Source organism: Phodopus roborovskii, unplaced genomic scaffold, assembly GCF_943737965.1.
Source record: "Phodopus roborovskii unplaced genomic scaffold, PHOROB, whole genome shotgun sequence".
In the NCBI taxonomy this organism is placed as follows: domain Eukaryota; kingdom Metazoa; phylum Chordata; class Mammalia; order Rodentia; family Cricetidae; genus Phodopus; species Phodopus roborovskii.
Window position 1 is genome coordinate 30,078,345 of NW_026126517.1, and position 259,174 is coordinate 30,337,518.

Sequence of the window (259,174 nt, forward strand, 5' to 3'; positions counted from 1 at the left end):
TCCATGCAGGGTTGCCTGCATGCATATGCCTCCAGAGCTAATTGGATAATCAATCCAGGGCTCTTTACCTTCTCTCAGCCTGCTTCTCTCCAACTAGGAGTGGGATCCTGTGAGAGTTCTGGCTTTGGAAATTCTATCAACCATTTTTGGAGCTGTTCAGGCCTTGTTTAGACAGCAATGTTGTTGAGATTTTGTGTACCTTCCCCATCATAGACTTTTGTGATGGATCCTAATGCCCATGGTGACTAGGAGGTGGGGGACTTGGAGACCTTAATAGATGGTGATTGGATTAATGCTCTTATAAAGGAGAACACATAGGACTAGCTAGCCTTTCCACCACATGAGGACACATCAAGAAAGTGCTATCTATGAACCAGAAAGTAGACTGATGGGAGATGTCATTCTGTAAATATGTTTCTCATACTGGTTAATGAATAAAGCACTGTTGGCCAATAGGAAAGCAAGAAAGGAGGGACTAGGAGACAAGGAGTAGTAAGGAGGAGTCAAGATGGAGAGACTGGGGAGACGAGACGCCAGCAGGCTCTCCGGTAAGAGCACGTGGAAATACATAGATTAACAATGGGTTAATACTTAAGACAGCTAGCCAATAAGAAACAAGTAACTGGCCAACAGAATTATATCAAATACAGAGTCTCAGTGTGTTAATTGGGGCTGGCGCGGCAGTGGGACAAGACCAGCGGAGGGAGGAAAAACTGTACCCCTTACAGTAGACCTTGACCAGACACCAGATCTAGCAAAATCCTGTTCTTGTACTGGCTCAGAAGCCAGAACTGAAAGAAGTAAATGTTAGCTACCTAGCTGATTTTGATTAACAGCTCAGATAAAGTTAAGACGAGAAGACACAAGATGGAGGGTACTCCGGCTGAATTGCAGGGCAAGAGAGAATGACTAAGGCAGGGTGGTCCTTGGAACTGTGCTGCTCTCCAGGCTGAAGGACTAAAATATGGACTCCGTTCATGGGGCCAGCCTGCAGGTATGAAGATGCCCAAGTAAATGAGAGACGGGGCCACTCTGCACCTTGACCATGAGGCCTGCCCCATTTGAGACATTTAAGGAACTCGCAAACTCCTAATTTTTTATACTCAGTTATCCTGGATTCCATGGAAAATATTCCATCACCCATTAATCTAGTGTCTCATCATGCAGGTTATCCTCCCACTCTCATAGTCTCTCTCTCTCTCTCTCTCTCTCTCTCTCTCTCTCTCTCTCTCTCTCTCTCTCTCTATGTTCTCAGTCACTGTTCTCTCCTTCCTCTATTGTCTGTGCTTCTCCTTGGCTTTCTTCCCTTCCTGGTGTCTAGTTTTCAGTTCATTGTGCTGGGGTCTGTTAGTAAGACCCACCCAGCACAGAGCAGCCCTGCTGAGCAGGATGCGGGTCAGTGGTGCCTGCACTCATCCTTAGCTATTGTCTACACAGAGAGCAGTGAGGACACACAGTTCAAAACACACTAGCCTAAGTGTAAATGCTTTGTTCATCATCATCTTGCCTGAGTGCCCCAAGCAAAGGTTTTCCTAATAAGATAGAAAAGAAGCTCTGCTTATAACTGCATGTTGCTCATCTGGAAGGAAAAATAAAGTTGGAACAGGATGTAACTGTGTATGAAACTGACCGGGGGCCCTGGAGAGTCTTCTGTTCAAATGTAACAAAAGTTTAGAGCAATCCACAGATAACACTTTGTATCAACTTAAATCTAATACTGATGTCCCCTTCCACACCAGACAAGGGCTTTTCCTGTATTGGAGAATGCACAAGGACCGAGGGTCTTTCTCAGAACCAGTTCAGCCACCTAGATGGTTACTGAAACCTCCTGTGACTGCCATTCTTTCCATGGTTCTGAGCCAGGTAGAGGGCACAAGAACCTTTACCATCTATTTTATCCTCTAACCTCCTTCAGGGCACTGAGTGGGCAGCCTCTGAAGCAGGAGGATAGCCCTGGGTGAAGAAGACACAGAAACTTAGGGCAAACCTCAGCTCCAGAGCTCACATTTGTCCTCTGCCACACAGTCCTTGTCTGTACCATAGAGAGCATGGTTATGAAAAACCCTAGCCAATTGCAATGCATCCCAAGGCAATGCACCCAGGAGGAGGTTGGGGTAATATCTAGATGTTCAGAGGGAAATGGAGTAAACAAGGAGAGATTATCACCTTCACAGAAAGGAAGGCAGCATGCCAGGGCTGAGATGAGAGTCCACTGCTGACTGAAGGGATGGGGGCTAGGGGCAGTGAGGAGCTAGCTTCGGGAAGACACGAGAAACCGATGAGGCAGGAGTGTACATTTCAGGACCAATTTGGCAAAACGAATAGAGCAGTATTTCAGCTGAGGCTGCAGAACAAATGAAAAGCCAGATCCCAACAGCAGCAGAAGCAAATTTGGATTCTGAATCTATTTCCCCTAAAGAATGAGAAAATTATACAACACCAAAGAGAAGTCTTACAAATACAGGTCCTGGGTGAGATACTGTCCCCACAGCCTGGCCTTCCCATGCGGGCAAGGCCACAATTGTAGGAAAGGGGTCCAGAAACCTGGGGTCAGGCACTTCCACCTTGAATTGTTTCAGACTGCCAGCAGAGCTCTCAGTACATCTCAGACCCCCTGTGCCCTCCTGTGGAGAGTGGGGAAGAGATAATGCTCACTTGCTGTGCTCTGCAGCCCCAGAGTCCTCTACAGACTCTATAGTCTTCTATAGGACAAGGCTGCTGCAAACCATGTGATACCACACTCTAAAACAAGAAAATCCTGGAAGAAAATAAAAGCCCAGTGGCTACTGGGGAGGACGAATGAGTATGCAGAGCATATAGGAGTCTCAGGGCAGTGAAAACATTCCATATGAGGCAGTCAACAGTGGATAAATGTCAATACTCGTTTCTCTAACCCCCTAGCATGCATGGTACCAAGACAGAGCCTGTCTACTGTGGACTCCAAGAAGCCAAATGGGGTCAGTGCGGTTTGCCATTCGTAGCAGCTCTGGTGCAGCATGTGGATAAGCAGGGTGGTTATGTATGCACATGCAGAGGAACAGATGCTGGATTATGCCTTCAGCTCAATTTTGTTATGCACCTAACATTGCTAAAAATAAAGTTTATTAAGAAAAAATCTATTCAGATTAAGGTTGTTGCCAACAAAATCATAAGTATGCTAGCATAAGTCACTCTGTGCTTGCATTCACTGCTAACAGGAACACAGCTATCCCTTATAGCCCCGGTCCAACATGCCATAGCTTTCCCAAGATAGCATGGCTCCTTGGTTTCCTTCGGTGAGAGGAACAGGTGAACATCATCCCAGATATTAGGAATTCGGACCCTGTTTCTGCTACCGTGCTCTGCTTGCTGAGTGCTGAGAGATACATTCCATCGACACTGAGCAGTGCTGAGCCCATATCCCATCAATGTTTCCAAGATCTTACCCGATATGCCATCCTTTTACCAGTGTGTCACCCAGTCCTATCTCCCAACTCTGCAAATGATGATTGCCACAGGGTCCACACACACTCTTTTAATTTTCTCTGTCTGTGCTTACATACATGTCCATGGAGAAGCTGCCAGACCAGTCATGAACTAACAGCTTTCCACTCTCAGATCTTTAGAACCATCACCTCTACTGGGAAACATCATTATGGAACACCTTTTATATGTGAACCAATTTCAAACATCCATTCAGAGCATTCTCATTCTAGCCTTTGACTGGGATCCCTCCCCCCATTTTCCAAATAAGAAATTAAAGCTCAGGAGGCTGGTTGAGTTTCCCAAGTTTCTGAAGCAGTCAGTGTGACTCCAATGTCATGCTGATGCTCTCTCTGTTCTCAAAGTTCTTCTGAATGAAGCGTTGATTTCTGACTGTACTGTCTTCCTAACCATGTTCACTGACTGGTAAAGACCTCCTGGTAAAGACTCTGGATCAATCTTCCCCATTCTTCATCAACAAGGCATGTGCAGGCCATCTGCTCATGAGTTTCCTCTGGATTCCACTGCAGCCCTCCTTCTATGGCATCATCTTCATGGTTTCCAACAACCCTCGGGACAGACACTTGAATCCCTCAGCGTCTCAGTTCCTCTACAAAGCTCATGATCCCTCACAGAACCAACCATGGGAGTCTGCAGGGACTGGGGACTTTACAGAATACTCTTTCTTCTACACAGCCTAAAGCACCACAGATGTCCATCATTTCCTAGTGTCTCCTTCCTGACCCTCACTCCACCTCTCCTAGCTCTGAGGTCCCAAGCCTGGCTTCCATCTCCTTGTCCATGTTATGTGTCCAATCGAGGACATTCCTGGGGTCTATCTGCCCATAACCCAATTCATTCACTGATCATTCTAGAAGCAAGTATGGCCCTGCTACAGCTAAGTAGCACTCTCTTCCAAAATCTTTCCCAGAAAGTCACTACATCCTGAAAACTGGGAGTAGAGCAACAAAATGACTGTGAGAATTTTCCAACATAAAAGTCAAAGGAAAGCTATAAATGCTAGCAGGCTCCTCTCTTCTGCTATAACCTTGCACTGAGCTCTCAGCTTACTCTTTGTGAGTAGCACTGCCCATACCAGGCACCCCTTCTGTCGCCTTAGCCTTAATTGCAAATAAGCCTCCTCACTTTTAATAGGTGATCTTATTCTTTTAGTGGGAAGATTATAATAATGAAATGTGAAAGCTTCAGCTTTGCTAGCTCTGCTTAAAGTATCTCTGAGAGTTTCTTCCCTCTCTATCCGAGCAGCCTGCTTGCTTGCCAAAACAGTGCTCCCCCTTGTCCTTTGCCCCCTTCACTCCCTTCATTGTCCCTGCAGTCTCGTCTCTTACACATTGCCTGCCTTTCCATCCATTCTTCTCTCTGCCAGCTCCCTGCACTGTCTATAAACCATACCATCTCTCTGTGCCAAATCAGTATTTTGGTAAAGGCTCTGTGTGTTTTCACCAGTCATTTCTAAAATAGACACTGTGATCAGGGGTGAGATGAATAGAAACGGGGAAACTCCTATGCTCAAGGAACTCACATCCCGTGGAGGGGAAGCAGGGAAGTGAAATGTGGACATCAACTGAGCAGTGGGAGAATGTGCTCACCTGTATCAAGACAGGAAGACTGTTTACTAGGATGGAATTCCTTTGTCATGAAGACTCCAAGTTGGGGACAATGGGATGGCTCACTGGGTAAGCACTCATCTTGCAAATCTGCCCTGAGTTCAATCCCCAGATCCCACAGTGGAGGGAGAGAACTGTTTTTTTTTTTTTTTTTGAAAGCTGTCCTCTGACTTCCACTTGCACTTTGGCACATGCATACACGCGCACACACACACACACACACACACACACACACACACACACACACCATAACACATACCAATAATTAATCAATTATCTTTTAAAATTTTAAGATCCCAAGTTATATTATAAATCAGTTCCACACCCCTTTAATCCCAGACTACAGCTACATTCTCCTGAACAGCAGCTTCTAATCTGGCCCTTCATACCCCAAGAGTAAACATTACTCTATAATAAACACTCCATTCAACAACTCCAAGATGCAGGAGTATTCCATGGGGACTATGGAAGAAAACAAGCTTCTTGCAAAGTAAACAATTCACACCACTGCTATCGACACCACCTATTTAGTGTTTATTCCTCTGCCTCTCATTACTTGTTAGATGACCATTTGCATATGACTCATCTTTACTAATCATATTCCAGGAAAGGAAACCCTGCAGATGCAGGAATGCTGCAGCTTTTTCTACTGAGTCATTCAACACCCCAGTTCCTTGATGCACTAGAATATAAAAAGCAAGAGAAAAACAAACAGATCCTGATTTTATGTATGTTTCTCAAATCAAAAAAAAAAAAAAAAAAAAAAACTGATCCAAAGACTACTAAAGAATAATTAATGAATGTGAGTGGGTACTTTGCAAAAGAAACAAGATAAATATGTATGTGTGTATGTACACATATGTGTATGTATTCACATATATATGGCTTTAAAAACTCTGGGCTGAGACAATGTCTCAGCTGTTACAGCACTTGCCATGCAAGTATGAGGGCTGGAGCTGGAACCCCATGAATTCACTTCAATGCCAGGGAAGGCATGGTGGTCCACCTATAATCCCAGCCTCAGAAGGCAGAGAGACCAGGGGTCCCCAGAACAAGCTGGCTAGTGAGGCTAGCCTTAGAGGAGAGAGCTCTGGGTTTGACTGTGAGAGGCAGCTTCAAAGAATAGGGTGGAAGAGTCCCTGTGGAAGATTCCTGACACCAACCTCAAGTCTCCACACACATATATGCACACATGCCTACACATGCCCACATAACGCATACACCTACACACATGTGAATGTGTATATACAGACTATGCATATGTACACCAAAGGGAAAAAAATTAGCAAAAAAGATATGCAGGTTTACTAGAAATCAGATAAATAAAATATAAACAGAATTTTAATATATGACATATTCTTATATGAACTAAGCAAAAGTGAAATAAAATAACAATAGCTAACCTGTCTTGAGTGCTTGATGTGGTCTTGTTTCCTTCTAGAGACTTCACTTTGTTCATTGTAATACTCAAGATAACTCTATGAAGTTGTTAGTACTCCCTATGCTTTACACAAAGGGATAAGGCTAAGGGACTTGCCCCAGTCTCAGGACTATCAGGTGCTGAAGACAGAATATGAACTCATACAAAACTGTATTCAGGACCATTTCTTGTCTTTAGAAATCTAAACATTTATTGAATGCTGACTTTGACAAGGAGGGTGATAAGTATTGTCTTACTTGATAAGATTATCTTACTTGACTTTTATAATAGCTTTAGAAGGGAATTTCTCTTTTTTAAACAAGTAAGCAATTTTATTAATTTTAATATGTCTTTAATTGAAAGAGAATTGCATCACATCCCCACTTCCTATCCTCCTCCCCAAACCATCCCATGCCTTCACTCTCAAGGTGAGAGCCTCTTTTTCTTTATAATTATTATTGCATAGATGTATGTGTGCATGTGTGTGCACAAATATATATAAATACAATTTGCCAAGTCCATTTTTGTTGCTTGTGTACATGGTTTAAAGTCTGAACACTCTGCATTAAACAACCAATAAGGGAGCTATTCCCTGGGAGAGGCTAATTCTTCTCTCCCAGCAGTCATTAGCTGCCTGTGGTTCTGTCTAGGGGTGGGATCCTGTGAAATCTTCCCCTCCCACATTGACATGGCCATTGATTTGCTATTGTTCCATTCTGATTTATGCAGACATTCCTAGGAGAGACTATTTCACAGCAGACTTCCTGCTGTTCTGGCTTTTGCCATCTTTCTGTCTCCTCTCCACAACGTTCCCTGAGCCACAGATGAAAGAGCCGTGGTGTAGATGTACCTGTTGCATCTGGGCTCCCATGACCCCTTGATCTCTGCATTGTGTCCAGTTGCAGTTTCTGTGATGATCTCCATTTGCTATAAAGAGGTTCTTCTTTGATTAGGGGGTGGCAGCTACACTATCTGTGGGTGTAAGGATCTTTGCTTAACAGGCTAAGATATGAGACTAAGAGAAACTAAGAAACTTGGCAAAAATAACAAGTTGTAAATGCTAAAAATGGGTTTGTTTGCACAAAACTTTCTACCAAATGTTGTCAAGCATTGGATAAACTATGTATTTTCATATTCTATTTGAAAGTCAAATGGTATAACCATTCTGAGAGGTAATTTGATAAATATCATCATTTAAATTTACCATAGATTAATAGTTTTGAACACATTACTCCCTTTAGAAATCACTATGTATAAAAGAATATCCCACAAAGGCACTTAATTAATATTATTTAAAGTTATAATTAGAAATAGAGATATAGCTAATGGTCAAGCCAGTCAACATGAAGTTATAGAACATCTCTATAAGATGGGGAAATGCTAACCACACACTACAAAGAAAGGTCAGCAGACAAAATACTCTTTGATTTCATTTTTATAAGAAAACTTATACATAGAATTGACTGGATAGTTAAATAACCTGACTAGTTATCTGAGAATACCTAGTTGTTTAGAAACTTAGAACAAATTAGAGAGAAAACTACAGCTCCGTTGATTTCATATTATGAAAACAATCTTTTAATCTCATATGATAAGATTTGGAGGATGCTGCGACTGTTGTTACCTCCTCCTCCCCCTCCTCTCCCTCCTCCCCCTCTCCCTCCTCCCCCTCTTCCTCCTCCCCCTCTCCCTCCTCCCCCTCTCCCTCTTCCTCCTCTCTTTCCTCCTCCCCTTCTCCTCCTCCATCCTTCCTCCCTCCCCTCCTCCCCCTCCTCCTCCTTCTTCCTCATATTTTTTCTGCTGTATTTTCAACTGGCTGTTTTTCTAGTTGTAATAAGGAAACCCAGCACAGCAATTTCCATATGTGGATCCACAAAGTTTACAAGGGTTTTGGGGTGATTGAAAAGCAGTATTTCTGCCTTTAGGAATAATGGCTGTAGTGGTAGGGAGACAACAGCTAAGAAAGAAATGATCCCTTTTAACAGGCATAGAGACAAAACTGTACCCTGGATCCCATCTCACCCAGGGGGAGCTAGAAAATTCTCTAGCCCTCAAGTATTCTTCAGGAACCCTGCCCCTCACCCCATCTATCATGGACCTCTCTAGTGATGAACTTTATTTGCAGGTTACAGAAACTAAGCAGAATGAAATAAATCAAGTCTTATTTAGTGCCAGGCGTAGGGACACATACCTGTAATCCCAACACTTGGGAAGCAGAGACCCCTGGATTTCTGTGAGTTCTAGGTCAGTGTGGTCTACAAAGTGAGTTCCAGGGCTGGGTCTCTCTTTTCTCTACCGTGCAGCAGAGGATGTCCCCACAGATTCCCGAGCCCACAACCTCAGAATCTACCTTACAAACTAGGGAAAGAAAAGCCAGCTAGCACAGTGTGGCCCAGGCACCCTTCCTGGTCACAGCAAAGACTGGTATGTGCTATGGGATACCCATGTGGACCAGACTGTGAGTCTATGGATGGAAGGCACAGTTCTAAGAAACAAATGTTGGGGTAATACAGCAAAACAAGACGCTGTGCCATCTCTCCAGGCTGCTGAGCTTGTGATTAGAGTCCCACCAACACTGGCCTGCAGCCCTCTAGCTGGTGAATGCCGTCAGTAGATTCCACAGTGTAGTCTCTCCAGACTGCTGCCTATGTAGACAGAATCCCACCAGCACCAGCCTGCATCCCTTTAGCTTGTGAATGCTGTCAGCAGATTCTACAACTAAGCAGGATCTCCCTTCTGCTTTTTCAAGGTCTTTCCCATCGTGTCACATAGGAGACTTTGGACGGCTGTCACCTGATTGCCCAGAGAAGTGTTAGCCTTTAACAAAGCCTAATAACATGGCATGAGCATACTAGGACCGGATAAATTGTGCTGCCCCAGAATCAAAATAAGGAAAGGGGGCAGAAATATCCTCCGTGTCATTTAAAGAGATGTCTGAAAGGATCTAAGGGGGCTGTGTGTAGGGAAGGTGTTTAAATAGGAGATGAGAAACTAGAAATCGCCCCTATTTTAGCAGCAGCTTTTCTATGCTGGAAGCCTATTAAAAGGTATTTTGGTCTGCAATAAAAAGTAACAGTGTTTGCATAAGAATGCACAGAAAACAGAAATCAGATCCCATCTCTTCGGGCCTATGTGTTACTGAGCTCAGACACATAAGAAAAGGCCATTTGGGATCTGATTTTAATTGTATTTTTCCAATCTTTTGTATATTCTAAAGAGCATGGGAACATTTTAGTGTTTAGGATACAGCTCCTATCCAAAGGATGCAATACAAGTAAGGAGTAAGGTACAGAGGGCTTTTGTATGAATCTCTATCAACTTAGAAATTTGAGTCTTCAGGATGCACCTTCTAAGCCTTTGGTTTTGTGGAGCCACAAGTTATAAAAGTAAGCTCAAGGGCCTTCAACAGAACACCTGAGCATTCACTGTACCTCAGTGAGTCAGAAACGAACATAGACCCTCCCATCTGTATGTGGCTGTGCCTGGAGATCACCAGGCTGCAAAGCAGAAAGACAGTGGACTGTGCTGAGCAGTAACCACCCCACAAAGGGCACATCATTCCTGGAAACACTAACACATAATCCAAAGATGCCTGACTCCTTGGCTGTATCATCTAGGACACACAAAATGGACATAGCACCAACCACCTCTAGCCATCTGTATTGGTCAGTTAGGACTGCCATGAAAACACTTTGTTGGAAAGTTATTTTCTCACCATTCTGGAGGCTCAAAGGCCAAACTCAGATGGCAGCATGGGAGATTCCCCATCTTCCCTCCTTAGTTATAGACAGCCGTCTCAACACTGAGTCCTTTGTCTGGACAATGCCCAGATTTCCCTTCTTTATGATGGAATCCATGTTAGATTAGGTCCCACCATCATAACTTCATTTCAACTTAATTGCCTCTTTAAAGACCCTATCTACAAATGCATGGTACATTCTAAGACCCCCAAACCTCAATTTTTAAAATGCAAATTCGAGGGTAGGTAGACACAATGCAGATCTTTGTGTTAGATTTTCCACCATGATAAGAAATACCTGAAGGAAATAATTTAAGGGAGGAGGTTCATTTTAGTTTAGAGACAAGAGGTTTCTAGCCACAGATGGCTGACTTTCTTGTATCTGGGCTGTGGTAAAGTCAACCGTCACAGTAGAATATAAAACGGCAAAGCTGCTCATCTCCTCATGGCCAGGAAGCAGAGAGAAGGAATCAGGAATAGGACACATTTGCAGACTCACTCTCAGGGACTTACTGCATCTATCCCATCTACCGAGGCTCTTTGAGAGCCTGCTGGGGACCAAGCTTTCAACATGAAGCCTGCAGGAGACATTTCATACTCAAACCACAACAGCCCATTATACCATGTGAAAGAATAGATTGGATGTACACACATTTCTTCAAAATCTCTCTGATCCTATTGGGGAATCTGGCAAACATGGTTCCTAGCCTTGGCCTGGTCCCCATACTAACAGTCCAAATGAAGCTGAGATTCCCTAGGGAAGGTGGCTGTCCTTCTAGGCCACAGGTTCTCAGACACAACCCCTATTACACAAAAATGGCTTTATGCATATAAAGAACCAGGGCAGATATCTTACACAAATAAAGCCTCAATAAATACCAGTAACTATTATTATTTTTGTCTGTTTTGGAGGTTTGTTTTTTCTGGACAGGATCTCACTCTTCTGTCTGGGCTGGACTGGAGTTCATTATGTATCCCAGGCTGGCCTTGAACTCATGATATATCTCCTACCCGTGCCTCCTGGATGTTGGGACTACAGACACAAGCTACCACATCCAGCCATATCCACTGCAGAATTATGAAGAAGTCCATTCTGGGTGGGGACCTGCTGGACCTACATCCAGAACATTGATGGAAGTGCCTCAAATACACACTCATGATAGCCAAGCCCTGGTAAGCTCAGTCAGCTAGAACACTTGGGAGGAAACCTTTATCCTCATCTGCTTCCCAGAAATGTCAGACAGCCTACTCTTTCTTTCCCCTAGAGCCCCACTTTCACTTTATAGTCAACAGGTTTGCCTTTCCTCCAGGCTACGTTCATAAGCAAACTGAAGAACTTCTTGGGGTTTTGATTTTTTGGAGTTTTTCTCACCGAAGGCCTAGGCTAATCCTGAGAAGACAAAAATCCTCCAGTGACTCTTCTTTCCCATGAAGATTTCACCTGCATAGGTCATCAGTCTGCTGTCAAAGGAGACCCAAGGTCCACTGGAACGACAGGAGGACGAGGGGAGCTTCACAAAGACAAGTGATAGTTTTGCTCTGATGGACAATCCTTGGTCATTAGAGGGTACCTAGAGTCAAAGGAGCTCTGCTCTCATCTCAGCAGAGTGTTGACACCGACATTGACTGAGTGCCTTCCCTGTGCAGATCAACACCCAGAAGGGAAGAGTGAGGAGGCATCAGAAGACCAGTAGATGATGAACAGATGATGAGTAGGAAATCCTTCATGGTGGGACAAAGCTGGCCAGTTAATGCTGGGGGAAGTACAGCCACTGTGGAGCCAAGTCCCCAGGAAGAAGCTGTGACTGACCACAAAGACTGACTGATCACAACATCAGTGATATGGAGAGGTTTGAATGTTGTGAGTCCAGAGCCAAATTATCTTAGGCCACCTTTAGCTCCCTTAATAGTCATTTTACGCCCCACCCCACCCAGTGTAAGTGAGCTAACATCCTGTGACCACTAGGTAAACCCTTTGGAATGCATGAATGGACAACAAATACCAGCCTCAAAGTTAACAATGCCATCATTAGCATCTGAAGCCTCTGAGACTTCCCTGCTTCACTGAAACCCATTCATCTATGTATTTGAAGTATGTTCATGTATGGTTTTCTTTGTTGTGCTACCATAAAAAAAAAATCCGTGCAAACACTGCCACATTGGAACATGATATTTGGGACAACCTGTATCTGTGTTCCCAGACCATGGTCACGCATAGTTGGCTCCAGAATGAGCCATCTCTTTTTTATTTGGAGATCAGAACTGTGGTTTTGCAGTGATACTACTCTGATAGAAGGCAAGCATAGAGGAAGTGATGGTATAGCTAGTGACTGGGGAAGGATGTGTGGGAGATGGGCTCTGTGGGCTTAAAACAATCCACCAGAGAGAGACTTGGTAAGACTCTGGGTTAGAAGTAGACATGGTAAATGAGGAGAGACCTAATAACAAAGAACATGACAGAGAGAGAAGGCCTGGAAGAGCACTAGAAATCACTCAGGGAGTAATAAGAGACAGCTGCAAAGTGTGGAGAAGCAGAACGGTGACTCAGCAGAGAGGTAGACAGCTCATGCAGGCTTTGCCGTGCCAAGTTCAGATGGGCGCAGAAGAAACAGCAGACTACCTCATTCAAAAGTGAAGTCAGGGGACCCTTGTAGAGGAGACTTCACATGTTTCCTTTTCATGTGTGGAATCTAGAAGAGTGAGGGATGACAGATAGACAGTTATGAGTGCAGGAAGGGATGGGCTTAAGGGAGGGAGAAAGAAAAAACAACAGAAAATAATGGTGGAGAAAGACAATGTCTAAAGCAATGTGCCTTCTTATATATGGGAATTATATATATGTGACATGATACCTAAGGACTATTTGTGGGGAATAAGGAAACCAGTGAGGGTTGGGAGGAGAGATAGGGACAGTGATATACAGCAAATATGACCTAAGTAGAATGATATAAATATATGAAAAATGTCATAATATAACAATATTTGTATGCTAAGTTAAGAAGTGTTTTTAAAGAGTAAAAGAGAAAAACAAAATCTTCACAAGAGAGCAAGCAGAACGAGGAAGACACAGGTCATGCAGGTGTTGGGGTGACAGGAGAGGTCAGAGAAGACACTCAAACCCACACCTGACATCGGCAGGGATGCAGTTGCCTTGCCTGTAGAAACAGGCTTCCCTGCAACACACTTGAGCACCATCTTCTCTGGCTTCCTAATTTAATGCTGGTCTCCATCCCCAGTAGCACTTACTGCTTGATTTCCTAGTGTCTGTGGCTTTCGAGAACATAATTCACCACCGCAGAAGGTTTTATTGGACAGCACTATCTTCAAGAATATTATTTAAGAGAGCAGGAAGTAGACAGGTTTGGAACAAAGTAATTCTATAGCCATTGTTTAGGAGGTTAGAAATCACAAGTATGACAGTTATTTAACGTGTGATTATTTTTGCCTTTGTCAGGAAACTACCTAAACACTATGAAGACAACCCAACTTAGACCACATCTTCAGGGTTGTATACAGACCTACAATGTAACCTGGGTTTATAACGTGGTCATCTGTGTATTATGGCTCTCACACTTGTGTTCTTTGTGTGTGCACAACCCTACACATCTGTTCCATGTTCCACTCAGGAGCTCATGAGTCCTAATCTCAAATGTAGAAAATAGTGTTCTGCTGTGGTGCTGTGGTTGAATCAAGGGTCTGTGCATAGTAGGCATGTACTTTACTGAGCTGCATCCCTATGTAGAGATTTCTATATTAACCATTAACTCCTAATATCCGAGGCCAGGATGTCACACATAGACACAGAAAACATTTGGGTTAATGACCACTGGGTTCTCTTTTTGACCTTCATCACCCCCATCCCTAGACCATCTACCACAGTCCTCTCTCTTCTTTTCCATGTACTTCCCAAATACCCCAGGATTTACATGTCCCATGAATTTCAAGAATACTACTTCCCATCACCCTGAATTTTGTTGGCAAGCTTTTGTTCCTGCTGCAGGAATCAGATTAAACTTCTGGTTCTTCACTTTGTCTCGCCTGAAGGGCCTGTCTGAGTCCCCAGGGTCTCCTGTGTCACTCTTCTGTATGCAATGAGAAATGATTGTCTGTGTCCTCCATTAGATCGTGAGCTCTGGAACAGTTATCTTTTCGTAGATGAATCCCAGAAGTGAACACAAAATATGGGATGCAAGAATACATTGTGTATATGAGATTAATGAATGGATTAACAGTGAACCATATTGCATAAGCAAGTGAAGTTGAAGGGTTACAGATGTCTACTCACAGTCCCACCAAGGGTGCAACCCACTCACATTCTGGCCTTTCTTCCTCCTTACCATATAAAATCAAAGCAAATGAGGACAATGAATGCCCAATACAAGAGAACACTAACCTCAGAGGCAAAGAGGGACCTGGCATGGAGAAAGAACACATATGTGGATGGTGGTCTGTTTGCTCAACATTCTAGTTTTTGAGCTAGGTGTTGACTTTATAAGGCTTAACTCATTAGTGGTTGATTCACAGCATATACACAATGCATAAGACATGTATGAAATGATGATTATTTTTCTTTTACTTCATTTCAGAATATGACTTCTGTTTCACATTTCACAGGTACTTCAGCATCTTTTTTTCCCCAAATGTAAGAACAAGGAGCGGTAGACTGAAGTATAATGGTAATGTGCTTGGTCCTTTACCATGTGTAAAGAGATGGATGCCAATCTCTAGGCCTGAACCTTTCAGCATCATTAAGAGAGGATGTTTCCATTACAGCCAAAACAGTCATGCTGAACCTGCAGCCTGCTGGTGCAACGTCCTTTGTGTAAAAGCACATTCTTAATAGTTCAATATTGCTCATCCCTCTCCAAAAAAAAAAGAAAAGAAAATCAATATAAGGCAGCATAAAGAAGCTTAGGCACTGAACTGATATTCTTATCAACTCTGTCCATTTCCTTGGTATCCACTCTCACTCATCACTGTGCTGGACATCCAGGACATTTGGTGACAACCAAACCCAACATGCAGCTGCTGATCCCAAGGTTCTCACTTTCTTATGTGAACAGTCAGACATGGCATCAAAGACACAGGAATACCAGGGAGGGGGAAACCTTAACTTTAAGCTGTGGGTGGAGGAGAGGTGATTAACTGAAAAGAACTTCCAGTGGAAGAGAAGAAGAGGAAGGCACAGTTCCTGGAAAGATATAGGACCAAGATTTGGATACAGATTTACTGTGATATGATAAATAGTTTTACTTGGTCTTAACTTCTAGACTGTCCCGATATTCTCATAGTCTCTCTCTCTCTCTCTCTCTCTCTCTCTCTCTCTCGCTCGCTCGCTCTGTGTGTGTGTGTGTGTGTGTGTGTGTGTGTGTGTGTGTGTGTTTGTGTGTGTGTTGCCATCAGGATAGCATACCAGTAATTTTGAGAAGTTCACTAATATATTCATTAACCCTTAATTATAGGCCCCTAGGTAGCTAGAACTTAGGATATGTAGGTTATGTTTGTATTTTTAATTTTAAAATGTTACGTATATGGGTGCTTTGCCTCCATGTATGTCTGTGCTCTGCATGTGTGCCTATTTCCCATGGATGCTCTGGAGCTGGAGTTACACGTGGTTGTGAATTGCCATGTGAGTGGCTGAGAATTGAACCTAGGTCCTCTGAAAGTGCTCTTAACCTCTGAGCCATCTTTCCAACCCCAATTTAGGTTATATTTCTTTTTAAAAAAATTTACAGTTAAGCATGTTAATTCACACTTGTGATCCTAGCACTCAAGAAGCAGAGGCAGAAAGATTGCTAAGAGTTCAGATCTGTCTGGACTATAGTGTGAGACCCTGTCTCAAATAGATGCACAAACAAAACAAAGTTTTCTCTGAAGGAGTTGCTTATGTTTGACTCTGATGAAATCATGTTCTATCTTTCAAGCACTTGAAAATTATTAAAGAGGGAAAGTAGTTTGGAACCACTGAAAAATAAAAATAAAACAACTCAAAAGTTAATTTTTTTTTCAGTAAACATATTTGAAACAACATCCCATACCAGATACTGGGCATTTTCTAAAATTGCATCCTAAGGTGTCCTATGGCTGCCATGAAAAGCCTCCCCTGTGGTCTTCCTTGCCCCAAACTCCTCCATAGAGCTAAGGATCCCGGTTCCCACATGACTTTCACTTCCAGATGGGGGCCTGTGCCGTTTCTTCAGTAGCCCAGGCAGAGCACAGCTTTTGGGTCACTCACTTGGCTGGGGGTGGATTCATCTTGATTCCCAGTCCTTCCAGAGAGAAGACAGCCTCTTGCAATTACTTGAGTCTCCTTCCCAACAGCTGAGTTTTCCATGGTTGTTTTTTTTTTTTTTTTTTCCAGGTCTCTCCCACTTTCATTCTTGGTACCAAGTACCGCCGACAGAAGTGGTAATTAGGTGTGACTTAAGTGCTGCACAATTTGTCCAAGGCTATGAAATGCCGGCGTAAAATCAGGGGAGTTTGGTCAAGAGGAAATTTTATTCTGGAAAAGGAGAGGAGAGGGAGAGCAGGCGACACGAGGCCATCCGCTTCCGCTTCAGAAGGGCTAATTAGGGTTCCAGTTTGCTGAGAGCATTTTTAGAAAAAGCATTTGCAAGGGTTGCTGAAAAGCAGTATCAATTCCGAGAAGGAAGTGAGAAGAACCGCAAAGGCTGAGCAGGCAGGGTGCTCCAGCTGCATCCACACAGAGAAGGGGTCCCCGAGAGGATGCAGCAGAAGGCAATCCTGTAAGTAGAAAGGAGCCAGCAAGCAGACTGCATGATGTATTGACTCCCTGACCGACTGATGTTCTGCAATGCTGTGTATCTCCAGGCAGCAGCAGAATTAAAGACAAGAAGAATTAAGGACCAAGGTGTTTAGAGAAAGTGAAGACTTCCTGCCTTCTCAATATCTAGTCAGTGACTACTAGGCAATTTCTTACCATCTGTACCATGCCAAGAAGAAGGGATAAGAACTTGGAGAGAAAGAAACAGGTTTTAAGGGACAGGAGGGAGAGAAGGCAAACATAAAGTCCATGGAAGTGCATAGGAAGTGTCATTTCTAAACATGCATTGTGAATTTGGGTCAGTAAAAACAGCTTCCTATGAAAATGCCACTACAAATGTATTCCGTGCTGTATGACTTTCAATAAACACTACTCACTTATAACTTAATGTTCCAGCTTTAATAGTTTTGTAATATGAACTAAATTAGTCAATTCATCGAATATTTACCAGCATCTATTATAATCACTGTAATTACCTTCATCTGTCTACTAAAGGACAATTTCTACTTTGTGTTATTATCTTTATACTGAAATAGCACCACACAAATTAGAAATTATATTTAGACAAATTAGTTGCCTCCCAGAATTTCAGTTTCTCATATGAAAAGTTCAGTGACAGATTTCAAGTTTGCTTAGAAGATTTTACATTTAACTAACTCATAATCTGGTATGAAATGTTCAGTGGGTAATAGTCAAAAGAATATAATCTCATAAATTCAGACTTCATTAATGTAGAATTTACCATATTTACATTTGCTATATCTATAAAAAATGACGTTTCCTACAAAATTAGCATTATAAATTCAAATGTACCAAGAGCTTCCTAATGCTGTCTTCAAGAGTCTGGGTGTTTTCAAAACCAAGGGCTTCAAAATGCAAATCTAGTTCTATAAGTTATATACTGTTGTAAGAGTTCTACTTGCCTTGTGGAAGAGAGAGGAGGAGAGGAAGGAGAAAGAAGATGAGGAGGGAGAAGGAGGAGGGGGAAGGAGGAGGGAGGGCAGTGGATGCAACTGTTCCTTTCTATTGCTGGAATAAAACACCCTGACCAAAAGCAACTTAGGAGAAGGGAAGGTTTCTTCCAGCTTACTGGTCACAGAATATCACCGAAAGGAGTCAGTAACACACATGAACTCACAGAGACTGTGTAAGACCTACACAGGTTCAAGTCAGACAAATTCCCAGAGTGGAGAAGGGAAAATGGACACAAGCCACCCCCCAACCAAGAAACCAGTTGCAATTGATACCCGCTGAGAAAGGGAGAATGCATTTCCTCCACTGACGTATCTCTGAGTTTATCAGTCACACTCCAGGGAAGGCCCAATGTCCAGGAGTACTCAGCCTTTACCAAATGGATCCCATGGATTTGGGGGGTTTGTGAGTGTATAAGTCGTTTTTGTTTTGCTATGGTATTGTTTTGTTTTATTGGGCTCTTTTTTTCTTAAGTTTGTTTTGATTTTTGGGTTTTGTTTTTCCTTTCTTTTGAGAAAGAGAGAGAGGGGTGAGTAGAGAAGAGGGGAGGATCTGTAAAGAATCTAGAGAAGGAAAAGAATATCAAAATACACTGCATGAAAATGTTTAATAAAAAATTAAAGTTACAACAGAAAATGAAACTGGGGCAGCAACTCAAACAAGAACTTTAAGCAGAAACCGTGGAGAACTGCTGCTTGCTGGATCACACCCATGCACATGCTTAGCTTTCTTTTCTATATAGCTGCCTAGGCAGTGTGCTGCCTACAGTGGGCTGGGCCTTCTCATATTAATTAGCAATCAAGCCAATCTCTCACCAACATGCTTGCAGGTCCACCTGACTATCTTCTCAGGTGACTCTAGGCTGTGTCAAATTGACAGTTGGAGCTGACTAGGACAGGAACTAACAATATTTGTGCCGTTCTATCATATACACCTGGTGAGATACAGCACACCACAATCAGTGTTTTTTCCTTCCCAACTTGAAAACACTCTTATTCAAAGAAAACCTATTCAATAAAAATCTACAGTGATATCCTACACCGTGCATGTCTGTATAGATTCCCCAGAAGGCAGCCCCAAGGGAAAAGGATGAGTGTATAGGAGTATTCAAGGACCAAGCCCTATCCAAATCCACTCAACAAGTATTTAATCCCAACTAAGATGAAAATAAAAAGATCCGGGCCACTTCTAAAAAGAAACTCAACTCCTGAGGCAAGACCATCTTGCCATGTTAAGATCCCATCTCATTGTTTTCTGAAGCCATTCACAAAAGCAGGGAAAGAGATCTCCACATCCCCTCTTTGTCCGTTTCTGTCCTTCCCTCCAACAGAATTGCTCAGCCTTGAGCAGATTACCAGAAGCAAAATCTCATTATGCCTACCTCAAACAAGCCTGAGGCCAGGAAGAGAGGCAAAACTCCCCTGTGAGGGGACTGTCAAAGGGGTAATGATGAGCCCTGAGCAACACCTGCTTCCTGCACAGTCAACCAGGTCCAGTCTGGTCAGTGTCTAATTTAACTGGAACTTGTATGTAGTAGTATTTCTCTAGACTAAGAATCAAAGGGAAGTGATTCTTATGAAGGTCAAGCTGTGGAGTCCTTGGAAGGATGCACAGGAAAGAGAGCCTCAGCACTTCTGACTGAACGAGTGAGGAAGGGGGTGGCCACACTGTTAGCAAACAGCAGAGAGATGGGGAGATCTCCAACCTGCCACGAAAGGCAGACGCTTGTCATTTTGCTAAGCTTAAGGTCAGAACAGCCTCCTCAACACTCTGTCTGTCTTGTGAAGTCAAGGCATGAACAATGTGGTTGCTCATTTATGCCCATTCCAGCTCCTGCTTCACCATGTTTATGAAATGCTCACTTGTTAGAGGTAATGAGATGATGTGTTTGTGTGTGTGTGTGTGTGTGTGTGTGTTTTGTGTCTGTTGTGTTTGCATGCATGTTTGCGTGATTTGCAGTCACATGTGTGTAGGTGAGTGTTAGAGCTGAAGGTTGACATTAACTGTCTTCCTCAGTCACCTTCTAACTTTATTTACTGAGACAGGATCTCTCATTGAATCCCAAGCTCACCCATCCAAATAGTACCCAAGGATCCTCTGTCTCCACTCCTGTGCACTGATATTACAGGCAGGCTCTCACACCAGTTTTTATGTGAGTTCTGGGGGTCTGAACTCCAGTCCTCACACTTAAGTAGCAAGTGCATTATCCACTGAGCCATCCCCAGCTTCCAATGTTCCTTTAAGCCATGAACTATAAAGCTAACAGTGGCACTATTTACCCACCATCTTTGAAAGAAGCAAACCCAATTTTTAAAAGTTCGTTAGACAAAAATTGAAACTCCATGCATTAAAACAATTACTTCCCATATTCCAACCTCAAAATAGGTTGCTTTCAGTCCATTATGAGTGGCTTTAAGAGATCACTCATGAACAATCTGGCGATACCCTGAGACATCCTGGTGGCTCCTATTCTTTTCTGTAGAGCAATTAGCATACCTCTTGGAAAAAAAAACACACACAAGCACTGCGATGTGAGGCCATGAGTAATCAAGGAGTCCATTTTCATTTCCAGAGTATTAAAGGCAGAAACCCAGGGGCTTGAGCAGAAACTAGAAAATGTCAGAGGAGATCTTGATTGTGTTTTGAAATTTCCAATTTCATTTTCGAGCACGGAATGTGCCCTGGAGCAAGACTCAGCAAAGCAACCTACAGCAACTGTCCTTAATTACTTCTTTCCTGGGCTGCTTCTAACATTAGCAATCTGGAGGCCAGCTCCATAAACCTGGCTGGAAATCACTCAAAATCATTCTCTAATCATTTATTTGAGAGGTAGGCAGAGGTTATACTATGTAATGAGACTCTCCCGAATAACTATCCATCAGAATGAGGTGCTTAACTCTGTAATTCCCCCAGGACCAATGGGATTTCAGAGTCAGTCATGACCCAAACATCTTGTTTCCCTTGTGATTACCACAACCTGGTTCTCCTATTTACCTAGATGGAGTACTATAGCTATCTCCTATGCTCTAAGACAGTCAGACATAAAATAGCCTGCCTTATTACTTCCATCATTGTGAACTGATCTGCCAGAGTTTGTGTTCTGGTTTTTAGCCTGAAAAACTGGAGAATCCTGAGGCCTGGACTTGCCATAATTTGCACTCAGTTGTGTTCATGTGCTCTGTCTAGCCATGTCAGGTACTACAGTGTTGGGGACAGGGCAAAGAAAGACACAAAGATATGAGGCCAAGAACAAAGAGAGGAGTGAGCTAACTTACCCTGGGCAGTAGAACTTGTCTTAACTCTAAACATTTCCTAAAACAATTTCAAAACAGGGGGGCAAGTGTCTTTATAGAGGGAGAAAGGGGATAAAGAACACTGAGGATAATTTAAAAAGCCATAGAGAAACATTAATATCTACTTAAAATACACATATAATACATAAAAATATGTGGCTATATCATAAATAAATAATTTAAATAGCTTCCTATCCTAAAAGGTGCAAGTGTTGCAGCTCTGGGGTGGGGATGGCAGGGAATACCTACAGCTGTGAAGAAGGTACCTTGGATAGCTACAGTTGTGAGGAGAGAGGTACCCCGGCTTGTTGGGAAGTCAGACTTTACCCAAAGATGGGTTCCAATGGGGCACAGTCTTCCTAAAGGATGTAGCAATTCTGCTTCTCTCTGAGAGGCCCACTACACCTGAGCTCTGCCCCACCCCACCCCACCCCCAACACTCAAGGGAATTTCCCTGTAGAGGTATCCGTTTCTTCTCAGCTCTAGTCCAAGATGTTACTTCTTCTGCTTCACTCGGCTAAGGGAGAAGCCCCTGCAGAAATGTAGCAATCTGCTCTGGTTCTGGTGAAAAGCTGTTAGTTCTGGTCCACTACCCTGAGGAAGTTTCCCAGCAGAGATTCTGTGTCACTTCAGTGAAAGAAAGTCTCCACCCAAAATCCTTTCAAAAGATTTATTTGGGAAGGAGTATTCCAGGAGACTGGCTGCCTGTGTCACGTAGAGAAGGACAGTTGCCAACTGAACAGGCACCGGGCTTGTATAGGGCTTCTTAGGATGTAGTTTGTCCAGGGAGATTTTCAGGGAGGGAAATGGTCAGATTTCCATATTCCTGAGTTTGGACAAGATTGGCTAGATTTTGTGCTATGGGTTGGTTGGTTGGTGTTCACACTCAGGGGATGGTTGGTTTCATGTTCAGTTAGTCAGGGGCAGATTTAGCTCCGGTTTCAGGGCTAAAGTGTGTTTCTTTCACTGGTCCTTTTTAGCCTTTGAGCTCTAGTTTCAAGGGCACGGTGTGTTGTCTTTCACTGGCTCTGGTTCCAGCGCCAAACTGTGTTTCTTTGGCTCTGGTTTCAAGGTCAGGGTGTTTCTTTGGTTCCGGTTTCAGGGCCAGAGTGGATTTCTTTCACAAAAGACACAGACTATCTAACAGAAACCCAGTGACTATTGACCTAGGGTGCCTCCCAGAACTTGAAAGTGGGATGTTATTACTGAAGACACTACACACTTTAGACAAAAGGCTGGAACTGACCTGGAAGCCTCCTACCTGAGGATAATCTCTTACAGTTCTTAAGGTGCTCTTCCAGCTTCCAAGAGAAAAGCAATCACTAGTATTCCACAGCCATAAAGCCTGTATCACAGAAGTGACCAGCATTGCAAGACATCCCCCCCAAGGGTGCAATAGTGACATTTACATCATGGGTCCTAACAGACACCTACTCAGACTTAGGGCCTGTTCAATAAAAGGGAATTAATGCCTGGTACTGTAAACATAGCCAAATATCTATGAGTGGTAAAGTCATGGACTCTAGAGGAGAATCTACTATAGCCACTTACCTAACCAGTCTTATTTCTGTGTTCCAAATACCTACCCATATGTCCACATGTAAATGCGGCTCTCATCTCTCATCAAAAAGATTTATTTTTGCAGCAGATGGAAATAATCATAGAAATCCACAACTTGTCAAAATGCGGAAAGCAAATGTCCAACCCTAGCTGGTACATCTACAATACAACCCTATGCCTAAGGCTCAGTGAACATCTGCAAAGAGTGTAAGAGCCAGAGGACCAGGATGACTGCTGTGAGACAGTGTCTTCTCTATGGGATGCAAAAGCTGCACCGTGAAATCTTAACAGCATGGTCACCTAAATAAGACCCACAGTGACAACAGTTGATATCCCAGCATGAATGGGAGAACTCTCACAAGGCCTCTCCCCTATATGTGGTGATATGTTACTTATGATTTATTAAAGCTTGCCTGAGGATTCAGAAAGCAAAGTCAGCCTCTAGCTAAGGGAGAGCAGACAGTGGTGGTACACACTTTTAATCCCAGGACTCAGGATTAAGAAATAGACAGATCTCTGTTAGTTCAAGGCCACCATGGCCTACACAAGAGTGAAGAGTAGCAGAGCTCATGCTTTTGATCCCAGCACCTGGGATCACACTCCTTCAATCCCAGCATTGGGGAGGCATTTTAGACAGGAGCAAGGACTCAGCTGGCACTCAGTCTCAGGAGTCCCTAGCCATGTTAAGGACAGCATAGCAGTCCGAGGAAGTCTGAGGAGCAGTGAAGTTGGGAGCAGATTGAGGATTGTTCCTTTGGTCTGAGCTGAAGTAGAGGTGAGAGCAAGTGGCTGGCTGCTTTGCTTTCGGATCTTCAGCTTAAAGCTTGAACCCCAATATCAGTCTCTGGGTCTTTTATTAATCGTGCTACAGATATGAAGAGCTATAGGCAATTAATGGCTACTAAGAGAGGGAGAGTCAGTCGTCTCTAGAGATGAGCCCCAGATATAGTATCCATTCCCAAGTGGTAAACCCTAAATACACACACATATAAGCAACACTCAATGTACTTAACAGGTTGTGGTTGTGTGTGTGTGTGTGTGTGTGTGTGTGTGTGTGTGTGTGTGTGTGTGTACCTTTACATACATATATACACAAACATATAACAAGGATAAATAAAGAAAAGGTCATAAATTTGAAGGGAAATGGGAGGAGTTGGATGAGGAGAAAGTAAGGTAGAAATTATGTAAATATAGTATTCATGTACAGAATTCTCAAAACACAAAATAAAAATATATGTTTAAAAAAGCTGACAACAAAAAACATCATATTGGAATCAAGTTCACCAATGGGGGAGAAAGTCAAAACAGTGTGTGCTGATGTCATATTTGGCTAAAGACAAGCAGGGAATTCACCTTGAGGAAACCAGTGCCCTCCTCCAGCAGATGGGACATGATGAACACCTGCAGGCAGATGTCTAAGTGATGCCCATTCAGGCATCTCCCAGACAGGTAATTCTGCTGCTGCAAATACTTGCACGTCAGATTTCTGGAAGACAGGATAATGCCCTATAGAAGGCTGGGCCAATTCACTATCAGAGTAATGAAAGCCACTTGACCCCTCTCTAGGACATCCCATCTTCCAGCATCCCCACCCCACCCCTTCAGTGATAGCTGAAGGAGGAAGGAGGCCATTACCGAAGGGCAGCAGAGCCTCTCGTCCTGATTTACTGAAGCCACATTTCACACTGGTAAGCAGCATCAGCGGCAAGAATAGCAGAGACAAGGAGATGGATTCTCTTTCTATAAATAAGCAGAAAACTGCTGTGGGACGCCAAAGTCATAAAGATGCAAAAGAGACACCAGGCTCTTGTTCACTTACCAAGAAAACCTCAGCGCTATGTAAGAATTACACGGCACTTGATCAGAAGACCTTTTAATGTCAAGGATCCCTGAAATTAGATTTAATGTTGACACTGGAATGACTGAGGAGGCTATGCTCTGGTCTAGAGCATGGAGGAAGAGGAACTTTCTAGTCCCTTCTAGTTCTCAGAACTATGTTTCAGACCCAGCCTATCAATGCCTGTTTTGAAATGTAACACAGTCAGTCAGTCCCCTGGAATGCCAGTCCAGCCTGCTCACTTCCATCGGTTTTGTCTAATTCTATCTTTAGTTTTAAATCTGATCCCAAAGTCTTATGACTTTAATCGAGTGACTTATCTTTTATGATGGACCAAGCCATTGATGAGATTGCTGGTCTGGAGGGTAGCCTGGAATTGCCATCTTGAGTATCACCAGTTTTCCCAGTTTAAACTAGCTCTGCGAGTACCAGGTGGGCACCCTTCAGTGGCCCCATCCTCCAGCAGCCCCACCCTTCAGAGGCCCCATCCTCCAGCTATTTTTCTTTCCTTCCTCTTAAATGTTTTATTCTAAAACCTCCTATGGGTAAACCTGTATCAGGTGTCTATGAAGAAATGGAACAAAAAGGCTATGTAGATAAAGAGGCTTGTTGTAAGGAAGTAGTTAGCATAAACTAGAGGTTGAGGTCCCAAGATCTATAGTGGGCAAGCTGACCACCTAGGAGAGTGGGCAGTATAAGTTCCAGGGAATGCCCAAACAACAACAAGAACAAAACATAAAACCCAGTTGAAGAGCTGGTGAGATGGCTCAGCAGGTGAAGGCATTTGACACAAGCCTGATAACCTGAGTTTGATTCACTCCAGGTAACTCTTGGAGAAGAGCCAGCCTTTTTGTCCTTTCTGTTTAAGTCTTTGACTGGATAAGGCCTGTTCACACTGGGGAAAGTAACACAAAAATGTTCTTCTAGACAAAGGAAGAATAATGTTTGACCAAATATCAGGGCACCTTGGAGCCCTGTCAAGTAACCCCTAAAATTACTCATCATGAAATCACTACATACTGTTATTTTTGTTCTTATAATGAAACCTGCTTTTGTCTGTCTATGGCACTACAACAAAGGATCGTGAAGTGGATAAGTCATAAGCAGAAACGTATTCCTGATGATTCTGGAAGCTGGGTAGAGTCTTCTGAATTTAAGCCCTTCAAAAAAAATTATGTTTCTTAAAATTATATTCTGGGGATCACTGATTTCTAGCCTTGCTGAGAAACTGTGATTTTCCAGGTTCAGGGAGAAACTCTGTCTCAAAAAGAATGGCTTGGGGGGATGGAGGGGGACACCGGAAGACCTCTTCTAGACTCTGCTTGTGCCCACATTCACCCACTCAGACATATAAACAACAAAAAACAAATAAATCAGGAAAAGCAGTGAACTGATCATCAGTGTCATCTCCCTCCAAATAGTCTAGCCATCTGCCTCATGCCCCTGACACCTTGAGTTGTCATTGAGGTATACTGCACCATCAAACCATGAGCCAAATTACCCTTCCTCAAATTACCCTTCCTCCTTTAAGATGTGTGGGGTATTCAGTCACAGCAAAGAGAAAATAAAATAAGATACTGTTACAAATGATTCCTCCCATTTCCATTTCTGAATGCTTGCTTACTTGTAGAGAAAAGGCAAGTTTTGATAGCTGTATATGTTATCTCATTCCAGCTACACTGTAAAATTGCCATACCAACTTTGTTAGGTCTTTAAATATCCAAGAGTAGAGTTCTGGAGTGTTGGAAGGTTATAAAAAGCATACCGCACATAAGAAGTAATTTAATACTAGTCATTTCTTTTCTTGATTTATCTCATTCATGGAATTCCAATACTGTGCTGCATAAAAATGGTAGAAGCAATCCGTTTTTACATAAGTACATTTAGGTTTTGACATTCAGTATTTGCTGGTTGGTTGTGGTAAGCAGTCTTTATTGTAGCTAGGTTACTTCTTTCTTGTTATTTTTGCTTGTTAAACAGTTTGTTTTTATGAAACAGAGTTTCATATAGCTCAAGTTGGCTTCACACATGACATGTAGCTTGGGATGACCTCAGATGCCTGTGTCCTCCTGTCTCTGTCCTCCCAAGGTCTAGGATTGCATGTGTGTGACCACACTCAGCTGCTTCTTATTTCACTTCTATATTGCTTACCTATCTTTTATAGATTGTTGATTCAATGGCATTAGACTGATCAGTAGCCTATGGGCATCCATTCTTAGATTCATAATGTAAATCTTTGTAGGTCACATTGTACTGTTCCTCTAAATTTTCAACAGATCCTATTTTCAGTTTACTTTGTACCAATATTTATCAATTATATTGGTTTATAATTTGTTTCAATTATACTCCCTTTAGCATATTTGAGTGTTAAGGTTAGATTTGATTCATTAAGTGAATTTGAATCCAGTTTCTGATTCTTTTATGATTTAGTTGAATGATCTATCTAAACTGCACCTTGTAGGGCCTGCAGCCAAGGACAGCTGTGAATGTGTCCCAGTTCAAAATTGTAAACTTACTTAAAATGTGAGGCTTGGTTTTTGCTCTTCTTATTTTTGTGATTCAATGATATACTTCTAGTGTGTGGGTTTTGTAGATGATATTGTGCTGCAATGATTGGGCATACCTGGGTCTCTTTATGACTGCTAGAAATGCTTGGTCCTGAGACCCATGAGAGCCCTTCTCTATCCTCTGGTAACCCCATTTCTGGTCCCAGGATGCTATTTAATTTCTTAGGATCTGCAGGGAAAGTTGTATATTTAAGGTGGTTTCTTCTCCGTTTTATACTCTTCTTGAACTTGTTCCTTTGCTGTTTGTTTTTATTCCCTTTCAAATATTTTGGTGAGATGATAAATGAGATGGAATAATCTAGAAGGGTGTATACCTTTAAGCCACTTTCTTTCCTTGACATGGCTGTCTTGGATGGTCACAAGATTCTTGTATATTTTCTGCAGATTTTGTTTCATTATCATGTAGCCTCCAGGTGCAAATCCTATTCTTATTCCATGAAACTAATAACTTGTTTTTATTTTTTAAATGCTTACAAGATGTTCTCTTAGTTCTTAAGAGTTCAAGAAGTTTTACCAGAACATGTCAAGTGTCACTTTTCTCATCAGTCCGATGTGGAATTGAGCTAGTCTCTTCAGCCCTGAGAAGAACACCTCCCCCACAGTCTCCTTGTCTATGCTTTCACCAATTCTCACTCACTCAGTCCCTCCTATCCCTCCATAAATCCTCCCATTTGCAGGCTAAGTCTCAGTTCATGTTCTCACTCTTGATTTTTGTCTCTTAGTGATTTTGTTCAGTGCTTTGATCTTATAGGCTACCAAGTCAGCATTAACTGTTGCCCCTCTGCTGGTTGAAGGAGGCACATGTTTGGTTTGGTTTGTTTTTCCTTGGGAAGTCTTTTCTGTAATTAGGAAGTCTTTTCCATAATGTACTCCAATCACTTTAAATTTCTTATGACTGCTTGCCCCTTTGCCAGGGCCACTCCATTCTACTGAGATTGTGTTCCCTTATTCTAACTCATCTTCTCTTCCTAGCTCAATGTTCTCATCTGTGTTGGCTCAGTGAGGTCAGCTGGTTGGTGGTTGGTGAAGAAGAGTTTCTTCTTCCTAGAAGTGCGGGCACAAAAGCAGGTAGCTTCTATGTCCTGCGGGAACCACATGAGATAAGTTCTGGGCTCATATTCCTAAGAGATAGGTCCATGTTCCATCCCTCTCTGGTTATTTTTTTAGCCCCTTTGGTATCTGGGGGACCAGAAGTGTCCACCTGAAGTCATCCTTCTCTTCCAGACAAAGTCATCTACAGGATCAAATCCTTTTCATTCCTTATAGCACTCTAATGGCTGTCCCCACCCTCTTACCAAATTGGTGTCTAATTCTAGTATAAAATCCCTGCCAACATCATTGCCTACAAAGCCTCCAGCCACCTGAGCCCAGCACTCATCAGTTTCAGATGCCATTTAGCCTGAGACACACAGATGCCTTGGAACTTTGGGTGTAGTAAAATTAACTTGCTGGTTAGTAAAACACAAAAAACAAACAAACAAAAAACCCCACAAAACCAAAAATAAAAACCTGCCTTGTATTCACCTGTCTCCCTTTACCCTAGTTCCAGCAAGAAAAAAATCACATAGATGCCTACAACACAAATCTGCTGCTGGGTGGGATGGGGAAAGGTGAGCATCCAATTTAAGAGACACCTTAGATTATATTAGATTATATTTCTCTTCATTTCTTCCAGGCCTGCCCATAGGAATCAATTCTTATGTTTACCACTGTGTTCATTAAATACAGGAAACCAGGAGGCAAGGGCAAATCTGAAGGAGAGGAGAGGGCTCCCTCCACAATATCCTACATGTCCTCATGTCATTACACTGTAAAACCAAGAATGCCTAACATCACACAGCAGTCATCCTCATGTGAATACTGAATCAACAACAAAGATGAGCATCACTACAGAGGTCTTAATAAAGTCACACAGTTCATAGCAAATTCTTCTCTGAGGGGCCTAATGACCATTTAGCATCTGTACTTCCTTTTTAGCAATGACTGTAGTTCAACTGTGTAGCTTCATGCTGCCCCTGATTCTCAGCATTACTCATTTCAAATCCAAAACTTGAAGGTACTACATTCCCCTAGAAGTTCTTTGAAAAGCATCCATAGTCAAGTTGAAATGAATAAGCACAAAAACGGCCAAATCCAGGCACAGACTATGACAAGAGTAATAAGTTCTATGTAGGATCCTACCCAGGTTTCCTCATCTGAAATCCAGAGGCCCTGCCCCCTACCTTGTGAACCTACTGGACAGCTAAAGGATGCTTCATAAGGAGCCATATCAGAAGGAAACAATGGTGTAGCCATCTTCTGCACCCCCAAAGGCTTGTAGGGACCTCTATGTCAGCCCTGGCCCTTGTTCCTTTCAAGCCTGGCAAGTTTCAGAAAACACCATTTCTTCACATCCCCATCTGTTTTTATAGCTCCCATTAGCAACAAGAGGCATCAGGGTGATTAAAGCAGTGTTACTATTAACAGTGTCTCATTGACTTATGATGGCACAAACAGAAGAAGATCTTCTGGGTGTAGTTAACAGGATGCATTAACTGTGCAATAAAAGGTATGACTGCATTTATAAGTAGTAAACTAAAATCAATCTTGACTCCTAAAAAATAGATAAGAATGAAAGATCTTAATGGATCCAAGTAAGAAAGCTGGTGGGTTTTTGCTCATTTTTCTTTTCTGCCTTGGATTGCTTACTCATTTATTTTTTCCTAGCAAAGGCCTTCTCTCCAATTCTTTTAGCAGAGAAGTGACAAAATTTGTCCTGACCACAACACTCATCAGCTGACTGATGGCTCTCCCTCAATAACAGAAAAGTATCTTGGCTCCAAAAGGCAAAAGGTGAATGAGAAATTCTGCAATCAACATTAACCCTACAAAGTGCCAACCCAAGGAGCTGATTATAAGACAAACTTCCTTGCAGAGTCAAGGACACTGAGTTCTAGTCATATTCCTCTACATGAACACTTGAACTGACTATTCCAATAATTTTTTTTTTCAACTTCTGGCAACTTCTGTCATCTCAGCTTTGTAGAAGTGGATGCTTTGTAACTCATCCTTGAGGATCACACTGAGTAAAGTAATTTATTCATAAATTACCTACCCCAGGTTGTAAGCTGTATGCTAAGTTGGGAAAGTGCTTGTTTAGTGTAGTAGTTTGAATGTAATTGGTCTCCATAAGCTAAGAAGTGGCACTATTAGGAGGTGTGACTTTTTGAAGTGGGTGTGGTCTTGTTTGAGTAAGTGTGTCACTGTGGGATCAGGCTGTCAGGTTTCCTATGCTCAAGATATCACCCGATGTCTTGGCCAACTTCCTGTTTCCTGCAAAATGTGGGACTCTCAGATGCTTCTCGAGCATCAGGTCTACCTTTGCACCACCACGCTCCCTGCCATGATGATAATAGACTAAACCTATATTGTTTCAAATAAAATAAAATGCTGATCTTACCAATCTGAGGTTTTAAATCTGGAGACTTTGATCAAGACTGGTGATTCCCAAACCTATCTACTCATCAGAACTTTCTGGTCAACTTAAGATGTATATGCTTCCTCCCTGTTAAATCAGAACATCCTGCAGGATGGGGCCATGGCAAGAAGCTGTGTCTGTTAAAAGAATCCCAGGTGGCCATTGGTTCAGACAATCAAAGATATAGAAAATTTAATTCCATTACATAAAAACAATAGATAAATTCCTCTCAACATCATTTTGAAATGTGTCTCTAAGTTCTCCTTAAAAAATAATAAGAGAATGTTTCACATGTGTGGCCAAATAAACTACATATAAACACTATATAGAAATAATATTCACAGAAGAAATAGGCCCTTGGAAGCCAGCAAAGTTGCACATTTTCATAATCAGCAATGTGTAGTTAGAAAAATGAACCAAACCATCCTTTCATTTTGATGTTACCATTGGTTATAATTTGGTGAAGTATCCCAAGGGCCAATGTAAACTGTTTCCTGATGATATGGTTCTGGAAAAATGTGTGCACATGGCACATGAATTCATGTAACGACTCAAGAAAGAGTAGCAGATGGGAACTGCAAAGGACGGCAAGTTTCCCTTATCTTTGTCCTTAAGGCCGGTCATCGGCTGCCTGCCCAAGAGCTCAAGGAAAAAAAAACAAAAAACAAAAAACAAAAGCAAAAAGAAACAAGTACCTTTGAGTCTCCTTTTCCCTCTCACCTGTCTCACCACTGTGGAGACAAATGCATCCTGTCAATTTTGCCATCTTTCCTACTGTCTCAGACACCTGACTCCCATTGGCCCAAGAGAACCTGTCATTTTCCCATCCTAGTTTTTCCAGTGACTGAATGAGAGGGCTCTGGTTAAGATTAAGGTCTTATTAAAGAAAAGTGCGAGAATTCAGGGATTTTGAAGCTGGACATTACACAGATGGAACCAATAAACACAAAAGCCTGTGGGTTCAATTTGAGGTCTCATAAAGAGCGCTCTGAACTGGAGATCCGTTTTGGTTTGAGCGAGTCATATAAACGAAGGGTTACTGTTCTTTGCATTCTGTTGCTTCGACAAGACACTGGCCAAACCCAACTTAGCGAGGGAAAGGTTCATTTCATCCTACACTTTCCAACCCATCATTAAAGGAAGCACAGCAGGTGCTCAAGAACTAAGGGGCCAGTACTGAAGCAGGGACTGTGGAGGAATGCTGCTTACTGGCTTGCTTCCTGTGGCTTCCTCAGATACCTTCTTAAGAACCCAGCCCACATCTGCCCAGGGATGGCAACACCCACAGTGTGATGGACCTTTCTCCATCAATTAGCAGTCAAGAAAATGCCCCCATAAACATGGCCACAGGTCAGTCTGATGGAGACAATTCTTTAGTTGAGGTTCCTTTTCCCAACCATGTCAAGTTGGCAATCAAGATTAGTCACCACAGCCACCATTCTATTCTCAGGGTCATCCCCAGAGCCTCCAAAAGGCTTATTTGCAGAATTTTAAAAATATACCATAAAGTATAATATAGCAGTAAGATCTGGGTGAGAATAGCTTCAAATCCCAAAACTGCCAAGTTACACAAAGTATTTAATCTCTCTGGATCTCAGATTCTCCATTGAAAATGAGAAAAGCCTGCTCTATAGGGATGTTCTGAGAATGAGAAACATTCATGAGTGACTAATACATAGGAATAACACATAGGAATCACTCAATAAATTCTAGATGATACTCATCAATAACTAGATGGGTGTGTATAAAGAAACTAGAAAAAAACATTTAGTCAAAAGAGGATGATTCCTTAGGGTTACATCATCTCCATTTTGACTGTCAATAGATCACAAATTTCTCTACAGCTTAAAGGTCTAGGTTTGTGCACATATTCCTTTAACTACAGGGCCTGAACCCAATGCCACTTTGATGGCCAAAGGTCACAAATAGGGTGGCGGGTGAGAGCCAAGAGTACAGGAAATGCAGTAGAAAATACATTAGGAAATGACAAGTGCTTTGAGGTCAGCACAAAAGAGCTTTCTTTGCCTGTTTTTTCCTTAATGAGCAATTCCTGGAGTCAGGGCACAGTGTCCCCATGCACCCAGAGTGAACCAAGTGGGTAAGTGCTTTGAAATGACCTTGTTAGGATCTCAATTGAACATGTTCTGTCCACTTAGTACCTAATGCAGCGATCAGAGCAGACAGATGCTTAGAAATTACTTTTAAATGAGCATTTGTGGATGACCTCTCTTCCCTCTGTGTGTAAGCCATGTTGAAATAAAGATGGCAATGATCATAGCCATACACAGTAACCTTGTTACAGTGTTGCTTGATCCACTGAGGCGCCCCCCTGGATCCTTTCCAAAGACACTTGGCTATTAAACTACCAGAAATGTCTGTTTTAGTGTGGTTTTACAAAAAGGAAGAGAGAGAGAGAGAGAGCGAGAGAGAGAGAGAGAGAGAGCGAGAGAGAGACAGACAGACAGACAGACAGACAGACAGACAGACAGACAGTCAGAGAGAGCTGGGATACATAAAAATTTGAAATAACAAAATGCCTGCTTCTCTCAAAAATTAGGAGGTGGTGGAGTGGGACATGGAGGGAGCAGGTCACGTTTTATAATCTTCCCAGTGGAGTAAGGATAGAAAAGGTACAGGGAAGAGAATGCTTCCTGACTGGCTACAGCTAGATGCATCTAGTCCCTCCAACACATAGCCATGATGAAGATGTTGAGATGAATGGATATTTCTCCCACCTTTCAGTATAAGTCAGATGTCTTAATGTCCCAGGCATTGTTCTGAGTATCAGGTATACAATAGTGGCAGGAGTTGGGGGAGACTAGGATAAAATTGCCTCTTGGAGCTCCAAGATCAGTAGAAGAGGCAAGCAGCAACCACATCCTGCTACAGTGCTCAGATACTCATTAGTCTCTCCTCTATTCCTCTGCACTAACTTTTGTCATGGCATTTTCCCACAGATTCTCACCTGTTCAACATGCCTCTTACTTCCTGTCCCAGAGGCTCTTTACAGCCTCTGTACAGAACACTGGCAGGATCCACTGGGCTCTCATACAGATGCAGTCTGGAAAATAAGAGAGTTGACATGCATGGGATGTGGGTAATGGCAGTTAGGAGCCAGTGGTTCCCTTTAGGTCCCATAGGCAGACAAGTCTGAGGTGTGTCTACACAGCTTGTTAATGAACTGAATTGGCATCCCAGAAAGAACAGTGAAGTCTCGAGTCCAACTACCTATGAAGATATCCTTAATTGGAAATAACTTTTTTGTGTGTATCATTCAGTTACTAGAAGGTCTTTAGAATGGACCTAATATGGTTGGCATCCTGATAAAGAGGGGAATTAGAGAGAAACATGCACATAAGGAAAGAGGAGGACAGAGGTCAGGGTGACACATCCACATGGTGTCCAATGGTTACACTGTTTTGACACTGGTAACTAAGCAAGGAGCACAGAGCAGGTTCTTCCTCACACTCACAGCCTGTCCTGGCTTGCTTTTTGTTTGTTTGTTTTTTGTTTTTGTTTGTTTGTTCTTTGTTGTTTATAAACTTAACACAGTTTAGAGTCATTTGAGATGAATAAACTTCAGTTGAAAAAATGTCCCCACCAGATTGGCCTGTGGTACATTTTCTTGATTAATGATTGATGTGGGAAGGCCCAGACCCTGTACAGGTGTCTGGGTTCTATGAGAAAGGCTGAGCAACTCAACAGGAGCAAGCCAATAAACAGTCCTCCATCATGGCCTCTGCTTCCCTTCCTGCCCTGACTTCCTTCAGTGAAGAACTTATAAGCTATAAAGTGAAATAAATCCTTTCCTCCCCAAGTTTTGGTCATGGTGTTTTATCCTGGCAACAGAAACCTAAGACATAGTCCCTAGATGGAGCCAGCCAGGCCAGCACCTTGATGCTGGACTTCCAGAACTGTGAGACAACAAATCCCTATTGCTGGCTGCAGTTGCCCAGTTCATAGTGCTTTCTTATGGCATGCTTAGCATATGAACATGTGCTCAGGATGCCTCAAGTCCATGCCTATGCAGGCTTCACCCTGATCCCTGTATCAGTCTCTCTGAAGTCTCCTTTAGTCTCTTCAATTCCCTAATTAGACACTCTAAGTAAATCTCCAGGACTGAGCCCTTGTCTCAGATTCTGCTTACTATCTTGAAAACCCAGGCTAAGGCTTCTGGAAGACATTGGCCATTAACCCACTTCTCAGACTGAACACATCTGAGGAGTGACTTCAAACTGTCACATGGGTGATAAATAACAGCATCCATTGATGTGGAGATTGTATCATTTCCTACAGCAGCTTACTAGGGACATGGCTAGCAAGGCTGGCCTCTGTAGCACAGACTGTGATCAACCCCTGATGACAATCAAGAGTGCTGATGACACTTCAAATGACTTGACAGATTTTGTTGACCCCTCCTGGAAGGCACCAGACTCTCCCTGTGGAGTGGGGGGGGGATGGGATGAGAGAGTGGTCGGGGGGCATAGGAGGGAGGGAGAAGGAGGAAGGGAGGGAGAAGAAACTGGGATCATATGTAAAATAAAAACTAAATTTTAAGAAATGAAGAAAAAAAAAAAAAAGAGTGCTGATGATGTCCTGAGAAACTCAACAGTCCTTGCTTGAATGCCTTCCTAAAATAGGTATCATTCACTGTTACTACATAGACCAAGTATAGATTCTCCTCTACTTTGAAGGGGTAGTGTCCAAACAAACCCAACACTACATCACAAATACATTTGGCACTTAACCCGAGGAACATCACTGTCTAGCAACACAATGAAGACTACTTTGGATTCCTAGAACCAACATAAATACCTGACAGAAGGTATTTGGAAGGCAGAAACACAGGATTCCTACAATAAGCTTGCTAGCAAGAGTAGCTGTATATATAAGATCTGGGTTTGACTGAGAGTCCCTGTCTCAAATAAGATGGAAAATCTATAAAGGATTATTCCCAACATCAACTTCAGGCTACACACACACACACATACACACACACACACACACACACACACACCACATACCACAAATACACTTATAACATGTACATGTATGGTAAATGGGGAAAATCATAAATCATTATAAATTGGAGGATATCTATGTAAGAGTAGAGTTATATTTTTAACCCCATTTTTAGCTTCCTGAAAAAAAATCACATACCTGTTGTCACTCCTATACCCTACCTCACCCTCTGCCCATTACTTCCTCCCAAGACAAGGAACTTGATTAGTACCATTTACATAACTACTGAACCTATTTTCCTGAATGAAGTTCTCCAGGAAAAAAAAAAATAAGAGAAACTCCTTTATATGCTAACAACATTGCAACTAGAAAGTATTAGATTATCATAACCTTCACATTTATGGCTTGACTCATACTATGCTTTGAGCATCTTAATGCTACCAAAAAACTTCATTTTTGTAAGGTGGTCCTAGCAGCCCAGGGCTTAGAGAAGTTTTTGCTTTGCACCAAGTAATAGCTTAGTAAATAATTAAGACTTATCCTTATATTTACATGTAATAGTCCTTAAATAGTCACCCATCTCCATTTTGCAAAGCACCACCATGAGTATGACCATAAAAGAGCAAATTTAGCAGTTTCCAGGAAAAAATTATTTTATGTATCCATAATCTACTTTTTTTTTAGCATGTACTCATTGTACAAAGGAATTTCACTATGACATTTCTATATATGTACATGATGTACTTTGATTACATTGAACCCCAATATTATTCTTTCTATCCCTACCCCCTTAATGTTGCTGTCTGGCATCACCTAAGGATAGAGAGAAGAGGAAAATCCTGCTGTGACCTTGACTCTGATCACATGGCCCCACTTACACCCCAGTCTACTCTGCCACATGATCATACACAGGCATCTGTCCATCTGGCATGCAAGGACATGGCAAGGGTGTGGGAAAAGAAAGTGATCTCCCATATAGCTTCCCACCTGCAGCAGAGCTATGGTGACCCTCCTATTTCTAGCACGGAATAATCCCATCAGGTGTTAGGTGAAGGGAGGAGGTTATGGGACTCTGATGTACTTTAAGCTGTGCACACAGTCATTTGCTCTGCCTCTGTGTTTGAGCTAACTTTCCACAACATTCTTGGTGTTGGCTGCATTTAAGAACTATAAAGAGTGTGAGAGATGCTAAGAGCACAAAATACTAAATACTGCAAATAACCTAATTCTGTGGCAACTATTTGTTCAGGATTTGTGTGTGATAACAAACACTGGGGCAAGGTTTGAACAGGATCCATGGGGAGGGGTGGGGAATGGTTTGGGTAAGCCACTCTTACAGTTCACTACGAGGGCATGGTAAAAAGCTGTTGGCTCTGTTTAGAAATGAGCCTCCAGAGGAACTGGATCTGTCCTAGTTTCCAGCATCCTAAAAGCTTCAAGTCTCCCTGCTGAGATGACGAAGGTATGGGGCGGGGGTGGGGGGGAGAATACAAAGAAAGCAGTAATGTAGCAGCTAGTAAAGTTGTCCTAGTTCCTAGGCACTGGAAACTGAATCAGAGTCCAATACAGGACCCCTCACAACCATATGTCAATCATACTTCGCCTCTGAGGAATGAATAGTAACTAGACCTTTCTGGAGCTTTCTGGTGGAGAAGTTCATTCCTGTGAGTACCACATGGGGCACTATCAACTGGTCAGGGTTTACCTCATTTGGATCCCATGGTCCCACTGCTGTGACAAAATGTATTATTAAATGGTCACCAGTGTAATAAGAGAAAAGGTTTACTGGAGTTCACCATTTCAAAGGCTTCAGTCCACAGTCACTTGACCCATGGACTTGTTTGGGTCATGGTTGGTTGGCCTTTTGGGCCTGTGGAGAGGCAGAGAACATAACAAGGGGAGAAGACATTCTGAGAGGAACTGCTCACCTCATGTTGGACGGGAGGTAAAAGGGAGAAAGGATCTGGGTACTCAACACCCTCTTCAGGAGCAAGCCCCCAGCACCCTAACATCCACTTCAGAAAGGTTACACCACCTTCTGAGGGCAGCACAAGCCAGCAAGGAAGCTTTCTGGAGGCAGTGGGCCAAAGCACAACAGACCCAAAGTAACTAAGTCATGATCCTAGGAACAACTATGTGGCTCACAATAAGATTAGGGAATCTATCAATGAAGGCATTAACACAGGACCAGGTGAAGAATGCTTTTAGCTTGTGAGGCAAAAATCAATCCACTGGTATGATATGAGCATGTGACTGACTGATTTCATAAACACAGGGATCAATATGCTGATTAGTTGTTCCTTTTATTACGGTTCGTAAGATGGATCGGGTTAAGCACAAACCTGTGTGGGTTTTGGAGTTGGTTTTCTCTCTTAAAACCTCCCCAGTTTTAAGAGTTTTCCTTTTTCACTTGGCATTTCAGCAAGCACACACACCTATGGAGTGTAGGGATAGGTCTCTGAATACAAAGCAGTCCCCTCTCTGATTGTGGTCCTTGCTGCTTCCTGGAGAATGGTGACATCAGAAAATGTTTGTTTGTTTTGTTTTGTTTTTGTTTTGTTTTAAGGCTCTGCAACATGGAAATAGAATGAATAGTAACCATCAACCCTGTGGCCAGAAAGAGGATGGTGGTTTTCCATCTTTCCCCCAACACCCTGTCCAGTCCTGTGTCGTCCCCTGCCCCCTGTCCCCAGAGTCTCCTGAGTCTGGAAGGTGACAATGACCGGAACCTTTTGAGAGCAGCAGGCAGAAAGTGAAAGAGGCAGCTCTCAGGGAGGACTAGCTTACATATGACTGCACCAGAGTCCATCCACATGAGCCCTAACTTAGAGGAAAACTAGCCAGTAAGCTGAGGGCAGAGTGCTCCCTTTACAAAACAAACAACTCACTGCCAAAAGAAAAAAAAACTTTCCATATTGAGTCAGCCCCAGGGAGATGGTTCAGGAGGAGGAAAGAGCTTAAAGTATTATTAGAGACTGTCACGAACTGGGGACAAACATCCATCAATTGAGGAGGCATCTACTTTAGAGATGGCAGCTGACTCCACTGACGTCATCGGACCTCTACACCTGTGCAGAGACAGCAAGGCAACTCCAGGAAGGCCAGCAGCAAAGCACATGAAAATGAAGGCATATGGGCAGAGAACTCTTGCACAGGGGGCAGATTTTAAGACAAACAAATCAAAAAGTACCAAGTGGGCTTGCCCAGTAGCTAGAGAAAATATAAGCAGGAAGTGACCAAATTGAGGCTTCCTAAGGTGGGGAGGGCACTTGGAGTTGGTGGAAATACTCAAGCTCAGAAGACAGAAGTTCTGGAAGACTTGTGTTAGCCACAGAGGATTCCGGGGTCTTAGAAAGGTCACCAGAGGGGCAGGGTGAGAGTCAATCACTACAGTCAACACCTGAAAATTACCTCGGGGTCTGTTCTACTAAATCTAAAACCTCACCCTCCCTCACTGCCCCCACCTTCCACCAGAGCTCACAGTCCAAGAGCTCAGAACAGTGACAGCCAAACAGTGACATCACTCCCCAGGTGCTGGCCAACCCAGTATGTGTCCACACTTGCCTTACAGAATCTCTGAGAAGCAAGAATGCATGCGCCTGTATGTATCAGTGTGATTATTAGAAAGCTTACATACCTCACAAGTGACAATATTTACTCTGGATGGTAAAGCTATAAACCCAATTGTGTATTACAGAACCTTCTGCTAGTGTGTTCCTAGTCTTCTAACTAACTGACTGAGGAACTGTTAAAGGAACACAGCCCTTCCAGACAACAATCAGAAAAGGGAGAAATGGTCAGATCAGAAGTGGCCTGGCTAGGAACTGCTGCATACAGTATTGGATATGTTCCTAGTTGAACAGCCCAGCTTCTACCCGCATTGTATACCTGCTTCCTTCCCTCCTTCCCTCCCTCCCTTCCCCTTGCTCCCTCCCCTTCTCTCTTCTTCCCTTCTTCCTTCTCACACACATACACACATTCACTCACACAATGCCTTCTGCAGTCTTGTGCCAGCAAACTTCTGAGCCCTGAAGTTACCCTGCGACCCAGCAATCCTTCACTAAATGTATAACCTCAAAACAAATGGAAACATACATCCGGAGAAAAACCGCAGGTGGGAATTAATAGCAGTATTGTTCATAACAACTGAAAGGCACAAACAAGCTGAATAATGTATGAATGAATAAGCAAAATGTGGCACACCCACATAATGGAGTATTATTCAACAATAAAAATTAACAATAGTGAAGTACTAACACATGCTACAATGTGACATTACAAACTTTATGAAGTAGAAAGCAATTGCGATAAAGTTGACAGGAGAAAACCCAACGCACAGACAGAAAGTGAATTAGCAGTTTCCTAGTGCAAGGAGGATGGAGGAGAGACAAAGCCTAGCAGCACACATGACGATTCTGGGGGTGAGAACGATAACATATTCAAAAACTGAGTGTAATCAATGAAAAGGGAGGCCATGTTTGAAGGGAGGAAATGGAAGGGTGAAATGATGTAATGATAATACAATTTTAAAAACTTGAGCATGGTGATGGCTGCATACCTTTGTGGACATTCTAAACCCATAAGACTGTTATCTTCAATGGCAACATGAACAGTATGTTAGTTATCTCCCACTAAGGCTATTTTTCAAAACTTCCTGAGCTGTAGACAATGGGCTAGTCTGAGTATTATATACTGCATTCCTGCACATGTCCTGCCACTAATAGCTTACAGAAGCCTCGTTTGTAGAAGCCTTCTTTGTGTGTGTGTGTGTGTGTGTGTGTGTGTGTGTGTGTGTGTGTGTGTGTGTGTGAGTGAGTGTGGATGGGTAGGTACCTGAGCATGTACAGACCACAAGCACCTGGAGGCCAGAGCTTGGCTTTGGGTAGTATTCTTCAGCTGCTATCCACTTTAATTTCTTTGAGTCTCACACTTAATTTTTTTCTGAGCCCCAAGAATCTTTCTCTTTCCCATAAGCACAAGGACACACCACCACTTTAAGTAGGTGCTAGGGCATTGGATTCAGGTCCTCACACAAAGAAAGCACTTGCCAGTTGAGCCATTCCCCCAGTCCTTAGCCTCAACTTTCTCACTGGATTCCATGCTTTCTTATTTAAGAGAGTTGGGGGATTTCCACTCCATGTAGGTCACTTGTGTAGGCCAACTTAGCAGAACAGGATCCTTAGCTTTTTCTGCTACTCATGTCAACACACCCAGCTAACGGAAAACAGGAGGGTGACAGAGCAAGGCAAAGAGTGTGGACACCCACATTCTCCACAAGGGGCATGGGATGCTGGCTTATACAAAGGTATATCTGGATATCAGATACACCTTGCTGAATTGTGTACACATTCAGTAAGTTTTAGCTGAGCATCTAATATTCCCAAAGTCCCAGGATTCAATAAAGAACCAATTCCTCATCCCTGCCCCATCTGGGAGCTACCAAAGCAGGGAGACAGTTGTCGGAAGATGCTTTTCTTAAAATCTATTAATTTCAGTTATCATAGGGCTCTGTGGGAGAATCAGACATGCCAGGAGTACAGAGTGGGACCAGGGAAAGGCAGAAGTCAGAAGAAACAACTTGTTTCTTGGGGTTGTTCTCCTTGCTGCTGCTAGTTTCTTTTTGATGCACATACAATATTCCCTGAACCTTCAGGTTTTCACAGAAAGAGGAACTTCTGTCATCATATCCAGCCACTCTATTCCTGAGGAAATGCTATAGTCTGGATTGTAAGTGGCCCCAATGGTGCATGTGTTACAGGCGTGGCTGCCAGAACCCTTAGGAGATGGGGTCTACATTAGTTTATTATCTCAGGTATTTTGTCACAATGACAGAAAGTTGCCTATCATGGTAGGAATTTGTGATCCTGATCTCTGCTTTTTAATTTTTTCAGATATTTGTACTACTATAGAGTTTTCTCTGCTTATATTTGCTCATTCACAGGTTTCTAACAAGAGGGACACCTCATTAGTGAAAGTGATAAGGGAAAGAAACCCACTGGCCTGTGCCTGGGCTGGATCTTTGCCCTGTATACAGTCTCCACTGATAAGGAATCAAGGTTCCCCTTGGGCCCCAGCTTTAGTTTGTTAAGCACCCCCAGAAAGTGCCCAGTTCTGTTCTTTATGTTCCTTCTCCCCTCATGGGATTCAAGAAGAGAGTGTCTGGAATAACAAACTATTCCAAAATCCAGTGCCTTCAAAATAAGTTATTTGCCGGGGATATGGCCTTGTTGGTAAAGTGCTTATTACACACTGAGGGCCTGAGCTCTGTCCCAGCATAGAGGATGCTCATAATCTCAAGGAAATCAAAGGGTTCACATTCATCTTTATCTGCCATAGCAGCAGATCTGGTTTCATTTAACCTCATGCTAACACAGGATACTAAAAGGCCTCACGTTGTAAGCAAAGGTGGCTGGTGGGCATGTCTGGGTTCAGCTTAGTGTATTTATATTCCATGAGTTAGAACCACAGAGCACAAAATGATGTTGTCCCTAGGACCTGGAAGGCTGGACTTATGGAAGCAACTAGAGCTGGCTAACAGGGTAATGACTCCAGAGAACATTTTAATTCCTTCTACACTCCTTTCTGCTACCAGCTGAAAACTATAGTGTGTGCTCAGCAGTTGCTCTTCCATGACCCTCTGGAGAAGCTGGAACTGGGAAAGACAGGCTCCAAATGCTTCTGGAGTTCTTCCCAGACCCTTGCATTTGAGGTGGGCCTTTCCAGACCTGGAGGTGTAATTCCAAGGATCTAATAGTCGCGGCCTCTCTGTGTGGCTTGGCAAATCACACCCTTTTCCGCATCAAACAACCTTGCAGCAGGCCTGGTGTGCAGGGGACATTATGCCATCTGAGTCATAGATGGCTCCTAGGGAGCAGAGCCCTGTGCTCACACATGCGGACCTGGAGCCAAGACTCACATAAATGTTTAATCAGCCCCGTCTGATCTGTGCTCAGAGCTCCTGGAATCCTCATCCCCAAGACAGCATGGAATCATGGGTGTGCAGGGCTAGGTATATGATACACAGAGGCAGGAACATGCGTGGTCAAAGGTTATATATTCCCCTGAGGGTCTAGAAGATCTTATTTCCCATCCATAGTCCAAGAGAATGATGCTATCAGCAAGAGTAACGGTGACAACCACTGCTCTAGATGTCCATGTACAATGCCTCAGTCCCCAAAGCACCCCCTCACAGGGGAAATGAGACTACTATACTAGCACAATACAGGTAAGGTTTGAGCACACAGCAACTAAGCTACTTGAGGACAGTCATCTAAGATAGACAACAGACTAGTACAGAGGAGACCTGAATCAGAGTCAATGCCTTAATGACCCTGTCTTAGTCTGGCTAGCCTGAAAAGCACTGCTGTAGAGTGTGCCTCCTCAATATTTAGCACATGGAGCTGGAATTGGGCTTGATGTTTTACATCTTCCCTAATATACTAATTCCCCAAGGCTGCTGGGACAGCCATAGACTAGGTGGGTTGTAACATGAGTTATAATAGGTCTTAATAATAAAAGCCCAGAGTCGGGTATTAGGTAGGGGTGAAAGCCAAAAGATCAGAGAAGCAGAGCAACCAAACACTATATTTCTTACCTCTACCAAATCTTCAGACTGAAAAGAGATTGAGTTCCTGTCTCATTCTCTCTATATCCCTCTCTCCACCCAGTCATCTCACTTCCTGTCTAGATTTCCAGACCTTTATGGTTACCTAGCAGCTAGCTCTGCCCTCTGATCTTGAGGCAAGCTTTATTTGTTAGAGTACAAACAAGATATCACCACTTTTTCCCTTTTTTAAATCTAAAAATAAGAAGGTTATAATTAATATAGAAAACTGTATACAATAAGTACAATAACTATATACAATATATACAGGCAATAACTACATCAACAATGTTTAGACCATTAACAACTGACAATTTCAGAGAAAATACTTCATAGCTATCCTATCTTGGTGAGTCCAAAAGGTTGTACCTAATTCACTGTCTATCCTAACTTGCATTACCAAAACTATCTTTTTGTCTCTCAAACTTACACACTTTACATTTGTTTAGTGAATTTCTTTTCTGAATCTGGTAACAAATTTCTTTTCTGAATCTGGTCACAAGGAAAACTATAACTATAAAATCTTCAACTCCATCAGAGTCCCAAGAGGGAAATACTATTACCTGAGTAAGCAAGAAGTGCAAGCAAGTGACTTCCAAAAAAATGTGAGAAGTGACAGAAACAGCTGGATGTCTGGACAGTCACCCAAGGTTCCTTTGCAACATTGGGGCATCTATATTCAGCCTACAGGCTTAGCACACCTGACAGATTTTCCTGTGAAGCAGGATATTCTGAAGGGCTATCCTACCTTGTCTTGGCAAAGTTTGGCAATCCTTTCTTTTGTGTCTTGCTTGACCAATTTGGACAGCATACTGTCTACAGCATGGCAATGCAAGGGCACTTACTTGCTCAGTGGCTAACTTTTGCCACAAGTAAAGTAAACTCTAGGTGGGAGTTTCTTCAATGTCCATTATCTTCTCTGAAGTAGATAGACATATCTCATTGTCATAAAAAAGGAACCTATGTTATTAAAACATCTTAAATGCCAAATTCTGCAGATGTCTGAAGTGTTTGAAGATGACCTGTCTGTCTAAAACATATCTCCATTTGCCCTTCAAGACATACCTAATATGACTACACGTTCAATTAATAGGTGACTAATTATTAACCTGCATTTCCTTCTTGTCCTAAATAGTTGGTAATAATAACTTTCAAGGGCTGAAAATTTACATCACATTGTTAAGTGAATTGTATAGGTACAATACTTTCAACAATATTTGAAATGTATATACAGTATGTTCTACCAAAAAATAATCTCAATTTGGTATCAATATACAAAAATTCAATATACAATATACAACTAGTAGTTGCTTTTTCGCTTTAAAAGTAGATTCAATAATCTATATTTTATCCTATTTTTATGTCCCCCCTTTTTCTTTTCAGAGAAGAAAATCTACCCTTTTATTATCTCTATATCTTTCTTTTCAAAATAAGAACTCTAAATCTGATCTTTTTTTTCAACTTTTTTCTTGACCATAACCAATAACAACTTGTAACCAACCTCCCTAAACAATGACAAATATTCATAACCTGTTGAATAACCAAAAACCATCCATCCCACCTCTTGGGAATGTGGGCATCATATTCTTAAATTTATATCCTGCTGTCTGGAGGTGATGGCACCTTTAGGGGATCCTGAAAAGAAAAATTTGGGTTAATTGTCAAGTCCTGGAAGACATGACAAAAATTTAATTCCTAGTTACCTGATAGAGACTCAAATCCAAAATTATGTACAGGGTACTAGATGAAGCCTTTATCTAGAATTAATTAGTACTCTATATGACCACTAATGTCATGACAAAACTTCATAATATATATATATTAATCTTATAAATTTTATGTAATATTTACACCTCAAGAAAAGCTTCAATGAGTCAAAATAAAACTAAAGCATTATGAGATTAGTGGCAATTCAATAGATCCTTAATTTTTGGTTTCCTTCTGCCACATATCAGGTGGCTCTTCTGTCATGAGACAGAGATTTTGGATTTTACTTTAACAAGCATGGTTGGGTTTAGAGAAGGAGAGAGCCACACTCCAACTCCAAAGTCAGCTTTAAATTTTAATTGCACTGGGACTACAAAAAGGCCATTTGCATTATATGTCTGTAGAGAAAAACAGAAATGAACATTTAGGAAGATTTATGAATTGTATACTGTTGGAGATGTGGTATACTAACAGGCCAAATTACTATTTTTCCTGGGACATTTTTTTTTTCTGGATCATTTATCCTTTTTTACACATGTCTTATTTGTCCAGTGATCTCCAGATTCCTTAGCTGGATGCTTTCATTCTCCTGAAAAAGAAAAATAAAGCCTTCTCCAACCTTAAGTTTTGAAAGGTTCCCTTATGGGAAGTTATATCTGATCAAAGGAAAAGCATTTATTAGTTTTAAAGTGAGTTGAGATTCAACAGTCATGCTGTCATCTCTTCTAATCAAGGAGTGTCTCTTGTTCAAAAAATCTTTATCAATTTTGATGGTATCCATAGCTTTTCTTCTCCTGTGAAACAAAAGCAAAATCTCTTCCCACATGTAATACATATCCTGGTTTCCATTCTGAGGTCAGTACATCATTAAAGTATGCAGGCTGATTCAGTTCCATAGTTTTTTTTTTTTTTTTTTTTTTTTTTTTTGTTTTGTTTTTTCTGTTATCCAATGTCTCTCTACAGTTGTTCCTTTCTCATTAGCATTTAGAAAATTCAAAGTTAAAAAAAATAATTATGCAATCTATTTCTGGGGGTCTTTATTTCTCCTCCCTATTTATTTAGCATATCCTTTTTGATCTTTCTATAACTGCTGCCCTGCAGTATTGTGTGGTAGACCTGTAATATGCTTTATATTGTAATAAGCAAAATAATTCATTTACTAGAAACATATGCTGGAGCATTGTCAGTCTTAATTTATACATATATTCCCATGATGGCCATAACTTCTAACAAATGTGTGATTACAGAATCAGCCTTTTCAGAATTCAAAGCAGTTACCCATTGAAATCCTAAATAGGTATCAATGGTGTGCTGTACATATTTTAATTTTCCAAATTCTACAAAAAAATGAAACATACACATCTGCCAGATTTCATCCTTTGAGTACCTTTTGGGTTACTTCCTGCCAGTAGTGGAGTTTGATTGTATAAAGAACAAGTAGAACATTTCCTTATAATTTCCTTGGCTTGTTGTCAAGTGATGAAATTTTTTTTTTCAATCCTTTGCTATTGGCATGATACTTTTATGAAATTCTGAGGCTTCTAGCACATTTCCTATCAGCAGTTGATAAATTTTATCATTACCTTGTGCTAGAGAGCCTGCCAGACCCACATGGGATTGAATGTGTGAAATATATTCGATTACTTCTTGAAAATTAATAAATAATAAAATCAATTCTCTATCATTTAGTATAAATTTAGCAGTTTCAATATGTAAATTAACTCTCTCTGCATATTGCCATTCAGTAACTATGTTGACAGTTTCCATAAAATCCATTAACACCATGAGAATAGCATATCCTTCTGACTTTTGGATAGAATCAAAAGGGCTTTGCGCCACTTTACTTAAAATTTCAGATTTGTAATCTGCCTTTCCTGATTTATTTGCATCAGTATAGAATGTAGGGGTGGGGCTCCAGATATTGGTGTTCCCTGTATAATGAGAGGAAGGATCCAATTAGTTCTCATTATAAGTTGAATTCTCTTGCTTTTGCAATATTTGTTGTTCAAAAGGTACTACAATTTCTTCAGGGTCTATTCCTATCAATTAATGAAGTTTCAATTTCCCTTTCAGAATCAGGTCAAAGATCTTTTCCACATACTTTTTTTAATTTTTTACTCTGTTTATGTGATAAAAAGATTCATTCTAAGATCATATCTTCCCTCTGCATTAATATTCCTGTAGGAGAGAGAAAGCTTAGAGGGAAAAATCACCAAAATGCAATCAAGCTTTGGATCCAAATTATTTTTATATATATATATATATATATATATATATATATATATATATATATCCTGTAATTCCTTTTTCACCAAAGCAACTTCTCCCTCAGCTTCAGCTCATAATTCTCTTGGACTACTTAAGTCCTTTTCACAATCTAAGGTTTTGAACAAATTACTCAGTTCATTTTCTTCTATCCCAATAGTGGACTTTAGATAGGAATCATCTCCTAGCAATCTTTGAAAGTCATTAGTAGTCAACATGTTATCTCTCCCAATTTGCAACTATTGAGGTCTAATTTTCTGTAGTCCTATTTTATATCCAAAATAATTAATAGAACTTCCTCTTCATATTTTTTTCAGAGCAATTTGTAATCCCAAACAAGGCAAAATTTTCTTTACTTCTTCAAACATTCTTTCTAAAGTATCTACATTTGAGTCAGCTCAATGTTGTTGTCCGTATAATAGTAAAATATAGAGGAAATTGCTTATGTATTATTTCCAGTTATTGGCACAGGGTGGGGTTATTTAAGATTCCCTGTGGGAGAACCTTCCATTGATATCTCTTAACAGGCTGAGGATTACTATAAGTAGGTATTATGAAGGCAAATTTTTCTGTTTTTCTCTTGTAAAGGAATAGTGAGAAAACAATCTTTTAAACCAGTAACTATCAGAGGCATTCTTTAGATAATAGAGAAGGGAAAGTAATTCCAAACTGTATAGAGTACATTGGTTGATTCACCTTATTAACAGCTCTTAGATCTTTACTATTCTCCATTTTCCAGATTTCCTTTTAATAACAAATACAGGAGAACTCCAAGGACTGATTGATTCTTCAATATGCTGAGCAGTTAACTGTTCCTGTACCAGTTGTTCTAAGGCCTGCAGTTTCTCTGTTGTTAAAGGCCATTGTTTAACCCATATCTGTTTGTCTGTCAACCATTTTAAAGGTAGGGCTGTTGGTGCCTTTGAAAGTTCAGTAGCTGTTGTGCATGCTCTTGTACAACCTGGATAGTCAGTGTCTGTTCTTTATAATACCCTCTAATATTTTTCCAAGAACATACATTAATTTATGGTTTATTTCTGAGATTGAAGGAATATTAATCTGGGTATTCCATTGCTGTAACAAATCATGTCTCCATAAGTTCTTTGCTATGTTAGCTATATATGGCTTTAAATTTCATCTCTCTCCTCCTGGCCCTATATATTTGACCCATCTGTTGTTCTGTTTTACCTGAGAAAAGTTCCAATACTTAAAGGGTGAACATTTACCTCCTGATGAGTCCAATATGGATGCTAAGATTCAGGTGTAATTATTGTGACATCTGCACCTATGTCTATAAGACAATCAATGAGATCATTTATTCATATAATTAATTTTGGTCTTTGTTAATTTATAGAAGTTTGCCAAAATATTTACTTTATGGTTTCTCCTGAATCTTTTGTTCTCTCCTCTATAGCTTTTCTATCATCTAGAGCAGTATTGTTTCTTATAATAGGCATTAGGTTCTTTAATTGCTCAGAGAAGGAGTTTCTTCTACAGTTACAGTAAATTACTGAAGTGAATTTGACATGGCGGCCTGTGAGGAGCCTCTCAAGGTGTTTCCCAATGGCAAAAGGTTACTTTGACTGTCTCTTGTTGACCTATATTCATTTGTCCAGAGGAAGCCCACACCCATGGTGGAGAGCGAGCTGGCTGCCTAAAAAGGCAAACATGGGACTGTATGGAAGAAGCATGTGTCTGTGGTAGGTAAATGCTGTAGTGCTTAGAGCCCGGGTACTTCTGGAGTTCTGGTGGCAGCTGGAGACTGTTTTGAAGAGGCTACAACAGGAAAATCCAAAACTCACTCAGAGTCTTGAGGCAAAAAGAAAAGAAAATCTAGCTGGGTGGGGCAGTAACTCGGTGGGAACCCAGAGTACAGCTCCAACCAAAGTCACAGGCAGGCACCATTTTTGTGAATCTGTGCCTTTAAGTTGGGTGCCAATATATCTAATAGGTCTTAATAATAAAATCCCAGAGTCAGATAGATTAAGGCGGTGAAAGCTGAAAGGTCAGAGAAGCAGAGCAGCCAGCCACTAGAGCTCTTACCTCTACAAAGTCTCAGACTGAAAAGAGACTGAGTTCCTGTCTCATCCTGCCTATATTCCTCTCTCTGCCCAGCCATCTCACTTCCTGTCTGTCTGTACAGAATTCCAGACCTCTTTAGCTACCTAGTGACGAGCTCTGCCCTCTAATCTTGAGGCAAGCTTTATTTGTTAGAGTATAAACAAGATATCACCACAGTGGGTCACAGAAATGTCTTCTCTCACAGTCCTGAATCAGAGTACTGGAAGGGCCATTCTCTCTCTCTCTCTCTCTCTCTCTCTCTCTCTCTCTCTCTCTCTGTCCCTCCCCCTCCATCTGCTCCAGGAGAGGTCCTTCCTCTTCTTTAATCTTCTGGGATGACTGGCAGTCAGTCCTTGATTTCACTGACTTCTAGAAGCATCTCTTCAATCTCTGCCTCCACCATCAGGAGCTACTTCCTCTTCTCTCAGTAAAGTAGATATTGAGTTTGAGGGCAACCCAGAGATGGCCTCACCACTCTCTACTCAAGAATGTCCTCTGCCAGGCATTGGTGGCACACACCTTTAATCCCAGCACTCAGGAGGCAGAGTCAGTCATATCTCTGTGAGTTCAAGGCCATCTTGGTCTACAGAGTGAGTTCCAGGACAGCCTCCAAAGCAATTTAGAGAAACCCTGTCTCAAAACAAAAATGTCCTTATCTGAGCTCATTTCATATGAAAAGCTCATATTTCCAAATGAGATGACTACTGTGGGGTTCTGGGTGAGCATGGTAGTGGGGACATAGTGTATTTGAGGACAAAAATAAGGTCATTCTACTGCAAAGAGAAGTCTAGATTTAGACTCATCCACTGTTGCTTCTGCCAGGAGGGCAGCTTCCTAGTTAGTTTGCCTGTGTTTCCTGAACTCTTCTAGAACTCTTGCCCTCTTGCAGAGGTCACAACTATCACCTGTAGGGTTTGCTTCTGAGGAGACTACACTCCCTGATGGCAGGCAGTGTCCTTGTTCTCTGCCTCTTATGACATCATTTACAGCCTGCACATGGCTCTCAGGAAGGACCTTCTAAAACGGTCTGCATGTGTTTTTCTCTAACACTCTCTTCCAGGAAGTTGACATGAATTCAGTCTCCTTACCTAAGAGGATAGCACCAGTGCTCTGTAGTCAGAGTCCTGACCTCTTGGCTACCAGGATATATGCTTGTCACTTCCTCTTTATAAATTAACCCAGAAGTGTGGGTAATTAGGTGACCTGAAGGACAAGAATGAGTTTGTGGGAATGACAGAGAGGAAAGTATAGAAGGAAAGGATTTAAAACTATCTGGGCTAATAGTTTTCTGATTACCTTATCAGTGCACTGAGTATTTTGTAGGGATGAGAGGTCGGGTGACTTCTGGGCTTGAAACCCTAACTCTACAAAATCCATGCTGAGTTAACACAGGTACCCCACTTAAATCAATGACCAGTGTCTGGATATGTCTCTAAATGTGGACTGTCATTGTTGTTGCTGTGTGCTGACTTCCAGCCTGGGGTCCTGCTGTACTGTAGCTTCTTGCTGCTGCCTAAACACAGATTTTTTTTTTTCAATTCATGTCCACCCCTTTTTGGAAATGCCCCCTTCCCTCTTTTTTGATAGGAAATCCCAAGTTCTGTCTTGACCCTCTCAAGGACAGCACACCCTACCTGGCTGGGAAAGTTGTTTCTTCCCCTGTTCTCTGACAGACTTTGAGCTTTAGAGCTTCCATCTATCTATTCTCTGACCCCACACCTCCAAAGTGCTCAGTACATTATGAAGTTATCAAAAATGATTGAAAGCATGCACAAACATCTTTTAGCTTGCCAACCACAGTCACCTATCCCTCTCTAACCCTATGTACTCACCTTTGTCCTTCTGGCCACATACCTATTTACGGTGCCTCTGGACTAATTTATAAATAGGAAATGACATCTTCACACACAAATAAACACCAGGTCAGACACATGTATCCCTGGTACTTTCTGGAATACCTGCCTCCCACATAGCCACACTTCTTCCATTCCTAAAACAGGGCTCTCCCTCAAGGATGGGGACATTTTGTTCATCTTTAACATTCCTTGAGCTGGTATCTTTTCCTCAGGATTACTTCCACCTGATTTTAAAGTTCATTTAAAATAATTACACCATTTCTAAAGAGCCAGTTTCTAGAAAGACAGGCAGATTTACAGCTTATCCTTAGGATCTGTGATGATTTCCTGAGTTACAAGTTTTACAGGAGTTAGGAGTGTAAGGGGAATGGAAATGTACAGCAGGATGATACATGATTTGGGAGACACAGAAAATTCTCTATGAAGCATTGAATGGAGTCCAGTAAAAGGTTTTGGTATCCAGAAGAATGTTCCACACACAGAAAACAGCGCCTACAAAGGCTCTGGGGTCATGGAGAGTGTTTATTCTCAAAGCTGGCATGAGCTGGGATGTAGCGCAATGCTGTGGCTATTGCTGAGTTCACACTAGGGTTCCATTCCAAGTGTGTGTACAAGTGTGTGTACATGAGTGTATGTGCATGCATGCATATATGCACGTGCGCGCGTGCACACACATACACACACACACACACACACACACGAGAGAGAGAGAGAGAGAGAGAGAGAGAGAGAGAGAGAGAGAGAACAAATACATGAGTGCTACCAGTGTCAAACAGCAGGGTAGCTGAAGAAATAGACATGTGCCAGTTAGAGAACAACTTGCCCGAGTTGGTTCTCTCCATCTACCACATGGGTTCTAGGGATGGAACTCAGGTTGTCAGGCTTGGTGGCAAAGCCCACACACTGAAGCATCTAGCCTGCCTTCTGTTGTTGTTGTTTTTGTTTGAAAGGGAGCTTCTCGAAGCTTGCTGAACAGACAAGTTTCATTTTCTTAGTCCTCAAAAATCTTTTCCTATGTAGAGAAAACTGGCCCAAAATACAGACTCCTCAGGGGACTCCATTCAGACCTCTGCAGAGATTTAAGACAGGGCAGAGGCAAAGTCTTCACCTACTTCCTTGGCTTGGCCCCATACGCACCTATACGTGCAAGCAGCTCACCTGTAACAGTGAAATGATCATCAGTCCAAACAAACTCAGTGGCCTCCCCCACGGCCACCTTTGCCAGCTTCAGACTCAGGGCCTTCCCTCGTGACCACCTTTGCTAGCTTTGGTTTTTGGAAAAAGCTGCTCACACAGTCACTGAATTGGGCCATAAAAATTCTAGCCACACCCCTAGAGTCTCTCGTAGGACACATATCTAAAGGATGTCTATGTTTGCATTTGTTCTTTAAGAATCTAAACTGTGATCGTTCTCAATCCCAGAAATGGTGGTTTGGAGTACTGCAGTGACCCAGCTCATGTGCCCTGCTGTGGCTACTTAGAGGTCCACAATATAAACCTTCTGACTCTGACTACTCACAGCTCCATAACCTCAATTCTGTGACTCTAATTTAAACTTCCTGGCAAGAGACTCTCTTGACATAGCTCACTCTTCTCTCCCCTACATCAGTCAAACCGAAGTTTGTGGGCCTCAAAGTGGACCTTCCAGTGGTCTGCCCGCCAGCTGGGGCCATAGTGAATGAGGGGATGAGAAGTCTCTAGAAGGCCAACTCTTCCACATGAGGGGAAGGTGGAAGGGACCTTGGAAGGTTTTTGCAGTACTGTAAAAGCCTCCAGCAGGAAGTAGAGGAAATGAAATATAAATAGTCTAGAATCCAGGTTGATGTCTGACCCACTCCACACAAGTTCTATTTCTCATTGTTGAAGGCACAAGAAAGAGCTAGAGCAGGAGATGAATCTTAAGAAAGCAAGGGCCTCCTGATGAGAAATTCTAACCTTGAGTCTTTAAAACATTCAACGGGTCTGGGTGACTTCCCTGTGCAAGGGCCTGTTCACCAGAAAACACAGGAAGCCAGAGTGGGCTCCCATAGGGACCCTCCCCGCACAAAAAGGCTACTCCTTCCACCAGTCTCTGGAACTTTCTTCAGAACATTTGGAGGTGTGTGCCTGGAAGGAGTGTGGATCTGAACATGACTCAGCTGCAGGGGTGCTTGGCAAGGCTTCTGGGTAGGCGGCAGACCTTGCAAGGTTTTATCCCCACAGGACTGCTAGCTCATGGAGAGACAACTTAAACCCAGGCTGCATCACATTTCTGGTTCCCTGGCAACAACCTTTGTGCTTCTGGAGTATAATCCACAGCCTCACAAATATTCTCCCACTGAGCTATGTGTGTCTCAGCCCTCTTTTCACAGGGCCTTATCACCAAGATGCCCAAACTGGCCTTGAACTCATTCTGTAGCCCGTGTAGACCTTGAACTTGAGGCTCTCCAGCCTCAGCTGGATTATAGGCCTGCACCACAGAGCCCAGTTCCCTTGGCTCCTTCTCTGATATACATACAATATGTGCTTCAGTCCAGATAGATGGTCTGAGCTATCCTTGAATTTAACAGGGGTTTAAGGAGAACAAGCTGAATGCAAAGTTTATGGAGTTGGTCAGGAACTCAGGCCAAGGCCTTTCTGAGTAGCCACATTCTCTGCTTGATGACTACATATGCTGTGATGTTCTCAAGTAGGAGGTATGGGGATAGATATGAGCCCTGTCCTTGTGAACACCTCAAGCTATCCACCAAACAGCATGGAGCTTGGAATGACCCATGGCATCATCAAAGAGACAACTCTGTCTTTTCTGGGCTGAACACATTGCCTCTCTGATAGTAAAATTTCCTGAGATTAACTAAGGTCCACAAATGCACCCTCAAGGTCCCCCAGCTCTGTGCCTTATGCAGAGACCTTTACACTAGCATGCTCATCCACCAGCAGCTCTAAGAACCATACAGTGAACCAGGCACATGGCTGAGCTGTAGAATTTGATTGGCCAGGTTTGAATCCTGGCAATATGCAAGCAAGATACTTCACCTCTTGGGTTGTTTCTTTAATCCATAGCCTTGGGAAAATAATACTTCTTTTCAGAACTATTACCTAGATGAAAAGAAATAGAAGCATTAGTTGGTTTGAGTACATAACTCCCACGCACCGCCAATCTACTCAAACACAAACACAGCAGGTACTTCTTACTTCTAGGTGTACACTTGTAATCCTAGCTCTAGGAGGTAGAAGCAGGGCATCAAGAGTTTAAGGTCATCCTGGGATACATAGCTAGTCCCAAAGCCAGCTTAAGTTAAAGAAGATTCTGTCTCAAAAAGCAAAACCAAGTAAATACACACCCCTATAGCAGGCTTTCTTTTGGGCTACCAACCAACTACCAAGTCATGACATGGAGACTTCTTATTAGTTATGAATGCTCAGCCTTAACTCCTATTTTAATCTGTTTCTTTTTCTTTATCTGTGTTTTGCCTCAGGGCTTTTTACCTTTCTTTCCTTTGTATGTCCTACTCTGTCTAGCTGGCTGGTTGACCCCAGGCATTGCCCCCTCTTCCTCCCTCCTTCTCGCCTCTTGTTCTTCTCTCTTGAGCCTAGATTTCTCCTCTTACTTCTCTCTGCCCACCATCCCTGCCATTCAGCTTTTTATTAAACCAATCAGGTGCCTTAGACAGACAAGGTAAAATAAATGTAACACATCTTTACATCATTAACAAAGGCAGCAGAAACAAATGTAACATACTTTCACATAGTTAAAGTAATATTCTGCAGCATAAACAAATATAGCACACCTTTGCCTAGTTAAAATAATATTCCACAACACCCACCATGGGAGGTAGCTGTTACCTCTGTGATGCTGAAGGCTGTCCATGGATTGATACACACAGGTCTGATACAAACACACATGTAGTAAGTGCTATTGTGTTCAAAGGCTTCTGAGCTTCTGCTTCAGATGGGAAGGACTTACTGACAGCTAGCCTAGAGGAATCCAGGGTTGTGGAGGGGGATGGTGCATACACTTGTAAATTTACAGCATTTTTACTCACTTGAGAGTAGTATCTGCTCAGCCCTAAAGCCTTGGGAGTCATGCTAATTTGCACACAGCAGACATTCAGGTTTGCTTTCACTCAGAGCAGCAGATAAATAGATCAGGATGCAAATTCTAATTGATTAAAGGTAGCTCGACTGAAGGAGAAAATAAAAACAAAGCCTTTGAAGAACCCAGCTTAATGTGACATTGGGCAATGCCTCTGGCTGTGGCACTCAGCCTGTCACTCAGGATAAATGGCAGCCTGATGTTTCTATGAGTCATCTTCACAAGGCAGGATCAGGACCAAAGGTTAAGAGACATGTTTTAATTTAATAAGCCATCTGTAGAAAAGACACTTTTTTCTCAGTTCAGAATCCTTGGCCTCCCTATATAAATGCTTCTACCTTAGTCCAGCACATCTCTAATTAAAATCTAAATTGCATTCAAGACTTGCACATACAGAGAATGTTATTCTGTCCAGCAAAGACCTGCCCCCTTGAATTGTGAGTAATATTTGAATGTTCTTTAACTTGTCCCTTTCTAACATGGCATTTTTCATTTTTCCTTAGGAGTCAGTAACTAACCTTGCTATGACTATAACTAGGCCTAATTCTCCTCCCAGAAGATAGAACTGATTCTTCATAGAAGTAGTCAGAAATACTCAAACAAATCAGCAGTGAGACAACAGCTTAGCAATGCACTGGCTTCTCAGACACTGCTCTCACATGTCAGGGAGTTGGGAGAAAGAGAAGGCATCGTGGAGCCAACTAAGTTTGCAAGTCCATTCCCAACCTCAGGTTTCCTGCATCCAACCCTGCAACCCTCAGCCTGTGTGTGCATTCGAGTCACCAGGGAAGGAAGACATTAGAGTCACCAGGGAGGAGTAGAGTACACCTGGGAGATGAACAACTTGGAGGAATAAACTTCCAGCCTTATTCAGAACTATCCAGTGTAGTGATGTCCTGCTTATACAAATAAAGCCTGTCTTATGGTCAGAGAATGGAGCTTGCTGCAAGTTAACCATAGAGGTCTGGAGGTCTGTACAGACAGACAGGAAGTGAGGTAGCTTGGTAGAAACAGGATATAAGCAGGGAGAAACGGGAAATCGCTCTCTTGTCTGCTGGGACACTAAGGAGCTAAGGCATGCTGTGGTTTGCTCCTTCTCTCTGGTCTCTCAGCATTTCCTTATATATCTGATTCTGGCTTTTTATCTAGACCAATCAAGAACTCCGTTTACAATCCAGAATTACCCATTAGTTACAGTTAGTACAAGGTGAATGACATCTGTAAATCGGCAGAGACTACTGTATCAATGACACTATCTCTACTCTGATAATGTATGGTGGTTAGCTGAGATGTTAAAATTTGGGAAAGCTGGGGAAGGAGTGTGATTTATGTATCTTCAGAAACTCTACAAAAATTACCAATGCCCAAGTCTTACCTCAGACCAATTAGTTCAAATCTCTGACTACAGAGAATGGATTTGAGCTTTTATAAAGCCTGTCTGGTTATTTTACCATATAGCCAAGAGTATAGAACCATCTCATGGTGCAGATAGGGTAGGTGAAGTGATTTTTATTCCAGTTCCTGCAGTTTATCACAAGCTGCTCTGTAACTCTGGGCATGTATTGAACTGTGCACAGTCAGTCAATACATGTTCTGTTACTAACCCTGAATAGCACTGACTAGGTAATGCTGAGGCCATTCTTGTTTTGCTGTGCATGTCAAAGTGACAGGGCTGTATTCAAGAGAAAATGCCAGTCTGACTGGTATAACAGACCCACTCCTAAGATAACCAAACCATTAACCCATGAATCCACAAATGAATAATCAGTTCTTTATAATCGTCCACCTCCTAATACCTCACAATTAAGATAAAATTCAACACCAGTTTTGAACTATGCCACCAGCTATGTCACAGTGGCCTTATCTGTAAGAACTACTTGGCTGTTTGATATTGCAAATACCATAATAAAGAGAAAATGCAGACAGAAAAGTTTCAACATGTAAGAGCTCAATGACATTCAGATTACAATGATAAACTGATAGATCAGTAAGAGTGTCTAGTGATAAAAATAAGCACTTCTCTCACAGCTGAGACTTCCCCTCCTTCAGTCATCTCAATCCAGTCTCACCTGCATCCTTACAGTGAAAGCATTCTCATGGACCACCACATCAGATCTACCACACTTGTCCATGCTCTTCTACCTTGATGTATCACCTAACCTATGAATAGAAAAGAACTACTTCTTATTGGTTCTTGACACCACCCCAACACACACACACACACACACACACACACACACACACACACACACACACTCATCTAGCCCTGGCTTTCAAATTGTAGCCTATTATGAATATTTGAAGTACCAGGGAAAATATGTATTGCACAAGAATATTTTCAAGCCAGACAAAATCCCAGCATGGAGTGGGGTTAGGGGATGACCTCTCACCCCCCACTGAAGGAGCTATTGCCATTTGATAGCTGCTGAGAGAGGAAGAATCTGAGCTTTTAAAGGTGTGACCCCAGATACTTACTTAAGCCCCAGGCCAGGCCAGGCCAGGTCAGTCCCAACATCCAAGAGTATCTCTGGGTAACACAAATTGGACTTGAGTTGAGGAGGGGGGTGGGCAGAGAGAAACACAAAATTGGGTAGGTAAGGAGAAGTTTGGGGAGGGTAATATGGCCAAACACATTATATGAAAGTCTCAAAGAACTTATAAAAATATTACTCAAAAAGCATATTCACATTTAGTATTGCTAACAGCAAATGGTGAAGACTATACCAAAATATCTATCAACTTGTAAAAACAGAATAAGCTATGATATATCTAAGTAATAGACTGTTATTTGGATATGAAATGGAATGGGACACAAATATATGTGAAGATATCCATGAGCCTTCGGCTCAGTAAAAGACACCAGACACAGAGGCAACCTTATGGTATGTGTCTATTACACAAAATAGAAAGAGGATCCGTGTTGTGTATGGCTTGAGGGAGAAAAGGTGATAGCTGAAGAAAGAGTACAATTCTGAGGTGATAAAAATGTAAAAACTTTGGTGATGGTTACACAAATCTGTAAATGCATTAAAAACCACTGAATAGTATAATTGCATACTATAAATAGGCATATTGTATAGTATGCTAATTATATCTCATAGAGTGTCAGAGATTTTTAAAAGTATACGGACTTCTCAAAATAAAAATCACCATGTTGATCAGCCCTAAAACAGGGCTTCTGGTCCAATAAATCTAGAGTGAGGCCAGGATTTGAACCTTTAACAAGTATGCCACTGATACTGATGCTGTTGGATGTGAATGAACCATTCATCTATTACATTCAGAGTCTGACTGCCTGGTATACTTCAGAAGGCCCTGCTCACATCCTCTGCTCTCTGGCAATTGGGATTTCTAGTTTTGTCTTGGCCATGCTCAGCACGGAAAAATGAAGGCTTCTCATTTGTATGTTGTAATGAGGGCATGTGTCTAGTCTTATCATGACTTGATATACCATGTTTGGTCAATATTTTTGGGAGGCCTGCCTTTTTCTAAGGGAAACAGAAGAGAGTGGATCTGGGGAAGAGAGGAGATGGGAAGGAGGAACTGGGAAGACAGAAGAGAGGGAAAACTGCTATCAGGATGTAATATATGAGAGAATAAGTAAAACTTTTAAAAATTAAGAAGAGCCACAGACCTAATACAAGATACATATTAAACCTAGACCCTCTGTGGGGAAGTTGCTGTTCCAGAAAGCATCTGAGACTATTTCAGGATAGTTGGTATAACTAAGCTTGGACATGAAAAATATCCAAGCATCTTGGCAGGAAGCCTATGCATCTGTCATCAGAGATTCTATTTTTAAATTAATATAATCTTCACTTGAAGGGCTCTGTCAAGTGTTTTGTATAAAAGTCCTTAATACTATTATAATATGGTCATCTGTTATCTCACAATTTCCCTTCCATAAACATACTCTGAAGAAAGTCATGAAGGATGTGTTGATGAGTCTAATTGTAAGAGTGTTCATCATAAGCTGTACAAAAGCAAACATTTAGAAACCACTGACATTCCATCACAGAAAGTAGAACATACTGTGATGCATGTGTTTCATGCCACTTTCTCAATAAGCTATGTCTGAGAAGCATTTAGACTTACAGGATCACTGTGAAGCTGGCACAGAATTCCCAAGTACCTGCACCTCGCCTCTCCTATTATTAACTTTTTTTTTTTCATTAGTGTGGCCCATTTGTCACAATTAACGGATTGATACTGATAAATTATTAACTAAATGCCACACTGTACTCCAACTTCTTTGCTTTTTACCTGACATCCCCTTTATTATTTGGGGTATTATTTGACATTTTGCAACCCAGCCTCAGACTTAGTGTCTATGACCTTGAGAATTTGAAGGACTACTGGTCAGGTATCTTGTGGATCCCTCTGCTGGCTTGAGCTTGTCTGGGGTTTTTCTCATGATGAAACTGCGGCTGTATGTATTTAAGAAGACTCCCAGAGGTAAAGTGCCAATCTTACCACATATATTCCAAAAGCACAGACTACCAGCCTGGCTCTGCACTAGCAAACTTCCCTTGGATCACTTGGCAGCATCACTCAGGTTTTCCCACTGCACGGCTGCTTTCTTCTTTGCTCTTTTTTTTTTCATACTGCACTCTTTGGAGGAGGCAGCAAGCTCAGTTCACACTTCAGGAATAGTCATGTTCCAGCTTCTCAAACACAGACCATCTACATGAATTATCCTTAATTCTTCAAGGGAGACTTGTCCCTTTCCTTTGTTTGCTCAGTCGTGATTTGCATGGGCCTGGACTCACAGACCAGTGCTGTTATGACTGTCAGTCACTCCACACAGGGAGCTCCTCCAGTTGGCTCTGGCATGCCCTTGGCTTCTCTATCACTTCTTGAGTTGCATCTTTTAGGGCTTCCATTCTTTCTAGCACTTCAGGATGCTCCCAGCTCATGCATTTCTTGCCACAGGCCTAGAATCAGCCAATTTAAGAATCCTGGTTTGGTTTTGCTCTCTGTAGTATAATATCAGAAACCAGTATCCAGGTGTTAAGTGTACTTATAGGTATCAGCATAACAAATTTTAATACATCATCAAAATTCTAAGAGGTATTTAAATCAAACAAAGTGAAAATCAGCCAAACATTAAAATAAGCAGTTTATAAAGGATTATGATTTTATAGGTTCCTTCAGATACATTGAAGGAAATATATTAAAATACAGTAGGTGTTACTTAATAGTAGGTGTGTTCCAAATCCCTAGTGGGGATTTGTCATCATGTGACCTTGACAAATATAGCACATTCATAAGCCAGGATGGAATAGAATACCATGTTCTAGCCAAACCGCACACCCTGCTGTACATGTGGTCAAGGATTGCTGTAATAACATTTTTGAGGTATATGATTGCACTAATGACTATCTTAGGGCATCCAATGATAGGTGATTGTTTTATTTTCTTTGTCTTACAGAGCTGCCTGTTGACAGAGCTGGACTTGGTGTCTAAAGTCAGAGATTCTACCCACAGCACTAGGCCCAGGATGCAGCAGACCTCAGGGTAAACTGAAGTCAGCTGAAGTGGGGGTAGTTTACCCTGAGCAGAATAGGGTGAAGAATTGGATACCACGTATCACTGAAGAGCCTGACTGCAATGCAATCCCCCCTCCCCTAATGTCCCAACCTGCTTTTTATAACTGCATTTAAATATCTGGGTACTTTATAAAGAGAGATTTGCTTAGTTTATAATCTGGGAACTCATGGGCATGGCACTGACAGGATGGGAATGTACACACTGCCACAGTGGAACCTGGAAAACAACTCAGGAGGCCAGCTCTTGATCTTAATAACTTCCTCTTGGGAGGACTAATTCCATCTCATTAACTTCCTTAATCCTCCCCAAAGGCATGCCCACAAAGATGTGGCCCCATCTTGTAAAAGCCTAGCCACGTCTACACTGACACACTGAGGAACAAATCTCTAACATATGAACCTTTTTGGTAAAACCACAATCAAATAAATAAAAAATAAAAACTACTAAATTATAAAGTCCAATCTTTACATGAACGTGAAATGTATTTTTCCAGATTCTCTTATATTGTAAAAAGACAGAAATACTCAATGAAGCTACACGTGTTTAGTAAACCAAACAACCCTGACTCCTACACAAGTTGGGGAGTATGGATTGTACCTCCCAACTGCAGAGAAAAGTTTCAAACAGCTAAGCTTAAGGTGAGATCCAGGGAGCTACGCTGTTGTTATGGTCTGCATGTCTATGCTCTCATAAATAGGATGAATACCTTTCTAAAAAGGGACCCAGAATCTCATTCATGCCTTCACATAGGGATGCATAGGCAGTCTTGTGTATTGGTTATTTATTATGTATTTGTTTTCCAAGACAAGGTTTTTCTGTGTAGCCTTGGCTGTCCTGGAACTTCCTCTATAGACCAGGCTGGCCTTGAACTCACAGAGATCCTCCTGCCGCTGCCTCTCAAGTGCTGGATTAAGGTGTGCACCACTCCCCCATTGCTTCCAGTGTCTTGTACTGGATGCAGGCCCTCTGATAAAGATAATAAATCTGCTGGAGCCTTGATCTGAAGTGTGAGCAATAGATTTCTGTTGTTTATAAATTAACCAGTATAAGGTAATTTCAATTATTCTTTAGAGTAGCTAGAAACCACATTTTCTATAGCATTCTGATATGAGATCTTCAAAGGTGCTTCTCCAGAGACTAATGACCACAGTCATTAGTTAATGTAAAAACTCATGGAACCATTTTATTAATTCTGTAGTTAAAAATCACACCACATATTCCATTACAGCTGTGAGGTCAGTTGAAATAAACCAATGTATCCCTATGCTAAGGAGAAAGCATACCATCTGATTGATAATGTAGGGGGTTATATGAATTGTAAATTTGTTTTTTGGGCATTCATACAATAATGCTATGGTAGTTGTGTTCCTCATAGTAGCTCCAACCTAGAAACATCTCAAGTGCCCATCAGCAGGAAAACTGATGAACAAATTATGGTAAAATCATCCTTTTTAGTTCCCTACTATCACACAACAAATTTCAAGACATCAAGGTTTCCACAACATTTCTCATGATTTTGTAGACTTGACATATTCAGCTGGTAGCTGATGTGGCCACAAACGGAGTCAGTGTATGGCTGGACCTGGGACACCAACAATGGGGTTGCTTGTGGCAGGAAAGAATGAATTAACAATGAATTAAGACGTTACAGTAACAGTCCAGAGAATGGAGGCCTGGAGTGTAGCAGGAAATGCAATGGGAATGGTGATGAGTTGACTGTTGCATGCATTTCAAAAGAAGAGCTAAGATTTCTTGATGGGTTACATGAAAGATATGAGACAAGTCATGAATATCTCAATATTTTCATCCTGAGAGACAATCAGTGGAGAGGACAGAAAATGTACAGCAGGGAAAGATTTTGGCCTGTGGCTGGGGAGGTCTAAGGCCCTATTTCGAAAGCTACTAGTGTTGTTCAGTTATATGGACATGTTTTTATGAACATGTTAAACGCATCAATTTGCCTCCTAAATGTTTCTGTTTATGCCCATAGATTAGTGTTGCTCTCAGCTTTGGCCTGAGGAACTAATTTTTTCAGTGTGTGGCAGTTACTACAGAGATTCATATGTTCAAAATGACAACAATAAGTGAAGAATGATTAGTCCTAAAGGGGACCTTCCTATACCTTCTCCTAGGCTCAGGGAATATTGTAGAAAAGGGGACAGAAGGACATAAAAGCTGAAGGAAAAGCAGTAGTGTTGTGGAACACTGTCTTCCAGGTGTAGCATGTCACTCTATTCATGAACTCACAAGAGCTGTGATTACCTACACAAGATTGTACCATCAACATAGGGAGAAAAGGTTATAGACAGGACCCATCACAGATAGGTGAGAAACATAAGATCCCACCTCCCTGAGGAACTAATGGCAATTGTTTTATGGTAGTGCATACACTAGTTTATTGTTCATATTCCTGTAAATTACTGTTCCTCATGAAAGCAACCCTAATTAAATTTACTGGGACACACACACTCACACATGCACAAATTCAAAGTAGAAAAAAAAAAAAAAAACTGGCTTGGAAGATCAGTAGGAATGAGATGAGGTTGAGAGTTAATGGGAGGTGAATATGAGCAAATGTATTACATACATAATATATGAAAATGTCATAATGAAACCCTAATCATGCATAACTAATATGCAATTAGGAACACAAAGAGAAACAAACAAAGGAACATGAGAAACAAAGAGAAAATGAGACTGCAAAAAGGGAGTCAGTGTTTTAATAATGCCAGAAAGTCAAGTTCTGCAGATGAGCCCCAACAATTGATCTTGGATATAGTAACACAGAAGTCCATGGCAATCTAACAAGATCTGTTTTAGCAAAGAAAAGACAACAGCATAATATTGGAATGGCTTCCAGTATCCATCTTCCCATGGCATCCTTATGGTGTAATACACACTAGAGTCACTCTTTGTCATAGTGATGAAAAACATTATTTGGCACCAGACATAGGCTCTCTGAGGAAGAAACCCAATGAAGATGAAGATTATGAGTCACACTGAGAAAAGTGCTGGCCAGGAGCCTTATTTGAATGAAAACCCTGCCACAGTAATGTGAACGAAGGGGTTGGAGAATGAGGGGTTTGACCTGGAGAACTACCAGAAGCTTCTTTCAACAGTGCCTGCTAATGGATCACATCCTAATGGGGCAAATGCCCAGTGCAGGCAGGCCAACAAGCCACCAGTGCCCTGGTAGACTGTAAGAGACTTTAATGACTCTGTATTTGGAAAAAAAAAATGATTAATTGGTGAAAGAACAGTCTTTCCAACCAATGATGTTTGATCATATCTAAAAACTGAAATTTAGTTGACAAATTATACCATATATAAGAATTATATCTAAATGAAGCAGAAATCTGGATAGAAACGCTAAAACTTTACTTTTTAGAGGAAATGATGGAAGATGCGAACTTAGGAAAAGAAAATATTTCTGAGACATGACACTGCACAATCAAGAAAGGAAAAGTCAAATACACTGAACATCAAATATTAAAGTTCTTGTTCTTCAAAAGACAGCTGGGAGAACCCCAGACTAAGAGAAAAGATTTGAAAATCATATATGCAATAAAGAACTTGCATCTGGAATATCAAACTTCTCAATTCTCAAAGATTCATAGTAAAAATAATTAGAAAAATATGAAACAGATCCCTCACCAAAGAAAGATACAGAGACGAAACAGAAGCACATGGAAAAACCCTCACTGTTTTCAGTTGTTGGGACATTAAATGATATGGTCTTAGTCTGGGTGGAGAGGTAGGGTCTTTCACACACCGTTTATACAATGATAATAGCCATTTAAGAAAAGCATTTGAAGTTTTTTTTTTTTTTCCCAAGAGTTAAGTGAAGGGGCAGTAGCCCACTCAAGCAAGGGGCTCTACACTTCTCCCCCATTCCTCCAGCCTTGCTAAAAACAGATTAAATTCCTAAAGCTAGCCACCAAGGTCTGTTCCCTTATTTAACCACTTCCTCTTTCTGAGGCTGACCACCAAGGTCCAGCTATCAAAGTATTGGAGTCCAGCAACCAAAAGCTCCCTTTGGCTCACCTAGTTAACATGCCCAGTTAAAAGTAAACACCTCATACTAACATGGGGTTTCCCATTTTAAACTTTCATATACATCATTTTCCTATGGCCCATATCTGTTTCCCCTCTATCTAGAGGCAGTCCTTTGTCCCTATCTCTTTTACCACTGTGTCCTCACCCATTCTAACACAGATTGCCCCTTCTTCTCCTCTTAAGAATGACTCCTGCAAGGTCAGAAAGCAGCCACTTTAACTTTTCCTGCCTGCATCAGAAAGCAGCCACTTTAACTTTTCTTCCCCATTTCATAAAGGATCTGTCTGTAAAACCAAGTGTTTTGGTGTGGTTTATGCCTAATCTGGGGTCCAGGAGGAAACCCCTACTGTACGGGGTCTCCTTCAGTAAGTATACACTACAACATGCAGCAGTCATTCTACTTCTAGGCATCATACAAAGAAAGTTCATAGCAGCTGGACTTTCAGTTTCCAGAAATAAAGAAAAATTAATCTGTTGGTTTACAGGTAAATGTTCAAACTGTGGTATGATCCATACAATAGATTATTATTCAGAAAAACAAAAGAAAAAAAAAAAACAATATGCTACTTACCTAGGTTCTCCAGGGACTGACCACAGAGAATGATGTTGAGTAATGGGAACAAGACAAAAATCAAGTCAAATTATGATCCCATTTATAAAAATATTCTAGAAAATGTAGACCCTTGAATAGTGACAGAAAGCAAATCAATGGCTGGTGAGAAAACGAGGTGAGGAGGTGAAAGCTGATCATAGGACAGAGGATACCAAGTGGCATGAGCCTATTCATAGATAGATGTATATCTGCATAGTTTAAAACAAATTTCACACCTTAAACATGTGCAGCTTGTTGAACATCAGTTATGCCTTGTAAACTTTGATTTTAAAAAATGTCAGAATGGTGTAAGTAGAGACAGACAATTCTTTTGAGGAGTTATACCAACAGACATATCATGTCTAACCATGTCTAGGAGCCACATGTTCCCTGGGATAGCCATGAATTGTTCTGTTACTCAACATCATTACCCTGAGGTCAAGCCATGGGGAACTTAATGGCATATTTTTTTGCGCTGTGAATAATAATTCATTGTATGTGTCATACCAGTTTTACCTGTAAATCAACAGATTAAAATCATAAACTTTCAACATTGAGATTTTCTGTGACTATTTTTTTTCATAATTTGATTATGTGATTCTCAAATGTGAACTTTCTAGATGAAATCATGTTGCAATGTCAAAAGGTTGAATAGACTTGGGAAAGTGACTTAAGGTGACAGGGAGGTAATCAAACTTTTAGTTTTAAGGTTTTCTTGTTTTTACTTTTGTTTTTGTTTTTAAGATGGGACACATTCCAGGAGACATATCTGTCCACTAATTCAGTAGGAAAGAAAACTTAGCAAAAAAGGAGACACGTGTAGCAGTGATAATCTTGAGCAGACTTAGAAAAGATGGAGACTGACATACAAGAGGCAGGTTGGAATAGAGACTATACAGCTCAGATGCCAGAAGCAGATCGACATAGAGTGGCAGCTGGGCAAGTTCTTTGGACTGTGTCCTTCTTAGTAAAACCCAAGGCAAGGTCGTTAGACAGGAACAAGGGAGAAGCTTTGCAAGTCTATGAAGACAGGAACAAAGTGAGCAGAAGATGAAGCCAGGGAAACATTGAAGGTTCACTGAAGATCAGTGGCCATGAATTTGACAGTGAGTGGTGGGAGCTTATGACTGGACAGTCTTCTACTGCTAATGTGTCTGCAAAACAAGCCCTGTTCCTCCAGACTTTAAACCCATCAGGTGCATCCGAACAGTCCCTTGCTCCCCACCCCTGCTGTCCATCCAGTTACTGTTTCACTGTTCTTTACAAATGTGTGCTGTGCTATGCATTTTTGCTTGCTGTCCACCTTTGCTGCATCCCAGAACTACATACTCAGAACTACACCTGGTAGGCAGATGATGAGAGAGGGAGACCACAAGGAGCACTTTCCTCCTCCCTCAAGGAGAGTCTGTTAGCAGCTAAGTGAGGCAGACACTCCTAGGGGAAACTATGAATATTAATGTGCCTTCAAAGTGTCCTTCCTGTGACTGCAGCTAAAACCTCTTTTCTTTGGAGGGGAAAGGGATTAAGTATGCCCAAAAATATTCCTGTCCACCACCGAAGATGTGAGTTAAACATGTTCAAAATGTTCCTCCCTGCCACCTTGAACTATGACCTTAAACCAGCACACTCAGTCATGCACATCTAAAGCTGAACATGCTCCGGCTGCCCCAAAATGCTTTCTCAAGGGCTCCTGGGATATTACCCATCAACTCTTGGCCATACGTGTTTAGGCTTTGTACTCAACATGCACACCTACTGCATTTGGTTATGATCCATCTATTTAGGACCTCTACCTGTGAGCATTTCTCCTGCTTAGCCCCATACACCATTCTCCACCCTGCAATTTCCTGGGAGGCAATCTGCCCTCAGACTTCCAGTAGGGTTTTATCAATGGAAGCCAGCAACTAGTCTAGCAAAGATAGCTTAGGTCTGCATTTACTCTCTTGGTCCTTTTCAGCCACTCACCCACCTGTGAGTGTGTAATTCAACTTGAAGGTCATAAAGCAGCTGTGTGTCTACTCTCTCCTTCTGGGTTTTAGTCACCAGCTTCCCCAAGTCCTCAAGGTGGGGATGGTAACACCTCTGTTAGTGCCCTTAAAGTAGAGAGGCTTTTGTGATTCTTTCACTCTGCCTCTTATATGTAAATAAGGTTTATATTAACACCCCCCTCCTTAGGAGCATCCTAATTTGTGTGCACCATCTGTTTCCTGCTGGGACTCTGATAAAATGAATACCTGTTTGTGAACAACGATTTAATAACTCTGAACTTCATTACAGGCTCAATACAAAACCAGCCATGGGCCAGCAGTATCGCCACCCTCCGGGAGCTCAGTAGCAATGCATAATTCCAGGCCCAAACCCAAACTTGCTGGATCCCAGTCTAGAACTTGAAAGTTCCAAGGAGCACCACATTGTTCTAAAATTTATTAAAGCTTTTTGAGGGAAGAAGAAGAAGAAAAAAAAAAAAAAAAAGCTGAGGGGGAAACAAGAAAAAGTGGCGACTAGTTCAGGTTATAGGACCTCACATCACAAGCAGTAAATGAGAAAGACTGTCTCAGAACTCTAATAGGACCCATGAATGGTTTAACTTGTTACTCTTGAGAATAAAGGGTCCCTGAAATAAATGGTTTATTGAAGCATTACTGATGCTATTCCCAAAAGGACTGCTTCTAAGACAAGTTTCCAGAGCTCCCAGCAGCAAGGGCAAGTACTATTTGGACAAGTATCTGTTATACAAAAAGAAAAAAGAACATTTTCTTATTAAAAATTAGAGGAAGGTATACATTATTTGTACTGAATCTTTACTGACTACAACAAGGAAGGGTAGGGTTCTATGAAGGGAAAACTGCAAGAGGAGGTCAGCCAGAATGGAGAAGTCAACATGGTTTCTAGATGGGTCGCTGATGTAAGCAAGGTGCTGGTTTAGGTTTTACAGACATTCAAGAATGTAAAAAGGTCTTTTGCCATTTCCCTAGTCTCACTTTCCTTCTGTCTGTAAAGCCTTCTAATTAATCTTAGAACACTGGAGAAACTTTCTTTTATCAAGCTTCATAAACACGAATACCTGAGAGTCAGTTTAGTATCAAAAATGTCAAGTACAGGAGTGAGTCAGGAGGTGTATTAGTTTTGTTGTTATTGTGAGCAAATACCCAGCAGAAACTAGGAAGTATTTATGTTGCCCATGGTTTGCAAGGTTTCAGTTCACCAAAATGTGGGGTTACCACAGAGGTAACACACCATGGCACAGCAGCTACACTTTAACAGAAGAGACCAGAACTTGCCCAGAGACCTATTTCTAAACAGACCTCATCTTCTGCATTCTGCAATTCTACCATTTCCCAACAGTGTATTAAAACTTTGAGTTTTATCAATGGATTTAAATGTTTCACAATCTGTTTGTCCTTGGAAACATCTTCACAGACATACTAAGAGGTATGCTATAACTTAAGCAGGAGTGTCTCAATCCAATCAAGTTGAATCAGGATGAATCACTGTGACAGGTCTTACCCAGTCATCCCTAACCATAATTCAGTATTCTCCACATTACTTTGTTTCCCAAGAACCTCTAGATCTCTCAGGCATGTATTCTTTATCTTCCCGACAGCATCTCCCTTCATTTATCTATTTGCTTAACTTAATCTGAGCTCATTTTTTTGAGGGGGTGGTCCATCATTACACTCCCTGTTCTATCCTATAAACTCCTTTCTTGGCATCTAAATTTCAGTTGGGAGTAAGAAATGTCATTTGTCTAATTTGTCTGTTTGGGCAAAGCTTTCAGCATTGGTGTCTCTCACAGACTAAATGAAGGGTTAGCTACCAATTGCTGAATCAGCAGGCCCTAGGTTGTGTGATGTGGAACATAGCTGCCCTACGCTATCTGATCAGCAGGAGCAGTGCAAGAAAATCATGCCATGATTATGTATAGTCTTAAAGTGATTCAAAGCAGGGTTTCAGATCTTGGTTGCAGACTCCTTCCCCAAAGAATCACCTCACAGGAACATCTGCATCTCCTGGCAGCCTCTGATATCAAGGCTAAGAGATTACTTCGTGTTCAGGGTATTTCAAGTGTTGTATAACAAAATTAATTACGTTTAATTAAACTTACCCATTTTTTATGGCCCCAAACAAATCCAGAATGCCATGTAAGCTTATGAGATGGCAGCTCTCCAAAGGCTTTTGCTTTCAGAGACTTATGTAATTTTAGGGATTATTTTACACTAGTGAGTCTGATGAATGGTCTTTCAGCCTTGGTTTAGCAGCAAGAATTAGTCTCTGGGTCCTAGAAAATACAAACTGTGTCTTGTTTCTTTCCTAAAACTCTGCAATAGCTCCCTCCCTCAAACAAGCACTGTCCTTTTTCCATCTGCTCTTTTTATGATACATTATAATTATGCATTTGGTCCCTTCTCCCAACTAGATAAATGGAGGCGGCAGAGGGAAACAGTCTCTCACAGGATGGGTACAGAGTGTGCGGTAGTGTAGGACTCAGTAGTACAGGGAACCGAGGCTATTCTCATTTATGTTTATCTCAGGTTGTGAGCTAAACCAGGATTCAGCATGTTTCTTGTTCTGCAAGCAGAGAGGCACCTAATCTATTTCACTTTGGGCCCAGACTGAAGGAACACCTTTGTCTCTGGTTCATGTTGTTCTGTCCGAAAGGAGCTGGCAAAGTCAACGTCTATTTAGATAGTTTCCAAAATTAGCAAAGAGCACACTGAACTGCTTAACAAGAATCTACTCAATTCTACAGATAAAACACAATCCAAAGTATTTTATGAAACAAATACCTTATGATATATTTATTCAATAATTATATAGAAGCAGCCAATAGGTTTAATTCCTCTTCGGAAAAACAACTAAAATGGCACAGCATAAAATCAAAGTAAGCTTTCAGCTTATGCACTCTTGCATGTGGTGACCTTTGAAAGTCTTTAAGGATAAGAGACTGTCAGAAACTCTAATTTCAAAGTCTTCATGGGCTTTTAAACCCTGATTTCCTTTCCTATTTACCTTTTCTTCTCTGTTAAAGTAATTACAACTAGTTTTTATGTTCATACACTCTATCTCCTTCCTATAGAGGGGACAGAACAGTGTATTGCACCATACTTTTAAAAGTTCTCTTGGTTTACGGTGAAAGGTTTTTAAGAGCAAAAGGTTTGGGAGAACCAGACCAAAGTAATGTCTTCTGGACAGGACAAGACTGTTTCACTCTTAAATTCATAGCAGTTGTGACTATCTGCACATGACTGAGCCACTCCTCAAGCATGGCTGAGGAAGGGTATATGACCCCAATGAGAGCTCAAGAACTACTTACAGCTCACATATGCTAGGCAAGGACAGTCAGTTTTCTTTACAGATGTGTTCCCTTGTAGGTTGACCACAACCCAGTAGATGGCCCCACAACCATGCACTGATAGGCAACATTAATTGAACTTAGGAGGACATGAAGTTGGGAGAGGGATGTGAATAGGGGGTGGTGCCCAGGAGGAGCTGGAGGGAGGAGTAGTGGATAAATCATAAGTGAAATAGTATGTGTGAAATGCTCAAAAATTAAATAACACATTAAAAAGCAAGTATGTGTCGGACAGTGATGGCTCACACCTTTAATCCCAGCATTTGGGAGGTAGAGATAGGCAGATCTTTGTGAGTTCAAGGCCAGCCTGGTCTTCAAAGTCAGTCTCCAAACCTACAGAAAAACCCAGTCTCGAAAAACAAAAAGCAAAACAATACAAATAAGTAAATATATGTCTCTTAGTTTACCATGAGTATTTATTAAATCAAAGCCCTGATTATGAATTATAGGGAAGGGGCTATATTTAACCTGAAGGTTATAAAAGATGGATAAAATACAATTTTGTTCTCAAAGAAACTGTCAGATAACAGGGTGACAGGATTATAGACAAAGGTTGATTATATCTCATGATAGACACTATAACAGAAGGAAACATGCTACAGAGAGACTCCCAGGGAAGGGAGGTTGAAGAATGTGCTGGCAGAAGCAGAAACTAGTTAATCACCTCAGGGGTTTGGGAAAGTTCTAATAAGAGTAGAAGTCTGAGTAAAGGCTGAAGATTGTAGACTAAGCAATGGACCAGTTACTAAGAGGAAGAGTCAGAAGGAGCAGTATAGTTCAGAATGGGGAAAGTTGGCAGCCATTTTGATTGTGGAAGGCTGGTCACTCATGAGGACACTGAATACATAAAGAATATGAGACAGTTTTTCAGAGACAAATACAGACAGGCTGAGTTGGAAGTGTTAAGATATCCAGGTGTTGTGCAATCAATCTTCCTTAAGAGTCAGGAATGAATCTTCAGCTATTACTGAAGATTAGTTTTGTTAGTGATTGGGACAGGGAAGTGGGGTTAAGAAAAGATCCCCAAGTGTGACAATTACACTAAAATCAATCATTTCATGTCAATGCCCAGATTCCTCCATTTCTCCATGTCACCTGCTAAACAAAGCACATGAAGAATGTCTTCAGAGGTCTAGAGAATTTATAAATAACTGTTAGCAACTTGCACATGTAAGTGCAATGTGTTACTTTTAAGCATGCTAAATTAACAATATAAAAACTGCTACAGGAGCTTATCACATATTTTAATTTAATGAATTTATCTGAGTATCTTTCATATTACTAGATAAAATGAAAACAATAGTACTTTATAAGAAATGTTTATTTTTTATAAACTCAATTAAAAAATATTTATTCTTTGTCAGGGCAGGTCCATTATATTATTTCTTCAGAGATAATGAAATATACATAAAATTATTAGCCATTTAACAATAACATTAAAATTTCTGTATTGTATGAAAAATTGATATGAACAAGGGATCAAGAACCTGCTTGTAAAACAAAGAAACAGGGACTAGGTACACAGCTTAGTAGTAGAGCACTTGTCTACTATGTGCAAGGCCTTAGTTTAATCCTTTAGGACTGTGAAAAACAAACAAAATAAGCATTTCCAACGGTAGGTAATAGGAGCCTATTAAATTCTAACAGAGCACACAGTGCAAAATGGTAAAGAGTATAATACATCCTTATTGTGAGTATGTTCCTTGACATTTCAAAACTCGGTCTGTGAAAGAAACCCAGAGATGTGATTATTCCTCTGAGAATGGGACAAATAGTACCTAAGTGCCCCATAGTACTTTTCAACTTCTTGCCCACATAATGATGTCCATCAAAGTCCATAAAGGCACAGAGAATATTTAGTTTTGACTTTTGAGCAGGTGTAACACCAGCTCTTCATCCTCTGCTAAAGACAGGCCTGTATCCAATGGCTCTAACGTTTCCCACTTGGCCCTCTTTCCATGACGACTTCTTGGTTGTGCATCATCCAAGTCCACTGCAGTGTTGTTCCTTTTCCTCATTCCTTGCTTCTTCTTGGTGTCACTGGTGAGAACAAACCCAAAAATTTACTTACAAATAATTAACTCAGTATAAAGTCAAACATTTAACATGGGACAGAATAACCCAAATGTAGAGCAGATAGTTGGTAAAGTGACATAATATGAGACAGAAAGAAACCATAATACCAAGACACTGTCATATATATACACACCTGACCATAAGTGCAGAGTTATAGCTCTATCATAAACCAGGCACAGGAAGCGTACTGCATAAACTATATGGCATTTAATACAATAATAACAGAGAGCTCTGGATATGTTATCCATAATTTGAAGACACCAAGAAGCCCCTTAGGTATGTCAGAGTATAGTCTATCTTTGTCTTACCTTATCAAATTATCTCTATTTAAAGTTAAGCTACCCTACAGGTAGCAGGCTACATAGACTATAGATACAGGTAAGGGGATCAGGTACTACTTCTAATATTAGCTGGATTGTGTTACAATAAAGAGCCTAGAATGTCAAAAAAGCACCAAATCAACTTCCTTCCTTTAAAACTGCAGACCTAATGTGCACACACAGTCTTAACAAATTAAGGACTGATGGATAACCCTGCATACATCCTGCATACTGGCCATAAAAGTAAAACTAACTTCTGAGACAAGGAAAAGTAATCACTGAATATATTAAATAAAGACAAAACACAGGGGGTACTAAGAAATGGTTAAATAATTTCAATTTTGGGAAAATTGTTTTCTGACTTCCACGAGTGGCATGACACATTCATAAATCAATAAATATATTCAAAATAATCATAAAAACTTTGAGATATATTCAAGATGACTCAATTGGAGGGCATGGAGCAAGATGGCAGCTGAGTAAGAACAGCTGACAATCTCCTGTGCCTCACACTCACCACGTTGAACAGCTAAGGAAGTCAGTAATCATTTCGAAATAGCTCACTACAGTAAGAAGACATTTTTATATACCTCATGGTAACCAAAAAGCAGACGTCTGTAACTGACAAATGCCAAACAATGACAGGAAATCAAAAACATAATAACAGAGCATTTCCCTTAAAGACTATGATAGAGAAAGTAATCACAATACCAACAAAATACTGGAACTAATCAGTAAACTCAGCAAAGATACAGAATGTAAAATCATCATACAAAAATCAGTAACATTACTATATCTAGCTGAGTTATCTAAAATATAAGTTAAGAAGCCTATCCTATTTATAGTAATCATAAAAATAAAACATCAAAGAATAATACTTAAGGCAAAGGAGCTTCACAATGAGACACTAATGAAAAACTTAAAGAGGAAACAAAAAAGTAAAAATGCATTCTATAGTCATAGACTGGAAGGAAAAATATTGTTTAAAATGTCCAAAGTGACTCACAGAGGCAAAACAATCTTCATCAAAGTGTCAATGTCATTGTGCACAGAAGTTGAGAAAACAATTCTAAAATTTACATGGAACTGGGAAAAAAAAATCCTAAAATGTACATGAGCCCACAATGAGGTGGGAGAGGGAGAGAGAAAAGAGAGGAGGGAGGAGAATACAGATGGAGAGAAGGGGAAAGGGTGAAGGGAGGGGAAAAACAGTAGCCAATCAAATAAACTCTGAGGTTTTATTATTTACTTACAGTTATTCTGAAAATTAAATAAAACCAAATAAAAACATACAGTAGTTCTTAACACAATTACTTTCTGCCTAAAAATTACACCCATTCAAAAAAAAAAAAAATTCTCACACTGGCTGCATATAACAACCACAAAAAATGCTATGTAAGTATTACATTATATTCCAACCACATGACATATTCAACAAGAACGAATTGTTCGAGTTTGAATGGACTCTATTACTGTTTAGAAGATAGCCTAATATAAAGGTGAAAATGCCTAATCAGCATATCCATTTATTACCAACTGGAAGCAAAACTATAAATAATTCCCCCATTTACCTCCCAGAAGCCCAAATGTTCTGACTCAGCCATTTTCTTCACCAATAGAGGAAAGGCAAACTAGATGATATGATGTGGCTATTCAAAGCCACAAGCTGCTGAACTTTGAAAGGATGCCTGGAGCAATGAACATAAAAGGCTTCAAAAAGAACTCAGCCACAAAGAATTAAGATAATTCTTATTTAAAAAAAAAAAAAAGAAGCTTAAAAAAATTATAGTCCTACTGTGCTTAGAAGTGTGGCCAATTCTTTGCCAATCCCAGTAGGTTATAGTGCCATGGATAGATGGTGAAGACAACAATGGTTGTGTCCAGCTTGCCCCGTGGAGAGGCCCACAAAAAGCTTAATTAGTAGGGTCTACTAATGCATCTTCCTCATTTGATGTTCTCTTGCATATTATGTTCTCTGCAGAAAATAGCTGCTTCAGCCCCTCCCCCCCAAAGAAAATCAGATATGAATGTTGTCTATGTTCAACTAGGAACTGAAATTTTAGGAAGACATTTTATGATTGCTTTCTACAGCAAACAGTGATATGAATAACTAATCATCTGGTAATAGGATGGGAATTCTATAGATAATCTACCACAATTTAAGCCCTAAAACATAGCAATCAGAAAAGCAAGGAACTGGTTTCATCAGAAAAGGTCTCTTTCCAATGCTAGAAGCCCTCCTGCTGCATTAGGCAGGGGGCCCAGTCCTCTGAGCACTTGGTATTTGGTAGGTGCTCACTGGATCTAAGGAGGGACTGGAACTTCCTCATCGGGTAGCAGACTAACACGGGCCATGTTCAATTAATTTCTTAGTTCTTACATTTTTTTTCCTACAAATCCCAGGACAGACTATGGCTGAAAGTTCTATCAGGTAGTGTATAGTAGTTGTGATGGTTAATACTTACTGATTATTTGACAGATCTAGAATCACATATGAGATCAATACCTAGGCATGTCTGTGAGGAAGTTTCTCGATCAGGTTGAGTAAGATAGGAGAATACACCCTAAACACCAACTGTAACACTCCATGGGATGGGGTCATGGACTGAATAAAACTGAAAAGCACCTGGGCAGATGCCATGTGACCAGCTTCCAATGATCCTGCTGCCATCTCTTCCCAGCCATAACGGACTGTGTCCTTAGAACTCTAAGCTAAAGCAAACTATTCTTCCCTTACGTCACAGCAATAAGGAGAAAACAAAACCTCAGACAAAACCACAGCAACACATCATCAGTATCATTTAGCAAGTAGGTGGTAAAACCTCCTGAAAATACCAAGGCTGGCTGGAAAAATGAAAATGTAATACACTCCAAAACAGAAATGCACACAGGATCCCATACATTAAGTGAACCTCAATGAACTGAAGGGGCAAAGTGGCACACAGTAACTGACAGGTGGCCTTCAGGTGGGGCAGAATATCTAGGTTTGAGTTCCACCTTTTATCCTCCTCTCAGCACCCCTAAAGGATGTAAAGTGCTGGACCTCTTTCCCCAAACTTCAAATGTTTGAGCCAAATGTCAGATAGGGCCATATGACAATAAGTAAATATTAATAACATACCACTTGATAAAGCACATCATAAAACGTAAAAGCAAGGCTGAGCTTGAAACACCAAAATGCTCACTGATATCAAAAGTCAAAAAATTCAGATACTAATCTTTTAATAATCTAAACCAGAAACTTCATTAGTAATGTGTGCTTAAAGAACAAATCACACAACTAAATACAGAGTAAAACATTATCATCTGATAAGTAATATGAATAGACAGCAAGAGGGAAATTCAATGACTGAGACTTTACTGAAAGCAGTAATACAAAAGCATGCCCCAGTACCTAAACCAAATACCCGAGCCAATTATTTACTGGCAAAACAAAAGAAAGTGAAAAGTAGAATGTGAAGTTTTAATATATTAAGAACTGATTTTTAAATGGGACATGACTTTCCTTATTTCCTAAGATCTCTGAACCCCAAATTCAAAAACCTTCTAGAAGCTGAACTTATTTTTCTATATTTTGATTTTTCTGGCTTCACCATTTTAAATTATTTTCAAACAATTTAAATTGCATTTCCTAAAACAAGAAACACATTTGTGTTAAATTCAAGACCAACTAAAGGTGGTGGGAGGAGACATGACCCCCATCTGCACACTGGACTAGCATTTCCACCAGTGTTCTCTAGTGGGAGTAAGGCATCTCTCTCCAGCTGTCATGGCTGGCATTTCAGACTCATCTCTGCTTCATCATCTTCCCTTCAAAGGTACACAGGCACACAACTGGCCTATTAATATCAATTCAATATAGTTCAAATTATTTATTAGTCATTTGACACCTAGCATTACTACTGACTGATACTAATGTGATTTTTCTCACATATATGCCATTTGGTAGCACCTTTCAAAAGTTTTAAAGAAAGTATGCCCAGGATTCACCCCCCTCCCCCGGGGAATCTTGCCCAAGGCCATAATTAAGGGTATGAACAAAGATTTCTTACTTAAGAAAGATACTTAAGATAGGGATATTTTTAATTTTGGAAAGTCAACAACCCCCAAATCAGTCCCTAAAGGATTAATTCATTAAATACATTATAAAATTAAACATGAGATATTAATTAGCTACTGCAAATTTTTCTTTATGAAAACTGAAAAAAAATTATGAAACCAACACAGAATGAAGATCCATCCACATTTTAAAAATGTATGTGTGGAAAATGATTTGGAGGTTTATTTTTAAATGTTCTTTTTGCTAATGCATGTATCTTCTGCATTTTCTGTATTCATCCTTTGAAATAAAAATTAAATTCAAATTCTAAGTAGCTAAGTACATGTTAATTATTTTTTCCAATTCCACAGAACTTTAAAGCACACAGTGTGCGCCCAAAAAAAAAAAAAAAAAAAAAAAAAAAAAAAGTGCTCAGTGCTCATTGATAACCTAACTTAACACAGAAACAGGAACGGTAAGCAGTAAGACTTGGTAGTTCAGGATATACGGATGACAGGTTATATATAGTCTTTAAAAAGCTAGGAGTCATAGTGCACTCCTGTAATCACAGCACTTGGGAAGCCAGGGAAGTTGCATTGCAGGTGGAGGACAATCTGAGCTACATTAAGAGATTCTGCCTCATAAACAACAGGAGAACACAAGAATATAAACTAAATTATCTCCCAGCCTTTGTTTAGGTCTACAGGGCATCTCTTCTTCCTGTAGTCCTGTGCTACATTTAGCCTACATTTCTAATAGGATCTAGTAGACTAGAATGGCTGTAGTTTCTTATGTGCATACCGTACCATGTAGCTAGCATCAATGAGGATACATAATGGGTAAAAGAGTGTTGGGATGAAAAGTAGCTAAAAATCTCCTCTGGAGGGAATACAAATCACCACAGGATCATTTTTATACTATTATGTTATATATTTAATTGTAATAATTGTCCAAAGCATTCATAATTCAAATACTAGGATAAATTATTCATTCTTTTCTTAGAGAAGGCTTTCAACAATTCTTCAGACTTTTTTCTGAGAGTGCTTTCTTAACTACTTCATTAAAGTGAACTTCAAATTCTGCCTTCACCAGTTATTTCTTTCAAGGCCCTCATGACTAACTGTGCGCTTATTTCTTTACGGTCTGTTTGTTTCCCAGCAGTATAGGCTCTATGGGAGCTAGGATCCACTCTTTTTCACTCTGCCTACTATAGAGTCAATTTTGAGTTTATTAACTATCTACATACATAGAGTAAATGATGAAGAACCAAAAGAGGACAATGCCCATACTCTGGTTTTGTAATATAGACACACTCTGTGTGGTCATATGGCATTAATTTCATAATATCATTCATTTTGACCAAGTCAGTAGAATACTTTTGCAGACTATTCCAAATATAGGGGTTGACATTTTGAATATTAAGCACGTAATGAACAGTATGAAATGGAAAATAATAAAAGGAGACATTCCAGAAAACATTACAGTCTATCGATTGCATGCTGATCTAGAATCTCCTACCAGTTTCACCTTTACTAATTACAATGATTATCACACATCACTGACCTCACTGAATTTCATATCTGGCTTTCTTTTTACTTTCATTAGCTCTTCAACAATAATCTTGCAAGTTAAGCATTATCATTTATTTGACTGTGAAAACCAAAGCTTAAGTAATATGTCTAAGCTCCACAACTTGTAAAAGAAATTAAAATTCAAAGTTTTGACTACAGGAAGCCAAATTGTTGTTGTTTTGTTGTTAACACATACTTAGTTTCCCCAAAACCATACTTCTTCTCCTGTTGCAAAGTTTATGTCAATATTCAAAACTACATGGAATGATGAATGTGAACACTCAATAGTCTCTTGGTTCATAGAACCTTATGTAGCTCACATATCACCCCTTGCTAGAGCAACTACTTTTGCACTATCAATGCTTCTGAGACCATTTTGCAGAACCAGATAGAGAGGGAAACTGACTCTATGATATACTTTTCCACCAATCAGAAATAAATTTTATTACACTATAGTTCTTAGGAAGTTTTAGCCAGCACTTACAACAGTTAGAAGGTGGGGGAAGTTATGTATTGCGATAGCAAGAACAAAAGAAAAATTGGTATCTGCAATGAATATAGTTAACTGCTTACATTAGACAGAATATTTTAAAATAATGCCAGGGATTAGGAAAACAACAAATACCCAGATCAGAATGTCCTTTAGCTGGAAAATGACATTCTCTGGGATACAAGCTTGTTGAAGTTAGAACTATTATATCAAGCCTGAAGAATGTTTCAAGTGTTATAAGACATGGCTGTGATCTAGGCTAGAAGACCAGATCTGTTAAGAACACTTGTCAATATCTGGCGTATGCAGTGCTTTATTGGGATACAGTATAGTAGAATGAACTTCCAAGGATATTAGGGAAAGTAGTTCACATAAACTGAACTTTGAAAAAGAGGATATACTGTATTAGAGCTCTTGCCCTGAGGAAGGCTGTGTGTGTGTGTGTGTGTGTGTGTGTGTGTATTACATGTTCCATCATAAAACAGAAGATCAATACCACTGTGTACACTTTAGAAACCTAACAAAAGCCAGTGCAAAGGGCTGCTGGAAAAAAACAAACAAAAAAACCACACACATTTTATTGTAGTATCAGTACAGACCTTCAACTTCATTATTCTTCTCCCTTCTCTTTTGGAATGCAGAAAAAAGAATTGAGCAAATCTGTAGACTGGTCTAGTTGTCAAGACGATGAAGTGGGTATTTAGAGGTACAGAAATAAATATCCCCTTTTAAAAAAAATCCCTGTACGTGGAAACTCAGTGTAAATCAAGTTCAGCACCTCAGTGCCCAGTTTAGGTCGCTATATATACAAAACTTTACTCGGTAAACAAATGCAGCTTCGATTTTTTTCCCTACATAATTTAAAACTACTAATAAATAAACATGTACTAATTCATTTTTTTAAGATCCTCCAAAAGTTTTGTACCTATCCTCAAGTATTGACACTTTAAAAATTTTAATTTATAAGATCATGGAAATAGACCTAATGGAGATTAATCACTGCACAATGTACTCCATAAAATCTGCTGTTTCCTTTTTGGAGAAAACTACTAGTGCTTATGCGGTACTAAGAATGCATAACATTCTCAATTTTCTGCAGGAACTAAAAAGAATTATGGGGAGTGGATATAGCCCAGGAAGATGTGCAGAATTTACTATAAGCATAACTGAAAATGCTAAAAAAGTAATCTTAGATCAGAAGTCTAATAATCAGAAAAGATCTGGGTTGGTGAAAAGAAAAGGGGGGAATAAAAACTGCAACTCTCACCACCATACCTTCACCACATTTCCTTTCATTAAACATCCACACATAAACAAGTGAAAGAACTGTATGATATAAAGAAAGAAATTGAAGAAGAAATCTGAAAATGGAAAGATCTCCCATGTTCTTGGATCTACATAATAGAAAAGACAATCTTACCAAAAACAATCTACAGTTTCAATGCAATCCCCATCAAAATCCCAACACAATTCTTAACAGACCTTGAAAGAACATTATTCAACTTCATACAGAAAAACAAAAAAACCAGACTAGCTAAAACAATCCTGCACAATAACGGAACTTCCAGAGGCATCACCATCCCTGACCTCAAACTCTACTCTAGAGCTATAATAGTAAAAACAGCTTGGTATTGGCATAAAAACAGACACATAAATCAATAGAATTGAATTTGAAGACTATGATATTAATCTACACACATATGAATACCTAATTTTTGACAAAGAAGCCAAAAAAGGTACAATGGAAAAAGGAAACATCTTTAACAAATGGTACTGGCATAACCAGATGTCAACATGTTCAAGATTACAAATAGATTCATATCTATTGTCATGCACAAAACTCAAATCCAAGTGGATCAAGCACCTTAACATAAAATCAGTTGTTTTGAATCTGATAGAAGAGAAAGTGGACAGTAGACCTGAACCCACAGGCACAGGAAACGACCTCCTAAATAGAACGCCAGTAGCACAAACACTGAGAAAAACAATCAATAAATGGGACTTCCTGAAACTGAAAAGCTTCTGTAAGGCAAAGGACATGGTCAAGAAGACAAAATGTAGCCTACAGAATGGGAAAAAGATCTTTACCAACCGCACATCTAACAGAGGGCTGATCTCCAAAATATATAAAGAACTCAAGAAACTAGTTAACAAAATACCAAATAATCCAATTAAAAAGTGGGATGGAGAGCTAAACAGAGAATTCTCAACAGAAGAAGCTCAGATGGCTGAAAGACATTTAAGGAACTGCTCAACATCCTTAATCATCAGGGAAATACAAATCAAAATGATTATGAGATATTACCTTACACCTGTCAGAATGGCTAAGATAAAAAATACTGATGACAGCTCATGTTGTGGAATCAGGGGAACACTCCCCAACTGCTGTTGGGAGTGCAAATTTGTACAGCCATTCTGGAAATCAGTATGGCGGTTTCTCAGAAGACTGGGAATCAAGCTACCTCAAGACCCAGCAACATCACTCTTGACATATGCCCAAAGGATACTCAATCATACCACAAGGACACATATTCAACAATATCACAGCAGTATTATTTGTAATAACTAGAACCTGGAAACAACTAGATGCCCCTCAACTGAAGACTGGATAAAGAAGATGTGATACATTTACACAATAGAGTATTACTCAAATATTTTAAAAAAATGACATCATGAAATTTGCAGGCAAATGGATGGAAGTAGAAAGAAGAAAGAAAAAAAAAAAAATCCTGAGTGAGGTAACCCAGACTCAGAAAGACAAACATGGTATGTATTCACTCAAAAGTGGATATTAGATATTAAGCAAAGAATAACCAGACTACAATCCATAGCTGCAGAGAAACTAGAGCCTTTTTCCAGTAATTGATGGAACAAGATGCAGAGACTCATAATCAAGCTACATGCCGAACTCTGTGAATTCAGTCCAAAAAAGGGAGGAGGGGATATATGAGCAAGGGAAATAAAAATCATGATGGAAAAATCTACAGAAACAGCTGAACCAAGTTCCTGGAAACTCATATACTCTGGATTGACAGCTGTGGAGCCCCCATGGGACTAACTAGGCCCTCCATATGTGGGAGGCAGTTGTGAAGCTTGGACTAGCTAAAGGGTTCCTGACAGTAGGATCAGGATCTCACCTTGGTGCATGAGCTAGCTTGTTGGGGCCCATTCCCTATGGTGGGATGTCATGCTCAGACTTAACGCAGGGGTAAGGGGATTGGTCCTGCCCCAACTTAATGTCCCAAACTATGTTCCATGGGAGCCCATACATGTTGGGAGGAGTGGATGGGGAGTAAGCAGGAGGAGAAGTGGGAGGGAAGACTTTGGTTGAAATGTAAAATGAAATTTAAATAAAGAAAGAAAAGAAATCCACACATTATTTGAAACTGGTAAGATCTTTTTGTTGTTGCCGCCCATAAATAATGTGGGGTGAAGAACTAGGAGCTCCCTTTCAGACAGACAGACACAGAGACATATCTGTTACATAAATACCTACACCATTATTCCTATGCTATTTCTAGATTTTTGATATTGCTCTAACACTTCTCTGCAGAGTCAAGGTTAAAAACAGCTTCTACTCTGCAGAACTGTAAACATATAATTGTTTCTCCTCTCATACTGAATTTAAATATCATCTAAGTTTAAGCTAGAGAATCTTGCTACTAATCTACATGTAGAATATTTTGTATTCCCTAGAAAATAGTAGCTTCCAGATCAAACTTAAACTGATTAATTTTCAATATCAAAGATCATCATGCACCTAAACATATCCCCAATGTTCCAGCTATATGACACAACTAAGTCTTAGAGTTCAGTATTACTCTTCATTAGTCTTCAAATGGCTTCAAAAGAGAGATAACTCTAGTCTTCACCAAAGTTGCTCATTAAACAATTACTTATACTCATAAAAACCAAACAAGAATCAAAAGCATGGACATAACCATAAAAATCTAATGGGGAAAGAATATCAATGTTATAATATTAATGAAAATTATATACAAAGGAGTGTCAGTGTGCATGTACAGTATCACTAAACAAATGTCTCTCACAAAAAGCATTGTCACCGATGATGTCACACATGAAGGCTGGGTGACTAAATGACAGAGTAGAAAGCCCAAGCAAAACCTAAATTCAAAGACAAGAGAGCAGTTTCATAAACCTCCAATCAGCCTTTGAAGTTTCTCCAAATAGTTTTGTTTTTAAATATTTCAAAGATAGAAGATAAAGTGAAAGTATGGCAGCTTTACAATGAAACAAATGCATTTCTTATATTATTAAGCTGTTCTGACCTTATTTCTGTTATCTGCCAAACCACAAAAAGATTAATCAGCAAGCAGAGAGGTTCAGATAATGGAAATTGTTGTTAATAGTTTCTTCACAGACAGACAGACACACACACACACACCACCTAGACTGTGTATGAAAAAGTGCTTAATTTTAAAATAATCTCTAAATCTAACAAAAACAATACTAAGATTTATGTAATGTGCCATGCCCGGGCCCAATCAAAACCAGTTAAAATGAGCTGCAGGGATGGTCCAGTGGTTACGATCACTGGCTGCTTTTACAAAGGACCTGAATTTGGTTCCAGCATCACACAGCTACCTGTAACTCCACCCCCAAAGGAGTCTGAACAATCTCCTCTGGACTCCAGTGAGTCCACACACCACAGAAAGAAAATAAAATAGTTTTAAAAGAAAAAATTAAAAGGAAGGGTGGGGTAGATGGCTCAATGGACACAGGACTTGCTATGTAAACTTGAGACTGAGAATGAATCTCTAGAACACATGTAAGGCTAGTACAATACTGTGTGTCTCTAATTCTCATACTCCTAAGGCGAGATGTGTGCCAAACAATGAGAACCTGTTTGAAACAAGATGGAAGATAAGGACTGACACCTGTTGTGCTGGCTAGTTTAAGGTCAGCTTTGACACAAGCTATAGTCATTTGAGAAGTGGAAACCTTAACTGAGAAAATGTCTCCATAAGATTGGGCTATAGTCAAGCCTATAAGACATTTTCTTAATTAGTGATTGATAGGAAAGGACTCAGCCCTTTGTGGATGGCACCACCCCTAGCCTGGAGGCCCTGGGTTCTATAAGAAAGCAGGCTGAGCAAGCCACAAAGAGCAAGCCAGTAAGCAGCATTCCTCTATGTCTTCTGCATCAGCTCCTGACTCCAGGTTCTAGCTCAGTTTGAGTTCCTGCCCAGACTTCTTTCAATGATAGGCTATAATGTGGAGGCATTAGCCAAATAAATTCCTTCCTCCCAAGTTTCTTTCGGTCATGGTGTTGTATAATAGCAATAGTAACCCTGACAAAGACACCTGAGGTTGTCCTCTGACATCCTGGTGCACTACAATATGCACATGCCCTAACTCATATATATGAATATACAAACATGCAAATGCTATATAAAAATTGTTTCTGCCCATCTTTTCTTCCTCAGAAACTCATCTTTAATGCATATATGCTTGTGAAAAATCCTCTGTATATTATAAAGCTGACTGAAAATCTTGAAATAGAAATTGATGAGCAAAAATGAATGAAGAAATGCTACAGAAACTCAGTATTAAGAAAACCCATGGAGATTAAAGTAGTTCACTAAGATATTTACAAAGAGACTCAAATTTACACAAAAATAAAACCATCACCAAACACATTTCAAAGACAAAACCAAACACACAAAAGAAAAAAAAAAAATGAAAAAAAAAAAAAAAACCAAAAAAAACAAAAAAACAAAAAACGCCATACATGACCACCTATTAATTAGTATTAAGAACCGGTTAAGAATAGCTAATTACACCTGAATGGGCTCACAGGCTAGTATCATCCATACAGAAGTTATCTGTACAGAAGTTATGTTTATATTGTGACAATAGCTTTAGTACAAGCTATATGTCTAACTGGCTTCATGCTACCTAGAACAACCTACCAAACATACCAGTGTGTGGAGCAACCCTGCCCCTTTATTTTTGCAGAAATGGAGAATGAACCCAGAGCCTTTCATGTTCGAAGAAAGCACTCTGCCTTAGCTTGGCAGTTTCTCCCCCCCCCCTTTTTAAATGTTAATTTCATTTTAATTCCAACCACAGTTCTCCCTCCCACACCCTCCCGCCCCCTCAAGGCTGTAGTCTACAAATAAGAGATCAAAAGAGGATACAAATAATCTAATATTTTCCTTTTTGTTTAAAGCATTAATGTAGTGGGATATTCATTTTGCCTCCTTCTGTGGCACTGACCACGCCCATTGAGGGTGGAGCCAGGGGCGGAAGTGACCTGTGGAACTAGGTCTGAGGAAGATCTGGGAATGCTCTCCTGCTAGCTGCTAGGGGACGGGAGTAGTTCCGGAGGCATCCTTGAGACCAGGAACCTGCTGGTGTTCACCTGTCTATGTTGTGAGTTATTTCTCCCTGAATAAACATCTGTTTGGCCTAATTGTTTATCCAGATCTTTATTAAACATCATTAAGGTTAAAAATATTAAATACTCAATTTTATTAGACAATGAATATCTAGAATATCCAGGTGTTTCTTCTTAACCATATTTAATATTTGAAAAATTGTACATCATTTGAAATTCACATGAGGATGGTCATGAACAAAACATGACTAATGGTACTGTATATCCAAAAATTAATTACTACACGCAAACAGTTAAATCTCTTATTTTGTGAGACATAGTTAAAAGAAACAATCTTATTGTTAGAGTTTAAAGGGAATATTGCCAGTCAGGCAGTGGTGGCCCATGTCTTTAATCCCAGCACTCAGGAAGCAGAGGCAGGTGGATCTCTGTGAGTTTGAGGCCAGTCTCTACAGAATGAATTTTAGTACAGGCTCCAAAGCTACACAGAAAAACCCTGTTTAAATAAACAAACCAACAAACAAACAACAACAAAAGACTATTGCCACCCCATCCCTATCTGGTTCATATTTCTGGTATAGCTCAGTTGTTACTCTCTTTAGGAAACTCTTCTTGATCTACAATGCTCAAGTGAGGACTATGATGTATTCTCCACCTTCATTTCCTATGTCTGCCCACCTTACCACATCTCCAGGTATACAAATCATAACATTCATGCATTACAAATTTCAATACTATGCACTTAACTCTTTATAACCACAAATGAGCTAAAAGCTCTATGAAAGTGCAGGAATGGTATTTTCTGTTTAGTCTTTTATGCTCTGTGCCTGCATTTATTATGGATAGCAAAAGACAGGCACTAACTCATTCTTTGTATAAAGAGTGTACAGAGAGAAATGATAGACACTCAAGAGACAAACAAATCTGGTTTTCATTTATTTTGTGAGTGTTCTGCTATACCACTTATGTGCAGTTGCTGGCAGAGGCCAAAAGAAGGCAACAGATCTCCTGGAACCAGAGTTACAGGCAATTGTGAGCCACCTGACATGGGAGATGGGAACTGAACCTGGGTCTCCTACAAGTGTGGCAAGTGCTCTTAACTCCCGTATTTTAAATTAAGTAGAATGTGGATTAAATGATGCAAAACATTCTAACTGTAGTTGATCCCACCACAGAGATAAATACTTTTTATCATTTAAGCATTGTGATTACAATAAAAGGCAACTGCTTAAGTTAGCCTTTTTCTGCTATCAAATAACTGTGCACTCATAACACACCAATGACTAATGTCACAAAGTCAACCAAAAAAAAAAGTCCCACTTTTCCTAGGAACTTGTTTTGTCTCTGCTTTAGTCATAACAAAAATAAACCCTAACATCAATGAATTCTACCTAAACTAATTCCACAGGCCTAAAAAAGGAAAGAGAAGGAAAAGACAGAGAAAATTGGACTGGCCTTTTTAAATAGATTAAAAATGAGGAAAAAAAATCAAGCTTTTTCTATTTGGATCTGCTATGAAAAAGAACAGGGTTGGCTTACCCAGCACCAGCACCTCCTGTATTATAAGCACACTCCAACTCCTTGCCCCCATTTCAGCTGTTTCTGAAGATAAACTAGGATGCTTTTTTTAAAGTTCACACATGAGTACACTCCCTTCCCATGTTGGTGCCTTAGGAGGAACTCAGGGCCACATGATGCTCATTCAGGAGCTGGGTCTCAGCTGTGCTAAATTAAAGGGGTTGAATGATGAACATTAGAACCCTCTGGAATGTCACAAGAGACATCACTTTGGGTAACTCCGCAAAGGCCCGGAGATGGTTCAAATTCTCCTGAAGGTGTGCAATGAACTAAGAAGGAGGGCAGAAGGGCAAACTTTTTAAAGCCCTGACAGACCTCCCTGGGGAAGAACTACTGACCAGAGATTCGGTCATTCCTCAATAAATCTGGCTCTCCTGCTGCCTTCTTCCTACTGACAAAGGTGCTATTTATGATGAATACTTCTGAGCAGCAAAAAAGTAAAGAAAACTTCCAAGTGAAACCAATTCACACTAGGTCAAGGATAACTGCTATTTTCTAATTACTCTATCCAGTCCCTTAAGATTGAACTTAAACCAAGTTTATATCCAAAGAATAAGCTTGTGAGAAAGTCATGATAACAGGAATCAGCATGGGAATTGTTGATATTTAGTGGAGCCCAGAAAGATCACTGCAAGCAAATCTGTAAACATGCAGAGAGAACACCCAAGAGCTGATAGCACAAAACCTTAGGAAATCATCAAGTTGGAGACAGGCAAAGAAAAGCTGTAGTCCAACTAGAACATATAGGACCACTTGTGCCTACATTATTTCTGTAAGCAGTAGTAGTTTCAGCAATTACTACTATTAAAATTTACTACCTTGGTCTTCTGAATACTTCAGCTAAATTATAGATTACTTATAAACTCTGCTACCTAGTATAGGAATGATAAATGGGGTTTGCCTTGTGTATCAATTCCACTTGATTGATAAAGAATATTTTGAGAAGCATGACTTGGGCTACTTGAAAAGAAATATAAATTAAACATACCTTCCATAAGGATATGAAAACCAGTGGTATGTATCTGCCAACTGGAGTCTATTCCAGTGATTATAAACTACTACAAACACCCCTACCCAATGCCCAAACAATACCTAGCAAAAGCTAAAGACATTTTTGGTCTCAACTCAAAAGGTTGGGATGCTACTTCTGGTGGACACATACAGTGTTAAACTATCTATAGCCCCCACTGTCCTAAACACTGTACTACCTGGACGAGAATATCAATAATCCTAAAGCTAATTAGTACATGGGCCCAGGTCTTCAGTCAAGTATCATCAGTTTTCCTGACCAACTTCTCTTAGGGCCACGGCAGTTCCATGTAATGTGACTGAAGTAGTAAAACTAGAGAATCAGTTCATTTACATTAATATTTTCTGAGATCATAGACATAAATTATTCCATCCTGTAAAGATTTTGTTTCTTTATCTGTAAGAAGAGAAGAGTGGACTATATAATGTGTGTAAACACACCCACCCACCCACACACACACATTAACAGAGAACTCTTAACTATACTGATAGAATAAAATCCTCATGCTCGCAATAAAACCCTGTTCATACTCTCTTCAACAAAGAATATTTCTTTAGCTTGAGACTAGCTGAGTAATTTTAATCTTCCACAGTTAACTAGCTGCCCCAAAAAATTAAACTCATTTTAATTTTCATGTAATACTTAACTATCTTCCATCTGAATCCCCCACCTTACATTAAAATGCTTTGGTACCTTTCAAGGTACCCTATCTCCTTCATCATTGCACTGTATGCTCCTAGCTTCTTCTAATGGTGTAAATTCCATTGGTTTTTGTTTTGTTTTTGCATTATTCTTAGGACCAAGTATATAGCCTCTTATACTTTTATCACCAATCAATTAAGACATTGAAATATTTAAGTGCCTCAATACACATATCAGATACTAACAGAGAACAGAAGCTGGATCTGCACATGTTCCTATAAAAAGGAACTGTGTAAAGTCAGGCTCTCTGAAAGATAATTAAGAGGATAAAGCTATTATAAAAACTAATATGAGACTACTACAGAACAAACCACATTAGCTGTAATAGGAAATGCTACTATGAAGGTAGCAATGATGACAGAAATTTGAAATACAATTGCCTTTTGAAGAATGACTTAGAAACTGAACCCAAATCACTTACCCTAATAGTACAAACATGTATGCAATTAAAATGATTTTTACCCCAGATGTCTCTCAGAGTAGATAAAACAAAAACAAACAAACAAAAAAAAAAATCAGAAAAAAAGTTAACAAGCCAGATATAGAAGAACTGCTGCTACTTGAAAAGCTTGTTCTCCTTTTAGTGTCAGGCAAACATACAAAACATGATTGCAAAACAAACTGTAAGACCCAAATGAGACTCTCCCGTAGAGTTAAATTACACATAAACAACTGAAGTCATGCTGTAAACCAAACTACATCTACCAAAAGAGAGAGCCTATATGTCACTCTTTAAGGGAAGGCCCCCCCTTCTTAAAACATTCAGGTAATATAGAACCATTCAGACTGATACACATAAGCACAAGGAACTTTCTGAAGCAATGTGTGCAGATTTAGTTTAGAAGTCACTGAACCATAATGCACAAAATCTATGTATTTTTCTAAAGCCTAATGAAATTATTTTATTCTTGCTTGGTATTTTTGTTGTTTCTTGTTTGTTCGTTTGTTTTTTTTTTTTTTTTTTTTGCGCTAGTTAAAACTAATATGCCTATCATTTAGTATCTAGAAACACTATAAAGTTTTGGTATATTTACTAGCTAGTTGCCCAATAGCAAATCCCTTAAGTTCCTGACATAACTACATTTGGATAAGTAAATTTTTGCTTCTATCAACAAGGACACAGTTTGAATAAAAACTAACTCCGTGTTTCTAAAGCATGGTTTTCTAAGAAGATAATTTTTTGAGGGTTTTGCAAAATGTTCTTGTTTTAAAGCAAATTACTCTTTTCTGTGGCACATTCCTTCAACTCAGGACTCCCTGGACTAGCATCTGAGGGATCCAATCAACTTTTGTCTTCACATCAAGAATATTAACTTTATCTGTCGTTATCTCCTAACTTCTTTTTGGTGGTTTAGAAAAACCATGAAGCTCCTCAATACAAGGAGGTAAAATGCTGAGTAAGTCACACCATCATTCAATTTACCACATTTCACTTACTTTTGGCATAGAGGCAAATAGGTCATAAGTAAAGACAGTCAAATGAAAAAAGTTCTAAATGGAAAGAATTTGGCTGTTCACATAGAAATTTTATATTATTTTATTTGCTAATATGAAAAAAATGTCAAAGTGTAACTTCCTCACTTAATTTCAGAGCTTTTTGATTTTTAAAAAATTACATTTGTTTATGTATTCACTCATTCATTCACTTGCAGGGGGGGGGGTTGTTGTAGAGAGTATGCCCACCTGCAGAGGTCTGTAGAATTATATTGGAAGGCAGTTGGTACCATTTGAGAAGCTGGGAAGGATTTTGGTGCCCTCACTTCAAACCAAAGCATGTTTGTATCAGGTATCATCCAAGTGTCTGGGGTTGGGCATCCCAAACCAACTCTGTGACAGGAAGGGAGAAGTGACAGCAAAAAAGCACAAAAGTAAAATATTGTGCCCTTGGGAACAGCCAGAAGATAAAATATTCCAATAGAGGTTCCTAGTGTTTATGCCATGATATAAAAATGCATGCAGTAGAAAGATGAGTGAGAAGTTCAGCCATGAGCTCATCCATGGAGAAAAAAAAAAAAAAATGCAATTGAGAATACCAGCTTCACTGCTTAAAACTCCCCAGTCAGTTTCTGCTGTACATAGTAAGGGGCAGATTTGATGATGTTACAGTATGTGTTGCTATTTGTTCTTTTACTTGAAAGTCCTGCCCAAGGGGATACTTTGCTCTGCTTGGAACTCCCTCTGTTAGGAACTTCACCTGGCTGCCTTAAAGAGCTTGCCAGAGTCTCCAAACTGTACAAAACAGAGTCAAAAGGCAACTTAATTGAGTCAGTTCTCTCATTCCACCATGTGTATCTGTAGGATCAAACTTGTTTGCAAGTACCTTCATCTGCTGACCCACCTCACAAGCCCAATTTTGGTTTTAGTTTTTGGGGGGTTTTTTGTTTTGTTTTTAAACATGGTTTCACTTCACTTGTAGAGCCCAAGATGGTCTCTACTTATAGTGATTCTCCTTTCGCAGCCTCTTTAATTGTGGAATTACAGGTATGTGCCACCACACCCAAGTTTTCAACGGTAATAGCATTCTTATCAAAACCCATTGAGAGTTGATCAAAATAAAACCCTGCCTGTTTATACTTGCTCTACTTTATAAACTACTCAAGTATAAAGGATTAAGAATGAAGGAGGAGAAAAAAAAAATAAGGAAAGAATAAGAAAAATAGAATTCATGCATCAGTTACATGTGGTAACAGGAATTACAAATGTAATATTAATCAAAGTCCCTGAAATGATCAGAAGAGTATGAGTTACATGCAAAACAAGTAGAAGCAGATTTTAAAGAGCATTAAAAGTTAAAAAAAAAAAAAAAGAAAGAAAGAAAACCAACAAAAAACACTCTTGATGTACTAGTTCAGTAGTCACTGAATTCATTAAAATATGGTTTATGTGTGTCATTTATATTTAATGATACTCATAGTAAGGACACACCTCATCTCCTGTTTTATGTCTTCAGTCTCAGATTCCTCAGAACTTCTGTACTTATCTGGATCTGGAAGCGTGCTTGGATCAAATCCACCATCGTCATCATCATCACTCCAGTCCAGAAAGGCTTCCTCTTCATCTGTAGCCTAAGAAAACACATAGACAATCATGAGTAAGACATCATCTAATAATAGTCATGTTCCAAGATAAACTCAGATAGAATAATCCTCTGACATTTCTAAATTACCAGACTTCATTATAAAGGTCTCGAAACAAGACTTCAAGAACTTCAATATTTGCAAAGACAGAGAATAGTGGTATTATTTCAAAATTATAGTAAAATACAATCCAGAAAGTATTTTTCTATTGAGCTCTTTTAACTTGCTACAGGAATAAGTTATATGTTTACTTTTTTCCATGTAATTAAGTTATTTTTTTTAAAAAAAAAAAGTTGCCTCATTTTATCCACACACACACACACACACACACACACACACACACACACACACACACAAAACTACCAAAAGTATTAGTTGGAAATATCAAATCTCAGAAATGAGAACATTTTGTCTGATTTTTATGACTACAAAAGTCTCAATTTTAAAATGCAATCACATTTGCAAGAAACTTCTTTAAATTACTGGAATTTAAAGTGTAGAAACAATGTGGCTAAGAACATTAGGGAAGCAAAGGATGGAGAAAGGGAAAAGTGGCACTACAAGAAAAGAGCAAGGACAAAATAACGCAAGAGTGAGCAACTACACATTCAAGGCATGAGTCTCATTCACCTAAAATTGATTCCTGGGTGATTAGTTTGGCCAGCTTCTAGATGGAGTCTTTCAATTGAACACACACACACAAACAAACACACACACACACACACACACACACACACACTTCAAATTTGAAAGTCTAAATAAGTTTCCATTGGTTAACATCTTTATAAATCTTTTTCATATCATGTTTGACAAATCTAATGATTTTTTTTTAATTCAAGTGATTAATGATTTCCAAGAAACAGAATTACTACAGCACAAGCTCAAACCACTGCAGAAATTCTCTTATACACATGAATGGCATTCTCAACAATATTTAAATATAAGAAAACAAGGAATAAGTATATAAGAAAATAAGGAACAAATTAAGAAGGTAAGGATTAATCACTTCTGCAAAAGTCCCTGATGTTTTTCTTAAGAAAGCTTCCTGGTAATGATAAAAGGTCTGAACAAATAACAGGAGGAGAAGGAAGGGAAAATCGCCATTAGAAGCAAGGAAACAGCACAACTATGGCAAACTATTAACAAATGTTTGCAAATAAACATAGTGACAAAAATTTGATGTTTATACACAACTTTCCAGTCTGTTTCTCATAAAGGAATATGCTGTCTGAAGATGAAGGCAGAGTTAACTATAAGAGGTTATCAAATTTTTTGGTCTCAGGACAGCTTCACACTTAATAGAATTAAAGATCACAAAGAGTTCCTGCTAATGTGAAGAAAATAGACACATGTTATATATATTAGAAGTGAAAATAGTTAATTAATCAATTCATTTAATAATATTAAACTATGTATTAACACAAAAGATACTTTTTTTCCAAAAAGGATATAATTTTTTTTCCAAAAAATTAAAGAACACTTTTATACTTTTCCAAGGTACAAATGGCTAACTGCATCCAATCTGCTACAATTGGTTACTATGTCTGAAGTATAAAAAGAAAATCTGTCCTCTCATATATAAGTAGTTAGAAACAGAGGAATTACTTTATAACCTATAATTTTTAACACTAACAAACCTCCATGCAACTTTAATGTCTAATATCATAAGTTTTTGGATCTGAGAATTATGCAACTGTGTTTTTGTTATATTCACCCAATTTACCTATTTTCGCTCTTTTCTTCTACCCACACATCTGTGTTTTTTTGTTTGTTTTGTTTTGTTTTAAATCCTAAAATCTGATTTGTGTTCCTCATAAACTCTTGTGTGACTTACCAGGGGCCACACCCTTAAAGAAAATTGACTTTCACTTCCCCAGCAATTGCTCCTCACTAGGGATGAGACTTTGTGCCTACTTTCCCACTCCACACCGGAATATTATCTAACTTGAGCTTGCACTATCAGCATGCTGTCACAACCACTGTGAGTTCATATATGTGAATGTCATGCTGTGTTCAGAAAACACCATTTCACTACAGTTACGCACTATCTCGGGCTCTAATAATCGTTCAATCCCCTGCTTTGCAATAATCCTCGAGCTTTGGAGGAAGGGGTATGATATAGATGTACCATTTAGGGCTGGGTACTCCACTGTCTCTTATTTCCTGCACCTTGGCCACTTGTGGGTCTCTATAAAATGCCATCTATTGCAAAAAGAAGTTTCTCTGATAATGGTTGAAAGATACACTAAACTATGGGTATATATACCAGTAAGTCATTATGAGTCAGTTTAATGTTATGTACTTACGTGTAAACATCATGAATTATAATAACAGCCTGAAAAGTGATTTTAAAAAGTACAGAAAAAGTGACTAAAAAAGGTACAGACTTATTTGAGAATCAATAGATATAAAATGTAGATATACATATCAGATCCATAAATAAATATGAATCTTTAAGCATAGTCTAAGAAAGCAGCATAGGAAACAGTGTGAAGATGTCTTACAAACACACCATAGTTTGAACAGTTGTAAGTTGTCTCTCTCTATTACTATCTCTTTATGTTGAGAATCTAGAGTTATGTTACTGTCTGCAGTATTAAATGAAGAAGTATTGTAGATCATATCCTTGTATGCCCAACAAGCTCCAATATATTCTGATTAGAGACATTTACTCTTGATTCTAAACAACTGGAGAGCACAGCTGGAAGATGGGGCCAGATATCATCAGTAAAGAAGCCTGACACTATGAACAGTGTCTGTCCTTATTAGAAGCAAATACATGTTTCTTGTGGTCATTCTCTCCCACTTTCTCTCATCCCTCCATAGGCTCACTCCTGCCTCCCAGAACATAAATTGAGCTGTCTTTAAACCTACTGGCTATTTAACTTTATCCTTTCTTTAAAAACTGAAAAACAGTTTTGCTTAGCACCCCCCACCACTATTTCCTGACACATTCTAAGTAACTTAAAATACAATTCTAGAGTAACATTGTATTTGCCTTGGATGTTAAAATCTCTAATATTTTGGTTATTCCTAATGAACTCAGATGTTATTGTTGATTGGTAAATTTATTTTCCCTTTAGTTTATAAAGCAGATAGACCCAGAGGGACAAAATGTGAATAGTACTTCCTTGTATTAATAAGAAATGTAAGATTGATACAATATATTTGAGTTTCTAGTTTACTTTGAACAGAGATGATTCCTGAAGCTTTTATTTGTAGAAAAACTGCAACTTCTCCACCACAACAGTCACAAACTGAAAAATCTATACTGTAGTTTGTTTATGAAATATCTTAAAGATGGATATGGAATCTTATACATTGTTTATATAGACTTAGAAATAAATCCTTTAATGAAAAGCAAGTAATAGATATGAAAGATAAACTTTGAAACATATGAGTGTCTTCTGACATAAATAAAGAAATGAATGCACAAATCTCATTTGGTATTAAAAAAAACAGATTCTAGATTAAAGTTATGTAGTAACTATTTACTGAGTACTTCCTATGTCCAATAAACACATATGAATACATAGTAGCTGACTCTGATAAAGTCTGGCCCATGCTCTAAACATGCTTCTCCAAATAACAGAGTCTGTAAGGTATGTACATAATTATAATGTAAGGAAGAGAGTAATACATGTTCTATAAGTTATTTATAACTGAGAAGCTAAGGAAGTTTAGCTACATCTGGCACTGGGACTGGGGCAGTGGCAGGTAAGATGACATGCTTTATGTGAGAAGCATCATTTAAATTATGGTTAATGAAACAAGAAAGGGTGTTTTGAAAGATGGCATACATAGCACAAGCAAAGCCAAGAACACAAATTGTGTAGTGCAAGGTTGATTTGAAAATAGAGACATAATTTGAAAATGTACTGCTCACCCTTTCTCCAAACAGATAAAGTCCCTTGCTATAGTTTACAGCCTAAGAAGCAGAGGGCCAGCTGGGTTTTAAATGTCTCTAGATCCCTTACCCAGCATTTTCCCATTAACCACCTGATATCTATATGAGCGTTACCGAGAGAGTACAGAGAAACATCAGCAGTCACTGAGAGACTTATTAGATATTGATTCTACCCTTGCAGCTGTGCAGCTTTACTTCAGGTAAATCACAACCTTACTATAGAGTTTATTATCTGGGAATGTAAATAGTATTAATGTCTAATTGGGTAGTCTATACACTAATGAGAAAATAATACAATGCGCCCTGCAAAAAGCTTGATAGTCAATGCAGATTCTCAACAAATGATCGGAGTAGTAATGTTTTTGAGTAACAGAGAGGGGAAAAAGAGGACTGTTAAAAATTCTAGAAAGGCCAACAGGACCTAAAATCCTGAGCTGACATATTTTCAGATTTCTGAGGAATCAAAATATCTATTGCTGTGTGACTTCTGGGGAGAGGAGAACACGTATCTGCCTTTTCACCTCAGATAGGGCACTGGTGACAGACTAAATTAGCTATCCCACCCAAGTCCAGTTTAGTAAACCAGTTAATTTTACTGGAATTACAACAGCACAGATGAGGGCTGACCTGCAGGATAGATGACTCAAAGGCAGCTACATAACCAAAAAGTTCATCCCAACACAGGGAAAGATTCACAGAAAGCTGTGGTGATACGTTATTTATGATTTATTAAACCTTGCCTGAGAATTCAGAAAGCAAAATCAGCCTCAAGCTGTAGAGAACAAACAGTTGGTGGTACACACTTTTAATCCCAGGTTCAGGAATAGGAGTTCCCATCCATGTTAAGGACAGCATAGCAGTCCGAGGAAGTCTGAGGAGCAGTGAAGTTGGGAGCAGTTTGAGGATTGTTCCTTTGGTCTGAGCTGAAGTAGAGGTGAGAGCAAGTGGCTGGCTGCTTTGCTTTCAGATCTTCAGCTTAAAGCTTGAACCCTAATATCAGTCTCTGGGTCTTTTATTAATTGTGCTACAGATATGAAGAGCTATAGGCAATTAATGGCTACTAAGAGAGGGAGAGTCAGTCTTCTCCGGGGATGAGTCCAAGTATCCATTTCCAAGTGGTAAGCCCTAATACTCAATGTATTTAGCAGGTTGTGGTTTTTCTTTTTTCTTTTCTTTTTCTTTTCTTTTTCTTTTTTTTTTTTTTGTGTGTGTGTGTGTGCATACATTTACAACAAACATGTAACAATAATAATTAAAGAAAAGGACATGAATATAAAGGGAAATAGGAGGAGTTAGGTGGAGTAAAAATTATATACAGTATTCATGTACAAAATTCTCAAAACAAAAAATAAAAATACATGTTTTTAAAAAGCTATAGAACAAAAACTTCATTTTGGTATCAAGTTCACCAATGGGAGAGAAAGTCAAAACAGTGTGTGCTGATGTCATATTTGGCAAAAGACAAGGAATTCACCTTGAGGAAGCCAGTACCCTCCTCCAGCAGATGGGACATGAAGAACACCTACAGGCAGATGTCTAGTAAGATGAAATGGGGAAAGGGATGGGATGGCAGGGTAAAGGAGGGAATATGGGGAGGGGCAACTAACACAACATTTCCAAAAGCCATATAGAAACCTATTACTGTAGGAACTTCCTAAAATATATGTATATAAATATATACATATTTACACACACATACATACATACACATACACACACACAGAGGAATCATCATATAGTGGAGGAAACAATACCCCAAATAGACATCCTATGCCACCAAGTGAAACCTCCAGTGCCAAGAATGGGTTACATCATGTTGAGTATTAGCTAAAGGGGTCCCATAGAGCACCCACACACACATACCTGCACAAATATTATAGACTACTGCCAAGGCTAATGGTCATACTCCACAACTTAATGGTAAGCCATACTGCTGAAGACACCACTTACTTATGCTGTCAAACATGGAGAAATTAAGCTGGTACCCTACTAGAAGCTGCACCTCTACTGACTAGCATTCATGGTGCTGAAAGGTACTTTGCACACTATCGGAGGGGGGGGGGGGAAGCATCATTATCACCCAGTTACAAATCCTTTGACTTACAACAGTGGCCTGCCTGTAAATATACTAGTACAACAGGTACTACAAAGACTATGGGAGCTTTTTTATTAAATTTAAGGCCCACTCTAGGTATGAAATGGAACCCATACCTGACACTACTAAAGTGGCCAAGAACCTAAGACTAGACAACCCTAGCTCATTACTATTACTATTAGTCTGCTAAAGGAATAGCAACATGATTCCTATTGACATACTGCTATACTCACTTTCAGTGCTCAGCCCTCACTGAAGAAAATTCTTGCAGTAAATGGTTAAATGAACAGTATGCAGACAGTACAGAGTGAGAGACTTTAGAGTATTCAATTCTAAATGGTATGTCTTTATCAAACCCTTCCCCTCAAGGCTCAGGGATCTATTTGGGAAAAGGAGGCAGAAAGACTATAAGTTCCAAAGGCAATGGATGATTCCATGGAAATATTATCTTCCAGGCACAACAGGGATGATACATATATGAACTCACAGAAAGGGACAGAACACACAAGATCTGCACAAGTTCAAACCAGACAAAATAAGCATGGAGAAGTAGACATAAAGGCTCACGGCTAATCAAGAAGCTATTTACAATTGCTACCTACTGGAAAAGGGGAAAATTCACTTTCTCCAATAGAGTGCCACTGAGTACATCAACCACATCCCAGGGAAGCTCCCATGCCCAGGAGCAGCTGACCAACACAAAACAGAATCCATGTTTGTTTTACACTTTTTGGTTTTGTACCTTTTGGATATATATATATATATATATATATATATATATATATATATATTATCTAAGTGGATTTTTGCTGTTATTGTTGATGGTTGGTTGGTTGATTTTGAATTTCATTATCCATTTTGGGGTGGTGAAAGTTGGGTGGGTAAGGAAAATCTGGGAGGAGTTGAGGGAAAGGATATGATCAAAATATAGGGTATGAAAAACAACATTTTTTTGTTGTTTGTTTTTTGTGACAGGGTTTCTTTGTATTGCTTTGGAGTCTGTCCTGGAACTAGTGCTGTAGACCAGGCTGGCCTCGAATTCACAGAAATCTGCCTGCCTCTGCCTCCCAAGTGCTGAGATTAAAGGCTTGCGCCACCAATAGCAGCATTGGAAGAAAAAAAAAACTTTAATTTTAAAAGTATATATTTTCTAGTTTTCACACACACACACACACACACACACACACACACACACACACACACACCACACACATACTACAAATAAATATATTTGTATTACATCTATATGAGACATATTCAGTTCAATCTTATGAAAAATTAAAGGCTGCTTCTAGGTATGTAAAAAACTCCTCATCTTTGCTTATTTCACAGTGTTTTTGGTGTTTTGTTTTTTTAAATTGTCCTGGTCACTTTTCTGCCTAGAGACCTACCACCAAGTATTTGGGAGATTTCTAACTCCACATCTGCTATTTGCCAAATTCAAGTGACTAGCACCATAATCGAAAGCATAAATTATTACAACACTGAGTAAGATTGGGTAGTCAGTTTTGCAGGTACAGTATGTTTTAATAGACATGTTTAGTACCTGGTGAGGTTCTCAAACTATGTTATGAAATATAAAGGTAGGAGTAATGCCATTATAATAAGGACTAACTCAGAGTAGTACTTTGAGGTAAGAAAGTACACAATGGGAACATCCTGGGAAAAGTCTACTTTTTCTTCAGAAAGTGGTTAAACTATCCTCAGAGCCATATGTAACTTGAGAAAGTCCATAGAGGAAGATTCTAATTATTGAAAAAGATTATTCCTTCATCTATTTTTGTACATAGAAAGAGACTTTTATCTGTCTCAACATTCTGATTTCACTGACCACAGTCTAATCTCAAATGTGTAAATTCCTGAAAGGATTCAGGAAAGTCAGCATCCCCTGGAGGTCTGCAAGAGAGCTGATGGGGGTGAGAACAAAGGAGTATACCATCTGACCAGATTTTAAGATTAAAACATTTCTCAAAATAAATAAAACTGATTTCAGAGTATATATGGGGAGGTATTTTCATGAAAGGGAAGGCATGAGCAAGATAAACTTTGACTATTGAGTGGTAGACAGAAAGATGAAAAGAAAACCACATGTAGGAATGTCCCTAAACATGGAAAGAGTCAGGAAAAAGAATGACTAGAGCAGACACATGTCCAGGAAAATAAGGAAACTGTCATATTTACTAGGTCAGAGATAGACCCTAACATGCCCTGCTAAAGGCATAGCCTCATATCTCACTTTATTTCTTAGTTTCTTCTACTCATTCAGTATCCCCATGGTGTCCCTCTTGTAAACATATTTACTCATGACTTATTACAAATATTATTTTGAGTTTTTCCAGTCCTCTATGGGTTGTAACAGAAAAAAACAAAAACAAAAACACACACATTTATATTGGGATTGTCAGATGAGGTCTGATTACATTTTAAAAGTTTACTGAATCAAAATCAATGAGGAAGTCTATACACATATTCAAGTTGGACAGTGTTATTTGGGTTTTTTTTTTTTTAGCAAAAAAGAGAAATATGATCATACCTGACTTCAAGATATATTATAGAACCATAGTAATAAAAACAGCATGATTGGCAGAAAAACAGCTATATAGACTAGTATAACAGAATAGAGGACCCAGATATAATTCCACACAACTTCAACTATCTAATTTTTTGAAAAGATGTTAAAAAAAAATACACCCTGGACAGCATATTCAACAAAAAAAGTTTAGAAATCTGGATGTTAACATGCAGAACAATGAAACTCAATCCTTATCTCTTGCCAAAACAAACAAACACAATCCCCAAATGGAAATGATCATAACTTAAGACCACATACTCTGAAAGTATCAAAGAAGGTGGTTATGTTTCAACACATAGACTCAGATAGTAGGAATACAGAAGTATAAGAAGTAAGATCAACAATCAAAAATGTGATCTCATAAAACAAAAAACTTCCCATACAGAAAAAGGAACTATCAACTGAATAATAGGAGAAAATCATTGTTGGCTATACATCTGACAAAAAATACTAGTGTCTAGAATGCAGATAATTTAAAAATTAACATCAAGAAAACAATCCAATTTTAAAAATGGGTTACAGAATTAAATAGATATTTCTAAATGAAAAAGAAACAAACTACTAAGAAACACTTTTAGAAGTATTCAACATCTTTAGGGAAGTGCAGCTTAAAACTACTTTAAGATTACATCCTAGCTAGAGAATGATCATCAAGAATATAGATAACAACACATGCTAACTAGGATATAGGAAAAGGAAAACCCAACATTATATCCTGTTGGTGGGGTATAAACCAGTGTAGCTACTTTGGAAATCAGTCTGGAATTATCTTAAAACACATGCAGACACATATGACCTAGCTATACCATTTATGGGCATATACCCAGAGGACTATATAATTTCAGAGATCCCAGACATGCCCACACGTCCACAATGAAATTTTATTCAGCTATAAAGATAAATGAAATCTACAGGTAAATCAATGAAACTTGGAAAAAATAGAGTACTGTAACCCAAAAGCAGAAGGATTCTCTTATATGTGGACCCTAACTTTGACTTTTGCTCATTTAACTTGGAGTACTTACAGAAGCCAGGAAATTACAAAGGAGATATTTGGGGTAAAGTATCTTCAGGAGGGAGGATAGGATAATACAGTACAAGTAAAGTTGAAAGAGGAATATTAAGAGTGAAAAGAGTTAAATTGAGAGGAGGATGGGAGATCTGGGGAGAGCAGAAGAAAAAGAAAGAGAAGACTTCAAAGTAAAGAGTGCATGAAAAAGGCAGAGACTTACATTGTAAATCAAATAAAAAATTCAAAGTGAAGGGTATTTACCTTGCATATCTAGATAATGCAGCTGCTCCTAGAAGCAGTGGGTTACCAACGGATGGATGTATGGATGTATGGATGGATGGATGGATGGAACGAAGGAAGGAATGAAGGAAGGAACAAAGGAAGGAAGTCCCAATCCCAGATATGGGATAATTTCTATAGGAGTGTGATCAGGTTGGCCTCCAAAGCATGCTAGACTTTTGTCAGTCCCTTTGGTTGGCCACCAGAACTAGAGGATAAGGCCCTATTCCTGAAGGCACCATATAATTCAGTAGTAATACATAGAAAAACCAAGCAGGAAATGAGTTGAAATTTCCTCCCTGCTGACCAGCATTCAAAGAAATAGATAGTGCTGTGGCAGATGCTGGGAAAGAAAAGTATTTATCAAGGATGCTACTGAGCTGTGAAGTCTATGAACCACAAAACCAACTTCCTGGGTAAGATGTACTGACCTGTGCAATAGAGGCATGACCATTATGGAGCTAACAAGGAGGCCTGATCATAGGGAAGGAATTTATGCCTAAAACTGCAAGTGCAGTTAATGTTGGGGGCACAAAGGACCTTGCACCCATAGATCATTAGGGAAACCAGGAATGTTAAACACACAGGGGTCTCTTCTCAATTGAGGAGATAAAATACCTGTTTTCTTGCCCAGGAGGCTGGAGGTGGTGGATTTTGTTAGCAACCTGAGGACCTTTTTGGTCTCTGTGGAGGCTGACCCTACCTATCTTTTGATATAGAGGCAGGTCTCATCCAAATTCCCCAGAATGGTTATCCCAGACTCTTTCCTCCCTAGCATTACCCATCCTTAGGAGAGATGAGACATGTACTTTATGGCCTGCTGACCTCTATGTTATAGGTCAGAAATCACATCAGATTCTAGACCTTTTAGCTATAGAACCCACCCTCATGGTCACATGCACTTTGTAAAAGGATTTCAATGTAGTCGCACCTTAAACTTTATTGTGTACCTGGAATAGGAATGATTATGGAAATTATTGTTGCCTGGAGACCCTTTTCCAAACTATACTGTGTTTTAAATATGCTGACACCTGGCATTAGACTCCCCGAAGTATGATCCAGGTTGTCATACTAAGGAAGCAAACCCATGAAGAGATGAGAATTAAAAAACATGGATGAGGCAGATTCTGCTATTAGTGCATTCCATTTAAAGATACAAAAATTGAAGTCTAGTGATGAATGCATAAAGCAACATCTTATTAACCCCGTCCTCCAACTTAAGCACACTAAGAAGTTTGCTGTGCAATCAGCATTCCTCTGTAGCTCTGCTTTAGTTACTATTGTAGCTTACCTCAATTGTATATTGTAACATATAAGTTGAAATAAACCTTCCTCTAGGTTGCTTTTGGTCAAAATGGGTTTTTTGTTGTTGTTGTTTTTAATCACAGCAAAAGAATAAAATCAGAACACTTCCTAAACACCAACAGTTAATTTTTCTCATTTATATTAAATATATCATTGATTGTTTTAGATAGATAGATAGATAGATAGATAGATATAGATAGATAGATAGATATAGATATATATATATGCATCTTTTCTGAAAGTTTAAAAAGGGGGGGAGAGAGGGGAAAAAATAAACATATAATCCTGGGAATTTTGTTCCACTATAGATAGCTTTGGTGGAGGAAGAACCTTAATTTTTGTTAATTAACAATTAAAATAAAAAATTACTAATACATGAAGAAAATAAAGTTTTAAAAAATGACTACTGCTCTTATTATTCACATACATAACACACGGGGGGGAAGGAATTTTTAATTTTCTTTGGTATTCCCACCAAACATAATTAGAAACCCCGTAGTAACTCTCAGGTTTTAATGGAAGCTAGAATAAAGCAGCAAGAACAGGAGAATAACTCTACTTAGGCCCTCCTGTTCTTTAATATCAATGTTTAAGGATTTTAGTGGGAATTGTTATTTGAAATAGTAAAACAAAAAAAAAAAAAAAAAAATCAATGAATATACAAAAAGACCTGAGCCACAGAATTTTAGATTAAGACATTTAAAAAAAAAAGGGGGGGGAGGGGTAATGTGAAAGACACTTTAGATGATTTGTTCATAGTCCTCTCACTGACCCAGAAAAGGCAGTAAGTGTAGCAGTAAGTTCTTTCCTGTAAGAATACTTTTGTACAATATTAACAAAATACATTTCCATAATTTCTTAAAATATTAACAGAAATGGAAATCAAAAGTAAACAGGAAGAAAAACTTGTAAATCTAACCAATTGTCCATCAATGAAAAACAATAAAAATTTAAATACATATGATTTAATATTACAGTTCAAATTACTTCATTACACAACTAAGACTAACTTCATACATTGTAGACGTCACCATGAAATTATGATGAAGTTTAGTACAAGGGTATTTCTCTGTCCAGGGGATTAACCTGATGCAACTGAAGGATGAGGTTTCCACCCAGGCCAGAGTTTCCATTCGCTCTACTTTCCTTCATGGACCTTTAATGGCTACTCTAAAATTGAGAGACCCTAGGATTCAGTTATCTTTTAAATTTAGATGGAGGGAACAGATTATTAAACAAACATCATTCCAGGACGGTTTGTACAGAAAAGCAAAACAGTAATTTGGACTATAGCTTGGTATTAGTTTGTCTTGCTTTGATTTATATACCTCTAGGAATCAAACCCATGACCTTACCCCAAAAAAGCAAACACCACAACTGAGATACAACCTGGCTCTAAACTGATTATTTAGTTATGGAAGATGGGATGCTTTTATTGTAATTTTCTTCCCATAATTCAAAGTAAATATGCCTGATGTTCAATTCTCTGCCAGGAAGTACGTACATACGTACATATATATACACTGAAAATTCAACTACTTGTAGATAAAAAGGATTGATCTTGAAGGACCGTCTACTATAGGATAAAACATATCAAAAAAAAAAAAAAACCCACAAACAAACAAAACACTTTAAATACTGGTTAGAGTGCTTTTCCCCAAGCCTGTGACCTAAATTCAATCTGTAGGACTCACAAGCTAAAAGAAAGACATCAAATATCATAGATTGTCTTCTAAACCATGACAAACTCAACATATAAATAAATTTAATTTTAAAAGGTCAACTTACATTACTGAATAGAAAGAATTAACATAATCCAAACAATAATCCTACTGGAAAGAACAGGAAGGTTTGTCACACTGTGTAGTAATCTTTAATTTACATCTAATGCATCCAAGTCACCAAATTGCTCCATATAAAAAACTTGAACAAAAGCCAATCATCCCGTGGAAAGTAGTCATACAGCTTAATAGCCAACACTATATTGACTAGAAAGGAGAAGCTACCGTTAGGCTACAGGGTCGCAGCTACTCACCGTGCTTTCTGAAGGATAAAATAAAAATCCTGAATCTTTTTGTTGCTGTACAATTTTGTTTTCACAAAGCATATGGTATATTGAGAGTTTAAAGAGTACATCAAAGGAGCATAAAAGGAGTTTTAAACAATTCATGCAATATGACTAAGTCAAAAAATAGCAAAAATTGCAAGTAAGACTCCACCTAAAACTACAGCTCATGTTAAAAATAATTTTTGTTGTATTTGTCAGTAGACAAAACAATACAAATATTACTTTACCTAATAGAACAAAAATAAAAGGACATTAATAGAACAATTCTACAACAGGAAAAGGAAAAAATCCGCCTCTTCCAGAAATATAGCTGGGAAATAGCTAGCTTTAGGTCATTAAAACTTTGGTTCTATAAATGTCTGGAGTCTAGATAGACCTCTAAAAATAGACTAGTTAGTTACACATTCAGTTACTAGCACATATTTTTCCCACTGATGAGAAAAAAGAGATTTAAATTCTGTGGATTTACCTGATAAATAACCTGTAAAACTCATTCGATGAAGGGAAAACACAACTTCAGATATATGGTGATAACAGAAATGTACATATGAAACACCCCCCCCAACTCCTCCCAACAATAAAATATAAAACTGACCCCTTAACAATGAACTAATCAAACTATTAAATGGATAAGATCAGAAGTATATAATTATGCCTATTTAGTATTGTTACAGACAGTCTCATGTATAACAGCTTGGTTTTCTAGCCTGAGGTGTTATTACAGAGAGATAGGACTTTGAGGACAGAAGTCAGGTCACTGGGACATGCCCTTAAAAGGATAGAGAAACCTACTCTGTTATTTTCTTTTACTGCTTCCCAGCTGTCAAGAGGCAATTCCTCTGTCAACTCCTAACACCTTGAAATGCCATGCCTCCAACTCCTCAAGCAAAAGAACCAAGTGGAAATGGAACTCTAAATCCCTAGGCCAACATATGTCTTTCCTCAAGTTGATGGTTTTTCTCAGGGATTTTGTCACAGGAAATTACACAAATATCACTGTGTAATTATTAGATTCAATTCATCATGAGAGGGGTAGCTCAATGGTAAAACATGCACCTAGTATATACAAGGCCTCAAATCTCCCAAACTGCAAAACAAAACTATCTGTGCTCTGGTTTTGTCTTAAGAAACTGTTAAGTATTGGTAGCTTATACATAGTCAATCCAATATGTAACAGAGGCTGTTATCCCAATGCACAAAGCTTAGAGGCCATGCAAATGCTGATGGCATTATGTGATGCAGAGCATGGAATGGCTTTCAGCTATGCTGAGGCAGTTGCCTGAGGCCAGTAACATATGGATAATACATAAGAAGTAAAGAAAGCAAGTGCCATCTGGGAATTCATTTGGCCTCTCCACTCTGAATATCCACCTTCAATTCCTAGTAATAAACAGAAAAGCACAGCTCCCTTACTGTAAAGAGTAGCAGTGAGAAGCTAAATAACAAGACCATGACAAATCAAGTAAAAGTGCCTCAGACAGTTGGAGGGTGGTACAGGCCTGAGTCACTGCTGCTATTTCAGTTAAAAGTCTGTGTTTTCTCTGTAGAAACTAAGGCCCTCCTTGCTTGTAGCTGCTCTCCAGGACACCTACTAATTCGTTCCGAATGAACACTGGAATGGCACAGGCACTACTCTGCATCTGTACACTCAGCAGCTACAAGACAAATTTGGTGAAAAGTACAGAACTGGAAAAGTATCTCTTGCCCAGATCCTTCTGAATATACAACCCTAAAAGGGGTCTCCCCAATGACAAGACAAGGACCAGGATTACAACTACCCACAATCTTTCAAATGTTGTGACCCACTGGTCCCTCTGGTTTCTACAAGATCTGCACTTTGAAATAATGACTCACTATGTTACCAGCAGAGACAAAAGCCTAAAATACAAAAAGGTAAAGTTTAAAAACACTTGGAACAGGGCCTTAGAAAATAGCTGTGTCAACAAACAACCAACATAGACTGAAGGGGAAAAAAAAAATCATCCAGTCTTTTCCTTTAAAACAAAAGCAAGATTTCCCTGGGAAGCCACATACCACTCTGGCCAAGAAAGCGGGTCAACTAACTACAGACCTTCACCTCTTTTTTTCCTGTAACTCTAACTCCCCAGCATCACTCCCAACTCTGCAACAGATCATCTTCTGCAGGCTCCCCTTCCTCTCTGGCCCCATCTCTGGCAGATCATGCACATCTTCCCCAACCTTTTTCCCTACTCATCCCATTGTTCCAGCCCCCAACTCCAGCAGCCATTCATTAGGAACATTCTGGCCAAGTCTGCCAGAGAAGCCAGAAAGCTAGGGTAAAGCAGGTAGGAGAGTTCCAGATATTCACTCTCCATCCTCCAACCCCAACCCCAGGTCCACATCCCCAGCATCTTACCAGGCTGCCTGCTGTGGCCTCTCCTCACTTTCTATTACCATTCCCAGGAGACTAAGCAAATCCTGGAAAACCCTGCTTCCATTCCTCTGAGGCCCCAAGTTGCCACTCCTAAGTGTCAGCTCCCAATACCTAGAAACACATTTTACCTGGAACTCTCTCTCAGTGGTCACAACTCACAGGATACCAGAAGAATTCCCTAACTGGCAACATACAGCCACCACCTTCTCCTAAAAACCAGAAAGGGCAACAGAAACCAAGGAAGGAATCACCCACCCAACAAAGATATAGGCACCTAGATTACAATGTTCCCAAACCCAGATTCCTAGACACCAAAGTAAAAACATGGTAACAGACAATGTCTCCACTAGAGCCCAGCAACCTACTGTACAGTAGGCCGTGAGAATGCAACACAGATAAGGCACAAGGTAAGGAAAATAGCCCTTGTGGATATTATGAATAACCTTTAAAAAGTGCCTAAAAAGTTCAAGAAGCATACAGAACACCAAATAGATTAGAACATAAAAGAAAGTCTCTTTGGCATTTAATAATCAGAACACTAAATGTAAAGAATAAAGAATATTAAAAGATGAGAGAGAAAAGATCAATTAACATATAAAGGCTGATCTATTTAGAGTAACACCCGACTTTTCAATGGAGACTCTAAAAGCCATAATGACCTGGATAGATGTTCTACAGATTTGAAGAGACCACAGATATAAGCCCAGACTACTACACCCAGTATAATTTTCAATCACAATGGATGGAGAAGAAAAAACATTCCACAATAAAAGCAAATTTAAGCAGTATCTATCTACAAATCCAGCCCTACAGAGGATGCTAGAAGGAAAACTTTAACCTGAAGATGAGGGGGGATGTTCTTCTGTATATATGTTTCTCTTACTGGTTGATGACTAAACACTGATTGGCCAGTAGAGGCAGGAAGACAGGCAGGGCTAGGAGACAAGGAGGATGCTGGGAAAAGGAAGGCAGAGAGAGACCAAAGAGGGATGCCATGTAGAGACGGGGAAGATAGGCTGCACCAGACATTCTCTGGTAAGATAAGGCCAAGTAGAAATACACAGATTAGTAGTTATGGGTTAATAATTAAGAGAGAACCTGCCAATAAGAAGCCCTAGCCATCGGCCAACAGTTTTATAATTAATATGTCGTCTATGTGTTTATTTGGAGCAAATCGGCAGTGGGGCCAGGATGGAAAGAAACACCAGCAAGACACCTAAGGATACATAAGGAATAATACCAAATCAGGAAATCAAAAAGGGGGGGACATAACAAAGAAAGAAAGTAACAGGAATCAACAAACACTAGTGATGTCAACATTAGTGATCTCAACTTGCCAAATAAAACACAATTTAACATCAAGATTAGACATCACTTCAGGGTAAAAGGATGGAAAAGGATATTCCAAGAAAATGGACTTAATAAGCAAGCTGGTATAGCCATTTTAATATTCACAAAACAGACTTCAAACCAAAGCTATTCAGAAATAGTAGTAAAGGATATTATACACTCATAAAAGAAAAAAAAAAAAAAAAAACATCAAGAGGACACTGGAATTCTTAACATCTATGCACCAAACACAAGGTCACCCAAGTTCATAAAAAACACTACTACAGCTTAAATCAAATACTGACCCTCATATACTACTCTCACCTCCAGACTGGTCTTCCAGACAAAACCCAAACAGAGAAATGCTGGAGCTAACGACATTATAAACCTACTGGACCTATCAGATATTTACAGGATATCCCATCCAAAAACAAAATAATATGCACCTCAAGAAACTTTCTCAAAAACTGGCCATATACTCATACACAATGCAAATCTCAACACACACACACACACACACAGAGAGAGAGAGAGAGAGAGAGAGAGAGAGAGAGAGAGAGAGAGAGAGAAATAACATCCTGAATCCTATCAGCAGCCCACAGATTAAAGCTGGATGTCAAGAACAGGAACAACAGAAAGCTTACAAACTCATCGAAACTGAACAACTAACCTACTAAATGAAAAATGGGTCAAGACAGAAATTAAAGGCTTTTTAGAATTAAATGACAAATGAATACATAACAAACACAACCTTATAATAGGGTCTTAAAAGGCAAGTTCATATCACTAAGTGCCTACAAAAAAAAAAAAAAAAAAAAAAAAAGTTGGGAGACCTCATTCTAGTAACTTAACAAATAGCACACCTGAAAACTCTAGAATAAAAAGCACAACCAAAGGGGACAGCAAGAAATAATCAAACTCAAAGATGAAATCAATTAAGTAGAAACAAACAAAAACCAACACAAAGAATCAATGAAACAGAGTTGGTTGCTAAATGAAGTTTCTAGTACCAGAAATGGGTTACATCTGAGTTGTTGGGCAAAGGGGTCCCATGGGAACCTCAAAACAACTCAAGCTGTTGTCAAGGCTATAGGTTGCTCTCCACAAACTGTCAGTAATGTTTCATTGCTGAAGATAACACCTATGCAACTCACTAAACATGGAGAAATTGATCTGATGCCTACTTAGAGCCTCCTCCTTAAGTAGTAGGGGTGGTCCAGGAAGATAACTCTGTACTCTACCAAAGGAGAACCATAAGCACCAACCCAGCCACAAACACTGATCTACAATAGCATCCTGCGTGCAAGATTTGGTAATACATTAGTGGAATAAATCTTATGGGAGTAACCAACCTATACCTGATTTGACTTAAGGCCTACCCCATAAGATGGAACCCACACCCAATATTGCTTGGGTCACTAAGAACCTGAGACTAAATATCAGGAGCCTAGGATAAAACCAAAAACCACTGTTTTACTAACAGAACATGGAAATAAAATGACTGCTAATATTCTGCTGCACTCATGCAACAGTGCTTGCTCTGTCATCATCAAAATAGCTTCCTCCCACATCAGACAGGAACAAACATTGAGACTCAAAGGCAGACAACACGCAGACAGTGAAAGACATTAAAACAAAATTACTTGGTATTGGTGCTATATAGCCTGCATTTTGATAAAACTATAAGGACATCTAAACTTTCTTACAAAACAGCTGTACATTGTAAACTAAACAGCTGAAATATGTTCTTAGTTAAGCAAAATGCAAAGGCAATGCACACATTAGATGTGATGACGTTTTATTCTTGGGGAGTGGGGATCAATCACTTAATATCTTCAGGTAAGATGTTTTATGAAAAGAATACAAGATTCTTGACAGTGGGAGTGATGATTCAGAGTAAATAAGAGTCGTTCAAAGGACAATATGCTGAGGGAAATAAATGCTTTCTGGGATGGACATCTGCATAATGTCTCAGAACAAAAGTAATCATAAACTGGTAAAAAGACCCATCCCTTAGTGATAAACTCTGTAAAGGGGTATCCTATGTTTAGCAAGGCTTATCCGCAAAAAAAACACGACTATGAACGATCAGGTATGATGAGTCTGAAGATCTGAAGTTGACAATGAAGAGAATGAAGGGAAAAGTACTAAAATTTCCTCCTGGGTAACTCTGTTTCTTGTGGAGAACAAGACAATCATTCATTATAAATATGCTATTCAGAAACAAAATGTCAAAATTTCCTCAAATCTGACCTCTAGACAACAAAATATCCCTTTCTAATTGTTCTTGCTATAAATAAGACTCCTTTAATAAAACTGGTACTTATTCCAACTTAAGTGCTAAATCTCATGGCAGCTCTCTATTGAATCATGAAAAATTTTTAAAGAACTGTATATTCAGACTACAGCTAGGATATCTGAATCTTCTTCGAATCCCCCAAGACAGCGCCCCTTACCAGCAGGAAGTAGTTTGGAAAGAACGACGCCCAAATTCCCAAATATTGTATATAAATGTTTGTTTTCATTTAATTGGACTTTGTTATATAAAATTAAATAAAAAAAAATAATACACACACAAAAAAAGAACTGTATATTTAGGGTGATTTAATTAAGAATTCTGTCCATGTTGTTTATCCTATAAACACTTTCTCACAGATTTCATTTCAGGCTTTCATCTGAGCAGTGGCTCTTATTTCTGCATCAAAACAGATGAGATTTAACAAACATTCTTCAAGTTTTTGTAAGACTTTATATTATGGGAGCAAAAACAAATGGAAGGAATGGGAGAATGAAAATACATGGGAAGGACAATGACTACAAGAGAAAGAAAAATGGCAGGAAGAGGGATTAATGGAAATTAGCATCTCTATTTAAGAAAAGATTTGCATTTCTGTTAAAAAAACAAAAATGTTGTTAATATTTCACCAAATCCACACACTCAAAACACACACACACACACAATGACTAAGTACCACAATTAACTCAGAAGTTCTTCTAAAAGAAACAATTCTAGTAGTGTCAGAAATAACAGAAGTCAGTTGAGAAGCTAGCACACTGAAGCAAATGGACTCATATTTTTACTGTCAAAATAAATTTGTCTTACAAATAAAAGCTGTCTAAACCCAGGGAGAATATTATCTTAACATATCCCTGGGTTTTTTTATTATTTATTTGTTTGTTTATTTTGGTTTTTTCAAGACATGGTTTTTCTGTAGCTTTGGAGCCTGTCCTAAAACTCACTCTGTAGACCAGACTAGCCTCAGACTCACAAAGATCCACCTGCCTCTGCTTCCCAAATACTGGGATTAAAGGTGTGCACCACCACCGCCCAGCTTCAACATATTTACTCTACATGCTACACTTCTATCTATCTACCTCTACACTAACTTCTTACAGTGATAATTTTAAAAGAATAAGAAATGTTATGTATTTCATGTATTCTAATTTGCTTTGATCTGAAAAGGCCAAATAGTGAAGAAATGGCTTATTTTATAGATAATAAAATAAGACACAATTATCTTAGAGTATTCCATGCAAATAACTACTTGATGAATAAATCACTTATATAAATTTGAATTGATCTTTGATTCATTTATGATTTAACTTGTTGATATAACATTATACTGGAATTCTACATCCAAGGGAAACATTGGATAAGATGTTTTTTCAAAGAACACACAGCACAAAAGAATGAATCAAAATATCCCAAAAGAGATTAAGATACCATAATAGATGTAATTTTGTTAAATTATTACTAGCATGACAATCACTTGTGAACTTAGGATCCTCAGTACTATATTAAAACTCTTTGATATAACAAAGGGGAGATATCCACACTACCAGTGCCTAACTTATTTGTTTTACTAACTTACAAGACTGGTAAGGAAGAAGTTGATGAAACAAAAAGTTATAATTTAATTCTAGGAAAGTAGAGGAAAGGGTTATTTTCTTTCCTCCATGCTACTATGACAAGTAAAGAGAGTACTGCAAAGGAAAAGAGATGAATGAACATAATAAGGCATTATATCAAAGTCTCATTTCCTACCAAGAGCAGCTTATGCGTTCCAGATTTCTAAGCCCCACAGAGATCAGGTTGAGTGTTTTTACAGGTTAGATCAATAGTATCTCTGAGTTATACAACTAAGGTGATACTATAGCCTGGGTTTGCCCAGAATCAGTGGTCCTGGTGTTATTGTTCACTGGAATTCATTTTATTCTCCAAAGTGTTGTTTATATGATTACCCTAAATGACAATGGAAATTACCCACAATGCACAACATCTTTTCTATGGGGTAGGAAGCATACTCCAGCTTACACAGTAGATGCTGCCTAATCATTTCTGTTCGTGTACAGTAACATCATTTCCATCTGTCACCTCTTTCATCACATTTGGTATTAACTCTTCTTTCTCCAAATGACACTAGTACACCTCTCCAAAGTTATACCTTCTAATAAATAGTTTCCTGTAATTCTGGAAATTACTGTTTTCACAGTAGAAATCAAGAAAAGTATAAACAGGCAATGCTTCTGCAATACTGAATACTTATTATTTGCTGGGCAGCACCCTACGTCACATAGACATAAAAAGTGAACACAGAGGTTCCCATGACAGTGAAAGTAAGTCAAACAACAATACACTGGTAAATATTTATATACTTCCTAGAAGGTATATATACTAAAGAGAAAAAACATTCAGGTAAGAGTACAGGGGAGCATGAGTTTAGTATTTTATTATCAGGAGATTAGGGAAGCTTCACTAGTAAAGTGGCATTTTTAGTAGAAATCCAAAAGGATTAAGGAAGTGATTCACACTAGCAGCACACCAAGGGCACAGGCCAGGATTTGCTTATTGTTCATTTACAAAATCTGAAGTTAAAGTGAATTAATTGGCAAGACAGAGGGATATTAAATCTGAACTATATGTAGAATTTTGCAGCTATTACTATGATTAAACAGGAAAAGCTCTTTAGGGCTTGGGAATTGAAAGGTAATATAATACAACTTACTTTTCTAATTGTTCTCACTACTATATTAAAGGAGAAGGCAGACAGTAGAAATGCCATGAATAGACTAGAAGTTTCTTAAAAATTAATAGCCTATGTTTAAAGATAATGGAGACTTGAAACAAAGTGATAGCAATAAATATATTATTATGGATATAAATTTTATTTTTAGATAACTTTAGATTTGTAAGAACTTTGCAGATACACAATTACTGTATACATTTCAAGTAGATGTTTTTAGGTAAATTTTATTATGTATTTATCATAACTTAATAACTATTAACTAATAATAACTTCAGACATATACCAAATTTCCAGTTTTTTGTTTGTTCATTTGTTTGCTTTTGTTTTGGTTTGGTTGATTTTTCAAGACACAGTCCCTCTGTGTAGCCCTGGACTCGCTTTATAAACCAGGCTAGCCTTAAACTTACAGAACACTACCTGCCTCTGCTTCCCAAGGGCTGAGATTAAAAACCTGCACCATCACACCTGATTTCCAAATTTCTTATCTTTAAGCTAAAATCAATAGCAATTACTGGTCAGCTCTGGTAGAGTCTGAGAGAAGTCAACAGTTTTTCTAAGATATCTGCGCAGCTAATGAAAGGAGATATATACATATACACACACACATACATACATACATATATACATATTTATGTTAATAATAAAGATCATGAGAATAATAACATATTTGAGACATAAAGATATGACAGTTGAATTTAGATATATTGAGATTCTCACTAAAAATCCAAATAGAGATGTCAAATAGGCAACCAGCTGTAGTTTTAGTTTTCAAAGTTATACCTTGAAATAAATACGTCACAGTTCCCTGTAATTATGGAAATTACAATTTTTCACAGTAAATTTAAAGAGAATATTATTTTCAAAGAAGGAATCTAGCAAGATGTGTCTAACGTGTGGCCCACAGGTTTCAGGGCCCTACAGAGCTAAGATTTTAGCTCAACATATTCATGGATGCCAACACCATGTCACAGTACTGAAATGTAAGATACCCCTTTAGGTAAGTTCTTATTGGTTTGGATGATTTACTGAAATGGAATTAAAAAAATTTGACACAATTACATAAGCGTGGAAACTCTGAAAATGACTCCCAGATTTCTAGGCAGGGGGAAACATATAAATGATGCTAAAGGTTCTTGAAATTCAGCCTTCTTCTAATATATCTCCACATCTCACCAGAATTCTCTACAATGAAGAGAAAATATTAACTATCAAAATGTCTATAAAAATATTCAACAGGTTTAGCACACTGCATAAAAAGCATAATTTTAGAAAATAGCATTTCTACTAAACTTTTCTTAATATAAAAATCTTGGGACAAAATTACAGAATATCAAACAAGAACAAAATTGGGGTTTTGTGGTCAATAAATACATTTAAGCACACATTCACTCTTATTTTGATATCCATATTGATGATCCACAGACTGTTCACAGTGAAATTCAGGGCAATATTTATACTTTAAATAACTTTCAGTAGGGTAGCAGATGTACAAGATAAATGCTAATAAAAACTTTCTCCATAAAAATATGTGATGAAATATGTCAAACAGGAAGATTTAGGAACATCAAACACGTGTTATTGTAAAAGAGTCCTCTGACATTTAAATATTAGTATTGTCACATTTGAACATTAAATAATGAAACTGCTTCCCCAATTCAGCACATTCACTGGAAGGAAATTGGGAAAGTATTTTTCACTGTTTAATGTTGACACAGTTCATAAATTCCATGAAATCATGCAACTCCTTGGTATGCTCCCCAAGAAATCTAGGTCAACATACAATAGAAATAATTGTGTAATTCATGGTTATTTAAGCACTATTTATAACAGCCAAGGTACAGAATTAAACTGAGTATCTGTTAATAAATGACTACATAAAGAAAATGGGATATAAATAATAACATTTTATCTAGTCATAAAAGTATGAAATATGCCATGTACAAAAATGAAAGATGAATGAAACAAGAGCTCATTGTGTTAAATAAAATAAGCCAGGCTCATAAAGGCCAATTTCTTCCAATTCACTATTAGTTCCACAACAAAAGGTTTAATTCTGACTTGCCATTATCAGAACACATCACACACACTTCAAGAGTAAAAACATGAATCCTATTAGGATCACCCTACCACCCTATATTGTATTCTCCCTAAAATACCAAGTCATTCTCCATAATTATTCTGAATCCTCCCACCTCTTTGCATCTAATAGTCTCTATTATTCATCAAATTCTTAAACTTTGTTTCCTGTCATCCCTTTTGCATGTCAGTAAAATCTGATATATATTCTCAAAAATATTATGTTCTCCAAAAACCCTAAGAAAGTCAAATAAATATGCTACACTGTGATGATTATAATTTCTTTTCTGTATTCTAACTACTGTTGAAGATGCTGTGTAGAATGAACCCACACACCTGTAAACATAATGTAAAATGTTCTAAAAGAACATGAAAGTGATAGAGGGCACTTCATTACCTAATAGATAAGAAAGGAATTGGAATTGTAAACCTAAAAAGAATACTGCAAGATATCTATCCGGTCTAGAACACCTAAGTCATAGTAGTTATGAGATTTATTCAATGCTGTAATGGCCTATTGCCAACACTAAAAACAGAGACCAGAATCTCAGACCATTAGATTTGGTTAGCATGAGATTAAGTTAGCTTCAGTTTTGTGTAAACCACCAAGGTCACATTTACCAGTGTATTTACTCTTTTAATACTGAAATGAACATACAAGATTTACATATTCTCAACATGTAGAATCCAAATTCTGATTGTCCTCACTCATATTTTCCAAAGCTCTGAGCAATACTTTTTGATTGCTTATATTGGTTTTACATGCTGTGTGATGGTTTGCAGGGCATGAACAAGAGATGCTGGCTCACATGCAATCAACTACTGAGAGACACAACTAGAACCAGGTATGCTGAGCTTGAACTGACTGAGGGTACACTTAAAATCATATAGACAATCTCCTAGCAAAGCACAGGGCAAACCGAAATGGACTTCTCTTCTCATGACTTTAAAGTACCTCAGGTTATAATGTAAAAGGTATAAAGACGCAAATTAGGACTTGGATATCTGGCTCTTAGTGGGGATGGTTGTAGTATCTTAATTATATACATGCATACTGCATAAATGCATGCAAATAAGCCTTCCACCTAAATAGTTAGATGTCAAAGAAAAAGGAAAGAAGATGCTAGATGTCTGCAGCTGAAGAATCTTTCAGCTGCTTGGTGACAACACATTCTGGCTTTTATTGATCCTGGGTATCTCAGAACAAGCTTATCTTAAAAGACACAAATAATAGTGCTGATAGCAATAATTCATATTTTTTAAAGTGATTCACGTCCCACTATTTAGATGTATAATCCTCACAAGAGCCTTGGAAGGCTGACAATGCACACAACATCACTGCTGTTACTACAGAAGAGGAAACTAGGGTTTAGAAGATATGATCTGGGCCACAAGCTTATTGTCATAAATGAACTTCCAAACCTCTTGCTCTTCTGAGAGCAACTCACGAACCTGGCAATTACTGATTAAGGGAGATTCATTAACCAATGATCTGCTAATCACAATGCAGAAGAATTCATAGCATGGATATTCTCATCCATTCTAATCTTTCTACCTTTACTTAGAGAATTTGCTCTTTTCTTTCTTTATTTTGTTTTTTTTTTTTTTTTCAAAGAATCATTACAAAACACCAAGTACCAGTTGTACTGACAAAGGCAAAAAATTTAAGGGTAGGTAGGCTTTAAGACTACAAAGGCTCACTAATAGTTAACAATTTTAATACCAAGCATGATTTTGGGGGGTTTGTTTGTTTGTTTGTTCGTTTAAATCAATGAGGCTAAAGTCTTCTTAGAATATACTTCCTGGCTTGCAAAAGACAACTGTATTAGTATAAATATATGGATGGAATTGAGAGTGTGTATTTCCAATGTAAAAGAAATAATGTCTTTATGAGGGAAAGTGATGAACACAGTTCCAAGATGAGTAAAATAAAACAATCAATCCTAAATCTACTAGTAATCATCTTCCAGTTTAAAACAGATAATCAACATGATTATTGATAAGGGAATTTTAAGGTCATGCGTATACTATTTCTGCATTTTCTAAGCTACAGAATCATAAGAATATACATTTTCTTATTTGAGAAATATAATTGTATAAACTTTAGGAGGTGAATCATCACAGTTCTTAGAACATGGGGATCTCAAAAGTATGTAATTGAAGAATATAAATTATTAACTTTTCCAGAGCTTTTTAGCACCCTTTTCCTAATTACGTATAAAAGTTACTCATAATATCCTATATTCAAAAATCTCCAAACTTAACATCTGGGATGAAAGTACTTATAATCTACCTCTTCATTTTCAATAAAAATAAAATCTTAATTGAAGTATGATATGTGTGGTGGTTAAATCTTAATTATCACATGGAAACAAATTTCTGGGCATATCTGTAAGAAATTCTCTACATTAGGTTAAATGAAGTAAGAAAACCTACCCTACATGTGCGTGGTAGCACTCAATGAGGTGGAGTCCAGGACTGAATAAAAAAGGAGAAAACAAGCTAAGTATGAGCATTCCATTTCTTTTTCTGGACTGAGGAAGAATACAATGTGACCAGCGGCCTGCAGCTCCTGCTGCTATGGCTTCCTCCCTAACCATGATGGACTATACCCTCAAACCATGAGCCAAAATAAACCCCTCCTACTTTAAATTGTCCTTGTTTGGTGTTTTACTTCAATAATGAGAAAGGTAACAAGTATACTATTCATTTGGGAACAAGCACAAACCACAAGCATATAGCCCGATAAGAGATCACAACCACGTAACTAACTGACCAGAACTTAAGTTAGAACTCAAGCTCCCACGCTCATCTTGCGTTCTCGGTGGCAATATTATTCTCCCCCCCCCAAAAAAAAATCAGTCCTGAATCCTAACTACAAACCCAAATGTTAGCTTTGCTTTGAGAAAAACTTTACATAAATTGAGAACTATACATTAACTCTCTATCTGGCTTATTTTGCTCAATTTGTATTTGTGAAATTTGTTAGTATATATAGCAATTATAGATATGTATTATCTCAGTGCATGACTATACTACAATTTATCCACTGTGTAATTTGGGTAACTTCCAATGCTTGATGTTTATAACTAGTGTTACTATGTGAACAGTTTTTGGCATAAGCATGTATGCATTTCTTTATCTATATGTTGAGACGGGAAGTATGGCACACTGCATAGGCAAATATTCACCCTAGCAGAAACTACCAACATTTCTCCAGAATAGTTGCATTAATAAGGAAAAGTAAAGCTTAGGGAACTAGAGTGATTTTGCATATATATGTCAGTGGTTTAGAAGAACCAGAGATAAATTCAGAGACTTCATTTTACTACTCCCTCCTAAACACTCTGGATACTGCCCAAGGCAATTCGAATAGGATTTATTAAAGTAAAAATCTCAAGAGACAAAACAGATAAACTCCTACACCAGCCCAAAAGACCTTTGTTGAGTCATAAGATGTTTCATCCCACCAATTAGATATGATTTAATGTAAGTCAGTTAATTAGATTTTTTGATTCAAACTTTTACCAGCTAAAAGACTGTAATGTTTCCATTTATTTCATAATTGTATTTATTGCTCAAGTAGGATAATCTTGATTAAAGCATTTGAAAGGCTAAAATATTCCAGGAGATAGAACATCTGTACCAACATACCATACAAATAACAAATTCAAAAGTTCTCTTCAAGCAAAGAAATTTTTCAATCCTGAAATACATCAATAATAAAAAAACACGGAAAAGAAAAAAATCTTTCTACACAAAACATTACTGATACCTGGGATTATATGTTCCCCAAAGCAAGAAATACAGCAAAAATGAATCACTTATTGTTGATTATAATAACAGCAGCAATAAAGTTATAGTTTTCAAGTACTTTTACCTATAATTTCTTAGGGGGCCAAAAGGAAAAATTATGGCAAACAAACAAACAAACAAAATACCATGTCAGCGAGAAAAACCAATTCTTAGAGACATGATTAATAGTTACTAATTTAGAGTAATCTGGGGCACTAGTTTATGGTGCTCTTCAACAAAAGTCTTTATAGCTTAACAGGAGAAACAAAAAAAAAAAAAAGCTTTGCCACTCTATAGGCCACATGAAAAAAAGGGTAAAATGTATCCCCAAAAGTCTTATCCACAAAACCTAATGCCACTAACACAAGAGGTAGTAGATAATAAAAATTCTTAAAATCAGGACATCAGTTTCCCCTACCACTCACCTCCAAAACCAAGAATGATTTTTATCAGGACAAAGCTTATTCTTTGTTAGCTATCTATGAAACTGTTTTGATTTCCCACAGACCCCTTCCCTCCTTTAAAAGGCAGAACCCTGCCTTCTTTTGATGAGAGTTTAGTGTGTCCTCCAAGCCCATCTTTTCCTCTCTCTCTGAGACTGTCTGGAATTCTATTAGGAATATAGATGCTCTGTTTATACACCTTTAACTGTAAGCTTTGTACTGACTCCTAAAAACTATTCTTACATTTTAAGTGTCTGTCAATACACCAAAACTCCAGTACACTCAGGTGTCATTTTAACTTCATTGGGTATTGCTTCTGACCAAATAGAATATTCTGTACCTATTTATTGGGTCCATTTGATTTATGCTATAGCTTAATTTTGGAGGGTTATATTTTGTTATTGATTTTTGGTTAGAATGACCTATCTATAAAAATAAGAGTGGAATATTGAAATCACCCACTAGTACTATATCAGAAACTATATTCCATCAGACCTTTTATATATTCATTAATATCTGTTTTATGAAATACTCATTATTCATAGAATATATAATGTCCTCTTGCTGAATAAACCATTTTATTACTAGTGATTTATCTCTTTTAAGCAATTTAGGTTTGAAATTTACTCATCAAATATCAGATAGCCATACTAGCTTGTTTTCTGTTTCCTTGGGCTTGACTCCATGTTTTCTGCACTTTTACTGCATTTCTGTTGGGAGTTTTTGGGAGAAAGCAGATAGCTGGATCTAGTTTTATGATCCAGTAAACCAGTATATGTGTTATTTGTTGGTCAGCTGAAGCAATTAATATAATTAAGGTTGATACTAGGAGATGTTTGCTCATTTCTATGGTTTTACTGGTTATTTCTCTGGTTGGTTTGATCATTGTATGTTCTGTTCTTTTATTTGATGTTTTGCTGTGTTAGCTAGGACAGATTTCTTTCTAACTCAACTTTATCATTTCTTACATTTTTGGTTGTGAGCCTAGCCTTTAAAGGCTGAGCCATCTCTCCAACCCTACTTTATCTATTTCTTATATTAATTTTATTCTTTCTTCTCCTCTCATACTTAAAACTGTCTTTTTACCTCCTGTGTGTCTACTATTTTATTAGGTTTTAGTATTTTCTGAAATAATGGCTTAGTTTTTTCAAGAATTATATTAGTATGAGCTTATATTTGAATATATATACTTCACCAATAATTTTAAAAGACAGCTAGATTTGGCAATCTTGGATGGCAATTATTTACTTCTAATGCTTAAAATAAATTCTCCCATGCTTTCCATGCTTTTAGAATTGATGATAAGTGATCTGATGTTATTTTGATCTGCCTTGTTGGTAAACTTCTCTTCTGTTCATTAAAGATTTTAAAATTATTTCTTTACTTTGTATTTTTGATATCTTGACTATAACAAAAACCTGGAGAGATAGGAGATGTTCTTCTGTAAGCTGTGAAAATGTTTCTCTTATTGGTTGATAGATAAAGCTGTTTCGGCCAACAGACAGGCAGTATTTATTTAAGCAGGTAGGAAATCCAAACAAGGATAGAGAAAATCCTTAAAAAGGAAATAGAGTAGCTGCCTTTAATCCTAGCACTCCAGAGGCAGATGCAGGCAGATCTCTGTGATTTGAAAGCCAACCTGGTCAACAGTGAGTTCTAGAACAGCCAAAAAAATACACAGAGAAACCCTGTCTCAAAAAAAATAAAAAAATAAGTAAAGTGAATGAAACAGAGTAATTAAAAAAAAAAAAGGCCACATAAAGATGGAAAATACATAGAGAGTCTGGATACTGTAAGTTACTATGTTGTCTTTTAACTGTTTGACTGCTGAGGAAGGAGTAACAGCTGTTAAAAGACATTTGATTATAAATGCTGCTAAATTAATCTAACCTATATATTTTGAAAATGCCTTGACTTCAAAATTTAAGTCTAAGGACATGTTACTTTGAAAAAGAAGTTCTGCTTTTATTTCCAAAGAAAATGAAAAGCTATGGATCCCCTCTGATTAATATGGTTTCATCAAGCAAGACCCCCTGAAGCAGTGGCCAAAGTGTTCCAACATTCAAAACAGCTGAGACCATGTAGACTCACAGACCACCATAGCCAGTATTTGGCTAGGGTTCTAGGTTTTCTCAGGATCCCCATAGGATTGACAGTGTCCCCGAACAGCAGGAAACAGTTTGGAGAGGCCGAAATTCCCAAATATTGTTTATAAATATTTGTTTTCATTTAAACAGAGTTGTATATAAAAGATTATTAATCACAGTCAATCTCATTCTAAAGAAAAAAAGGAATATGGTATAGAAATGAATATTTGCATTGGTAAGGATTTTGGTTTATTGATACAAATTTAAGGTCAATTTTGTTACACACACATATATATATACTTTTGTTTCAGTATTGTGCTTATACAGCCCTTTTAAAAATGTAATGTATAATTAAATACAGATTATAGATAGTCATCTGTAATAGTCATAAGTTAGTTGCGTTCTCTAGATATAGAGAAATATATTTCAAATGTATAGGTATTCTTCAAAACCTTTCAAAGATCTACAGAATATGGCATTTAAAATGGTTTATTAGGGTTATTCTTAACAATGAGACACAACTGCTCCTGGCAACACCAATTACATCAGAGAGGAAGATGGGCATCAAAGAAAATAGTTATGAGTTTGCCTTCAACATAGCAGGAATAGTCATTTGGACAAGAAACTGTTCTTGCCTGAACTGCTTACAGCATGCTGTCCAAACTGGACAAGCAGGTTACAAAGAAAAGTGACTGCTGAACTTCCCAAGTGACAGGAAGGTTCTTCAAGGTTCCTGCTTCATCAAAAAGTCTGCCAGACATTCTGGGCCTACAGGCTGAAGAGGGATGCCTCAACGTTACAGAAGAACTTTGGGTGACTGCCAAGCAATGAAATGTCTCTGACAGTTCTAGAGTATATATATATTATTATTCTGGGGTCTTTGATAGAGTTGAAGACAGATAGTTATGGTTATGGTTTTTCTTAGTCATGATAAAAGATAAGTTATATATAAAACTTTAAACTCAAAGACAGGATAAAGTATTTCCTTTAAATTTTGCCAAATGTTAATGAACTAAATATTGTAACTATAATTCTTGCTTGATAACTGGATTGTTATATGGAATTTAAAGTTAAAATCTTGCTTTTTATTTAGACAGAAAAGAGAAGATGATGGGGAGGGGTCCTTCTATATGCTATGAAAATATGTTTTTCTTATTGGTTGATGAATAAAGCTGTTTTGGCCAATGGAGAGGCAAGATTTAGCCAGGTGGGAAATCTAAAGAGATAGAAGAAGGTAGTAGGCAGAGTCAAGGAGACACCATGTAGCTGCTGAGGAAGCAAGAGGCCCAGGCACCACTGGTTAGCCAAGACTATGTGGGGGATACACAGATTAATAGAAATGGGTTAATAATTAAGAGAGAGCTATCCAATAAGAAGCCTGAGCCATTGGCCAAACAGTTTATAATTAATATCAGTCTCTGTTGTGTTTACTTGAGACTAAATGGCTGCAGGACCTGGCAGGACAGAAACTTATATCACCACTAGAGAGGTTCTTCTTTTGTCTGTTTGGAGTTCTAAATGTCTCAAATCTGGATGTTCATTTCTCTCTCTAAATTTGGGGGTAATTCCTTGAATAGATTCATGTGACCACACCTGTTTGTGCTGGTTATTTTTGAGTTCCATACTGAGTTTAATCTATATTTGAGCTTGTCTTTCATCCCTGATATTCTTCCTTCTGCTTCTTTTGAAACTAGTTGTGATGTTTTCCATTGTAGTTTTTGATTGATTCATTGAGTTTATTTCCAACAATTCTTTTTTAATTTTAATTTAATTTCAGATTGTTTTATGTGTGTGTCTCGTCTCAGCATATATGTATGTATACCAATTACAAATCTGGTGTCCATGGAGATCAGAAGAAAACATCATATACCACATGTAACTGTAGTTACAGGTGGTTTGTAAACTGTGGGTGATGAAAATTGAATCTGAGACCTCTATAAGAAGTGCTATTAACTGAGCCATCTCTTCAGGCCCCATTTCCTACTTTTTTTTTGGGGGGGGGGGATTTCCTTGATGAATTTTTTTTTCTTCCATAGTTGGAATTTTTTCATTCGTATTGCTAAGTTCCATTTTTTCTGCTTTTCTTCTGCTGCTATTTTGAAGTAACTCGTTGATCATTCTTATTAGGAAACTTGAAATCTTCACCCAGCACTACCTCTTTTAGTATAGTTGAATTAAGAAGGTGAAAAGCTACAGTATTTTGGAGGAGTCATGTTGCTTTGCTTTTAATGTTTTCTGTTTCTACAATAAATCTGCACAACTGTTGGCTTGGATATTTCTTATGGCTTCATTTGGGGAACCTTAAAAAACAAGGTCTCATGTAGTTCAAATTGGCTCATTATGTAGCTGCCAATGACTTTGAATTCCAAATTCTCCCAACTCTACTCAGATTAAGAGCATTTGCAACCACATTTATCTCTTTGAGAAACTTACTAAGCAGACTATTCTTGAAGAAAAACTAAAATTAAAACATAAGTTTTATATGTGATACAGTAAAAATACTTTGTCATTTGGGGAAGCAAAACTACCTCATTCCAATACATTCAGTTGTTAATATTGAGTACCCTAAATGAGGTGTTTGATTTCTAAGTGAACTGTTCTAATACCTTGTGCAAACAAAGAATAAAAGGGAAACCTCTCTTTCTTTCTTTCTCTGAATACATTTTAGAGAAGCTTCTTTCTAGGTCCTTAAAAACTGGAAATTTCCAATCATGTGTATGTCAGGAGGGGGGAAAATTTGAATATGCCAGTTCTGCTGGCTGGTTTTTGTCAATCTGGCAGACCTAGATGCCTAGAAAGAAGGAATCTTCATTGAGGAAAATGCCTTCATGATAAGACTGACTGGTTGGCAGGTCTTGATTAATGATGATATGGGAGGCACCAGATCATTTTGGGTGGGACAACCCTAGGAAGGAGATCCTAAGTTGTGTGTGTGTGGGGGGGGGGGGAACAACCCTAGGAAGGAGATCCTAAGTTGTGTGTGTGTGTGTGTGTGTGTGTGTGTGTGTGTGTGTGTATAGCAGGCTGAAAAAGCCATTAGGAGTAAACCAGTAAGCAGTGCTCCTCCATGGCCTCTGCATCAGTTTTTGTCTCCAGATTCCTGCCTGGCATTTCTACCCTGAATTGCCCTATAACTGAAGGGGGGGGGGGGAGAGATACTTGTGGTGGTATACTATTTATGATTTGTTAAAGTCAGCCACAAGCTATAGAGGTTAGAGGTCGTGACACACCCCTTTAAAACCAGGATCAGGAGATAAATGCAGATAGATCTGTTAGTTTAAGGACACCCAGGTTTACATCAGTCTAAAGGATAATTAGAGCTCACCCCTTTAATTCCAGAATTCATGAGAGGTATTTAAGACAGGAACGGGGTCTCAGAGCTGGCATTCATTCTCCAGCCACAGTGAGGATAGGAAAACACTGAAGTCTCAGGATTCTCCAGCCACACTGAGGAGAGCATAACAGTCTAAGATTGCACTCTGAGGAGCCAGGATCGCCTTAGAGTAGAGGTGAGCGATAGTGGCCAGTGCTTTGCTTTTCTGATCATCAGCTTGAAGGTTGAGAACCCCAATATCTGTCCATTTATATATTCATGCTACATTTTCTTCCCAAGTTGCTTTTGGTCATGACATTTACCACAGCAATAGAAACCTAACTAAAACGCCAACTCTTCTTTTCTATAGCATATGCTGGTGTTTGCATTTGACTAGTGTTATATTGTTAGCCAGACTGTTTTCACTTTAATAGTTTCTCTGGCTTATCAGGGGCCTCTGGTGGCCACTCTCGGCTTTGCAGTCTATGAGCTACACAGGTTAACTCACCCTCCCAAGCTCTTAATCCCTGAGGAGGCTACTGTTAAAGCTGGTGATGTTTTCCAACTGTGTTGGGAGTATAGGAAGCAAACACATGCACTGAGATGTGCACAGGCAGAGCCTTTTTTCATACTTTCAAGACTCCCTGAGTAAATCATGCTGCCGGAGTGACAGCACTGTGAATGTAAAAACAGATGGCTAGAGCTTCAGAGTCTTCAGGTTCTACAGCAGTGAAGACAGATATGTGGCTGCAAAGGCTGGTCTGTCTTTTGAGTTCAGGCTCAGGTCCATCACTTGAAGGCTACTGTCAGTTGATGAGCTCTGTTCTCAGCAAATGAGTGTGGGAATACCATTCCTATGTGTTTTCTGTCTGCATGCACTCTTGTCTCATTTTTAGTGAATCTTTTTCTTCATCTCTTGCTGCTTTCTTTATTCCCCCATGACAGTCTTCTCTCCTCCTGACTTTTACTTGACTTTTTTCTCCTCTATTTCCTTCTTTTATTTTTCTTTACCTGCTGGGTAAACTATTCTTAAGACCATTATGATCAAGTAAATTAAGCATCCCAACAATAAAACTAGAAAGATTTATACTGAGTACAGAACTTGAATCTCAAAATGTATTAACTGTTTAAAATATCAATGTAATGATATTTTCTAGTGTTTCAGTCTTCTGAGTTGATTTATTTTGTTCCTTTGTCACCAAATCCTATTTTATCAGCATTACACTTGTGCTTAATAAATCCTACTTCTCTTTAAAAATTACCAGAGCCCTGAGAATTAAGGGGATGTACCTCAAGTTTTCACACTGCTGTTTTTCTTTCTTTCTTTCTTTTTTCTATACACAGCTGCAAAACTTTTTCCAGTCATCAGATATTACAATTAACATGTATGACAAACATAAGAGCAACAGGAAACCCACCTAATTAATAGGATGGGGCTGGGGCTGGATGGAGAGCTCAGCCATTAAAGGCTAGGCTCACAACCAAAAATAAGATGGGGCTGTATTTCCCATACAACTTCTCTTAACTGCACAACCAATGTACTCTGTTGACCACAATAACTATATATCATTTTATTCACTCAAACAGAAGCAGTTCTATTGTTCAGTGTTTCTCTACTACAAGAAAGTTTTCATGCCTAAAAGATCTGCATCATTGGCCACTAAAATATTCACTAGATAAACGTTCTTGACAATAATAAGACTGACAGTCTGCACTGAATCTCAAGACCTTCATGGTAGAAGGACAGAACTCCAGCGAGTTGTCCTCTGACCTTCACTTTCACACACTCACACACACACCAAAAAATAAGTAAATAAATACATGTAATTTTAAAGATCTGTATCTCCAAACCACTAAATATTGGGTACTCAAGAAATCAACACAGAAGTTTCGCTCTCATATTCTTTTTTCAACTGACCATAAACAAAATAATATTATCAAGTTTCAGAGATATGCATCATACTTTCATTTTACCTCAGTAAAATGGGGAAACTAGGTCAGAGACCTAGTTACAAACTGCCATTGAGCCCTATGATAACACCACTCAAAGGAGATGGCTTTCATCCTGTACCCTAAGAAGTGGGTTGTGATCTGGAGATATCTCAACTATTCACAGCAACTATAAGACAAAACCTCTATCCATTAAAGATCCTGACTGAGAGAAGAACCTCATCACTGGCACAGCCTTCCCCTTTTACTTACTCTCAGCACACTCCTCGTGGCTATATAATAATAAGTATTCTGACAAGGAAGGCCCTCTCCTTTTCTGGTTGTTAAAAAAAAAAAAAAAAAGAACATATAGGAAAAATATAAAAAAAGGAGATTAAAGGAGGAAGGTTTACGCCAAAGAGTTCAATTTTGAGATCCACCATATTAACAGCAGGCTATAAGTTGACCTCCCCAACAGAAATAGGATCAAACCTAAAACACAGACACCAATCTATAGAAGTATTAAAGAAAGGAACCCAGTAGTAGGGTAAAAAATTAAAACAAGTCCTTAAAATTCGATCGATTATGAAAGACCAAGCACAAAGCATCAATAAATATAAAAAAGTAAGCCATACTGAGTAGTATTCTCTCAAGACTCAAGGGAAATTGGTTCCAAGACAAGATTCTTATCCATCCTCAATACCTAAACCTGAAAATGTCCAAGTTCCTATACTTTAAATCATACCAGAGTTATAATAGCCCCCGCCCCACCCCCCAAAAAATAAACATTGACAAAGGGTGAAGAGACAGCTCAGTGGTTATAAATGTGTACTCTTCCATGGGACCTCAATTCAGTTCAGCAGCAACATCAGGTGACTCACAATCACTTATAGTCCCAACTCCTGGAGACCTGACCTCCACAGTCACCTGCAATCATGTGCGCATATCCCCACACAACCACAAAAAAAGTATGTGTAATAAAAACAAAATTTTTAAAATAAAAATAATGCAAAAAAAAATCTGCACATGTTCATTACAGATGTAGGATTAACTACACATCTGACCTATAGATGAGAAAACTCTACAGATATGAAACCCAGTACAGTTCCTATAATCCAATTTCCAGGCCATGATCAACCTCACATGATAAACATATGCAAAAGAGTACACAGTCAGGCTGCAAGCCTAGAAACTTAATTTTCAGACACTTTTGAAAAGAATGTTCTTTAATAGTGAATATAAACAGTCTTTTCCTCTTACACTACAGGGTAATTGCTTCCCACTTCAAAACTATAACATGAGTTATCATCTCCAACTTGCTTTCTAAGTACTATGGACAGTTTGAGGAGTGGGGATAAAGAACATTGTGTTAGGGGCTTACTAAAGAGAATCATATTTTTGCTAACTGCCAAGATAAAAATCATAGCTAGTCAGGCATAGCACATACAGCATGAGAAATGGCATTCAGTATTTGGCCCTGGGTCTAGGAAATCATTTCTATTAAATGCCCTGATAATGCAGGAGCTGAAACTTACTTAGGGTTAACCATGACATATTAAAAATCATAGCTGTATATGAATGGTGCTTATAATTTTACATACACATATACATATACATATACATATACATATACATATACATATACATATACATATACATTCATTCATTCCAGGGAAACTATACATGTTTATGGGATACACTAAAGCTTTATAGAGTGTTTCATCTAGATTTTAAAGGTATAGCAAAGATCCCATGTTCTCACAGCAATCTACTGTCCAATTATACAGTTGAGTACAAACAGACATATTTCTAGTCTAACAATGACAAGTGTGTAAATCCTTTCAGATTGGCCCACAAAGTCAATTGTCTTCTGTATTTAATAAAAAGGTGGTCAGGGGTGAGGGTGTCAAGCACTCCAGATTACAAACTAGCTTTTTAAACTTTTTAACCTTCTATAAAGGAAAACAAATAAATGAGAAAGTAAACAACAAGCCACAAGGGGTCAAATCCAACTAAATCAGAATGCCCTGACATAAATATAAAGATAAAAATAAATGTAAAATAATAAATATCTGAAAAATAGGTATTTAAATTAATTTCAATATTACAAAAGATTGTCTTTATTTTACAGATATTTCTCTTTGTTAAATACTTAGCAGACATATTTTTTAAAAGAAACAAAACAGCCAGGTGATGGTGGCACACACCTTTAATCCTAGCACTTGGGAGACAGAGGCAGATGGATCTCTGAGTTCAAGGTCAGCCTGCCTGCTCTACAAAATTAAGTTCCAGGACAGCTAGGGCTGTTAACACAGAGAAACCCTGTCTCAAAAAAACAAAAACAAAACAAAAAGAACCAAACGGTATTGATATGAAGATACTGATTTAAACACACACACACACACACACACACACACACACACACACACACACACACACACACCTCTTACCTTTGTTTCTCTTTTGTTGGCTTCTCTTCTGGCTTCTTTTTCTTTTAGCCGTCTTTCCTACAAGGAAGAGAAGTAAATTAGAGGCACATATCCTGTTAAGCAGCATACATACTCTTCAATTTTACTTTGTAAAGCAAACTGAAAGCAATTATTTCACATTTATTTTTCAATAAATATTGTCAAAATACCTACAATGGGACTGGCCTAACAATCCTTAATGAGTAAATATAGGCCAGATATGGAATCATATATCAACTCCATCATTACATACTACACAATTTTTATTTACTTACAATTTCTTGCTCAGCCTAAAAGGAAAATAATAGAAGCATGCATTTAATAACATATTATATATAGGTTATAAGTACAATATCTGATACATGACTGGTATACAGCCATTTACTAGAATAAAAGGAAAGGAAATGCATTAATGATTGTTTCCCTTGTTGTCTTCAGTGTGAAACAGAATTTACAAAATATAAAAAAATCCTCACCTTTACTTCTTAGGAATGATATTTATTCAAAATCAACTAAAAGTCATTCTTATGAAACATGATATTTTATTAAATTGTTTTATAAATTCAAGATAAGTTTTCCACGGATTACAAAAGCATATACAGTATTAAAATTAAAAAACAAAATGATTCAGCTAAAGTAAAAAGGGATGTCATTTAAAATTCACAAAAGAAGCACAGTCTCTCCCAAAAAACAAAAGGTTTATTTTCAGTCCAAAATTTATAGGTAATAACTTATAGTTGTTCTTTTTTTTTTTTTTTTTTTTTTTTCTTTTCTTTTAATTTGGATAGATGGCTAAGTCAGTGGGGGTGAGGGGAAGGCAGTTTTCTTCTCATATAGTAAGGTGAAATTCAAACATGATTCACTATTCCATTAACTCCATTGGCTATGGGACAGTGAACACAGCTCTATTCTAGCCTGCTTTACCCATACAAGTCTCTTTGACTTATTTTTTAAAAAAAAAACAAAAACAAACTTATTCCATAGTCTAATAATGGATAATGGAATTCCATATATACATTGACAAAGTTTATAGAACTTTATGATAAAGGGAAACAGAACTGCTAAGGTCTAAGTGAATACTAATACTAAATACTAATTAATATCAAAAGGGAGTCTGTGCAGCTTTTAGATGCAATTTAAATAGCTTCTAATTACACAGCAGATGAAATCTACTACAAAACAAAAACCTAGAAAAGTAGATTCCAAGAGAAACTAATAAAACCTCAAATTCATATGGCTACTATGTATGTGCCATACCTCTAATGTCTACCATTGCATTGCTGCTTCTGTAATTAAGTACTCTTTTTCTTCTCTGACCTACCTACCTACCTACCTACACACACACACACACACACACACACACACACACACGAGAATACAAAGAATATCAATGTTTTCTAAGGGTCTGGAAAGGGAGCAGGAGTGGAAAAGATACAGCTTCTTAACACTTTACACCAAAACTTTTATATAGTTAGTACCAGTTACTGCTTTCCTTTGACTAGCAGCAGACTAAAAGATAGAGTGAAGCAAACTAATATTATTAAAGAAAAAAATTAAAAATTCATGCTAACTGGCTAGTTTGAGAGCCACCTTAGCTTGCAGAGGTACATATTTGTAAATTTGTCATTTTTTTTCTCCCTAAGTAATAGAGCAATTTAATCTTATCACTTACCCAAACAGTATTCCTAACCTATAGACTAGCATTAAAATAACAATATACTTTATATTATTCAATAAAAATCAAAGTGGTTTAAGTTTTTTCTGCTTAACTTAATCTTAAACCTATAGCTACATTAGACATTCAATAACTATAAAGTGAACAAAAAGTTGTATAATATTTCCACAAAAATGTTTATCTGTTTACACATTAATGGTTATTTTCTTGCCAAAACTTAATGGCTCTAAATTATCACAATGTGCTAGGCAATTTGCATATGTCTCTTTCAAATGGTGTAACCTGTGAGACAAATCCCTCCAAATTTTATAGGTGAAAAGATGGGCAATCAATATAATTAGGTCACTTGACTAAAGGCATAAATACTGTGAGCGATGAACCAGGACTCTCCTGCATCTTTGAAATCCAATGCCAATTCTGGCACATTACTATGCTCCACACTCCTCCATTATTTACCTTGTAGGGTCATACATCATGTCTTCTCTTATAAATATGTATAAATGGTACTGTTTTATTAATAATCAAGTCTTTTCATTTCAATGTTATTTTCTCCTGAAAATAATTTACATACTTATTTTTTGTCAGGCTCTTTGTCAAAAGAAACAATATACAATTACAATCACACCAATAGTTATTGTATTTATTCAATAACTTGCCTCATCCTAACACATAAGACTATCTGGTGGTGGTGGCACACACCTCTAATTCCAGCACTTGCGAGGCAGAGGCAGGTGGATCTCTCATTTCAAGGCCAACCTGGTCTACAGAGCAAGTTCCAGGACAGCCAGGACTAAGAAACCCAGCATGGATGGATGGATGGATGGATGGATGGGATGGATGGGATGGATGGGATGGATGGGATGGATGGGATGGATGGGATGGATGGGATGGATGGGATGGATGGGATGGATGGGATGGATGGGATGGATGGGATGGATGGGATGGATGGGATGGATGGGATGGATGGGATGGATGGGATGGATGGGATGGATGGGATGGATGGGATGGATGGGATGGATGGGATGGATGGGATGGATGGGATGGATGGGATGGATGGGATGGATGGGATGGATGGGATGGATGGGATGGATGGGATGGATGGGATGGATGGGATGGATGGGATGGATGGGATGGATGGGATGGATGGGATGGATGGGATGGATGGGATGGATGGGATGGATGGGATGGATGGGATGGATGGGATGGATGGGATGGATGGGATGGATGGGATGGATGGGATGGATGGGATGGATGGGATGGATGGGATGGATGGGATGGATGGGATGGATGGGATGGATGGGATGGATGGGATGGATGGGTAAAGAATAAAATAAAAATGAAAATAGAACTTTAAAGTTCTAGTTTCAAAGAATAACAATGATACATTAGCATCAGAAAAACTTTTCACATAAACCTGTATCTGTGGGCTATAAAAGTAAAACTGAAAATAGAACTTCAAAGTTCTAGTTTCAAAGAATAACAATGATACATTAGCATCAGAAAAACACTTTCACATAAACCAGTACCTGTGGGCTTTTGATTAAGCTATATCAGCCATAACAGTAAAATGTATATTGTCACCAAATCCCAAAATTACTCCATTACTGTTACTAGATGATATTCTATTTTATTAATATTTAGTTTACTGAATGTGTCAGGCTGGGGGTAGGTGCACATTAATTAAGGTGCCTACAGAACCCACGAGAAGCTACCTAATCCCTGGATTAGAAATTAAAGATGATTGTGCATCACTTGACATGAGCCACTGGAAACAAAACTCAGGTACTCTACAAGAGTAGTGCAAGTTCTTAACTGTTGAACCATCTCTCAACCCCTAAATGATAGTTTCAAGGTCAGGGTTGGGAACACAAGCTTGGTGTCCTGAGTTAATTTCTGAGAATGCATATAAAGATGAAAGAATAAAGCCTATTCCACAAAGTTGTCCTCTGAACTCAACAAATGTGCCGTGGTGTATGTGCTACCACATAATGTACTCGTGCATGCACACACAAACACAGATAGTATTAGTAATTGAAAAAAGTTCAGGCTTGTGAGTTATTAGAATTCAATGTACATGTAAACTCAGTATTTCCTTTGACATTTTCTACTGCTGACACCAGATAAATGAAAGAGATCTAAAGAAATGGAGGTGTCATATGACCAAGACATGAAAGTGCATGCAGGAGTTGGGTAGTGGGTTATGCATTAAAGAATAACTATCTTTCAATATTTGGACAAAATAAAGAAAAAATAATTCAAAATAAATCACTAGAAAACTTCTCTATCCTTCATATCACTCCCATCCTGCTATTCTTCTCTCTGGAGTGCCTCTATCCAAAAAAAAAAAAAAAAGCTAATAACATTCTAGAAAGAGGAAATGGCCTTCAAAAAGAAAAGAAGAACAGGAAGTAAAATTATAGTATACCAGGAATTGGACATGAACATAAGCAGTGCCTTTTTTTCTTTCCTGAAACAGGAAAAAACTGCTACTTAAGAGTTTATGATGATACAAAACACAAAAGGCTACACTAGGTAAACGTAATACCTGAATATTATTATATTCAGTAACTGAGGTCTCCCTTAATTTAATATAGCTTATATAGTTTAATAAACGTCTTTTAATATCATTTTTGAGAACGTGCTGATACCAAAAAAATTTATATCATGCAAAAGGACAGAATTTTATCTTTAGTTCTGCCATGCTACAAGTGATTAAGTAAAAGAAAAGCATGAAATTTAATAATGAAAGTCAAATTCACATAGGAGAAGAAAACAGAAAAAAAAAAGCATTTTAAGGAACAAAATACTGGCTTTATAACTATCATCCTTCTTTATGTCTCAGAAAGTTTGGACCCTCACCTCGCAAGAAAAGGAAGCATCATGAAATATGCATTTGATCAGCAGTCAGGGCAAGGCATCCATGTTTTTTTCTTTCTCTGGTCATATACGGCCAGAGAGATGGCTCAGCCATTAAAGGCTAGGCTCACAACCAAAACTATAGAAATGAGTCTCCTTTTTCAGCACATGATGGGAACACAAACCATCTGAATGGGTGTCAGGCAACCCCAAAAGTTTTGTGCAGAAAAGAGTTCCCAGCTATCACACTGGACCTGAGGGGGTATCTACTATATTTCAACATTAATTTCACCTCTTTTTCAGGGGGTGTGAGTAGGGGGAACCCAGCTCAATGCAAGTATGTTCAACATTTGCATAGAAGACAACTTTCTGAATAGAACACAATAACTCAGACACTAAGATTAACAATTAATAAATGGGACTTTATGAAACAGAAAAGCTTCTGTAAGGAAAGGACACAGTCAATATGACAGTAGGAATGAGAAAAGATTTTTACCAACTCCATATCTGATAGAGGACTAATATCTAAAATATATAAAGAACTCAAGAAACTAGATATTTAAAAACCCAATTTTTTAAAGAAAAATGAGACACAGACCTAAACAGAGAATTCTCAATAGAGGAATCTCAAATGTCTGAGAAACATTTAAAAAATGTTCAACCTCCTTTGCCATCAAGGGATTACAATCAAAACTACCTTGGCAATCCATCTCATACCTCTCAGAATGGCTAAGATCAAAAACGCAAGTGACAGCCTATGTTGGTGAGGATAAGGAGCAAGGGAAACACCCCTCTCCATTGCTGGTGGGAATGCAAACTTGTACAGCCACTTTAAGAAATCCATATGATGGTTTCTCAAAACACTGGTGGTAATTGTTCTACCTCAAGACCCAGCTGTACCACTCTTGGGCATATACCCAAAGGATGCTCCATCCCACCCTTGCTCAACTATGTTCATATTAGCTTTACTCATAATAGCCCAAAACTAGAAGCAACCTAGATACCCCTCAACCAAAAAATGGAAAAAGAAAATCTGTAACATTTACACAATGGACTATTACTCAGAGGTTTAAAAAACAAAAAAGATACATGAAATTTTCAGGCAAATGTATGGAACTAGAAGAAAAAATAAAATCACCCTGAGTGAGGTAACACAGATCCAGAAAGACAAATATGGGTATTAGTGGATATTATTAGTAGTTATGTAAATGATAGTCAAGAGAGGTTAGGTAAAGAGAAGGGCTATAGGGGGAAAGCATGGATTTCCCTGGAAAGGAAAAACAGAACAGATTCTACAGATGGACTAGGGGTGGGGTGGGGACAGGAGCAGGAGCAAGAGGGATCAAGTAGGCAGGAAAAAGTGAGGAAAGAGATGGCTGGAATTGAGCAGGGGGGTGAGGGGGGTAGGGGGCAGAGGGTAGAAACCTAGCACACTGGAAACTTCTTAGAATCTGTAACAGTGACCCTAGTGATGACTCCTGGTAGTGGAGGATAGTCTAATCTTTTGTAGCCGGGCAAGGTTCCTAGCATTGGAACGGGTTACCTTTGGTCAACTTGTTAGCCAAGGGGGTCCATGGAGAAAGTCACTCTTCAAAGAGCGATTGGAGGGGTAGGGACATTGCCAAAAACATCTACTACACATCTCATTTAAGATAGAGAGGTAAAGCTGGTACCTGCATGGAGCCTTCACCCCTATGTTCTAGTCTTTTGGGCATGAGATGGTACTCTGAAGGCTACAAAGAAGAAAAACCTGGACACTAACACAGCCACGAGACCCTCCACCTATATGTACAGGAGCAATGGTGTCACAGAATTTGTGGGAATGGCAATTAATGTTTGTTTTAATTTGAGGCCCACGCCAGGAGAGGGAGCCCATGCCCTACATGCCTGGAGGGCCAGGAACTGGAAACTAGGTAACCCCAAAACTTGGCTTTCAGTGCCTTGTCCAGTCATTATCAGAGAGGCTTCTTCTGGCCACAGTTAGAGCAGGTACAGTGACCCATAACCAAACACTATAGAGTCTAAACTAGAGGTCTCCATCAGGTCCCTCCTCTCAAGGTTCAGAGAACCCAGAGGAAGAGAAAGGAAAGACAGGAGTCAGAGGAGATGGAAGACACCAGGAGAATATGGCCCACTAAATCATCTGAGTGGGGCTCACATGGACTCACAGACACTGCTTGGTTCTACACAATGCACCAGGTCCTCTGTGTATGTTATAGCTGTTAGCTTGGTGTTTTTGCCTAACAGTGGCAACAGGTGTATCTCTGACTCTTTTGACTGCTCTTGAGACTCTTCTTCACTGGGTTGCCTTGTTCAGCTTCAACATGAGGGCTTTCACCTCGTCTTATTATATATTGTTTTGTCCTGCTTAGCTGTCATCTCCTGACCTGCTCTTTTCTGAAGCGGAAACAGAAGAGTGGATCTCAGGGAAAGGAGAGGTTGGGAGGAGCTGGGAGAAGTGAAAGGAGGAGAAACTGATAAGATATATTGTATGAGAGAAGAATCTATTTTCAATTTTAAAAAAGAAAGAATGTTCAAGAGAGGTTACAAAAATTTTATGGAAGATAATCCCTGTTCTCTAAGAACAAAACCCTGTAAATCTGCACCCCTCTCTGGACCCCAGGATTAAGGTTTTTCAATGTATCCATATTCCGTGGCACTTTGTCTAAACAACATGAATAAGTCAGTGCTCTATACAGAAGTCTGGAACAATTGGAACAAAGATGCACACAAGCACCCACTTCATAGTTAATGGCTTAATTCTTTACTGAGCTTCCATGTGCCAGCCCTTATAGTGGGTTTTGGAAAACAGTGCAGTGAACAAAATAGATTATAGATTATCTTGTAACCATTATAGTCTGTGACCCAATCCTGCCAGTCTCATTTACAATAGTACCAACCTCTGCTCTCTGCTCTTCAACTCCAGTCTCCAACTATTCTCCATGCAAACCACCTATCACTCAACTATCACATGGCATTTATAATATTTTAACTATAAAATAATAAAAATGGAAGATTAAAAATATCTCAAAAGACTTATTGCACAACTAATGAACTAAAAGAGGATTTTTTTTCCTCATGCAAATAAGCCTTACTTATAATGCCTGCTAGAGTTAAACACCAACACTTTGTAGTTCCCTTGCTCTCATGGAATTAATAAATTATGTATAACTATATATATAGTTATATATCTACATAATTATAGTTATATGTATATAGTTATATAACTAGTCTCCAATATTTCCTAGACTTTTAAATGGCAACAGCCACTGAAAACTGGACTCTAGTACTAGTACATGCATTGTTATGCAATGATCATTTAGGAAAAAGTACTGGTCTGGGGCCCTAAAGTATGTGACTAACTATAATGCTTATTTTGTCTTTATTTTGAGACTAATTATACCTCTCTCATACAAAGTAACATCAATGAATAAATACACTTTTTAATGTGTGTAAAGGATGGAATAATACTCAACCTTCAAAAGGCAAGATATTCTGCCATTTATGACATGATGAATCTACAGACATCATGATCAATGAATAAGGTATGCACAGAAAAACAAATAGCATCACTGGTGTGGAATCCAAAAAACTAAATTCCCAGAAACATAAAACGGAATTATGATTCTCTTTGGAATGAGGGAGGTCTCTCTGTCAAATGACACAAAATTTCACTCAGATATAATAGTTCTAGGGAACTTTTGCACAGAGTGGTGGCTATAGTTAAAAAAGAAAAAAAAATGTTCACCAAAGTAGCAAATAGCAAGAACTTTAAATGTTCATATCACAAAGAAATAATAACTTGGATTGACATGTTAGCCAAATTTCATCATTCTGCAATGAATACATAGAGCAAAACATCAAACTGTGCCTTTAAATATGTAAAATTATTCAAATCAAAATAAAAGTGGGGACTGGAGAGATAGTTCAGTTATTAAGGGCAACTGATGATCTTCTAAAGGACCTCAATTCAGTTACCAGCACCAACATGGTGGCTCACAAACATCTGTTACCGCAGTTCCAAAAGATCTAATGCAGGGTTCTGGCCTCCATCAGCACTGTACACACATGGTTCAGAGATACATACAGATAAAATAACATTTCTTCTTTATTTTTAAATACAAAATAAAATATAATGAAACTTAAGTTACAAAAAATTAAATGAAAAGATCTCTATATCTCAGTTTTCTAAATCTTTCCGAAAGGGACTAATACCTCTGACGTAGATGGAATTTTATAGCTTCCAGTAGTTGGTAGACAAAAGCATGAGTCAAAGACAGGTATATTAGAACAGAGGGTGAATAACTGAACCAACATAAGGATCTGAGACCTGCCTTACAATGACTGAGGACATTCAAAACTGTACCACACATTTTTAAAATTTATTTATCTATTTTGTGTGTTATGAGTTTTTTCTCTGCATGTATGAATGCCACCAGGTGCATGCCTTGTGCCCAGCAGAGGCCAGCAGATATTTTGGAAAAGATTTACAAATGGTTGTGAACCACTATGAGGGTTCTGGGAATCAAACACATTTCTCTGCACCAGCAGCAAGTGTTCTAAACTGTTGAGTCATTTCTCCAGCCCACCAAAGCAGCCATTAATTCTTAAGAGGAAACACTACTGTCAAACTGATCGTTAAGACTAAACTCACTTAAGGAATTAATTTTTAACAAGAAATTATCATCCTGAACTATTTTAAATATGCATTTAAAGATTCTTGAACTTATGAAACTCACAATTGACACCTATTTATAAATAAGCCAAATACAGAATCATGTGATCTGTTTCATGGCATTTCTCCTTCCCACATAGATTTTATCTACTCATACCCTATATTCATGGTAGCTTTCTGTTCAATTTTCACTGTATTTAGTGTTTAATGTTCTTATATTTAATATACCATGAATAAAAATATTTAAAATAATAAATAAATAATAAAGTGTAAAACATTCTTTATACTCAATCTAGCCCCTGTATAAATATTTAGAGAAGACTGTAAATTAAACTATGGCAAGCAAGATGTTGATACTCTTAGTACTTCTAAAGATCATAACAAGTAATGTAGTATTTCAATTTACATATTTACTAACGGAAACAATACAAGAAATATTTGTTTCTCTCAATAACACAAATATTCAAACTCAAGCATTACACTTCAACTTGAATTCTGCATGTCTAAAATGCATTTGGCATTTCATACTTGAAGCTATCTTCAATATATACTTTCTTTGGTTCTGTCAAATGATATTGTAAAGTTGTATTAAGCCTTTAAAAATGATAATTCTCCTATTGAGAGAGAGAGAGAGAGAGAGGGAGGGAGGGAGAGAGAGAGAGAGAGAGAATATAATCTGGACCATTAGTCCAGAGCAAAACAGAGCAAAAAATCTACAAGAACCCTTTCCAAGGTGATATCAATAACATTCGAAAGGCATAAAAGGTTTTTAAAATAAAATTTAGTAATAGGGCAAGGATTCTCAAATATTATACTGTGCCATACTGCAGAAAGATATTTTTGCAATTTCCATATACTTTATCTTACTAATTGCCTCATTAATCTAGTGGTTTATCCCACTTTTGGAGAATTACACAGTACAGCAGGACAATAATACATATATCATCCACAAAGATAGCAGAGAACTGAGGTGTGAGGTCTCCAGGTCTTATACATATAGAAATATCTTTTGCAAGATATCATCAAGCAACCAATATGGACAGAAATTTAGCTAATAAAATCAATCTGGAAATAACTCCAATGTCCTTCAGTGAGTGAGTAATGAAACAATCCTAAGTCCATCCAAACAACAGGTCATTGCTCAATATTAAAAAGATAATACAGAAAGCTAGATATGGCTCAATAGTTAAGAGCATTTTCTATTTCTTCAGAGGACATAGATTTGGTCCCCAACTCCCTGTTGACAGATCACAACAGTATCTTAATTTCAGAGTATCTGATGCCCCCCTTTGGCCTCTTCAGGAACTACTCACACATGTGGTATACACACACATACAAGCAAATACACATATAAAATAAATATAAATCTTTTAAGCATTTAAAAGTAAATATCTTGATATATACACCAATTTGTTGAATTTCTAGGAAAAAATGCTGAATGAAAAACAATCCCCAAAGGCTACATATTATATATGATTACATGTGAAACACCAATTATCTCAAAATAAGAATTTCAATTATACAGCCAGGAGCCAGTGATTTCATTGTTGCCACACATCACATAGTATATTGACAAACCAAGAGAGCTAAAAAAATAACCATACAATATAACCTTAAGTATACCCCTCAACTATGTGGCCCAAGATTGATATGGACATTATTAATTGGCATACAGACTGCACCTTTAAAACCAATAATACTATCTGAGTTATATTACCAAAAGCAAGTTTCAGTGGCAACTCAGTATTATACCATCTCCAGAAGAAGAGCAAAAGGAACAAACACAGTGCCTAATCAGTCACTAAGAAAGTGTTGGTGAAAACAATGATTAAAGTAATGTTATCAATGTACTTCCAATGAATTACAAGTTAGTCATATTAGGAACACAGTTGTAATTCAAAACAGAATACTTACCCGATGCTTTGCCTTAATTTTCTTTCTATATTCTTCTTTGTCGAACTTGTCCTCTTCCTGAAGCCTTTCCTTTGCCTTGTCTAAGTTGATTCCACCAGTGTCATCTTCTTCCTCCACATCATTTGTAGCAGATTTCTGAACCTGTGGCCACTGCTGAACCAGCTGAAGACAGGAAAGGGTAAATACGGGATAGGATGGAAGAGATTTCTATAGAAACCTTTTGCTTTCAAGAACTCATTTTAAATGGGGCATATGTCCACCTTCTACCTTAAATGTGTTATTTCTTAACCTTTCTCATTAACTTCATAATTAAATTAAGGTGCCATAGAAAATACCTTCATAGCCACAGCAATACTGCCATTTTACTTTGCACACACAATTAAAGACTACTTCACAAAAGTGGTCAAGGTGATTACAGAACAGAAACACTTCCCAAAACTACCTGTTAATGCTGTGTGTGTCCTCCTGCAACTAAGCTCAAAATCATGTACAGAGCAAAAAACTGGGTGACAATGTATCTCCTTTGAGTTATACCAACGTATCTTGTATAAGCCTCTGACACAGCTCACCAAAATGTGCTGTTTTACATTCCTGTTTCTATTAGTGAATCTAATATCTTTTTGGGTATGTCAATGCTGTTTTCTCATTCATCCTTAGAGTCCATAAAAGTACAAGATAATTAAAACTGGTCAACTAATATTACAGAGTAAAATAACTAACTAAAGGGGAGAAAAATTGGTTTGGGTTTCACAGGCTGCTCATGATTCCACACAGCAATTTATGGATAGATAGGAACAAAGTGACAAAGCAGATGGATCCTAAAGGAGACTTGGCTAAGTGTCCTGGCTTTTTCACTAGTTTAGTGTATCATACTAAGTAAATTCATTATTCTCTGCACACCTGTGACCCTTCTAGATCTAAAAAAAGAGGCAACTCAATAATTTCTGTTGTCATACAATATAAAAGTATAAGCTCTAAACAATTTAGACAAAACAGTTCCATTAACATGACAGCTTTAACTTAAAAACTGGCTTTCAGAGCATTTAAAAAATCTGTGCCTCTGACTTGAATAAATGCTAATTAATATTCAGGTAAACAGAAATTTTCAGATAAACATGTCACAGGTACTCATCCATCCTTGCTACCCAAGTCATTCTTCAAGATGAGATTCAAAATCTTATTCTTTCAGCAGCCAGTGGTGACAGCAACAGAACTGCCTGACAAACTGTGTCAGTAATCAATGAGCCCCAAAGGTGTGAAAGGGATCCATGGTGATGAAGAGATAACATCAATTACTCAAACCTTTCATCCAACTTGATTCACAGAGGGAAAGTTATTACGGTATACCTTTCTGTGGGTTAAACAAATCACAGCCCATTTTTGAGAGGTTCCTAAGTTTCAGAATCATGCATAGCCAAACAGCTCCTCTTAGTAACAAGCATCCACTGCAATATTATACAGTTAAGAGATTTATAATCATCTTGGAGCTAATTACTGTAATCTGTGCAGCTGAACTCTGTAGCACACTAAGCTCATTAGGGTAAGAGCACTCATCTTATAAGGGCATTAGACATGACTGCATTCCCCTCTAGCTCAATTCTCTATAGTAGTTTTATTACAAATATTTTTTTCATTTACAATGGCTTCATCTTCCACTTCTGGAAATTGAATCACACTGTTATCTTGTTATTTTTCAAATCATTCCTATACCCCCAAATAACACCAAATTCTTTAGCTTCTAAATGAAAAAGAAAAATACCCCTGTGGATAGAGACTATTTCAACAACATTTCCATGATGAGGAAATATATGGTGGATTCTTTAATCAATATGAAAGTTATCTGGAGTAACAGATTACTCACTCTAAACATTATTTTGAGGATTTAATACATGTTAGGCAATATGCCCTACACTAGGAACTCAACATCAAACAAAATACCTTTCTTTGTAGGCAAATACAAAAGAAAATTATATCATCAAAAAGACAGTGAGGTTTTATAATAATAATAATAATAATAATAATAATAATAATAATAATTTCCAGAGAGGGAAGGAGGGAGGAACTTGTATGCTAGTAAAAATGGGGTCATGAAATGAAATTCTAAAGACCTTGTTATACCAAGAACTAGTTTTCATCCTTTGGGTAATTTACTTGATGTCCTAGATTTACTTGGTCATTTGAAAACTAAACACTAATTTTTAAAATAATAGCCTCTTCTGAGAAGTTATATATTCAGAACCAGGCCCAGATAAAGGCAAAATGAGAAGAAGAACCTACATCTGAAATCACTTAAAGGCAGAGAATTCCCTCCATGAGTCAGCCCAGCAATGAACATACAAACACAGCAACATAACTGGGGAAGTGCAAATTGGGCACTTTACAGAGGCATGCTAAAGATGCTGTCCTAAGTAGCCCTGTTAGTATTCTTGTGCTTGTTTCCAGGGCACACTCTGATGAATTTTGATGAGAAAATCTTTTCTATAAAGAATGGGAAACAACATCATCTCACAAGAAGGACTTCAGTTTCCTGCATAAGAAATCTCTGTCCACAGCCAACAGCTGATGAAAGGCCGACAAGAACAGGGAAAAGCAGCAGCCAGTGTGCTTGAAAAACATTAAAAAATAATAATAATAATAATATTAAGTGGCCATCAGCAGGAAAGCCAAGCTCCATAATCCCTAAATGTAGTTCAGAAATAACATACTTAGAGAATCTTACCTCCCCTTCATCAGTAAATGTTATTTTCTTATTCACTTTAAAATTTCTCTTCATTACTTTTTTTGCTTCTGCAACTTTGGTTAATTTTTTCTTGACACTGGATTTAGAAGGTTCCTTTTTCTGTTTAAGGGGGGGGGGGGAAAGAATTAGAAAAGTGGTTGCAATATAACAATAAACTTTCCAAAAATGACTATACTTTCTATTCTCATTGATAATTACAAGCGCCTAAAACACTACCCAAAAACTGAGTTATGTGCCATTTTAACTATTAGCTCCTTTAAGGCTAAAGGGGCTTTAAATGTGAATAAGAGAGCCATTAGGCAAAACCCCTTCATTTTGCTCTATTGCTAAAACTGTGTTATTTAAAATGTTGAAGAACCAGGAACAACAGGATGAAGCAATAAACAGTCATAAGACAAAGTTGTTTCATAGGTTAAAGCACAAAAATATTATTAAATTATAAGTACAAATCTAAATTTCTAGACTAAGAATATAAAAAGTTAGACCAAAATGACTAATACAATGTTTGCAATTCAACATCCTTCTATCAGCTATAAGAATTTACTCTAGGGGCTGGACAGATGGCTCAGCAGTTAAGAGTGCTAGCTGCTCTTCCAGAGGACCAGGACTCAGTTCCCAGAACCCACATGACAGCTCATAACTGTCTGTAACTCCAGTTCTAGGGGATCAGACACCCTCACATAGACCCACATACAGGCAAAACACCAATGCACATAAATTTAAAAAAAAAAAAGGAGGAGGAGGAGGAGGAGGAAGAAGAATTTGAACTATGAATGCTGAAAAATATACTATCACAAATTGAGTACAAAGACAAGATGAATTAACAGTACTTTAACAGACCACCACAGCATGACACACATAGACACACACATTCACATAGTTTAAAACAACATAAATAATTTAAATAAGTCTTTGGCATAGTAGTCAAGAATATTTGTGGTAAACTTTGCAATTATGAACTGTGTGAAGATTAACTATCTACAAACTGGGGTTACTAATATCCTAGTTCTTGTCATAGACTATGCAAAGGCTAAAACATAAACATAAAACATGCATGATAAATCCGTGTCAATTGTATACTGGCTTATTTTACAGAATCCTACACTGTGGGTTTCTTAGCTTTTATTCTGTACTACAGTGTACCACTTAGCAAAGGGGGGAAAAAAAGAAAACAAGAATCATTCAGAAGTTTTGGGAAGATGCACAAATATCACATTATGATAGTAAGTATGTCAATATTGAATGAATTAAAATTAAACACCCTTAGTGAAAACCAACCTATTTATAAAACAGTTTACGACACAATATTAATATATTTTTCATGTTTTATTATCTTGGATAGTTTTGTGTCAACTTGATGCAATCTACAATCATTAGAGAAGGGGGTCTTTCAATTGTGACAATGCCTTCATAAGACTGCCCTACAGAAAAGTCTGTGGTGTTGATTCATAATTCATGTGTGAGGACAAGGTCACTGTGAGTGATGCCACAAATGGGCTGGTGATATTGGGTGCTTTAAGACAGCAAGATGAGCAAGCCATGAGCAACCCAGTAAGCAGTGTTCTCTATGGCCTGCCTCTGCATCAGTTCCTGTTTCTAGATTCCTGTCTTGAGTTCCTGCCCTGACTTCACTGGATTACAGGTTACAGGATGAAATAAACTCTTTCCTCCCCATGTTGCATTTGGTTATGGTGTTTATCACAGCAATAGAAACCCTAAGACAGCTATGTGAATCAGAAAATACATAAAAAAAAAATTATGATTTAAGTACGTGTTGTATAAACACTGACTGTTTCTGCTACATATGAACTGCTAATAACACATCTGTCATTCTTGATTTGTGCAATCTATAGCATTTAACTATATTACTTCTCTGGCAAAAAAGAAGATTTATGTTTTGTAAGGTACTAGCATATATAATTCATATAAAGTTTATGAGAAGATTTGCTTATTAGAAAGATATTAAGATTAATACACTACAATCTTTCTCACAAGACTTCAAGTCCTTATGAACAGATAAAGAATATCATAGCACACATTACTATTGTTAAGAACTGACAGACTAGAATAAAAGTCAGCAAGAAAAACCGTACACTCCAGTGACACAGGTCTGGTAAAAAGTGGAGGTATTTGGTTTTGGACTGAATGGTTCCTTAGGTTCTAAAAGGAACAGTTCTTATTCCAGCTCCCTCCCCTTTAAAAAGGTTCCCTCTATAAAGTAAAATAGTTTAAGAAAGCTACTGAAAAAAGCAACAGAAGTGACAATATGGCTAAGAGGCTTATATTATCCTGATTAGCTACAGACTTGCCCTACCATCTTCACTCACTCAGAAGTGCACTATTTATTGACTCTACAACAGAAGGCATCTGGGTCAGTTACATTTCTGGATACATCAAACAAGTGAGATAACCAACTTACACAGAATATGTCTATCTTTTAGCAAAGTTTTCAATCCAAGATGCTGGTCCCTGTGATGATATATTCTTTATGATTTAATAAAGCTTGCCTGAAGGTTCAGAATGCAAAACTAGCCACAAGCCATAGAGGCTAGGTGTTGGTAATACACAACTTTAATATCAGGATTTGAGACTCAGAGGCAGACAGATCTGTCAGTTCAAGGCCACACTGAGCTACATGAAATTGATCTAGTCTAAAAGACAAACAGATCACACAAAGGTGATCTCAGCACTTGTAATCACATGCCTTTAATACCAGCACTAGGGAGTTGGAGCCAGGAGTGATACAGATGGGCAAAGAAAGAATATAAGGCGTGAGGAGATAGGAACTCAAGGATTATAGTCTGAGGCTTGGTGGAGAGCAGTACAGTCTGCATTGCATGCACACTCTGAGGATTGGTGGGAACAACATTGCCCATTTTGGTCTGAGGTAGAGGTAAGAGCTAGTTGGTGACTGACTGCTTTGCTTTTCTGAACTTCAGCTTGAAACCCTCTGGGTTTTTAATATTCGTGCTACAAGCCCCAATGCTTTGGACAAGACAAAACATCAAAATGAGGGCAAGACCACTCTTTCCATGGTCAAGAAGCTAAAATGATGAAGAGAAAGGGGTCTGGGTGGCATTATCTCCTTCAATGTCATAACCTCAATGCCCTAAGAAAAAGAAACTTCCATTAAACCCCACCTCCTCAAGGTGCTACTACCTACTGACAGCAATATCCTAAGAACCAAGCCTTTGGAGGGCATATAAGATCCAAATTATACCTTTATCAGAGCATATAGTTGAGGCCTAATAGTCCAAACTTAGTGTTCTCTCTGACTTCTAAGAGCTTAACTGATAATGATATAATAACTACTGAACATTAACTATGAATCACAAGCACGGTAAGAGCTCAAATAAATATGCAAGATGGATAGCCTCCTATTACAAAAATGAAAGATCTTTAAACTTGTAGGAAAATACTAAGATGTGGTGGCATTACTAGCACTTCAATGGTTATAAATACCTTTTAAGCCCATTGGTGACATTTTTCAAAACTGGTTTTAAGAGAGGGTGTAAAGGGGCATGTGTATACATATCTGCACACGGGCATAAATATATAGGAATTAGGGAGAGCTCCCCAGCAAATCCACAAATGGAGGTCAGAGGTTAACTAAGATTATCATCCATCACTCTCCAACTTATTTGTATGAGGCAGGGTTTCTCACTGAACTGGGAGCTCACTTCTCTGGAGCACATCCAGAGAGCCCCCAAGATCTGCCTATCTTCCATTCAGACAGACACAGACACAGACACACACACACACACACACACACACACAGAGAGAGAGAGAGAGAGAGAGAGAGACAGAGAGAGAGAGAGACAGAGACAGAGACACACACACACAAACTACATGGCCCTTGTGGTTGCAGATCAAGTACTTTACCCACTGAGGTATCTCTCCAGTCCCAATGTTAGTCTTTTCAATGCTGATTTTAGAGGAACCCTGGTTTGCTTTCTACTAATGTGATAAAACACTCACCAAAATCAAGTTGGGAGAAACTCAAGGCAGGAATCTGAAGCAGGAACTGAAGCAGGCTACTTGCTGACTAGCTTACTCAGATTGCTTTCTTACACCTGCCTAATTGTGACAATGCCTAACCTAATAAATTCTCAAGTAAATATTTCTATTATCTTAACTTGAATGTTTTAATAAAAGTAACTCTCAATATATTACCAGTAATTTATATTTCCTTTTTCTGTCATATACATTCCAATACCAAAATTTCACTCAAATTCCTTCAACATAATTTTTTTTACCTTCTTGATGGGAGATGTCATTCTGTATATGTTTCTCATACTGGTTAATAAATAAAGCACTGTTGGCCAATAGGAAAGGAAGATAGGAGGGACTAGGAGACAAGGAGGAAAGAGGAAATAGTAAGGAGGAGTCAAGATGGAGGGTCTGGAGAGAGCAGTATGCAGCAGCCGGCTCCGGGTAAGAAGACCACGTGGAAATACATAGATTAACACAAATGGGTTAATACTTAAGACAGAGCTGGCCGATAAAGTAGTAACTGGCCAATAGTATAATATTAAATACAGAATCTCTGTGTGTTATTTGGGGCTGGCGCGGTGGCAGGACAAGACCGGGCAGCGGGCAGAAAAACCCATACTCCTTACACCTTCTCATTACTTTCCTGTTAGAATTTTAACATAAATTTCTATAGAAGTTGAGCCTAATAATTCCTTAAACCTTTCACTGTTTACAATTAGTTTAGATAAAATCCTGTTTTCCAGAGCTAATCCTGTTTTCATTTCATGTCCTGATTTTAAAACTTATGTGTGTCACAATCAACTAAACTCATCATACTCTTCCTCTTATACTCTTAAATGGTTCTGTTTACCTTTTCATTCTGAAAAACATAAGGCAAATTTTCATGGCCCTATAATTACTCATTCACTTAAATTGTTAGTCTGACTGTAGCCACTATGAATCATGACCAACATACTAACTAAAATAGTTAAAGCATTAAAGTGCTATTTGGAGCTTAGTGATTAGACCCATATCGCTGCCAGTTTGAGATAATCAAACTGTGCTCTACTCATCTTGAATAAAGTCACTGTTCTTGTGTACATTACATGACCTGCTTCCATCTGATGTAAGTCAGGGGATCCACCATTCTTGCTGCCACTCAAGAATCTTTTCTAGCCTTAAGTACCCAACTGACTGTGCTCTATGCAATCATAGCTCTTTGCAGTTGGAAACCATATGCTGGGACTAGATTTTTCCAGAACAATTTTCTAGGCTGTTTAGTATTCTGTCTTCCTATTAATATACATGTATCTGTTCTCCGCTATATATCTAAAATAAAAAACACAAAAGTGATAAAAAAAAATCTCAGAATGTTGTATTCGTAGATAAAATTATGAAACCAGTAATATTTTGCTGTACAACTCCAATATATAAACCTACCACATTTAATAAACTTTTTATATTAGAAGGCAAGCAGCAAGAAACAACTTAGAGAAACAGAATGTGATACATTTTTGCTTTATAGACAATACTGATCTTATTTCTAACTTATGCAAAAATTGACTGCATCACATTTTTGTTGTTTCCCACGTCTTTTAAAGCCTTCTAGAACTGACAAATATATACCAAACACCAAATTGTGAAATCAAACTTTGAAGCTTATGGTCCTTTCTTGAGTCCACTAATCAACTGATACAAAGGAAATTCCAGGAATATTAGTCTAGGTCACAAACACTAATGCCTAGAACTTTCCTCAGAGACAGTCATATGGTTTTCTATATATAGTTATATATATATATATATATATATATATATATATATATATATATATATAGTGTGTGTGTGTGTGTGTGTGTGTGTCAGTATTATATCGGTGGAAAACTATTCTTTTTACAAAAGGGGAGATTATATGTCATCTCTAAACAAAATAGGCAAATGATACTAACCAAAATCCCAATCTAAATGAATTTTTCAATATCCACTACTGCCCTAAAAACATCTAGGCCCTTAAAAGATCTATCCTAATGCCAAAAAAAAAAAAAAAAAAAGTTCATTTTTCTTTTGTCATTAAAAGAAAGAATAACAGTAATTAAATAAAGTTGTTAGGGACAGAAAACCTAAGTTACCAGTACAACTCTAAGCCAAGAAATAACTCATAAGAACAAAATAGGGGAAAGAACAGCTATGTAGACTTAAGACAGTTACAGTGATAAAAGGAGACAAGTGGAAAACAAAATCACAAGAAAAGAAAGAACAGGGGAGAAGAGAAAAGCTCTGTGAAAACAAAATTCTCTCATGATTAATGTGTTGCAAAACCACTGCTCCATCCCTACTCATACTATATAGTACTTTCCTCCAAAAGATTCCCAAACTCAGATTCAAGAAATAAAGCCAATAGTGGAAAACTGAAAATGCCTTAAGCAGATATGAACAAGATGCAAAATAATTGCCATCTACCTCCCAAAATATCTTTATAGGTAATATCTAAGATAAAACTACTAACTCAAAAAAAAAAAAAAAATAGTGGAACACAAATGAACCTACTGATCATTACTGTTGACAATTTGTTCTAGACTATTTCCTTTCTAAATTCTTCAATTATTTAAGCCATTTAGTAGTTTGACAGATTTAGCTGACTCGTCAATATATAAAAATATTAAATAGCAGCATTCCTAAAGCAAGCACATGGGGTAAGGGCACAGATAGGAAGAAATACAAATGTGTGTGAATGTATCAGTCAGTTTCCAGAGTCATGTTCCCTAAGCTTCAGCTTCTTATATTCTCATGCCTTTACGTTGAAGATCAGTATTGAACACTATTATCCAAGAGCAAACTGATAGGAAAGATGTATTTCCCTGTGGTTTAAAATAATAATAATAATTTTTGTCCTCCCACAAATCCGAAACTCAACAAAGAAACAAAAGAATTAACAGAAGTTATGTCTCAACTGGGGTTAACAGACATCTATAGAACATTCCATCCAAAGACAAAGGAATATACCTTCTTCTCTGCTCCACATGGAACCTTCTCTAAAATCGACCACATACAAGGTGACATAACAAACCTCAACAGATACAAGAGAATAGGAATAGTCCCCTGTATCTTATCGGACCATCATGCTTTAATATTGGAATTCAACAACAACACAAATAGCAGAAAACCTGCAAACTCATGGAAACTGAACAATGTGCAATTGCACCACTCCTGGGTCAAAGAAGAAATAAAGAAAGAAATTAAAGACTTTCTAATATTCAACGAGAATGAGGACACAACATACCCGAACTTATGGGACACCTTGAAAGCAGTGCTACGAGGGAAGTTCATTGCACTAAGTGCCCATATGAAGAAAACAGAGGATAGTCACATAAGAGAATTAACAGCCCAACTGAAAACCTTAGAACAGAGAGAAGCGAATTCACCCCGCAGGAGTAGACGCCAGGAAATAATCAACAAAACACCAAATAACCCTATTAAAAAATGGGGTACAGAACTGAAGAAAGAATTCTCAATGGAGGAACTCAAAAAGGCTGAAAGACACTTAAGAAAATGCTCCACATCCTTAGCTATCAGGGAAATGCAAATCAAAACAACTTTGAGATACCATCTTAACCCTGCCAGAATAGCTAAAATTAGAAACACCAGTGATGACTTATGTTGGGGAGGATGTGGAGAAAGTGGAACACTCCTCCACTGCTGGTGGGAGTGCAAACTCATACAGCCATTTTGGAGATCAGTATGGCGGTTCCTCAGGAAAATGGGAATTAGTTTACTACAGGACCCGGCAATCCCCCTCTTAGGCATATACCCAAAGGATTCACATCCATGCAACAAAGACATCTGTTCAACTATGTTCATAGCAGCACTATTTGTAATAGCAAGAACCTGGAAGCAACCTAGATGCCCCTCAATTGAAGAATGGTTAATGAAGATGTGGCACATCTACACAATGGAATACTACTCTGCAGAAAAAAAATAATGGTATCTTGAAATTTGCAGGGAAGTGGATGGCACTTGAAGAAACCATCCTGAATGAGGTAACCCAGTCACAAAAAGAGGAACACAGTATGTACTCACTCATATATGGATTTTAGACCTAGATCAAATGATCACTAGCCTATAATTCACATCACCAGATGAACTAGGATACAAGGTGTATTCTAAGAGATTCATATAAAGTCCCTCACAGAACTGGGAAGGGACAAGTCCCCCAGAGCTCAGGTGAAGTAGGAGGGGGGACAGTGAATGGAGAGAGAAGTAGGAGAAAATGAGGGGGAGGAAAGGAAAACATGTGCGACCAGGAAGATTAAGCCTGGTTAGGAATAGTAGATAGGAAAGAAAGAGAGAGAGAGAGAGACAGAGAGAGAGAGAACATAAAAGAGGGAGCCAATATTGGTTTGAAGATAAAATTGAACACAAAGAAAGGTCGAGAGAACTACAAGACTGCTCCCAACTAACAATCTCAGCTTCCATGGAAAGGCTATCATAAATGCCCTTCCCGGAGAGTGAGATCAACAACTAACTTCTCCATGGAGCCCTCAACTAATGCCTGTTGAAAATAGGAGCAAACACCCATACATAAACACTGAATCGAACTAGAACCCAGAAGCAGATGGAGAGGACAAGACCATGCGGCAGAAGCACATAGAGACAGCTTACCTGAACAAGGAGGAGCTAACGGCCACTAGACTGATATCTGGGAAGCCAGCATGGGACTGACTCAGGCCCCCCTGAATATGGGTCTCAGCCAGAAGGACTGAGCAGTCTAAGAGACCTCAGACAGTGGAGCCAGGATGTATCCCTGGTGCACAAAAGGACTTAGGAACATATCCCCCATGGAGGGATAACTGCCTTAATCTAGAGACAGGAGAGAAGTCCTAGTTCCTACTTCACAGGACCTGTCAGATCTACATGACCCCAACTGGATGGCACTCTCCTACATATGGAATTGGGGTGGGGGGATGGGAGGGGAGGGTGTTTAGAGTGCATGTGAGAGGGCAGAGAGGGTAAAAAGGGAGGGAAGGAGGGAGGGAGGGCTGGGGGGGAGGGAGCGAGGGAGGGAGGGAAGGAGGGAGAGGGAACTGGGATTGACATGTAAAATAATAAATTAAATTTTAAAAAATGCTTTGACTCCAAAATTTAAGTTGAAGGACAAGTTACTGGGGGAAAGGATTTCTATTTTTGTTTCCACAGAAAATGAAAAGATGTGGATTCCTTCCAGACTAATGTGGTTTGATCACGCCAGACTGCCTGAAACAGAGTACAAGCTAATCCTACATTCAAAACAGCTGGACAAAACAGCCCTACAGATTACAGCCAGGATATCTGAATCTTCTTCGAATCCCCCCAAGACAGCGCCCCTTACCAGCAGGAAGTAGTTTGGAAAGAACGACGCCCAAATTCCCAAATATTGTGTATAAATGTTTGTTTTCATTTAAATGGACTTTGTTATATAAAATTAAATAAAATAAAAAAAAGAAAAAAATAATTGTTGTCCTCTTACAAACATGGTTTTCTCTTTTCATTCAGGCACTCAAGACTTTAAAAGTCAAATTCTGATCCATATTTAAGACTAATATATAAAATGATGTGACTTGCATTTTATATATCCTGCCAATTATTTCTGTTCTATCTATTGTGTACATGTCCTAGCAATTTCTAATAGAAAATCCTAAGTATATTTTAAAGCTATTTCAAATTCATTTTGAAATAGAGAAGGAAAAATATGAATTAAAACAAAACTAAAGTTATATATTCAATATACCTTCTCTACTATGCTTTTTATTAGTTTTTCTTTACTGTAATAAACATATAAAATTAACTAAGTTTTATCATGCCTTACAATTTTAAGGCGTTTCTGTTCATAAGGAATTACCTTTGTTATTCTGGGATACAATAAGGCCCAAATCTAAAGTACATGAAAGAGGAGGAAGCTTAACTAAAGATTCAGGTAGACAAAATAGAAAATGTAAAGAAATCAGTTTGTTCTTTACACACACACACACACACACACACACACAACTTTAGAATGACTGCAGGTGGAATGTGATAAACCAAATCATGCACACAAGAAGATTCTAGATTACCTAAAGTATTAAAATGCATGCTTAAGTGTAGTGATATACTATTTATGATTTATTAAAGCTTAATTAAGGGGTTAGAAAGCAAAGTCAGCCACAAGCCACAAAAGCTAGGCACACACCTTTAATCCTGGGACTTTAATCCCAGCAGCCAGACGTTAGGAAGTGATGGTGCATACCTTTAATCCTGGGACTCAGGATTAAGAGGTAGATGAATCTTTGTGAGTCCAAGATCACATCTACACAAGATTGAATCAGTCTAAAAGAGAATTATAGCTCACACCTTTAATCCCAGCACTATAGAGGTATAAAAAGCAGAAAGGAGTAGGAGCCACACTGAGGAGAAGCATTAGTTTAAGGCTTGGTGAAGAGCTAGCTCCTGGATCAGCCTTTTCTGCCTGAGCTAAAGGTAAGGATTAATGGCCAGCTGCTTTGCTTCCCTGATCTTCAGGTTGAAACCCAATATCTGTATCTGGGCCTTTTATTTGTCATGTTACACCAAAAGGTTGGGTTCCACGCAAAATAAAAGTTTGGAACAAGACGCCAGTTACTTTTTTAAGATGCTAGATACCAGGTTTTTCAGCAGCCAAGGGTGGTAGATGGAAAACTAATCAGAAATTATTCTGCTGGCCTATATGCAAGATGATAGAAGGTATTAACTGAGGCAGAAAGAAAAGAAAATGATATAGTTTAGAAACATTTTGAAAGAAGAGTAAACTCCCCTCCCTAAAAAAAAAAAAGGAGTTTAGTTAAAGAACTATTCAAAGACCATGCAAGTTTCTGACTTTAGTTAATGAATAAATGTATTAAATATACAAGAGATAATAACTGAGTAGGAATACAAGCCACAAGAAACTAGTAAAGACAGGAACAAACTAAAAAAAAAAAAAGCATGGAGCATAAAAAGTGGTCCCCTTAGAAAATGTTGCTGAGGTATTATTACAAGCATCCTAATAGATCAGTAGGAGTGATTGTAGGAGTGATCAATAACATAATTTTACACAAAATAGCAGAGACACAAGCTTTTTTTCCCAAAAGAAAGATGAGGTTAGGGAGTAAAAACTGTAAGTATAGTTAAAACTTCCAAAACCCTTTCTTCCTTTTCCCCTATCATAGTGAAGGTTCAGAACTGAGTTGCACATTTGTACTAAGGTTCAGTTATATCAAGAGATCAGTTTTTTTGCTTTGTTAAATTCTAGGTTGAAATAATCACCAGATTATTTTTATTTCCTAGAAAATAATGATTATTAAAAATTCATCATGAAATTGTTTTATTTACTGGGGGAAGGGTATTTCAAAAGCATCATAATAAAACATCAAAATAAAATCATAGTAAAATGTGTATTTCTACTTACATAGTGGGGTATACTATAGATATAAATTATGGCATTATGAAAGCCTTTACTGATATTTAAATTTTCAAAAAGTTAATATAGCAAAAGTTAATATGACAATACCATGTACAATCTGTAACTTAAACTCATCGAGGGAGAAAGGATATGAGAATGTTTGTATATAGAGAAAAGGCCCACAAGTACAAGTCAGAAGGGGACTGTTGTTCAAGTATGTGATAAGATCATGACTTCTAATTTCTTTGTCATATCTTCCCTTATATTTTGAACTTCAGCAAATAGGTCAATAACAAAAATTACTAGTCACAATACAATAAGGTTTATTTTATGAAAAAAGTTTTTTAAACAAAATTTCTTGCTAGTGGTGATGGCACATGGCTTTAATCCCAGCACTCTGAGGCAGAGGTCCAAATTCAAGGCCAGCCAAATCAACAGAGGGAGTTCTAAGACAGCCAGAACTGTAACACAGAGAAACTCTGTTTTGGGGGGTGGGGGATGACACAAAATTCCTACCTATCCTAGGTTAACTCTAACATCACTATAGCCTTTTCTGTTTTCTCATCAATACAGAACAATAAAGGACCTGCACTTACACACTAAAACATGATGTTATTAAACTGTTTGTTCCTTGGGGCTTATAATTCAACAAACTGATCAAAGATATTAAATTAAATAATTTAGGTTCTAAGCTTTTATGAATTAGAAAATTTTAACATTTTTATTGTATTCACTGTTCTATGTTAATTTTGATGCATTAAAAAAATGCAGATCATGGTGTGATGACATGCCCTATATTACTAAAAATCAGGGCTCAGAATGAATTCTCTGTTTCTTGAGATTTATTATCCTTCAGGGATATATATAAGTAACAGCTGATTTGAGCCAATAAACAAAGTTCAACAATTCACAAATCACATTAATTGATTTGTGATCAACTGATAAAATAAACGACCTACATGTTATACTGATACACCCAAAAAAATAAAAATGTGCCCTCTAGATTAGCCTGAAAATAGCCTCCCTCTCCACCCACCAAACCCCCTCAGAGACATGACTTCTCTGTATTGTTTTGGAGCCTGTCTTGGAACTAGCTCTGTAGACCAGGCTGGCCTCGAACTCACAGAGTCCACCTGCCTCTGCCGCCTGAGTGTTGGGATTAAAGGTGAGCACCACCAACCTTCAAGGTTTCCCACTTGAGTGGGGCATGTATGAGAGCATGTGTACACACTCCACTCCACAACACACCACACCACACACACATACACACACACACACTTACTTATTTACTTCTAGTCAGCATTACCTTGCTTGATAGAGCCCAGAATTTTCTGAACAAAGTCTCAACTAAGTAACTATCTTTATAGGTTGGTCAGTGGACATATCTGTAAGAAGTTATCTTAACTACCTTAATTGATAAAAAAAAAAAAAAAAAAAGGACACAGCCCATCATGGACAATACCTTCCCTAGACAGATGGACCCAGATTGTATAAAAAAGCGAACTAAATATGAACCTGTGAGATAGCCAGAGAGTGTGATCCAGTAAGCATTATTCCTCTCAATGAGAGCACAACTTAGAAGCTCAAGCCAAATAAACTTTCTTCCTCCAAGTTTCTTTAGTTCAGAGTTATTGTTTACAGCAAAAGAATCAGGAAAATAGGACAGATGGATACAGGAACACACACATTTTCAAGGATAATTTAATTTTGATATTACATATGGATAGTAGAAAGTAATTCCTGAGATTATACAAATACATGATAATATAATCTTATAGTACAACCCATGTGAGATTTAGCCAATCAGTATGTGCATAAGTATGGTAAGAGAATGCAATTTCCTAAAATTTAAATATAACCAACTAATGAAAAAATAAAATTTATCTTGACTTGCTTCATTTTTCTTAAATACAGAGAAATATGTGTTCTTAAATTTATTCAACATCACAAAAAAAATGCATATAGTTCTGGTTATTGGCTGTTTTTAAGCCGCCTTTATGAATTACTTATATAATCTGTTTATTACCATTAAATGGTTATATTATATACCACTTTTTATTACAATTTCAGATATTACCATTTGTATCTTTTGGAATATGCTACAATGTACTTAGTGGATATATTTTTGAAGAGCAAGAACAACAGAGTAATATCTAAGACTACCAAATTATCATTATGTTGATTACTACAATACAAATATACTTACAAAATAATGTAGGTTGTGAGTTGACACATCTATTATTTCACAAAAAAATATATGAAATACTAATATCTTCCTTTGACTGCAACTTTCTGAGACACATGACTCTATTTTTAAAAGGAATATTAAGAAAAACAACAGTGAATTGAAAATAAAGATAGCATATTTGTTAAATGTAAATAATACCAATTACAGAAGAGTTTTCTGGTATACCGGGCAAAAATTAGGCTTATTTCAGAAGCATAGTAGCAGTGTATAATGATTTAACAAACCCTGGGAAATAACTAGATTTGTCTTAAAGTCTTAGTTATTGATTTTCTTGTCTGTTCCACAAATAGTGTCTGGTATATTAGGAAAAGTTTGCAGGCAACAGCCATAGGAAAATTAATGAGCAGGCTGGTTATGGAGCAGTAATGCAAAATATGAAGTCACTTTCTTAAAAGAAAAACAGGAATACGTAACACATTTACACCTAAGAAACACCAAGACAAATAACCATTTCTATGGTAAGAGAACATTACCAACAAGCATGAAAATCTTTCCATATAAGAACAAATCATTGGTGCAACTAACAGTCTAGTCATTTTTTAATTTAGATGCTAGTATTAAATATGAGGAAATCGAAGAGATGAAACTATTCCATGGAAAATGTACTGCCTTCACAAATAATTCTTGAAAAAAATTAATGTTTTTGTGAAATTTAAAACTGCTAAGAACAAGCAAATATGGATACTATCTTCTTCCACAACTATCCTTTAAATGAAACATGTTTAAACTAGAAATGTATCTTTGATGTCTATATTCTGCCTGCTGCTTTCAGCAAAAGTACCTACAATATAATTAAGTTTCACAAAAAAAAAATTATGGTAAGTTGTATGATATTTATTACTTAGGAAAAGGAGTTAACAATTTATAATCATAATGAAGTAATTTCACTCACTATTACTATCCTATTTAATATTTGTTCATTTATTTTACATACCTACCAGTTTCCCCTGCCACCATCTATCTCCTTCCCCATCTACTCTTCCCCTGCCTCAGATAGGGGCAGTCCTCCCATGGCCTTAAACAAAGCATGGCGCATCATGCTGAAGGAAGACTGAGCTCAAAAAATAGTTATGAATACAATCTGGACAGAAGGTAGGATTGACTGCCACAGTGCATAAGTCTCATAAGAGGACAGGTATAATGTCAGGAGACCTCCTCATTAGCTTATGTGAAGTCCAGTTAAAACAGAAGCCATGCTTCAAAATACTGTCCAACTTGGTCCTGACATGAAAACAATTCATAAGGAATGAAATATGCCACTTTAATCATGACACATTTATTCAAATCGTCTCTATGGCAAAAGAGCCAAAGGTGACATCCCAATGACTTTGCCATTTTATTGGTAAGCTTGTGTAATAGCCTTATCTTCCATGTGAGCAGAGCTTATAACTTTATTCTCTTCAATGCAGTATGCCAATAATAAGGCATCACTCATTATTCAACTAAAGTGATATGTATCACTCTCATAGTTGTATTATGTCAAATACAACTCTATTTGACTAAGATATGTGTATTATAGAATCCCCCACAGACTTAATAAATATCAACAGCCATGTTGAAGTAACCCATATATCAAAGGCCATTCTAAGTAGCTAAAAGATAGTATCTTGCAACAACAGAAAGATTATTACACACTGAACTGTTAAAACAACAGTAAGTTAATTTACACAATTCTAGAGTAAGAAATATGAGACTGGGATGGAAAATGTCTCAACTGTTAAAAGGCTAGGCTCACAACCAAAATTATAAGAAATGTTAGAGCAAGGTTATTAGCAACTCAATTTCTTGTGAAGATCCTCAATGTTAAAACAGATAGGGGTTTTCTACTATATGCTAATATGGACATTTGGTCCACAATATGTAGCCTGCAGCCAACAACCAGTAGAATGCTCAGTTATGCAGATACCAAAAAACCCTATCCAAAACATTCCATGCTAATCGAGCCCCAAAACGAAAAAGCAAACCAACAATGCTCGATTTCAACTTTGTCAAAAGATCATGAGTAGAAGATCCAGTTAACCCATGCTCAAATTTCTGGCCCACAGAAAACATGAAATGATAAACAGATTTTTTTTTTTAATTATCCCATTTATTTACTTTATTTATTGTGTGGGTGTCAGTGTGTGAGGAGGGAGAGGGAGAAGAATGAGAGAGTGAATGAATGCACTGCTGCCTGCATGCATTAAGGGGGGAGTGTGTATGTACACACAGCTTGAGAGTGTGTGTGTGGCTGCATGCATGCGCATCTCTATCATGATGCATATGCAGAGGTCAGATGACAGCTACTCATGGGACCCAGTTTCCTCCTTCCATCTTGTGGGTCACAAGAAGAAAACTGAGGTCATCAGGCTTGACAGCAAATGTCTTTAACTGCTAAGACATTTAGCAACTCTCAACGTGTTAATTAATGCTAAGTCTGTGACAATTATTTTTTACACAATATGAAGCTAATATATATCTTTGAACTGTCCTAAATAGTTCAATTCTAATTTCTTTTGTATATCTGGACTAATATAATATGTACTACCCTTCATGAAAGTTTACTAAGTTAACTATAATGGACAGATATTTATGACACATTTTTATATTAGCCTTAAGTTTTAAAACCAGGCAAAAAAATAAACAGAAACACACAAACTACCTTTAAAACAAACTCAGCAGGAGTCATGTTTTAAAAAGGACTGGGGTATAAGACCCAAAAGTCAGAGGAATAAGATTTCACATAACTTTGACAAGTTGGAAAAAGGGATCAGCTCAGAGGCAATGAACAAAAATAGTTATTTCCATCAATTAGTGCTATACACAATCTTGGCCAGAGAAGCTTCTCACCCAGTGATCACCAGATAAAACGGAGACTCAACTGGTCAAGGTGCCGAGAATAAGTTAGTGTTGAATGCTTAGCCCTAAATGAAATGTTTCTACCATCACCATTACCACCCAAGGCTCAGGAAATATCACAGAAGGAGGGGTGTGAAGACTGCTGGAAGATGATAGGGTGCTGTGGAACACTGTCTTCTGAAGACATGATGTGGCGCTGCACTCAAGAATTTATTGCAGCTATAGTATGTCACACACAGCCAGGCTAACAGCCACAGTCAGCACTCCTACAGGCAGCACTAACTGGACTTAGTCGACTTGGGGAAAAAGTAGATGACATGAAGGTGGGAAACGGGTGTTTGGGAGTCTCCAGGAACAGCTGGTAAAAGATAAGATCAAGGCACATTGGACATGTTTATGAGATTGTCAAAGACTAAATGAAAGATATTTTTAAGCTACCATGCGTCTGTAACTCAGCACTAGTCAAGAACAGACAGGGTGATTGATCACTGAGGCAAGCTGGGGACAGTCAGTTCACCAGAGTTAGTGAGCAACAAGTTCAATAGGAGACCCTGTCTCAAAAAAATCAGGTAGGGAATGATGGAGAAGACTTCTGACCTACACGCGCATGTGCGCGCATGCGCGCAAGCGAGCGAGCGAGAACATAAAACTATATATTGAGCACATTTTATGTGAACTCAATGAGACTTGAATGACACATGCCTTCGAGATGTAAAAACAGCAATGACTGAAACAAAGATTGTAGAAGGTTGCAAGGTTCTAAAATATTACTCCTGACAAATACTATTCATCCAGTGGAGGACAAACTCTGAGTAACAAAGGTAGCAGAAAACTTGCAATACTGAATCAAGTCTAATATACCGGGAAAGGGTAAGGGCTGCTGCCAAGTGAAAATAAAGCATTTATCAGAAAAACAAGGAAATTAAAAAAAGTATTGTTGGAGGTGCTGAGAGGGCACAGAACTCTTGACTACTGAGTACACAGAATAATCTCTCATCTGACTCCTGGGAACAATGCTTTGTTGTCTGCTATGCTGTATTATGACAACATGATCCTATTTAAATGCTATGTTTATATCTAAGCTGAAGGACTGATTGATAACAACCGAATATACTTTACACATACAAAGTTGCTTTAGGTGAAACTTAAAAAGATGCATTCACGGGGCAACTGTCTAATTACACTCTGTCATTCAAAACATGTGAACAGATGGAGTAGATTTTTACTAAGAACATATTTCTAAATATATACATATATATCTTTCTACCCAATATAAATGGCTCCATGAACATTTTTGTTTTAGCACTTTGCTTCAGAAAATGAAATCCCATCAAAACTAAAGTTTCAGAAAATTACTAAAGGGAAGTGACTTAATAGAAATGCATCAGAACCAGTCTCAAGGGAATGTAGCCCAGATTAGAAATAATTTGTAGATAAATCAATCAAAACCAGAGAATTTGGGAAAATTAAAGAGAAAGCAAATGATTCACCTTTATTTTTTCATATACTAATAAAAGGCTGCTTTAAAGGAGAAAAAAAAATCATTACAAAATAAAAGAACAAGGAGTGGACTTTGGTAATGCAACCAACACCAATTATTTTTGAGTTACAGGTTGTGTGCAATGGTTGGGTCCAGTGGACTTTGTATCAACTCATTACTACTTGAATGTTACAGATCTCTAGACCCATACTTCTGCCTATCAAACACAAACCAGGGAACAAGGATGGGGGGGTGGGGGGGTGGGGAGAATCCACAATATACTTCCTGAAACTGTATCTCCTTAGGATTTCTATACATATAATTTAAAATCAGGGACCAGGGATACCTTGTTCTTATTTCTCTATGTCAAGTGCAGGAAGGGAGGGAGGGAGGGAGGGAGGGAGGGAGGGAGGGAGGGAGGGAGGGAGGGAGGGAATGAAATTAACTCAAATTCTTTACTAGAGATACGGAATGAACCAAAAGTACATGGAAAGATTCCTAACATCACTAGTCATCAAAACACACACACACACACACACACACACACACACACACACACACACACACAAAGTAGGGCCAATGAGAGGATTGAAGGCACTTTGCTACTAAACCTGTCAGCCTGAGCTAAAACCCACATGATAGGAGAGAATAAATTCCCAAAAGCTGTCCTCTAACCACTACATGTGTGCCATGGTATACTATCTACAAAAATAAAATAATAACAATACAAAATGAATCCAAAGAGGATAGCAGTATAATTTAAAAGACTGAGTTTGAGGGAGATAAGTTGGATGAAAATTGTCAGGATGAGCCTAGAACCCAGTGGCAGTGAGGGAGGGGAATGAATGGGCAATAGCCTTCTACTATGAATGAAGATCAATGGTACCATGGACCATTCCCTACTGGAGCAGGCCTTGCCCATAGCAGGAGAGCTACATACAGAGAGAGATCATGGCCACAACTTTGGATGCTAATGTGATGTCAACTTTGCTATAGCAACCACAAACTAACAGAAATTTCTGGGCCCAAATTCTCCTCTTCTGACACTTACTTACATGTTACAGTACCACTGTAACAGGAAGCAGATCCTCAAACTTTACTCAATTGGGAACACTATGGAAGCACTCAGCTTTCTTCCCCTAATTTTAACAGGATTTTCCTCATTTTATACTTCATTTACATACACATATTCAACCAATGAGGACCCATAAGGTTCTATATAATGGGGTGCAAACTGAACATAAAGACTCCTGAGATCATTTATCAGAAGTGGTGGAAGATGACTGACTTCAAGGAAGATGCAAGAAACTGCACAAGCAGGGAAGTCACCCAGGCTTCAGAACTGACTTAGAGCACTAGGCAGCAAGAGTCCACCTGGCCTCAGCTTCCAGGACACTATAGTCCAATTGCAGAAAGGAATTCATTTCTACTATTGCTTCTTATACTCCAAGACCCACCACTTTTGAGATATGTGCCTCTAGTCTCGAAAGCTGCTGCTCCAGCAAGCTGTGACTCAACTTTGAGACCTGCTAGTCCAGAAACCTGCTGATCTGAAAACCTATACAAGCTATGGCATTTCTCAGCACTGTAACACTGTAAGCATTGTTCATTCAAGTTACTACTCACTCTCTAGTTTTCCCCTTTAAAGTTGTTAATCCTGAATTAAGAAATTTCTCATTTGTTCAGCCTTTTCTGTTCCAATTCATCTGTAGAGAGGGCATGACTAGAAATGGACTGGAAACAAATGAATCAACGATCTCTGTCCGTTCTCTCAATACCAAATATTGTAAATATTTGGCAAGCAATAATATCATGCCTCCACTGAACAAGCAAGTTCAACTACTGAAGAAGCTCAGAAAGCTACAAGGGTGGCAAGGCCCTCTCCAAGCATTGAACAACAGGTGGAAAAGGAGACAGATTCTTCAGTGGAGATGCCTACAAGCATGCTGTGATGGCAATTTTAGTGATGCAACTGCCATTTAGCTACAGATGTTACTGTAAACAAGCTAAATAGGCCCATTCATTCACCAAGTCAGACATGGGTAGAACTGTTTTTTTGGTCTTCCATCAGTACCCTAGCTGAAGAAAATAAACATGTTCCCCAGTCCCCCAAAAAAGTCATGCAACAACTAGCCAAAAATTAAAACCCAACTATTCAACTATAAGTGAGTAAGCTGATATATATTCACATAATAGAATAAAATTGGGCAGTAAAAAGGCATAAAAGGTCTGCAAGACAGCTCAGAGTGTAAAGGTGCGTGCCACCAATCTGACAATCTAAGCTCAATCCTCAAAATCATGTGGTGGCGAGAACTGACTCTCACAAGTGTTCCCTGACCTCTACACACAAAAAATAGTATACATGCACATGCGCACACACACACACACACACACACAAAAAAACACTTAAAGACATACACATGTGTGTGCGTGTGCACAGATAAGGTATGCAACTCACTCATACACACACTCACAAAATAAATGTTAACAATTTTTTTTTGAAAAATTGAATAATTACTGATATTCCTAGCAACATGAATTTTAAGACTGTGTTGAGCAAAAGAAACCAAATAGAGTTCAAACTTAAAGATTATAAAGTCCTTGAACAGACAAAGCCAAGCTATAACAAGTTATATTCTAATGTGATCCTTACAGAGGAAGGCCAGGGCCTAGAAAGGGAGAAATGGAAGCATGGTTAAAATCTACACCTATGTTGCACTTATGTTTCAAAATATAAAAGAAAAATGTACTTAAGCTTCAAACATACTGAGAAAACAAACATAGTATACATAATTCTAAGGTCACAATTTTTGTATAATAGCATTGTTATCTACATTTTAAATTGTATCTAGGAAGAAAAGTGAGAAAGTCAACACCTTCCTTTCTAATACAGGCTACAGGAAGAAATGTATAGAGTTAACTGAATAGACAACCAAGATACCAAACCTTAACATGAAATTCTTACTCTTCAGTAAATTAGTCTTCAATTCCTAGATCAAACAGACAATGTCTTATTCGTTTGTTTCTCTGTATTGTCAAGTGAACTATACTATGCTTCCTTGTAAGGCAAAGTCTACTTAAATCTGTCAACATAATATTTCACATCCAAAAGTCTTCAGAAGACAAAGCAAAAGTACATTAAGATTAATAACTTTCATTTCCATTCACTTTCCTGTGACAACTCATCCACATAGTTAGAATGTTCATATTGTTAATGGTCTAAAAACATTTATGTAACTTTTCAAAGTTGGATGTACTTGATAATACCAACTATATAAATGAGCCAATATGTAATTCTAAATAGTTTGGGGTTTGTTTGGGGGTTTGTTTTTTGTTTTGTTTTGTTTTGTGTTTTTTTGTTTGTTTGTTTTTGTTTTTGTTTATTCCCCAGGTTTGGTTTTTTTTAGACAGGGTTTCTCTGTAGCTTTAGAGCCAGCCTATCCTGGAACTTACTCTGTTGACCAGGCTGGCCTTGAGCTCAGAGTTAGAGTTGGGATTAAAGTCATATGCAACCACCACCTGGCTTATAAAAAGGTTTTTTAAAGGTTTCAACATACTTTCTATCACTCAAAGCCACTTGGTACTTATGGAGGGCAGCGGAAGCAGACTGACCAAAAAGTTTTAATTACTAAAGGTCTATACTCTACAGACCATTTAGTCATAAACTATTGTCAAATATAAGCAAAATCTCTTCTAACTCTACCAAGTTAAATATCAGTCAGCATAAGAGTTAATTATTAAAAGTAAGTAGCATATTGTGTCCTGTGGAGAGGAAAGGGACTGAATACCCAAATCCAAACTCAGAACACACCAAGTATGAAACAGTATATTTAAAATATCTATTTTTCCATAATATAAACTATTTTAAAAGACACAAAATCTTCTCTTCTGAGGAAGCAGAACACAGTATAACAAACACTATAGGAAATATATATGTAGAAAGAGGACAAACATAAAAAATGCTCTCTGGTATAACCTGATATGGGTCTAATTATATAGTGTTAGGTGTGATTAAAAAAGATGAATAACTCAGCAGTGTGAAGAGTACCTGCACAGGAGAATACCCATATGATCCATCATACTCAAATACCTGGAGGTAAAACAAGCCCAGCCAAAATCTACTCACATCAGAACACATCATGGACTACCTCTACACCTCTTACTGAAAACAACAACAAAAATAAAGACTTGTTGTATTTTCTTTTTTTCTGATTCTCAAATAGTCTCAAGCACAGGAAGTGGGTCAGAGGAAGTTACTATTAGTGGTTTTTCCTTTCCTTAAAAAAAACATTCCTAGACAAACCCTTCCTCAATGGATGTCTAAAGCTATTGATAATGCTGAGCTTGAAATTTTTCATATATACACATGCACAAGACTTTGACAAAGTTTAATTTATAAATTAGACACAATAAGAAAATAATAATAACTTACCGCATGTTATAGTAAAAACAAATTAAATTTACAATTTATTTATTTCTGGAAATTTCCTATGGATCTTGGTTGACCAAAGGTATATGAAACTACAGAAAGTAAAAGCATGAATAACAGGGAATAACTGTATTAAGTACTTTCTGTAATTGCTTATGTATCAGTGGTTTTAGGTTTTACTAACAGTTGGCCTCTGTCATGACAGTGAGAACACATTGATACTGTTCATCCACTGAATGTTCTGGTATGCAGCCTTATTATCTCCAAAAATTCCACAATCCAGAATTGTACATTTATCTGAGAATCAGTACTTTTTACCTTGTCAAATACAAGCAAAATATCTCCTTTTGTTATTCTCTTCTGCCTAAGTTCCAGAGTTGGGTTTCCCTTTTCAACATATTACAAAGCAACTTAATGTGATTATTTGGCTGCTATTATTATTATTATTGTTATTATTATTATTATTATTATTATTATTTACTATGACTAAGACTATTAATTACTACTAATAATCATATGTGCATACCTATAGAGTTACATCCCCTAGAACTGGATTTAGAAGTGATTGTGAACTGTCTGACACATATGCTGAGAATTAAACCCAGGTCCTCTGGGAGAGCTTTCCAGGCTGGGTGCCTTTGATGGAATTGAAGATTAGATAGTTATGGCTGCAGCTTTCTTAAATATGGTAGTAAGTGAGTTAGTTATATAATTTTGGATTAACTAAGATAGGATAGATTATGGATAATTTTCTTTAAATTTATCAGACACCAATGGAGTGTAATTCTCTTTATTATATACCATCTTACTGTGTTAAAATTAAGACTTTTCAATTTTATTTAGAAAGAAAATAAGGGGGCAGGTTGGGGAATGTTATTTTAAGGTGTGTTACTTTTTTTCCTCGGTGTTAAGCAATTGTTTAATGATGTAAAGGTGTGTTGCTTTTGTTTATGCTGCATTTGTTTAACTCTGTGAAGCTGTGGTTCTTTGCCTGTCTAAAACACATGATGGCCTAATAGAGAGCTGAATAGCCAATAATAAGGCAGAAACAAGGATAGGCAGGGCAGGCACGCAGAAGTATAAATGGAAGGAGAAATGACGAAGGAGGCACAGCAAGAGACCAAGGGGAGGAGGACATCAGGGGCAGATATTGATGTTTAATAAGGATCAGGAGAAACAAATAGGCCAAACAGATGTTTATTCAGGGAGAAATAACTTACAACATAGACAGATGAACACCAGCAGGTTCCTGATCCCAAGGATACCTCCGGATGTACTCCTGTCCCCGTGCTGCAAGAAAGAGAGCTCTCCGAGCCCCCTCCTCAGACTTAGTTCCACCAGTTAATGTCTGGCCCTGTCTCCACCCCCAATGGCCATGGTCAATGTCATAGGTGCAGACAAGGTGAATATCTCACTACAGGCAGCCACCCAGCCAACCACGGAGTAAGAGTAAAATTAAGGTATTCAGGAATAGAGAAAAATAAAAGCCCCGAGGCCAATGAGAGGTGTGAAGGAGAAGCAAGAGAAGAAGAAGACACCAGGGGCCAGTCACCCAGCAGCTAAACAGCAAGCCACAGGGAAAGAAATAAAGTGAGGTATAAAGAAATTGAGAAAGATAGAGGCCCACAGGCAAAAGGTAGACAGGATAATTTAAGATAGGACAAGCTGGCTAGCAACAAGCCCAGCTAAGGCCAGACATTTATAATTAATAATGAGCCTCCATGTGTGATATATTTGGAAGCTGGGTGGTAAGCCCCTCAAAAAGAGTTTAAAAAAAAAAAAAACTTTGTGCTACACATGCTTTTATCCACTTAGTCATCTCACCAGTCAAAAAAAATTACAAAGTTTTAAATTTCTATGTTCCCTAAGTCTTTAAAAATAACACCATATAATCTTTAGTAAACAGAAAAGATTAGGGTTGAATCGAACTTTTAGCACTTATAAGCAAAAAAAAAAAAAGAAAGAAACACACTAAAACTAATAACTCGATGAAGATACAAGTATCAAAGATTCATAACACTAACAAGTTGTAAGTAACTCAATACATACTAAAATCACAAAAGACACTTTGCTATATTATATGAGTAGGCAATGAGAGGTAACTATATTTACTATATGGGGTACCCCAACAGAGAGACTAAAGTTCTATCTAGGTCAAGTCCTCTGAGCCACTGGTTCTCAAAATGTGGTCCATAGACCCCCCCTAGCACCTGCTCAAATACCCTTTCAAGATAGGTATTTGCAAGTATGCAAGTTCAAAAACATATTCAAGAAAAAAAAAATCACAGGATTACAACAGTAAGTATGGGCTGGTTTCTGATTGGTTGACATTTAGGAACAGTTAGTGGAATTTTTCAGACTCGTATTTTGGCATGAGATACCTGTGTACCAATTATTCTCATTGGTCAGTGCTTAGAGGGCATGTTCTGTGTTTTCTATGGCTTTGTCTTGTTGTTTGCAGGTGGCCTGTTGTTCATAGATACCAGTAGTTTTCAGAACTGTATCCTGGAGACTACAGGGGAGTTTTTGGTCTCCCCAGGAGTTTCTTTTGTGGCCAAACAGTTCTTAGGAAACACACATCTAGGAGGTCCAAGGGGGGGGGGGGATTGTGGGAGGAGGTTGGAGTTTCGTTTTGTTCAGTTTTGGCCTTAGGCTCCAGAAGGCTAGGGGATCTGGAGTTTCTTTGTGTCATGTGCTGAGTCAGGGGCCTACATACCTTTTCTGTAGCCTGTCATGGCTGCTAAAGTAGAGGGCTGGTTCCTTCAACATGCATATTTGCAATTTTCCACAAAGAATATTAAAAACACTGGGTAGTGAATTAAATGACCTTTCAAAAATTGGTTCAGGATTTATTATTTGTAACTTACAACTATTTTTTGGAACAAGGTGTTTATGTATTTAAAAATCTTGATGAAGAGATATTTTGACAATAGACAAGGAGGGACTTTGCTTCCTCCAGGTAGCTGCTGCGTCAGCTGGCTGGATGAAGTTCATGTCATGGTTGGATGAAACAATAAACCTTGCTTTTGCAGTTTGGCGGGCCTGTCTCCCTGGTGGTCTTTGGGGATCTTTATGACTTAGGCATAACATGTGTCTCCTGCTTTATTTATTAAAGTAACAAATAAAGTAATACTTATAAAAATAAAAAAAGTAATGTTTATCTTGAGAAAAGGCATTTATGAGACTGGATACCATGTTTCCTTAAAGAAGCTAATAGACAAATGACAAAAAAAAGATAAAAGTAGTTGTGAAAGGACTGTTTCGAAGAACCTTGAAGATGGTAAGGCCTGAGCTTCCTAAGCAGGGCACTGACATGTACAAGACTGCAAAACACAATGAATCAAGACAAAAAGCATACACAACAGCATCAACATCATTTTAAACGAGAAAAATGAACAAACATTCTCCTTTCCTAGATAATTTTGACTTTCAACTGTTAACGCTAAGATAACCAGTAAAAGAAACCATCCCTACTGCCACAAAACATCTAATCCAGAACAAAAACCCTTCCTTTCGACACTTAAAATGGAATTATCTGATACAAGCCCAAATTCTTTAAACAAGTGTCCTTTCAACCAAATTATTACTTGAAAGCTCCACAGTTCTGCATGCTGTGAGTTTTGTCTTTCCATGATATATAATTCACCCAATTTGTTCAACAGTGTGCCTGGTTTGTTTGTTTTTGACTAGGAAGCTTTAACAACAGTTTTTCAGCTTTGGGGTTTTGTAAGATCTAAGACATTCTGCCATTTCCAACAAAAAACCTGTGTAAAACCAGATTTTCTTAATGTCCTCCAACAAAACATGTTATAGCAGATTAAATTCACATATTTTTATTATAATGTGGCTGTTCTTAGCTCTATTTAGCCATAGAGGTAAATTAGCACATGTTAGGACTGCTAAGCTGGCTCTCCAGATAAAATAACCTTCAATTTCATGGGCACCAGAAGCTAACTGAAGTGTGTTCCAAAAAGATGACAGCATGACCAACATCCTAAAGCAAGATGATCTGTGAGAGAAAGCTAAAAACAGTCTGAAATGTACAATTGTGTAATAGCAGGACTTCTATGTACACTTCTCTGGTATTTACTTCTAAAACTAAGAATCACACCCCCCACTCTACCATTGATATTGCTGCTCGTGTATCTCAGGGAGGCAGTCTAATAAACTTTTCCACCTTCCTACTTTATACATAGTAATCAGTCCCCCACATTCTATGTGCTATCAAATTTCAGGTGCCTAGATATATCTGACTGAATCAAAAAGTGGACAGGTTTTATTGTTTGGCATCTAAGGAACATGAAACCTGACTCCTACTATATTGAGGAAAATAAATTTTCTCAGTGCATACACACTTTTATAATGTTTTGTCTCAAAATGTATCGGCAGTACAAAACAAGTAATCATTGCACTGACTTCCAATAAACAGTAAGATAATTGCACAGATGAATTTACTGGCAACAGATGATGACATCTACATAGCTCAGTGTCCTAGACTCACTCTCCAATGTCAGTATTGAATTAATTGCCACCCCCAATGTGGAAGAGTTAATTGTCCCTACCTATTACTTAATAGATGATTCTCAAATGAATTAAGTTTTTCATGCCCTTAAAGTCAATCAGAAGCTTATAATCAATACTTAAATTGTGATAGCTAATACTCCAGCCTAACTTGTTTATATTTATTCACACAGTGATGAAATACTTGATGAGTGTTAACTAAGTTCAGGTACTGGTGAAGAATAAACTTCAAAAAGAAGATGTTCCTGCCCAGCATGATATGGCCTGTTTTACTTTCCTAGCCTTTTGTTGTTGTTGTTGTTGTTGTTTTGCTATTGTTTTTGTTTTTCAAGACAGGGTTTCTCTGTGGCTTTGCAGGCTGTCCTGGAACTAGCTCTTGTAGACCAGGCTGATCTCGAACTCACAGAGATCTACCTGCCTCTGCCTCCAGAATGCTGATGAGTTCCAGGCTAACCAGAGCTATAATGTGAGCCATAGTCAAATTTAAAAAGAAATAAAAGTAACATAGAATCAATCAATTGCAATAAGGATTAGCTGAAGTCTGGAATGCAGCTGTGATCACTATATTAACTTACTTTTGCAGGTGCTTATTATGGTTGAACAGTTCAACATATAAATAACAAACTTTAAAGTACCTTAAAAAAGTCTAAACTCAAAAATTTAAGGCTCTTTAGACTAATACCAACATCTATCTTCCACATGAGTTAACATCTTTTCGCTTCACAAAATCATATATAAAGCACACTGTAGGCAATTAAATCACTGAATTGAAGCTTTGCCTTAATAAAGCAAATCACATTTATATATAGATCAAAATCATTTTGTAGTACTCATATGATAAAAGTTCATGAATAAATGTCAAACATCATAGTAATTGTACAATGCAGAAGTAAACTGAAACATATTAAATACAAAATAAGTCTTGGATCTAATATGAGGTTGTCAAATTTCTCAAGCTGAAGTCAAAATATTTTATTTCATTTTAGTAGCAGAAGTGAAACTAAGACTACAAATACTTTTCTTGGCCAAATTTCAAGACAGGCTACCTAACTTACTTGAAATTTAGTAGCATATTGTCATTTCATCCTAATTAATGTTATCAAAAAATTTACACTTGACCTAAAACTAGGCATAGGAAATTTACTATCTTCTTCTCTGTCATATAAATATTATGATTAATTTTTCTTAGATTTAACATTCCAAAAGATGGACAGGATGAGGATTTAATACAAATTGAATCAGCCAAGTTTTTAAATTCAGCCCTACAACTACTGTTGTGTCATTTTCATTCATTTTAAGCAAATATTAGGTTATTACACTTACAGCCTTAGAATGAAGATGCCAACTCATCGTGGGGAATTGACATAGTATCATTACTATATATTCCTCTGTGTTTCAGGTCTATAGTGAAACTCTATTTCAGTATACTGTTTAATTTGAAGGTCCATGAAAATCTCATATAAGATGGACCTGGCACCATATTTCCGTAATCCCAGCATTTGGGAGGTAAAAACAAAAGAATCTTTGGAAAGTCTATAACAGAGTACCACTCTTGGACATATACCCAATGGACACTCTATCATACCATAAGGACACTTGCTCAACTATATTCATAGCAACTTTATTCCAAATAGCCAGAAACTAGAAACAACCTACATATCTCTCAACCAAAGAATGGATAAAGAAAATGTGGTCCATTTACACAATGGAGTATGACTCAACTGTTAAAAACAAGGACATCATGAAATTTGCATGGAAACTGATGGAACTAGAAAAAAAAAAAAATCATCATGACTAAGTAAGGTAACCCAGACCCAGAAAGACAAACATGATATGTATTCACTTATGAATAGGGGTTTTGATCCCCATGTTTTACTATAATTTATACCATAGTCACTATAGATGATAATTCAAAAGTCACTTTACGGAAGTACTTTCTCATTTTCTATGATTAGCTTTTAGATCATTATGTACTTTATTCACATTATATTTTTAGGGGCTGGAGAGATGGCTCGGTGGTTGAGAACACTTGCTGCTCTTGCAGATGACCTGGGTTTGGTTCCCAGCACCCAAATGGTGGCTAACAATTGTCTATAACTCCTGAGCTCTGAGATTATAAATATGGTACACCACACTCGACAAGTGAGGAACCTTTTTATTTAATGAAAGCTAATTTTATTTTGCTACTGACCTAACATGGTATCATGTCATGCTTTTGTAAGTTTCAAATTATTTGTAGAAAATTAGTCTATATCAACTTGATACAAAGCTAGGGCCATCTGGGAAGATAGGACTTTGGTTGAGAGAATGCTTCCATTAGATTGACTGTAGGCAAATCTGTGGGAGCATTATATTGATGAATGCTGGAGGGACCATCAACTGTGGGCAGTGCTACAGAAGTCCTGGGGTATATACAAAAGCAGGCTGAGCAAACACTGACTATCCTGGTTTAGTTACAAAATTCCCTTCTCCTTTAGTAAATTACTTTGGTTATAGTACAGCATAGCACAATTATAAGAAGTTTTAAAACAATAAGTCTTCTAGTCCATTTTTAAAAGATGCCTAAAACATTCAACATGGAAGAGCATGGTACTTAGTAATAAGGTACATTCTTGATACATGTTAACTTTTAGATGTTAAGTCATTCCCAACATCCCTATCACCATAGATGTCTTACCTAATAACTTGACTATTTTAGAAGTATCTTTTGGATAGTTTGAAAAAAACGTTTATGTACTATGAATTCTCCTGACATTAGTAAGAATAAACAGAAAAAAAGCCCAAGTGAGAATTTAAGAAGATAATGAAATTAAGATAGCAGTAACACTGTCCTTCAGAGAACATCAACTTCCCAGTACCACTCCTACAATGCACATCCTCATCTGGATGCAATGAAATGAATCTATTAACTCATAAAATACTCTGCAAGTAACAGTGAAATATAAAGCCACTAAACTTGTGCGTGCATTATAGGCATGTATTATAGACAATTCTGTTCAAAAATAGTATATAACTTTATTTATTGACTTTAAAATTAAACAAGGTTGAAAAAGAAAAATTATCAACAAGTTGAAGAAAAAAGATTCATATACACCAGTTGTTTTGTGACTAGATGTCTTTGAGGCAAGACTCAAATATTCTACCAAAGGGAATCATATTATTCTATATACAAGGGGGGAAAAAAACCAGCAGAGCCTCCTATCAATACTTAAGGAACACTTTGAACAATGTCAGTTCTCAGAGGGGGGGGGGCCTTACTGTGAACCATATCAATATCAACAAATATTCTCTATGAAAAAATAACAAAACATTCATTATGTAACATAAAGGCAGAAATGGATATATATTCATATATACAATTTTGATGTGCTCAGCAATGGGCACTTATTTTCAACTGCTGAGAGGCAACCCTAAAGAAACTGCATACTTCTAGTACTGGATCTGAAAGATTGCAGCTGCCTTACCTGATACTTCAATTATTTTAGAAGCATCTTTCAGATAGTTGGAGGGAAAAACTAATAGCTTTAAAAACCAGATAGCTTCCTTTCTGCAGTCTAGTTTTCACAATGTCCAAATGTACTATGTAAGATGCCAAGAGAGTAAAGCAATCAACAGTCCTATACAGCTGTGACATCAATAAACTATAACAATAAGCAGTAAAGGAAGATATCCCTAAAGGTACAATAGTGACACCACTCTCTTGGTGGTAACAAACACCCATCTAATTAGATTTAAGGTCCACTTAATAGGAGAGAATGTTCAGTTACTAGTGGGACATCTATATAACCCCTCTCTCAAGGCTCAGGAAATACTGTGAAAGGGAAGAAGAAATGTAAGAGCCAAAGGTTAGGGAATACTGAAGTAAAACAGTGTCTTGTGAACATCACAAGATTGCCATACTCGTATAATAACAGTATTTGTATTGCCTACACAAGATCTTGCCAATCAACATTCTAACATGGAGACAGTGTTCATGAGCTCCCACCCCTAACTAAAGAGCTATATATGGAGAGTTGATAGCTTCCTAGAGAGACAAAGAAACCGTTTTCTTTAAGGGTGTGACCCTTGGTAGATCAACCATACTCCAATAAATGACCCTACACCCAGGGGTATACAGACAGCACAAATTAAATTTGATATGTGATAGACAGATGTTGTGTTTTTTTATTTTGCTTTTTTAAGACAGAGTTTCCCTTTATAACAGTCCTGGCTGTCCTGGAACTTGCTCTGTAGACCAGGCTGGCCTCGAGCCTCACAAGAGATCTGCCTGCCTCTGCCTCCCATGTTGGTATTAAAGGTGTTCGCCACCATGTCTGACTATGGATGTGCTTTTCTTTAAAAAGAGGAAAAGGAGGAGGGGAAATATGTCAGTAAAGAGGTAGGAGAGGAACTGGGAAGAATTGAAGAAAGAGTGGGAGTGAATATGATCAAAATATATTGCATACAATTTTCAAGTAATAAAACTTACACTTAAAATGAAGTTAAAGTTTAGACATGGTCTTTGCTCTTTCCCGCTCTTCCCTCTCTGTTCTCTTCCCACTCTCTCTTCCCGCTGTTCCCCTGGGGCAAACAAACGGGACTTTCCTGCCTCCCTCTTCTCTTCTGTACTCTGTGTCTCTTTACCTCTTTTCTCTTTCCTAGCCCTCCCCTTTCTAATAAAACTTCTCACTTAAGAAAAAAGGTTAGAAGCTTTTTTAGGCATGGTGGTATATACATGTAATCCCAACCCTCATAGAGATCTTGAGCTCAGGGCCATCCTGGGCTACATGGGCAGACTTTGTCCAAAAGGAAAAATTGATCACGATCTAATAAAGATTTATGGGCTCCTTTTCAGCAGATTATGTTTTTTATAAATACATGTTTAGAAGAAAACACTGCTTTTAGAACTCCTTAGTTTTTTTGCCCTACTGCCAACAACTGCACTAGAAGTCTCTGTTAAAAGCAGACAGGACACACTTCATATAACCTCTGTGATTCCGAATCTGGCAAACCTATTCAGAATGATAGAAATTAAGAGCAGCTTGCACAAGCTCTTAGTGTACATTCCTTTTTCTCATCCCATGTTGATCATATCTATTCATAAACTCTACAAGTTTTACCAAAGATCAAAGCTAGCTTGACAGATCTCACTGTCAAAATTTGTCTATACCTTTTATAAAAAAAGGTGATAAGTGTCCTGTCTGCTTTTTTCTAACTTCTTAGCCTTTTTGAAACCTTAAATTATTTAGTAACTATGACTGTTTCCACTGCTCTCTCTAGGATCCAAGCATACAATTCTGTGACACCAAATTTAACTCTTCATTATTTCAGATAAAGATGTAAAGAGACAAGTGCATGGTATTAAGAAGAGAAGAAAAAAATTTAGTTCATGCTTGATGCATATCTAGAAAATTACCCTTGAAGTAATGCATCAATCAAACTACTTCAGCTCATCTGAAATTGGTTAAGAAGGCATCACTAGCCAGGCAGTAATGGCACACGCCTTTAATTCCAGCATGGGGAGACAGAGACAGGCGGATCTCTGTGAGTTCAAGCCCAGCCTGATCTACAAAGCTACACAGAGAAACCCTCTTGGAAAAACAAAAACAAACAAACAAAAAAAGGCATCACTAATAGTTAACTTTCATTTTGACATACGTGAGCATTTTTTTAGGTAGACCATAAAGATTCCCATTGAAATAATTTCCTGCAAAGATGTCCACATACTTCATACCATTAAAATCCCCCAAACTGAATAAATTATTAAGATAAAGATTGATTTTAGTAGGCACTAGGTGAAGACTTTCCCTATTACCACAACCCATGTAATAAAAGTCAACAGTGAAATGGTTTTACTGCACAAAATGTTCTTTTCTTTAACTTTGGATGAATGTGTCTGATGCTTAAAATAAGGTCAAGTTATTTGCTCTCCAATAGAGCTTTATAACGTCTTCTATAAGGTGATTATGGCAAATCATTTGAGTTTGGGACAAATGGTTAAAGAAAAGTTATCTCTGACTCATACCTGGTAGGCTGCAATATTAATGTTCTCAATAGTTAAAGATTCAGTAAATTACTCAGACTAAATAAATGAACCGTTATCCATGTATACTACTGGGACAGTCAGAAGCACTGCCAGTTATGACTTGCTAATAATTTTTCATCTTAATATATGTAGGCCTTCATTTTTTTTAATAATTTAAGAAAATCAAGAACAGCAAGTTCAATTCAAAAGGACTATTATTCTAATCCAACTGCCACAAAGGTACTCAGAAGTACCGATGAATAATAAATATCAATAATGCTTACTTTTAATGAAAAGTACAAACTCACACTTTTGATTTTTAATATATTATTGCTGAAATGTCAAATACATTTACTTAATGATGTATTAACTTTATTTCCTATTCATAGAACATTTCTCATGGTTTCTACATTATACTTTTACCATATATATGTTGCAGGGAATCTGCACGTATAGATCTCCATGGTATCAGAGTTTTATTCTTATATAACACTGCTTCCTCCATCTTATTTTTACCTCAAAAGGCAGAATTCAAAAGTTACCTACGTTGGAGCAGGAACAGCACCAGAGCTACTGAAATGCTTTGCAAAGACAAGAAGTCTGAACTTATGCTTGGTCCTTTCTCTACAATCTTCATCTTGATAATTCATGGTTCACAGTTTTTCCAAGTGTTCCATCTAACAAGGCTCTCATCACAAACAAACCTCTCAGGGCAGCACAACAATGGAGAGATAGGCTCACCAAGCTATAAGTTTACCACAAGATACTTTGCATCCAAAACACCTTTAAAGTTAGCATTAGTAGCCACTTAGAAAGATTAGAATCAGAGGACCAAAAAATATTATTCCAGTTCTAACAGTTACTACCAAGCAAAATAAACTGTTTCAGACCACACAAGAAAGAATGGTTACCTACAAACTATTGTTCTCCATAAGAAAAAAAAAGGCTTGTACAAAACAGTTATTTTCATAACAGATTTAAAACAGTCTTCTGGGAAAGCATCTCTGCCTTTAGTACTCAATGATGCTGAAAAGAGATCCACAGGCTCACTCTTCGATAGCTGCTCAGATCACCCCCAAATTATGAAAAGACAATGAATGCAAATACTAACCAAGTTCTTTGAGATCATATTATATGCAATAGTAAAATGAAATGGAAAACATCTATAAACTTTTCACTTCATACTTTGTATTTGTACCCTTTATTTAATTAAGCACATGCTCTGGCAAGTAGCAGATATAAAAATTAGGATTTGTTGCACAGCTTCAAGTATAATAACACATGCTTAGTGAATCAATTACTGTGTTTATTCAATTGTCTAATCCTAATAATTTTTTAACAAATTTTAGTGAATAGCTCTGCCCATTACAGAGAAAATATATGGCAATGACTAAAATAAAGTTTAGAGCTCTGTGTTGGTTAGTGTTAATTGTTAACTTGATGGAGTTTACCATTGTCTGGAACAAGAGCCTCTAGACCTGCCTGTGAAACAGGCAGCACAGATAGCCTCTGGTGCCTGAAAAGGACAAGGCAATTGCTCTCCCCCTTCCCACAGAAAGAAGGTCACTGCTGATGATTCTTTGCTTTTAGCCAAGTGAATTTTATTTAATACTTCTAACCTAGGAAAAAGTAAAATAATAAGTTCATATTCCCCATATTTCCTTATGTCACTATTTGTAATGGTGTACTACAGAAACCACAGAAAACAAAAACACTCCTATACTGCACTTTCCCCATCATGATATTTTACAAAACCAAAAGCTATATTTACATTTGTTTCAATATTTGATATGCCCTTACTTAATGGTATTTTAAATCACTTATAAATAACATAAATTTTTAAGCACATATTATCAAAGATCTTGACTATCCACTGACCTGAATTTGCTCTACAAGTCAGTTCACAATGTTATCCATCACTTACCACCAAGCATCTAGTTTGGTGTTATATGTATATGTTTCCTCTAAGAACTCATAAGAATAAGGTAAACAAGGAATAATGGGCTAATAAATAATGAAAAGAGTTTGATGCTATCTCCATGGTTTAAAAAGTAGCAGTAACTATGAGGAGCACAGCTAAGATGTTCCAGGTATAAAATAGGGAAGTTGGACAGCCAAATTAAATCTGGTATGAACCTTGACAGGTAGAAGGGCAAAAACATAATGGAACTAATATACTGATTGCTGAAGAATTACACAGATAATAGAGAAGATGAAAGACAGGCTGAAGCTAATAGATGATCAGGAAAAGCCATGAAACAAATGGAGAATAACTAATATAAATCCCGAAAGCAAATAAATTAGGGTCAGAGAAATTGTCAGGTGATAAAATATAACTACCCTGGTTTACTACAGGTCTAACATATATGCATATTAGATATTGAAATATTAAATTATATTCTACAAATATATATGTTGACTAATTTTTCTTTTAAAATAATGGTTTCTTCATGATGATAAGAAGTATCAAGAACAAAGAAATTAGAGTTAGGGAGAATAACAGTTTTTAAGATGACAAATAATTCTGGAAGTAGAGTTAATGAATTTGGTCGAATCTAAACAGAATCACAATGCAATTAAGAGAAATTTCATTATTATGGCATCTAAATTTTGTTTTGTTTTATATGTGTGTATGTATCTGCTATGTCTGCTGTGTGTGTGTGTGTGTGTGTGTGTGTGTGTGTGTGTGTGTGTGTGTAAGAGAGAGAGACAGACAGACAGAATGAGAATGTACCACAGAGGCCAGAAGTACTCACTACATTCCCTGGACACTAGAGTTACAGGCAGCTGTGAACAATCTGACACGAGGTTCCTGAACTCAGGTCCTCTAGGAAAGCAAGAAGCACTCTTAACTAATACACCATATCTCCAGGCCCAAGACAGCAAAAATGTTAAGCCTGGTATTGAAAAAGCTAAATACCCTTTAGACAAAAACCCTTGAGGGGCACACTTGGCCACTTAAAAGAGATTAAATATCTTTTAAACAGATAGGAAAAGATGCAAGGATAGAAATGAAAATGAAGAATTATTTGTAGAGGAAAGACAAGATAGACATATGCTTTAATTAGGAAGCTAAAATTTACCTGAGATAAACAGACTACAGACTTCAAAAGGCAACACCCCTCCCCAACACGGCACCTTCCTCAGCTGCCTTCTCTGCCCACATCATGGGAAGAACTACTTCACAGAAAACTTTAGCATAGACCCAAGCTACAATCAATATTTGTTCTACATTTACTTTATTGGTTTGAAACTTTCCTATATCAAGAGAGATCATTGATGTGTGAGGAAATATAAGAGAGATCATTCTACCAAATAAATGACTTTACAACTTAGTCATCTTTCAACCATGACTAATAAAATTGAAGAAACTAAGATAGAGCAGGTGCTGACTGTGACTTACTAAAACACAATCACATTTGCTTCACTGTAAAGTTAGCAAAAAAAAAAAAAAAAAAAAAAAAACTAGAGGGCATCAGAATCCTTGGAGAAAGAATGTCTGGATAAATACTCTGAAACATGAGAATATTACTTTTTCAGTCTAGCCAGGCTACACTGATGGGGACCTCTAAAAGAAGCCACCCTGCATATTGCAAAAACGCATTGACAGTGTACTACACTAGCAGACCTATAAAAATGTTACAAGAACAAATTTACTAATTTAGTACCATGGAAACAAAGATCAAGTAAAGTCTGTACACCACACCAACAGACATATTTAACTACATAGGAAAAAAACTAAATAAACAACACTGAAACAAAGTACCCAGTAAAGGCACAGGCTCACTTTAAAATTATCTCTAACATATTCCATACACTCAATGTCACAATTATTAATGTAAGGGTTCATTATGGTTATAATCTGATGAATACAGCTGAATCCACAGTGAGTTTGACATCTACATGTAGGACCATATATGCACTGGTATATGTGTAAGTACCATCCAGCAGTCCATGAACATTCTAGTAAACAACCTCTGGTAGAATTATTGCCAAGTCAACATATTTCTTTTTAAATCAGCCAACACAAAACACATTCAATAAAGTTTACTGTTAATTAGCAATCCTATGGTTTGAACAACATCTTTAAAGCAAAAAACTATAGGAACACTAAAAAGAAAATGAGTATAGCCAGTAGTAGCTTAGTATTCAAAGAGTCAACTTCCCATGGCCTTGGAATAGTTTTCCTTCACTTCAGAATAAAATAAAAACAACCTAAAGTGAAAACAGCCAATATTTATTTTTCAAGCACAATTATTTAACTCCCTGAACAATCCTTTGAGCTACTGCTAACACTAACCCCTCTTTCCAACTTAAGAAATATTTCTTAGAATTCATAGTTTACATATAGCTGAGTTAAGAGTGAAGCTCTTCACAATTTACTCCTAAATCAACATTAACTATAACCTTTTCCATGTAATGACCTGGAAAGTTATAATGGACAAAGAAGAAAATTACTCACAAATACCTATAAGCTCAATTGGCTCAGAAGTAAGTGCAGATGATTGATTGATAGACAGATAGGCAGGCAGGCAGGCAGGCAGGCAGGAGAAAAACGGTATTTGGGGCTTTATGGCAGGAAGATGGGCTGGAAGGACAGTTCAATATGAAAACAATAGAGTAGAAAATTCCTAAAATATATACATATGTGAAGGGGATCTAAATGGAATACAAGTAACAGGGAGACAAAGCACAAACTGGACATCTCTTGTCAACAAATGAAGCCTCCAGTTTTGAAAATGGGTTACATTTAATCAAGTTGTTGGTCAAAAGGGCCCCATGGGAACCCCCAAACAACTCAAGCTGTTGCCAGTGCTATTGGTTGCTCTCCATAAGCTGATGGGAAGGCCCTAGTGTTGAAGACATCAGCTACAAGACTCACTGAACATGAAGAAGTCAAGCCTACATAAAGCCTTCACCCCTACTGGTACTGAAAGTGTGCAGACTACCAAATGAGAAAGATAAATACTAACCTAGCTACAAATCCTCAGATCTACAAAGATGACCTGCATGTAAGATGCACTAGTGCAACAGAAGGATAAAGCTTGCTTGCAGGACTAACCAACCAATATCTGCATGAGATGGAACCCATCTCCCCAACACTACTTGGGTGACCAAGAACCTGAAACTAGGTAGCCCAGGTACCTAGGAGGAATCTAAATACTACTGTTCTGCTAAAGGAATGTAGCATTAAAACGATTCCTAATGGCATTCTGCTATGCTCATAATTAGTGCCTTAGTCATCATCAGAAAAGCTTTCTCCTGCAGTAGATGGGAGCAAACATACATATAAATAAATCTTTTTTTAAAAAACTTTAATTTAAAAAAGATATTTTATTACAATTTTACCCATTATGAGAGTGATGCATGTGCTAAGACATGCATGTGAAAAGTCACAAACAATTTTCAGAAGTCCATTCTCTCCTTCCTTCACATGGGTCTTGGGGATCAAACTCAAATCATGGAGCAGAGTGGCAAGCACCTTTACCTACCTAGCTATCTCAATATGCTTTAGCAAATTAATAGAAAACTTGGGATTCACATCTGCCATTGGTTCTGTATTAATACGCTGGAAAAGTAAACCTTTAATATAAATATAATATAAGCTACTCTCTGACTTTCAGTTTGACCACACCTGCCAAAACGAAAGATGAAACAAGATACTATAGCATCATTCATTGCTAAAATTACTGAAACAAAAGATCTTTGAGATTAGCTTTTCTGATTGTTTCCCAAAGAAAAAAATAAATGGCACCCCAAATGTCTCCTTTATAACAGAAGCTAAATATGGCTTCTCATCAACTATAACTTTCAAAGAAACAGCTGTACTTGATCCAGATTTGGAAAATGTTAGCTTCAATCATAACTAGTCTCTAATCAGTCTTTTAAAAACAAATTACAAGACAGAAATCATTTTATACACTATTTATAGAATCCACTATAGTAAAATGAAGAACTGACAAGTTCAGTGTAAACTTTCAGCAAAATACAGTATTCAAATATTTGTTTTACCTTATTCTCTTACCAATAAAACATTCTACAAAATTATAAATGGTTACTATAAAAAATAATCTTGCAAGAGCAATTCTGTTTGTTTCATTAAAATTAAACTAGCTGAAATGGTGTACTCTTTAAATGATTAAATACTCAAGTTCTGATATGAACTCATTTTGAAAAATAAATTTCATTAACAAGCACTTATACATTAAATATGATCCATTGAATTTACATGATGTTGCATTGCTGTATGTACTGGCATTTACAGAGCCAACTTTCAACAGCGGTATCTCCAGGAAGTATAAGGAGAGAAAACAAAGCTATTATACATAATATTTAATAGAAAACTTAAATCTTCACTTTTTGAAGAATAAAAGGGCCAGTCTATGACCTTTAACTACCAAAAACACTTTAAATTTTTATCTGATAAAATAGTCTTGTCGTAAACTGAAGCATGTGAATTAAATACCTTTGCAATCCATCCCTTTAGTGACTCCTGTCAGTAATAATGACACTGTTCAACCATTAACACCCTAACCAAAGCAGCTGTGGTTGCCCAGACCTCTCTCATAGGAGAGGGGAAAAGATCACTATCACCTCACCTGAGATTACAGCCACTTTCTTCCCATACCCCAGCTATGTATAATTCTGTCCATCTGTATGCTGTCTCTGGAGGTGCTAGAATATCAAAAGTAAAAGGTTAACCTAAAGGAGGACTCAATCTATACACCTTATGGAAGATTGTCACCTGTGTTGGGGTCAACCATCCTCCTGTAGGGAAACCCAGTAATCTCACTGGCTCACCAAAAACTTTTTTGATCTATCACTAGTACCCTGTCTGGGATGAACAGATGTTTGCTCATGTCTCCTCAGAAAAATTACACAAGGATAATAAAACAATATTTGATATACAGTGCATAATGACAATCTTTATTGTTAGTACTACTCTAACCTTTAAAATATCTAGACATTAATTTCAATAATCCATACGCAAACCATGCTATTTATTAGTACATCATTAGTATTAAACAATAATCACTTTTGTTAATATAACAGCTGAGGGACTAAAATCAGATCATTAACAATGGCACGGTTTAAAACCTTAAACAACCACAATTCCCCAATATTTTATGTTTCTGAATATGTCCTATTGATTTCTATTTTAATTCAACTGCAATTGGAGTACACACCATTCATCTGGTCAACCCTTTAAAATGTTTTGAGATATTTAATGATCAGTATATCACCTCTTAACTTTTGGAATAAGATCAGGTATATGATTAAGTACATAGTACATCAGAAATTTATCATACAAATCAAGAAATAAACATTTTGTAGTATTAGCTATGGTGTTCTCCAACACCAATTAGGCCAAAGCACTTGATAGCCAATACCTTTGTACGTCTTCTGATTTTTTTAATCAGCTTCTCTATCATTTGCTGACAAAACAAAATTAAAATTTTCTCATCATGATTTTGGAGCTTTCCACTGTCTGTGGCTCTTCCAGAAGTCTGACTCATTCTCTAGCAACCTTGTTCACTGCCCCTTTCCTCAAAACAACAACAAAAAAAAAAAAAAAAAAAAAAAAAAAAAGAATCAGTAAGTTTTATAACAAATTTTTAAATTAAGAAAGAATTCAAACTTCTACAGGAGTTTGTCTCTCATGAGGATCCTTCTCTGGACTAAGCTAGTAACACAGGAAATCTATCCTTCCCTAGGCTTCCCTAGGTAGCAGGGTGTTTTTCCTGCATGTATGTGCTACACAGTGCCCACAGAGGCTATTAGAGGATATAAGATCCCTGAAACAGGGGTTACAGACAGTTATGAGACACCATGTGGGTACCAGGAGTAGAATTAAGGATCCTCTGGAAGAGAAGACAGTTCTCTTAACTGCTGAGACATCTCTCCAGTCCTCTTACTTGAAAATTTTGTTTGCCCTTTAAAATCTGCTTATTTTTGCTCATTCTAAAGCACTTATGTTTTGCATTTTGTCCAAAAGTCTACCCTATCTGCAAGAGGTTCAATCTATTAGCAGCTTATTCCACCATATCCAAAGTTATTATGTAAATGCTTCTTCAATTTTACTTTGCATACACATGTTTACTATTCTTGGAAATACAGTATATATAGTATATAATACTCCATATGTCCAGAAAAGACCAGGAGTCATAGGAGGCTGGTAACCATGGTATTAGCTGAAACAATTCCACAAATCAGTAACTTAAGATTATAATATATTAAGCAAAAGGAGGCTCATTACAGTACTGATTAACTGTTTAAAATTATTTTGGTAGCTATGTTGGAGGATACAATTGAGAAAATATACTGGGTACTGATTTAACAACCCAAGGGACAAAATAAGGGGGTAAAAATAGTAGGGATAAAAAGAATGAAGAATGGGGTTGGGTCAAAGATAATAATAGGTAAACAAGCTACACAGAAATTAAAAAGCAATGCACAAGAAGAGGCCACAAAACATTTTGCTTGCAAAATCCTCAATCTATAAATGGGATTTCTTTGCCAAGTTTCTTACATTCCTTACTATCACCCTGATTCACCCGAGAAATGGGAAATTAGTGACCATGTCAAAATTTCTCTAAAACTTACTAGATGTAGATCTCAGCAATCGCTTTACTCTGGCCAATTCAGTTAGTTAAAGTTTAAGGTATCTTTCTAGCTAATAGAGAAATCTAGGAATTATTATAAAATGATCAGTTTGCACAAAATAAGGAACCCATTTGTTATTAATTAATTTATACATGGACTAGACTGGCCCACCTTAAATGACTTAATACATAAAATCACATGTAACAAAAAATGCTAAGTGACTCCTGTGCACCTGTCAATCTGGAACCTCTGGCACAACCAAGTTCAACTTAACTCCCTTAAATGTATATTCACAATCAACCTAGTTTCCAGACATAATGGAACACATTTCTATCCTCAAGTCTTTCCTTACTCATGACATTTCCCTGATTAAAAGCCCTTATTAACTACAATTATTAGCAAAGTCCTTTTCTAAGACTAAATTCCTGTCTTCATTGACCCTTACATACTCTCCTCTCAAATACTTCTTTAACTTTCTTTAACATATGCAAGTGAACAAGTATTCCTTTAATGTTTATGCTCTATAGCATCAACTAAACTATAAACAAAAGCCAAAGGCCTCGAAAGACCAAAAACAAAAACAAAAACCCACAATGAGGCAGTAGTCCAATACACACTAAAACAGTAACAACCATGACAATACACAATGGCCAGTGATATGAGGGTATGGAAGAACAGGAGTCCTCATACACTGCAGGTAAGAGTGCAACCACTTTGGAAAGCAATCTAACAACTCAAGTCTTAAGCATATAACGAAAACAGGACTCAGCACTCCTACATGAATATTTCCAACAATAAATATGAATACCCACCTAAAAGCATACATCAGTATACTTCCAACAGTACCATTTATAAATACCAAATGCATTAAAACAACTAAATGTACATTAACTCTAAATGACAAACAAAATTAGCATTTAAAATTTTAAAGCTAACAAAGTACTATAGAAGAACCAAACACCTTATATATGTCCCATCTTTATGTGGCTTTTCATCTTATATTACTCTCTCTTTAAAGACTTTACTATTTTTAAACTATGTATTTTCTATAGCTGTCTATACCCATTTTCTTTTCTTCCTTTTTTTTCAAGCATACTGTGTCTGTTTAGAGGTTTTCTGTCTGAACCTGACATTTTGTGCATCTTCAGGCTTCTCTGACCACACGAGCTAAACCTTAAACTAAGAAACAGCTAGGCCCTTCCGAGCATCTCCACTTAGCACATGGCCTGGTGGCTGACTCCACCCCCTTCAGGTCAGTAAGAGTGGAGCCTCATTGCCTGGGACTGGTCTGGAGCCTGTCTATCTGCCCCAGGTAGGAGCTCCTACCTAGAAAAGGGACAAGATCTCCTGAGCAAATTGAGAGCAGGAGAGAGGGGAGAGGAGTCAGAAGAAAAAAGAAGGGAGAAGAGGAGGGGAGAGGAGGACATGAGGGAGAAGGAAGATTGAGTCAGGTGAAGAACAGAGGAGAGCAAAAAAAGAGATACCATAATAGAGGAAGCCATTATAGCTTTGAAGAGAAAAATGGCACTAGGGAAATGTCCAGACACCTACAAAAGTGACTGACCCCTACTAACAATCTAAGCAATAGTGAAGAGACTACCTTAAATGTCCTCCTAGATAACAAGATGGATGACTACCTTATATGCCATCCTATTGCCTTCATCCAGTGGAAGCAAAGGCAGACACCCACAGCTAGACACTGAGCCTAACTTCGGGATCCAGTTGCAGAGAGGGAAAAGTGATGCACAAAGGGGTCAAGACCAGGAAGGAGAAACCAACAGAAACAGCTGACCTGAACAAGGGGGACCTTATGGACCCCAGACTGATGGCTGAGAAACCAGCATAAAACCAACCCAGACCTCCTGAGCATGGGTCTCAGTTAGGAGGACTGGGCAGTCTATGGGACCTCTGGCAGTGGAACCAGAATGTATCCCTAGTGCATAAACGGAATTCAGCAGCCTATTTCCCATGGAAGGATACTCCCTTAGCCTAGAGGCATCGAGGAAGGCCTAGGTCCTACCCCAAATGACTTGACAGATTTTGATGATCCCTCATGGAAGGCATCATCCTCCCTGTTGAGAGTAGAGGGAATGGGATGGGAAGAGTGATCAGGGTGCAAGGGAAGGAGGGAGGGAGGGAGGGAGGGAGGGAGGGAGGGAGGGAGGGAGGGAGGGAAAGGGGACTGGGATCGATATGCAAAATAAGAAAAAGATATTAATAATAATAATTTTTTTAAAAAAGGAGCTCCTACCAAGTCCCCTGCCAGTGTGTAGCTCATAAACCCCATTCAAGTCTTTTTTTTTTTTTTTTTTAAGCTTTCACAGGCCCTATGTGGATTTACAAGCCCCACATTGGGCATCAAATATAACAGTACTTTCTCACTGGAACTGGCAGCCTGCAAATAATGACATAGAGGCATTAATTATGAATGCTTAGCCTTAGACTTTTTTCTAACTTAACCTGTTTCTACTAATGTACCTTCTATCATGTGGCTTAGTTGCCTTTCCTCTGTTCCCATGTCCAGAGTGGTCCAGGTCCTACTGGTGTCTCCCACATACCTAGATTCATCCTTCAGACTTTCCCTCTCTGTCCCCAAGTCCCACCTATTCTCTCCTGCCTAGCTACTAGTCATTCAGCTTTTTATTACACCAATCACAGCAAATCATCTTCACAGTATACAAATATCCCACATCAAAGCTGGAGAGCAACATATAAAAAGTACAGCAGGCTAAATTGTGAGCCTCCAAGCAGAGAATACTCCTAACAATCCTAAAAACCTATAAATATTATCTCTCCTCTTCATAAAGAAAAAAGCCAGATGCATCTGTATTGTCTGCCATAAAATAGGGTTAATTAATAAAAGGGAAGCATGGGAAGGAAGAAAAGATAAACTAGTATTTATGTTAAGTCTGTTAATTGCATGATCAACACATTATAAATCTAAATAACCTGATTCTAGTACACAGGCTAATAACTAGATTAGTGAGCTCCAAAGATTCTGAGAACATATTCTGGGCAATAAAAATCCTCTTCTCTCCTTTCATGTAGAAGAGAGAAAATATCTCAAATTTTTTTTTTAGTTGAGAATGAGATAGTCTAAATTTTAAACTTTGATTTTCAAAGTTCTACTTGGGAAAAATGTTAGGAAGACGCCAATTCAAAAAGGTCTAAAGAAAGTAATATTCTTCAAAACCAAGAATGCACTGTTTAGTAAGTTCTTGCTAAGTATTCTTGGAATAGTCAACCATTTCCTACAAATGTTTAAATTCATATACCTTCCAAAATTAGTATCACAGCAAAGTAGAAAACATTTCTGTTCTATTGTCCCCATGACAAAAGCCAGAAGATATAATATATCAGGTGAAATAAATATTGTTATAGTATCAATGATATGATCACTAGACAAATTATCTGTATTCCTATTTATATCCACTGACTCCACGCTTCAATTAGTTTGGCAAACATTCTTTTTTGTTTCCAAGTAGAAAGAAGAAAAAGGATTTGAAAAGTTTAGACTATAAGTAATGAAACCAATTCCCTAACACATTTGGCATGGTATCTACAAACAAAATTCTATAAATATACTTCAACAAAAGCACTCAATCTCCCACAGGGAGATCACTTAGATATTTAAGCAATAATAGTATTTCCTATTCTGTGTCTCAAAAAAAAAAAAAAATGAATGAATGAAGGAAGGAAGGAAGGAAGGAAGGAAGGAAGGAAGGAAGGAATGAATGAGGAAAAAAAGAAACCTCCACTAAGTGATGGCTGGAATACAGAAGTAAAATTTTTAAAAATTATAACAGCTAAAATGGAAAGTTGATTAAAAATGTAAAACTAATATCATATTCAAAACCAACTATGTTCAAAAGATGATAAACAATCAAATATATTAGCATGAACCCAAAAAAATGTTCATTTTAAAAATTCAAGGACAAAGATGAAGTGAAGTGAGGCAAGGAAGAGTCAGCTACTTCAATTTCAGTCCCAGAATCATTAATGTCAACTCTTGTTTGTAAATACTAAGCAATGTGAAGGAACAAAAAAAAAAACTGCTTGATCAGTGTCTCAAACCTTATCAATGGCCCCAAAATGCTTGTCATATATGATAAAGATGCTATTAATATTTCAAAAATCATAGTTTAAAATATTAGTGTTTTGGGGCTAGAGAAATGTGTCCTAATTAAGACCACTTGTTCTTCCAGAGGACCTTAGCACTCACACTGTAACGCAAAACCACCTGTTACTCCAGTTTCGAGGGAACCAATGACCTCTTTGGGCCTCCACGGGTACCACACACCCATGTGCTCTCAGAAGCATATGCTCCTGTGTGTATATACATACACAGAAATAAATGAATACACAACCTTAAGTGCATTTTTTAGATAATTTTTTGAGTTAGAAAGAAAACAGGTTTATTTTTTACTTGCAATTCTGACCCAGGGTAAACAGGGGCCATATCTGGTGACACAAAGATAAAAATTTTTATAGTGTGATAAAAACAGAATTTTAAATCATAATTAAAACCATAATACAAAGCTGGAGCTGCTCTATCATATTTAGAGACTAAATTATTTAGGCTCCTGTTTACAAAAATTCAATAAGTCTTTTCAACCAAGTAATTCTTATACAGCCTCAAAATGCCAATTTCTATGAACAATCCTACAAAGGAGTCCCAACAATCTCTCACTATTCAATAATGGTGTATAAATAGACAATGACATAGAGAGTATGCCAATGATCAACATGACTAGTCTGTTAGATTTTTTTGACAAAATAAAACAAATATCCTTAAAATACATAGTAACCAGGCAGGCCAAGAAAGAAAATAAATTTTCTTTGTGGCAACAGAAACAAAGGTACCTAACAAAATATCTATTACTAAGTAGAGTACAACACTATAAGAAAGGAAAACAAACAATGTTCAAGTGAAGTTTGTTTCACAGGAATTTAAACCAATTCAGTATTAGAGATAGGAAACAGTCAATATATTATATTAACAGACTAAGAACCATCATGTGATTACCTTAATAGTTATAGAAATACATATGACAAAATTTATCAGCCATTTATGGTTTAAAAAAAAAAAACTACATAGACGGGGAATAGAATGTAATATTCCCAATCTAATAAAACAAAAACAATTAGAAGCTAACATCAGATACAAGGGTAAAATCTGAATGCTTCTCCCATCTGAAATCAAGAACAACATTTTGGTTTCTACCCTTCCTTACCTCTCTGATTCTTAAGATCCAATCAGTTATAATCAGGCAAGAAAAAGATGTAAGAGGGTAAAAATGATTATTATTTTGGTATTTACAAATAAAGGTGATTAAACTAATTACAATGACTTTAAAGAAGTACCAAAAAAAAAAAAAAGTCACCAGAATGAGTTAGTTTAAAATAACTGATATACAAAAACAAATTGTATGTCTGTATGATGAACAGAAAAAAATTACAAACTGAAATTTTTAAAGTTTTGTGTAAAATAGTATAGAAAAATACCAAGTAGTAAAAAGCTAACAAAGTATCTGTGTAGTATGCATAAGCAAAAAAGCTAAAGGTAGTAAAGGAGACCCAAAAAAAGTAAAGATTATCACATTCATAGAATCAAAAGACTCAGTATTGAGGTGTCAACTGGCTCCAAAATAAATTTAAAACTTCAATGCAGTATGAATGAAGACACCAGCAGGTTTTGTATACAAATCAAATAACTAATTTTAAAGCCTATGAAAGTGCAATGGCACCAAAATAGCCAACATTTACAGTGGACAAGAGGATACCAAATTGGAAAACTGAAAATAATTTGATTTAAGATTTACTATAAAGCTACTGTAATCATGACAGATGTCATTAGTGAAAAGCACAATACACACAAGCACAGCAGATAAAACAGAAATCACAATACTAACACACCACACACACACACACACACACAGTGTCTGTTAACTGACTTTCAACAATGACTCAAAGTAATCCAATGGAAAAAAGCATAATCTTTTGTCCGAAAGGTAAGGAATCTACTGGATACAAAAAAGTTAAATTTGACCCCTGACTTAGAATCATTCACAAAAATTAAGCTGAAATAAATTTTAGTTCTAAATAAAAGGCTAAATCCCTAAGAGTTCCGGAAGAAAACATAGTACAAGATTTTCATAACCTTATATTGATCACAAATTCACCAGATATGATATTTATACATTATAAAACATAATAAACATTTCAAAATTTAATATTCTGCTCTTCGTAGGACATAACTGAAAGAAAATACTAGCAAAACACATCTAATGAGGGATATGGATCTAGAATACATAAACAAATAAAGTGAGTAATACAATTTTCTTAAAAAGCAAAAGAAAGACATTTTACCATGCAAGATATACAGGCAGCAAATACAGGGTGACAGGATGTTCACCATTAGTCATCAGCAGGAAAATGCCATAAAAACTTTAATAGACTTAGCTATGTAGCTGAATACATACAATTTAAAAACAAGTTTTAAAGACTCATAAATGTTCAAATGAGCCCATTTGATAAATAGCTATAGAGATTCTCCCAAAGATTACTTATCTTACATTGTGCTGTCTATCTACCCCACTAGTTTGCATTCATCCCTGAGAAATGGAAAGGGTCATATACACATACACAAAGCTTTTGTCACAACCACCAAAACTGTGGAGAACAATGCCTACTGACAAAACACTTGTGAATCCTCATACTATGAAGAGAAACTCAGCAATTAAAAGGAACAAGCTACTGATGAATATAGTAAAAGTAAGTACACTAGCACAAAGACACCAAACACACAATACTACAAACTCTATGGTTCTATCTACATGTCATTCTGAAAACTGCAAAACTACCAGAGCAAAAGTCAGATCAGTGGTTGAGAATGGAATGAAGTCACTTTTTACAAAGGGGGTGAAGCAATGTGTTAGTGATAAACTGCTTTAGGCTAGATTGTGACAAAGATTAAAACTTTTGTTCAAGCTAAAATGTACTTCCTAAGAGACTTTTTAACTATGTATCTGTTACATAAATTCACCTTTGTAGAAAGGTGCTTTATAGACAGTGTGCTATACAAACCTTTTGAGGACTCTCACCCCAGTCAGCTGACAATCAACATCAATCATCATACTGACTTAAGAGATTAGAATAAAATCCAATTTCCTTATTTCACTTATTTATTTAAAGGAATCACAGACTTTAAATAGCTTAATTAAAGCAGAATAAGTCAGTACAGGATTTTGCTCCAGATTTTCTCTAACCTATATAAAAGCACCTACTTCACAGGTAGTTCAGAAAATAAATGACATCTTTTTATAAAACATCCCTCTCAGTAAGTCAGGGCTCAATAAACCTATCTGCCACTTTGTATCTTTAGTTACTTAGGAAACACTTTTCCAAAGTTTTCCAGTTCAAAATCAGGTCCTTGGTTTAACTAGCGACTTTTAGAAATATTTTATGATGAGTAAGAGTCAGGCTAAATATTTCACATAATTATTTCAGGAGATCAGCATAATAAGTAATAGGAAATTTCTACTTAAGATACTAACTTGATTATCAAAAGCAAGTAAATTTCATGGGCTGGGGAGATGGCTCAGTGGTTAAGACCATTGGCTGCTCTTCCAGAGGACCTGGGTTCAATGGCAGCTCACAACTATCTTAACTCCAGTTCCAAGGGATATGCCACCTTGATACAGATATACATGCAGGCAATAACATAAGTGCACATGAAATAAAAATACATAATCAAATAGGTAGATAAATTTCAAGGGGATAGAGAGAAGGCTCAGTAGCTAAGACCACCTATTGCCCTCACAGAGGACCCCAGTTCAGTTCCCAGCAACCACCTAATGGTTAACAGTCCTAAGTTTTCCTGGCTTCCACAGTACTGAATGCATGAAATGCAGACACACATGCATAAAAGTAACAACCTTTAAATAAAGGAATTCATTTCATAATCAGAAAGATGTAAATCCTAACAGCCAACAGCTGCTTAGAGAGAAAAAGTTCAATTCACTGGTAGAGGTCCTGGTAGACTGTGTCTTTGCTAGGGAGACAGTTCTATACCCACAAGCATTCAGGCAACACTAAATTGACTCAGTAGGTTTTATATATACATACATATATAGAGAGGGGGTAGATGATATAGACAGAAATAGAATGACATACATACATACATATATGAGAGGCCATAATTATATATGCATGGACATAAGGCAATTGAATGAATCTGATCAAAATAAAATACTCATGTATGAAGAAAATTAGTAAGTTTTTTAAAAGTGTATGTAATTACAATTGCTCTTTAAAATAATGTAGTCCATCAAGAGACTGGATGTTAAAAGACTCATAATGAAGAGTTCTCACATCATAACAATAAACCTCACTGCCCCCTTCATGTCACAATCATTACTACAGCTACTTTCAAAACATAGCATCAGAAAACCATTCAAGAAGATTGTGGCTGACAACCTCTTGAGTTCTGAAGTCAGGAAGTATTGAGAATGTGTTTAAATATGAAGAAAAACAGAATCATACACAAGAAAGACACTAACTCCAAGCTTCTCTTAGTTGTTACTTTTCATGAGTTTCAAAAGGCAACAATTAGCACAAAGTGTAAAGACTCCCATTTGGAGTAAACTTACCGACAATGCTTCATTCTCTTTAAGATCCAACCCAAACACATCACGCCGCTTCACTGTGAGGAAATCGCCATCTGCCCCATCTTCATCATCATCATCTCTGTCTAAGAACTGCACAGGAACTTCCTTGGCCGCCCCCTGGGCCTCCTCAACACTGAGAGCAGATTCAGCGCAGGGCCGTCTTGCTTTTCCCAGCTGCTCTTCCATTTCTTCCTCTTCTGTGTCTGTATCTGTGTCCTGTTCTTCACTATCGCCACTGGCCAGGCTGTGTTCCGTCTCTCCTAGTTTTCTTCCACTTTTGTGAAGAATGGACATTTTCTCACTGAAATAAGATCGAAATTCTTCTACCTCATCATTAGTGAGGGAAGGAGCCCTGGGCTGGGTTGCTTCGGTGACTTGATTCCTTACCAACCCTTTGGTGGGCTGCTTCTCCATTTTCTGAAGAAATCTTATCCGTGGTGCCACAGCAAGACCAAGAGACCTTCAGAAAGGAATAAAATGGAGGTTTTTGGGTTTTGTTTTTAGTTTTAATTTTTTATTTATTTTAAACCTAGCAGCAAGATTTTGAGTGTTTCCTTCCAGGAGCAAGTCTAACAATATTTACTAAATTCCCACTGGTGAATAGAAACACAACTTTTAAAACAGTAAAGGTTAAGCCAGGTATGGTGGCACACCACTTTACTCTTTAATCCCAGCACTTGGCAGCTCTCTGTGAGTAACAAGACAGCTCCAGGTCTGCCAAGATTCCACAGTGACACAAAGCCTCCAAATAAATAAATAAACAAATGTCAGCTTTATCCATTGGCTTTTTCCCTAGATAATTCACTACAGAAACTGAAAAGTTCATTATTGAAAAGCACAATAGACCTGCTAGGTTCAAAATGTACAGCTCTGTCATTTGCTACTGGTATACTCTCAAGTATATTCACCTCTCTAGACAGTTTTTTTATCTGCAAAATGGAAGGATTGAGAATGCCTATCTAATAGTTGTTATATAAAGTTAATAAACATATACAATACAGTGAAAGTAATAAATAAGCAACTATGGCAGCCATGTCTATCAATACCACTTTCATGATATGAAGGATTAGGACAATGAGTTTATATATACCAAAGGACTTCTCATAACACAGTACAGTGACATGGTTTTCAGGAACTAAAACCTGAATTCCTTGAAAACAAGAGTATGTGTACTCCTGTTCCTGCCTCAACTTGGTATGCCAGACTTTGTTGACTCCACAAGGAAGGCCTTATCCCTCTAAGGAGTGTGGGGGGAGACAGAAAGGAGGAGGGAAGAGAAAGGGAACTGGAGTTGCTATGTAAAATGAAAAAATTTTAGAGGGGAAATTTTTAGAGTATATATGCATATATAATTCTATCATTGAATTAATTATATGTATATATATAATTAATTTTTGATATATATATCACTCAAAGTATTTCTCTAGTACATTTTTTTAAACTTTGTATCTTATTAGACATAGGAATTGCTTTAGCTATCATAGGCTTCTAAAGGAAATCCTACACCTCAAGAAAATTATATATATATTTATATATATATAAACTAAAAACATAATTAAACTATACTGATAACTTAGATTTACTATAATTGTTTGCCTTCTATAAACATCACCAAAAACAAGTCTTCAACAACAAACAAAATTTACTAGTTTGATACAACAAAACAACTTCTAATTATAACCCTGCAGTATTCAAAACCTATGCCCATCATTTGTAAATATTCCAGCTGCAGCAACCAAAAAAAAAAAAAAAAAACACAAAATACAAAAGTAGCTAAAAATCCTAATCTTTGGATCTTATTTAAAATGATGAAACTAGGAACTAGTAAATAAACATAAAGCATGTTTATCAAGGCACATGGTTTTCCACCCATTACTAAAACAGTTAATGTTATGTAACACTGTCTTACACTGCTATCTAACAAAAGGGCTTTAAAACATTACAACTGACAGATTATGTTATATTAAACATATAATCTAAAACAGAGTAAAAAATAGCAGCTTACCCGGGTCAAAATTTTTATTATGAGGGGGAAGACAAAAGGATACAAATAGTCTCATGTATGAAATCCTCAAATAAAATCTTTTTTAAAATTTTCTGTTAAACTCAATTTAAAAGTAAATATTCAGACCTTCCCTAAAACATGTTTTATCTCAGAAACCTAAGATAGACATTAAAATAATAAAACCCTAGGGTACTTCTAAAGATCTGGTCAAGGCATTTCCCTCAAAGAAAGCTGACTCTTCTTATAGGTGAAAAGGTCATTTTTGTTTTTGTAATCTCACAATTATTCGAACACAACCTATTAGTTCCATACATTTGGCAACCTGAGTCACTAAATTTTGCAACATCTTCCAACAGGAACTGGAAGTGTCCATAAGAGGAAAAGACTGAAAAAATAAACAAAACTTACAAATATAAACCTCCTGACAATAAAAACTAAAGTATTGGTTAATTTCTAAGAGTTAATTTAATATACATCTTTGCAAATTTCCAATGGTTTGTTCTAAGGCAAAGGAGAAGTGTTCTAAACTAGGACTCTTAGATGAAACACTAGGGACAATTCCTCTAGCTTTATTAGAGCTATGTTATCAATACTTACAGTGCATATTCAGTAATAGGTAACTTGCTCACATTAAATACTTCTTTATCCTTCATAAGATATACTGAACGTATGTAGGAGACAAAACACTGCAAAACAAAAATTTAATTACAATGCAATACCAGTTAAATATTAAGCTGAACCAAATCAGAAAACTAAGAGATAAAGTCAGTAGTAGTGAAAAAATATAAAATAGATCAACAAAACTGCATTTTGCATACACAGAAAAATAAACTGCTACAACTGTAATATTAGAAAAGATTTTGCATTTTATTCCATCAGTCTAACACAATACAAAATATCACCTTAGCTGGGCATGGTGGTGCAGTGCCCATAATTTCAGCACTTGGGAGATAGAGCCAGACATTGGAAATTCAAATCTAGGCAGGGATACATGAAATCTTTCCTCAATGGAGAAAATTCCTCAACTTCCCAAAAAGCTGCTGAATATTAATTATATAATTTTGACTACTTAATTATACTCAAGTGCAATGGGACAACACAGGCATAGAGTATCATTACTGATTATATATGCTTTTAGCTGAGCAAACGCCATCATTTTCCTAAATTGCGGTTTTCTTATCTATCAAAAATGCAATAATACCTTCTACTAAGTGTTATAACAATGAGAAATTCATACAGAATGCCCAGAATATCTTCTGAAATAAAGTACATGCAAATAAAAGATTTTTGTTGGTAATATTACTGTAATAGTCAAAAGAAAATTTTTTTCAACAAACTAAAATTTCACTATAAGTGAGCCACATTTTGACAGAAATGTTGTTTTTTCTTTTTTATTATAATTTCAAATAATTTAGCATCATTCTAGAAATTTTTACTTCCACCTTTTTTTAAATAAAACAATGCTCATGACACAGTTATGTCATCCCAATCTTATCAGTTTGTAAAATAAATAGATCTAAGCAAGCATTCTTACTTTAATGACAGTTTGTATAGGGCTGGGGAGATGGCTCAGTCAGTAGAGTACTGACTATACAAGATTAAGAACTTGAGTTTGAGTGCCCAGCAGTCACATTAAAAGGCTGGGCATGCAGAATGTGCCTGTAATCACAGCACTGGGAAGCCAGTAACAGAAGGATCCCTGCAACATGCAGCCCAGCTATTCTAAGTCTAGCCAGATGTATAGCTCTGTATAATAAAAGACCTTGTCCAAAAAATAAGATAATGATTGAAAACACCCATAATTGACCTCTGGTCTCCACACACATGTCCATACACATGTGTGCACACTTATATACATGCACATGCACACACAAAAATGCATACAGTACACATAAATAATTACTTAAAAATCTATTTAATTCTTCTGTCCATATTTCTTAAACTTACATTTCCTTGTATATTTCTACATTTATACCAATCTTTTCTACCCAACTAATCTTCCCACAAACTTTCATTTTCTGTCTCCAAAGGTATTAGCAATGAATGGTGCTGGTTCAAAGGAATTTTCCCCTGCAATCATCCACAAGAAATAATACCACATGCTTATAGGTTTTGCTCCATCCAGACTAATCAAAAACTAGAAAGTCACTTTTCTAAAACCAGATAGCCTGATGGTGCTGGGGAACAAAGTCATTCTGCTAAACCATGTGTGACACCAATAAGTCACATTGTTTACTTCAGGGTGCTAGTCTATAATTTTTGTACTAGAAGGTTAATTTCCTTTATTTCCAGTGAAACTTCATCCTTTCAGCATTTTCTACTACTGAACCAATAATCAAACAACCTGCTAGTCATGTAGTACATCACACTACCAGCATTTTCGCACCATGTGATTTTTAATTTCTAACATTTCTCCTAACAACTAACTGATCTGAAGATTGATTAGTCTGGCTTGGTATTCTGGAATGTACACACATTTCAAAATGTCAGCTGTACATCATAAATAAAATGTCAGTGTAAGCAATTTCTTACTACCACTCTTTTATTTCAGAAAAGCAACTCAAAATATTAAGCCATATTAACAATTCTAATTTCATTATTGAACATAATTTGCAAGAAATCTATGTCACCTAGAAATTTAGCTTAATACAAGACAATGTCAACCTCTCTATCAGAAAATGTAATCAGAACTTATAATAATTTTATTGACAAAATAAGAAGTTAAGCTCATCAAGCATACTAGACACCAGATTGCTTCAAACCTAAAAATCATCTTAGACTTTCCCCTGTGTCTCTAACAAGATTATACACAGGTAAATTTTAAGAAACTTTTTTTTTTTAATTAAGAAGTTATCTATGTAAAAATCCCATTGCTTAAACCTTTTAGCTATGGCCATGCAACATAGTAATAGCAGAAACTGATGAAATATAATGTAATTATATAAGTTCATTCCAAAACAAATCCTGAATTCATAGATGACTTACCCTTTGAGCTCTTTCTTTTAAATCTTGATCTTGAGCTAAAAATGATTCTAATTTTTTCTGAACATCAATAAGTTTTTCTGGATTGATTCTTTTTAATAAAAAATAAAAAAATAAAAGTTAAACTAAAAAGCAATCTCAATTTTAAAAATAGGAATAATACATAGCATTTTCTTATTCCCCCTCAATTTGACTTTTAAGTATTAACATTGCTTCTCATATATGGACCAAGACAAGGAAGAATAACATAGGAAGAAGAAAATATAAGGACAGTAGACTTGAGTAAGAGGGGTTATCTATATTAACATCATTACTACCATTGGCTACTTCTTAATTCTATAAAGCTAAAAAGATTCTATAAATTTCAATGTCATTTTTGCAATTGGTCATGCTTAAAATCAAATATATAAAATAAATTTTAATTAAGTAAGATATAGAAACTTTTACCTATTTAAAAATTATACATTGTCAGAAACATTAAGTTTTTCTCAACTACGCTATAGCAAAAAATGAAAGAGTCTACATTTCAAAAGAGATTTGTTCTCCTAATTTCAAACTGATCATTACATTATTCCAATGCTAGTGTAGCAACAGGGAAACAGTAAGTGTAGATGAATCTGTTTTTCCTTTACTATTAAATTTTTCAAAACATACAAAGCTACTTAACCTCAACAATTTAATTCATGGTAAATTTTTATCTTCTATATTCTCAACCAGTCCTCTTACTATCTAACAGTTTAAATTACTTTTAGACAAACCAAACTGTTTTTTAGTGTCTCCAATACAAGTAAGACTCTGATGGACTCTACTATGCCCAATGTATACATCCTCAACTAGAAATTATGATCCTTTGAAATGAAAGAACAACCCACAAAATGATTTCATTCAAGAGGTATCACCCTTTCAACCTTCAATGATCCTTGAAAACTAATTTGTTTTCTTTTGTCTTACTTTCCTCTGCTGTATTTTGCAAAATTGTTCAATATAAATACTTTTTTAAAGGTGTCAGGGCTAGAGAGATAACTCAGTTGATAAAGTGCCTGCCACATATGCATGAGGATCTAAATTCAACTCTTCAGAGGCACTGTAGCATGAATCTGTAACCTTGACCCTTTTGGGGAGCATGAAGATGAATTGGAGACAAGCAGAACCCTGGAGTTCATTGGTTAGGCTGCCAGGCGAGATAAAGGGATAAGCTTCAGGTTCAGAGAGAGACGCTGTCTCAAAAATTAAAGATGGAGAGTGATCAAGGCAATACACCTAATTTGACTTCACACCTCCACAGGTACAGAGACATATGTAACCGATATACATGCACATATCACAAATACATCCCACACATAAATAAGAATAATAACACATACGCAAACAGGTTTTTTTTTTTTAATATTTTAAAAAACAAGGTAACTAAAGCCAGATGTGGTAGTAAATACCTATAATCTCAGCATCTGGAAAGTGGAGACCACCTCAGGCAGCCTGAACTACATAAGACCAGTAACCAATAAAAAAAGCTAGAGATAGCATCATTCTTAGTATAAGTGAGAACCTTCCAATTTTCCTACTAAAATCAAGAACAAAGCAGGGGGTACTAGAGAAATGACTGAGCAGTTAAAAACAGTAGCCACTCTTCCAGAGGACCAGGGTTCAATTCTCAGCACCCACACGGCAGCTCACAACTATCTTAGCTCCAGATCCAGAGGACCCGATATCCTCATCTGGCTCCCACCAGCACCAAAAACACAGCACAAAGGACAAACATGCAAGCAAAACATCCATGCACATGAAATGATAAAAAGAAAAAAAAAAAACAATGCAGGGAACTTTGTTTTCCAATATAGTAAAATCAAAAAGGGAAAATTAAAAGCATACTGATTGGGGGGAGGGAAAAAAAACTGTACTTTTTTGAAGGTGAAATGATGACCTACTTGGAAAACCAAAAGAAAGGAAGAAAATGCTCTTGGAACTATTAAAAATTATAACAAGTCTTCAGAATACAAATATACCCAAAGCTAAGAAAGTATGAATAATTAAAAAAAAAAAATCACAAAACTCCGATGAAAGAAATCAAAGAATAGCCATAATTTTTCTGTTTCAGGAAAGTTCAATCTTGTCAAGGTTTCAATCTATTTCTTGAATAGTGTGCAGATTCAATATAATACCAATACAATTATCAGCCAGTTATTTTATGGGTATCAATAAACTGATTCCAAACACAAGCCACAGGGCTGCCAGACTCCAACTTCAAGACTTAATATAAAGCTGTAATAATCACATCAGTACAGTAATTGGCAAAAGAACAGAGGAGAACACAGACCAATACACAGCCATATGTATAATTAAAAGATATTGACAAAGAAACCACAACAACATAAAGAAACACTATTAATCTTTCTAATAAATATTACAATTGGACATGTAAACACATGAATCCAGGGACATACTTTTAAAAAAATTCAACATGAATCATAGATATAAATAAAAAGCAGAAAAGGGCTCAGGAGATGGCTCAATGAGCAAAATATTACATGAGCAGAAAACCTGTGTCAGGCTCTCCAGTTTCAACTTGATAAAATGGACACAGCCATGCATACCAGAAACCCCAGCACTGATTGAGGAATGGATTAGGGGAAGATTCAGATAGATCCTAGGAGCTTCCCAGCCAGCCAGCCAGGTTCAGTGAGAGACCTCATCTCAGAAAATAAGATAGGAAAGCATTTGAAAAAGGCATCCCTGACATCAACCTCTAGTACACTCACACAAAATTTCTACCAAAGACCATAGAAGAAAATCTAGATGACTCAAGTTCAGCAATGACAGTAAATGCAGCATTAAAAGGCTAATCCGTGAAAAAAAAAATTTATTCACTAGACTAGACTTCACTAAAATTGAGAACATCAAGCTCAGGCATTCTTCTTCTGCTCCTAGTCCACCATAAGATGAACTCCTCTGCTCTGCCACAACTCCTTGCCATAACAACACAACCTTTGAAATCATGAGCCAAAATACTTCCTTCCTTTAAGATGGATCTCTCGGATACTAATTACATTGACACCAAGAGAAACCTTCATATGAACTAGGGACTCTTGAGTGACACTAATACCATAAATTGCAACAAATCATCATTCTGTTGGATGCTGATACTAGAGGAGACAGTGCATATGTGGGCTCAGGAATGTGGAGCAACTGTGCTTTCCTTAAAATTTGCTGTCAGCATAAAATTTCTGCATAAGACTTTTTAAAAGTCTTTTTTTCCCCTCTAAATCACAAACCAGATGGCGGAATAGATTAGGAGGAAGAAGGAAGTAAGTGTAGGCAAAAAGCACAGTGATGTCATGTTCTCACTCCTAACAGCAACATAGGAACAACTAGCTCGTACTTGATCTCCTTCACGGGTACTTTCTTCTGGAGAAGTTGCTGCACCATGCCTTGTTCTTCTGAGGGTAGTAAAATTAATAGAGCTTCTCCATCTTCTTTGTATCTAAAAAAAATAAAAAATTTTAAATCCATCAACACAATCCTCATTCTACATTTTGACAGTAAAATGAGTAGATGACATGGAATCAAGTTCACTTTAATTGGTAAATGCTAGAAAAAACCCGCTTTTAATTTTCTATGATGTCAAAAAAGTAGGACTCCAGTTGTCTTACATAACATTTCAATGACCTGATGTAATTCCCACTGTCTTTAAGGCTGTACCTCAAAAGTAGAGGTAGCATCTAAAAAAGATAAGCAATTAAACAGAATTCATCTTTTGAGACAGGAATCTCCATATTGTAGGCCAGGATGTCTCTGCTTTTGTATGTAACCCATGCTGGTCTCAGGCAACAACAGGCTCATCTCCAAAGGGAATATTTTAAAATAAGTCCACCCAAATATATCAAAGAGACTGTTTGCACCGAAACTACACAAGTATTATGACAAAATTACTTATTAAACATGGCAACCAAATCCACTGAAGAAATCAGTTTGTTGGGAATACTGACATATCATACTGACATACATATGCCTGTAATTTCAGAACACAGGAGGCTAAGGCAGAATTGCTGCAGATTCAAGGTAAGGCTGGGCAATACAGTAAAACTCTGTCTGAGAAAACCAAAATATATAAATCAATTAATCTTCCTACAGATTTTACTGGTACCTTTAAAAATAAAACTTTTCAGATTAATTTAAGAAATGGGCCTATTCAGGTAAATAACTGCAATCCTTGTAACTGCTCATCCCTCACCTAAAGCCAAGTCTTATTGCCATACCTTCAGGAATTTGTGCTGACACAGGCCAAAGGCTTCCCAAAGCACTGAAGTTGTTTGTGTTCCCTGAATATATTTACTAACACCACAGTGCCAGCTGGTACACATGAGCAACAAAACAGAATCAAAAGGGAATTTTTTATATACACAGAAGAAAACATAATCTCAAAGCATTCTTTACACTCATGCTATAAAGTCTGAGGGGCATATGCTTATAACTAACCAAGTAACTACTGAGAGGCCATGACTCAGGAATAAACCAAACACAAAGAAGCAGGACCCTATCTTGAAGCAACATAACACTTAGCCTAAGCAGAAACAGCAAACACGTTACGAGCACAAGATTTAGGACAACAATCAAAAAATGCCAAAGAAAGCCACAGGCAACAAGCGACACTAGTCAGAAGGAGAGAAGAACTATTCAGAAGTGCCAGAAGAAAAATATGACACAGCAGATGGAATTTCAGGTAGGCCTTTAAGGTAGAAAAGGGCCTAAGGAGTTCTAAAAGAATGCTGTGTCATGGTAGAAAAAACCAGACAATACAAAACTGATTTAGTAAAAAGAAACCTAAAAAAAGGGAAGGTCCACAATGGGAATACAAAACTGAACAGCAGGGGAGATGACTTAAAAAGGTATATCCAAGCCTGGTTTTGCACTACCCTGAATGTCTCTGCAAGAGGTTCTGTAACACTGTCTGCAAATAGTATTTTATCATTGAATGTTGAAAGAAAAACTGGCTTTAACAACTTAACTAAGAGATGGTACTATTTTTTTATGAAAACTAAAGGAAAGCTTTTTATCTTACATATTAATTTTAAAACTCACATCCACTCTAATTAGAAAAAAATATATATCCTCGTATGAACAGACTGAAAAAGATTAAACCATATCAAAATGTTAAGCTATCTTATTATAGATAATTTGTTAATTTTTTAAATCTTATTAATATGCCAGGCACTAAAATGGTGAGAAAACAGACATTAGGCTGGCTATTAACAAAGTTGACTGCCTATATGAATTGGTATTAAAAACCAGTAATAAATCCCAGCACTCAGGAGGCAGAGACAGGTGGATTTCTGTGAGTTCGAGACCAGCCTGGTCTACAGAGTGAGTTCTAAGACAGCCAGGGCTACATAGAAAAACCCTGTCTTCAGGGTGGTGGGGGGGGGGGAGTAATACAGAATTTTGATTGGTAACATAGAGGCAGCTATAAGAACATTATTACCTAATAATCTAGACATTAAGAAATTTGTCCAGAAATAATGACATCTTAAATGAAGCTTAAAGAATCAGCAGCCACTCTAACATTAAGAGCAGAAATACAGAAAGGACGGTCAAGTTTCACAAGTGAAAAGGTAGTATTTCAGAAACCAATGAGTTTTGGAATATTTTTGTCTTCATGCTTATTTAATTTTCTTATAAACATTAGAAATATGAATATATAGATATTCCTTTATCTAATTGTATGTTAGAACTGAAAAATTTGTTGTAAATACCTTCCTTGTTGTTTAATTGTAAAATTGTATGGCTCCAAGCTATTCATCTTCATTTACTACAAAAAAAGGTATGAATTTAAAACACTCCTTTTTAGCCATTAGATTAAATCATACATGATGGCATTAGTTATAAGCATATAAAATAAGATAGATGACAGACATCACAATTGCTGTGCTCTCTGAGGACAGGTTAAAAGTCAGAGGACATCCAGGTGGTGGTGGTATACACAGCAGCTAGATCTCTGAGTTCTAGAACAGCCAGGGCTATACAGACAACTCTGTCTCAAAACCAAAAGAGAAGTCAGAGGACAAGCAGAGAAAGTGGCGCCATGAATGAACTCAGAAAAAAACAGCTTATGTTTTGCTAAGTAAGCGTGAGGGAAAACCTGAGTTCAGTTCCCAACATCCCAGTGAAAAGCTAGGTATAACCATGCATGCCTAGAACTTGAGTGCTGGGAAGAAGGGGAGGGGGGGATCTCTTGGGCTTGCTGGCTACCAGTTTAAAAACAAAAAATCTTTGTTATACAATCTAGTAATGAGAAAAGAAGAAAAAGAAAACCGACTAATTGTTCTAACATATCTAAATGTAATAAAAAGGATACAGAAAAGAGAAGGGTGCAAAGGAGTGGCCTGAGGAGGATAATAGAAAGAGCCACACAGATACTGTGGGGAAAGCAATATAAAGAAACAATAATATAAAAGGCCCTAAGGCAACACCATATCTAGCATATATAAGCAGCAGCAAGACACAGAACAAGAAAAAGAAAAAATAAAACAAACAAACAAATAGGGACATGTATAGGCCTGTTGCTGACTAAACTAAAAAAGGCCTCACAGGAGTAAAAAGAATTTGAATTACATTTAAAAGATCACTTTGCCTCCTGGATTGAGTAACCATAGGAGAACAAGAGTACTGTAAGTAGCTGAGAAATGTGCCTCCACCAGCTTATTTCATCCCAGCCTTCAATGCTTCAAGTTACAAGACAAAGGATTCACTCTGCTCTTTATTAAGCCTTTTAAGCCCAGTTATCAAGAGACAAAGGCAGAAAGCCAAATAAGGAAGTAATTTCCAAATTCCCAGCTAAGTGACTTTTTAAGACTAGGAAATTTCACTTGAAAATACTGCTCCTATCATATACCTAATAAATTCATATTAGGCTTAATTGTGGAAACTGTCTTTTCTCTATTATTTCAGTTTGCAAAAAGCTAAGGACTCTTTAGAAATCCTAATTGATTCCTTAAAATATGAACATTTTCTGCAAAACATAGCACTTCCCAATTTAGAAATTTTAACTGGTTTACAGCTTCATACTTGCTGCTAAAATGTACACCAAAGACATATGGAAATGAAAAAGCTTGGCTCTGCTGTCCCCTAGTGGAATCATAGCTTATTATCTAAATTAACTCAGAAGTTTGAGAACTACAAATGAAGCAAAAATGACTGAGTTGGAATATAACTAAAATGATTTTTTTTTCTTTCATCACATATAAACTCCCATCTTATATCCTCGCCTCCCTACTACCATAAACAAGTGCTTACTTCCTAATAACAAATCTTCTGTCTTTTTAACTGCAAATTTTTATTTAAAATAAAAGAAGTCAAGCTTTTGAGTACCAAAACTTGCAAACCTTAATGACAATTGCTTTTAAGTGGCAAAATGTGCCACAGGACAGTTCAAAATAAACTATATCTTCACTCACTTGTCTCAAAAAGGACATCATTTTGTTAAATGGATTAAGGGAATTTTTTTCATTATTATAGATCCAATGAATTCATTAAAGATCAAAGAATCCATTATAACAGTAAATGCTTAGAGGCAATAAATACCTGAATCGCCCTAGTAAAGCATAAAAAAAAAAAGCCATATTCTCGAACTTCAGCAATTTTTCTAACAAATTCACTTTTTTATATTTATATAGTAACGCTCAACTCCAAAACCAACACTTTCTGGCAACCTGGTTTTAATTATAACCTAACACAAGATTTTAATTAGTTTCAATTTTTAATTTAGCCTTTATTCAATTCAATTATTTAGTCTCATGGCCCACAAAGCTTTCTCATTATCTCTAAACCCATTAATGGTCATTTGAAACCACCAGAGAAAAAAGTAAGCACAATAAATACAAACCTTTTCATTTGCTATACATCTGATATAGTCAATTCAGAATGTGTTGTTTATGTATGAAGGGTCAGACTTCTACTTTAAAAGTTAATGACTATGTTGAAAAATATACATTAAAATAGTCTTTAAAATAGTATTCTCTTCAGATTCAGCATTGCATAACCATCAGTTCCATAACCATCAAGACCCAATTTAATGCTCAGCATAGCATGTTCAACGATACTATATTTCAACCAATTTCTCCAAAACTAAAAACCTGGAATACTTTCCTTTTTTGAATAATTTCTTGATATGCTGAATTGTTCACTAATTTCATATAGAGAAATTTCAAAATGCTGCTAAATATATGTTATGAAGGAATCAGTGTCCACTTTCCACATCACACAACTGGCAGAGGTGAAAGGACTCTAAGTCATCATCTAGTCTAATATTTTTTTAAAGATACCATATACAATTATTCCTACCCAAAGACCTACAGGACCATAAAAAAATGCAGATATTCATGGGTGCATGCACCAATTTTTACAAACTACATGTTTACTAAAGGGAATTAAGTCACTGGGAGAAAAGATTTTATCATCCACCAGCTTCCAAAAGCTCTCATGAAAAAAATAATTCAAATGTGAACCCAAAATATCAAGGTGCGCCTTCTTAGAAACTGAAAACAGGGCTGGTGAGATGGTTTAGTGGGTAAAGGCGCCTGCCACCAAAGCCTAGAAACCTATGCTCAAGCCCTGGAACCCAAGTGAAAATGGAAAAGGAAAACTGACCCCACAAAGTTGTCCTCTGACTTCCACAGGCATGTCATGTGTACTCACACATGCATCATGTACTTACACACATACACATACAATAATAGTAATTAAAAATAGAACAGTTTTGTGTCCCATTTTTCTTAGCTCTCAAGAGAAAACAAATTTTAGAGACTAGTCTGTCTCACTGCAGTGATGTCTTCTACAGAACTTATTCTCAACTCTTACCTCTTGTTTAAAATACATTAATTCCAATTCAGAGACTTACTTTTGTACCTTCTAGCATATCAATCTACATTAAAAATATGCTTACTATTACAGTATTGTCTTTCTTCTTTTATTCTTAAAAGAAACACATTGGAGTATATTTTTACTACAGTCATGTTTGATGGTGACCCATGGTGCAAATTCAGATCAATCAGAAAACACTTAGACATTCTTAACAGTCTATGAAAATTGGGAAACAGGAAAGGGGACACTCTACTTCTTACTATGCTGTAGAAAAACATGAAAAACCTTTTTTTACTTCAGCTGAAAAAAAAAACTGTCTCTACATACAAAAATATCTATTATTTTCTTCAAAGTTAGCTAAAAACTGAATGGGAAAGAGAGAGGAAAAGAAGGAAAAGTTTGCAAAGAAAGAGGAAGTTTGCAAAGAAGGAAAGATGGAAGGAAGGAAAGGTACAGCAAGAAAGAGAGGACAGAGGCTCAAAGGGAGGGAGGGAAGAGGGGAAGGAGTAGGCAAAGATATGGTAGAAAGATTAAGCCAACTAGGGAAACAGTGCATCAGTCTCTGGTGCTCAGACCTGAAGACCCTCTTATCCCTGGGAAAGCCTTAAAGCCAAGCAGATGCTAGTCCAGTTAGATCAACACCAAACTGCAAGAAAGCACCAAGGAAAGCCATTTTGATGGTTAGTAAAACAGTAAGAAAATGTAAACCAAAGAAACAGTCCAACTACAGCTAATCATAATTAACATGACTTTAATATAATTAATTTTTATGTTATTTATAACTTCTAACCATTATAGATACTGTATTACAACAATTTTACTGAAATTACTCATCTTGTTTTTCTTTTTTGTTGTTGTTGTTCTCTATATGTTGTATGTGCATGTGAGTGTGAGTGTGGGCATGTGACGGCCAGAGACTGCTGTTAGTGTCTTCCCCGTCTGCTCTCCATCTCAATTTTTTGAGTCCATCTCTCACTGAACTCATCTCCTTGGCTAGGCTACAGCTGGCCAGTGAGTACCAGGGATCTATCCAACAGTTCTGGGAATACAGATGTGCATCACTTTGCAAGTGGTTTGTACATAGGTACCAGAATTCAAACTCTCGGGTCCTCATATATGCATGGCAGGCACTACAGACCTCACACATGCAAGGATGACAATTCCTCCACTAAACTATATTGTCAGTCCTCATTTAACTGTTTTTTATAATTTATTTTTATTTTAGGTGCATTGGTATATTGCTTGCATGTATGTATATGTGGGGGTGTCAGATCCCCTGGGACTGGAGTTACAGACAGTTGTAAGCTGCCATGTGGGTACTAGGAATTGAACCTGGGACCTCTGGAAGAGCAGCCAGTGCTCTTAACTTCTGAGCCATCTCTCCAGCCCTCATTTAACTTCTTTTTAAATCGAGGCCTAAATTGCTTAGGCTTGCCTTAAACTTACTGAGGCCCAGACAAGCCTTGAACTTTAAGATCCATCTGCCTCAACCTTCCAATCTCAGCAGAGAGCCACCACATCGAGATTTCATCTCTCTATTTTCTTAAGACCAATTTCTGGACAAGTAAATATTAAGGCAAAGAGAAGTACTCTAAGGCTTTCAAGAAGCATTACCAAATGTGAACCAGAAAGAGGTTAGCCATTTATAATTCTACAAATTTCACTGTAATCTCAATAGTACTAGCATATTACATAATCCTTTTCATTCTTTTTGAGCCATTTGTAATTTAGCCAAGACTTTATGTTCTAGACATTTTCCCCATAGCTTTATGTTCTAGACATTTTCCCCATAGCTCTTTAGCTGTGTAAGGTGCTTCAACTTGGAATATGAGGGAGGAAGAGAGAGAGTGAGGGAGAGGGAGAGAGAGAGGGAGGGAGGGAGAGAGAGAAAAATGGAAAAAGTCACTGGAAGGGGCCTTCACCAGTGCCTTTAATCTCACTCAGGAAAAAAACAAAAAAAAAAAAAAATATGACTCCTACCAAATCTGTACCTTACTAAACCCTTAAAGACCTAGGCTAGAGAAGTCAGACTGCCTGGTTAAAAATCTTGACTCTTTGTACTTTCAAACACATTGTATTGCTCCTTCAACACTTGATTTCTTCATATGAAAACAGAAAGGTCATGAAGATTCAATGAGATGTTTAGTAAGCAGTTCTTAGAAAAGTTTAGAAGGGTAAATTAAAACAAAATACTAAAACTTCATGGGCTATTCTCAACTACAACAGCCTTCGGGATATAACTGTTTTTTTTTTTTTTTTTTTTAAATTGGTTTGTTCATTGTGCATGCATGTGTGAGAAAGAGAGTGAGCATGCCAGTCTTTGTAGAGGTCAGAAGACAAGTTTTTGGAGGTAGTTCTCACCCTCCACCTGCTAAGGAAGAGGCACTCTTGCTTCTGCTAATGCAGGGTTACTCCGGGCTAGCAGGTTTTCAAGCACCTGAACAAACTAGGTAGCCATCTTACCTTAGGAATACTGAGATGAGTACCCCTATGTTAGGCTTTTAAGTGGCTCCCAGGGGTCAAAGTCAGGTTGTTAGGCTTGTATGGCAAGCACTTTAATCCTCCGAGCCATCTTCCTTGCTCTATCAGGAAGTTACTAACTCAAAACAAAACACTAGCACTCTCATACCTAAATTGTTCCATTCTTTGTTTACCTACAGTTAGAGCTGAAGCAACCTTTGTTATTAAACAGTACAAAAGAAAAGAAATGGGCCAGCAACACACCTACCTGGCAGTCCTACCAGCTCTGTGAATATATGTGTTAGCATCCTCTGGACAATCAAACTGAAGAACCCAATTGACAGCTGGAAAATCTACACACAAGAGATATCAGGGGGAAAAAATAATTTCAATATCTAGACTGCTGTTACTGCTGTTACTGCCAAGACTTTCTATCATATCTCACTAACAAAACTTTATTAAAAATAAAATCAGTTGCATTAACCAAGAAATGATTAATATTTCTCTATTTTATCAAAGTGAACTAAAATTAGATTGCTTCTTTCTGAAACAGAAAAGCCAGTTGCCTTGTGACAATGAAGCACCCTGATGTTTAATTATCTAAAAACATCACTGGTTCCTGGGTCTAAGGAGATGGTTCACTTTAGTAAAGTGTCTGTCACACAAGCATGAGGATCTTAATTTGAATCCCCAGCACTCAAATAAAAAAAAAAAAAAAAAAAAAAAAAAAATGTTTTAAGTCAGGCATAGAAGCACTTTCCTCTTAACTCCAGCACTGGGAAGGCAGGGATAAGAGAATATTTGGGGCTTGACAGCTAGCTGTTTTAGCAGATTCTGTGAACTCCAAATTCAGTGAGATACTATATATCAAAAACTAAGGAGGAAAGCTTAGACATCGCCTCTAGCTTCCAAACACTTTGCGCACACACACGAACATATGCATGGACACATGGGCACATAAAAGTAAGATTTTAAAATTTTTAAATATTTTTGAATTTACATAAAGCTTAACTTTTCTTGCTAGTCCTACCTCCAAATAAATTGTTATATAACTATACACCCTTTATTTCTGAATACTCCAAGCTTTATTCATTTCCAAAGAAGCCTACTCTCAACTTCTCAGAATTAAATCTAATCACTTACAGGGCTTGTTGCAAAGAGTTCTAATGATGATAAGTAAAATAATTTTTGTCTGACTTTTTTGTTTTGGTTTTTTTTTGAGACATGATTTCTCTGTGTAGCCCTGGCTCTGTAGATGAGGCAGACTCAAACTCAGAAATCAGCCTGTCTCTGCTTCCCAAGTGCTAGGATTAATGGCATATATCACCACAGCCTGGAATAATAAGTAAATAAATTTTTAATTTAAAAAGAAGATGACAGAGAATCACTTTAAAAGATTTTCAGCTGTAAGTGGTTATATACACCTTTAATCCCAGCACTTGGGATCTCTGACTTTGAGGCCAATCCAGTCTACAAAGGTAATTCCAGACCAACTAGAAATACACAGTCAAAGCCTATCTCAAAAGAAAATAATTGCTAAAGTAGGGTAATATGTTCACCTACTGTTTATGTATATTTAAAATATACTATAATTAATTACACAGTGACTGAAGGATTCGAGTTACTAGCTCTCTAATCACCTCCACGTCACCCTACCCCACAAAGCTACAAGATGCTTGTCACCACAGTACCTTTTCAAAAATAAAATTAAAGTATGTTAACTATAGTGACATGAAAAATAAAAATAACTGGTCAAAAAGTGGACTTCTCTGATTTTTCTTGTTAAATGAGTTACAATTTCAGTTTTCAAAGTTGTAAGAATTTCTTTTTTTTTTTAATCTTTAAACTCAATCCTTTCATCTTCCTTTGAAGACTATAGAGGCTCCTCAAGGTTATGATTTAATTATCATAAAACATAACCAAGCTCACAAGAGATGCAAATACTACACAAAGTTTCACCGTCATCTGTCATGTTCATCAACTTGCCAGTTTACAAATGTCTCTCTCACAAGACCTGAGACTGAGAATTCCAGAAAAACACCCTATAAGTAAATACATTTGCCATGACAACAGAAATGGTACTCCAAAAGTTTACTTACCTAATCCCCTGGCTGCAATATCAGTAGCAAACAGCACTGCAGCCCTTTTTCGGACAAATTCATTGTAGACTTCCATTCTTCTCATCTGCTGTTGCCGACCATGGAGAGCAAGGATAGAGATGCCTGGGCGCAGCCGGCAGAAAACCCTATACAGGTACTGAACCTGGGCACAAGCAGAAGGGTAAGTTGGTGCCTTAGAATGGAGTAGAAATTTCACCAATTGTCAGTTGCTTTTTTTTTTAAAGAAATCTCATCTAGAATTAAAATCTTGAAACATTTTTGCTTACATATTTTCTAAAAGAATTATTTTAAAAAATTAAAAAAAATCTCAACACTAAAAATAAAACTTGAAAACAAAAAGAAAATTTCTCTTACATTTTTAAGTCACCTAAATTCTTTCCCATTTTGAATAGAAGTAAGAACATAACTTCTATAAAACTGTATTTTAAAGTAAACAGTTTTATTATATAAATATCCAGGAGATTCTAAATAGCAAAGCTATGAGAAACGTATGAAGAACTATTAACACAAGAGTTCCCTCCTGCCACTTCATTTCTAGCTCTTGACCTCACAGAACTGCAGCTTAGGTTTTAAGCCTGAAAGTTTTGTTTTGTTTTGTTTTGTTTTGTTTTGTTTTGTTTGTCCTTTTCGAGACAGGGTTTCTCTGTGTAGCCCTAGCTGTCCTAGAAATTAGCCCTTGTAGACCAGGCTGACCTCAAACTCAGAGATCCACCAGCCTCTGCCTCCCTACTGGGATTAAAGTCGTGTACCACCACCGTCCGACCTGAAAGTCTGTTATTACTCACGCTGTAATTCATAAATGTTTACAACAAAATGTTCTTAAGTTGTACATTTACTTCCTATACCAACAGGCTATGCTAAACTTTTCCTCTAAGTGAGCACTTAACTGTACCCCCTTCCTGAAAAGATAGGACTTAATAAATAATTTAGACATAAGTAAAATGTTATTATAAATATATTTCAATGTATAGGTATAAAGGAGTTAACTATTTTTTTAGTTTTATTTAGTATTTATTTAGTATTAGTAGTACTTACTACTAACCAGGTACTGTTAGACTGAGGCAGAATTCAATGTCATTTCTAACACATTAAGAAAATTTGTTCACATAAATTTTTAAAAAATGGATCAAATGGAAACTTTTTGAACTACGAAAATGCCAAAATCACAATAAAAGATGACTATAATGCAAAGAAGCCTGAATTGCACAACCTGTTACTAGTCGTAAGTGTTTCAGTCTGCCCCTAAACCCATAAACTGCATTACTTCTAAAAGGAATTATATGTTACCTTCCTTTATGGACCATGGATTGCTGTTTATTACTTCTATGCTCTTTAATATTCTAGAGCCAGAAAACCTCTGATACAAATAAAATCAGGAATAATGAACTCATGCCTTTTTACTGTAACGTTACATGAAGGATACAATACGAAAAAGGAGATGGTAAAGGAGACTCTGCAGGTCATAGATGCACCAAGGCTAGTTAGTTTTATGAAAACCGCATACAGAAATTCAGTTAAGACTTTAAGAAAACTTTCTGCAATCTGACTCTCTTCAATCAATAGTGGACTTCGATTCCTATTCTATAAGAAACCAGCTGAAGCGGAAGGTAAATGTGACCTAAAAAGCCTTATGGAATCTAAGCATGGACTTCTCTAACTCATGGAAAGTCATTAGAGGGTTTTAGGTAAATCAGTGGAACATTCTAGTGGCCATTTCTCAAAGATCACTTTGACTAAAGTAGAAAATCTAAAAGAATAGGGAGACCAAATGGGAGGCAAACAGAAAGTTAAGAATGGGCCAAACTGTAGGAGCATGGGAGATGATGAGAAGGTATAAAGCTAACAAATTACCAATAGCATTACTAAGGATGAAAAGACCAGAATTAAGGATTACAAAAATGGAGAAGAGTTGAGGGAAGCAGATCTGGGAAAAGCAACTCTTAAATTGTTCTTATTTGAGAAGCCTCTCCATACAACTAGATACTCTCAGCAGTCAAAGGGAAGCTCGGGAAAGAAGTCAGGACTTGAGATATAGATTCTACAGTAGACAGTATAAAGATTGCATTCACACCATGAAAGTCAGGAAGTTACCCACAAAGCATACTAAGAAAAGGGGGCAAAAGAGAGAAATCAGAAGTACTCAAAGTTCCAGCAGTTAAACAGAGGAAAAACACAGCAAAAGTAGTTTAAATAGATCAGTCAGCAAGGTAGAAGAAAGACAGGTTAATGGGTATGAAGTCAAAATTTTAAGAGGTGGGTAATGCTTCTGCGAAGGCAAGTACAAGAACTAATAACATAGCATGAACTGGAAACCAGTATCCTTTAAGAGATGACTGAATAGATGGTTAAGGACAGAACAGAAGGTGAAGAAGTTGACTTGACTAGTAAAAATAAATCTTTAGAAGGCATTGCTGAAGTACAAAGACAGGAACACTGGGTGTGCTTTTAATTCTTAGTATAGGAAATTATCAACAAAAGGTAAAGAGGTAAAAATGGGCACAACAAACGGACAATTGCTATAGCAAAGGCCATATGCAGAAGACAGCCTGGAACACACAGGGTTGATCACTGTGACAGTAGATCTTGATTATCAATTTGATTAGAGGGAAATTAATAAAGCATACCCCAATAGAACTATAAGGGCCTTTCCAGACAAGATAAGCTAAGGGGACTGAATGTGGGGACATCTGAATCAGGCTTTCTCTCTCTGCTCCCTGGCTGCCATGACATGAGCCACTCTGCTCAGTCATACACACCCTTCCGACAGACTAAGATCTCTGAAAGCATGAACTAAAATAATTCTTCCCTTAAGGTAATTCTGTCCTGTGGTAAAGTCTGACTGACACCCTGACAAGCAAGCACAGACAACTAACTACTGTGTCAAGAAGAAAAACAAAATTAGAATAAAAACAACTCTGAACATCATTTCTTATTCTCTAGTACCAAACCCAACTCTTCCCAAAGAGATAGAAAACTCTGAAATAAGTCCCAAGAACACCTGAAATCATTCTTTACACAGAAAAATTATAGGCTTCAGTACACAACAGAAACAGACATCTTACTTTTCCATAAGTTAGAGAGAAACTCACCTATACAGTTAACATGCTAAGCTACTATAAAGGTAAGAAATTGAGAATTTATTATATGTCTATCATCAGGAATCTTAATACAAAGAAAGTAGTATATAAATCAACCATGAGCTCTTCTCCCTAAGGGAGAACAAATACTCCTATACTTTCTTGAATCCCTTACTCCTAGTACAAGACTGCTATTCACCAATTATTTATTAACTAAATAAGACTATAGATAAGATATTACAGATAGATAGATGGACAGATAGATAAAGGTAAGTAGATAGATAGATAGATAGATAGATAGATAGATAGATAGATAGATAGATAGATATTAGGACAAACTGATCCCAAAAGGATCCTAAAAAGGACTTTCGGGTATAACAATTCAAATTTGCCTTAAAAAGCACCAACTATTTACTCAGAAGTGGCAAAGGTATGTAAGGCAAGCATTACAAAAAGAGATGACCATTAACAAAGGTTTGGGGCACAGGTAAGAAGGAATATTCAGTTCCATATACTTGGATGGGTAAAGAACTGCTACATTATAAAAGCCTCAACTTAGTCTAGCTAAGTTCCTTTTGCCTATACATCTGATGGAGACTACTATGTTCCCAGAATCATTAAAGTCTAAAACAGTACTAAAAAGAAGATAGCCAAGTGTCTGCCTTCAATGGGCTTGAAGTCTCATTCATGATTTTTTTTTTCCCCCCAACAAAACTCAGGCCAGGTGTTGGTGGTGGTGCACACCTTTAATCCCAGCACTCAAGAGGCAGAGGCAGGTGGATCTCTGTGAATTCAAGATTAGCCTGGTCTACAAGAGCTAGTTCAATGACAGGCTCCAAATCTACACAGAGAAACCCTGTCTTGAAAAACAAAAACACAGGATTACCAATCTTTATAGATCTGTCTCCTAGCATTGCATAGCATACAGAGTAATGATTTGTCTAGCTGAAATGACAGCTCAAGGATGGTGATCTAATGCAAACACATTCAAAAGGAAAAATTAAGGAATCAATACCTCTTTGCAACTGGAGAAAAACACAATACTCTTCTTCTTTAGGTGACTTCTCAAAAAGGAAAACAGCACACTGATTTTTTGATGCAGCTCACAAACTATATAGTTCTGTTCCAACGTAGCAGGGGTGCTTGTAGAATCAAGAAAAACAAATTCTTTTAACAATGTCATATTTCTGCTTTGAAATCAACACTTAACAAAAGAAATTTACCAGTGGTCCATTCTCCCAATTTCTGTCATACAAACTTTTTTCTCTATTGCCCCTATAAAATAAACTTACCATAGCTAAATATATTCAAAATCCTCCAGAGGTTGTATGAAAAGATATATACAGAAGTACAAAACCAAGAGTCAACCACAGAAAGAAGGTGAAGACCACCATCTGTGAGAAGCAGCAGAGGAAAACTTTGGGGGGGTGATGGCTAACGTCTACATCATTTATTGGGTTAGGGATTAGATAAGTATAAACATACATCTAAGCAATTTAGACTTAACATATGCACGTTTAATAGTAAATGTGACAAAGAAGAAAATATATCAATATTGACCTCACATTTGTGATCACGGATGCTGAAGCATTTATGGGTTAATATACAAAAGTATGAAGAAATAGCTAGTAAATGGATTATCATTGGTAGATACTAAGATCATATATAGCAGGTATAAAGAACGTATTATAGACATGGAAGTAGGAGACAGACTTATCAGGAAGGAGAGGTACAATGGGGGAAGAAAGGATGTAAGAGAGAGTAATGGAAATGTAATGACTATATATTATATGTATATATGTATATATATATATATACGTGAAATTATGAATAAGCAACATTTTTAAAAGATGTATTACAAACGTCTCAATTTGTTACACATTTGAAAATTCATAATAATGTCTGAAAAGTATATATAGACTTACTATTGGAAAAACTCTCATAATTTTATTCCGAATTAATCTGGCATATAAAAGATAAATGGCATTATTTAAAACCAAAAAGGTTGCCAGGAAGTGGTGGCACACACCTTAAATCCCAGCACCAGGAGGCAGAGACAGGCAGTTATCTGTGAGTTTGAGGCCAGCCTGGTCTCAGAGTGAGTGCCAGGATAGGCTCCAAAGCTACACAGAGAAACCCTGTCTCGAAAAACCAAAAAAAAAAAAAAAAAAAAAAAAAAAAATTAAAAAAGAAATCCACCCAAATGTCCATTACTAAGGAACTTGTGGAATGAACTATTAGACACCAATACCATAAGGTATTATGCAACTATAAAAAGAATGTGAAATATATCCATGTGTCACTGTGGAGAAACCTCTGGTATCTATCATTAAGTAGAGAAGCAAGTAACAGAATAGGACAGTTTAGCACTGTGAGACTGGTAATAAACACTACATATGCATATGCTTGCACAACCAAGTGTTGCCACACTGTTTAAAGGAAAAGCAGCAGATGATCCAAAAACTTTAAGTTAAATACTTACATATACCAAAAGAAATGATAACATAGAATTCACTGAAATTTAAATTTTCTAATTCATAATAAATTCTTATGTTAAGAGAACGAATGAAAAGAAAAGCCAAAGAGTTTAATATTTGCAAACTAAACATTCAATAGAGAACTGTTCTCCATAAAACACACCCCAAAAAAATCACTTATGAAAATACAAATCCCCAATTTAGGAGAAAAAAATAAAACTCTTATCGGTTACCTGCCCAAAAGCAATGTTCAGATCACAAATGAACATAAAAGATGTGCCACACAAATAAGCATATAAGATGTCCCTCACACAAAAAAAGGCTGCCCACTCTCTCAATATCTATTCTATTCAATATTGTACTTGGAAGTTCTAGCTAGAGCAATGAGACAACAAAAGGAAAAGAAGAAGTCAAGGCTCTCACTATTAGCTAATGATATGATAGTTTACATAAGTGACCGCAAAATTTATACCACAGAATTCCTACAACTGATAAACACCTCCAGTAATGTGGCAGGGTGCAAGATTAACTCAAAAAAATCAGTAGCCCTCCTATATAGAGATGATAAACGGGCTGAAAAGAAATCAGAGAAACATAACCTTTTACAATAGCCACAAATAACATAAAATATCTTGGGATAACTCTAACCAAACAAGTAAAAGACCTGTATGACAAGAACTTCAAGTCTTTAAAGAAAGAAATTAAAGGCAATATCAGAAAATTGAAAGACCTCCCATGCTCTTAGATAGGTAGGATCAAGATAGTAAAAACAGCAATCCTATCAAAAGAAATCTACAGATTCAATGCAATCCCCATCAAAATCCCAGCACAATCTTCACAGACCTTGAAAGAAAAATACTCAACTTTATATGAAAAACAAAAAAAAACCAGAATAGCCAAAACAATCTTGTACAATAAAGGATCACCTGACTTCAAGCTCTACTACAGAGTTATAGTAATGAAAACAGCTTGGTATTGGCATAAAAACAGGCAGGTCGACCAATGGAATCAACTCAAAGACCCCAGTATCAAGCCATACACCCATGAACACCTACCTAATTTTTGACAAAGAAGCTAAAAAATATAAAATGGAAAAATAGAAAATATATTCAACAAATGCTGCTTGTATAACTGTCTGTCAACATGTAGAAGAATGCAAATAGATCCTTATCTATCACCATGCACAAAACTCAAGTCCAAATGGATCAAAGACCTCAATAAAAATCCATCCACACTGAATCTCATAGAAGAGAAGTGGAAAATACATTGAATGCATAGGCACAGGAGAACACTTCCTAAATAAAACACCAATAGCACAGACACAGGGAAGAGTAATTAATAAATGGGACCTCCTGAAAGTGAGAAGCTTCTGTAAAGCAAAGAATACAGTCAACAATACAAAACGGGTCCCTGCAGAATGGAAAAAGATCTTCACCAACCCCACATCTGACAGAGGGCTGATCTCCAAAATATACAAAGAACTCAAGAAACTAGACATCAAACTACCAAATAATCCAAATAGAAATAGAAGAAAAACTATACCTAAACTTTTTAATTTACCCTAAAGGGGTAAGCCAGTTCCTAAGTGAATGCACAGGAGGAAAAATGTGTGACACTGACAAGCAAAAGGCTTCTGTAGGAACCTACAGAAACAAGCAGAGATAATGGCAGTCTCACATTACAGCTTGAGAGGATGTCCCCAAGGGCTGGGCAGTGTAGCTCAGTATTATGCCACCTACCCAGCATGCACAAGGTGGGTAGAGGTGACAGAGTAAAAGGACAATAAAAGATTAACTAGTGAAACACTAACAAAAGAAAGCTTAGATGACCCAAATAATTAGTACTAAGGTAGACATTAAAGTCCAAACTTAGTAGAGATGATACATTTTTTAATTTAAGAAATATAATACCACACAATACTAACTCTGTATGTAATAACAGCTCAACAACATTATCTAAAATTTGAAATCTTTCCCACTTCTCCAGATAATTTAACCTATAATCACTGAAAAACATGACAAATTTGCTATGGCACAAAGACAGCTATTTCCCCGAAAACCATTATAAGCATCATTTATCCATATAGTAATATTTTTTTTAAAAATCAATGTACTTTTTATAAATACATGCTGATGTTCATCTTTAAGAAAACCTAAACTTAATTCGTGGGTCCTTCACACAATTTGAGAAGATCATCTATATACAATGGATTTTACAGTTTAGGTCTAGGTCTGGATTTGCAACTGAAGACTGAGTATAGAGTCTCATGAATGATAGGGACAAACTCTACCACTGATTTATATGCTGTGCCTCTTTTAACTTTTTATTTTAAGGTGGAGATTCACTAAGTGGCTAAGGTAGGCCTTCAATCTGTGATCCTCCTGTCTCAGCCTCTTGAATAACTGGAGTTACAGAGCTGCACCAATAGCCCAGGCAAGACGGTCTTGTTTATCTTTCATAAACTGTTAATGATAGTGATGCTATTAAAGAAGCAAAGTCCATAAGAACATTATACAAAAGTCCCAACAGCACCTGCTTTCATTTTAGGGCTTTAGAATTTTGGGTCAGAGTCCTACAGTCATCATTATAAAAGCATAGCAAGGAAGTTACATATCTACACATCTGCCTTCTAACTTTATTTGAAAGTCACAGCTTTACAAATGGCAAAACTATGTTTCAAAACTCACTTGTTTTATGAAAGTATTTGCAATCAATATTTCTAAAATCTTATGATCTATAGATAACCAACTCTGCTACCAACAAGAGATATGAGTATAAAATAAAAAGAGATGTGAGTTATCAGTCATCTCACTAACTCAAACTAACCTGGATAGTGTCTACTTCAAGTTTATCCTAACAAAAATATTAAGATACCTCAACAGAACTGAAAAATAACATCTCCTCAAGAATAAGTCAAGGAAAAATTATTCCTCTAATACTTCTTTCTATCCCCATGTCCATGTAGCCAAAGCTCCACTAAAAACAACTAAAATCATGAAAATCAGGTTTTTCTTTCTTTTGGGAAGGGAAGGTGTGAAAATTTTTTTCAAGACAGGGTTTCTCTGTGTAGTCCTAGCTGTCCTGGAACTCATTCTGTAGACCAGACTGGTCTCAAACTCACAAAGATCCGCCTGCCTCTACCCCCCAAGTGCTGGGATTAAAGGTGTACACCAACACTCTGCTCAAGTTTTTCTTTAATCTTAGCGATCTAGTCAACAAAGCCAAGATGGATTAAATACCCATTGATGGGAGATGTCATTCTGTAAATATGTTTCTTACACTGGTTAATGAATAAAGCACTGTTGGCCAATAGGAAAGCAAGATAGGCGGGACAAGGAGGATTCGAGGTAGTAGTAGGGAGGAGTCAACATGGAGAGACTGGAGAGAGCAGAACCGCTGGCCCCCTCTCTCTGATAAGATGAGACCATGTGGAAGTACTTAGATTAATAGAAATGGGTTAATAATTAAGACAGAGCTAGCCAATAAGAAACTAGTACCTGGCCAACAGCATTATATCAAATACAGAGTCTCTGTGTGTTAATTGGGGCTGGCGCCATGGTGGGTCCAGGCCAGCAAGAAAAACCTTACTCCTTACAATCCATAGTATACATTTTTATCTAAGAAATATATTTAAAAACTTACAAAAATTAAGAGTTCTTTTTCCAAATCTTTCTTTAGACTGACATTTCCTCATCAAAAATAAGAGACTTTTAAGAAGAAAGAAGAGCAAATCTGAATACAAATTGATATCTTTATAGAATCCAACTTATTCTCAATTTAAAATGCATCTTCAGAAAGTCAACTATGTCCACAGTCTATAATGACTCATATCAGGTATTAAATATGATTCAAAACAATTCCAGCTATTTTTATCCCACAAACATATACACTCTTTACTGTCATAAACATATATACTACAGTCTACATTTATTAAGTCTAAGATAAAAATAATAGTAGCTAGGACAATTCCAAACAGAAAACCATTTTGGTAAATATCAGTACATTTGATATGTTCCATAATTCATTACTACTGCTTAACAGTGTGACTTTGTACTCAATTTTAATAGATTTAGCACACTGTATCCATCTCACTACTTTAAGAATCACAATGTCCATCAAAACATAAAAGATTCTGAGAAATTTTGTCAAGAGCAATGTTTAACTTTAACTCAGTATTTGCTATTATCATCCAAAAATTGATCCTCTCTCCCTCACTTATAGTGGGAGTGGTTAGTAAATGGTAAAAGACCTGTTAACATCATATCAAAAATGTTTGTTCTCCAGACACATTTTCAGAAATGCTACATTTAAAATATTCTCATACTTAAACATATACAGAATTTGAGTAATTTTAATAAACATGAATAGTATGTTTTGTGTAACTAATGATAAAAAGCATACTCTGCACACAATTTTAAAAATTTAGATTATCAATCACTGAACTAAAAAGATGGTTCAGGGAGAAAAGAGTCCCTACCTGTATTTCGCTTTTTCATGAACCCAAACATACTCAGGATCTTTCAAACTCAAGCGTGCCAGGTCCTTTACAGATTTGGTCTGTGTGGCTGAGAAAAGTAAAGTCTGGCGCTTCTTGGGAAGATTTTCAATAATAGCATTCATGGTGTCAGCAAAGCCCATGTCCAAGATCCTATCTGCTTCATCAAGAACTGAAAAAATAAAGATGCAAGTTGCTCTATAATAAAGAATACATTACACTAAATGCAATTTAGTACACTGCTTGGGATTCTAAAGCAGGAAAGAACCTTAGCTAAGATAAAGACAAACAGTTTAGGGGTAGTACAATTGCCTAGCATGTATAAGGCCTGGAGTTCAAATGCCAGAATCCCAATTCAAAACAAAATGATAATAACCGAAGAAAACTCATAAACTCTAAACAAAGAAACCTAGCATTAAATTTACATAGTACATTGTTACTCTTACTACTGACAAAGGTATTGATAATAGTTATGTCAAGTTTAAAACTAGGGGCAACTGGATAAAAAGCAACATGGAAACTCTACCACTGCAACTTTTCTGTCAGTACAAAGCCTTCAAAATGAAAAGCTATCAAAATAACTGTAAGCAGCATCTTCATGTTAAAAAGAAGTTCATTAAAACAAATGGTAATCTGACTTTTTAAGTTACCAAAAGTAGGTATTACTTAAAAGGGAAAAAAAAGAAGGGGCTGGGGAGATGGCTCAGTGGACAAGCACTTGCCATGTAAGCATAAAGACTAGAGTTCAGATATTCACCCATACAAAAAGCAAAGTCCCAGCACTTGAGAAAGATACAGGGTCCCCAGGCAAGCTGGTCAGCTGTACTTGTCAATTTGGTACACTCTGAATTCACCAGAAGACCCTGCCTCAGTAAATAAAGTAGAAATCAATAGAGGAAGACACCTGACATCAACCTCTGGACTCCATATGCACCCACCCAGGAGTGAACACACATGTGCTAGAAAGAAAAAAGAAAAAAAATGTCAGCACCTACTTAAATAAATAGAGTCCATACATTTTTTCTCTTTTGATTAAAAAAGGAGAAAAGGAAAAAAAAAAAAAAAAACAACCTTGAACTACCAAATATCAAAATAAAAAAAGATTATTTCTCAGATTGTTTTCATCATGTTATCTAATACAACAGTTCAATTACTATATCTTAGGAGGGCTTTCTTGGTAGTGAACTGTTTTGTTGGGGGTGGGTGGGAGATTTTTGGGCGGAATGGTGTTTTGTTTTGGTTTTTACCAGAAATCATAAGACTCACCTAACATCTGAAGATCGGTGGCATGAAAACATATTGTTTCATCCATGTGTTGAAGAAGTCGACCTGGTGTGCAAACAAGTATATTTATGTTGTTGATCCTCTCAGCTTCATGTTTCAAATCCTGCAAATAGTTGTTTCTTTGATTACACATAGATACAGATGCCTCACAGCAGCCTGTGCACAACTATAAAAACAACTTGTACATAGAATTTCATCAGAGCAGTTTAAATACTTAGAAATATATACCACACTTCTCCCTTCCAATTGTGTAGCACACCCACATTTCCAAATTAAATCAAAGTCCTCAGTGAAGACCTAAGAAGCTCAGAGCTCTCCTAGACCCCTTCATCATATCCAGGACTCTGAGGCGAAGAAAAACTAACATATTACTGAGCCAAGTCAGTAAAACTGTCTTAAAAGTTGGAATTACTCACACTCTTTAAGTCAGGACTAGAATCACTGAACAGGCTCTCCCATACACCCTCCCACATCTTATGGATGAGGGCCAAGTAAGCAATTTACAGTTTACCTTGTGACAAGAACCAGCAGATGCTACTAAATGTTAAAGACAAGTAACAGGTACATAAGAAACATTTGTGATGCTGCATCTTCCTTGCTTGGGCACATTTGCAAAGAAAGTCAACAATTACTTATCCTCATAATCCAGGGGTGACCATAGCAGATACAACCATCTCAAATGTACTAAAAAATCAACAAAATTTGACCAGGTTTTTCCATGCTCTAAATAAATATTCCTCAAAGCAATCTATCTTCCTTTCATATATTTTTGACACAGCAGGTTTTTAATTATTCAGCCTCTTAGACATGTCCACATACTGAAATGTTCTCTTTCCCAAAGCACACAAACAGGTTTGCTCTAGTTAACCTGCACATCCATCCAAAAGCCTCATCAACTCAGATACTGACAAGAAGGGACTTTCTGAACCTAGGCTCTGAATGAGTGATCACAATGAGGCCCCACCTGGAAGGCCAATCCAGTTAGATGAGTCTCCATCTCCTTTCTCCCTGTCATCTGCATAGTGCCTCTGAAGGAAGAGGCAGATGAACACAAACCTTTCCACCAATGATGAGGCCAGCAGAAAAATCATGATTCTTTCCTACTTTGCGTAAAACCTCAAATGTCTGATAGGCCAGTTCTCGAGTAGGTGAAATTATCAGAACCCCCAGGCCATCGGCTGATGTCCACTGAAGGCGGTATAAGGCTTCCAACACCTTGAAGACAAGAGCAAATGTGCATTCAATAATCTATTATAAAAGTCTGCATTGAGACTCAAATCCCATTGGTGTGAGCTATTGTAAAATACTATCTTAACAGCTGTCATCTTAATCAGAACAGTTGTAACTACCACCAGGACTCCTGAAACTGAGATTGTTGATGTTTCTCATAGCAGAGAACAGAAAGGTCACTGAACCCTCACCTGAGATTCTGTTCACTCTCTCCTATACCTCCCAGTCATTTATATATCATATCCCCTAACTGTATATGGCCTCAGTGTCTCAAGAGATGCTAGACTATACAGATGTAGTGGGACAACTGTCAATGTAGCTATGGAGATGTCATAACTATAACATCTCACTCATGTTCTGTAAGCAAGCCCCATAAACTCACTGGTTCCCAAAGTTGGATTTCAGTGGGACCATACTTTGTTTTCTTCGTGGTATCTGCAAGGCAGGAGTACATATGTGCTTACATCTCCCTGGGGAACAAATTCTCACAACATGAATATATTTCAGCTTTATCCTAGACAAGTGGTAAATATAAATACCAGTGGCAGGCAACATCTTTCTGGGAATTATATCAAATGAAATAAGCCAAGCACAAAGACAGAGCAGGACCATTCTAAACTGCCACGATGGAATATCTACCTCCTTCAGAATTCAATAGCTTATAAAAGCATACTGATTGACTCACTGCGATAAGTGACTGAGTGCCTTCCATGAGCAAGGCACTGTGGTAGGAGCTAAAGAGTGTGAGAGCAGGAAAAGAACAAAATAGATGCGGCTCCTATCTGGCCAGGAACACCAATATTACACAACTGATGTATTTACATAACTATTTGTTTTCTGTGTAGGTACAGAATGTAATAAAATTATATAAAATGCAATAAAATTGTATAAAATGTAATAAAAGAGGCTCTGACCAAATAAATGTACTTACTGGAATAAGAAAAGCCAAAGTCTTGCCAGATCCAGTTTTGGCAGCTCCAAGCACATCTTTACCTTGCAAAGCCAACCCTATGGTCTGCTTCTGTATCTCTGTTACCAAGCGGTACTGGGCTTCTTGCAAACCTGGCAGTGTAGAAAGAAGGATACTTAAGAGAATTCCTAAAGAATGATGCTACAGGCTGGACTGTATGTCCCCATCACAAACAGATGGCTGCAAGTTCTTCTGCTCTACCCTGACGGAAATCAGGAAAAGAACAGCTCACTTAACTTTGAAGGCCTGGAAGCTCACAGGCTAGACTTCCAAACTTACCACCACTGAGACCTATACACTAAAAACTAAAAGCTTATAACTTCAAGCTTTCAATGCTGCAGGAAATAGGTCAGTGAGATGGCTCATCAGGTAACGTGCTTGCTATGCAAGCCTGATGACCTGAGTTCGATTCCCAGAACCAAAGTGAAAGGAGAGGACTGCCTTCACAAACTTGTCTGACCTCCACATGGGCACTGTGGCACTCACAATCCCCCTCCAACATACACACACCAGTAATAATAACAAATTGGTTGTTCTATTTTAGGCTGCAGGCTACTTGTTCCAGTGTTCAAGACAAAGGCTTATTTGAGGACTTAAAACAATAGATAGAATGGTGACAACATGAATGAACCTAGAATGAATATACTAAATGAAACAAGCCAGTTACATATAGACACCAGATGATCTCATATTTATAGATCCTGAAAAAGAAAAGAATGTTTGTTACCAAAAACTAGGAAAGTGGGAATAGATACACTGTGGGCTGGGGATAGTTCAGTCAGTAGAATGTTAATTAGATGAATGACACCCAGGGTTTGATCCCTGGGTCCATGCCTATAAAACCAGTAGTTAGGATGTAGAGACAGGAAGTTCAACATCATCGTCAGCTAAAGAGCAATATGATATGGGGGCCAATCTGGGATACCTATCTCAAAAACAAAAACCAGATATATTGTACATCACAGTATCACAATAACTATAGTTAATTATATGCTTTTTTATGCTTGAAAATTGCTGAGAGTACATTGAAGTGTCTTTATGCAGAAAATAAGTACACTAATGAGCTTGATTTATATACATATTTCAAGTCATACTGTTGCATACCATAAACACACACAATTTTTGTTAAAAAAAAAGAAAATCACTTCAAAAGAGAAGCCATCTGCAAGCCCTGAAACTACTACTGCCAGCATCTTATCCTTGAACTTCCAGCCATCAATTTTAAGAAAACTTTTACTGCTTAAGGCTATTTTGTTATGGCTACCCTAAAAACCTAATGCAAAGGATAACATATTTTTGTTTGTTCTCCTGTTTAACTAATAGAATCATCAAGTTTCATTCTAATTTTTCAGAGATTCCTGATCCTTACCAACTAATCTCTTCAACTAATCCAGAAATAATAAGAAGTAAAAATGGTTAAAATTCAGTATTTTCAAGATGGAGTTGATGGTACATGCCTGGCGGAAAGAGTGTTGAGTTTGAAGACAATCTGGACTATAAAGGAAGGGAGTTCAAGGCTACCCCAGACTACGAAATGAAACTTTCAAAAAAGCAGACCTTGTGTTTATGGTATTTCATGATACCAAAGATGTCAAAATAAGACTTTTTTTCTTTTTTTTTTTTTTTTCTGGGTTAACCTTTCCCCTCTAATCTTAAAGAAAAGACATGGGACTGGAGAGATGGCTCAATCAGTAAAGCACTAACCTCACAAGCATGACCCAAGTTCAATCCCCAGGACCTACAAAAAATGCTACACGTGATGTGTGCTTTTCAACCTAGACTGGGAGGTAACAAGAGAAAGACTCCTGGGGCTTGGTGCCCAATCCATCTAGTCTAATGAGTGAGCTCCAGGTCAATGAGAAACCCTGCCTTAAAAGAGATGAATGGTTTCATGAAGATAATAAGGCTGTCATCTGGCCTCCACACATAGGAACCTATATTCAGGCATACACATGAACATGCATGTACATTCTTCCTTTAAAAAATTGAAAAGACATGAATAAATCTAACAAATTATCCTAAAATGACCATAGATAGATAGATAGATAGATAGATAGATAGATAGATAGATACCTACCTTTCAATGTTTTTTTGGACAAAGGGAAATCTGAAAATCTTGTGATTTCATTTACATTTATCTGGAAAAAAGATTGTAAAAAAGAAATAATGTCAGATAAGACAAGAAATACTAGGTGATTTATTAGTTTGATAATACAACCCTCCCCCATGCTATATTGTGCTGCCTAGCTCATCCGTCACATAACAGAATTAGAGGTAACCATCACTTCTAAATAAAAGCTACCTATTCAAATAACATTAAGTCCTATGGAGGAACCAATTGGTAGATACTCTCCTAAACAGGACATAATGTGTTACTCCTTCCTTATACTTGTGGTACCACTAACTACGGAGCTGCTTTCACAGATGTAGAATACCCAAAGAAGGAAGGAGTAATGTTTAACATTGACTGTCAACTTGGAAGAATAAAGTCACCTAGGAAACAAACATTTAGAAATGTTTATGGAGCAGTTTCTAGACTGGCTTAATGGAGGTGGGAAGGCCCAACCTAAACACAAGCAACACCAACATTCACCTGTCTCAACATGACCAGCCATCTCACACTCCTGCTGCCATCTCTGCCCTGCCAAGATAGACTAAATCCTCTCAAACTAAAAGCCAAAATACACCCTTCCCTCCTTAAGGTGCTCCTTGTCAGGTATTTTGGCTCACAACTAATAAAATGGTACCAAGAACTGAGGCTGTTGCTATGGTAAGCCTGATGATGTGATCTATAAGCCTTCAGCACTTGTTTGTGAGAGGAATAGAGAAGAGTATGAAACGTCAAGCTAGAAGTGTTAGTGTGTGTAAGCCTGGTCTACAGAGAGATCCCGGCACCTCTGCCTCCTGAGTGCTGGGATTAAAGGTGTGTGCCACTACTACCATATCACAGAACACCCTGCCCCAGCAGCAATTTGCTTTTAAACTATTTCTATGGTCAGGCATTATGAATAATGCTTTCCACACTAATTCCTCACAACTTATAAGGTAGGTACTATTGCTAAGCCTTTTAAGGACAAGAGAGGAGCTAGCTAGTATAAGAAACGTAACCAAAGTCACACAGTTAGTGAACAAAATCACAACAAATCATCTGAACTCAAAACCCACATTAACTTTTAAATGCCACCAACTCTAAATAGTTTATCTCAGTGCTAATGCTGTTATATAAGCTACAAGATAACAAGTAATGACTTTTTAATTCCAAGATGATTCCACTTGTGGCATTCGCTGAGAGGGTGAGATAGACGAATACTGAAAAATACAGGTTTTATGGGGAAAGAAAGGAAATAACATTCCTAAGGAGCAGAAGCCTAGGGCAGAAAGAAATGTCAGCTTGTCAAAGTGTTAACTATGGGACTACTTATGTAGGATCATTTGCTACAAGGTGAGGATGCCAAGTAACAGATCAGCACAGTCCAGTTTCTGTACACTGATTCTTGGTGAAAAACATGGAGTAAGGAAATAAGAAAGAACACAGAATTATGCTAAGGAATACAGTTAAATGCTTAACTTAAAGGGCAAAAGCTTTGGAAATAGAAACGGGTCTAGGTTCCAACTCCATACTACTAGATGTGAGAAATTAGTACTGGTTCTTATCCTCGCCAAACTCTACTGTTCTCATCCATAAAATGGAATAATAAGATCCATTCCTAGAACAGGGGCAAAGAATGTATGTAAAACACATGGAGAGTACTTTTAACGAACTATAGAAATGATCCCTAAAAGTGTAATCTTGGAGAATAATTTTAAAGGTGGATATTATTTCTATTATTTTAAACATTTCTCAAGAAAACCAGCATTCTCTTATATCATTCCATATTTTCTTATGTGTTTTATTTTTGAGGCAGAGTTTCGTGTATCCCTGGCTGACCTCGAACTTGCTATAAAGCTGCGGTAGAATCTGTACTTCAGCTCCCCCTGTCTCCACCTCCCTAGTTATCAGAATGTGTTCAGTTTATGTGGAGCTGGAGACTGAACACAGGGCTCCCTGAATGTTGGGCAAGCACTCTTGAACTACATACCTCCTCGGCTCTCACTCCATCCGCTATATTCTTTGCACAGCTGTCACTACTATTTCTGCCCTATTCTGTAACCACTGCTGCACTAAGTGTCCCTACCCGGAGTATCACTGCCTTTCTCTATCTTTTCCCAAGCAGAGGAGCCAGACCTGAGTAGCAGACTACCTGTGAGGCCTCTGTGGCGGGTCCGCCCCTTCCCCGCTCCACCATCCCACGACGTCCACTACCGCGGGTGTCGCCCCGCGGCGCCCACCCGCGGTCCCCAAAGCCGGGCCGAACGTGCCCAGAGCCCGCCTCACCTTCTCGTAGTTCTGCATGAGGCGGCTGATGCCCTCGCGCTCGACCTGCCATTCCGGCTTCTTGAGCTGCTTCCTCCGCTCCTTCTTCTGGTTCTGCCTGTGGCTATGTTTTTTCTTCCAGCGATTGAAGCTCCGCACAGGGTCGGGTCGGGTTCCCTGACCCAGAGAATCAACCGTTTTGCCCATGGTGGCGGCGACCAGGACCCTCGTCGACCCCTGACGCGAAACCACTCTCGCCTTAGGTTAGTGTATGGAAGACGCGAAAACAGCGTGTGGAGAGAGTGCAGGAGCGCCTGCGCAAGGCTGAGAGCCCGCCCCAAGCCTTTCGAGAGTGGGCACGCGCTAATGACGACAGTCAATGCGCGGGATATGATTGGTAGTTTTGCTTCCGCAGGGCGGAGCGAGCTCAAGGTACCGGGAGAAGCGTACTCAGGGGAGCTGGGAGTGCTCTGCTGCTTCAGGAGCGTGCCGGGGCTTCTCGAAACAGCGCATGTGCGCTGCTCATCGCTGCTATGGTGATGTCATACTACCCCCGAATTAAAGTTGTATTGTTTGTTTTAAGATGGAGAGCATAAAGCAATGGTTCAGAGCCTCAGAACACTCCCACTCTGGTGTAGGACCAGAAATTGGCCTCAAAACTCACCAAGGACCATATGGCAAAAATGTCTTAACTCCAGGTCCAGGAGATCAGACACCTGCAATTACCCACATAACACACACACACACACACACACACAATAATAATAATAATAATAATAATAATAATAATAATAATAATAATAATAATAATAATAATAATAAGTAAATAAAAATAAAACTGTAAAAAATATTTCAGATTTCACCTTGTTCTAACACTTAACTCACAGTTAAATAGAAAGGTGTATATTTCCTAGTTTTTGATTTATTTTCTTCCTGTAACATTGTAACATTATTACAGAGGAGGTAAAGAAAACCTTGGGATCTTCCCTTACCTCGTATTTTCTTTACCAATTTATGGTTCCTAATGTAAAATATAGGGAAACTAGCTGGAGATGGAGCTCAGTTGGTAGAGTGCTTGCCTGAGTCCAGTCCCCAACACTAAACCACACTAGACATGACAGTGCACACCTGTAAACCCAGCATTTAGAAGGAAAAGCCTTGCGTACACACAAGTGCAAGGTCAGCTACATAGACCTTGTCTCCAAAAAAAAAAATAAATAAAATATAGGAAACTAAGGTAGGAGGTTTATGAACCTGAGCATCCCCAGAACCTGCTGAACAACATCTATGCTCCCAGAAATGCAAGGGTAGGTACCCCAGTCACCATTGATTTTCTGTGGATTTATAACCAGTAGTCAACTGTAGTCCAAAGTATGAATATTTGTCTTGGCTCTTCCAGAGAGCTTTATTTCAGTACATTGTTACAATTGTTCTATTAGATTAAGAATCACTGTTGATCTTTATACTGTGCCTAATCTATGTGTTTCACTGGGTTAGAGGTATGATTATATATGATAAGCACACTACATATGAAACAGTATAAAATGGGCCATTGAACAATAGACTTGAAAGAATTAAAATTGCCCCATGGGTCTCATGTGCTGACAGATAGGCCCAGATGCGAAAGGAGGCAAAGAGCTCATACAGCTCAGTCCTGACAGCTTATCTCACAGACAGAGAACAAATGTTTTTTGGTTGTTATTTCATTTTCCTCTGTAAAATTATAATGCTGTTATAGGAAAAGAGAGAGAAACCTGAAGTCTTTTTCTTTTTGGCTTGGCAAAACTATAAAAAAAATCCATTTTTTCTTTACCAATTTCTAGCTCTTGATTTTTTAATACAAGGAAACTACAAAGGCAGATTTATGGGCCCATGTAAGAAGTAAGGTTTTTCGGCCTGCCGCTGGTCTTGTACCGCTGCCATGCCAGCTCCAATTAACACACCAGATTTGATATAATGCTGTTGGTCAGGTACTAGTTTCTTATCGGCTAGCTCTGTCTTAAGTATTAGCCCATTTCTGTTAATCTATGTACTTCCAAGTGGTCTCATCTTACCAGAGAGCCAGCTGGCATTCTGCTCTCTCCAGACTCTCCATCTTGACTCCTCCTTACTACTTCCTCTTTCCTCCTTGCTCCTAGTCGCGCCTATCTTGCTTTCCTATTGGCCAACAGTGCTTTATTCATTAACCAGTATGACAAACATATTTACAGAATGACATCTTCCATCATCTCCTCTTTTCTGTCTAAATAAAAAAAAAAGGGTTTTAACCTTAACATAACAAAATATATCACACAACAGTTATCAAATAAGAATCACAGTTAACAATATTTAGTCCATTAACAATTAGTAAAATTTAAGAAAATATTCCATCATCTATTCTATCTTTGTGAGTCTAAAGTCTTATATGTAACTTATCTTTAATCCTAAGGAAAAATATAACCATAATTATCTGTCTTCAACTCCTTCAAAGACCACAGAAGGATAGTATATAAACTCTAGAAATGACAGAGACAACTCCCTGCCTGGTCAGTCACCTGAAGTTCTTCTGTAATCTTCCAACTTCAGCCCATAGGCCATAGTGTGTCTGGCAGACTCTTCAGCAAAGCAGGAAACTTTAAACTGTTTTGGTTTTTTTTTTTTTTTTTTTGTATTGGCAGTTTGTCAGTCATTTTTCTCTGTGTCCTGCAGACTGTCTGGCAGACTCTTCCATGAAGCAGGAACTCTGTAGCAATATCCATCTGGAATCAGCAGTCACTTTTCTGTGGATCCTGCATGCCCAGTTTATACAGCTTAAAGTCAAACAGTCCAGACAAGAGCAGTATCTTGTCCAAATGGCTAGTCTTGCCATATTGGAAGTAAACTTCATAACCATTTCTTCGATGTCCATCTTCCTTTCTGACGTAGGTGGTTTTGCCAGGAGCATTTATGTTTCACTGTCAAGAAAACCCTAAACCATTTTAAATGCCATATTCTGTAGGTCTTTGAAAGGTTTGAAGAATGCCTATCCATCTCAAATACATGTCTGTATATCTAGAAATCTTAACTAACTTAACTATAAGATCTATCATAGGTACTATCTATAATCTATATTGAATTATACATTACATTTCTACATAATACCTAAACAAGAGGAGAAATATACATATCACAAAATTGACCTTAAATTGTATCAATAAATGACAATCCATTCAAAAACAAAGTATTCATATATATCGCGTTTTAATAAGGATCTGGATAAGCAATTAGGCCGAACAGATGTTTATTCAGGGAGAAATAACTTACAACATAGACAAGTGAACACCAGCAGGTTCCTGCTTCCAAGAATGCCTCCGGAAGTCCTCCTGTCCCCTTGGTGTGCCTCCTCAAACCTCGTTCCCCAGGTCACTTCCACCCCTGGCTCCACCCCCCAATGGGCATGGTCAGTGCCACAGAAGGAGACAAAGTGAATATCCCACTATAGGCCCGTAGAATTATCGGTGGCTTTAGGCATTCCTGAGTATAATACAATGGGTCCCCTCTGAAAAAGAGGACATTTTCTTACTGTGTTTGTATAGGTGTCTTAGTTAGGTTTCTAAGGCTGTGAAGAGACACCATGACCATTGCAACTCTTATAAAGGAAACCATTTAATTGGTGCTGGCTTACAGTTTCAGAGGATTAGTCCATTATCATCATGGTAGGAAACATGGCAGCACACAGGCAGGCATGGTGCTGGAGAAGGAGCTGAGTTCTACATCTTGATCCAAAGGCAACAAGAAGTGAACTGTCACACTGGGTGCTGCTTGAGCGTACATGAAACTTCAAAGCCCACCTGCCTCCACTCTACAGTAACACACTTCCTCCAACAAGGCCACACTTACTCCAAAATAATGCCTCTCCCTATGGGCCAACATTCAAACACATGAGTCAATAAGGGCCATACCTATTCAAACCACCAAAGTTGGGTTTTTAAAACAGGGTCTTACTAATCTAGGTTGGCTTTGAACTCTTCCTCCTCCTGCCTCTATCTGCCTTACCACACCTGGCTTACAACAGCTTTTAGGAATCCACAAGGCTAAGAGTACTTGTCGAAGATAATTAAGCAGTGCATAATGTTCACCAAATGATCAAACGATAATAATGTTAAAAGTTTAACAACTCTAAATATGAACCTTATTCAACCTTATTCTCTCTCTCTCTCTCTCTCTCTCTCTCTGTGTGTGTATGTGTGTGTGTGTGTGTGTACTTTCAAATAAGTTTTCAACTTTGGGCACTTCCTACTTTATTGATATGCTATATGGTTACAAAAATATGTCATAAATGTCAGTCTTTTTATTCTTTGGTTGCATTTGCACTGTTTGACATCTCCTTATGATTTATATGACCTTAATTCATACTAGACTATAGATAACATTAATATGCCTAACAAAACAACTCCCCATTCACTAGTATATAAACAAATTATGGGGGTGGCACCAGCATCAGTGAGACAATAGCCCAAAGCAGCTTCTAGCAGCCAAAGGAGTATCCATCCCACTTAAGGATGCTCAGATAATGCCAGGTCCTTGGCTACCCTGAAGAAGAGAATTTCAGGATGAACTGGAGTGAAGGCAAGTTAGTGAGTTTATCAACTATTTAGGCAGAGCCTTATAGGAAATGGACAGTATACTATCCAAAGACATGGGTTCAGATTTCCTGAGAGACAGTTGTCCTTAGGGTCTTTGCAAAGGATAAACACACACACACACACACACACACACACACACACACACACACACACACGTGCCCGCACAATCCTGTAGCTTCCTGAGATGCCCTTCAAAGGATGTGATTTACAAGTTCAAAGATGAAGCCAAGCTTAACATTTTAGAATGTTTAAAAATTAAGTAAAAAATATGTGTTGGCATATTTATTTATCTATTTTTATTTTGTATGAATGGGTGTTTTGCCTGCATGTATGTACATAAACCACATATATGCAGTGCCTGCAGAAAGGCAGAAGAGGGTGTCAGATCTCCCAGAACTAGAGTTAAAGACAGTTGGTAGTCACCATGTGGGTGCTGGGAACTGAACCTGAGTCGTCTGAAAGAGCAGTGAGTGCTCTTAACTTCTGAACTATCTCTCCAGGCCACATATTTATTTTTAATCTTAGAACTTTTTCTTGTGTAAGTGAAATTGTAAGGTGGTCTTAGGAGGTTTAAACATAAGGAGAAAGGAGCGCTAGTATTCTAAAACTCAAAGTTGCAAACATTCTGGCCCTAAGTAAGCATGGTTCATCCATTGTATTTGATACCCTTGTTCAGGACATCTTGGAAAACACGTATTATCTCTGTAGGTAGCTAAGCTTTACATGTTGTGTTGGAGTTTCTTTATGCCCAGTCAGCAGGAAGAGCAAAGGCATCCTCCCTTTCTCTTGTCCTCTTTCCTTTCCCCCTCTTCATGTCTCTAACACATAATAATTCTAATATTGTAAAGGTACTTGAAAAGTCATTCTTTAATCACGTGTCTGAAGAAAACTACCATTTTTTCAAGTGAAAGATTAGGATAGCCATGGTGTTTAGTCCATTTCTGGCCAGCAGGTGGCAGCAAAAGATTAAGTGCTATTTTCCCTTGGTGATTAGATTAAATTTGCCAAGCATTTTTATAGCCACCAAGTAGCTGGTTTGCTGGTGAGGTAACCTGTCCTTCTATATCACTAAGCCTTTGAGATGTTTACAGTTAGCACTGTTCAAATTTTCTAGAATAGTTTGGAATTGCTTTTTCTTCATTTCTTTTTTTGTTTTGTTGTTTTGTTTGAAGACAGGTTTTACTGTGTAGCCCTGGCTGTCCTGGAACTAATTATATAGACCAAACTAGTCTCAACCTCACAAAGATCCACCTGTCTCTGTCTCCCTGAGATTAGGTCCATATGCCATCACTGCTCAGCCATTTCTTTTTTTCTTAACAGAAATTGATTAGTAACATTTATTGATCCCTTAGGAGAAGCCATGCATCTCTGCGTTCATTGCATACACAATCTCTACGCATCATTCAACTCATTTTTTTCAGGTGATAAAGTTGAATCTGAGCTACAGATAGGGCTCAGTGGGCAGACAGCTGACTGACTGGCACGAGGCTCTGGGTTCCATCCCTAACAGCACATAATACTGGTGCATGTGCGCAATTACAGCATGGAAGGTAGAAGCAAGAGAATCAGAAGTTCAAGGTCACCCTCAGCTTCATAGCAAGTTTGAGACAAGCCTAGAATACATGAGAGACCCTGTCTCAAAAATAAGTAAATAAATGAAAGCCCAAACAAACAAGAACATTTAGTCTAAGGATTAAATGATATTCAAGAGGATCAAGCACCCTGTAAATCAAGGCCAGCATTGCTGGGACCATAAATTGACAGAAACTCTTAAATGTCTTTTTGATAAATTGCTGGAGACTGCTGTAGGCTACGGTGAGACTCAAGGACACATTGAAGTTACTAATAGCATCAAAAGTTGGTGGAAATGAATGTTCTAGTCACTACTGAGATGCTATTATAGCTGTTTTAGAAGACAGATTCTATAAAACACTGAACACACAGTCCAGCCACACTGTCCCTAGCAGACTTGAACATTCATGTCTGAATAACATCATTGCTCTGAGTTTAATATCAAGTGCCCCCCCACAGGCTCACATGTCCTCAGCAAGTGATGTTATTCTCAGAAGCTGTGGAAGCTTTGAGACATAACTAGAAGTATGTTGTTGTGGAATATTACTTTAAGATGTGTTACCTTCGCTTATGCTGGGGAATATTTGTTTAATGATGCAAAGATGTGTTGCATTCTTTTACTTTGCATTTGTTTTAACTCTGTGAAGCTGTGTTACTTTGCCCTTCTAAAACACGATTAGCCTAATAAGGAACTGGGTGGTTAATAATTAGGCAGGAGAGAGGAATAGGTGGGGCTGCCAGGCTGAGAGAATAAATAGGAGGAGAAATCTAGGCTGGAGAGACGAGGGAGGAGCGAGAAAAGGGAAAGGAGAGGAGAACCCCAGAGCCGACCCGACCACCCAGCCCCACAGCCAGCCACAGAGCAAGAAGGAAAGAGATGGAAAGAAAGATATGTAGACTAAAGAAAGGTAAAGCCCAGGGGCAAGTGTAGTTAAGAAGAGAAACTGGATAATCTAAGTTAGAAAAGCTGCCTAGGAACAAGTTAAGGTTGGGCCGTGGACCCCCAAAGAATAAAAACAAAACAAAAAGCAACCAATTACAGTAACTAACTCACACACAAGTGTGGGGTGGGGGTGGCCTTGGGAGCCACCTTGTGTCCTCCCCTCCTTCTCTGATGGAAGCAGCCTTTCCCACACACTTCTACCATGACACTCTGCCTCACTTCAGGCCCAAAGTACAGGATCCAGATAATCTTGAAGTGAAATTTCTGAAAGCATCATTTAAATACTCTTTCTTCTTTTTGAACAGTTTCTTTGGAACATTTTAACAGTGAACACCCCCCCCCAAAAAAAAACAAGCAAACATTTTCAGATAACCTATAATAGTTAAATAGAGATTGAGATCACAGACAGCTTTGTCATGATCAATGCTAAGCGATCCTATCAAAAGACTTTAGTATGGTAGAAGCAAACCTTTGCATACATCTAGAAAACCAACAAACTACACAAAATACTGTCTGAATGTAAAACTTTTCCTTTAGCGCTAATTGGTTCAGGGCCAGCCAGGTAGGTAGTTCAGTGGGTGAACTGAGTTCAGTCCTTGATACATGCTCTTAACCACTGAGCCTTCTCTCCAATCCCCAATATTCATCCACTTTCATCAGGATTTTGGACCTAGGCATTTGACAGGCAAACTGACACACTTTTAACAGAGAAGGAAGAAGTATTAATACTTTTCCTAAAGCATAAATTAGGTTTGTCCTGAACAAAAAATGGGTCATACTATCTCTACTTAAATCTCTAAAGTGGCTATTACAGTAAGTCTGATGGCTTTGTTTCAAATAACAAAGTCAAAAATTTGTATAGGTTGAATTTGAATGCATTAACTCCTTCCTCTATCAAAATCCCAGAGTGAAATTAAAACATAAATCACAAAGATACTTCATCTTATTACTTAAAGTAGAAAGTAGTAACCCTACAGCTTAAAAATAAATTCAAAATGCCAAAGACCACCTCTTCCTAGTCTAATTTGACACAGGTTGCTAAGATGAACTGAACATAGTTCTATCCTAGGACAGTCCTAAAATTAGTGCATTAAACACCATCTGTTCTAGGCCGCCTCCCTTTAGCCCAGCAATTATGCACTTTCTATCCTCTATCTCAAATTTTCCTTTTTTAGTAGATCTTTCTCTTTGCTTTTCTTTATAGGAGAAAAATAAAATCAAAGCAAAAGTTCCCTTGAGGGACTCTTACCCTGACATCCCCCTGTTCTTTACTGGGAATATTGCCTGCATCTTACATCTTTAATTTTTCTTTCCCATCTACTCTGGAATCTACTTGCCATTTTTTGTTGTTGTTTTGCCGACCAGCTAAATGGCTCTGTCAAAATAGTTTCAGTGATAAATCCAGGCATCTTCATCGATACCAGTAGCACCATTTGACACAGTTGGACTCCCTCATCTTCCCTCTTCCATTGGCTCCGACCACATTGATTCCCTCTTTCCCTGACTTCTAAATTTTGGAATCATCTGAGTCTTTAGACCTTTCTTCTGACCTAAACTCATTTCCTAGGTCAAGTCACTTAGTTACGTGGTTTTGGATGCCATCTCTGAAGTGATGATTCCACACTTGTGTCCTGGATACAAGCACGAATTATGAACCCCAAGTTTTCTATGTCCAACTATCTATTTGACATGTCCACTTGGATATTTTCTGTGTATATGTATCTTTTTTTGTAAGCGTGTGCTTTCAGGTATGTACCCGTACTTGCGAAGGACAGAGGTTGACATCAGGGAATCTTCCTTCAACACTCTCCACCTTGTTTTTTGAGGCAGGATCTCTCAATGAACCTGAAGTTTGATTCATCTAGTCTGGATGTCCAATGAATGTCAGGGATCTACCCCCTGTCCACTCCCCCAACTCTCCAAGGCTGGTATTATGGATGATGCACTCTTGAGTCTTATGTGTGTACTGAAGATTCGAACTCAAATCCTTATGCTTGCCCAGCAGACAGTTTACCGACAGAGCCATCTCTGTAACCCCTTGATCTCAGCATGTGCAATTCTTCTCCAGCTTCTTCAGCTCAGTTCATTGAAATTTCAATTCTTCTGTTACTTATGCTAAATTTTATTTTTCCCTATATTTGTGGATGGGTAGGCATATTAAAACTATTTGCATATGCACAGTAGATTAGGAGTTATATAGTTCTGCTACCAACTATAACTGGGTCATCCACACTGTGCAGAAGATCTTTATGAGCATGCTCAGCCTAAAGCATTTGCCATATCGGTTGAGCATTCCTTGTAGGAAGCCATGTTAGTCATCTGGTGGGAGTTTTAAGGGATCTGCACATCCCCAGGGGCATTTTGAAGACCCAAGAAAGAATCAAGGTAGTAGAGAGAGAAGAACACATTCCCTTTGACTAGGTAAAAGGAAATTAGCCTGTGAAGAGTAAAATGAAGAGGAATCATTTAACAGGAATTGTTACTTCCTAGCTGGAAACCCCTTCTCTAAAGCATAATAGGAATCTGGGCTGAGATACAGCACAGTTAGAGTGTTGGTCTAGAATGTGGGAGGCTCTGGGTTTGGCCCTTAAAGGCACCACATAAACCATGTGTTCTGCTTATAAACTCAGCATTTGAGAGGTGAAGGTAAAGGGATCAGAAAGTCACCCTCCCCTATAAAGGGAGTTCAAAACCAGCCTGAGCTAGAAAAACAAAATATTAACAATAGTAACAAGAATAACAGTAATATGTTTGAAACTCAGTCACTTTTTACCACCTTTCCTCCCGCCACTCAGTCTTGGGGCCCTTCCTCTTCTCTCTTCTCTCCTCCTCTTACTTTTCCCTTAACATCCGTCTTTGTTCTCCAGCTATTATCCATTCAGAAGGCAAGGAGTCTAAGCAGTATCAATTCACAAGGTGGACTGCTCAAACCTCTCAGCATAGAAGGCAAAAAAGTCCTTATTGTTAGGCTTTGGATGGGCAGGAGAAAGTTCAAGAGGACACGGATTCCTGGGAATTGACTTTATTAGAAGACTTGTTAATGTCCTGGACCGAGAGGCAAAGGGGAAGCAGCATGTCAGGACGCCCAACACCAGAGATAGAGGAGAAAACCATGTAGGAGGCCTGAGCCAACCCCCACAGTGTCACAAGACAGTGACCAAAAAGGACAGTCCCCTTAACCCCCTGAAATAGCCCCAGACTTGCCCCAGTATGCCCAAACATGGAAAAACAAAAACCTTGGCCAATCAAAAATAAACTAGTGTAGCTGCTGCATGCTTGTTCAATCATGTTTGAGATGACCTAACTGTTCCTGAAATTCCCTTGGCTGAGCTTAAAAGGATACTGCATGAGCTTCTCGGTCGTCGCCATTTTGTACAAGTGAAGGACCCCACATATGCTGGCAAACAAACACTCTTTGCTCTTGCATACTATTTGAGTATGGAGTCTTCTTCCTTCAGCATTTTCTTGGATCCCTACAGATAGATGGGAGGGAGGCTTGTAGCAAGAATCGGCAGCCAGGTTCTCTGAATCTACCCCTCCTGTCCATTTTGGGTTTTTTGTTTTTGTTTTTGTTTTGTTTTGTTTTTTGTTTGTTTTTTGTTTTTTTTTACCCCTTCCACTCCCCCAGGCAGGGAAGCTGCTGGGGGAGCAGGATGTGCATGACATCAAAATCCTTCAAGGTTAACTCACTTCCCAGGTGAGGCATCCTGTCTGCAGCATCTCTCTCTGTGAGGTTCCTGTCAGTATCTGTGAGGGGGGAAACTGTTGTACAGCAGTAGCTGGGTTCTGCCATTACATTCTTACACTTAGGACCTGAGAGACTGGATCCACGAGGTCTGATGGCATCCTGTTTGCTGCTCTAAAGGCAGCGTGAACCTGGGAGAGTGGGACCTAAAACTGAGGCATACTAAAATCTCATGCAATAGCCAACTTTATTCAGACCAAAAGACAGTTGGCACTCCCAGGGTTAAGAAGAGTCACCTGAGTAAAGACAAGCCGCACATGGCATAAAACATGTTTTCCCACAGAAGCACGTGAATAACAGCTGTAGTAAACTAACTGCTATCTGCCACATCTGGGAGGAGCCGGAAAACACATTCTAAAACAGTTCTGTGCTTTGAAGACACTGAGGTCGCAGGGCTCTTGCCTTGTTTTCTTGGAATTTTCTCACCACAAGCACTCAGAATTCTCGAATGTCTTTATTCTCAGACTGTGTTCTGACAGCTTGTCATTTTCGAGTACTTCCTACCCAGTCTCTACCCCAGCCACACCTTCATCTGTGTGCATCCTTGAACATGCGGTGAGCATGCTCGCAGTCGGCAGTTTGCCTCTGCCGTTGCTGCTGAAACCGGTATCCTTCAAATATTTTTTCAAAAATCATCTTTTCACAAAGGCTTTCGACCTCCCCCCACTCTAATCGTTTTGTCCCTCTTATGTAACACATTTAGATTTCCTCTAAGTTCTGTTCCTTCCACCAGTTGGCTCCCTGGGAGAAGGAATCCCTTTCTGGTTTGCTCTCTGCTGCTGTATACCAGGGTCTATGGAGCAGGTGCCACATGCATAGAACTTCGTAAGTATTTGTTGAGCTAATAAGCATAAGATCCAAGAAACACGTTGAGAGTTCTTAGAGCAAACGGAATGATGAAGTAATCCAATCCAAAATTTCTTAGATGCCTCGATTTGGTTCTCAGAACCTAGTGACCAATGGATCTAGACCCAAAGGCCTGCTCCTGGGCAAAGACCAATCAGTACACAGGCTCAGTGGTCAGTGGAGGAAATGCCTCAGGAGCTTGCTTCTGGTTTCACTAAGGAGTCAAAGCCCAGGGGGCACATCCTTTATCACTTCCGTGTATATCATTGAAGATGATCCATATGGCCCTCATAGTACAGGATCTGAGATGATCCTTCCTGACAGGGGTTTGCTTTATCATATCCACTTTGAACTCTGTACTCCTGTTACCTTAGTGCTGAGCTGAGGAAGAACTTGTCCAGAAAATAGACTTGAATTCTCTTACGACAGGGCACTTTTGTTATGCGCTACAGCAGCTGCAGGATTTCTCGGGGCTTTTTAGTAGGCTGATAAGATAAATCAAATCTCCAAAAAGCAGTATGATATGACTGTTTCTAAGATTTATTTGATCATTAATACCATTTCTCCGAGCCTCTTTACTGTAGAACAAAAATGTCTCTTGGAAAATTATGTAGCACATAATCATTCATTATATTTCAGCATTGCTGGTATTACTGTAATAAACTTTTATGCATCTATTACACAAATGTAAGCTCTCTTCTCCCTACTTAAAGCTTACTAGAATCTCAAAATCTCCTTTAAGTTTTTCTTGGTCAGCCAAGAACGAAGACATCAAAATTCTGCAGCGCTTACTGCAATCTTTTTTGGGTGACTGGGTGGGTGGGGTAACAGCTTTACTGGGCTATGACTCAGTATCATAAAACTAATTCATTTTAAAGTATACAGTTCATGACTTTGAGTATATTCACGTTTTGGTAATCACCACCACAGTCCATCTTAGAACATTTCCATCAGCTCTAGAAGAAACCTTCAACTCTTTAGATAGCACCTTCTCAATCACCATATTCCTGTAGCCTTGAGCAAACATTACTCTGTCTATTTTTGAATATTTTCATATTCTTCATATTTCACCTAAGTAGAATAATATACTATATAGCCCTCTGTGGCTGATTCCTTTCATAAATATCTCCATTCATCCAGATATCACCCACTCATTCTTTTTATGCACAAGAATAAGCTGTTGTACTGATTAACCATCCTTTGTCAATCTCTTCTTCAACTGATTGATGGACATTTGGGCCTTTTTTCCTTTGTTATTAAGAATATGAAAACCCCATATAAGTTTTCATGTGTGTGTTATAGACAGGGTTTTCTAGAAGAACAGACCCAATAGAAAGTGTATCAAGAGACAAAACTGTCCAGACAAAAGGCAGCAAGGGCAAGCAGGCACAAGCCGATGTTCTTCTAGACTGCTTTATATTTGGGCCACTCTTTTAGAAGATGACACCCATTTTGAGGGTGGGGTCTTCTTCCTCAGTTAAATCCTTTCTTGAAACACACACACAAATGAACTGACACAAGCACACCTCTGCACAGGCTGTTTTTCCTAGGTGAGTCTAAATTCTATTACAGTGTTTTTTATTTTTCTTTCATAAATACTTAGCTTCACAGTCTTTTGAAGACAAATTGGCTAAGTTCAATCACCTGCTTAAACATCTTCCTGGTACAGTTAGAACAGAATCCAAATTTTTTACTAATGTTTTCAGAATGTTCTTAATCTCACATTAGCTACATCTACTTATCTTAACTGTTCTCTTATTTACCATGCTCTGACAATATCCCCCAAGCTTCTTCCCATTGACTTCTGAAATTACCCCTTGTTCTTGCTCTTCCTCAGATGTTCAGTTGGATAACTATCTTAGTTAGACTTTTATTGCTGTGAGAGACACTACAACCTCGACAACTCTAATAAATGAAAACATTTCATTGAGAGGGTTCAGTTCATTGTCATCAATGTGGGGAGTATGGCAGTGTGTAAGCAGACATGGTGCTGGAGCTGAGTACTACATCCTGACTCAGAGGCCACAGGAAGTTGACTGACTCAGTGGGCAGTATCCTGAGCATAGGAAACCTCAAAGCCCACTTCCACAGTGACACATTTCCTCCAACAAGGCCATATGCATGCTGACAAAGTCATACCTCCTAATAGTGCCACTCCCTATAAATTATGGGGGGCCAGTTACATTCAAACTACCACAATAACTTTCTTTGATCAAATAGACCTCAGTCCAAAGATGGCCATGCTGGCTAGTTTTTATATCAACTTGATATAAACTAGACCCATTTGGGAAGTCTACAGGACTGAAAAGGGAGGATCAACTTGCTGGGGGGTAGTGCCACTCCTAGACATGTGGTCCTGGATGGTATAAGAAAACAAGTTGCACATGGAGAAGGGAACAGCCACTAAACAGTACTTCACTGTATATTTGAACCTACTTCTCCCAATGAGGCTTCACCTCTTATAGCTTCCCCAAATGGTACCACCAACCAAGGAGCAAGTATGCAGAACAATAGTCTGTGATGGGTGTTTTAGATTCAAATCACAATAAGGCATATACCCAAAAGTGGGACAGTTTGTCTGTATGGTCGTTCTATTTTTTTAGTACCCCATTACCAAGGTTGGCTATAATTAAATTCCCAATAAGGACATATAAGGGTCCTCCCCCCCCCCACATCCTCCCCAGTGTTTTTCAGTTCTGAATCTTTCACAAGAGCTATTCTGTCAGGAAGAGGATAAAATCTCATTGTAATTTTATGTTTCTCAAATCCACATGTTCTTGAATCCAGGCAAATATGGAGTGATGAAAAGGAGAATCTTCTCCTTGATCCACTTTTATTACTGATTTACTTGAAGCTCATTTACTCAAAACATGGAATACCTCAGTTTCTGAGATATATTTCAAACATGAAGGCAGTCATGCTTGGGAAGCTCATGAAATGCAGTAAGTAAGCTGACACAGATTGTGCAAGCAATAAATATAGGAACAAACAATAAACCAATCTTGGAGTTATTACATTTGGCTATTAAATTTGGGTCAGTATCATGTGGAAAATCTCTAAAAGGAGACACAACTCCACTCAATAATAATAAAGTATTGATTGTGCTACAAGCAATCACAGGCTCACCAGTCTCTGTAAGTAAATGCACAGTTTATACAGTGTCTATTTTTTTCAGTCATATTATAGGAGAAAGTTCTGTGTGTTTGTCACTTTCAGTTTTAGGTTCTATTACACTGTACATTGTCAGATATTCATTTACTTAGAACAATAAAAACTGTATTGTACTATGCACAGCATAAAACATAAAGCTTGCTGTGATGGCACACACCTTTCATCCCAGCTCTGCTCTTGGAGGCAGAGGAAGGTATATCTCTGTCAATTTCATGCCAGCATGGTCTACAGAGTGAGTTTCAGGAGAGCCAGGGCTGTTACACAGAGAAACCTTGTCTCAAAAAACAAACAAAAAATGCACTTTGGTTGAATTCCACCCTAGTGAATATCCCTGCTTGGTCTCTTGTTAAAGTTCATACTTGGCCAGGGTAAGTGATTGCAACCAATCATATGTTGTAGTATCTGCTTCTATTTGTGATTTGTTTACAGTGGCTACCAGGGCTGGTGACTACATTGTGGAAGTAGGTGACCATGATGCTTTAAAAATAATACATCCGTAATTAGATAGACCAGAGCTATTATGGTCAAGAATGCTGGTCCAGGTGGACAATGGAGAAGGAGAGAGGTGAAAGCCAGCCTATCCGCCATTCAAGGTGAACCAAGCAAGCTCGCCCCCGTACTTGGCAATAATCTGAGCAGTAAATGTGATAGGATATGCACGAGAATTATAAGATGGTTTGCCTTAAGAGAAATATTCAAGAGTCACACTAGCTGTCTGCTTTCTTCAGGGAAGTGTGCCTTCGTGGCTGTGAAATGTTGCTCATCAGCATTCCATTCACATGACTTCTGGCCTGATCGTGGAGAAACTAAACCAGAGCTGTTAACCACTTCAGTCCAGAGTTGGAGAAAAGCAAGACAGGAGAAAGTGCTTACAAAGAGGCTACCATGTACTATAACTTGATGACTTACGTAGATCAAAGTAGGCAAGAACCAACTTGCTATGAACACCTGAGCAGTGACACAAAAGGCACATATCAGAATACCTTAGAACTTCTATGCACAGTTCCAATACTGGATTGGAAACACCCAACCTAATTGTTACCATCGTTGTGTTGTGTGTGGGTAAGCTTGGGGAAAGGGAAGATTTCTGGGGTGTCTGCCAACGCATGGAAAACAAGCCTGTAGAATAAAACAACACAAATGAGGGGCTTAAGAGCAAGTGGAGTGGGTAAAAAAGAAAAACAGGACAGAAAGCAATATCAGAGGAGAAAAACGGAAGTGAAAAAGTCCACCATTATCTCATAGTCATTAAGCTAACCAGCACTTTGATGGGTTGGGATACAAGAAGTATAATACATCAGGAGGGAAGTTATACAGCATCATTTTTGTGATCAATATTGTGAACTGGAAGAAGTTGAGGTGTCAAGGATCCAAGTAAATAATTAGCAATCTAATGTTAAACTATGTGAATTTAATTAAGTCAAGGTTTCTAAGGTTTGGGATGACCACATGGCGTGATGTGGCTCAGGCAATCCTAATGTGGCTTTTCTACAGGCTGGATATGAGGTGGCCTCATCAGGGGAAGTGATAGCCATCAGGTCTGGTGGCTTCCGTGCTGGCAGGCATGGCTGGGAGGGGATGGGTTTTCCTAGTTTTCAAGACAGAAGTTAGCATGCGTAGGTACCACCATGCATAGCTCATACAGAAACTTCCTTTTTTCCAGTCTTAGATCCTTTCTTGACCTTTTACTCTAGCAAGCAAGCATTTATATCTTAACATTTAAATCTTATTATGATTAGTGCAGCAACCTCCTTCACAGGCTTCTTGGAAAGAGAATTTGAGGGATCAAAATGTCGAGACCCCGTTTGTATGAAATGGCCCTATTCCCGCCTCACATTTTCCTAGGTTGTGCAGGAGGGCTGGAATTCTGGCTGGGAAGCCATTTTCTCTTGGGCACCTGAACATGCCACTCCACAGGCTTCACTGTTGCTCATGAGAGATCCCCCACCCTGTCTCCAACCCCCATCCTTTGCACTTGACAGTTATCTGTGTCTCTCCTTATTTTTTAGTTCCCATTAGAGTATGTCCTTGCAGAATAATGTGTCTTCCCATGAATTGTTTTTGTCTATTGTGGTGATTTCCTTTAGCCAGGAAATAATTATTCTTTAGTTTTATTTTATGAGGTTGTTCCTTTGATAATTTCCTGTCCATTTTTATCTGTTCTCCAACTTCCTGGTTGTCATTTTTTTTCCCTGGATTATGGAAAGTTTGACCTTTCAAACCTTTGTTGAATTTATCTTACACATTCAATTTTTTTTTCAAAATTTCATTCATTTTATACATGTTCCTTCTGTTTGTTTTTAAGTTTTATACACACACACACACACACACACACACACATATACATATATATATATACACTTTTTTTTAGGAAGTCTTTAAATTTTTATGTAGTCAAGGATGGCCTAAGTCTTTTGATCTTCCTGACTCTGCCTCCCAAGGGCTGGAATTACAGCCATACACCAACCACTATACATGGTCCGTTTTCAGTTTGGGGGACAGGGTCTTGCTATATTGACAAGTCTAACCTCAAACTTGTGGCAATCCTCTTCCTTCAGGTAATTACAGTTCCAAGGGATCTGATACCCTCTTCTGGCCCCTACAGGCACCAGGCACACATGTGGAACACACACATACACACAGACAAAATACTTGTAACACAAAATAAATAAATCATTATTAGAAACAAACAAACAAAAAAACAATTTGACACTAAGAATTTGGGTTGTGCTTGTCATCTGTGAAGTTTAGCTCTGATGTAGGATTAGTGATGGAGATCCCAGCGATACTGTTGTCTTTGAGCTGGCAAATGTTCTATCCTGAAGGCTGTCCTTTGCATCTGGAGTGTTTATCTGCACCCCAGCCTCTGTTTGTTAAATGATAGTGGCAAACTCAGTCTGTGACTACAAACTCTCCAGACACTGCCAGATGTCTAAGGTGTCTCTTTTCACAACCACTCACGTTTCCAGACTGGTCTGGGAAAGGTTTGGGTGGACTCCAACCAAGTGTCTGTCATTTCCCTCTTTCTCACCTGTGTCAGCTTCTCTTAAGAAAGCATCCACTTTCCCCTCCCATCCTCATTCAGGATGGTTTCTTCAAGTTCCATCCACTTGCCTGCGAATTTCAAGATTCCATTGTTTTTTTTTTTCCATGTGAGGGGGGAGAGAAGGAAAGAGGGAGGGAGGGAGAGGGAACTGGGATCTATATGTAAAATAAAAAAAATAAATAAAAAGAAGAAGAAGAAGAAGAAAGCATCCACTTTCCTGCCTACAGATGATTGTCTGGATATCACAAGTGTCTTCTTGCCTCTATGTGAATTGAGTTTGCTACTATTACCATACTCATTTTATTATATTTTTGGCTTATTTATTTTGTGTGTGTGTGTGTGTGTGTGTGTGTGTGCGCGCGCGCGCGCGTGCGCGCACGCGCGCACGCACATGGAAGTCAAGAGTCAACGCTCCCCTTCTTCCATGTACCTCCCAGGGATCGAACCCAGGTCCTCAGGCTGTACAGCAGTCGCCTTCACCCACTGAGTCATCTCATCAGCTCATTCTCACTGCAGGGTTACTGCAGGGTTACTGCAGGGTTACTGGTACCATCCAAAGCAGAGTGCCTTTGGGTTCTATTTTTAGAGAACATTGCAACTCCATTCTTCTGTCAGGAGATGACAACCATGCAGCTGCAGTTCTGCAGGATCAGAGAGCTAATCTGAAGATCCAACCCCTTCTTCCACAGGCTTGCAGGGAATCATGTTCGAACCTCACCTGCTCGCTGACTTAGGGCTATCTGGCATCTCCAATTGTAGGCTGTCTAAAGTTTTGCGGTGTGAAGCAACCTGCTTCTTGGTTCCTCTTAACCTACATCTTTCTTGGTTCTGTTATGTCAGTTTGTCCTCATCCATTGGCTTTCCAGCTTCCAAAGATTTTTTTTCCTTCTCTCTGTTTGTAGATTTTTGGTCATTTGTTTTTTGTTTGTTCAGTACAGGTCCTCCATCTGATTCCCAGGCTGACCTATGTAACCCAGCCTGACCTTGACCTAACAAACCTCAGCTGCCCAAGTGCTGGGATTGGAGGCATGTGCCATGCTCAGTTGTCCTTGTGGATTTCTGTCACGTTGAATTCTAAAGAGCTATGATATTTTTTAGAAACACAGTAAGTTTTATTAAGACAATCAGGTTATTTGACTAGATAGAAAAAAAGTTCTTCAACATTTCCTATTACTTTGTTGGTGTTAGAAGTGTTTATCAGCATGCCATTGGAGACTGCCTTCAAAGACTTATCTAAATCAGCATATGATTCCAGTTCCATTATTCACTGTGTGTTAAGCCGAATTGCCAATGCCCCACCCATAATATCAAAACAAAAGTGAATTAATAGGCGAGGGGAAGAATTGGAATGAAGACTGTAAAAGTATGGAATGTTACATGCCATTTAGGTTTCAATCCACCTCATTTTCTGCTTTAGGAAGGCAAGCAAGCTCCTTCTCAAACTTTCCAAATGAATCTGAAAGAGCCAGTCAATGATAGTTGCTCAGATCTGAAAGGGTTAATATTATCATTATGACACACAATTGCCTTCACTACTGCTCCAGCCCTAGCATTCAAAACATGATTGAACAGGAAGGATCTGGAAACAGTTCTCCATGGACCTACATGCCAGTATAAATGCTGCACCCAGGAAGCATGCTAGACAGGTATGTTAATTCTTAGGGAAGTTTACTTTTGACAACAGTGCCAAGCACACATGGGAACATCTCCAACACATAAGCTCCAGTGAACGATATCTTTGATGAGACAATAAGCATATGTTGGCTTATTGACTTGGGAGAGCCTATAACTATGATGATAATAGATTTGCTGCTATGAACATATTGATACAATCATGCATGAAGAAGTCAAATGTTATAGAACAGACTCTTCAAGATTATTGCCTAGAGTTCTTGGGCACAGGAATTTTGAACTTTCATATGTTTTCATTTCCATGGTAATCCAATAGAATTAATATTAAGGTTATTCTACATATATTCTGTTACTGGGATAAAATACCCTGACTAAAATTAACTCTGGCGAGGAAAGGATTTGTGAGGCTTATACTTTCAGGTTACCACAGTCCGTCACAGAGGGAAACCAGGGCAGGAACTCAAGGCAGGAACTTGAAGCAGAAATCTTGGAGAAATGCTGCTTACTCACTTACTCACAGGCTCAGGGTTAGTTGGCTTTTGTTTTGTGTTTTAGTTTGGATGTGCCTGCATGTGTTTACATACATCATACGTATGCAGGTGCCTGCAGAGGGCGGAACATATTGGATCCCCTGGGACTGGAGCTCTAGGCAATTGTGGCTGAGTGGTGTGGATGCTGGGAACCAAACCTGGGTCCTCTGCAAGAGCAATACACATGCTTAACCACTGAGCCATATCTCCAGGCTTTTAAACTAGGTTTCTTATACATCCCAGGACCACCGGAATATGGATGATGTGGCCCACAATGGGCTGATTTCTCCTGAATAATTTTGTCATTCCTATTGTGCCTCATCACAATTAAAAAACGATGATTTTGTTAGGAATAGAATTCTTTATTTTTCCTTTCCTTTTCTTTGTTGTTATTGTTGCTGATAATGATGGAGGAGCCCAACAATACTGTGTGGACTAGGTTCCAGGGTCATGCTTCCTCCAACCCCACCCCCACCCCTTGTACCCCAATGCAGGAAGGAAATGCAAGGAAAGTCTTTCCTGTCAGGTAAACAATGATGTAATTTTAAAAAGGGGTGTGTGAGAGAAAGACACCATTAGATAGAGCTTAAGGGAAAGGGAAAAGGAGAGAGGGGAGGGGGGAAACCAGCCTCTGGGGATAGGAATGGCATAACAGAAGAGAGAGTCAGAGAGAGGGGGAGGGAGACTGGCAGAGAATCAGAGAGAGAGAAAGAGAGAGAGAGAGCAAGAATAGAATTCTATTGGTAGATTTGGAACTTGATTTTTGTTGTTGTTGTGAGGACTATTATTTTAACTAATGTGCCCTTTTAGTGTAATTTTTAAAATCTTGGTCTCTTTAAAATGTTTTAGATGTCTGAATAAGTTGTTCAAGGTACATAAAGATGAGATTTAGAGATTATATATTGTATTAAAGTTGGCAAGGTCAGATATCAACTATTTCAAGGACTGGCTAAAATGTATGTCAAACAAAAATTTGAGTTATGTTTAGCTGTTGAAATATTACACAGTAGTATCAAATGGGTATAAATATGGTCTTCTGGGTATTTAATAATCATTCTTGGGCAACATGCTATTGTGGCTAGAAGGACTAAAAGGGAGACTATTTTTCCCCTTTCTCTATGAGGTCAACAATCACTGGTTGTCTCGTTCAAGGAGACCATGGAGACTCAACTCAATGAATTTGAAACATTGTCCAGTCTACAAAAATGGGGGTCAATGTGGAAAAGATTTCTTCAAGGCTTCAAAGAAAACCACACACAGAGCATAAAACAAAGCCTTTGACTTATCCTTACATTCATGGAAAACTGGTAAAAGGAAGACTAGAAGATTCCGAGGTTCCACTCAAGCCCAAGTGACTCCTGAGGACTAGTTGCTCAACTGGCCTTGAGAGCACAGAAAGAAAAATTAATTTGGCACCTGCATGGTTTCAGCACTCAGCAGGAAAGTTTAACCAAACTAAGAGAATTGGTAGCAACTTAAGGGATCACACTTCACAAACACTAGACCTCAGTCTACACGAGATGTTATTCATACAGCTAATCTCACTGATATTTTCTTCTTTACAGAACTGTGTTACCCAGATGTAAGAATTCAGACAGAGCACCTGCCCACCACAGCCAAGGAAGACAGGCCCATGATTGTTTTAACCCCAAAATTAAATGATGCTAAATGCCTCTTCTCTCCCTATCCAGAAGCCACATGGGAAGGGCATCATGCTGACTTCTGACTGATGAAAGGGTATGAAAGCTAATTGTGGATTTATCACTTTGGAGCCAAACTCTAGATATCAAAGAAAAACCAGTCTTTTTGATCTACATATATCTAAGCCCTCTTTACTAAGGCCATTTCCACATTTATATTCTTCTAACATGTTCTTTTATGTACTGCTTCCTATTTCTAATATCACAAGACATAGTAACATAAACAAATATATTTGTAATCTGTTGTGAGAATTTTGTCCCCAGTGGAGGGGGACAAAGCAATCTCTCCGCTAACTCACGGGAGTCCTCATGACAATGCAAAGTACAATGTCACCTAAGTCCACTTTGGGGAACCAATGAGTTTATTGAGTTTATTTACTGAACAAGGTTGAGGAGATACAGAAGTTTAGATACTGTGGTGGTTAAAGTAAAAATAGCCACATAGTCCCTTAGGGAATGGCACTATTAGGAGGTGTGGCTTTATCGGAGTAGGTGTGGCCTTGTTGGAGGAAGAATGTCACAGTCACATCTACCTGCTGATCTGGATGTAGGACTATTAGCTTTTTCTCTAGCACCATGTCTGCCTGCATGTAACCCTGCTTCCCACCATGACTATAATAGACTAAACCCTCTTAAACTTAAGCTACCCCAATAAAATGTTTTTCTTTGTTAAAAAAAAAAAAGTTTTAGATGTTTCCTAGCTCTTTCCTCTGAAGAGGAATGTGTTTTGTACCAAAAAAAAAAAAAAAAAAAAAAAAAAAAAAAAAAAAAAACAAACAAAAAAAAAAAAAACCGACTCTTGTATCGACTACTTTTCTATTTCTGTGATAAGACATCAAGACCAAAATCTCCTCATGGAAAAAGGAATTTATTTTGGTTTACAGTTCCAGAGGAATTAGAGTCCATCGTGGTGGGAAGGCGGGACAGAAGCAGGAAGAGAGAGCTAACTGGAAGAAGAGCAAAGCTATAAGCTCTCAATGCCTGTCCTCAACTACGAACTTGCTCCTGCAAGGCTCTGCCTGCTAAACCATCCCAGACACCCACTGACTGGGGGCTGGGTGCTCAGATACCCAAGCCTGTGGAGGAATTTCTCATTTAAGCCACCATATTTCTCAAATACTGAAAAATATTCCTTCTCTCACTCTCCATTCTTCCCTCTAAAAGTCCGTATTAGATAAACAGTGACCGTTTTCCCTGTGTGTCTCTGTCTCTATTTCTGTCTCTGTCTCAGACAGGATTTCATGTAGCCCATGCTGCTCAGATTCACTATGTAGCTAAGGATGACCTTGGTTTGCTGATCCCTCTGCCTCCTCCACCCAAGTGCTAGCATTCAGACATGTGTCTCCTTACTGAATTCCTCAATGTCTTGTAAGCTATAAACTTGTTTTGAAGTTCACCTTCTGTATATACCTCCTCGGTGTGCATTGTAGGTCATGGGTACAGGAACTACGGAGTTAAGTTTTAAAATGTCAGTTGTAGTTTTCGATTTTATTTTAGGAACCCTGAAAGTGAGCCTTGGGTAGTTGCCTATTTCCCATGATTTCTTATCTCAGGCTACTTTAAGCAGACTTGTTTTATGAGGCAATAAGCTACAGGTCTCAGGAGGGACAGCACACATCGTCCTGCTGGCTGTTGGACCTCTGATCTGTTACACCTGGTGGATTACTTCCTGCTGTGTGAGGTCACTTTGACACTCTCACTCTGAGCCTCGGTGGGGATCTTTGTGTACAGCTTTAGATTCAGAAGTCCTCCTACGTGGCCCCTCTGGTAGTTGAGCTTTTGCTTTTTCTAGGCTGTTGGATTGTTTTACATTAGGCTTTGACTGGGATGGATGATCTTGGGCCATTTGGACAGTACCAAATCTATCTGTACATAAAGTTGGGGGCTTCAGATTTCAGTTCTGTCCATGAGGTAAACTTAGGGTTTTTATTTCTTGCCCATGATCTTACTAAGTTTCATTGGTGACGTCCCCTGTGACAAGACAGAGAGATTTTCCAATCTCTCCTCCACACGTTTTTTTGGTTTTTTTTGTTTTTTTTTTTTTTTTTTTTTGGTGACCCTTGCACAGGTTTATGCTTCTGAATCTTATTTTTAATTTCAAAACCTATACTTACCTCTGTTCACCAAGGTCTCTGTAGCTCAAGGTGTGAGCTTACCACATGGACACTCGGCATTCAGAACTCTGTTCTATTGCTCACATTTGGAATTTTTCCATATAGTCATACATAAATATAATGCAGCCCTCGAAGCTGTTTTATCTAACCTTTCAGGATGTGCAAGAGAAGATAGTGTGTCATGCTAGCCCATGCTGTTAGAACTACATGCAATGAACTTTTAACTTGTGTTTGCTTTTAACATGTCCTAATAAGGAAACAATCGTTTTCTGCGTGCAAAATAGTGCTCATGTTTAATTACTTAGTCAAACTCAAACTTCTCTCTTTATTGTGCTAATTCAAAATTAAAGGTCATTTCATAGGGAAAAGGACATAGTCTCATAGAAAAGTCAACCATTGAGACTTTGGTTTGCTGTGTGAGGACCACAATATAGTAGCCATGAGCTACTGTGCCACAAAGAGCAAATGTAACTCAGGAAGGAGGAGTCCAGTCCAAGTGGAGGCTTAAAGTCTACACGAGTGAAATTTTTACAAGCAGCAGAAACAGAAAAGCAAACTGACTCATCACAGAGTAAATCCAATAAAGGACAGGTTGTCATCAGTGAACAGATGTGCTACATAAAATTCATCTCTGTACATGAAATTCCAACACATTGTGGGATAGTGGGAAACAAGTGATCAATAAAATAAAACTGTTTTTTACTCATTTGCATTATGTGAATGGATACACCATCAATGGGATGTTTCATTAATATGATGGATTGGTGATATTATGATGATGATGATAATGATGCAGAAAAAAAATTACTTTCAAGGCCAGCCTTGGCAACATTGTAATTTAGAGGCCAATCTGTGCTATCAGTGACCCTATCTCAATTAAGAAAGAAAAAACTCTGAGAGTGGGGGAGGTAGTTTAGATAAAACACTTGTCATGCAAGTCTGTGGATAGAGTTCAGATCTTCAGCATCTGTGTACATACTAGGTGGGTATGGCAGCCCTCCCTGTAGTCCCAGGCCTTGGGAGATGGAGAAAGGGATGAATCATTGGGCCAAGATGGCTAGTTAGACTAAATCAGCAAACTCTGGGTTCAAGTAAGAGGCCCTTCCTCAATACAGAAAGTAGAAACCAGCTACAGAAGACACTTGACATCATCACAATGGCCTCCACATGCTCTCTCACATATGTATGTGTCCTCCCACACATGTGAATATCACACACATATACCTGCAAAAAAGCTGGGTTTTTGTTGTTGTTGTTCTCAGTAAAACAATATCCTCTATTTCATTATTTATGTGGACAAATTGTGGAATTTTTGTTTTCCCTTAATATAATTTTCAAATTAAAAAAATCTGCTCATAGTTAATATATGAATTGTAAGCTTATGCTTAATCTTCATTTATATGTTTAAGTTGCATTTCAATAGAGGTAAGTCATTAGAGAGCCAAGTAAGAAAGAATGGTTAAGACTGGAGTAGGAGATGGGAAACAGGCACCAAGGCCTTCTCCTTCTGTAGGTTGAGGCACACAGAAAGAACAACCTCCTTAACTTTCTTTTTAGTTTTCCTTTGTATCTGTCACATTGTACATCTTGATCCCATTCACTTTTCATCCCTGCATTTCTTCTTTCTGCTCTCAAAGCCCCCCCCCCATACAATTTAAGAGAAAAGAAAAAATGGCGGGGTGCCATCATGAAAGCTGTAGTGTGACATAGTGAGTCACGTAGTAAACCCTTTTGTCCATACATCTTTACTGCAAGTGTTCATTGCAGAGTTATTGATTGGTCTGGTTCTAGCCTCTGGTTTCTGTTATACTATCAATGCTGGGCTCTCCCTGGGACTCCTCTTGGTTATCCTGCTGTTGTTCTGTGTTGTGGAGATCCTGAAGCTTTGGGTCTACAGGACCGGTCCTTTCACATCACAGATGGGGTGGATGGTGGGGTGATCCAGCATTGAAGTTGTGAGCATGGGAGAGCTGTCCCCATTACAAGAACAACTTAAAAAGAAGGATTTACATTGTTCACAATTTCAGAGGGATGCTTGGTCCCATGAACTTGAGCAAGAGTATCATATTGACAGGGCATATGGCTAGAGGTAAAGAACCTTAAGGTCTGTACTCTGGTGGCTTATTCAGCTCTTCACTTTGATTTCAAACATAACCTATTGTTTATGTTTGAACCTACAAATAGCACATAAGTGCAGAGAGAGCTCCCCCTTCCTGACCCAAAGTTTTATATGGATTTTGACATAAGTGCCCACTACCCCATGAAGTGTTGGAGGCTCTTTACGGTATGATAGACAGAAGCAGAGAGCAAGGAGAGGGCTGGGAACCAGATATAACCTTCAAAATCACACCTCCCATGACCTATTTCTTCCAGCTAGGCCCAACATTCTAAAGTTTCCACCACCTCCCAAAATAGCTTGTCCATCTGGGCTCTAAGTTTCCAGTACAGGCATCTGTGGTAGACACTTCATATTCAACCACAATGCTTTTAAAAAAAAAGTTTTAATTTTGGAAGTGGGTGGGTAATGTGGCCACAGCACTCATGTTGGAAGGCAGAGGACAACTTGCTGGAGTTAATTCTTTCTTCCTCTGTGAGGGGTACAAGGATCAAACTCAGGTCTTCAGGCTTAGCATCAAGCACTTTTGCCCACTGACCCATCTCATTGGCCTTCATTTAAGAAAAGTTACTTATGGATGTTCCAAAAATAGAAAATAGTCTTAAGCATGACACTTATGTCTTTGAGCCTATCAGTTCTCATTTGTAAAAGAGAGAAAATGGTTCTGATCTATCAGATAGTTGTACCAGGCTTTTGCTTTTGGGCCACCAACCAGCTCCCAACTTGTGATGTGAAAACTTCTTATTAGTTATGAATGCTTAGCCTAGCTTCTGCTCATTTCTGGCTATGTCTTTTAACTTAAATTAACCTGTTTCTTTTCATTTACCCTTTGCCTTGGGGCTTTTTACGTTTCTCTCTATATATCTTAATTTCCTGCTATCTCTATGTCTGGTGGCAGCTGCCTGGCTTCTGGCTTCAGGTGTCTCCCTCATTCTCTCTTTCTCCTTCTTCTCTCATTCCTCCCATTCTTCTCTTTTCCCAGCCTAGATTTCACCTATTTATTCTCTCTGCCCATCAGCCCCACCTATCCTTTCCCTGCCTACTTATTGGCCATTCAACTCTTTATTTGAATAATCTGGTGCCTAAAGCAGGCAAGGTGAAACAGATGTGACATATCTTTACATAATTAAACACTCATCCTTACATTGTTAAACAAATACAAAGTAAACAAAAGCAACACACTTTTACATAGTTAAAGTAATATTCCACAACACATAGTTGCTTATACATTAGAACTAGACTGTTTTTACATATCTAATAGATTGTCATTTTTTCCATTAAATATATACTCTCAGAGAAATACATAGTCTGGGTCTCTGAAAAAAAATCAGAGAGTTAATTGTTCCATTCCCAAGGGATGACCAAGGTTACCTAGTAATCCAGCCCCTATACATGAGGAGCAGCCACTTCTTGAAAGACAAAATTATCCCCAAAGTGGGAGTTCTCCACAGATCTTAAAGAAGGTTCTGTCATGTTTGGGAATGTGTCTACTCATTTTTTTTTATGGGTTCTCATTGTGAAGCCCTTGATGGCCTGAAACTCATCCCAGATTGGTTTAAACTCACAGAGACACACCTTTTCTTCTCCCAAGTGCTAGAACTAAAGACATGAGCTACAGTGTCCACCCATTACTATTTTTTGTTTGGCTAAATTTAAGTAACTGCCTAAAATACCACTGTAGAAAGCCAAGGTGTTGTATGCCTCAGGAAGAATGCAAAAAACAGACTCCATACCAGCATCCACATGGACTATGATGCTCATATAAAAATCCATATCCTGCTCTCTTTGCACTTACATAGATATTTGTAGGATCTTGACTTGATAGGCAAAAAGAAGGTTATGCTCAAAACCAAAGTGAATAGCTAAATAAGCCACCAGATTACATACCTCATGAATGGATTAAAGGAGTCAGAGGAGATATCTCCTCTGGCTGAGGGGATACTGCTCTGTCAGAAGACTCGAGTTTGTCACCTCACAATTACCTGTAACTTCAGATTCAGGAGATCCAATACCCTCTTCTGGCCCCTGCATGCAACTGCATACACACACACACACACACATACACACACACACACACACACACACACACACACACACACACAGTGTATGTAAATAAAATAATTTTTTAAGAGTTCCATCTGCCTGAGTGCTGGGATTAAAGGTGTATGCCATCACATCTGACCTAAAGTCTTTTTTTGTTTTAATGGAAAAAAGCTGCAGGATATAAGGGATCTATACATAAATCCACAAGCACATATGTAAAATATATAAAGCCTTTTCGTCATCAAATGCAGACACGAGGAAAGCAAGTAGAGGCACACTATGGAAGAACAGAAAGACTGGGTTGTTGTTGTTTATGAATCACAAGGACCTAAGAAACACCACCAGATGTGTTGACTCACACCTGTCATCCAAGTACCCTGGAGATTGACACAGGATGATTGTCTTAAATTCAGGGCCATCTTGGACTAAATAGTGAGTTCTAGACAAGCCTAGACTACAGAGTAACCAGAAAAAGAGAGAGAGAAAGAGAGAGAGAGAGAAAGAGAGAGAGAGAAAGTGAGAGAGAGAGAGAAATAGAAAATTAAGGATTGCCAAACAAGGTTAGCCAGTCATATTCTCATATTCGGACTGGTCAGTATTCATTTTCATTA

General features: G+C 38.0%; 1 protein-coding gene across 1 annotated transcript; it reads right to left on the minus strand.

Annotated features, from left to right (window-relative positions):
- Positions 1 to 72,102: 72,102 nt before the first annotated feature.
- Positions 72,103 to 230,763, minus strand: Ddx10 (DEAD-box helicase 10). The gene is made up of 18 exons (XM_051197470.1): positions 230,523 to 230,763; positions 228,225 to 228,285; positions 226,109 to 226,239; positions 225,004 to 225,162; positions 223,930 to 224,050; positions 222,646 to 222,835; positions 216,707 to 216,833; positions 212,594 to 212,756; positions 210,763 to 210,847; positions 202,558 to 202,659; positions 199,185 to 199,272; positions 196,797 to 196,885; positions 194,177 to 194,654; positions 143,983 to 144,102; positions 141,264 to 141,425; positions 130,126 to 130,182; positions 91,892 to 92,031; positions 72,103 to 72,839 (listed from the first exon to the last, which is right to left on the minus strand). Exons 1-18 carry the CDS (start codon positions 230,706 to 230,708, stop codon positions 72,656 to 72,658), a joined length of 2,643 nt encoding a protein of 880 aa, XP_051053427.1. The 5' UTR covers positions 230,709 to 230,763; the 3' UTR covers positions 72,103 to 72,655.
- Between the last annotated feature and the right edge of the window lie 28,411 nt (positions 230,764 to 259,174).

Coding starts and splice junctions, on each gene's coding strand:
- Ddx10 (XM_051197470.1), bottom strand. CDS start 230,708: ATGGGCAAAACGGTTGATTCTCTGGGTCAGGGAACCCGACCCGACCCT. Junction 212,757..216,706: donor TTTTCTCCAGTTGCAAAGAG/GTATTGATTCCT, acceptor GCTTGTGCCCAG/GTTCAGTACCTGTATAGGGT. Junction 144,103..194,176: donor AAGAGAATGAAGCATTGTCG/GTAAGTTTACTC, acceptor CCCCTTAAACAG/AAAAAGGAACCTTCTAAATC.